General features: G+C 43.2%; 4 protein-coding genes across 19 annotated transcripts; 3 read left to right on the top strand and 1 right to left on the bottom strand.

Moving 5' to 3' along the window:
• Positions 1-70,097: 70,097 nt before the first annotated feature.
• Positions 70,098-201,594, bottom strand: LOC111747943 (protein kinase cAMP-dependent X-linked catalytic subunit). Of its 12 annotated transcripts, none has more exons than XM_064277925.1 (5): positions 201,385-201,594; positions 200,082-200,246; positions 198,526-198,628; positions 83,638-83,784; positions 70,098-70,454 (listed from the first exon to the last, which is right to left on the bottom strand). In XM_064277925.1, coding segments are annotated over exons 1-3 (345 nt in total). In that variant the 5' UTR covers positions 201,563-201,594; the 3' UTR covers positions 70,098-70,454; positions 83,638-83,784; positions 198,526-198,626. The 12 variants fall into 12 exon arrangements, with proteins under 12 accessions (XP_064133995.1, XP_064134001.1, XP_064134000.1 ...); XM_064277931.1 differs by having other exon boundaries at positions 200,120-200,246; XM_064277930.1 differs by lacking the exons at positions 70,098-70,454; positions 83,638-83,784 and adding an exon at positions 130,902-131,604 and having other exon boundaries at positions 200,120-200,246.
• Positions 181,295-194,844, top strand: LOC135228839 (zinc finger protein 883-like). 2 transcript variants are annotated; one of them, XM_064277917.1, is made up of 4 exons: positions 181,295-181,401; positions 190,156-190,282; positions 191,400-191,553; positions 192,917-194,844. In XM_064277917.1, the coding sequence occupies exons 1-4, from the start codon at positions 181,399-181,401 to the stop codon at positions 194,697-194,699; spliced, it is 2,067 nt and encodes a 688-aa protein (XP_064133987.1). In that variant the 5' UTR covers positions 181,295-181,398; the 3' UTR covers positions 194,700-194,844. The 2 variants fall into 2 exon arrangements, with proteins under 2 accessions (XP_064133987.1, XP_064133988.1); XM_064277918.1 differs by lacking the exon at positions 190,156-190,282 and having other exon boundaries at positions 181,310-181,401.
• Positions 201,595-208,394: 6,800 nt separating the features above from the next.
• On the top strand, positions 208,395-216,873 carry LOC135228840 (zinc finger protein 883-like). Its single transcript, XM_064277920.1, has 4 exons — positions 208,395-208,601; positions 210,518-210,644; positions 211,801-211,951; positions 212,631-216,873. The coding sequence occupies exons 1-4, from the start codon at positions 208,599-208,601 to the stop codon at positions 214,273-214,275; spliced, it is 1,926 nt and encodes a 641-aa protein (XP_064133990.1). The 5' UTR covers positions 208,395-208,598; the 3' UTR covers positions 214,276-216,873.
• Positions 216,874-244,668: 27,795 nt separating this feature from the next.
• LOC135228838 (zinc finger protein 883-like) lies at positions 244,669-267,665 on the top strand. 4 transcript variants are annotated; one of them, XM_064277914.1, is made up of 5 exons: positions 244,669-244,818; positions 261,820-262,020; positions 262,411-262,537; positions 263,725-263,872; positions 264,775-267,665. In XM_064277914.1, the coding sequence occupies exons 2-5, from the start codon at positions 261,928-261,930 to the stop codon at positions 266,609-266,611; spliced, it is 2,205 nt and encodes a 734-aa protein (XP_064133984.1). In that variant the 5' UTR covers positions 244,669-244,818; positions 261,820-261,927; the 3' UTR covers positions 266,612-267,665. The 4 variants fall into 4 exon arrangements, with proteins under 4 accessions (XP_064133984.1, XP_064133983.1, XP_064133986.1 ...); XM_064277913.1 differs by having other exon boundaries at positions 261,817-262,020; XM_064277915.1 differs by having other exon boundaries at positions 244,670-244,818; positions 261,817-262,020; positions 264,796-267,663.
• Positions 267,666-288,358: the final 20,693 nt, after the last annotated feature.

Genomic DNA, 288,358 nt, shown 5'->3' with positions numbered 1-288,358 from the left:
CTGTCTTAAAGTCCATGACAGGCAGGGGGTCTCCACTTGGGTGTGATTCGCGTGTGCTGCAACAGCCACAAGGTGCCCAAGACCAGGCAGTTGTCACCCTCAACACCCAGGGTCCCCTTCCCACAGGGCTCTCTGACTGCTCTCACCTGACCTGGGTGCTCTCTAGGACTGCTCCACCATTGCACTACATACATGCTCACACACACACGAACACACGTATTTACACATATATACACACATACACACATGCACATACGTACTCACACATACATATACACACACACATGAACTCACATCTGTACATATATATACTCATACACGCACATATTCATATTCTCACACCACATACACACACACGAACTCACATATATACACGCATACTCATACTCTCACACATACGTGCATACACACACACCACATATACACACATGCCACACATACAATTACACTTATACACGCACATAAACTTGCACACACATACATATACTACACACATACTTGGACATACACACTCATGCACACACCACACACTTTCACAGACTCACACACATGGACTCACACATACACACTCACACGTGTACACACCACACGAATACACATAGTCGCTACCCACACACACTGATACACACACTCACACACACACCACCCATACACACATGCACACACATACGTACACACGCCTCCCACACCGTTCCCCTGGGGATAAGTAATGCTTATCTTAACAGCAAAGAAACAAACAAAATCAACACACCTTTTTCTTCCTCTTTCCCTTCTAGACAGCATTCCACCTTGCCACTAACCTTTACAGCAAGACCTCAATGTCCTGCGGCCTCTCTCTAAGTGTGCCCGCCTCTCTGTCTGACACACACCCCCATTACATGGCCACCCACTCTTTTACCAAGACTTCTTCCCTTCTGTCATCAATGCCTTCCACACAGCTACACAGATCCCCCCTAATCCTGAATGGGACCAATCAAAGCTTCCATTAGAGCCTGGTTCTGTGCCCAATTTAATTTAAACGCTTCCTTGCTGTGTCACCATATCTCCCAGAAAAGAGATTGACCCTAGCACGAGAATGTTGAGCCAATCTGGAAGCCAAAGTCCTGCCTGGTACATCTGGGAACAGATTCCTGAATGGCCCAAGATTGCCTGTGTCCCAACGATTTCCCTTCATGATGAGAAACTCGTCAGCAGGCTCAATATCTGTTCCTTCTCTGCTCAAATACGGCGGCAACTACTGGGAGATGGTGGAGAAACAGAACGTCCCTCTTCATTCTCTGCCTTTAATTCAAATCCTTCGACCTTCCAGTCAGACAGCAGGAAAATGAAAAGGTTGAGCAGACTTTGCAGTCAATACACAGGCATACTCTTCTAAAATATCATATGTTTGTTAAAGAAGCCATATCCCCAGCTACAGATTAATTTGTACAACTTAATTCCCGTCTGGGAATAGGGGTTTCTTGGTTATGTTAATGGAAACTTGAACTATTTTATGGCATCATTATATATTGTGTATTTGGCGGGGGGAGGGGGGAAGAATCCCATGGCATTAATCATTTTCTACAGGGTACAGAATGTACTGCTGTAGTCAAAAGTTTCAAAAATGCCCAAAAAAGTATCTTTTTATTGTTAGGTGCCATCAAGTTGGTTCCAACTCATAGCAACCCTATAGGATAGAGGAGAACTGCTCCATAAGGTTTCCAAGGAGCGACTGGTGGATTCAAACTGCCGACCTTTTGATGAGCAGCCAGGCTTCTCACCACTACGCCATCAGGGCTCCAAGTAAGTATCTCCTGGGAATGAAACACTATAATTCTATCTACACTCGATGTTGACAATTGCTTCTCTGTAGCGTTTAAAAGAAGGAAACAGCTAAGAGGTTTTAATTTTCCAGAATTCTTTCAACCAGAGACCAAAGTAGACCATATGTCTTAGGGAGGGGGTATGTTAGAGAATGAATTGTGTCCCCCCAAAATATGTGTTGGAGCCCTAAGCCCTGTACCTGTGGATGTAATCCCATTTGGGAAGACTGTTCTCTTTATTGTGTTAATGAGGCCATGTCAATTTAGGGTGCATCTTAAACCTGACCATTCCTGAGGTATAAAAAGAGATTAGATCCAAAGACAAGCAAGCACAGATCAGGGGAAGATAGATGCCATGTGGAGATGGCCAAGGAACCACAGAACAGAAGCTGAAAAGAGACAAGGACCTTTCCCCAGAGCAGACAGAGAGAGAACCTTCCCTTAGAATAGGTGCCCTGAGTTCAGACTTCCAGCCCCCTGAACTGTGAGAAAATAAATTTTTGTTCATTAAAGCCACCCCCTTGTGGTATTTCTGCTACTGCAGTACTAGATCACTAAGACAGGGTCTAATATGAGACAACCCATAGAACGTTGTGAAAAAGCAGACATTACATTTCTATATCGCTTTCATGACAACTGAAACAAATAGGTCTTCATATTTGCGCATGAACAGACAATAATATACGTGTGTAGAGAAAAGAGCACCAGCAGTGAAGTCAAAAAACGATTCTATATGACGTTGATATTGATTTGCTGGTTTTTATTTTATTCTTTCTCCTTCCTAGATGTAATGACACACACACTGATAAATTCAAGCTCCCACTATCCAGCCCACCCCCAGGTTTTTCAACCTCAATATCTTATGAACCTAAGTGCTGGAGAAGTGTAGCTGATCACCACACGCCATGTCTGACACAGTAAAATTTAGCCCGTGGAACCCCCAGGTCACAAAGAAAAGATGATGTAGAAGTGAAATCTTTGGGAAATACATAAATTATCATTATAAACAAGGAGTTGAAGACCTTAAGGGTCTGTTAAAAACATATCTCACTAGCATACAAGAGAAAGTTAACCATATTTTTAAATGCATCCACTGCCATGGAGTAGATTCCGACTCCTAGTGACCCTATAGGGCAGAGTAGAACCGCTCCATAGGGTTTCCAAGGCCGTAATCTTTACGGAAGCAGACTGCCACATCTTTCTTGTGAGGAGCGGCTGGTGGGTTTAAACAGCCGACCTATCGGTTAGCAGCAAAGCCTTTAACTCTGTGCCACCAGGACTCCTTCTTTAAATGCATTGGGCGCACCTTATTGTTATGGACTGAATTGTGTCCCCTAAAACGTTACGTGGAAGTCCTAACTCCCATACCTGTTTGGAAATTAAGGGTTTGCTTTTGTTACATGAATGAGGTCACAGCAGAGTAAGGTGGGTCTTAAACATATTCTCATCTGAGTGTTGAGTGTTGTCTTATAAAAAAGGAAAACAGAGAGAGACACACAGGGACAGACAGACATCACGGGAGGTCCTGTCTGGAAGCAAAGGAACATCAAGGATTGTAGACAAACACCGGAAACTAGGAGCCAGGCCCACAGAAGGAATCCACACAGCTGAGACTCTGATTTGGACTTTTAGCCTCCAGAACTGTGAGAAAATAAATTCGCCTTCTTTAAATCCACTCACTTCTGGTATTTTTGTTGTTGTTGTTGTTACACAGCACTAGGAAACTAAGATTTTCTAAAATATTTTATTTAGTGTCATGGGTTGAATTATGTTCCCCCCCCCAAAAAAATTTGTGTATTAACTTGGTTAGGCCATGATTCCCCAGTATTCTGTGGTTGTCCTCCACTTTGTGACTGTAATTTTATGTTAAAAAGGATTAGGGTGGGATTACAACACCACCCTTATCCAGGTCACATCCCTGATCCAATGTAAATGGAGTTTCTCTGGGGTGGGGCCTGTACCACCTTTTATGTCTCAAGAGATAAAAGAGAAGGAAGCAGAGAGTTGGAGACCTCATACCACCAAGAAAGCAGCACCGGGAGCAGAGTGCATCCTTTGGACCCGGGGTCCCTGTGCCTGGAAGCTCCTCGACTAGGGGGAGACTGAGGACAAGGACCTTCCTCCAGAGCCGACAGAGAGAGAAAGCCTTCCCCTGGAGCCAAAGCCCTCAATTTGTACTTGTAACCTATTAGACTGTGAGAGAATAAATTTCTCTTTGTTAAAGCCGTCCACTTGTGGTGTTTCTGTTACAGCAGCACTAGGTGGCTAAGATGTTTAGTATATTTGAAAACCTACAATAATTTTGTATTACCTCCGAGTAATACGTTTTGATCAATAAAATATAGGCTTGGTTATTTCATTGTCATGCCTGCTCTCAAAGGAAACCGCCTATGTAATTAATTCATTAAGAAAATGCATACCGAAAATATTGCCAAACATCCCAATAACCAGATTCAATTTGTAGCCATTAATTGTGAAGGAGTTGCTGAATAACCCAAACTGCTGGGTGCATGAAGCCCTTGGAAGAGGACTTTAAAAGTATAGAATTAACTAATCACAGCGATTTTACAATTAATGTCTAAAACGCACTCATTTTAAATGGTTGACACACAAAGATGAAAGAAAAACTGGTTTTAATAGGAACTGGCTTTACATATGGGTCAGTTATGAAATCATTGTGGCTTCCTAGACTTAGAACTGTGGTTATCTTAAACAGTTTTCAAAATGCATTTGCCATACCCCATTGCCATGGAGTTGATTCTGACTCATAGAGACCCTACAGAGCAGAGCAGAACTGTCCCACAGAGTTTCCAAGGAGCAGTTGATGGATTCCAACTGCCGACCTTTTGGTTAGCAGCCAAGCTCTTAATCACTGAGCCACCAGGGCTCCACACTTGCTGTAGAGAACCATGGAACACTGCAGTAACCACTGATCAAGCCATTCCTAAGAGGGTGAAGACTTACAGAAGATATTAATTTGGTAGATCAGACTGCGGCAGGAATGTGTGTGTGTGTTTGTGTGTGTGTGTGTGCAGCCCCTGGTGGCACAGTGGTTAAGAGCTCAGCAGCTAACCAAAAGGTCAGCAGTTCAAATCCACTCCTTGAAAACCCTATGGGGCAGTTCTACTCTGTCCTATAGGGTCACTGTGAGTCGGAATTCACTGGAAGGCAACAGGTATGGGTACATATATGTGTGTGTATATATGTATGTGTGTATACATATACGTAAAATCCACCCCATCTGTCAGTTTGTTGTAATGCAGTAGCTTGTGTGTTGCTGTGATGCTGGAAGCTATACCACCAGTATTTCAAATACAGCAGGGTCATCCATGGTGGGCAGGTTTTAGCTGAGCTTCCAGACTAAGACAGACTAGGAAGAAAGGCCTGCTTCCAAAAATGAGTCAATGAAAACCCTATGGATCCCAAGAAAACGTTGTCTGATATCGTGCTAGAAGATGAACCACTGGATTGGAAGGGGCTCAAAATACACAGCGGCCACAACAACGGACTCCAGCAGACCAATGACCGTGAAGATGGTGCAGGACCGGGCAAGGTTTCATTCTGCTGTACGTGGGGTTGCCATGAGTCCAAAGTGACTCAACGGTAACTAACGATATACTTCAGTCGTGATAAAATGAACACTGAAACCACTGGAAAATACATCTATGGACTTATTTTACTGATGAATTGGTCCGAATTGAAAACGACTACAGACACTGAAATTCATAGCTTTCTAAAAGATAAAAAGTCTCTTTCTTTGAGTTGTGTTTGTAACTTTAGAGCTAAACAGTTAACTAGTTGCTGTCGATCAGCTCCGACTCTTGGTCACCCCATGTGTGTCAGAGCAGAACTGTGCTCCACGGGGTTTCGATGGCTAACTTTTCAGAAGTAGGTTGCCAGGCCTTTCTTCCAAGGTGCCTCTGGGTGGACTCAACCTCCAAACTTTTGGTTAGCAGCCATGTGTGTTAACAATTTGCATCATCTGAGAAAAACGTTAGGGCTAAACCAAACAAAACCAAACCCATTGCATTTAAATCAGTACACCTTAATGTTCTCTTCTGGGGACTGGACTGGGTTACTGGTTGGCTGGAACACCTCCCTCTGTATAAATATTTCTGAACACACCAGACGGCACAGAAACTACACACTGATTGCGAACTTAGCAAGCATTTCCATCTGCTATTTATCAGGACTCTGCCGCTAACTAAAAGGTCGGTAGTTCGAAACCCCCAGCCGTTCCATGGGAGAAAGATGTGGCAGTTTGCTTCTGTAAAGAATTACAGCCTTGGAAACCCTATGGGGCAGTTCTACTCTGTCCTATAGGGCCGCTATGAGTCGGAATCAATTCAACAGACAGCAGTGGGTTTGGTTTTCTTTACAAGAGGAGTTTGGGAGTCAGCAACAGCAAACGGTGACACCATTGGTCAATCGCCCATTGTGCTGACAGGCAGAGGGCTGGTGTTATCGGGTTAATACCAACAACGGGCAAATCCCCGGCTCTGCGTTATTTTCCATCATGAATGTTATTACAATGCACATCAGAGCCATCATGAGGGAATCCAGAACACGCATGCAGACGTGGGTAGCTCATCACGCCAGCCTTGCATGTCGGCTGGCCCTGCCAGCAGGGAGATGGGGCTGCGGGGTGAATTCTAACCACTGCTTCCAGCTGCTCTGGATATGGGGTTTTGTCCGTCAGTATCAGCTTCTCATTTATTGTGCCCTCCCTGGCTATTCACCTACGTTTCAGCTCTGAAGGTGAAATCTGAGATTCTCCTTCATCACAGATGACAGCGGGGCAAACGTCTTCCTGAAAAACTATGAAACTCTTCATTCTGAGCTTACGCTGCGATATTTTTTTATCACCAAATAATAGTTTCCTGATCACTATCTGTCATTGTCAGGTGTCATTGTTACCAATTGCCAATCTGACACAAAGGGTCCTTGTCTTTTCCTGAGTAAGAATACACGCGAAAGACAATCTTTATCTTCAGCAAGCTTTATACTGCTTGAGTCAAGCAAAAGGAGTCAGCAGGGGACTAAGCCTCTGCAAAAGGCTGACTTGAAAAGAGAAGCAAGGCTAGGGCTTATATGGGTTTGGTGGAGACAAAAGAGAAATGAATATTTAGTGGGCTTCTTTCAAGGGGCAGGTACTTCTCAGAATGGTGCTGCATGTTAATTAGGTTGTGTGTGCATTTGGAATCCAAGATGGAACCCGCTGATATTCAAGATGGAGCCCTCTCGGCAGCCCTTGGCATCACTTATTATGGGATATAGCACAAGCGCACTGATCTTTGGCACTACATTGCCATCTTCAGAGGGCTAAGGAAGGTTAGACAGCGGTTGTTCTTCTGTACATGTGGGAGCCTGTAAAGGGCGAAGGGACTAGAAAAACACTAAGAAGGAGATAGTAATTCACAGGCAGTTTCAGCCTTATCTCATGTTGACAGGGTGTGGTTCCTGTTTACCCAACTTCTAGGTGGTAATCTTTTAATAGCTCTTTAGTTCCGCCACCACGGTTAACCCTATCTCACCATCAAGTCAATTCAGACTCACAGCGACTTCATGTGACGGAGTGGAACTGCCCCGTGGGGTTCTCCAGGCTGTCATCTTTACAGGAGCACATTGCCAGGTCTTTCTCCCTCAGAGCCCCTGGGTGGATTTGAACTGACAACATTTTGGTTAGCCTCTGAGTGCTTAGCTTTTATGCCATCAGGTCTCCTGACCTCAAGCAGAGAGACCCCTTAACTTCAAAAGAGCTCCTTATGGATTGTCTTAATATTACCTGAGTTCACCTCCTGCTTGGCTTATAGTTACACCTACGTTTAACAGTTATACTTACTTAACAGTTAAAAATCCAGCTGCCATCAGGTCGACCCCAACTCATGGCCACCCCAAGTGCATCAGAGTAAAGCTGTGCTCCGTAAGGTTGCCAGTGGCTGTGATCTTTTGGACATAGATAGCCAGGATTTTCTTCCAAAGTACCTCTGGTTGGACTCGAACCACCAACACTTCAGTTAACAGCTGATCGAGTTAACCACTGCACCACCTGAGCTCACTTCCTGAATTATCTGCACTTACAATTACAGTTACACTTACCAGTTTCAGAAACCAGTGTCCTTCCAGTTAACCCCGACTCATCGTCACCCCATGTGTCGCAGAGTAGAGCTACGCTCCACAGGGTTTCCTTGGTTGTAATCTAGACGGAAGTAGATTGCCTGGCCTTTCTTCCGTGGTGCCTCTGGGTGGATTTGGACCACCAACCTTCTGTTTAGGTTTTCGACACCCAGACTCTCAACTATGCCAATTCTGGCTCACTAGCTGTTCTACATACAAAAAAATTAAATAAATAATATACACAATGGAGTATTACTCAGCCATAAAGAGAAATGAAGTCCTGATACATGCTATGACATGCATGAACCTTGAGAACATGAATGCTGAGAGAAATAAGTCAGTATGATTTCACAAATATGAAATATCCAGAACAAATAAATGCATAGAGACCAAAGTTTATTAGCACATATCAGGGATGGAGGAGGGGGTGTCTAAGTCATCTAGTGTTGCTGTAACAGAAATACCACAAGGGGGTGGCTTCAACAAAGAGAAATTTTTTTCTCACGTTTTAGTAGGTTAGAAGTCTGAATTCAGGGCACCAGCTCCAGGGGAAGGCTCTCTCTCTCTGTTGGCTCTGGAGGAAGGTCCTTGTCCTCAGTCTTCCCCTGGACTAGGAGCTTCTCCTCACAGGATCCCCGGGTCCAAAGGATGTACTCTTCTCCCGTCACTGCTTTCTTGGTGGTATGAGGTCCCTACTCTCTGCTTGCTTCCCTTTCCTTTTATCTCTTATAAAATAAAAGGTGGTGCAGGCCACACCCCAGGGAAACTCCCTTTACATTGGATCAGGGATGTGACCTTACTAAGGGTGTTACAATCCCACCCTAATCCTCTTTAACATAAAATAACAATCACAGATTGGAGGACAACCACACAATACTGAGAATCATTGCCTAACCATGTTGACACATATTTTGGGGGGACACCATTCAATGCATGACAGGGGGTAAATTGAAAGGTATTGCTTAAGGGTCACTGGGTTTCTGTTAAGAGTGATGGAATCGTTACTTCAAAGGACTAATGAACCTCAACTACCATGGCCTCCACCAGTCTGAGTCCAGCACAACTAGATGGTGTCCGGCTACCACCATTGACTGCTCTGACAGGGATCACAATAGGGGGTCCCGGATAGAGCTGCAGAAAAATGTAGAACAAAATTCTACCTCACAACAAAGACCAGAGTTACTGGCCTGACAGAGACTGGAGAAACCCTAAGTGTATGGTCCCCGGACACCCTTTCAGCTCAATAATGAGGTCACTCCTGAGGTCCCCCCTTAGCCAAAGATTAGATAGGCCCATAAAACAAAATGAGACTAAAGGGGCACACCAGCCCAGGGGCAAGGACAAGAAGGCAGGAGGGAGCAGGAAAGCTGGTAACAGGGCACCCAAGGTCGAGTACGGAGAGTGTTGACATGTCGTGGGATTGTTAGCCAATGTCATCAAACAATATGTGTACTGCTTAACGAGAAGCTAGGTTGTTCTGTAAACCTTCATCTAAAGTACAATAATAAAAAAAATAGTGATAACCAAAAAAAAAGGTGATGGAATCATTTAGAAAGGGAGAGTGGTGAGGGTTGGACAGCTTGAGAAACAAAAAAACAACCGTTTTATAGGCACACCTTGACAACTGCAGTCAGTTGTTACTTCTCGGTTTTGGCTAAGTTACTTCAAGTCCTTTTTTTTTTTTTTTCTTTTTTCTGGAAGTCGACCAGCAAAAAGGTAGACTATTTCCTACAAAGCCTAGCCGAATATGAAGCTTTATGTGATTTATGTAAGGAATTTATTTCCTAGGATATTATGTTTGCACCCGGCCACACAGAAGGCATAAGTCTCGAGGAGGCCATTTAATTCTTACCTTAGAACCACCTCCAGGCTTGAGATATGTATTTGCACCATTACTGGAGAGTCCAGGAGAGGGAAAATACACTTTTTCTTTGCACTCAGTTCTGGGGTGAGAGCCTTCGGCTGGTAATATTTTAGGCCTGCTTCCTTCTGTTAATTCCAAAGTGAAAACCCAGGGCAGCAACCACGGGCAACCTCAGGCTTTTCCTTTGCATCACTGCCTGTTTCTCCTCCCCAGGCTGAGCAAGTTCCTCTACCACTCTGCACAATGCTCGACTTTCCACAGCCGTCCAGCCTGTGGAATTTCCACCCCTCGATAGATGTCACCCCCTTCTGGGCTCCGAAGATCCTGAGGACTTGTGTACAAAAGTCAAACAAAGTATCACACTAAAGGATACTAAATATTATTTTAAAATCATGAGATAATAGAAATAGTATTTTAGTTATTGTTTGCAGCCCTGGTGGTACAATGGTTAAGAGCTGGGCTGCTCACCAAAAGGTCGGCAGTTCAAATCCACTGGAAACACTACGGGGCAGTTCTACTCGGTCCTGTAGGGTTGCTGTGAGTCAGAATCAACTTGAGGACAACAGGTTTTACGGGTTTAGTTATTTTTATGAATCGAATCATGTCCCCAAAAATAGTTGTAAATCCTAACCCATATATACCATCTGGGAATGCACTGCCTTTGTTAACTGAATGAGGCAGGATTAGTGTAGGGTGTGTCTTGAGTCAATCTCTTTTGAGATACCAAAAAAAAAAAAAACCCTTTGCCACCCAGTGGATTCCGACTCACAGTGACATCTATGGGATAGAGTAGAAATGCCCCGTAGGGTTTCCAAGGAGCAGCTGGTGGATTCAAAGTGCCAACCTTTTGGTTAGTAGCCATAGCTCTTAACCACTGAGCCACCAGGGCTCATTTTGGGATATGAAGGAGATTAAACAAAGTGAGCAGAGCAGAGATGGGGTAAGACACATGGGCATCTCCAAGGAACCAGGAAGCGGAAGCTGAAGCAACAAGGACCTTCCCCAAGAGCTGACAGAGAGAGAAAGCCTTCCTCTAGAGCTGGCTCAGTCTTGGTCCTCTAGTACTGCTGTGACAGAAATACCACAACGGGGTGGCTTTAAAAAAGAGACATTTATTTTCTCACAGAATTCAGGGGGCTGGCTCTAGAGGAAAGCTTTCTCTTTCTGTCGGCTCTGGGGGAAGGTCCTTTTGTCTTTCCAACTTCTATTTCTTGGTTTCTTGGACATCTCCTGTGGCATTGCCTCTATCCCCAGCCAACCATCCCGCTTGCTTGCTTAATCTGCTCTTTCAGATTTCAAAAGAGATTGATTTAAGACACTCCTAACACTGATGCAGCCTCATTAACATGACAAAGAAAACACATTCCCGAAGGGTTTACAAACCAAGAAAACCCATTGCCATCAAGTGGATCCAGACACATAGTGACCGCATAGGACAGAGTAGAACTGCCCCATAGGGTTTCCAGGAGCGCCTGGTGGATTCGAACTGCCAACCTTTTGGGTTAGCAGCTGTAGTGCTTAACCACTACACCACCAGGGTTTAACCTGTTGCCCCGAGTGGATTCCAACTCACAACGACCCTATAGGACAGAGCAGGCCTGCCCCATAGGTTTTCCAAGGCTGTTTTTTTTTTTAATCTTTACAGAAGCAGATTGCCAAATCTTTCTCCCACAGAGTGGCTGGTGGGTTCGAACTGCTAACCTTTTTTGGTTAAGCAGCCGAGTGCTTAACCACTGCTATAGGGGTTAGGATTTATAATATCTATTTTGGAGGGGGGGAATCCTGGTGTCATAGTGGTTAAGTGCTACGGCTGTTAACCAAAGGGTCGGCAGTTCAAATCCACCAGGTGCTCCTTAGAAACTCTATGGGAGAGTTGTACTGTGTCTTACAGCGTTGCTATGAGTCAGAATTGACTCTACGGCACTGGGTTTGGTTTTTGGGTTTATCTGGGGGGGGGGGGACACAATTTGATCCATAGCAAACAGTTAACCTTTACTGAACACTTGGCCATGTGTCACCTCTTACATGATCCCTAGATGCCTGAATTCATTAGGATTTGTGACAGGTTGGTGAGTTGGTTCTGTTAATATTTTCATTTCATGTATGAGGAAATGAAGGCCCCGTTACACGTTCATATCTCTATATCTCTACAGCAGTCCCTGAATGGTGCAAACGGCTAAGTGCTTGGCTACTAGCCAAAGGTTGTTGGTTCAAATTCACCCGGAGGCTCCTCAGAAGAAAGGCCTCATGATCTGCTTCCATAAGGATGACAGCCTTGAAAACCCTATGGAGTACAGTTCTGACATACAAGGGGTTTCCGCAAGTCAGAACTGACCCCACAGCAATGGTTTAAGCTACCCACTTGTGGTATTTGGGCTACAACAACACTAGGTAACAAAGATGCCATATAAGTACCCACTATAGCTATTAACTTTTTATGGAGACAATGTTTGAGTGCACTTATTTTGTTTCTAGGTGCTTCCAGTTAAATTCACAGAGCCTATCCCCTCTGTGCCCTGGATCAATAACCCCATGTCGATTTCGTGGGGGCGACCCTCTGCCTTAGCAGAGCCAGTGTTTCTCAGCCCTGCAATCATGTCAAGGCCCCACACTGCGTGACAGGGTCTTAAGGTCCCTATATGGTGCAAACGGATTGTGCTTCACTAACCTAAAGGTTGTCGGTTCAAACCCACCCAGCAGTACCATGGAAGAAAGGCCTGGCAACCAGCTTCTGTAAAGATCACAGCTAGGAAAACTCTACGGAGCACAGCTGTACTCTGTAACACCTAGGGTCGCCGTGAGTTGGGATCGACTTGACTGCAACAAGTCTGGTGTTTGGTTTTCTTATAAGGTCTAATCGCCCTGCTTTCTCACGCAGCAGCACCCTCCTCCCAATTTCTGCACACGGCTGTTCAAGAATTCCACACTCATCCCTTCCCCCAGCCTTCCCACCCCATCTGTCCCAGGTAGGAATTCAGCTCTGACAGCCGGGCTCCCTGTTCAAGGACTTCCTGTAGATGTTTCTGCCCAGACAGGTCTGCTGAGAATATGACTTGGGGTGATGCAAAGGAAACGGCAGAACGAGGAGGGGTGATGGCATGTTGGGTTTGCTAACGGCATTCTGGAAAGATTAGGAAAAAAGCAGCCATAGAGCACACACCTCTTCCGGACTTTAGGAGACAGGGCTTGTCATCTTAGTAACGGCTTAACCTTGGATACAACGTGGCCCCGACTTCCTCGCTTGTTAAAGACGAAAGATGGGACCAAGCTCTGCAAATTCCGCAGGTTTATGGTGATCATCCAATGAGACAGGGTCGTGAAAACTTAAAAGTGTTCTGTAAATTTAAGTTAGCTTAAAGGACTGCGGAAACCGTGGTGGCGTAGTGGTTAAGAGCTACGGCTGCTAACCAAAGGGTCGGCAGTTCGAATACGCCAGGTGCTTCTTGGAAACTCTGGGGGGCAGTTCTACTCTGTCTTATAGGGTCGCTATGAGTCGGAACCGACTCGACGGCACTGGCTTTGGTTTGGTTTGGGTAAAAGACTGGGGCAAAGGATACAGATTTTCATAAAACGAGAAATGAAAAGAATACTTAAATACACTATGAAATGAAAAGAGCCTAATTTATTTTTTAGTTTTTTTAAGTTAGTATGACTCAAATATATTATCTATATCCCTTCTGACAAGACTAAGACTCTGTCTTTTGAGTACATTCTTTAATCAAATGAAAACAAAGTCTTTAATTAAAAAAAAAACTAACATATAAAAAAACACTGCTGTTGAGTCGATTCCGACTCATAGCACCCCCTATAGGACAGAGTAGAACTACCCCATAGGGTTTCCAAGGAGCAGTTGCTGGATTTGACCTGCTGGCCTTCTGGTTAGCAGCCAACCTCTTAACCGCTACGCCGCCAGGGTTTCCAACATATATTTTATAACATATAGATAGCACTTTAAATATTCTGAGCTTCATATTCCTTTATACCATAATCCTGTTCAAAGTGTAAACACTTAGTGATACACATTTAAGTTTCCTCCACACCTTTTCATGGCTTGATAGCTTATTTCTTTTTATCGCTGAATACTACTCCACTGTATGAATATGCCATTGTTGGTTTATTCATTCATCCCCCGAAGGACATCTTTGTTGCTTCCCAGTTTGGGCACTTAGGAATAAAGCTACTGTAAACAGCTATGTGCAGGTTTTTATGTGCACATACGTTTTCATCTCGTTTCACTAAGTACATAGGCACAGGATTTCTGGTTCATAGGGTAAGCCTGAATATTGACTATATCACGGACCACCAAAACAGCAAACAAATCTGTCTTGGAAGAAGTAAACCTGAATGCTTATTAGAAGCAAGAAGGGCGAGACTGCACCTGACCTACTTCGGACTTGTTATCAGGAGGGATCAGTCCCTGGACATCGCGCTTGGTAAAGTCCTAGTGGTCTACTTCTGAAAAATCAGCTGTTGACAACCCTACAGAGCACAGCTCTACTCTGACACGCACAGGGTCACCATGGGCAGTGTTGGCTCCATGGCAACTGTTTTTTAGTTGTTATTATTATTTTTTATTTTTTTAATGCAATCAGTGGAGCCCCTGGGTGGTACAAACAGTTAATGTACCTGGCTGCAAACCCTGGTAGCATAGTGGTTAGGTGCTATGGCTTCTAACCAAAAGGTCAGCAGTTTGAATCCACCAGGCGCTCCTTGGAAACTCTACGGGGCAGTTCTACTCTGTCCTATAGGGTCACTATGAGTCAGAATCGACTCGATGGCAACAGGTTTGGTTTCAGTTTTTTAAGGAGCCCTGGTGGTTTAAAGCACTCAGCTGCTAACCCAAAGGTCAATGGTTCGAACCAACCAGCCACTCCACAGGAGAAATATGTGGCAGTCTGCATCAGTAAAGATTACAGCCTAGGAAACCCTATGGTGCATGTTATGGGTTGAATTGTGTCCCCCCAAATATGCGTCAACTTGGTTAGGCCACAAGTCCCAGTATTGTGTAGTTGTCTTCCACTTCATGATTGATGTCATTTTCCTATAATCTCTGCCTGTGGTTAGCGAGGTAAGACTGGGTTATGTTAAAGGGGAATAGAGTGGGATGTAAAACTCTTACTCAGGTCACAGACCTGATCCAACATAAAGGGAGTCTCCCTGGGGTGTGACCTGCACCATCTTTTATTTTACAAGAGATAAAAGAAAAGAGGAAGTGAGCAGAGAGTGGGGACTTCATACCACCAATAAAGTAGTGCCGGGAGCAGAGCATGTCCTTTGGACCCAGGGTTCCTGCATGAAGAAGCTCCTAGTCCAGGGGAACATTGATGACAAGGACCTTTCTCCAGAGCCGGCAGAGAGAGAAAGCCTTCCCTTGGACCCAGCACCGTTAATTTGGACTTCTAGCCTACTAGACGGTGAGAAAATAAATTTCTCCTTGTTGAAGCCACCCCCTTCTGGTATTTCTGTTACAGCAGCACTAGACGACTAAGACAGGGCAGTTCTACTCTGTTTTGTAGGATCACTACGAGTCGGAATCGACTCCATGGTAACTGGTTTGGTTTTTACAGTAGTTTTAGGCTCAACTTTTTGAGGACCCACCAAACTCTCTTCCACAGCAGCCGAACCATTTTACCTTCCCACCAGCAGCACATGAAGGTCCCTGTTGGCCAAGGCTCTTTTTTGTTCTCAGTATTCTCCCCAATCCTGTCTGTAATCATCTCTCTGATACTGCCTGTAAGCCTGAGACCCTATCTGGGTTGAAGCTGTCTTTTCACCCATCTCATTATCCCGTCCCTCCTGCCTCCAAACTACAGACTTTTTATAAAAGACATTGTTTACTTGAGCTGACTACTTTCCTGTTCTGAAAATCAAACTCCCCCGGCACAGGCTCTCTGGTAAGAAGGAAGGAACGCTTATCTCTGCTTTCTTTCAGAAAGCCTCGTGGCACTGAGCTTTGTGCGTGGTTGGTTTTATCTTTTGTGTTATGCTACCGTGGTCTCTGTAAGCATTAGCTTCAGTCTGTCCTCTCTAAACCCTAAACCCTCCCCTCTGGGGGCATCTTCCGGCCCCTTACGGGAGATTATGGCTCATCTTTTCTCTTTCAAGGCTGCAAAGGCTTCAGCCTTGCTCCTGAGACCTCGGTACCCTTTGCAAACTTTTTTGTGATGCGTCCTTTATTAACTCTTGCTTCCATACAAACTATTGAGACTCTCAGCGGATTCCCTGGCTGCTGATAAGTGGATTCCAACTCCTGGCTGCCCCGTGTACATCAGAGTATAACACTGCTCCATGGGGTTTTCAATGGCTGATTGATTTGAAGGCAGGCCACCGGACCTTTCTTCCAAGGCACCTCTGGGTGGATTTTGAACCACCAACCTTACGGCTAGTAGTTGAAGGCTTCACTGTTTGCTCCAGCTGGGGACTCCAGCTGAAACATGTCAAGCATTTTCCTCCTAATCCACCATTTCTTTGTAGTGCGAGTTATCACCATCCTTCTCCCCCCAACACACACACACACACACTTTCCCTCCCTCTGAGCTGACAAAGTACCAACTTCACTTTCATCCTTTGACCCTTTTCTCAAGCAACCTCACTGCAGAATTCTCAGCTAGATCTTTCTGGCATTCCAGTGGACCTTTAGGATATCGCTGGAAATTGGCGCCCATTTTGCTTAGACTCTCTGTCCCCCTTAGCGTATCCGAGGACTACTGTTTTAAGATTATGGTCTTCATTGACACAAACTTATTGTAGTCCATGGTGGTGCAGTAGTTAAAGCACTCGCCTGCTAACCAAAAGGTCAGTGGTTTGAACCCACGAAGTGCTCAGCAAAAGAAAGACCTGCTTCTATAAAGATTGCAGCCTCGGAAACCCTACGAGGCAGTTCTACACTGCCCTATGGGGTCGCTGTGAGTCAGAATTGACTCCATGGTGGCAAAGGTTTTTTGTTTTTGTTTTTTTTTTTGGTTCAGATGGAGTCTCTAGGTGGTGCAAACGTTGACGTTACTGAATTGTACATGTAGAAATTACTGAATTGGGGTATGTTTTATTGTGTATATCTTCACCAAAAAAAAAAAAAAAAAGGGTGCCCTGAGAAGGGAAACCTGCATTGGAGTCCACGCAGTTGCTGAGTTTCTACAATAACTAATCTTTTGGTTATCTGTCCTGCAAAGCTCTAGGAAGAATGTCAATGACAGGACTTGTCGAGATATTAGAAAACGCAGGACTTGTCGAGATATTAGAAAACGTAGGAGAATGTTTGAGATTTGAGCATGCTATTAAAAAAAAAAAAGAAAATTGCCTTCAAGTCTTTTCCAACTCATAGTGATCCTACAGGAGAGAGTAGAACTGCCTCACAGGATTTCCAAGGCTGTAATCTTTATGGAAGCAGACTGCTACATCTTTCTCCCACAGAGCAGCTGGTGGGTTCGAACTGGCAACTTTTGGTTAGCAGCCACGTGCTTAACCGCTGCACAACCAGGGCTCCTTGAGCATGTTATACTCATGCTTTGTTGACTTGACATTTAGTTATGCAAAGGGAAAATGAGATTAAGGGTGTCTAACGAGATGAAAAGGGGCCCTGGTGGCACAGTGCTAATCACCAGCTATTCCTTAGAAACCCTACGGGACAGTTCTACTCTGTCCTAGAGGATCCCTGTCATGGACTGAATTATATCCCCCCAAAAATGTGTGTATCATTTTGGTTGGGCCATGATTCCCAGTATTGTGTGGTTGTCCTCCATTTTGTGATTGGAATTTTATGTTAAAGAGGATTAGGGTAGGATTGTAACACCCTTACTAAGGTCACATCCCTGATTCAATGTAAAGGGAGTTTCCCTGGGGTGTGGCCTGCACCACCTTTTATCTTACAAAAGCTGAAAGGAAAGCAAGCAAAGAGTAGGGACCTCATACCAACAAGAAAGCAGCACCAGGAGGGGAGAATCTCCTAGTCTGGGGGGAAATTCCTGAGGCCAACAGTGGGAGAAAGCCTTCCTCTGGAGTTGATGCCTTGAATTTGAACTTTCAGCCTGCTTTACTGTGAAGAAATAAATTTCTCTTCATTAAAACCATGCACTTGTGGTATTTCTGTTATAGCAGTGCTGGATAACTACGACAGTCACTATGGATGGGAATCAACTTGACGGCAAAGAGAAGGAAGAAAACAGATGGAAAATTAGATATATATGTTTAATTTAATTTACAATTCAATTTACCACTTCTGTGTATGTGTGTGTGTGTAATTTGAATTACATTAATACAAGGCTAGTGAATTCTTATAACTACAGATCAATGTATATGTATGTATGCAAGTATTACTCTATGTTATATGTATGCGTATGTGTATATATGCACACAGGTGTGTATCTATACATACATGTATACATGTACATATATTTCATGTATTTTTCATGTAAAGGAAGCTCAGTTGGGTAGTAGCCAAGAAAATCAATGTTCAGGAGTTTTCACGACTGGGTCCACTGTGTGCACTATTCCATACGTGGGTATATTGGCACCCTGTTCAGCTTACGAATCTCTCTATGTATCCATTCATACGTTATTGTTAGCTATTACTGTTTTGTAACATTGTATATGTATCACTATTTACCATTGTTGCCTTTTACTCTGTGTGCCTGTAAGTGTCTTCCTTTACCTTGACTTTGGTTTGCTGACTTCCCCCATATTATGTATTATCTCTCCTTTCACCAAAGGTGGGAACCCTGGTGGCGCAGTGGTTAAGTGCTACAACTGCTAAGCAAAAGGTCAGCAGTTCAAATCCACCAGCCGCTCCTTGGAAACTCTATGGGGCAGTTCTACTCTGTCCTATAGGGTCGCTAGGAGTCGGAATCGACTCGGTGGCCATGGGCTTGGGCTTCACCAAAGTTAATATGTGTCCGCTATCTAGTTAGTGGCTTTCCCTCCCCTCTCCCCTTCTCCACCATTCCAGGTAACCATCAAAGAATGTTTCTGTCTGTGTGGAAACCTTTTCTTGACTTTTTATAATAGTGGTCTTATACACTATTTGTCCTTTTGTAACTGAAGTATTTCACTCAGCAGGATGTCCTCCGAGTTCATCCACATTGTAAGACGTTTTGGGGTCCAATGATATTAACAAGGCTTGGGTCTTGAGGGATTTCCCACTATGGCATATACTCACCAAAGCAACAAAATGCAATTCCGGCAGACATTCACCAACTTTTCGAAAATTCACTGTATTTACTCTCTGTATTTAAATAGGTCACTGTGAGTCGGAATCGACTCGATGGCAGTGGGTTTTGTTTTTTTATATATAATATATACACACACATATATACTTTGATAAGTATTATTTTGATTGCTGTTGTTAGGTGCCATCAAGTCCGTTCCAATTCGTAGGGACCCCATGTACAACAAAAAAAAACACTGCCCAGTCCTGCATTTATATGTTCCATTTCCATCGTCCTCATTAATAAACAGGAAATCCATTCGAAACTTAGGCTTCTATCTTTCTTCCTCTGATATATTTGGCATTAAGCGAATGATAGCAGTGCCGATCAATTCTCAGTTTCTATTATTTCCATTTATGGTGGTTTATGTTTAATATTCCATCTTCAATAATGGAAACGTTTATTGGAGATGTACCCATTCTCTGGGAACATATTAGGAGTCTTGGTGGCACAGTGGTTGTCTTAGTCATCTAGGGCTGCTATAACAGAAATACCACAAGTGGATGGCTTTAACAAAGAGAAGTTTATTTCTTCACAGTACAGTAGGCTACGAGTCCAAATTCAGGGCGCCAGCTCCAGGGGAAGGCTTTCTTTCTGTGTTGGCAAGTCCTTGTCATCAATCTTCCCCTGGACTAGGAGTTTCTCTGCGCAGGAACCTGAGTTTAAAGGATGCACTCTGCTCCCAGCAATGCTTTCTTTGTGGTATGAGGTCCCCGACTCTCTGCTTGCTTCCCTTTCTGTTTATCTCTTGTAAGATAAAAAGTGGTGCAGGCCACACTCCAGGGAAACTCCATTTATGTTGGATCAGGGAGGTGACCTGAGTAAGGGTGCTGTTACAGTCCCACCCTAATCCTCTTAACATAAAATTACAATCATGAAATTAGAGGACAACCACACAATACTGCGAATCGTGGCCTAAACAACTTGACACATATTTTGAAGTCACACAATTTAATTCACGACAGTGGTTAAGCACTTGGCTGCTAACCAAAAGGTCAGCTGTTGGAGCCCACCAGCCACTCATGGGAGAAAGATGTGGCAGCCTGCTGCTGTAAAGATGACAGCCTTGGAAACCCTATACGGCAGTTCTACTCTGTTCTGTATGGCTGCTAGGAGTCAGAATTGACTGGACGGCGATGGCTTTTTTTTTTTTTCGGCGGGGGCAGTAAAGTACATTGCCACATTGCACACTTCACTTTTGCTTTGCATTATTCAACAGATGATCTATAAAGCATTTTATAGTGAGGTATGTGAAAGGGTAGCCAAACAATATTAGCAATTTTTTCCCCGATGAATCGCTTTTAGTGTGTCATTGCATTTTAAAAAATTGATAAATTCACTCAAATCGCATAAAAGCCAGCACGAGCCACAAAGTTGTCAGAGTGGGAACTTGAGCGCAAGATATCTCAGGGCAAATCTTCCTGACAGCTGGGCTCACGGTGGTTTAAAAATCACGAGGACCTGATGAATTCAAAAAGGGCCCTTTGTTAACGAGCCACATCTAATGCCGCAGATCTGGGCAGCCTGTTATCACGTTAGATTCCGTTCCGCAGAAAGAAAAGAACGTTCTGTATTCAGCCTCCCTCTCCCTCCAAAGATAATTGTGCCTCTGAAATAGGAGTGAGAAGGTTCCAGGCTTGGAAAACGTGTCATGCATTAAAACTAGCACTTAATCAGACCCAGCTTGGTGCCGTTCCTGTAAAATACATGAATTTGCGGGATGCCTAATCTTTGCTGACTTTTATTTGGCTAATGCAGAACACCATATTTATGCAATATATATATATATACATAAACAGTAAAGAATTTATTTTGTAAATTTGCAAATGCATGAAATTCATTTTTTTGCAGTTGGCGGTCCCCTTGTTTTCAGGGGAAAGTAGAGAAACCTCCTGCGTTACTTTCCAAGAGACCTGGTAGTATAACGGTTAAGTGGTCAGCTGCTCATCGAAAGGTCGGCGGTTTGAACCCACCCAGCAGCACTGTGGAAGAAAGACCAGGCGATCTGCTCCCGTAAAGATTACAGTGTAGGAAACCCTATGGGGCAGTTCTACTCTGTTACGTGGGGTCCCCGTGAGTCAGAATCGATTAGACAGCACAGAATAACAATATAAATTTGCCAGATGACTTTTACTTCCATAGGAAATATATTACATAACTTATATAATTATCTTATCTATTCATTTGCAGAAAACCCCGGTGGCGTAGTGGTTAAGTGCTACAGCTGCTAACCAAGAGGCTGGCCATTCGAATCCACCAGGCGCTCCTTGGAAACTCGATGAGGCAGTTCTACTCTGTCCTATAGGGTTGCTATGGGTCAGAATTGACTCCACGGCAGTGGGCTTGGTTTTCGGTTTTTTTTATTCATTTGTAAGGAGCCCTTATATTTGCCACAGTGATTAAAAGCTACAGTGTGCTATGGCTGCTAACCAAAAGGTCAGCAGCTCAAATCCACCAGTTGCTCCTTGGAAACCCTATGAGGCAGTTCTACTCTGTCACATAGGGTCGCTATGGGTCAGAATCAACTGGACTGCAACGGGCTTTTTTTATTATTATTATTCAAATATATAGATGGCTGTTGTTAGTAAGGTATTGTTGCTGTTAGTTGGGTTGAGTCTGTTTTGACTCATGGCACCCCCGTGTGTGCTGAGTGGAACTGCCCCATAGGGTTTTCTAGGCTGTGACCTTTCTGAAATGGATTGCAAGGCCTTTCTTCCGAGGTGCTTCTGGGTGGGTTTGAACCACCAACCTTTCAGCTAGTTGTTGAACACTTAATTGTTTGTGCCGCCTGGGGATATAGAGAGATAAATACGTACAAAATTTCTTTTGCTCACGTATCTAGAGTGTGTGCGTGTGTGTGTGTGTTTGAAATGAGAAATTAGAGACACACACACACCTAGGGGTTACAAATATACCAAAGACTTCATGATCTTTGGTTTGTAACATTTTAACCCTTTGTATTTTATATGCCTAAAAGAGATTTGAAGGCAGCGCCCACCTTTTGTTAAACCTGACGATACAATGACCGATTAAAAAGCATTGCGTTTCTGTCTATGGTGACGGAAAACTTGGCCATGGATATTGGTGATGGTCACACAACGTAACTGATGTTAATTGGTGTCGTGGAATCGTACACATGGAAAATACTGAAATGAGAAAGAGCATGCTATATATATTTCACAATCATAAAAATATTATCATTTCAATATGTAATAATATAAAAATTAATAAAATAGTTTGCTTTTTTCATTAAAAAAGGCGATTCAGATGAAAGCATTTACATAGAAACCTTGTAGTTCTTATTTGCATTGCTTTGTGAATATATTTGAACACATAAATACGTGAGCAAGAATAGGAAGACAAAACAAACAAAAAAAAAAATTTTTTTTCTAGTAGGACCTGGTTTCATTAGCGCGATTTGAATGTTTTTGAGTTCGTACGGAGATAAAGGGGTTGAACCCTTCTCACCATATGAACAAAGCTAGTAAAGAACACAGTTTCAAAGACTAGAAGCATCTTCTGTTATCCCTTGATCTTCTGGTCCCCTGACATCATATCCTTAAACCAAACCAAACCAAACCAAACCCGCTGCCATCAAGTCCATTCCGACTCACAGCCACCCTGTAGGACAGAGTAGAATTGCCCCAAAGTGTTTCCACGGAGCACCTGGTGGATTTGAACTGCTGACCTTTCGGTTAGCAGCCGAGCTCTTAACCTCTTCACCACTGGGGTGCCAAGATCTCTTATATTTAAAACGTTCATTAAATGAGACTTTAAAAATCAGACTGAGCTTTCACCCTTTAAAGCTATTATAAAGAGTTGGGGTCTTTGAGATTTGGGGGAAAAATAGTAATAATTCATAAACCCTATGCTCTCATCTTTTCACCTTTCTTTGTTGCTTTTTATACTCACTCCACAGCCATTCCTTAACCCAATGCAATCTGAATTTCACATGGCCGAGGCTTAGAAACTGCATTTGCTAAGCTCTTTGATTACCTCATTTTCAAACTCAGTGAACAGCAAGTAACTGCTGGTATTGTTCTGCCTTCCTGGAGTATCTCTCTCCATCTGCAGCCTTCAACATTCCAGCCGCCTTCCAATGAAACCTAAAATCCTGATCCTTTCACTAAGTATCCTGATTCCTTTCCCTCTTCACTAGCTAGAAGTCACATTTTCCTTCTCTCTTGTCCCTTAATATCCTACTCCATCTAAACCAAAAAAACAAATCTGTTGCCATCAAGTCGATTTCAACTCCTAGCGACCCTATAGGACAGAGTAGAACTGCCCCATAGGGTTTCCAAGGAGCAGCTGGTGGATTCAAACTGCTGACCTTTTGGATAGCAGCTGAGCTCTTAACCACTGCACTACCAGGGCTCCTGTATGATCTCACTTGTGTGAAATACCTAGAAAAGGCAAGTGTACAGAGATCAAAGTTTAACGGTGGTTCTCAGAGATGGGAGGAAAGGGGAGAACGGAGAGTCATTGTGTGGGAGGCAGTGAGTTGCAGTTCATGGTGCTGGAAAATTTGGCCATGGATTTGGGTGTTGGTTGCATAATAGAATTGATACAATTCTATTGTATCACAGTTCCACTCTCTCATGAGGTTGCCTAAGTAGGAGTGGACTGGACCACTACTGGTTAAAAAAAACTCGGTTCCCCTCATCAATACCACGCCATGTCCCCTCCCACTCGCCCCTCGTAAGCACTAATAAACTTTGGTCTGGAGGTGAATCCCACTGGGAAACTCTAGGAAAGAGTGTGGAGCCCACACCTGAGAAATCCCAGGGGGTGATGAGGTTAGAGAGCTGAAATACTGACCCACTAATTCCGATAAAACCCACCCACTGCCGTTGAGTCGATTCCAACTCAGAGCGACCCTATAGGACAGAGTAGAACTGCCCCATAGAGTTTCCAAGGAGCGCCTGGTGGATTCGAACTGCCAACCTCTTGGTTAGCAGCCGTAGCTCTTAACCACTACGCCATCAGAGTTTCCACTCCATTATGGAGGACTGTATTAATTACAGATTCAAAGAATTAGGAATTTCTCTCTTACCATCCACTTTAATAGAATCAATCACATTGTGCCTTTTTTATTGAAAGTGGAATTCACACAACAGACTTTATACCTGTTGTCTTGAAGGCTTGGGAAATGAAGAATACCATTTATCTCAGTATGCCTTGTAATGGAGCTATTTATGGTCACATCAGTCTTCCGTACCTGAGGATGGGTTCTGGAGAACGATGACTATTTCTATTAATGGCTTTATTGCTGACGGTCTCCAGCATAACTCGGAGTAGACTGCAGATACTTAACAAAGGTGGCATTGAATTTCCTTCCTTTTGTATCCAACTTCCCCTTATCCATGAAGAGATTTAAAGTAGTACGTATACAATGTATTCATTCTCTCATATTTTTGGTCTTTCATTCTTTAAGCAACCTTCACAATTGTATAAAAAAAAAACAAACCAAACCCAGGGCGTCAAGTCGATTCCGACTCATACCATCCCTATAGGACAGAGTAGAACTGCCCCACAGAGTTTCCAAGGAGCGCCTGGTGGATTCGAACTGCCGACCCTTTGGTTAGCAGCCATAGCACTTAACCACTCCGCCACCAGGGTTTCTCTGTTTTCAAACAAATAACATTCAAGAGCTGAATTCTATACCACATAAGAATAATATATTTGAACGTAGAGTGTTTAAAGCTTACTTTTTCTCAACATATTTCAAACAGATCCCATCAATCATTGATTGCACGTACGAAAGGTCTGGCGATCTGCTCCTGTAAAGATGACAGCCAAAAAAACCCTACGGAGCTCAGTTCTCCTCTGTAATACATGGGGTCACCGTGAGTCAGGGTTGACTCCACAGTATCGGGTTTGGTTCTTTGGTTTAAGATTTATGAAAGGGCAGTATCCATTACCTCTTGGTACAACACCAAACTCCCCAATCATTTGTAAAGCTAATAGGCTGGCCTGAGTTCCCTTTATGTGTTTCCCAGATGCTGGGGTACTTGAGAGGACCCGCAGCCTGACATGGAGGTAAGAGGGAAGAGAAAGGTTTAGATGGTAATGAATTTAGTACCAGTATAAGCCCTCCATGGGGTTTTTATTGGCTGCTGCAAAAGACCTCTTTAAAGTGTTAAAACGTAAAGGTGTCACTTTGAGGACTAAAGTGTGCCTAACACAAGCCACGGTGTTTTCAATCTCCTCAGGTGCATGGGAAAGCTGGACAATGAATAAGGAAGATCGAAGAAGAATTGATGCCTTTGAATTGTGGTGTGGGCAAAGAATATTGAATATACCATGGGCTGCCAAAAGAACGAACAAATCTGTCTTGGGAGAAGTACAACCAGAATGTTCCTTGGAAGCAAGGATGGCGAGACTGAGTCTCACATACTTTGGTTATGTTGTCAGGAGTGATCAATCCCTGGAGAAGGACAACATGTTTGGTAAAGTTGAGGGTGAACAAAAACAACGGAAACTCTCCAGGAGATGGGTTGACACGATAGCCACAGCAATGGACTCGGACATGCCAAGGATCACAAAGACGGTGCAGGGCCGGGCAGCAGATTGTTCTGTCGTACATGGGGTCACCATGAATCACAGCCAACTCAACTGCAGCTAACAACAACTAAAGTCCCCCACTACTCACCATGGTCAAACCAAAACTTGCCGCTATTCTGCTTTATATATTCAGCTCTTGAATATTATTTGTTTGAAAATAGAGGGTTCCTTTCATGAGAATGTGTTTATACGCACTGTTGTAGACCCGAACATCAATCGTTAAGTACAATGATCATGGCTCATCGTTCTGTTTAGCTATGGGGCACTGGGAACACAAAGGTCTACGTTTGCTAGATAAAATACTGGATGCTCAGTTAGACTTGAACCTTAGATAAACAACATACTTTTTAGTATAAATAGTTCCCAACTGTTGCATGAATATACTTAAATCAGAAATACGAGTTGTTTTTCTGGGATTCAATCCACAGTGCCTAAGCGCTCAGCTAGTAACTGAAAGGTCACAGGTCAAACCCACCAGCCGCTCCACGAGTGTGGGAGAAAGATGTGGCAGCCTGCTTCTTAAAGGTTTACAGCCTTGGAAACTCTGTGGGGGCAGTTCTACCCTGTCCTATAGGGTCACTTTGAGTTGGAATCAACTTGATAGCAACAGGATTTTGGTATCCGGGATTCAAATTTCACTAAGCATCTTGCATTTTTATTTGCTAAAATTGGCAACCCTGCAAAGGTCACTCCAGAAAATGCTTGTTGACTGATTTGATGACTGAAAAACCTATTCAAGAGCTGAGGGAAGAATCCACTAGTCACCATACAACCACTTCCTTAAAAAAAAAAAGCAAAAACCCCACAACATATGCTACTGAACTCTCTTAAATACATAACTTCTTTTCTTCCCCAAAATTCAGCTGGTTTCCAATTCCAGTGTCTTTCAAGACTCTGGAAGCCGTTACTCTCTGCCTGATGTTTTTTAACTTAAATCATTCCTCAGGTTTTACTTCTTCAGGCTAAATTATCTCAGTTCTTGGGTCTTTCTCTTAGTGATCTGTTGAGTATTGCAAAATAATGCTTTTCATTAATATACATAACTGATGCTAAGGAAAAAAATTACAGACTTAATGACTCTTCAGGGAAAAAAGGGGCTCTTTCTCTGCTATTTAATGATAATATCGCCTGTTAACTTCTAATTAGTGGAGCTTTAATGAATAATGCTAAGTATGAAACATATTAATGAACCTGGTCCATATGCTTGAAAGTTATGAGATTCACTGCTCGGTTTTTATGTGAAATAATGGGCTCTGAAGATAAATATGTTTGGCAGCCTTTTGATAACATCGTCAGTGATTTTTATTAATCTTTGGGCTTTGTCATTCAGAAATGATCGATTTGGATAGGTTTATACATTTCAAAGAAAATACTACTTCGGTTTCTTTATTGAAAAAAAGTGGAAGTCAGGTAAAAGACATTACAGCTATAACACCTCAGGAGTTTGGCAGAAATTACACAACAGCTTTGGAATACTGATAAAAAAAAAAAAAAAAATACCCCACCACAAATAACACTAGAAGGTAATTTCTACTCAGAGATTTGAGAGCACCAGGTACTGAAAACTGTCATTAGTCTAGCTGACGCGAACGATTAAACAAAGGCTTCTCGGGAGTGAATTCTGAAACTATTAGGGTTTTCTGGCCAAGAGGATAGATTAGGGGAAAAAAATCTAAAATGTTTTCTGTGGTAAGGAGATAAAATAATAAATTCACCATTTCTTGTATTTCTCTGCACTGATCCAATATAAGGACTGTTTTAAGAGACAGATGTTAAAAGGTGTGTAAATTGGTCTTTGTTCCCTGCATTACAAGGCATTTGCGGCTCGGGCTGTTAGCTATGTGGGGGGATTACTCTTTCTGCAAGGTTACTGGTAGTTACCGTGACTGATGATGGAGTTCAGAAGGAGACCAGCGTCTAACGTGCTGGGAAAAGGAATTGGAACTTTATTTTTATTTTTTCTATTGCACTTTAGATGAAAGTTTACAGAGCAAACTAGCTTCTCATTAAACAATTAATACACATATGGCTTTGTGACATTGGTTACCAGCCCCACGACATGTCAACACTCTCTCCTTCTCAATCTTTGTTTCCCTATTACCAGCTTTCTTGTCCCCTCCTGCATTCTCACCCTTGCCCCTGGGCTGGTGTGCCCATTTAGTCTCCTTTTGTTAACAGTTGGATTTTTATAGTTGAGATATTGACCACAAGGTAAACAACAGCCATTGCCAGTGGGTTACTCAGTATGGGGCCTCAGAGCCCTGGTAGTGCAGTGGTCAAGAGCTCAGGCTGCTAACCAAAAGGTCAGCAGTACAAATCCACCAGCTGCTCCTTGGGAACCCTATGGGGCAGTTCTACTCTGTCGCATAGGGTTGCTCTGGATTGAAATTGACTCAGTGACAATGGGTTTGGTTTTCTGGTCTTTGAAAAAAAGGAGATCTGGTGGCAAAATGGTTATGCACTCAGCTACTAACTGAAATGTAGGTGATTGGAACCCACCAGAGGCTTTGCACAAGAAAGATGTGGCAGTCTCCTTCCATAAAGATTACAGTATTAGAAACCCTATGGGGCAGTTCTCTGTCCTGTGGGGTCGCTATGAGTTGGAATCGACTCAGTAGCAACGAGTATGGATCCTTGAGAAATCGGCAACGTTCCATAATAACCAAATCGCCACTGGAGAGCCTAATTTTGGTATCAGTTAACATCCCCCCAAAACACACACACACACACACACACACACACATTGCTGTCAAGTCAATTCCAGTGCATAGCAACCCTATAGGACAGGGTAGACCTGCCCATAGGGTTTCCAAGGTTGTAACCTTTACGGAAACAGATCACCATATCTTTCTCCCACAGAGTCGCTGGTGGGTTCGAACGTCCGATCTTTCCATTAGGAGCAGAGCACTTTAACCATTGCTCCACAAGGGCTCCATCCAGTTAACCCAGTTACTGTCAAGTCCATTCCAACTCGTGGTGCCCCCATGTGTGTCAGAGTAGAACTGTGCTCTATGGAGGGTTTGCAAGGCTGTGACTTTTCAGAAGCAGATTGCCAGGTCTTTCTTCCAAGGCACCTCTGGGTGTTTTTGAACCTCCAACCCATTTATGAGTAGAGCAGTGCTTAACCTCTTGCGCCACTCAGGGACTCCCAAACTCTGAGTAAACTAAGGTAAACTAGAAATTAAGTCCATAGCTGATTCTTGGCAGAGACTGGGGGATGGTTGACCAGAGACAAACATGGCAGTATTTTCTGAGGGACAGAAACCTGTAGGTCTTGTAATAAACGCATTTAACAAAACTGATTAAACAACACATTGAAGATCAGAGCATTCTCCGGTATGTAGGTTGGAACTTACTGAGAAATACCTATCATTGCTACTTCAAACATTACCAATAGAATCCAACAGAACTACCCCCCAACACACACACATTTTTTAAATTAAGAAAAGAGAAAAGTAATTCTTCAAGAAAAATTCAATGTGAATGGAAAGCCATAAAAGAAACATTCAAACAGAGCATCTGGAAACAGCAGAAGATCAGAAGAGAAAACAACAAAATGAAATCCATTCTTGTCGATTTGACTCTGACTCACGGCGAACCCATCTGCGTCAGAGTACTGTCAAGCCCCTTGGCGTTTTCTTGGCTGTAATCTTCACAGAAGCAGGTCACCAGGCCTTTCTTCCACAGCACCACTGGGTGGGTTTGAGCGGCTCTCACAGATTAAATTCTGTCCCCAAAAAGTATGTGCCAACATGGCTGGGATACTCCATTTCATGTATTGTAAATCCTGACCTCTAAGCATTTTTTTTTTTTTAAGCATTAATGGGAGCCCTGGTGGCTACTAACCAAAAGGTCAGCAATTGGAATCCACCAGCCGCTCCTTGGAAACCCCATGGGGCAGTTCTACTCTGTCCTATAGGGTCGCTACGAGTCAGAATTCACTAGACGGCAATGGGTTTTTTTGTTTTGTTTTGTTTTTGTATATATGTATGGAGCCCTGGTGGTGCAGTGGTTAGGAGCTCGGCTGCTAACCAAAAAGTCAGCGGTTCAAATCCACCAGCCACTCCTTGGAAACCTGTGGGGCAGTTCTACTCTGTCTTCTAGGGTCGCTATGAGTCAGAATAGACTGGATGGCAACAAGTTTGTGTTTTTTTTGGTTACGTGTTACTGAGGCTTCCTGGAAGAGTGGGGTGCCTCCAGGCACTTACTGGCAGAGCTAGAACAGCTTTGTAACACTTGCCTGAGCAGGGCAAAGGCCAGGCCTCAGGGCCTCAGTGCCAAGGGTCAGAGAGTGACCTGCCTGCAGACACGGCTGACAAGAGTTTGTCCTAATTGACAAGGACCTTCCCCCCAGAGCCAACGGAGGGAGACTTTCCTTAATGCCAGCACTCTGAATTTAGACTTCCAGCCTCCCAAACTGTGAGAAAATAAATTTTTTCGTTAAATCCACTCACCTGTGGTATTTATGTTCTAGCAGCACAAGATGACTAAGACAACTGCCAACCTTTAGGTTAGTAGTCAAGTATATACCATTTGCACTACGCAGGGACATAGGAGAAGAGACCCAAACTCATTGCTATCCAGTCGATTCCGACTCATAGCGACCCTCTAGCACAGAGTAGAACTGCCCCACAGGGTTTCCAAGACTAACCTTTACGGAAGCAGAATAACTCATCTTTCTCCCAAGGAGCGGCTGGTAGGTTGGAATCTCTGACTTTTCCGTTAGCAGCCAAGCACTTAACCACTGTGAGAGAGAACTGAAAATAAATTTACAGAAGATCCAGTAAACCTTGACAGTTGAAAAAATCTGTACTTAGCAGCAATGTTTCACTAATGAAGGAATACATTTCCATCTCTGTGAATCCAATTAAAATCTTTAAATGAATACTATTTATGTAATACTGGAATATTTTCTTTTATTGGGTTAAAGCTTTTTTTTTAGAAGTCAACCAGCAATAAAGCCCACAAGACTTAATTACGTGATGGAATCCTGAAAATATAAAAGCGGTATCATATATAAAAATTGGAAGAAAGGAGCAGTGTGTACTCATTTGGCCATAGTTCAGCAAAAATCATAAGAAACTGGTTCTTCTAGATCTAAAAATATTTAAAAGTATTTGATGAGGTTGAAACTTACTTACCAGACCAAAGAATTGATGCCTTTGAAGTGTGGTATTGGCAAAGAATATTGAATATAACATGGACTGCCAGAAGAAGGAACAAATCTGTCTTGAAAAAAGTACAGTCAGAATGCTCCTTAGAAGTGAGGATGGCGAGATATAGTCTCACATACATTACATTACATTACATTATGGAAAGTTATTACATCACATTATAGAAGGCAATTACATTATATCAGATTAGATCACATCCACAGATATAGGAGTGAAGATTCCAGCACATACTTGGAGACACAATACAACCCATTACAGTCACCAAAGCAGTTGACACAACGTGTCCCAGGACAGAGGGCAGATCCTGTGCCAGGACCTCAACTAACCCCAGAGAAAAAATTCTCCTCAATGGCAGAAATACCAGGACAGAGTCAGTACCATAGGAAAATCCAAAACCAGCCTTCACATAAATGTGACCTGCAGTAATATTATGGGGCCACATGCAGAAATATCAGAATTATAGACTCAATGTTTGTGAGTACATTCATATGTTACAGGTGTTACATGCTTTCTCATATATGCGGTTTTTTTTTCTAAATGCACGTATACCTACCTGAATAATTAAAACAACTATGTACACTTTTCTTAATGATGGATGAACTTTCTTGCTAATATAGCATTACAGGTCGATTGGTCATCAGTTATTTTTCCTGAACTGAGACCATCATAGCCACCATGTTGGTCATTGACTGGTGTCCCCGGGCAGAGGCCATCATGGCTGCCATCTTGGTCATCAACTGGTTTCCCTGGGCTGAGGTAATCTTGGCCGCCATCTCGGGCATCTACTGGTTTCCCTGGGTTGAGGTCATCATGGCCACCATCTCGGTCATTGACTATTTTCCCTAGGGTGGGGGCATCATGGTCGGCATCTCGGTCATCACCTTGTTTCCCTGGGCTGTGGCCATTATGGCTACCGACTCGGTCATTGACTGGTTTCCCTGGGGTGAGGCCCTCATGGCTACCGTCTCAGTCATTGGCTGGTTTCCCTGGGCTGAGGCCATCATGGCCACCATCTCAGTCATCAACTGGTTTCCCTGGGATGGGACCATCATGGCTGCCATCTCAGTCATCAGCTGCTTTTCCTGGACCTGTGATCAGGGTCTGCAATCTCAGTCATCAACTGGTTTCCCTGGATACTCGGTCCCCAATTGTTTTCCCTGGAATGAGGAGCTCATGGCCACCATATTGACCATAGACTAGTTTCACTAGGCCGCTTGGATGATCGACAGGTTACCCTGGGTTGAAGTAATCATGGCCACCATCTCAGGCATCAACTGGTTCCCCTGAGCTGAGGTCATCATGGCTGCCATCTCGGTCATCAACTGGTTTCCCTGGGATGAGGCCACCACAGCCGCCATCTTGGCAATCGACTGGTTAGCCTGGGCTGAGGCCATTATAGCTGCTATCTCAGTCATCAACTGGTTTCCCTGGGATGGGACCATCATGGCCGCCCTCTCAGTCATCGATTGGTTTCCCCGGGATGAGATAATCATGGAGATCATCTCAGTCATCAACTGCTTTTTCTGGACTTGTGATTAGGGTCTGCTGTCTCAGTCATTGGCAAGTTTCCTTGGATCCTCAGTCCTTGATTGTTTTCCCTGGACTGAGGAGACCACTGGGACACAGACTGGTTCCCCTGGGTTAAGACAATCATGGCTGCCATCTCGGTCATCAACTGATTTCCCTGGGTTGACACCATCAGGACCACCATCTTGTCCATCAAATGGTTCCCCTACGCTGAGGTTATCACGGCCGCCATCTTGGTCATAACCCTCAGCAGTGGTGCTGCTGAACTTACGTAACATGCTTTTGGTTCCTTTTTGCTTTCTGTCATCAATTTGTGAAAGGGACTTCCTTAAAATGCATTTCTCCAAGAAATAAAGGAAACCGTGGTGAAAATTTCAGTCATCCCATTGCATCTTCCACAGTTGCCATTCTGGGTACTTCCCTCAGCACATGGATGCCCAATTCAAAGCACTCATTTTCCCACTATAAAAACATGGCCCGCTGTACAAACATTTCCTACTGTACAAACATTTTCTGCTATACAAACACAGTCTGAAAGAGAAACACCAAGAAGAGATGCTTGGTAGAAAGAATGTGACATTGCATGCCGTCCCAAACTGGAAGTCTACAATTCTAAGTGTATGCCACTGCCCCAAAAAAACCAAACCCAGTGCCCTCCAGTGGATTCTGACTCATAGTGACCCTATAGGACAAATAGAACTGCCCGATACAGTTTCCAAGGAGCGCCTGGCAGATTTGAACTGCCAGCCTCTTGGTTAGCAGCTGTAGCACTTAGCCACTATGCCACCAGTGTTTCCATGCCACTCCCAGGGAGAAAAAAAAAGAAAGACAACACGAGATTTCCCCGGCCAAGGAACAGGAACTGACCATCTATTCTGCAGTTTTAACCCACCAGGATCCCACGTGGGTCGTGAACAGGGTGTGCTGAGTTGGTGCTTTCCCTTCCTATCATCTAAGCCTTTGGTTCTGCTGATGATCATGTTTTTTTCCAGTTTTCTTACCCTGATATCCTCTCCTGCAAGATATCTTATATTCCACCTATGCTGCCAGGCTGAATATTGACTATTTTCTACCGCTGGGTACTATGTGGACACCAGGGTTTATTCCTGAATTGGCTAGTAGATAAGATACCAGTGGAGCAAATCCTGGGCCCTGGCAAGCAGGAGGACGATCTCAAGTTCTGGAACTCACAAGGATTTGCTGCCTTTCTATAGTACGAGTACACCCATATACCCTTTTTCAAGAAGCTGGTACATCCAAAGGCCATGGGCAGAGACCCCTCTCATGCCAACCAAGGGCACAAGGCACCCAAGTCTAGTGATTTTATTAGCATATCAGTTTGTTACTTTAATGTCTTTCTTTAGCAAACAATTCCATTTTAAATCAAGTAAGACCCCGTGCTTACAAGAGCATTCGTAATGCTCATCTGCCACCATCCTCAAATTCTTAATAATTTATGAACGAGAAAGCCTGCATTTTTATTTTGCACTGGGCTTCACAACTGAGGTAGCCAGTCTTACCACTGGGTGATAAAGGGTGCCATGATAAAGGATAGATGATCTAGTCATTGTACTAATTTCTTTTATATTTACTAATAATATTTCACTATTTCTACTAATACTTTTTTTACTATTTGAAATACTAAATTTTTTACCCCAAAAAATGTGATATATTCATGGATGAACAGCTACGTATAGCTAGCATCCTTCCACTAGACAGAAATGACTGTGAATATTTTCTGGATGAAATAAGGGTGATGCTTTCTCAGTAGGCACCTTTAGTACGTACCAAGTGATCTTGGGAGATGGATCAGGGAATGGCAAAGGTGTTGGGGCAGGATAAGCACCTCCAGCCCTTGAATCCTGCAATTGCTGGTTTTCATTTTCTTCCAAAGTGGTCCTCTACTCAGCTATCAAACAGAGATGTCAACATAGGTGTTGTTGTTGTTGTTAGTTGCCACTGAGTTGATTCTGACTTATGGCTACCCCGTATGTATCAGAGCAGAACTACCACATAGAATTTTTTTTTAATAATATTTTATTGTGTTTTCTGTGAAAATTTACACAGCAAATTAGGTTCCCATTTCTGTAGGGTTTTCAAGGCTGCAACCTTTCAGAACCAGATCGCCAGGCCTCTCTTCCAAGGTGCCTCTGGGTAGATTCAAACCACAGACCTTTAGGCTAGTCAGCTAGCACTTAACCGTTTGCACCACCCAGGGACTCTAACATATGGTTAGCCTCATGGAAACGTCAACTTCTAAACTCACATAATCCTTTATTCTCCAATTAGTCAGGGAAGAATGGGAAATTTGGGTTAGCGTAGCAGTTATGAAGGTCAACTGTTAGGGAAAAAGCTAATTAGTAGCTGCACAGGCCATTGTCACAGGGTCTGTGTGGGTGTGGGTGTGGGTCCAGGGATGCAGGAGGAGGCTAGTATAACCAGTGTGATTCCACTGGCGTTTCTTTAATGCAAACTCTAGAAAAATCCAGGATGCTGAAAGTGTTCATTAGTAACCAGCCAGAATAAAGACTGTGTAAGTCAAGTTGCCCCTTCTCGATGCCCAAATGAGCAGAAGGATGGGACCAGGTGACGTCTGGAGTTTCGTGGAAACTCAGACTGACACTCCTCATTTGACAAGGTAATTGCATACCAAGTGCCCCAATCTACACCTCCACTCAAAGAGGAGTAGAAGCAGAAGCCTTGGCAGAGCAAAAAATCAAAAACCCATTGCCGTTTAGTCAATTCCAGCTCATAGCAACCCTATAGGACAGAGTAGAACTGCCCCATAGAGTCTCCAAGGAGTGGCTGGTGAGTTTGAACTGCTGACTTTCTAGTTAGCAGCCATTGCTCTTAAACGCTGGGCCGCCAGTGCTCCAGTTTTGTAGAGCAGATGGAGTTTATTTTTTTAATAAAGGCATTTTATATGCTGATAACATTCCCATAATAGATTCTACTACCCATTGCCATCAAGTCGATTCCAACTCATGACGACACGACATGACAGAGTAGAACTGCTCCATAGGGTTTTCTTGGCTGTAGTCTTTATGGGAGCAGGTCACCAGGCCTTTCTTCCATGGCACCCCAGGGTGAGTTCAAACTGCCAATCTTTAGGCTACTAGTGGAGCACAACCTTTGCTATGTTTGAGTCCATCGTTGCAGCCACCGTGTCAGTTCATCTTGTTTAGGGTCTTCCTCTTTTTTGCTGGCCCTCTAATTTACCAAGCGTGATGTCCCTCTCCAGGGACTGGTCCCTCCTGGTACCATGTCCAAAGTACATGAGACCAAGTCCCACCATTCTCACTTCTAAGGAGCATTCTGGCTGCAGTTCTTCCCAGACAGATTTATTCATTCTTCTGGCAGTCCACAGTATATTCAATATTCTTCCCCAACACCACAATTCAAAGGCATCAATTCTTCTTTGGTCTTCCTTATTCATTGTCCAGCTTTCACATGTATATGATGAGATTGAAAATACCGTAGCTTGGGTCAGGTGCACCTGAGTCTTCAAGGTGACTTCGTTGCTTTTTAACACTTTAAAGAGGTCTTTTGCAGCAGATTTGCTGAAGATAGATTCCATTAGGAAATAAAAATGCAGGTGTTGATTTTTGTTTTTAAAATACTTGACCAAAGCTGCTTACCCATCCCTTTATTAAAAAATGCATTATTTGCCAGGTGTAATGCTAACTGTGGAGGCTACAAGGACGAACAGGACATAGTTCTCACCACGATAATGAAGAGACATGGTTATTTTACTTTATCTCTTTCCAGCCTCTTTGGTGTATTACTGCTTAGTATGGAAAGGAAAGCCACATGAAATTTTGTATTATTATGTCCAATTTGTATATAGTTTCAATACAGTTCTACAAAATATGTAACAAAGAATGGAGGTGCTTTTAAAAAGAGGACAAAAGACCTTTAAGTGAAGATTAAAACACCGAGCAGGCTTTCCCTGATCCCCGGGAAGCCCAGAAAAGCTTCTGATTCTTAACACAAAGAGAAGGATTATACCTCCTACAAGCACGTGGTCGTTAGTGATGGATTGTGGGAATGGCATATGAGCTTCAGGCGTTGAAGCTTATGTTTGAAATTTGACTACCTAAAGGTGATTTGGGGTCGCTGTAAGTTGGAAATCAACTCGACGGCAACAGGTTTGGTTTTTGGTAGGTGATTTAAAGAGGCTTACGTGCTAAGGCAAACAGAATTCACTATATTTTTAAAACCTCTAATTAGGAGCCCTCGTGGTCCAGTGGTTAGCTGCTCAGCTGCTAACCAAAAGGTGATTGGTTCAAACACACCCAGCCACTCTGCAGGCGAAAGACCTGGCAATCTGCTTCCATAAAGATTGCAGCCTAGAAAACCCAATGGGGCACTTCTACTCTGTCACACGAGGTCACTACGAGTCAGAATCGACAACCAACAACAACCACGTGGGTCGACAAGTACTCCTTCTCATACAGAATACTGATTATAACTGATTGTTCTCTCTGCCCGCCCTTGATCTCAAGTGGAACAAAGAGCCTTCAGATGATTTGGAAAAAAAAATTTAAAAATCAGCTTATAAACAGTTTGTGCTTTATGTTAAATATTTATAGTAAGTGCTTTATATTAAAAACTTTATAGTAAACACTTTAATACTTACAAACATTCAATACTCAGTTTCTGAAAGCCAACGACCCAGAGAACAGCTAAAGGCCCTTCCAGGACCCTTTGCCATATGGTTGGGGTAGAAGGAAGGGGTTCTCTGCCTTAGCCTGGAGCATCGCAGATAGTACAGACTCAATTAATATTTGTCGAATGATGAGTTTTTGAACATGAACAGCCCTAGGAACTGTATTTCCTTAACTTTGAGACCTATGCATGTCAGAGTAAAACTGTGCTCCATAGGGTTTTCAATGGCTGATTTTTTCAGAAGTTTAGATTAACAGGCTTTTCCTCCAAGGCACCTCTGAGTGGGCTTGAACTTCCAACCTTTCAGTTAGCAGCTCAGCTTGTTCACCATTGGGATCACCCATTTGTCTAAAGCAAACTCACTGCCATCGAGTCAATTCCGACTCATAGCGACCCTACAGGACAGAGTAGAACTGCCCCATAGGGTTCCCAAAGAGCAGCTGGTGGATTTGAAATGCCAACCTTTTGGTTAGCAGCCTGAGCTCTTAACCACTGTGCCACCAGGGCTCCAATCTGTCTAACTCCCTCCCATTGTCCAGGGCCATTTCTACTCTTCCTCATGGGAATGAATGTGGATGACTATTAAATATTTATAAGCTAATTTTTTTTTTTTTTAATTATCTGGAAGCTCCATTCCCTTTGAGATAAAAGATGGGCACGGTGAACAATCAGTTATAATTTGTATTCTGTATGAGAATTTTCTAGTTCATCGATCTAATCATTTTTAATTTATATATTGTGGGGATAATGAGACCAAGTAAGCTAATTAAGAAGTGTGTAATTTCTAGTCCATATAAATAAACAAAAGCCATGGCTCAAAATAAAACAGAATTGATAATAAGCAACTACAGCTTATTAGGAGGTCAACAAGAACAAAAGCTAAGAAAAAGTGAATGAAAGATCTTACGATTCTTATCATCATTTTTTGTTGACCTTGAGTTGACTCTGACTCAAGGCGACCTGACTTACAACAGATGAAACGTTACCCAGTCCTGCATCATCCTCACAGTTGCCAGCACACTTGAGTCCATCGTGGCGGCTACTCTGCCAATTCCTCACGTGTCCTTTTTACCCAACAAGTTCTTCTTGGCATGTTGTTGTTCCTTGCCGTCGAGTTGATTCCAACTGCATGTGAGTAAAGTAGAACTGTCCCGTAGGGTTTTCAAGGCTGTGACCTTTTGGAAGCAGATCACCAGGCCTGTCTTCTGAAGTGCCTCTTTATGAGTTCAAATCACCAACCTTTTGGCCAGTAGTCAAGCATTTAACCATTCGTGCCACCCAGAGACACCTCCCAAAGCATAAGCAGAGTATATATATCCCACCAAAAAAACCCACTGCCATCGAGTCCATTCCGACTCATAGCAACCCTACAGGACAGAGTAAAACTGCCCCCTAGAGTTTCCAAGGAGCACCTGGTGGATTCAAACTGCCGACCCTTTGGTTAGCAGCCATAGCACTTAACCACTACACCACCAGGGTTTCCAGTATATATATACTTCCCATAATAATATGATGATTTTCCATCAGGAATTAAAGACTAGTCTTTGATTTTAAACATACAGTAAAACCTGCAAAAGCTATAACCTCTGTAAGGCAGAGACCTGTCAGAGAAGGAAAACTCAAATGCTTCCCACTAATAGAGAGCAACAGAAAGGTGGTAAGACTGTACCCTGTCAAAGGCGGAACACTTGGGAGAACCAGAAAAACAAGGCAGACTCGTTCAGTCCCAGCTCTCGCAGGTTTCATTGTGTTTGTTGACAAAATAAAGGACACTTTGATATACACTGACACTTCCAGAACTCTGGTTCACTAAAAATCCTTACTTCTGCTCACCCCTCCAGTGCTTCCTCTGATATTTTTTTGATACTTCCGTCTCTTTTCCTGAGAGAACAGTCATGATTAAAGAGCTAACCCGTTTGCAGAGATGTCCTTGGGCTTCACAGGCCGCCATGGCTGCTGGTGTGACGACCCAAATGGAAGTTTACAAAGATAGTAAATCACAGCAACAGAACAGGTGGTACCCTGCTGGGTCCAGTGAGCACCGGGGACAAGCTGACCTAGGAAACAGAGAGGAGAAAGAGGGATGGGAAAGAGAGTCATGAAAAGTCACAGGGAGAACCCAGCTGATGAGCTCCACAGGAAAGTTCAGACAAAGCTTCCCAGAGTTAAGGGGGAAGCTCTGAAGTGCCATCGTTATGGAAGGTAAACCCTACAGAGGCTCACAGAATGGACACAGGTCACAGATCTTGCAGGAGGAGGTGTGAAAACATCTTAACACATCAAGAACAAATCTCTGGAACATGGGTAGAATATGGGGCACCTGGAGAGATGGAAGGCAGGGAAGCTGTTAGAATCCGAGGATCAGCTGCCCATGTCCATTAGGGCAAAACCCCTTCCACTTAGCAAATGGAGAGCCTTTCTGCAGCTAAGGCTGCTTTATCCCTCTTGACTTGTTAGCACAGTGTCTCAGTTGTCTAGTGCTGCTAAAACAGAAATACCGCAAGTGGGTGGCTTTAACAAAGAAATTTATTCTCTCACAGTCTAAGAGACTAGATGTCTGAATCCAGGGAGCCAGCTCCAGGGCAAGACTTTCTCTCTCTGTTGGCTCTGGGGGAAGGTCCTTGTCATCAGTCTTCTCCTGGTCTAGGAGCTTCTCAGCACAGGGATCTCAGGTCTCTACTTTTGGCTCTGCTTTCTTGATGGTAGAAGATCCCCCTGTCTCCCTGCTCACTTTTCTCTTTTATATCTCAAAAGAGATTGACTTAAGACACAACCTATTCTTGTAGATTGAGTCCTGCCTCATTAACATAACTGTCTCTAATCCCACCTCATTAATATCATAGAGATAGGATTTACAAGACATAAGAAAATCACATTGGATGACCAGATGGTGGATGATCACACAATACTGGGAACCATGCCCTAGCCAAGTGACAAATATTTTTGGAGAACACAATTCAACCCATGACAGACGGTAATCCTTTTATGTAATGCCTCAGAAAGATGGAGAGTCAAAATTTTGTCTGAATGCTCAGACACTGCTCATAACAGAGGACACATGAATAGTTTCCATAAAGATTGCAGCCTTGGAAACCCTACAGGGCAGTTCTACTCTATCCTATAGGGTTGACTCAATGGCAATGGTTTTGGGGTTTTTCTGGTACACACTCAATAGAATGGCCAAAATTTCTCAACTTTCAACACCAAACTTTGAAGGCAAATGAAGCTCTCCTACATTGTGCTGAGAAAGCAAAAAAAAAAAAGAAGACAGAGATTCTTACATGGCTATATGTGAATTAAACCCAGGGTCAGGCAATTCCATCTCTTAAGTATTTATCAAAAAAAAAATTTAAAAACCAAAGACATAAGGTAAAGATGAGCCCAAGACACAGAAGGGCCATATAAACCAGAGACTACATCAGCCTGAGACCAGAAGAACTAGATGGTGCCTGGCTACAACCAGTGACTGCCCTGACAGGGAACACAACAGAGAAGCCCTGAGGGAGCAGGAGAGCAGTGGGATAGCAGTGGGATACAGATCCCAAATTATCATTTAAAAAAAACAGACTTAATCGTCTGACTGAGACTAGAAGAACCCCAGTGGTCATGGTCCCCAGACTTTCTGTTAGCCCAAGACAGGAACCATTCCCAAAGCCAACTCTTCAGACAGGGATTGGGCTGGACTATGGGATAGAAAATGAAGAGTGAGCTTCTTGGATCAAGTAGACACATGAGACTATGTGGGCAGCTCCTGTCTAGAGGTGAGAAGAGAAGGAAGAGGGGTCAGAAGCTGGTTGAATGGACACAGGGAATACAGTGTGGAGAGGAAGAGTGTGCTGTCTCATTAGGGGGAGAACAGTTAGGAGTACATAGCAAGGTCTGTACAAGTTTTTGTATGAGAGACTGACTTGATTTGTAAACTTTCACTTAAAGCACAATAAATAAAAAGATAACATGCTCACAAAAGACTTCATGAGAGTGTTTTTTTAATGTGAATATAAACATTCATGAAACATATTGGACTCAAGTTCTGTGCACTTTACAGAATTTTACCTGGAACAACAACAAAAAACAAGTCCTTCATCAAACATCATAAACACAAATGTCCCAATGCTGGTATTAGTTTTTGGCACAGAAGTAGCTTTATGTAGCAAGCAGCAAGATGAATGGAGTGGCAATTTATTAATTTAAAGGTGGCCACTGATATTCTAGAGCAATACTTGTTGTTGTTATTGTTGGGTGCCACCAAGTCAATTCCAACTCAAGAGGACCCCAAGTGGCAGAGTAGAACTGTCCCATAGGGTTTCCTAAGTTGTAATCTTTACTGGAGCAGGTCTCCAAGCCTTTCTCTTAGGAGCGGCTGGGTGGGTTTGAACCACCAAACCTTCAGTTAGCAGCTGAGTGCTTATCCATTTGTACCACCAGGTCTCCATAGCAATAATTGGAAGGTTTTACACCGATCTGTGTTCATATAGATACGTCCCTAGGCTTGTGTGCATCTATGCTATAAAGACCAGGCAGTGTTTCCTTCTGTTGTATATAGGGTCGCTGTGAGTCGAAATCAACTCGATGGCCCGTAACGATAACATGCTATAAATTAAGGTAGAAAGAAAGAGATGGAAATTTACTCATGTGTGTCCGTGTCAATATTTTGGTAGATAGAGTGATACTGATACAAAAACATAGTTCATTCTGCCCCATACATACCGTGTGTGGAAGCCAATCATCTCTAGTTTAGAGACAGGTTTGTCACTATGTATTTCCAAACCTGTTTCCATCAAGTTGGCTCTGACTCGTGGTGACCCCATGTGACCGGGTAGAACTGCCTTGCAGGGTTTTCTCAGCTGTAATCTTTATAATTTTTTTTTTTTTTTTAATCTTTATAGCAGCAGATCACCAGGACTTTTTTCTGAGAATCCGTTGGGGGGTTTTTGAACCTTCAACCTTTAGGTTAGTCACTGAGTATGAACCATTGGCAGCACCCAGGGACCTTTTTCAACAGTTAGAGGCAGGCTTAGTCTATTCAGCCCATTAAAATCCTCATCACAAGATGACTTCCATCAGTTAATCAATAAAGGTAGAGATTTTTATTTTACGCTATGTCCTGAAAGCGCCTGTTCCCTAAGTTACGTTGGTACAACCATTTGTCATTTGGCTTCCTACTTTCCTAATGATAAAAATTAGAAATGAAAATATGAAAGAAAACAAATAAGCAATATATACAAAGTTGCATAGTAAACCTCAATTTAGAAATCTGGTCCTAAACACAGCAGCTTCTACTTTCAGATAAAATCGTGTTGAGATGAACCCTGCGTCTGAGAAGTATTTTGTTAAGCATAGGTGAGGGAGCCGTAGACAGGTATCTGGGATAAAGAATGCGCTCAGTAGCTATCGTGTCAAGAACGGGCTCTCGCTTCAGTGACCCTGGTCTCGTATCTGGAAATTACCTCACGATTTCTTGTCTGACCTTTGCACCTAGTGAGCACAAGGCTTGGAGAAGTAATTAGGAATTATCCAAATAATAAAAACCATTCCCCACTTGTTCTCTGGTCCATTGAACTCTTCATAGAAGCTTAATTTCAAACACGGCTACCCAGACATATGTGAGCTACACCACTGTACTTTTTATCTGAAAATGAAGTAGCGAAAAGAAATTGTAGGTATTTTACCCTGAAAGCTAGGTCATTATACTGAATTTATATGGTCCATCTAAAGTTGGGTAGCCGTATTCAGATACAACGTAAAGCCAAAACAAAGGAAAAATGAGAATTTTTAAGGCTGTATATATTTAAATGTATTTAAAAGCAGAGAGTCAGGGAAAAAGAGGAAGACCTCAATGAGATGAACTGACACAGTGGCTGCAACAATGACCTCAAACATAGCAACAATGGTGAGGATGGTGCGGGACCGGGCAGTGTTTTGTTCTGCTGTACGTAGGGTCGCTATGAGTCGGAACTGACTCGACGACACCTAACAACAACAACTTGTAAAAAATGACAAATCTATAAATGTAAATATTTTAGATGTAAAAAAAAAAGAAAGAAGTACAAATTCTTAAGAAAATCTTTCACCCTGCACTCATTAGCTTCCTGAAATCTCATGTTGACGAATGTAACTTTCTTCCCAACTAGGAGGTGAGAAAGAAATGGTATTTTCTTAAAGTCAGTGGGATGGAGTGGATATACTGAAATAATATATTTTCCTCCTCACCATGCTTAGCAGGATACACTGCCCCTTCTACAGACTCTTATGAAGCTGGAGAATGGAATAATAAAATTCAAGAGCCTTGGTAAATCAATATAATGTGAGACTCAAGAATAAGAAACAGCTCTTAGAGGCTATACTTGCTACCCGGGCAGAGAGCACACTGATTAAGGAAAAGTTTCAAGGGCTGAATGAGGTAGCTTTGTGACTCAGGGCTACTTCCTATAAGCCAGGTTGGTTATCTGTAAAAGACAGGAGTGTAGAACTCTGGGGGCTTGTTTTTGTTGTTGTTAAGTGCTGTCGAGTTGGTTCTCACTCATAGCGACCCCGTGCACAACAGAACGAAACACTGCCTGGTCCTGCACCATCCTCACAATTGTTGTTATGCTTGAGCCCCTTGTTGCAGCCACTATGTCAGTCCATCTCGTGGAGGGTCTTCCTCTCTTTCGCTGACCCTCCACTTTACCAAGCATGATGTCCTTCTCCAGTGACTGGTCCCTCCTGATAACATGTCAAAAGTCCGTGAGACAAAGTCTTGCCATCCTCCCTTCTGAGAAGCACTCTGGTTGTACTTCTTCCTTTGTTGTTTGAGACTCCTGTTATATCCAAGAGTTGTTGGAGGTTCCTTGAGGAAGTCATTAGACAGAAATTTTGAAAACGCAAACAACCTTGAATCCTTTTCTTATTTACGCCACTTATCGAGTGCATTGTGATAACCGCGATCTTTTGTTTGTTAGTTACTGACTCCGGGGGAGCCAATGAGCATCAGAGTAGTAACTGAGCTCCATAAGGTTTTCAAGGCCGTGATGCATAGAAATACACACACACGTACATGTACATATATATATGTATGGCATATATGGAAAAAAACATTTTTTTTATATATATATGGAAACCCTGGTGATGTAATGGTTAAGTGCTATGTCTGCTAATCATAAAGGTCAGCAGTTCGAATCCTCCAGGTGCTCCTTGGAAACTCTATGGAGTAGTTCTAATCTGTCCTGTAGGTTTGCTATGAGTCAGAATCGGCTCAACTGCAAGGGGTTTGGTTTGGGTTTTTTATTGTATATCTAAGTACACATGTATGTTCATGTGTGTATTTTATGAGTGTATGTATATGCACAAATGATTATTTTTCATTACACATCTTAGGAGTTATCCGTAGACGCTTTCCTTCCAATCAAAAGCTAACTATATAGCCATTATGGACTCTTAAATAGCAATATCAATGTATTATACAGCATGCATGATGTTTTTCTTCAAGCTTTGGTTTTAAAAACATGGAACAAACCCTTTCCCTCTTCTCAGTTCTGACTACTAATTGTATTTTAAGCATAAAAATAATTACAAAGCTTATATGGCTAATTTTGAATCGGGCATAGAATTCAAATTTAATATTCCCTAGATGGCTAATTAAAATTATAAAAATAGCTTGGATTCGCAGTTGTGAATTTGAGTATTTGTCTAATTACCTTATGGTTACGTGGTTACGTAGTTACATTGAATATTAAAATTTGATTTTTGTTCAGCTTCCATTTTCTATTTCAGTTACTTAAATACACAGATTATAAAAATATCAGCTTATAAAAATAAGTAAGGGCTATTAGCCAAATTATGATAAAAATCAGAATAAACTATTTCAAAAGCATGAAGTGATATTCTGTGAGCTTATGTGCAAAGGACACAAAAAAGTGATTAAGACACAGCTTGGCCTGGCAGTCCAAATTTTTAGATTAAAACCAAAGCAAACACCTCTCAAATCCAATGTAAGTCAAATGGGGAAAATTTCCAATTTTGGAAGTGGCAATCGAGTCCTGTGAGACCACAAAAAACAACAGACACGCAGGCTCACTGAAAGCTTAAGAATGGAGGGTTCTGGGAACAGGGTAGTGAGGTTAAGGGAGGGAGAAGTCTGAGGAAGACTGGGGTTAGTCAAAGTTTCATAGAACGATAAGTGATGACATTTATTTATTTTGGACATATTAACAGCACATCTCCCCCCACCCCCCGTCTGTCACTTTGTCATACTGTGGTGGCTTGCATGTTGCTGCGATGCTGGAACCTATGCCACCCACCAGTATTTCAAATACCAGCAGGGTCACTTATGACAGGTTTTAGTGGAGCGTCCAGACTGAGAGAGACCAGAAAGAAAGGCCTGGTGATCTACTTCTGCAAATCAATGAATGAAAACCCTGTGGGTCACAACAGAATATTGTTCAATACAGTGCTGGAAGAGGAGTCCCTTAGGTTGGAAGGCACTCAAAACACACAGTGGCCACAATAGACTCAAGCAGACCAAAGATCATGAAGAAGGTGAAGGACCAGGCAGTGTTTTGGTCTGTTGTACATGGGGTCGCCAAGAGTCAGAGCTGATACAACGGCACCTAACAACAACAACAAGAGCAAAGTTATGGCCAGCTGTGTATCACGTAATCAGGAAGCAATTTCAGCAGCCTGGGCAAATCACCCTCTCCTGTCTCTTCCAGTCCACACAAACCCAAGGAGCCCTCACCTGGGACACCTGTGCACACCTGTGCCCCTCACCTGTAGACTTAAATTTCTTTTCCAAGAGCCATTATTAGGAACAAAAGGGCAAGTATTTAACTTGCATGGAATGGTATTGAAAAGAAAATTCCCTGACTCACACTCTTATAAAATGAAGCAAATATGAACATAAGGGTATCTTGCAGTCAGGGCCCCAGGGAGAACTTTAAATTCCTACGGAGGGTCCCTCTCTTCCTTCCAATATTTGCTAGGTCATTTAAGACAAGGACTGGGATGGGGGGGTGGGGCGGGCTACTTATGTGGGAATAAAAGCCCAGCCGTGTTTATCTTTGCTCACACAAAACCTATTTGAAGGCAGACGCTGACAAAAGAAAGCTTTCTTGGTATGGATTTGTTTTCACCGGGGGACATTTTCCTTCTTCAGTGGGCGTTCCTGCTATTTGATCAGCTGGATGAGTTCTCATCAACGTGGTATTAAAATGTGGCAGTGACCTTCACAGCCAGTTAAGCTATGTCAAATCCGCCACGCCAGCACTGAAATGAACACTTTAGAAATGCAGAAAAAAATCTCAACACAAACTGGTCAGGGGAGAAAAAGAGGAAGCCTTACTGTTGGTCTCTGTCTCTCTCCTCCTCCCGTCTCTCTCTGTCTCTCTCTCTCTCTTTCCATATCTCTCCCTCTCTGTTTCTTTGTTTTTCAATCTCTCTCTCTCTGTCTCACCTTCCCTCCTCCACCCCTCTCCTGTCTCTCTCCCTCTGTCTCTCCTCTCTGTCTTTCTTTCTCTCTCTGTTTTTCTCTCTTTATCTCTCTCTCCCTCCCCTGTTCTCTCTCTTTCTCTCCTCTTCATCTGTCTGTCTCTCTCTGCCACTGTGTTTGTGTGAGTCTGTACAAACATACATTTGAATACAGATAGTCCCAGGCTTATGATGTATTCTGGTTACGATGAAGCATATTTACAACCATCTGGGTTTTTTCTTTGATACATCTTATCCTTACCAATATGTACTACATACAATGTTGTAGCCTATAGACGCTGATGTTATTATTCTCAGATGTTCACTCACAGATGTTCAGTGTTATGATTCAAAAAGATACTGATCATTAAAGGAAATAATAATAAAAACAACAAAAGAATGAGGTGTTTGACTTACGTCAGAACCACTTCACAACAGAGTCGTCAGATTGGAACCCTGTCATAAGTCGGGGACCACCTGTATATAAAGGAATATAAAGGAATGGAATGTGTGTGTTTGAGAGAAAGAGAGAGAAATTATATTCCACCTCTCAAGACGCTGAATAACTCGATGCAGAAAGTTGCACATTATAACTAAGACTCAGAAGCACCCATTGACAGCCCTGATGAAATGTTTAAATAAGAAAACTCAGCATGTTGAAAAACCCATAGAATATTTTTACCCCTGAGCAAAGAGTGTCCAAAGCATGTAAGCAATGGTAATTTCTGCTTTCTTTGGAAGTACAATAAAGCCTGTGAGAGCTGGACCTCAGCGGGACTGCCTTATTTTTCCAGGTCTCTCAAATTTTCTGCCTTTGACAGGGTGCAGTCTACCACATTTCTACGGCTCGTTTTAGTGGAAAATATTTGCTTTTTCCCTCTCTGACAGGTTTCCGCCTTACACATGTTCTGGCTTTCACGGGTGTTACTCTAGTTGGAAAATGCTAACCATAAGAGATACCAGAAGTGACTCCAAGATATACCGGGGCCTCGTCGGCCACTGGACTTGACTTTGATGGAGGGTAGGATGTTGACATAAACTAAAAAAAACAAGCCCATGGTTGAGTCGATTCTGACTCACAGTGACCCCATGTGTGCAGAGTACAACTGTGCTCCACTGGGTTTTCTTGGCTGTGATCTTTACGGAAGTAGATTGCCAGGCTTTTCTTCTGCACCCCCACTGGGTGTGTTCAAACCGCCATCCTTTAGGTTAGCAGCCAAGCACAAATCATTTGAGCCACAAGGGGACCTTAATATTGACATACCAAAGGAAAAAACCCACTGCCATCGAGTCGATTCCAACTCATAGCGACCCTATAGGACAAAATAGAACTGCCCTGTATGGTACCAAGGCTGTAATGTTTATTGAAGCTGACTGCTACATCTTTCTCTATTTCCAAAGAGGATCCCACCCACAGGTACCAAACCAAACCCACTGCCATTGAGCCAATTCTGACTTATAGCGACCCTATAGGACAGAGTAGAGCTGCCCCATAGGGTTTCCAAGGAGCAGCTTGTCCATTTGAACTGCCTACCTTTTGGTTAACAGTTAACAGTCAAGCTCTTAACCACTGCACTGCCAGTACCAGGGCACAGTCATTGGTAAAATGGTAGGTTGTGTTTCCCAAAATTGGCTCCATCATTATGTCATGTCCTATAGGATCTTCTACAGTGTGACTTTGCTATGTTCCTTCATAAGGTGGGAGTCCCTGGTTGGTATAAAGAATTAACACACTCAGCTGATGACTGAAAGTTTGGAGGTTCGAATCCACCAGGGGGGTGCCTCAGAACAAAGGCCTCGAGATCTACATCTTAAAATTCAGCCATCGAAAACCCCATGGAGCACAGTTGTACTCTGACACACCTGGGGTCACCATGAGTTGAAATTAACTTGATGGCAACCGGGTTCTGCTTATGCTCACTACATAAACGTGGGCAGGATATAACCATCTTGGTGTTTGCCTCTGGGTCATTACCTACTGTTTCTTCATCGGTAAGAATGAATCCTCAAAAGTGGAATGACTTTTCTCCTTTCTGAGCTAACAGCTGTGTGATAGTGATTGAAAGAAGTGTGGCTAGCAAAACCGACTGTGTAAATGATTGGTAACGTGAAGACATACCATAACATAAGCCATGATTTGGGGAGAGAAATGATTACTTCTGCAATAAATTTCATTTCAAAGAAAATGGTTTCTGTTGTTGTTGTTGGGTGGAGTCGAGTTGATTCCAACTCATAGCAACTCCATGTGACAGAATAGAACTGACCCATAGCTCTTCCTAGGCTGTAACCTTTACGGGAGCACACTGCCAGGTCTTTCTTCCGCAGAGCCTCTAGGTAGGTTCGAACAGTGGTCATTTCGGTAGCAGCCAAGCGCTTAACCATTGTGCCACCAGGGTTCTTACGCAATTCCTAGATTTCTAGGATTTAGTGTTAAAAAACAAAAAAGTGCCATGTCCCTTTAAACACAACAAGCTGTGGCATGAAGGAAGCAAATATATTAACAGCAGTGGTTCAGTTTTCCATACAATCAAGACTGTACTGAGTTTCCTTGATGGTTGACTGGGCATTTGTATCCCAAGTGTGCTCTGAGGTATATAGAAAGGTAATGATACCTCATTTCAGCCCAGGAGCTGGAGACAGATGTCAGAAGGGTTCTTTGCAAAAATATCTTTTACAAAATGAAATTCTCATGTACCAATGCTCTGCATTTATTAGGTGAAACACAGTAGCTGTGATCCACTAACCTCTTACTTATAGGCAATGATGAAGGTGATGGACAAACAACTGCCCAGAATTTCACCATAGAAATAAAAGGTAGTAATATTCATTAGAAAAATCAGGCAAAGGGTTAAAAAATGTGACTTTATATATATTCAATACATATATTCTATATATATATTCTTCACCAATACCACAACTCAAGGGCATCAATTCTTCTTCGGTCTTCTTTATTCATTGTCCAGTTTTACATATATGTATACGTAAAACGGAAGACAGAAGAAGAATTGATGCATTTGAATTATGGTGTCAGCGAAGAATATTTATTGACCGCAGACTGCCAGAAGAACGAACAAAACTGTCCTGGGAGAAGTACAGCCAGAATGTTCCTTAGAAGCAAGGATAGCAAGACTTCCTCTCATGTACTTTGGACATGTCATCAGGAGGGACCAGTCCCTGGAGAAAGACATCGTGCTTGGTAGAGTAGACCATCAGTGAAAAAGAGGAAGACCCCCCACGAGACGGACTGACACAGTGGCTGCAACAATGGGCTCAAATATAACAACGATTGTGAGGACGGCTCAGGACCAGACATTTCATTCTGTTACTTATAGGGTTGCTATGAGTCGGAACCAACTCAAGGGCACCAAACAACAACAAAGGGACCAAGTGCAACTGGAGAATGAGAAGTAGCGTATAAGCAAAAACTTTAAAACAAGCAGAAAAGAAAGGGGTTTAAAATAATTTTAAAAATCAGATTGCAACTATTGTTTATTTGGGTTTTTTTATTGATTATATATGTGTGTGTATATACACACATAGGTATATGTACATACGTATGTATATAAAGTATATAATAGATATAATACATCTATTTCTTAAAATGTATTGTGATGTATTGTTTTTACTTGCAGTCCAGTTGGCTCCGACTCAGGGTGATGCCATGTACAACAGAACAAAACATTGCCTGACCCTGCGCCATCTTCCTGGTCATTGATATGTTTGAGTCCACTTCTTTAGCTATTATGCCACTCCATCTCACGGAGGGTTTCCCTTGTTTTCGCTAACCCACTAATTTATAAAACATGAATCCTCTCCCAGTGATTGACTGGACTTTCCTGATGATGTGTCCAAGGTAAGCAAGTTAAAGCCTTGCCATCCTCGAGTCTAAAGAGCATTCTGACGTGCTTCTTCCAAGACTGATTTGTTCATTCTTCTGGCAGTTCACAGTATATTCAGTATTCTTCGCCAACGCTACCATTCAAATGCGCCAATTCTGTTTTGATCTTTCTTTTTCATTGTCCAGCTTTCACATGAATATGAGGCAAATATAAATATATACTCTTCTTGTTGTTGTTTGTTGCCATTAAGTTGGTTCCAACTCACAGTGACCCTATATACAACACAATGAAACACTGTCCGGTCAGGCACCATTCTCACAATCGTAGCTATGCTTGAGTCCATCGTTGCAGCCACTGTATCAATTCATCTCCTTGAGGGTCTTGCTCTTTTTCGCTGGCCCTCTACTTTACCAAGTATGATGTCCTTCTCCAGGGACTGGTCACTCCTGATAACACGTCCAACGTATATGAGACATAGTCTCACCATCCTTGCTTCTAAAGAGCATTCTGGCTGTACTTCTTCCAAGACAGATTTGTTTGTTCTTCTGGCAGTCTGTGCTATATTCAATATTCTTCACCAACACCATCACTCAAAAGTGTCAATTCTTCTTCAGTCTTCCTTATTCATCGTCCAGCTTTCACATGCATATGAGGAGATTGAAAACACCATGGCTTGGCTCAGATGCACCTTAGTCTTCAGGGTGACATCTTTACTTTTCAACACTTTAAAGAGGTCCTTTGCAGCACATTTACCCAATGCAATGCATCATTTGATTTCTTGACTGCTGCTTCCATGGGTGTTGATTGTGGATCCAAGGAAAATTAAATCCTTTGACAACTTCAATCTTATCTCTATTTATTATCATGTTGCTTATTGGTCCAGTTGTGAGGATTTTTGTTTTCTTTATGTTGAGGTGTCATCCATACTGAAGGCTGTGGTCTTTGATCTTCATCAGTGCCCAACAGTACACAAGAAATCCCCCTAAACAAGGAATCATCCAGCCCCAAATGTCACTAGGTCTGAGGTTTAGAAATCCTGGTCCTTCAATCGCATTTCTTATGGGTTGAGTTGTGTCCCCCAAATAGATATGCTGAAGTCCTAACCCCTGTACCCACTCAAGTAATACTTTCTGCTAGAATAAAAGAACACTATGTATTAATTTTTTTTTTTTTATGTATTAAAGCAACTACAACCCACTCTTTACGGACTGAGGTAGATACCATATTTTGCACAAATAACATGCACCTTCCACGTTTGTTTCCCAACCAAGCCCTGCCACCCCTCGCTGGAGGTAGCTGTGTAAGTGCTGTTATGACATTTTTTTTTTTTTTACATGTTTCTGTAATAAAATTAGCATAGTACGCTTACAAAAATACCTTGGTGGGGGGTAGAATGTGGTTGGCAAACAAATATAGAAGGTGAATATTATTTGTGTAAAAATATAGTACTTAAATATGTGAAATAAGTATACCTAGATCAGGATTGCTAAGCATTAGCACTGTTGACATTGGGGTGAGATCATTCTCTATGGTGGGGGCCGTACTGTTCATCGTAGACTGTTGAGCGGCATCCCCGGTCTCCACCTACTAGATGCCAGTAGCACTCCCATCTCCAGTTGTGACAACCAAAAATATCTCCAGGCATTGCCCAACGTCCCCTGGGGGGAAAATTACCCCCACTGAGAACCACTGGCCTAGATGAAAAGTGGAGTAACATTAGGAAAAAAAGGTGAAGCAAAGTCATTTCTGCATGGTACTCATCTGGGTACTTTTTATTTTATTCTCTATTTCTTCTTCTGCTTTAGCATTTGTTGTTGTGTTTGATAATCTATCATTTAAAAAAAAAAAAACAACTAGGTCTCATAGTTTTGCCTCTACAGTTTCCGCCAAGAACTTTATGGTTTTTGCTTTGACATTTAGGTCTTTGATCCATTTTGAGTTAGTTCTTATGTATGGCGTGAGGTATGGGACCGGTTCCATTTTTCCACAAATGCAGAATACCCAGTTTTCCCAGCACCATTTGTTGAAGAGACTGTTCCTTCCCCACTGACTGGATTCTGACCCTTTGTCGAAAATCAGTACCCATACCCGTTACCCCTTGCTGTCGAGTCAATTCCGACTCATAGTGACCCTAAAGTACAGAGGAGCACTGCCCCATAGGGTTTCCAAGGAGAGCCTGGTGGATTCAAACTGCCGCCCTGTTGGTTAGCAACTGTAGCTCTTAGCCACTGTGTCCCCAGGGTTTCTCAGCTGCCCATAGGTGGATGGATTTACTTCTGGGTTCTCAATTCTATTCCATTGTTCTACGTGTCTGTGATTAAACTAGTGCCATGCTATTTGGATTACTGTAACAGTGAAGTATGTTTTGGGATCGAGAGTGTGAGGCCAGCTACTTGGTTCTTCTTCTTCAATATCACTTTGGCTATTCAGGACCTCTTTCCTGAACACAGAAAGTTGGTGATTAGTTTTTCGCTACAGTAAAGAATGTTATTGGAATTTGGATAGTCTACATTTCTTTGACAAACTCAGGACATGTTATTTTTAAGATGAGTACAGTTGATCTTCTAAAATAGACCTTTAATTATATAATCACTTAAAAACAATTAAGTCATATAATAATATCACCACTTAGCATATACACTATTTATGAATGAGAATAGAATACTTGTTTAAAACACACTGAGATAATTAGGGGTAAAGTGTCTAGAAGGAGCCCTGATGTCACAATGTGTAAGAGCTTGGCTCTAACCTAAAGGTCTACATGTGAAAAACCAGCTGTTGAAAACCCCATGGAGCACAGTTCTACTGTGACACACACATGGGGGCGCCATGAGTCAGAGTCAACTCGATGGTAACTGGTTAAGTAGCAATGACAGTTTTCCTGTAGACAGAACTTTTCAGTGTGCATCCCACTCACCCATTCTGTGTCTGTATTTGAACATGATAGAAGTATCAAGAAGGGATGAGAAAGACATTTTCGTTCCCGATTTGTAGATGGTGACGCTGTTGCTGTTGTTGTTAGTTGTCATCAAGTTGACTCCGACTCCTGGCAACCTCGTGCATCAGAGTAAAACTGTGCTCGATAGGGTTCTCTGTGGCTGATTTTTGTTTTTTTTAATAATTTTTATTGAGCTTTAACTGAACGTTTACAAATCAAGTCAGTCTGTCACATATAAGCTTATATACACCTTACTCCATACTCCCACTTATTCTCCCCCTAATGAGTCAGCCCTTCCAGTCTCTCCTTTCGTGACAATTTTGTCAGTTTCTAACCCTCTCTACCCTCCTATCTCCCCTCCAGACAGGAGCTGCCAACACAGTCTCAAGTGTCCAACTGATACAAGTACCTCACTCTTCATCAGCATCTCTCTACAACCCATTGTCCAGCCCCTTCCATGAGTTGTCCTCGGGAATGGCTCCTTTCCTGGGCCAACAGAAGGTTTGGGGACCATCACAGCCGGGATTCCTCTAGTCTCAGTCAGACCATTAAGTCTGGTCTTTTTATGAGAATTTGGGGTCTGCATTCCACTGATCTCCTGCTCCCTCAGGGGTTCTCTGTTGTGCTCCCTGTCAGGGGAGTCATCAGTTGTGGCCGGGCACCATCTAGTTCTTCTGGTCTCAGGATGATGTGTGGCTGATTTTTGAGAAGTACATTGCCAGGCCTTTCTTCCAAGTGCCTCTGGGCAGACTCAAACTTCCTACCTTTTGGTTAGCGTTCACCATCTGTACCACCCAGGGACACCTTATGGTAATACTAAGACACAGAAGGGGACCCTGACATTCCATGCCCAGGTAGCAAATAGGAAAAACATCCAGGGCCAAAACATAAATCTTTCACATCTAAGCTGAGTCCTCTTATCCACATTTGCCTTCCTGCTCATCCTAGCTTCCAGAACCTTCCCCACCTCGTATGAAACAGAAAAAGAACCAAGTTTAATTATGCGGTTCACGTGTCTCCCAATTACATTTCTTTCTCCAAACAGAACTCATTTTCCCCCTGGCTTCATTAACTCAACAGAGCCTCTTTCCCTCCCTCCTAATCAATATTTTGCCTGAGTCAGTGTGAAATGAAATTCACATTGAATCATTTCTGGACCAGTCTCATGAAGCATGGTGCTGCCTTTTAAAAAGCTGAGCAGTTAATCTAAGATGCAGCCATTAGTCTCTACACGTTCAGAGCAAAAGAGAAAGAAGAACATCAAAGACTCAAAGAAGCAACGATTCTACAGGACAAATAGTCTACACAAACCACGGCCTCATCTACTCTGAGACCAGAAGAACTAGATGGTGCCCGGCTACCACTACCAACCATTCTGTTCAGGGCCACAGTAGATGGATCCTGGTAGAATGGAAGAAGAATGTAGAACAGAACCTCAAATTCCTAATTTAAGAAACAGACTTACTAGACTGGTTGAGACTGGAGGAGTACCTGAGACTATTGCCCTGAGATGGAAATCAATCTTTGAAGTGAAACTAATCCGTAAGGTCACCTCATAGCTAAGTAACTGAGTGGCTCACAAAATAAAGAATATCACTTGTGAGTGGCTCACAAAATAAAGAATATCACTTGCTCCTTTAAAAAATCACCTATGTGAGACCAAACGGTCAACAATGACTTTTAAAAAAAGATGAGAAGGTAAAGGGGCAGGGAAACTAGATGAATGCAAACGGGACAACCAGAACGGAAATAATGAGAATGTTCAGACATTGTGAAGACTGTAACCAATGTCACTGAACAACTTGTGTAGAAATTGTTGAATGGGAACATAAACTGCTGGGTGAATCTTCACCGAAAACAATAAAATGTTGTTTAAAAAAAAAATTAATGCAAAGCAAACAAACAAACAAAAAAACTTACCATTGAGCTGATTCCAACTCATAGCGACCCTATAAGGACACAGTAGGGTTTCCAAGGAGCAGCTGGTGGATTCGAACTGCCAACCTTTTGGTTAGCAGCTGAGCTCTTCACCACTGTGCCACCAGGGCTCCGATAAGCAAAATAAAGTCAACCCAAAATAAACCTAAACACACACAAAAAAATGAAAGGCGGAGGGCAGGGTTCAGTCACCTTGAGATTAGCCAATGGTTAATCTTCTAAGTTTCTCCCTCCTCTTCTTTTCATGAGGAGCCCTGGTGACACACTGGTTAGAGCCCTCGACCATTAACCGAAAAGTCGACAATTGGAACCCATCAGCAGCTCCACGGAAGAAAAGACCTGGCAGTCTGCTTCCATAAAGATGACAGTCTTGAAAACCCTCTAGGGCAGTTCTACTCTGTCCTATAGGGTCACTATGAGTCAGCATCAACTTGACAGCAACGGGTCTTCTCTTTTTAATCCCCATTGTGCCTGCTTCTTCCAGTCATTTGCCTTTTCTGGAGTCAAAGTAGTCCCCTATATGCGTATACAATAACTGCTTAAAATAATTCTTATGCTCAAATTTCGGTGAGATTTGATTATTTTTCACAACAGTTATTTATTTTCTCGCAGTGCAGGAGGCTAAAAGTCCAAATTCAGTCTCCAGGGGAAGGCTCTCTCTCTGTCAGCTCTGGGGGAAGGTCCTTGTCTCTTTCAGCTTCTGCAGCCCTGGAATTCCTGGGATCCTTGGTGATCTTCACGTGACATCAATCTTCCCCCTATTTGTGCGTGCTTGTCTCTGAGTCTATGTTGTTAGGTGCTGTCGAGTTGGTTCCAATTCATAGCGACCCTATGCACAACAGAACAAAACACTGCCCGGTTCTGCACCATCCTCACAATCCTTGCTATGCTTGAGCCCATTGTTGCAGCCACTGTGTCAATCCACCTCTTATAACTTAGGAGTCATTAGGTTTAAGACACACCCTGCACTGGTACGGCCTCATTAACATAATGACACACATTTCCTCTTAGCCAAAAGGCCAAGAACTGAAAAAGAGGAAAACCCTCAAGAAGATGGATTGACACAGTGGCTGCAACAATGGGCTGAAACGTAACAAGGATTGTGAGGATGGTGCAGGACCAGGCAGTGTTTTGTCTTATTATACACAGCATTACTATGAGTGGGAGCCAACTCAATGGCACCTGAAAACAACAACATAACAAAGAAGACCTTATTTCCAAATGGGATCACATCCACAGGCATAGGGGTTAGGATTCCAACACATATTTTGGAGGGACGAAATTCAATCCCTAACAACTGGGAAAAGAGTCTACCCTATACCCTCCATCAGATTCTCCAAGGGCTCAGAGATGTGGAAATGTTAGGCTTTATTCATTCATTTGCTAAGACACTATAGAAAGCCTGTCCTGGGTGGGGCAAGCTGTTTACACTTTGCTACTGACCTAAAGGTGGGCAGTTCAAACCCACCCAGCAGCACTGCGGAAGAAAGTCCTGGAGATCTGCTTCTGGAAAGGTTGTTGCTGTTAGGTGCCATCAAGTCAGTTCTGACTCACAGCAGTGCTCTATGTACAACAGAATGAAATACTGCCTGGTCCTGCTCCATCCTCACTATCGTTCCTATGCTTGAGCCCCTTGTTGCAGCCACCGTATCAATCTGTTTCGTTGAGGGACTTCTTCTCTTGCTGACACTCTACTTTACCAAGCATGATGTCCTTCTCCAGGGACTGATCTCTCCTGACAACATGTCTAAAGTATGTGAGACGTAGCATGTGAGGACTCTTTCATTTTCTCTATATTTAAGCTAAATTATCATCTCTGGATACCATACGTTGTCCTACAAATTTGAGGCATCACAAATAGCATTTCATAAAAACCTGACCAAAAAAAAATGCAGCCATTCTATTCCACAAAAACTCAGAAGGGATGAGTTAATATTTCCTCCTGCATTCTCCCCCTGCTATATTTCCAGGAGGTTCTTTTGTGGAAACCATCAGGCCTGTGATACAAATGCCATTCAGACCACTGGGAGCCAGGGGCCTTTCTGGGCTAAAGAACACTCTATTATTTAATCCCGCTCATCGGCAACGGGTAAGATCATCTTTTCAACTATTGTTTTCTAGGAAGAATCCTCAAAGCCAAAGCTGAAAGGAACAGAGCCAGCTTTCGTTGGCTCGGGAACGTCCTCTGTGAAGTGACTTTTGCCTTCGTCCAAGGGGACCTTGATTTGGAGCCCCGATATCACGGTGACTCAACGTTGCCTTACAGTTTCACAGACTCTCCCGCCCCACCCAGCACAACACCCAGAATCCATCCCAGGCCAAAGAAGTCTTGTGTCAAAGTAACTTACAGAAAGATGTCTTTTTGCTAGGTGGCTGCTGTTATTGTTAGTTGTCATCAGGTTTAGTCTGATTCATGGCGACCCCATGAACAACAGAACGAGATGCTACCTGGTTTTGAATATTAAATATATAGCTTGCTCAAGATTCCGTTTAAAGTTACTTTAAAAGCTTCCCTGGGAATCCGCATCCATTGCGGATAGCCGCTGTGTAAAACATTTCGTGGTTCTTCAAAAACTGGAGCAGAGAAACACCAACCCTAGGAATAAACCCAGAGAGAGTGAAAGTAGGAATACCAATAGAAGCCTGTACATCGCTGTTCATGGCAACACTCCCCACAGTAGCCAAAGGTGGAAACAACCTAAATGTCCATCAACAGATGAATGGATAACACGATGTGGTCCATCCATGCGATAGAATATCACTCAACTGTAAAGACTACATGAAGAAGAAGGCGCCATCAGGATTGGAGGAAGACTCATTAACAAAGGTGGAAACAACCTAAATGTCCATCAACAGATGTATGTGGTCCATCGATACAATGGGATACCACTCAGCCATAAAGACTATATGAAGAAGAACACGGCACCAGGATTGAAGGAAGACTCATTAACAATCTGCGTATGCAGATGACACAACCTTGCTTGCTGAAAGTGAAGAGGACTTGAAGCACTTACTGATGAAGATCAAAGACCACAGCCTTCAGTATGGATTGCACCTCAACATAAAGAGAACAAAAATCCTCACAACTGGACCAATGAGCAACATCATGATAAATGGAGAAAAGATTGAAGTTGTCAAAGAATTTCAATTTACTGGGATCCACAATCAATGCCCACGCAAGCAGCATCAAGAAACCAAAAGACACATGGCGTTGGGCAAATCTGCTGCAAAGGACCTCTTTAAAGTGCTGCAAGGCAAAGATGTCACCTTGAAGACTAAGGTGTCCTTGACCCAAGCCATGGTATTTTCAATCGCATGATATGCATGTGAAAGCTAGACAATGAAAAGGAAGACCGAAGAAAAATTGATGCATTTGAATTACGGTGTTGTTGAAGAATATTGACTATACCATGGACTGCCAGAAGAATGAACAAGTCTGTCTTGGAAGAAGTACAGCCAGAATGCTCCTTAGAAGCGAGAATGACCAGACTTCACCTCACATACTTTTGGACAGGAAAGACCAGTCCCTGGAGAAGGCCATCACAATAGGTAAAGTAGAAGGTCAACGAAAAAGAGGAAGATTTTCAACAAGATGGATTGACCCAGTGGCTACAACAATGAGCTCAAGCATAACAACGATTATGAGGATGGTGCAGGACCAGGCAATGTTTCGTTCTGTTGTACGTGGGTCACTATGAGTCAGAACCGACTGGATGGCACCAAACAACAACATAAAGAGAAATGAAATCCTGATGCATACCACAACATGGATGAGCTCTGAAAACATCATGCTGAGCAAAATTAATCAGTCTCAGGATAAACAACAACGAAGTTTAAAGAGGCAGATTGCCTAGCCTCCAGCCATTTCTGAGTGAGTCGGGAGACAGGCACAAGGATTTTCACACTAACACCCATCTATAATTTGGAACCCTGGTGGCGCAGTGGTTAAGCATTCCACCACTAACCAAAACGTTAGCAGTTCAAATCCACCACCCACTGGTTGGAAACCTATGGGGCAATTCTACTGCATCCTATGGGGTTGCTTTGAGTCGCAATCTAACTCAACAGCAACAGGTTTGGTTTTTCTGTTTTTTTACCATCTATAAAAACAAAATGTGATGGGAACAACCCAAATGTCTATCAAGGGCAAAACGGACAAATTCATGGTTTATCCTTTGTGCTGCAAAGGGTAATGACATGGTTTAATCTCAGGAAATACTGCCCAATGGAAATGAAAGTTTCATAAAATCCACACACAAATATATATATATATATATAAAGTCAAAAGCATTGAAAAACTGAACACGAAATTCATTAGCATAGTTGTCTCCTAAGGAGGTTTGGTGGTTAAGAGCTACAGCCGCTAACCTAAAGGTCAGTAGTTCAAATGCACCAGGCGCTCCTTGGAAACCCTATGGAGCAGTTCTACTCTGTCCTATAGGGTTGCTATGAGTCAGAATCGACTCGATGGCAATGGTTTTTGTTTTTGTTTTTTTTTTAAGGAGGTTGAAGGGAACGGAATTAATGGCATTCATATAAAACAATACTATTTTCCTTAAAAATGAAATTTGGACTTAGGGGGCAGTGAGTTTATGTCATTGCAGGAGGAACAACTCAGAAAAGGGGGGTGAGAATGGTTTTAAAACTGGAAGAAAGTAACCAATGTCACTGACTTGTACGTGTAGAAACTGTTGAATTGATGTATGTTCTGCCGTGTATATTCTCATTAAAAAAAAAAAAAAACTCTTTGCGGTTGAGTCAATGTTGACTCATAACAACACTATAGGACAGAATAGAAACCACAAGGTTTCCAAGAAGTGGCTGGTGGATTCCAACTGCCGACCTTTTGGTTAGCAGCTGAGCTCTTAACCACTATGCCACCAGGGCTTCCCTATTGTGTACAACAACAAAAATAAAATAAATATCATTCTTTTTAAATGAACTTTGGTTCATGGATGTTCCATGTATGTTGAAAGACAGCTCTGTTTATATTTTATAGAATTGCTTTTGATTACTGTATTAGTTTGCTAGGGTTGCTGGAACAAAGCTCTGCCAAGTGGGGGGCCTTAAACAACAGAAATTATTGTCTCCCAGTTCTGAAGGCTGCTAGTCTGAATTCCAGGTGTCGGCAGGGCCTGGATCCCTCCCCCAGCTCTAGGGGAAGACCCTTTCTGGTCTCTCTCAGCTTCAGGTGGCTCCGGGGGTCCCTTGGCTTGTGGCCACCATTACAAGTTATCTCAAAATGAATTCTGAAAGAGCCGGGAAGTAAAAGGGCCTCTTGTCTTATTTTCGATGGTGGGAATACAAACCTCTGGGTTTTAAATTCTCATTTGTCTTTACAATCCCTAGATAGAAACTTGAATGAAATTTTTTTCTTTCTTAAGTTTGGAAATAAGAAGTGTTTTAAAGTTTAACTATAGAAGACAGCCACAGAATAACAGAAGGATTTCCAAAAAGGTTAAAGAAATAATAAACAAAAGAACAACTAATGGGATCGGAAGCAAGAATTAAAAAAAGATAAAAACTAAGCCCATTGCTGTCGAATCGATCTTGACTCATGGGTGACCCCATGTGTTATAGAGCAGAAGCGAGCTCCACAGGGTTTTCTTGGCTGTCACCTTTACATAAGAAGATCGCCAGGCCTTTCTTCCACAGCACCTCCAGGTGGGTTCGAACAGCCAACCCTTCAGTTAGCAGTTAAATGCGAACCATTTGCGCCACCCAGAGACATAGAAAACAAGCTTATTAGACAGCAAATCGACATAACCCCACCAATCTACAGTAATCCTTAACCTAATCGTACATCTGTGATATAAGAGAATCGAAGCTCTCTTCTGCACATGGTAGATGGCAGGTGCTCATGTCATGATCAGGCACGGCAATAGATTTCCAAAAGCTCAGGAGAGTGGTCTGAATTGGCCATAGAAATTTGAGAATTGTCAACTGAACACGCAGTTGTAAGCCTGAGGCTGTAGGAGACCCCCCAGAGACTGAACAGAGAAAGGAAAAAGAACCCACTTTAAATACAAAGAGTTTGTTTTGCTTTGCAAACACCATTTAGGGCAAATCTGTTAGCTCTAGCTTCTACAGCTGCAGTAGTTCAGATCTGAGATACATTCGGTAACTATAAATATTTTATTACAACTTTAAACTCAGTTGGCTACAAGGTAACCTAAAAGGTTTCTTCAGGTCAGGTGAAACAATATTTTTTTAATGGCCATTAAATTTGAAGCGATTAAGCAAAACTCTTCCCTGCCCCGATTTTGCAAGTCAGCGTGTAAGCTCCATCTAAAGACCTTTGTCATTTCTGCAGCAGATAAAATGCGTATTTTAAATTTTACAACTGAACACAACACCAAAAGACAAAGGTGAAACGTCTTAAAGAAAATAAAGGGATTAGTGGGGAAGAAGCAATATTCAAAGTGCTGGGAAAAAAATCAGAACAGGATATCCCAGGATCGTTCCTTTCCATTTGAAAGTGTTTCCCCCTGTGATGGTGAAGGTTGTGTGTCAACTTGGCTGGGCCATGATCCTCAGTGGTTTGATAGTTGTGTGATGGTGTGATCACTTCTGTGATGAGATTTGATATTATGTGATCACCTCCATGATGGGATTTTCTGTGAGCAGTCAATCAGTTGAAAGGGAGTTTCCTTGGGTATGTGGGCTGCAACCAATAAGTGGGTATTCTGGGGAGTCTTGGGCTTTTTGTTTGTTCTGGATCCTGCAGCTGGCTCCTGTTCATCAGATCTCTGGCTCTTAAGACTTGAGCTAGCAGCTTACCTGCAGTCTTGCCTGCCGATCTTCACAGCGTATGTGTGAACAAGAGCCCTGCTCTCCGACCTGCCGATCTTGGGTTCTCCAGCCCCTGTGGCCACCTGCATCAGAAGAAGCCTCTATCCTGACCCACGGACTCGGGACGTTCCAGCCTCTACAACCACATGAGCCATTTTCTTGTTATAAATCTCTCTCTCTGTATATATATTTATATGCTTTATTGGTTTTGATTCTCTAGAGAATCCAGCCAAAGACACTCTGTAAACCAGTATAGGAATATTTTTCAAGAATTTATTCCTACTCCAAGTATTTCCTGGATTTGTCTTTGCTATTAAGACACTTCATATAATGTACTAAACCTGCTATACTGAATAGATTTGGATTAAAGAAGGATTTTTAATTTATTTTGACTTTATCAAAATTTCTTAGGTTAAAGGACAATTTAAGAGCAACACAACAAAAATTCAGAATAGCAACTACAAAAGTTTCAAATTTCCCAATTTGCTAAAATCAGCACTTCTGATTAGAAACAGTCAAAAGTGTTCAAGAGAAGAAAGGTCCTTTACAGGTTTTCATACTCCAGCTTACTGCTATTAGTTTACGTTCCCATGGAAACTGGGCCAGAATGGGGTTTACAAAACAACTAGTGAACATGCAGGATTTCTTACAACATTTTCTCAAAGAACAACTCAAATTATTACCGACTGACCTTTAAACATAGCTTCTAATTGACAATAGCAGCTGGGAAGGTTAGATAGGAAGCTTAGGGGACAGTGAGTTTATGTTAATGGGGGAGGAAAAATTTGGAAAAGGAGGGTGAGAATGGTTGCACAACTCGAAGAATGCAATCATTATATGCAGGGTTGTTATGAGTTGGAATTGACATGACAGCATCTAACGATAGCAACAACAATTATTTCATTTAGGAACCCTGGTGGCACCATTTTTAAGTGCTCAGCTACTACCTGAAACATTGGTGGCTCAAACCCACCTAACTGATTTGTGGGGAAAAAACAAAACAAAACAAACCCATTGCTGTCGAGTCCATTCTAACTCATAGTGACCCTATAGGACACAGCAGAACTGCCCCATAGAGTATCCAAGGAGTGGTTGGTATATTTGAACTGCCGACCTTTTCGTTAGCAGCTCAATGTTTAACCACTGGGCCACCAGGGCTTCCTGTGGGAGAAAGACCTGGCAGTCTTCTCCCATAAAGATTACATCCTAGAAAACCCTATAGGGCTGTTGTACTCTGTCCTATAGGTCACTATGAGTCAGAATCGACTCAATGGCAATGAGTTTGGTTTGGTTTGGGTATTTTTGATTTAGGAGCCCTGGTGGTGCAATGGTTAAACTTCTGGAGTCAAGTGTTCCCCTTATTTCTCATTTGACAAGTATTTATCACACAGGCAAATATCTAACCCTATGATCATCACAAGGGTCCCTGGTTGTGCAGTGGTTAAGTGTTTGGCTGCTAACCAAAAGGTTGGTGGTGGTTTGAATCCACCCAGTAACTCCTCAGGTGAAAGACCTGATGAACTGCTTCCAAAAAGATTACAGACTAGAAAACCCTATGTGGCAATTCTACTCTGTCCCATGGGGTTACCATGAGTCGGAACTGACTCAACTGAATTCAATGACATCATTGTTTGGTTTAAAATGACTTTCAGTGAACAGTTTTGGTTTAAGCCCTAACACTTAGGGTTTAAAGACTACCCCTGGGCAATGGTTTCAGGTGGGTCATTTTAACTTGAATGGGTCCAGAAACTGTGAAATCTATGAGAATTTAAAATTCTGTCCACATAGTAAAAAGAAGATAAAATTCTCTCTAGCTAGTATACGTTACAAGGTCAGTGGAAATGGTGTTTCTCTCAGACTAAAGAAGAAATAAGAGCCACTGTATATTTCAATTGCCCTTGATTACATAGCTGGTCTTACTTTCTCACTGTGGATCTATTTTTAACCATCCTTCTAAAAGGGATGAAATATTTTAGGTTTTAAAAAAAAAAAAAAAATGAAGTACAGCAAGGACAACAATCTTGATTCTTAACAAGAAGAGATATGTTTTTGACAAATTATTTAGCATTTTGGACCCCCATTATTCCAGGGCAGATAATAAATGGGTTCATATCAGCTACTACCGGAAAGGTTGGTGGTTCGAACCTACCCGGAGGTGCCTCAGAAGAAATTGCTGACAATCTGCTTCTGAGAGGTCACAGCCTTGAAAACCCAATGGAGCAGTTCTACTCTGCACACACAGGGTCCCCGTGAGACGGGATGGACTTGACAGCAACTAACAACAACAATGTGATCTCTAGTATTACTTCATGCTTCGTGTATCTAATTCCAATAAAGACAGAAAACCCCGGGTTGAAGAATTGGGCAAGAAGGTCCAACACATGTTTGAGTTTCAGTGCTCGAACTGATGTTCCATTTAATTCTTGAAGAAGTCTTCTTCCTTTTGAGTTTTTTGTTTTTTAATAATACGAAATTGATTGTGCACACGTCATAATTCCAGGCTCTAGGTCAATCCCTCTCAAATAAGGGTTATTTGCTCCCTCATTCCCCCAGCTGGGGACATTTAAAAATGTCCAGAAATTCTTTTGGTTATCATAATACCAGGCGGTGCTATTGGCATCTAGTGGGTGAAAACTAGGGATGTTGATCAACACCCTACAGTGCACAGGACAGCCCCCACCACAGAGGATGACCCAGAAGCCGGCCCCAAATATCAGTGGTGCCCAGGCTGAGAAACCCTGTGCTGGCGTAAGAGACTCTGTCTGCTATCTGTCAGTCTACTGTCACCTGTTTATATATCTGTCTATGTCTCTGTCTACCTAACTTACCTATCATCTATCCACCTATCTGTCTGTCTACCTATCCATGTATCCATCAATCAATCCATCCATTCATCATCTATCTTCTGTCTATTCACCATATTTTTATGCAAATAATGTGCACCTTCTACTTTTTTTTTTGCCAACTACGCCCTCCTCACCCCCCCCAACAAGGTATTTTCCTAAGTGCCACTATGCCCATTTTTTTACATGTTGCTATTAAAAACAATTAGCGTAGCATGGTTATGTCTGACAAAATACCTCGTAGGCAGAGAGTACAGTTGGCAAATAAACATAAGAGGTATCCATTATTTGAGTAAAAATATGGTATCTCCCCATCTAGATGGACCCCTGGTTGCACAGTGGTTAAGCACTCGGCTACTAACAGAAAGGTCCGCAGTCCAAACCACCAGCCGTTCCATGGGAGAAAGATGTGGCAGTCTGCTTCCGTAAAGATTACAGCCTTGGAAACCTAATGGGGCAGTCCTACTCTGTCCTACAGGGTCACTAGGAGTTGGAATCAACAATGGGCTTGGTTTTTCGTATTTATCTATCATCTATCTATCTATCTATTTATCACCTACGTATCAATCTTTTATCTAGCGCTGCTGTAACAGAAATACCACAAGTGAATGGCTTTAACAAACAGATATGTATTCTTTCACAGTTTAGGAGACTAGAAGTCTGAATTCAAGATGCCAGCTCCAGGGGAAGGCTTTCTCTCTCTGACAGCTCTGGGGGAAGGTCCTTGTCTCCTTTCAACATCTGTGGGCCTGATATTCCGTGGAAATCTCCATGTGTCTTGGCATCAATCTTCCCTTGGGTCTAGGAACTTCTCAGCGCAGGGACCCTGGGTCCAAAGTACACGCTCCACTCCCAGAGCTTCTTTTTTGGTGGTAATGAAGTCCCTGTCTCTCTGCTGGCTTCTCTCTCCTTTTATCTCTTGTAAGATAAAAGGCAATGCAGGCCACAGCCCAGAAAAACTCCCCTTACATAGGATCAGGGCTGTGATCTGAGTAAGGGTGTTGCATCCCACCCTAATCCTCTTTAACATAATCTAATCTTGCCTCATCAACCACAGGCAGAGATTAGGATTTACAACACATAGGAAAATCACATCAGATCACGAAATGGGGGACAACCACACAATACTGGGAATTACGACCCAGCCAAGGTGACCCCACTTTGGGGGACACAAGTCAATCCATGACACCATCTGTCTACAGCAGTGGTTTTCACTGGGGGGAATTCTGCCCCCAGGAACCCTTGTCAACGTCTGGAGACATTCTTGGTTGTCACAATTGGGAGTGGGGTGATACTGGCATCTAGTGAGTAGAGACCAGAGATGTTGCTAAACATCCTACAGTGCACAGGACGGCACCCACCCCAGAGAATGACCTGGAACCAAACGTCAATAGTGCTGAGATTGAGAACCCTTGGCTTAGGACAGGAGGAAAAAAAAAAATTCTTTTTTACACTAAAAAATTTGAGGCGTTTAATTTCCAATGGCAGTAAGACAGAACGCCCACTTTCCTTAAAACGTTACCGTGAATCTTTTCACGTGCATTTCTCAATGACTTGAAATATTACTCCCATAGAAGAGCATGCAGCCAAGTTGTATGTTTAAGTGGATCCTAAAGAAATCAATAAGCAGAAAATAGGTAAAAATTGTTAAGAACGGGACACGAGTCAGCAGGCAGGAATAGAAAAAGAAAGAGACAGCTGCTTGGCTTTGATTCACCTACAGGAGATTTGCAGGAGTCCCTGGTGGCACAGCAATTAAGCGCTTGACTACTAGCTCGAAGGTTGGTGGTTCGAATCCACCTACGAGTCCCTAGGAAGAAAGGCCTGTTGATCTGCTCCCAAAAGGTCACAGCTTTGACAACCCCACAGAGCAGTTCTACTCTGCACACATGGGGTCTCAATGAGCCAAAATCAAAGCGAAGGCAACTAACAACAACAACGTACAAGATCCCTACAGAATAAGCCTCCAAAACATAACGCTGAGTGACAAAAGCCAAGCACAAAGGGCCACGTACCCTATGGCCCCACATACTTGAAACGTTCACAGCAGACAAATCCGTGGAGACAGAAATAGATTCATGGTGGCCGGAGGCTGGGGGAGAGCAATGGGGAGAAACTGCTAACGGGTACAGGGCTTCCTTTTGGGTTGATGACCATGTTCTTACATTTCTTACAACTTTTTTTTTTAATGGTGAAATATATTAGGCAAAGCATTTGCCATTTCGACTATTTTTACATGTACAATTCAGTGGCGTTACATTCCCCATGTTTTACTATCAGCACTGCTATCCATTTTCAATTTTTTTTTTTCACGCATGCACCCAGGAAATAAATTGATGCCTTTCAATTATGGTGTTGGAGAAGAATGCTGAATATACCATGAACTGCCAGAAGAATAAACAAATCTGTCTTGGAAGAAGTACAACCAGAATGCTCCTTAGAAGCAAGAATGGTGAGACTGCGTCTCACATACTTTGGACATGTTGCCAGGAGGGATCAGTCCCTGGAGAAGGATATCATGCTTGGTAAAGTACAGGGTCAGCGGAAAAGAGGAAGACCCTCAATGAGGTGGACTGACACAGTGGCTGCAGCAATGGGCTCAAGCGTAACAACGATTGTGAGGATGGTGCAGGACCCGGCAGTGTTTCTTTCTTGTACATAGGGTCGCTGTGAGTCAGAACTGACTCGATGGCACCTAACGACAACAAAGAAGGCACCAATTCAACAAGCAGCCTCAGTTCCTCCTCTCTCTCTTCCAAAGAAAACGGTACATTTCATCATATTCAACACACTGCTTTATACACTGCATGAGCTCCAGAGAGATTTGCTGAGCAGTTAAAGAGCCTGCACACCAAAGCTTGAAGACAAATTGCTCTTAATAAACCTGCATCCCAGAGAGTTTAACAATTCAGCTTTCAGCCACGGTAGAATTACTTTTACGACTTAATGGGGCTTAATTCTGAATAAAGAGTATGTTAAAGGAAAAAAAAAAATACACACACACACATCATGAAATAATTCTATTTACCATAATATTTTAACTGATATTAAGCAGAACTAAACGCCTGATTTATTTTTAGGGATTTATATCTCTACTATACGCCACCTTATCCCAAAAGGATTTAAAATGGTTCATTAGCTGGTTCGTATCTAATTCTGTCTGTGAAGATGCTGTAACTTGGGATCTTCTTGTATATTTTCATTTGCTCAAGGCACGTCTTAGTCACCCAGTGCTCCTATAACAGAAATACCACACGTGGTTGGTGTCTTAGTCACCTGGTGCTGCTATAACAGAAGTACCACAGTGGATGGTGTCTCAGTCACCTAGTGCTGCCGTAACAGAAATACCACAGTGGATGGTGTCTCAGTCACCTAGTGCTGCTGTAACAGAAATACCACAGTGGATGGTGTCTCAGTCACCTAGTGCTGCTGTAACAGAAACACCACAGTGGATGGTGTCTCAGTCACCTAGTGCTGCTATAACAGAAATGCCACAGTGGATGGTGTCTCAGTCACCTGGTGCTGCTGTAACAGAAATACCACAGCGGATGGTGTCTCAGTCACCTGGTGCTGCTGTAACAGAAATACCACAGTGGATGGTGTCTCAGTCACCTAGTGCTGCTGTAACAGAAATACCACAGCGGATGGTGTCTCAGTCACCTAGTGCTGCTGTAACAGAAATACCACAGTGGATGGTGTCTCAGTCACCTAGTGCTGCTGTAACAGAAATACCACAGCGGATGGTGTCTCAGTCACCTAGTGCTGCTGTAACAGAAATACCACAGTGGATGGTGTCTCAGTCACCTGGTGCTGCTGTAACAGAAATACCACAGTGGATGGTGTCTCAGTCACCTACTGCTGCTGTAACAGAAATACCACAGTGGATGGTGTCTCAGTCACCTAGTGTGCTGTAACAGAAATACCACAGTGGATGGTGTCTCAGTCACCTAGTGCTGCTGTAACAGAAATACCACAGTGGATGGTGTCTCAGTCACCTAGTGCTGCTGTAACAGAAATACCACAGTGGATGGTGTCTCAGTCACCTAGTGCTGCTGTAACAGAAATACCACAGTGGATGGTGCCTCAGTCACCTAGTGCTGCTGTAACAGAAATACCACAGTGGATGGTGTCTCAGTCACCTAGTGCTGCTGTAACAGAAATACCACAGTGGATGGTGCCTCAGTCACCTAGTGCTGCTGTAACAGAAATACCACAGTGGATGGTGCCTCAGTCACCTAGTGCTGCTGTAACAGAAATACCACAGTGGATGGTGTCTCAGTCACCTACTGCTGCTCTAACAGAAATACCACAGTGGATGGTGTCTCAGTCACCTAGTGCTGCCGTAACAGAAATACCACAGTGGATGGTGTCTCAGTCACCTAGTGCTGCCGTAACAGAAATACCACAGTGGATGGTGTCTCAGTCACCTAGTGCTGCCGTAACAGAAATACCACAGTGGATGGTGTCTCAGTCACCTAGTGCTGCCGTAACAGAAATACCACAGTGGATGGTGTCTCAGTCACCTAGTGCTGCCGTAACAGAAATACCACAGTGGATGGTGTCTCAGTCACCTAGTGCTGCTGTAACAGAAATACCACAGTGGATGGTGTCTCAGTCACCTAGTGCTGCTGTAACAGAAATACCACAGTGGAGGCTGTCTTAGTCACCTAGTGCTGCTGTAACAGAAATACCACAAGTGGATGGCTTTAACAAAGAGAAGTTTATTCTCTCACAGTCTAGGAGGCTAAAAGTCCAAATTCAGGGCACCAGCTCCAGGGGAAGGCTTTCTCTCTCTGTCAGCTCTGGAGGAAGGTCCTTGTCATCAATCTTTCTCGGTTGAGGAGCTTCTCAGCACAGGAACCTCAGGTCTAAAGGATGCTCTCTGCTCCCAGCATTGCATTCTTGGTGGTATGAGGCCCCCAGTTTCTCTGCATGCTTCTCTCTTTTATATCTCAAAGGAGATTGGCTTTAGACAAAATCTAATCTTGTAGATTAAGTCCTACCTCATTAACACAACTGCCGCTAATCCCACCTCATTAACATCAAAGAGGCAGGATTTATAACACACAGGAAAATCACATCAGATGACAGAATGGTGGACAACCACACAAATCTGGAACAGATATTTTGGGGGACACAATTCAATCCATGACAAGGTATAAACATTAACACTTTTCCTTGAGTCAGACTGTTGTTTTGCTAGTTGCCATCGAGTCAGCTCTAAGTCAGGGCTGCCCCACGCACAACAGAACGAAACGTATCCTGGTCCCGCGCCATCTTCACCATCGTCGGTATGTTTGAGATCACTGTTGCAGCCACTCTGTATTTTGAGTTTCTTCCAACCTGGGGGCTCACCTTCCAGCACTATATCAGACAGTGTTCTGTTGTGATCCCATAGGGTTTTCATCAGCTGATTTGCAGAGGTAGATTGCCAGGCCTTTCTTCCTAGTCTGTCTTGGTCAAGAAGCTCTACTGAAGCCTGTCCACCATGAGTGTGACCCTGTTGGTATTTGAAACGCCGACGGGTGGCATAATTTCCAGTATCACAGCAACACGAAAGTCACCATAGCAACTGTTTAGGAGTCCCGGGTGATGCAAACGGTTAACATGCTCAGCTGCTCACCAAAAGGTTGGAAGTTCAAGTGCACCCGGAGGCACCTCGGAAGGAAGGCCTGGCAATCTGCTTCCAAACATACTGACAGATGGGTGGTCAGGGGTCCGACAGGGTACCAAATAAATGTTCACTGAACGAGAAATGTTTGAGAAAAAGGCAAAGGACATCAATGAATATGTCTTTACTTTTTGGAATTAAAATTTTATTCACATTTGGTTTTCACTGAGGAAAGTAGAGCATCTTTGGGGAAATGCTGGCTACTCCCACCTGGACTGGGAAGACCCAAGGAAAATAGATTTTTTTCTCCTCAGGCTTCTGATAAAGAAGATGCCAGAAATTCTCATGGCCTCCAGACTTCCTGGAGCCATAGAGGCTGCGTGAACCCCTGAAACTATTGTCCTGAAATAATCTTTAAGCCATAAGCCAAAAATATCCCCTGAAATATTCTTTAAACCAAACAAGAGCTTAGCTTAACTAGTAAAGAATGTCTGCCTTGAGCATTGTGCTCTTTTAAGAACTATCTCTGTGGGGCCCAACTGACAACAGCAATTCAAAAGATTAGATAGGAACCTTAGGGGGCAGTGAGTTTATGTTAATGGAGGAGGAACAACTCAGAAAAGGAGGGTGAGAATGGCTGCACAACTCCAAGAATGTAATCAATGTCACTGAATTGTACATGTAGAAATTGTTGAATTGGTCTACGTTTTGCAGTGTACAGCCTCAACAACAAAATTAATTTTTTTTTAAAAAAGATGTCAGACTGTCAATTGATAGAATTGAGATATAGGTAGTCTGCAGCGAGATGAGAGAACCCAAAGATAATGGTGAAAGTCAGGTGAGGGTCTGAAAGCAGTAGGCCTTCCCCAGAGGTAGAATTCTTACTCAGGATGCCATCTTGCTCTGAATAAGAGGGACAATTCTATTAGGATAACTGGGAGAGTTCCTAAGGAGCCCTGGTAGAGCAATGCGGAAGCACTCAGCTGCTCACCAGAAGGTCGGCAGTTCAAACCCACCCAGCAGCTCCATGGGAGAAAGACCTGGCAATCTGATCCCATAAAGATTACAGTCTAGGAAATCTTGTGGGGCAGTTCTACTCTGTCACATAGGGTCATCATGAGGTCGTCATGAATTGGAATCAACTGGATGGCACACAACAACAACAGGGAGTCCCTGGGCAGTGCAAACAGTTAACACACTTGGTTGGTGGTTTGAGTCCACCTGAGGTGCCTTGGAAGAAAGGCCTGGTGATACTTCCAAAAAATCAGCCAGCGAAAACCTCTGGGCACAGTTCTACTCTGGCACATATGGGGTTGCCATGAATCAGGGTCAACTCAAAGGCAACTGATTAAGGTGATGTCCATAAGGGTGTCTGGGAGAGAAAGAGGAGGCTGTTGTAACTGCAGGAAGATGGCAGAAGAAGCCCAGTTATCAGAGAAGGCAGAAGGGGCAGCCTGAGGTACGGAGCACCATCAATTTGTACCACTCATTTTAATCACAGGGAACCTTAAAACTACACGAAGACAACCCACCCCCCTGCGCCTTTGTTTCCCATCATTTTAAACCTAAGGTAAAATACTTTGTCCAAAGGCACACGGCCCAAGATGATTAGAATTGGGGGTAGGACTGTGTCTACCTGCTATATCATATCATTCCATGCCAGCTGCCATCAAGTCAACCCCAACTCAGGGAGAACCCAAGTGTGTCAGGATAGTACACTGCTCCATAAGGTTTTCAGTGGCTGTTTTTTTTGAAAGCAGATTGCCAGGTCTTTCTTCCGTGGCACCGTCGGGTGGACTAGAACCTTCAGTCTTGCGCTTAGCAGCTGAGCGAATTCACCATTTGCTCCACTTACCTTCTCAGGACCATGTATACCTAACTCCAAAGCCTGTCTCCTTTCCATTGTGCTAAATCCTTTCCTCCACTGCCTGCCATTAAGTGACTCAACTTTAGCAAGAATCCCAAGACAGCCAGCAAAGAATGAGAAAGGAGCTCACATCTATGGGGTGTGAGGGGAGGCATGGAAAAGGTGGAAATAGTGAAAGCACTCAGCAGTTAACCAAAAGATTGGAGGTTCAAGTCCGCCCAGAGGTGCCTTGGAAGAAAGGCCTGGCAATCTACTCCTGAAAAATCAGCCATTGAAAACCCTTTTAAGCACAGTTCTACCCTAACACATGTGGGGCCGCCAGGAGTCAGGGTCTACTCAAAGGTAACCGGTGATTTCCGGTACCAAAACAAACTCACTCAGTTTACCAGATTGCTCAGGGCCAAGTGGGTCTGAGAAGGTTGCCTTTTCTTGTTCCGGGTGCATGTTGAAAAAGTTAGCGGCAGGTTGTCTGTCTGACATACTTCAAGAACACTACAACCGAGATAACAGCTTTTATGCAAGATAGCCCATTTGTCTACATTTACATCCTTAAAAGTGCATTAATGAAGTAGAAACATTTGTAGTTTAAAAAATTACCCCATGATGACATGAGTAGAGAACCTTCATCTCTCATTTAATTAGCCACGGAATTAATTCAGGAACCCACAAGAACAAAGCTCAACTATTTCTGGGGTGAAATGTCCACGTTTTATTTTTTTAAACCAAATGAGAATTCATCTTCTGTCAAAGGATACAACTTGGATATGTTCTCCCCACTGAAGTTAGACGTCTGCACAGCTGTCAAAGAGCCACGTTCACGCAGAGTCTTATACGAAATAGTGCCCACAAGATCTTAGCCGTGGTGTCGAACAATTTGGGAAGTATGAGAAATGGGTGGAATCTTAGATAAATAGCACCTGTAACACCAGTGAACGTGTTCCTTGGTTTATGATTTTTAGATTGTTCTCAATAGACTTCTGTTGTTTTCCTTCTAGGAAATTATGGGAGGCATAGCTTGTTTGGACATTCTGAGAAATGCCAAAAAAAGAAAGAAAGACAGAGAGAGAAAGAGATGGGGAGACAGAGAGATAAAAGAAACAGACCCAGAAAGAAATGGAAAGACAGAGAGAGACAGACACAGAGAGAGACAGATACAGAGAATATGCAGGAGACAGACCTGGCGATCTGTTCCTGCAGATTACAGCCTAGAAAACTCTGTGAGGCAGTTCTACTCTGTCACACGGGGTCGCTATGAGTGGGAATAAACTGCATAGCACCCAACAACAGTTCAGGAACCACTTTTTTTTTTATTTTAGACGAAGGTTTACAGAACAAACTAGCTTCTCATTAAAAAGTTAGAACACATATTGTTTTATGACATTGGTTAACAACCCCACAGCATGTCAACACTCTCCCTTCTCAACCTTGGGTTCCCCATTACCAGCTTTCCTGCCCCCTCTGGCCTTCTCATCCTTGTCCCTGGGCTGGTGTGCCCCTTTAGTCTCGTTTTGTTTTATGGGCCTGTCTACTCTTTGGCTGAAGGGTGAACCTCAGGAGTGACTTCAGTACTGAGCTAAAAAGGTGTCCGAGGGCCATACTCTCAGGGTTTTCCAGTCTCTGTTAGGCCAGTAAGTCTGGTCTTTCTTTTTGAGTTAGAATTTTGGTCTACATTTTTCTCCAGCTCTCTCCAGGACCCTCTATTGTGATCCCTATCAGAGCAGTCAGTGGTGGTAGCCAGGCACCACCTTGTTGTACTGGACTCAGTCTGGTGGAAGCCATGGTAGATGTGGTCCATTAGTCCTTTGGACTCATCTTTCGCTTGTACCTTTAGTTTTCTTCATTCTCCCTTGGGAGTGAGTCCAGTGGAGTATCCTAGATGGCTGCTCACAGGCTTTTAAGATCAGTGACCACGTTCTGAAAACCACCACACTAGATTGACTCGGGACCAGAATTCCTCCATGGATGATTGGAAGAGAAAAGGGAAGGTGTTCTGTTTTTCTTCCCACTGCCGATGCAGACCAGGATACACCTTGAGGCTCTGGCAGGTATTGTCTTCACCACAAAGGTGGACTCCTTTGCACAACGGCGTGAATCTTGGAAGGACCATCGCTGAGTGACGGGGAGAGCTTCCGAGTGCTAACACCAGTGTTTGAAGTCCTCTCTCCGCTCCTCTGTGTGCAAGCCAAAGTTCAACCAGCTGAAAACAATTTGCTTCCGTTTCAGCTTAACCTAGCTTCAGTTTGGTGGCTCAAACTCACCCAGCAGCTCCCCCGGAGAAAGACCCGGCAATCTTCTCCCGTAAAGATTATTCCGGTTGTTGTCGGTTGACTCCGACTCATGGTGACCCCACATGACAGAGCAGAACTAAGTCCCACATAGGGTTTCCTAGGCTGTAATCTTTAGGGGAGAAGATCACCAGGTCATTTCTCCGGCAAATTCGCTGGGTGGGTTCAGACTGCCAATCTTTCATTAGCAGGGGAGTCTGTAAAGATTTAAGGTCCCTGGATGGGGCAAATCGTTAAGCGCTTGACTACTAACTAAAAGGTGGGCCGTTCAAGGCCACCCAGAGGCACCTCAGAAGTAGGGCCTGCCAATCTGCTTCTGAAAGGTGAAACCCTATGGAGCAGTTCTAGTCTGCACACACAGAGTCCCCACGAGTTGGAATCAAGCTGACTCGATGGCAATGGGTTTATTTTGTTTTGTTCATTTAAGTTGAGTTTCTGTCACTTTTAATAAAAAGAAAACTAAGAAATACAAACTGTTAAAAAAAAAAAAAGCAGAGAAAAGTTAGGCATGTAGAGTATCTTAAATTACAGCATTCTAAGCATGCAAATCCATTCAGATAATTGCATCAGAATCGCTCAAGGAGAACAACTGAGTTCAAATAAAAAACATGGGTTTTCTATGAGATGCATATACGACCTTAGTTTGGTGCCATGTGGTTGAGTGTTGTTTGCCAGGTGTGTCCTTGAAAGAAAAAACTACATGGCAAAGGTCAGATCAAAAAACAAAAAGAAACTCTTTTTTAGAAGGGCCGGAGATCGTCTTGCTATGTTTTACTTGATGTAAATAAAAGAACACTTTCCGTTGTTGTTGTTGTTGTTAGTTGCCGTCAAGTTGATTCCGAATCATGGTGACCCCGTGTATACAGAGTAGAACTGTCCTCCATAAGGGTTTTTAAGGCTGTGAACTTTTGGAAGATCCCCAGGCCTTTCTTCCAAGGCACCTCAGGGTAGGTTCCAACCACCAACCTTTCAGCTAGTGGTGAAGTGCTTATCCGTTTGTACCAAAAAGAAGAGTAATCGTTAGCAAACGTCCACTGTTTTTTTTCCCCCCTTAATTCACTCAAGCATCAATATAACAAGGCAAGGAAAACACTATAACTCACTGCCATCAAGTCAATTCTAATTCATAGTGACCGCAGAGGACAGAGTAGAACTGCCCAAGGCTGTATATCTTTACAGAAGCAGACTGCCACATCTTTCTCACGCAGAGCAGCTGGCAGGCTGGAACCACTGAACTTCTGGTTAGCAGCCGAGCGCTTTAACCACTGAGCTATCAGGCCTCCACAGTAAGGACCATCAAATCAGCAAATAAAAGTGAAAATGGTACGTGTCGTGTTAACTTAAAAACTACTTCTATTTAAAGTGATTATCCATGTGTTCGTTTGCTGTATACGTTTTTTAAATGACGCTTTATTTTTCAGCAGAATACTGAATTTCAGTACCCCATATAGACCTGCAATCATTCTGTACCTTCCAAGGTGTAGCAATAAGGGTCCCTTTACAACAACAACAATTATATCTATCCTTCTAACATTTGGTGGGAAACCCTGGTGGTGCAGTGGTTAAGAGCTACAGCTGCAAACCAAAAGGTCGGCAGTTGGAATCCACTGGGCACTCCTCAGAAACCCTGTGGGGCAGTTCTACTCTGTTCTTTAGGGTCACTGTGAGTCAGAATCGACTCGAAGGCAATGAGGTTTTTTTTTTGGGGGGGGGGTTATGTTTGCTGGTCTAGCAAAACAATAAAATATCTTTGCAAAATGTGTGTGTGTCTTACTGCCAGGCAGTCAGCTCCGACTCATGGCAACATTATGTATAACAGAACAAAACGTTGCCTGGTCCTGTGCCATCTTCGCAATCTTGGTACGTTTGAGTCCACTGTTGTGGCCACTGTTTCCATCCATTTCATGGAGGGTTTCCCTCGTTTTCACTGACCCTCCACTTCACCAGCCATGATGTCCTTTTCTAGCCCTTGGTCTTTCCTGCTGACATGTCAAAAGCAAGAGAGCCTAAGTCTTGCCATCCTCACTTCGAAACAGCATTTTGGTTGTATTTCTTCTAAGTCAGACTTGTTCGCTCTTCTGGCAGTCCACGGCACTTTCAATATTCCTCATCCACACCATAATTCAAAGGTTATGGAGTCTTCTCCAGTCTTCCTTTTTCGTTGTCTAGCTTTCGCATGCATAGGACGCGATTGATAAGACCGTGGCTTGGCTCAGGCACACCTTAGTCATCAAAGTGACGTCTCCACTTTTTAAGATTTTAACGAGTTCTTTTGCAGCAGAGTTTCCCAATGCAATTGACCATCTGCTAAATGGTGGAAGAAAGGAGGATCGTTGAGAGAGTAGCTGCAGGAAAGAGGACAAAAGTCTGACCTGCATGATTGGGCTTTGGGCTCACTGAGCAACCAGCCTAGAGGGGACTGCTAGACCTGACCAGTCTTGTCCTCCCGCTTTGATTATTTGCTTACCTTCTCTCTGTATCTGACACATCTGTTTAAATAATTTAAATAATTATCTATAATCTCCACCAAATCCTCTCCACCAACCCTCACCTAGAAACTAAGTTCCAAGATTCCAAGATCCTAAAGAATTCCAGCTTCATCCCCAGGGCCCAGAATGCAGGATTGTGCCTATTCTTATATATATGTGAATATATGTATGTATATGTACATACATGTTTTTAGGTGCCGTCGAGTCAGTGCCAATCATAGCAACCCTCTGTAAACAGAACAAAACACTGCCCGGTCCTGCGCCATCCTCACAATCGTTGTTATGCTCGAGCCCCTTGTTGCAGCCACTGCGTCAATCATCTCATTGAGGGTCTCCCTCTTTTCCGCTGACTCTACTTTACCAAGCATGATGTCTCCTTCTCCAGGGACTGATCCCTCCTGACAAGATGTCCAAAGTACGTGAGACAAAGTCTCGTCATCCTTGCTTCCAAGGAGCATTCTGGCTGTACTTGTTCCAAGACAGATTCGTTCATCCTTTTGACAGTCCATGGTATATTGAATATTCTTCACCAACGCCATAATTCAAAGCCATCAATTCTTCTTTGGTCTTCCTTATTCATCGTCCAGCTTTCGCACGCATATGAGGTGACTGAAAACACCATGGCTTGAGTCAGGCGCACCTTAGTCCCTAAAGTGACATCTTTGCTTTTTACAGCTGAATTGCTATTTCTACATGTACAATTCAGTGACATTGATTACGTTCTTCAGTCATGCTAAATACCTGCTGTCCTCAATAACTTTTCCTGGGAAAACAATTAAGAGTTGCAAATATTTAAGCGCTCAACTACTAGCCAAAAGATTGCTGGATCAAATCCACCCAGAAGCACCTAGCAACAAAGTCCTGGCAATCTGCTTCCAGAAGGTCACAGCCATGGAAAACCCTGTGGAGCAGAGTTCTACACAGCACACATGGGGGCGCCATGAGTCGGAACCAACTCAGTGACAATCACTGACAACAACTTCAGTAGGACTTTCTCAGCTAATAGAAGGAGCAGAGAAACCAAGGTTTTTATTCATTATTCCCTAAATGATCTCCACAATTCAGGATATGTTAGAATCATTTTTGCCCGGCTTAAAAAAAAAAATTTCAATCTCTTTTCAACATGGGACTATGCTCCCTGTTGCTTAAGGGTATATTAAAATGTGTTGCCTAAAATGAAGAAAGCATGTTGGAAAATTACCACTCTTCTGATGGCTTTCCTTTTTTTTTTTTTCCCCTAAAGACATATGTATGGCTTTAACAATTTTCCCCAAGTCACTTTCATTGTATGGTAGAGAAGATCTTACACTGGGGCTGACTTGACTTGATTTAAAAGTCCAGGCATTTGTTCTGGCTGAAGGCATTATTGATGTGTCTGAAAGTGTATCACAAAACAAATTAAAGTAATTAAATGGAAGTAAAAATCCTTTTAATGGCAAAAACAAAATTATTAAATGACTAGACAGTAATCAAGTGATGCATCTTAATTAAATAAAGTAAAACGTCTTCATCTCTTGGAGGAGCTTGACTTTAGGCAGGGACGTGTCTGGCATAAAAGCAGACTTGTTGGCACAACGGTTAAGTGTCTGACTGCTAACCAAAACGTTAGTGGTTCAAAGCCACCCAGCAGCTCCATGGGAGAGAGACCTGGCGATCTGCTCTCATAAAGATTACAGCCTAAGAAACCCTATGGGGCAGTTCCACTCTGCCACATGGGGTCACCACGAGTCAGAATCCACTCAAAAGCACCTAACGACAGCAATATACTAACCTTGACTCTCAACAAAGTAGCCTTCTACTTGAAGGCCTATCCAAAATGTATACTTTGACATATCTGTGTAAGATGACACACCAGAAATTAAATCATTTATATCTCAGAGCACAAAGAGGAACCATGATGATAATAATTGGGATTTTACATAAGTGTGGCAATCTTGGATAAACCAGGTCTTATGTGATCATTGTTAGGTGCCATCTACTCAATTTCAACTCATAGCGAAACTACGTACAACAGAACAAAATGTGGCCTGAACCTGTGCCAACTTCACAAAAGTAGGAATGTTTGAGGCCACTGTTGCAGCCTCTGTGTCAATCCATCTCGTTGAGGCTCTTCCTCTTTTTCTCTGACCCTCTACTTTACCGAGCATGACCTCCTTCTCCAGGGACTGGTCCCTCCTGATAACGTGTCCAAAGTATGTGAGATGAAGTCTCACCATCCTTGCTTCTAAGGAGCATTCTGGTTGTATTTCTTCCAAGACAGATTTGTTCGCTCTCCTGGCGGTCCGTGGCATATTCAGTAGTCTTCGCCAACACCACAATTCAAAGACATCAGTTCTTCTTCAGTCTTCTTCAGTTGTCCAGGCATGCATATGAGGCGACCGAACACACCATGACTTGGGTCAGGCGCACCTTAGTCCTCAAAGTGACATCTTTGCTTCTTAACACCTGAAAGAGGTCTTTTGCAGCAGACTTGCCCAATGCAATATGTCGTCAGATTTCTTGACCATTGCTTACAGGCTTAGTTCTCCAGGATTTCTTCTTTGCAAAGATCCGCAAACAAAAAATTCTTCCCTGTGAAGTTTTCTATGTGCCATCTGGCAATATTGAAACATTGTATAACATACTGGAATCACAACATATATTACAATGTCTTCCGCTAATTTAGACATACAGTTGTCTATACTTAATTTAATTCTTAAAGTTGTTTATGTGCCTATTTCAACATTACAGTATCTTTTAAACAAAACATTGCACTCTTAAATACATGAGACACATTTTAATCCGCTTCAAATCGTTGTGCTTTTTTTTTCTATTCAGTGAGCGAGTAAACAATATGCGTTTTAGTACTTGACAAAGGAAGACCTTGGCAAATTTATTAACAAACATAAGTTCATTAAAATGATCTTGTGGCTACATAATTTATGAAGTAATTAATTCTGACTTAAACAATTATTTACTTGAAACTCAAATTTGCGCTGAAGCTCAAAGTAATGTTTCACTGGCGAGACATAACAAAGTTCTTGTGTAATTACTAATTAGTTTCAGGCATGACAAATGTTTTAATTAAAGCGGCTGCAACAGTTAAGTGTTTATCATCCATTCTTCATCTTTTCACATTATTCACTGTAGATTGACTGTTTAACGGTCACTGGGAACCCATACATAATAGGAATACCCAGTCACCAACAGCAGAACTTTTCTGGTAATTACGCCGTTGGGGGGAAACAAAACTCTCTCCTTTAAAATATTTTAAAATGTATTCTTGGAGTTCTCAAAAAGGGTTGAGGCGCTTACCCCATCACAGAAAGACACAAGGGATCTAAGCCATTATATATAACAATTGCATCATGCCCAACTTGGTTTTTCTAGTCTATACAAGCAGAGAAAGAGTCTTGGATAATCCCTGACCCTTTCATGAAGGAGCATCTTTCATGCAACCCAAGAGTCCTTGAGTGGCAAAAACTGCTAAGCACTCAGCTACGAACCAAAAGGTTGGAGGTTTGATTCTACCCAGAAGAGCCTCGGAAGAAAATCCTGGTAATCTTCTTCTGAAAAATCAGTCATTGAAAACCCTGCGGAGCGCAGTTCTGTTCTGACAGACACAACGTTGCCATGTGTGGGAGTCCACCCCACAGCGACTGGTGTTTTATCAATGCCATCAGCGGTGTTCCTAGTTGGTGCAAGCTGTTATCCCTCTTGACTGCTAACTGAAAGCTTGGAGGTTTGAGTCTTCTGAGAGGCACCTAGGAAGAAAGGCCTGGTGATCTGCTTCCAAGAAATCAGCCACTGAAAACCCTATCGAGCACAGTTCTACTCTAGCACATATGGGTTAGAATTGACTGAACAGTAACCTGTTTGGTTTTATGCAATCACCAGCGGCCCATTTCAAGCGCTCCACCCCAATCCAGTGCTCTTCGGTTCGTTACCTCAGCGCCAGTGGGGAACTGGGTTGGCCATCAAAGTCCTTGGCTGTTGGATGGGGGTTGTGCCCACAGAACAGGTCAATCATGAGATACTCATACGTAGAGGATAGCTGTGAGAGCCACTCCCACCGATGGTTAAGAAAAAAATGGTTTAATGGTGGCTGCTCAGTTGGGTCCTCGTTCAATGCCAATACCAACACCGACAGAGAGTGGACATCCATGCAGCCCCCAGGTACACCTCTGATCTTTTTCATTCACCTCCTCAACTTCCAGGTCTCTGGGTGGTGCCAACAGTTTGTGCACAACTACTAACCTAAACAAATCTGTCTTGGAAGAAGAGCCAGAATACTTCTTAGAAGAGCCAGAATGTTCCTTAGAAGCAAGGATGGCAAGACTACGACTCAAGTACTTTGGACATGTTGTCAGGAGGGATCAGACCCTGGAGAAGGACATCACGCCTGGTAGAGGGTCAGCGAAAAGAGGAAGACCGTCAACGACATGGACTGACACAGTGGTTGCAACGATGGGCTCAAGCATAACGATTGTAAGGATGGCTCAGGACCAGGCAGTGTTTCATTCTGTTGTACATGGGGTCGCTATGAGCCAGGACTGACTCAATCTACTACAGATGACACTTAACAATGACAAGAACTAACCGAAAGGTTGACGGATCAGACTTACTCATGCAGTACTGCAGGAGAAAGGCCTGGCAATCTGCTTGCATAAAGATTACAGCCAAGAAAACCCCATGGAGCCGTTCTACTCTGTCACATATGGGGTCACCATGAGTCAGAATCGGCTCTGTGGCAATGAGTTTGCTTCTGGGGGTTTCCCCAGCTTTCATATCCTGTTCTGAACAATGGCATCTTTCTCTGAGGATTTCCAGGCCTTTCTTCCAAGTCTGTCTTAGTCTGGAAGCTCCACTGAAACCTGTCCACCATGGGTGACCCTGCTGGTATTTGAAATACTGGTGGCATAGCTTCCAGCATCACAGCAACACCAAGCCACCACAGTATGGCCAACGGACAGATGGCTGGTTGTCACATCCAGTCAAGCCCACTGCTGTTGAGTCAATTTTGACCCGTAGCGACTCTATAGGACAGAGAACTGCCCCATAGGGTTTCCAAGGCTGTAATCTTGAGGAAATCCTGGTGGTGTAGTGGTTAAGTGCTACAGCTGCTAACCAAAAAGTCAGCAGTTCAAATCCACCAAGTGCTCCTTGGGAATTCTATGGGGCAGTTCCACTCTGACCTTAAGGGCCGCTATGAGTTGGAATCTACTCAATGGCAACTGGGTTGCTTTTCGTTTGGAATCTTTACAGAACCAGACTGCCACATTTTTTCCCATGGAGCAGCTGGTGGGTTCAAACTGCCGCTTTTTTGGTTAGCACCCAAGCTCTTAACCAGTGCACCACCAGGGCTCCTCACATCCATTAAACATAAAATCCTAAATAAAGCCAATGAGAACCTCCAGTGTGCCATCAGGGAGACCACATGGTCATCTTCACGCGATTGCTGTCCCTTTTGAGAGGAAGTGGCACCTCTGGGCCTCCCCCCCCCACACTCACATTAGCATCAGATCTGGCCACACTTCAGCCAATGCCATACAGGAGAAAATGACATGAATCATATTTGAAAAAAAAAAAAAAACCAAACCTGTTGCCATCGAGTCTATTCTGACTCACAGCGACCCTACAGGACGGAGTAGAGCTGCCCCATAGGGTTTCCAAGGAGCAGCTGGTGGATTTGAACTGTCGATCTTTTGGTTAATAGCCAACCTCTTTACCACTGCACCACCAGGGCTCCCACACATGTTCAGAAGTCCTAAAAGCTAGTGGGTGGTTCCACATGTGCTCCTTAACTTTTACCCCAAAAGCCAGCATATTTCAGAGTGGAGCTTGTCCTTTATCCTTCAGCCTGAGGACTGTAACAAAAAGCATGGTTACTAATGGACAAGAGTAACTTGAAAGGTTAGCTAGCTAGAGAGCCTCGGGGACAGTGAGTTCATGTTCGTGGTAGGGGAACGATTTGCAAAAGGATACTGAGAACAGTTGCACACCTCGAAGAATGTTATCCATGTCACTGAATTGCACACATAAACACTGCTGAATTGGTATATATTCTGCTCTGTATATTCTCAACAACAAGAAAAATAAAATAGATTATTTAAAAAAAAGAAGCTCTACTAAAAACCAGTTGCCATGGAATTGACCCTGACTCATGGCAACCCCATGTGTGCCTGGGTAGAGCTGTGCTCTACAGGATTTTCAATGGCTGGTCTTTCAGAAGCAGGTCACCAGGCCTTTCTTCCAAGGTGCCTCTGGGTGGACCCAGACCTCAACCTTTTGGTTAGCAGCTGAAAACATTAACTGTTTACACCGCTCCGGGACTCCAAAAGCCACTCTCTGTCGAGTTGACTCTGACTCACCACAACCTCCGGTGTGTCAGAATAGAACTGTGCTCCATAGGGTTTCAATGACTTATCTTTCAGAAGGACATCTCCAGGCCTTTCTTCCAAAGTGCCTCTGGGTAGACTCAACTGCCAACCTTTCAGTTAGCAGCCAACTGCTGGCACCGTTTCTAACACCCAATAACTAAACCACACAAGCAAAACTTAGTCTATTTAGGTAATGTTTTTAAAAGAAATCACTTCATTTATGCATCTAACACATACAGTTTTTAAAAATCAAGCAAAATTTTACGTAAGATATTAATGCATTATTCTCCCCCTCCCCCCCCCAAAAATGGCATACCTCGGGCTTTCTCTTTGGTTCTTTCCCTTTTTCCATTTTTGTTTTTATCTGTTACTGTCCCCCCACCACCACCACCAGCTTGAAAGTGGATGGTGTACAACAGCCGCTATCCTCGTCCATCTGATTTCACTGTGTTTTGTCAGACATCTGCCAGGAATCAGAAAACACACGGAAAACAAACAAACAAAAACCATGGTAAGCATGTACCTAAATGAACTATTCAGGGAAAAAATACTGGCATTTGCTTTGAGTTGTTTGGGGTTTTCTTCTCGATTTTTTTTTTTTAATTAACTGGCAGAGATGTTGTTTCCAAATGATTATCTCAGCATCAAGTTTCATATTTGGGGAAATTTGCGACACAGACCATAACTGTTTAGCTTGACATCTCTTCTGCCTGAGTACCTCCTTTGGCACCATTTCGTCTAGAAAGTCTAAGCCTGTTAGCCCCACGCAGTGATTCTTTTTTATCTTTTCAGCAGGCAGGGCTGCCCGGCTGCTTTGCATACCCAATTAGGTGCCCTCCACAACTAGCACTGTTGGACCTTTAACACCTTACATGCTGTCTTGAAGGCTCACCATTGTCCACTTTATAGCCTAGAATTCCAATCACATACCTTGGAAATTTATGTTAGCATTTTTTTTTTAAAGTATGAATAATTCTCAACAACAGAAAAGAAATTTTACCCTATGACACAGTCAAGACTCCAAAATTTAGTGGTTTTCTGTTGAAATGGAGGTGATCAATCAAGTAGATAGTTCATGTTTTTAGGCATGAAAGAAAAAGTCAATAGGTCCCTAATCCTCATTTAAACCATGGGTGTTAAACTTCTGAGTGTATTTTTGGAGCTGAATTTTATCACCTGTTGACTCTTTGGTCTAACTGCATTAGCTGGTTAACTTACCGTCCACCATGTACGCTGTTTATGGAATTGGCCTACAGATAAGAATTCAAGAGGAAGGAATAGAGTTAGAAGGAAAACAATCAATACAGTTAGAAATTCTGTTTCCAAAACACACACTAGAGCTTCTAAGTCCTCTCTGCACAAAATTGAGAGATCTGAGAGCAACTTTCAGGTCACCGTTATTGCACCTCAACATAAAGAAAAAAAAAAAAAACCTCACAACTTGACCAATAAGCAACATGGCATCAGGATTGGAGGAAAATTTATTTACAACCTGGGTTATGCAGATGACACAACCTTACTTGCTGAAAGCAAAGAGGACTTGAAGCACTTACTGATGAAGATCAAAGACTACAGCCTTCAGTATGGATTACACCTCAACATAAAGAAAACAAAAATCTTCACAACTGGGCCAGTAAGCAACATCATGATAAACGGAGAAAAGATTGAAGTTGTCAAAGATTTTATTTTACTTGAATCCACAATCAAGGCCCATGGAAGCAGCAGTCAAGAAATCAAAAGACACATTGCATTGGGAAAATCTGCTGCAAAAGACCTCTTAAAAGCATTCAAAAGCAAAGATATCACTTTGAGGACTAAGGTGCCCCTGCTCCGAGCCGTGGTGTTTTCAATCACTTCATCTGCATGCAGAAGCTGGACAATGAATAAGGAAGACCAAAGAAGAATTGATGCATATGAATAAAGCTGTTGGTAAAGAATATTGAATATACCATCGACTGCCAGAAGAACGAATAAATCTGTATTGGAGGAAGTACAGCAAGATTGCTCCTTAGAAGTGAGGATGGCAAGATTTCATCTCACATACTTTGGGCATGTCATCAGGAGGGACCAATACCTAGAGAAAGACATCACATGCTTGGTAAAGTAGAGGGTCAACCAAAAAGAGGAAGACCCTCAATGACATGGATTGACACAGTGGCTGCAACAATGGGCTTAAGCATAACAATGACTGTGAGAATGGTGCAGGACCGGGCAGTGTATCTTTATTTTTTACGTAGGGTCGTTATGCTTACTGAAACCCTGGTGGCACAGTGGTTAAGAGCTCAGCTGCTAACCTATAGGTCATCAGTTCGAATCCACCAGCCACTCCTTGGAAACTCTTTTTTTCTTTCAGTACTTTAAAGCTGATACTCCACTGTCTTCTTACTTACATTGTTTCCAATGAGAAATCAGCTATCATCTGTATGTTTGTTCTCTCTGTATATAAAGCGTCTTCTTCTCTGGCTGCTTTTAAGGTTTTCTCTTTATTACTAGCTTTGGATCAATTTGATTATGGTGTGCCTTGGTGACATTTTCTTCTTGTGCCTCCTGTTTGGAATTTATTCAAATTCTTAAATATGTGGATTATAATTTTCAGCAAATTTAGAAAATGTCAGCCACTATTTTTTCAAATATTCTTATATCCCCCCTTCTCTCTCCTCTTCTTTGGTAGCACCAATTATACATACATGAGTCCACTCAAAGGAACCCTGGTGGTGCAGTGGTTAAGTGCTCGGCTGCTAACCAAAAAGTCAGTGGTTCGAACCCACCCAGCAGCTCTGAAGGAGAAAGAGCTGGTGATCTGCTCCCTCCCATAAAGATTACAGCCTAGGAAACTGTACCGGACAGTTCTACTCTGTCATATAGGGTCACTATGAGTCAGAATTGATTTGACCGCACACAATACCAAGCCCCCTTGAAGTTGACCCAGAGCTTGCCAACACTCTGTTCCATTTTGTATAGTATCTGTCAGTAACTCTTCAAATTCACTAATCTTTTCTTCTACAATGTCTAATCACCAGCTAATTCAATCCAGTGAATTTTTTCACCTAAGACATTGTGGTGTTTGTCTCTAGAAGTTTTGTTTTTGAGGCATTTCATATCTTAGGTTGCTATGATAAATTTATTTCTGACTAATTTCTAAGACATCACTATTGCAGATTAATTTCATAATGTGTCTCACACTTATTTCTCTGAAAGTTTTTCACCTCCCTCCCTCGCCCTTAATTTTTTAGGTTCACAAAATATTGCAAACAATGGTGATATTAGGCCTACCCCTTTTCTACTATTTGAAGTATATTTTACCTTTTATTTTGCATCAAATTCCATGGTTAGTGCTGCCAGAATAGTGCTGATTAATTGGGGAAGGAGTTGGCTACTGGCTGGTGGATCCACAGGCCTTATCTTTAAAAAATCAAAACCCATTACCATCGAGTCAATTGTGGCTCATAGCGACCCTATAGGACAGAGTAGAACTGCCCCATTGGGTTTCTAAGGTGCACCTGGTGGATTTGAACTGCCGACCTTTTGGTTAGCAGCTGTAGCATTTAACCACTATGCCACCAGGGTTTCCTTAAAAGCCTCAGGTATTCCTAACCTACCCAGAGGTTCCACAGGATAAAAGACCCAGTGATCTGCTCCCACAGAGATTTACAGCCTAAGAAATTCTATCGGGCTGTTCTCCTCTGTCACATGGGGTCCCTGTGAGTTAGAATCAATTCGGCGGCACACAATAACATATTTCTTCCATGGGCAGAGAAGAAGAGGGAGGGGAAAGAGGAAGAGATGGAATTAGACAGATGCTATGAAAGTAGAGAGGTCTCTGGGTCCTGTAAACTGTTTATGGTCAACTACCAAGGTAACAGTTGACCATTTGAACCCATGGTCAGTGCCATGGAAGAAAGGCCTGGCAATCTGCTTCCATAAAGATTACAGCTAAGAAAACCCTACGGAGAAGTTCTACTCTGTAGCACATGGGTTCGCCATGAGTTGAGTCCAGCCCATCCACAACAAGATGTCAATTTTTTTTCACACTCCAAAGTTTTTTTCACACTCCAAAGTTTTATTCATTTATAATGATGTAACAAAGTACATAGATACAGCTCTTTGCCACCATTGTAGATGGGATTTACCTAGCTATTTTCTTCTACTTCCCTCTTAATATTTTCATTCAGGTCAGGGAAAGAAAAGGCACAAACCAAGATTGCTTTACAAATGACTGAATGGTTACATCTTCACAGGCACTAAGAATTTTAATGACTTGTCTGGGGTTCTCTGATAAAGTATCCTCTTTTGAATCAAGGGAAAAACACAGTAATCTCAAAAGTTATTATTATTTAAAAATTCAGTTCTTCAAATAAAATTCCTTAAGAAAAGTATTGTTCCTATTATATGTTTAAAGCATTTCCTAGGAGAAAAACAGCAAGTCTTGTTTTCTGTTTCCAGGACATTTTCCTTCTCAGTTTCTTTTTAGGACTTCCTTTTCATGCTATTCTTTGTAAATGCTTTTTAAAAATTCCTTTAAAAGTAATTTAAAGGAAAGATAACCACGCATCTCGCATTGCCAGGTCTTCTGTTCTCTGCCATTTCTCTCTAGCACAGGCTAGAAATGGACACTCTTAGGTTGAAACAAGTTTGGGCTGCTAGGTTCATACGATTATTGTCTTAGTCATCTAGCGCTGCTATAACAGAAATACCACAAGTAGATGGCTTTAACAAAGAGAAGTTTATTCTCTCACAGTCTTCAAGGCTAGACGTCCAAATTCAGGGCGTCAGCTCCACAAGAAGGCTTTCTCTCTCTGTCCACTTTAGAGGAAGGTCCTTGTCGTCCATCCTCCCCTGGACTAGGAGCTTCTCAGCACAGGAACCTCAGGGCCAAAGGACACGCTCTCCTCCTGGCATTGCTTTCTTGGTGGTATGAGGTCCCCATGGCAGACGTCAAATTTAACTTACAGAATTTGTAAAAATGGAATTGAATCTCAGTCCTCTTTCTCAGCTCTGGAGAAGGGCATCTTTTTATTTCTGCTGCATGTTTGTTTTAAACTGCAATTCCCAAAACTCTGCGAAGACTCAATGGTTTTCTCTTTCTTTTTCTTTTCCAAACTCATCCACTGGAGTTTCTTAGTCCTTGCCCAACAAGTTCATCTACATTTCCCGGAGGCAATTAGAGCCCTAATTAAGCTCACAAGAGCCTGCAGTCCTATAAAAACTAAATAATTAAAAGATCTGCAGAACCAAAGGCAGCAAGGATGCAACTATACGAACACACACCTGTCCACTGTACAAAGGCAGCATAAGGTGTCCACAGCCCATGGGGAACAAGTCTAAACCGGGAAAAGGAGAGAGGGGAGAAGCTACCAGATAAGGGCCGTAAAAAATTGTGATGATCTTTCAAAATGCTGTTGTTGTGGGGTGCTGGCAAGTCGGTTCTGACTCCTAGTGAAACCCTACGTACAACAGAACAAAACACTGTCATTGTTATGTTTTAGCCCATTGTTTCAGCCACTGTGTCAATCCATCTCATTGAGGGTCTTTTTCTTTTTCGCTGACCCTCTATTTACCAAGCATGATGTCCTTCCCTAGGGACTGGTCCTTCCTGATAATATGTCCAAAGTATGTGAGACAGTCTTGCTATTCTTGCTTCTAAGGAGCATTCTGGCTGTACTTCTTCCAAGACAGATTTGTTCTTTCTTCTGGCAGTCCATGGTATATTCCATATTCTTCACCAACACCACATTTGAAAGGCATCAATTCTCCCTTGATTTTCCTTATTCATTGTCCAGCTTTCATATGCATATGAGGATACTGAAAACGCCATGGCTTGAGTCAGGCGCACCTGAGTCTTCAAGGTGCCATCTTTGCTTTTCAACACTTTAAAGAGGTCTTTTACAGCAGATTTGCCTAATGCAATGAGTCGTTTGATTCTTGACTGCTGCTTCCATGGGCATTGATCCTTTAGTGTAAATCTCTTCAATCAATTAATCACCTTAACCACATACTAAAGTGTCTGGAAGGAAACCCAGAATCAGCAATTCAACCTCTTCTTTATCTGTTAGTTTCCTTTTCTCTGACTGTGCAGAAGCTCTGCAGAGAAGCACAGAGGGTCCTACTTCAGGATCCAACGTCACCTGACTTTGAACATGTGACTCATGACTTCTTTCTATGGCCCTGGTGTTGCTCTTAGCTGCCATTGAGTCGGCTCTGACTCATGGGGACCTTATGTGTAACAGAACAAAATGTTGCCCATTCTTGCGCCATCTTTATGATCGTTGGTATGTTTGAGTCCATTGTTGAGGCCACTGTGTCTATTCATCTCCTGGAGGGTTTTCCTCCTTTTTACTTGCCCTCCACTTAACCAACCATGATGTCTTTTTCTAGTAATTGGTCCCTACATATACACCTTGCTGCTACTTGCCATTGAATGAATGAACTACTCATGGAGACCTTGTGTGTAACAGAATGAAACAGGGCCCAATCCCATGCCATCTTCATATTGCTGATGTCTTTGAGTCCATTGTTGTGGCCATTGTGTTAATCCATCTCACGGACGGTTTCCCTCATATTCACTGCCCTTCTACTTTACCCAACATGATGTCTTTTTCTAGAAATTGGTCTTTCCTGATGATGTGTCCAAAGTAAGAGAAACGAAGTCTCACCATCCTCACTTCTAAAGGACATTCTGGTTGTACTTCTCCGAGACTGATTTGTTCGTTCTTCTGGCAGTCCACGTTATATCCAATATTCTTGGCCAACACCACAATTCTTAAGCATCAGTTCACTCTGGGTCTTCTTTTTCCATTGTCCAGCTATCACGTGGGGTCACCACGAGTCGGAATCAACTCAACAGCAGCCAGTTTCTTTGCCATTGGACCTGTGATGTCGCAGTGAGGCAATTCCTCATTTTGACCTCTTCCTTGAATAAAACATCTCCCAAGTTGTTTTCATCAAAGCACTCCCAGACATTCAGTCTTCTTATACAGAACCATTTTTAAAAACTCTGACATACACGTTCTCTCTCAAAGGCCTCTCTGGGGTCTTCACCGAAGTGCAATTGGGGTAAGACTACAAAGCCATACTTTAGGAAACATCATGCAATGAATCATCTCTTAAATTGGAATTTTCCTTAGTTGAAAGAGAAATGCTGAGGATGCTAACCAAAAGGTCAGCAGTTCAAATCCACCAGCTGCACTTGGAAACATTATGGGGCGGTTCTACTGTGTCCTATAGGATCACTAGGAGTCAGAATCGACTCAATGGCAAAGGGCTTGGTTTTTTTATTTTACCACAATATGAGGAGCCTCTGTGGTGTAGTGGTTAAGCACTCAGTGCTAACCAAAGAGTAGGCTGTTTGAACCCATCCGCCTCGGGAGAAAAATGTGGCAGTCTGCTTCCATAAAGATTTACAGCCTTGGACCCCCTATGGGGCAATTCTACTCTGTCTTATAGGGTCGCTATCAGTTGGCATCAACTCAACACTAATGAGTTTTTTGGTTTTGTCACAGTATTGTACATTTTAATGACTACACCTGAATTCCAACATATACTAAAAGAAACCAAACGCATTGCTGTCTAATGGATTCTGACTCATGGCGACCCCATGTGTTTTACAGAACAGGACTGAGCTCCACAGGGTTTTCTTGACTATAATTTTTATGGAACCAGGTTGCCAGGCTTTTCTTCTGCAGTACCCCGGGACTGACCTTTCGGTTAGTAGACAAGTGCAAACTGCTTGTACCACCTGGGCACAGTGTGTGAAAACAATGTGGTAAAAAAAAACCCACTGCCGTGGAGTTGATTCCAACTCATAGCGACCCTATAGGACAGAGTAGAACTGCCTCATAGGGTTTCCAAGGAGCGGATGGTGGATTCTAACTGTTGACCTTTTGGTTAGCAATCAGGCCTTTAACCACTGAACCTCCAGGGCTCCACCCATACACATACATCTTAAAAATAGGATATAGACAGTGAAATAAAAGCTCAAGAAAATATCCTGTTTTTATGTTTGTATCACTCTGTTGTGAATTTGGGGTGGTGAAGGAGAAGGACAGGGAGAGTTGGATGAGTCTTTGCCCAAGGAGATTTCATGACAACAGCTTCTCAAATGGGAATAGTTCCTGATGACTAATATTTTATCTGCCTCGGGGTAGCATACAGTTCATGAATTCGACTTAAGTTGACACTGTAGGAAAACGACATTCTCTTTATACCAGGGACAAGAATTCTGTCTTCTGTGAGTTATAAACTGGAAAACAACTAGTTTTCCTGTCAGGGAGTAACATCAGGTGAATGCCCACAAAACACCACAGAGCCAATACCAAATCGCAGTGAAGGTCGCCAAGAACAAGGAGGTTATATTTGTGTTCAGTATGAGAAATCTAACCCCTTTTGAAATAAAATCCTTCTGCATTGAAGACAATCAAAAAGTTGCTCTTCTGGGGAAAAGCAGCAATTTCTCCATCGAGGTAGCTGGACAGAGCAATGAGTACTTAAAACTGAAAGGAACAAAGGATCTGGTGAGCTTGGGACAGTAATGGGTATTTAAAATTGAAACAAAAATGATAATAAAGAGGAAAATTTTTGAAGCTGATGTCTGCTGGTTACTTTATTGTTGTTGTTGTAAAAATGTAATTAACACATCATACATCAATGCAACATTTTTCACATGTACATTTCAGTGATACAAATTGTATCAATTCTATTATGCAACCAACACCCAAATCCATGGCCAAATTTCCCCGCACCATGAACGGCAACTCACTGCCTCCCAGACAATGACTCTCTGTTCTCCCCTTTCCTCCCATCCCTGAGAACCACTGTTAAACTCTGATCTCTGTGCACTTGCCTTTTCTAGGTATTTCACACAAGTGAGATCATACAGGAGCCCTGGTAGTGCAGTGGTTAAGAGCTCAACTGCTAACCAAAAGGTCAGCAGTTTGAATCCACCAGCTGCTCCTTGGAAACCCTATGGGGCGGTTCTACTCTGTTCTACAGGATCACTATGAGTCGGAATCAACTTGACATCAGTGGGAAAAATAAAAAAGGAAGATCATACAATATCTGTCCCTTTGCTGATGGTTATTTTTTAAAGTATGACTATAAAAATGGAATATTTAAAATCAAAATACAGAAAGTGGAAAATGAAGCTCAAATATCCTAGTTCTCTGATGAGGGGGCTATAAGTAGAGAGCAATACATGCCTTAAGCCAACAGTCTACACTTACAATCGTAGGCAAACTATAAATTCTAACGTCCCATAATCTCATGGTCTCTGGGTGGTGCAAACAGTTAAGCGCTCAGCTGCTAAATGAAAGGCTAGTGGTTCAAACCCACTCAGAAGTACCCTGGAAGAAAGGCCTGATAATCTACTTCAAAAAAAACCAGCCATTGAAAACCCTACAGAGCACCGTTCTACTCTCTGAAACACACAGGGTTGCCACGAGTCAGTGTAGGGTATGTCTTAATCCAATCACTTTGAGGTATAGAAGAGCACATTAGCCAGAGAAGAAGGCAGACACAGGTGGAAGACCCAAGTTATCTGAAGACTCAAAGGCAGACCAGTCTATAAGCCCAGGATCTCCAACGACAGCCAGCTAGAGAAACTGAGACAAGGACCTTCTCCCAGAGCGGACAGAGAGAGAGCCTTCCCCTAGAGCCAGTGCCCTCAATTCAGCCTCAGCGAGATGGACTGACACAGTGGATACAATAATGGGCTCAAACATAGTGTTATGGATTGAATTGTGTCCCTGAAAAATGGGTGTCAACTTAGCAGTTGACAGTATTGTGTGGCTGTCCACCATTTCATGATCTGATATGATTATCCTGTGTGTTGTAAATTCTAACCTCTATGATGTTAATGAGGCAGGATTACAGGCAGTTATGTTAATGAGGCAGGACTCAATCTAGAGTATTAGGTTGTATCTTGAGTCAATCTCTTTTGAGATATAAAAGACAGAATCAAGCAAAGAGGAGAGGGACCCCCCTACCACCGAGAAAGAAGAGCCAGGAGTGGAGTGAAATCCTTCCACTGAGGAGCTCCTCGACCTGGGAAGATTGATGAGAAGAACCTTCCTCCAGAGCCAACAGAGAGAGAAAGCCTTCCCCTGGAGCTGGCACCCTGAGTTTGGACTTCTAGCCTCCTAGACTGTGAGAGAAAAAATTTCTGTTTGTTGAAGCCATTCACTTGTGGTATTTCTGCTATAGCTGCACTGGATCACCAAGACACATAGCAAAGTTTATGAGGATGGAGCAGGACCAGGCAGTGTTTCATTCTGTTGTACATAGGGTCCCTATGTTTCAGAACCAACTCAACAGCACCTAACAACAACAGCCTCCAGAACTGTGAGAAAATTAATATCTGTTCATTAAAGCAACCCATTTGTGGCATTTCTGTTATAGCAGCACTGGGAGACTAAGACAGGAAAGAAAAATGGAGGGAAAATAAAAGAGAGGGAGAGAGACGGGGAAGGGAGAATAGAGCAGAGAGAAGATATCACTGAAGAGAAAGGTTCATCAGCTTTACCCTAGAAGTCAGTGTAGCGTCCCCACGTGGTGGCCTACCATAAGGTGCAGAATCAGACATGGACCTGGTTTCCATGGAGCTTGAAACGTCCTCTGACTTCTCCTAAAGCCCATTGTGAGTCCCAGCCACTACATGAACTTGGGACCAGCTGTTCTCTACAGTGAACCAAACCCACTGCCATCGAGTCGATTCAGACTCATAGCAACCCTATAGGACAGAGTACACTGTCCCATAGGATTTCCCCAAGAAGCCCCTAGGGGATTCAAACTTCTAGCCTTTTGATTAACAGCCAAACGCTTAACCACTGCGCCACCAGGGTTCCATTCTCTACACTACAGCTAACTTATTCAGATCCTTTTAGCAGCAAAAATCTTTTTTTTTTTTTTTAATTTCAAACAAAAGCTTAGATGGCTGTCTAAGGTGAAAACTGTACTATTTATATGTTATAAATTAAATTCATGAGAACAATGGGGGCTGTTTTACATAACAAAGCAAAATGGCAATGGGGCATTAGGAAGGATTTGTAGGTTCTTAGCAGATGGAGCCTCCATAGTGTTTGTCTTTGTGGAAAGGGTGGCGTGGGGGTGTTAATGCTATTAAGAAAGTTTGTTTCATGGGGAAAATAGCTGCAAGTAATATTCTCATGGAACACCTTGTGTGGTGAAGGCAGTCAGCAATTAAATTGTTCCCTAAGCTTAAGGAAGAATGGTAAAAAGTTTTTTGGGTTTTTTTTCCCAAGATAAATCACCGACAATATTCAAATATGGCTCACCTTCTTGAGCATTGAGGTCTTATAAAGAATATGAGTTTAAACTGACCATGTAAATATAGTTAACACTGTAAACTGCAGTTAATGGAAAGCACAGGTGAGAACGTGAATGGGCAGAGAGTCTAAATGAACGGCAATGAAACAATATGGGTAGAGAATTAATTTTCTCACAGTTCAGGAAGCTAAAGGTCCAAATTCAGGGAGGTGGTGGCACGATGCGAAGTGTGTGACCAATGTCATCCAGCTGTTCTTGTAGAAATCGTGATTGGACATATCTTTGGTTGTGTATATTGGCCACAGAAAATAAATATTTTTTTAATTGCTCATCTTCTTTAAATGAAGACAACGGATAAGCGAAGTGACCCCTCAGGGTTCAAATCTTTACTATTCAGCTGGAAAGGTTCCTCAGTTCTTCTGGAGAGCTCCAACCATATCGTTAAAATAACCATGCAGTCTTCTTGTAGTCACACTCAGTTTCAAATGGTAAGATGTATCTGGTTTTGGATTTGAAGGCTATGTGTCTTAGTATCCGGTGCTGTTATAACAGAAAATACCACAAGGGGATGGCTTTATCAAACAGGAGTTTATTGTCTCACAGTCTAGGAGGTTAGAGGTCCAAGTTCAAGATGCCAGCTCCAGGGGAAGGCTTTCTCTCTCTGTGTTGATTCTGGGGGAAGGTCTTTGTCATCAGTCTTCCCCTGGTCTAGGAGCTTCTCAGCGCAGGGACCCTGGGTCCAAAGGACATGCAATTCTCCTGGCTCCAGTTTCTTGGTGGTGTGAGGTCCCCCGTCTCTCTGCTCACTTCCCTGTTTTATATCTCAAAAGAGATTGATTTAAGACACAACCTGATCTTACAGATTGAGTCCTGCCTTATTAACATAACTGCCACTAAGCCCACTTCATTAACATCTTAGAGGTAGGATTTACAATGCATAGGAAAACCACATCAGATGGCAAAATGGTGGACAATCACACAATACTGGGAATCATAGCCTAGCCTCGTTGACTTATATTTTTGGGGGACACAAATCAATCCATTAACACTACGTGAGCCCAAACGATCTGGGTTGGATTCCCAACCAAGGCACCTCATGCAAAGCTACCACCCATCTCAGTGAAGGTTTGCGTGTTACCAGGATACTGAACAGGTTCCAGCAAAGCTTCCAGGCTGAGAGGGACTAGGAAGAAAGGCCTGGCAATCTACTTCTGAAAATTAGCCAGCGGAAACCCTATGGATAGCAATGGTCCCATCAAAAACTGATCACGGATATGGCACAGAACCAGCCAATGTTCTATACTGTTGTTTGCATGGGGTCACCATGAGCTGGGAGCCAACCCAACAGCAGATAAGCACAATGACAGAGTTATGAAACCAGAACCTAAACTGACATAGTTTGACTTCAAGCTCTATGCTCTTGCTTATCTAGGAAATGTGTCTATTTGAATCCTAGTGATTCCACATGAAAAACACTGATGTATACAAACAACACGGAACTCAAAAGCATTCTTAAAAAGATTTTTGTAACCCTTGTTTAGATGCCAATAGCATCATTGCTTTGTAAATCAAGAATATTCCCGTTATTACTCACTAATACTTCCTCTGCTTCCTTTAAAATTTGTACAGCTTTGCTTTTGTTGAGTTCAGAGAAAAACAGCGATAAGATACAACAACAGTAAAAATCAGCTGAATGATAAATAACACAGTTGTTGTTGTTAGGTGCTGTCGAGTCAGTTCTGGCTCATAGAGGCCCCATGCACAATAGAACGAAACACTGCCTGGTCCTACGCCATCCTTACAATCGTTGTTATACTTGAGCCCATTGTTGCAGCCACTGTGTCAATCCACCTCATTGAGGGTCTTCCTCTTTTCCGCTGACCCTGTACTCTGCCAAGCATGATGTCCTTCTCCAGGGACTGATCCCTCCTGACAACATGTCCAAAGTATGTAAGACACAGTCTCGCCATCCTTGCTTCTAAGGAGCATCCTGGTTGTACTTCCTCTAAGACAGATTTGTGCGTTCTTTTGGCAGTCCGTGGTATATTCAATCTTCTTTGCCAACACCACAATTCAAAGGCGTCAACTCTTCTTCCATCTTCCTTATTCATTGTCCAGCTTTCACCTGCATATGAGGTGACTGAAAATGCCATGGCTTGGGTCAGATGCACCTTAGTCCTTAAAGTAACATTTCACCTTTTAACACTTTAAAGGGGTTTTTTGCAGCAGATTTGCCCAATGCAATGTGTCTTTTAATTTCTTGACTGCTGCTTCCATGGGTGTTGATGGTGAATCCAAGTAAAATGAAATCCTTGACAACTTCAGTCTTTTCTCCATTTATCGTGATGTTGCTCATTGGTCCAGTTGTGAGGATTTTTGTTTTCTTGATGTTGAGGTGCAATCCATACTGAAGGCTGTAGTCTTTGATCTTCATCCATAAGTGCTTCAAGTCCTCTTCACTTTCAGCAAGCAAGGTTGTGTCATCTGCATGTCCAAGGTTGTTAACAAGTCTGCCCCCAATCCTGATGCCCAGTTCTTCTTCACATAATCCAGCTTCTCAGCACACAGATTAAATAGGTATGGTGAAAGGATACAACCTTGCTGCACACATTTTCCAAGTTTAAACCACAGAGTATCCTCTGGTTCTGTTATGTACTACGCTTATAACGAAATTTCTTTGCCCAAATGTAGGAAGAAAATCCGTCCAGTAAAAGAGAGACACAATTAACACAAGAAAAGGAAACCACTTAGTGATGAGCCAGCCACCCATCTATTGTACAGAGACCTTCATCTGAAATGTCGTAGTTGTACCTGAAGCTTTAATGGCCATCTCGACCAATCACCGAACTACACCTGCAGAAAGCCACAGCTAGCCTACTAAACATGCTGCAAAACACTGAAAATGTTCAATCTTTACAGTAACATTCCAGCGCAGAAGTAAAAGCCCTCATTTTTACCACCAAAAAAAAACCTGTTACCGATTCCGACTCCCAGTGACCCCATAGGACAGAGTTTCCAAGGAGCGCCTGGTGGATTCGAACTGCAGACCTTTTGGTTAGCAGTTGCAGCACTTAACCACTACGCCACCAGGGTTTCCATCTTTAGCACAGGAACGGTTCAATTGCCACCGTTTCACACCAGCTACACGTTGTTTTTTTTTTTTTTACACCTTGTAGTTCTTGCACCTGTCCTCCCGTGTAAAGAGCTGAGTGATTCTGGAAGCTCCTTAATCATCTCACATAATTTCTGTCCTTTAATGTAAGCATTTCTACATCCAGTATCTTTTACTTCTGTACGATTTACGGCCTGCGACACCACAGCTGACCGGTAAGTTGCAGATGGCCACCATGCTTCCAGTAGTAGAAACTATTTGTAGATGTTCAGAAGTATGAATATATAAAAATCTTACTGAAAAAGGAAGGCCAAAGAAGAATTGACACATTTGAATTGTGGGGTTGACGGAGAATATTGACTATATACCATGGACTGCCTGAAGAATAAACAAATCTGTGTTGGGACGCGTAGAGCCAGAATGCTCCTTAGAGCAAGGATGACGAGGTTTTCTCTCAGGTATTTTGAACATGCTATCAGGAGGCACCAGTCCCTGGAGAAGGACATCATGCTTGGTAAAGTAGAGGGTCAGCAAAAGAGAGGAAGACCCTCCATGAGATGGATTGACACAGTGGCTGCAATGATGGGCTCAAGCATAACAATGAGTGTGAAAATGGCGCAGGACCAGGCAACGTATCGTTGGCTCATTACGGGTCAGGACTGACTCAATGGCACTGAACAAAAACAACTGAAAGACAAACGTGATCATTGGCTGTCCTGTGACTAGCTAAAAACCAGAATTTCACTTTATTAACCAACTTCTACCTCCTCATCAAGAAACAAGGCTATGTTTTCCTGTAATTTTTAAATGTTTACAAGAACAGGCTCGTTACTTTCTTGTGAAATTTTTCATAATGGGTATATAATTTTCCAAAATGCATTCTTTTTTAAAAATCTCTAAAAGATTAAAAATTCACTAGTTCATTTTTGATCATCGACCCTGCCTTCCAGAGACTTCAGCCACTTGAAGCACAGGACAGAATTTCTAAACCATGAACTAGGACAAAGAATACAGATGAACTGTTTAAATTCCAAACGCCAAACACCTCCTTATAAATAATCATTTCGGAAACCCGTCAAAGCTGACAGGAACAATTAAGTAGCAATAAAAGCTGAAATCACCTGAAATCTGGGGGGACCGTGAGATCAAAGGCAACAGCATCCTTTTCTCCATCCTTTTGAAACCAGACTCCAGCGACCTTTGAAGAAAAAATAATTCGGCCCAAAGAGAGACCAAGCCTGGTTTATTTGCTCTGAAAACAAGCACTCCCTGTCACACTGGGTGAATCGGGTCATGTTTCTGTCCCCTTTACACCGTCCAAACAGTGAATAAAGAGAAACCAGTGTTTTTGAGCCATGAGATCAGGAGAAGCGGGAACAACACCTGTCTTAAGTGTTCTGGTTAGAATCAGTTTTCAGAAACAGCATCTCAAGCACCTAGGGATGGAAAGAGCGAGGACATCAAACTTTCTGAGAATAAAGAAAGGCCTAGTGAGAGGTTGGAGCCCTGGTGGTACAGTGGTCAAGAGCTCAGGCTGCTAACCAAAAGGAAGGCAGTTTGAATCCACCAGGCGCTCCTTAGAAATCCTATGGGGCAGTTCTACTCTGTCCTATAGGGTCGCAATGAGCCGTGGAATCGACTTGACGGCAACGGGTTTGGTTTGTTTTTTGGCTTCGAGTGAGAGGTTAGAATCTCCTTTTAAAGGGTATGTCTAGTGACTTTCTTTGTAGGCTGTGAACTCTTAAGGCAGGACCTGATACTGTGGCGTCATTCAGGGGTGCAGGAGGTGCGGACCACACCAGGTGACACTATCAGAGGGGTGACATTAAAATTATCGTCTATAAAATTTTTGTGCAGTGTTTCAGCAGAAATTTATTGTTTTTTATAAAAATACTCCTGTGGTTAGTTAAAGCAACAAAAACGTTTTTCTTAAGCCCAGTTTACATGCATCAGTATACGTACAAGTCTAAAACTCTATGCTAATTTACTTTTAGAAACTTCTAACGCATTTTGGAGCCCCAGTGACGCAGTGGTTAAGAGCTACAGCTGCTAGGCTGCTAGCCAAAAGGTCGGCAGTTCAAATCCTCCAGGCACTCCTTGGAAACCCTCTGGGGCAGTTTTACTGTGTCCTATAGGGTCACTGTGAGTCAGAATCAACTCAGCGGCAATGAGTTTGGGTTTGGCTCTTGGTTTAATGCACTCCAAGGGGAGCTGTCATTATTATCCAATTACAATGATGCCTTGAATCACATGGTTTTGCCTGCATGTACTACAAGGTTTTTTTTTTGTTTTGTTGGGTTTACTTACAAGTTCGCACTGTTTTCATTGCTGCCAGTGTTTTTAGTCAACTGATTTTGTTAAATTTTCTGGTGCTGTACCTACCATATTGTAATAATTCATATTTATGAACCTATATCAATAATTTTTTTGAGAATGAAGTACTAACTAAAAGAAAAGAAGGAGTGATATACGGGAATTAGAGTTACTAGTGACGTTAGTACAAAACACATTAATAAGGGTTCTGTTGGTTAATTTTCCAAAAGGAGACAGCCAGGCCTTTCTTCCGAGACACCTCTGGATGGACTCAAACCTCCAACGTTTTGGTTAGCAGTTAAGTGTGTACACCGTTTGATATATAGACTATAAATACACAGATACACTGTCATGGATTAAAGTGTTCCCCACCCCCACACAAAATGCGTGTATCAATTTGGCTGGGCCATGATTCCCAGTATTGCAGGGTCATCCTCCATTTTGTGATTGTAATTTAATGAGGAATAGGGTGGGATTGTAACACCACCCTTACCCAGGTCACCTCCCTGATCCAACGTAAAGGGAGTTTTCCTGGGGTATGGTCAGCACCACCTTTTATCTCTCAAGAGATAAAAGGAAAGGGAAGCTGGCAGAGACTTGGGGGCCTCAGGCCACCAAGAAAGCAGTGCAGGGAGCGCAGTGTGTCTTTGGACCCAGGTTTCCTTCGTGGACAATCTCCTAAGGCAGGGAAGATTGATGACAATGACCTTTTCACAGAGCTGACAGAGAAAGACTTACCCTGGAGCTAACACCCAGAATTTGGACTTTTAGCCTACTTTACCGTGAAGAAATACATTTCTCTTTGTTAAAGATATCCACTTGTGATATTTCTAGTACAGTGGCACGAGATGACTAAGACAGGTATGTAAACAAACATAAAAAAAAAATTTGTAAGTCAACCACAACTCATGATGACCCAATATGTGTGAGAATAGAGTTGTGCTCCGTGGGTTTTCAATGGCTGATTTTTTCGAAGAAGGTCACCGGGCATTTCTTCTGAGGCATCTCTGGGTGGACTCGAACTGCCCCTCTTTCAGTTAGCAACTGAGTGTGTTCACCATTTGCTCCACCCAGGGACTCCACCTTAAAAATACCCTCTATTTAAAAAAAAAAAAAAAGCACATTACCTAGGAGTCCACCAAGAGGCACCTTGGAAGAAGGGCCTGGCTCTCTGCTTCTGAAAAATCAGCCACTGAAAACCCCATGGAGCACAGTTCTACTCTGACACACATAGGGGTGCCATGAGTTGGAGTCAACTCGATGGCAACTGGTTTTGTTTGTTTGTTTTTTGATTGGTTACCTAAGCGAGAGAATCACAGAAACGAAAACTTCCTTCCATTATAGCTCTGCGTCTCTTTGGTTCTTTTTACTTATTTATTCATTAAATTTAGCAAAACTGTTCTGGATTTTAACACTTGACCCAGTATATTTAAAAGCTAGCAATTATTTTTTTTAAGCATCATTTTGAAGGGTACAATTATTTTATGCATCCAGCTTTTTCCCGGTTTAGAGACCTCAATACTAAAAGACAAAGTATCCTTATTCTTGATACTTTCTTCCTCCTGTGAAGTTTGGTAACTTGTTGACCTTTGCAAGAGCCTGCATCGCACCTGCACTGACATATTTCAAAAACGCAGTTTGCAGCAAAGAACAAACCCCCCTGTCCTGGGTGGCCTCTGGGAAGTTTTTAAACATCTTCGTCTCCTGTTTGGAATAAATGAAAGTTCCGGCAGGGAGAAGACAGGCTACTGAAAAGGTCAAGAAAAAAATATTACAATATGGTTAGAACTAAGTGTTTTTCGCTTTTCTGTTGTAGCTTTGGGAAAACAGCTTCCATGTTTATGACTCTGAACTTATGGCAGAGAATATAAAAATGTCAACCTGAGTTTCCTCGTTTAAATAAACACATCTCTTCTGCAGGAAGAAGAGATGGGCTGAGAAGTACACATCCAGGCCACAAGTGATGCAGACGAGAAACCATGGACTGAGGGGGCTGTGGCCATTCAGTGGTAGACCCATCACCCTCCACACAGGAGACCTAGGTTCAATTCTTGGCCAGTGCACCTCATGCGTGGCCACCGCCCATCTGTCAGTGGACGCTTGCATGCTGCTAGGATGCTGAACAGGTTTCAGACTAAGCCTAGGAAGAAAGGCCCAGTGATCTACTTCTGAAAATCAGCAAATGAAAACCCTATGAGTCACAATGGTCCAATCTGCAACCAATCGTGCAGATGGTGCAGGGCGGGCAGCATTGTATTCTGTTGTGCATGGGGTCACCATGAGTCACGGTCGACTTGACAGCAGGTCACCAGGCCTTTCTTCCAAGTCATCTCTGGGTAGACTTGAACTTCTAACCTTTTGGTTAGCAGCCCAGTGCTTAACTGTTTGCATCACCCACTGACTCCATAATGCATATATAGACAGACACATGCAGTCCCAGTGGCACAGTGGCAAAGAGCTCAGCTGCTAACCAAAAGGTCAGCAGTTAGAATCCACCAGCTGCTCCTTGGAAACCCTATGTGGCAGTTCTACTCTGTCCTGTGGGGTCGCTGTGAGTTGGAATCAACTTGACAGCAATGGGTATATATATGTTCAGGGAGAGAGAAAGAATATGAGAATCATAAAGTTGTTAAATAAAGATAACAGCTGAATATTAGTAAAAGCATATGAGATACACTACATTATTCTTGCAACAGCAACTATGTTTAAAATTGTATCCAGATAAATTGTTACAACAAAGCAACAACACATCTCAGAAACAATTTTGCTGGTCTCCACCTCACTTAAAATTTCAGCACATCTACCTTATTGGGGAACACATCAGTTGGGGGCTCCCCAGATGGCTGCCATCATGGGATGCCTTGGTACCTATGAATCTTGTAACCCCAAAACTCTATGGCTCTCTCAATAGTACCCTGAACCATCCACCCACAAAACCCACATGTGTTTTCCAATTCCCTCCTCAATTATGATTTAGCCTTCTAAATTTCAGGACGGATTTTTCCAGAGACACTGAGATTTCACTCAGTGCTTAACTCAATGTTTACCCCATACATTAACAGAAACAACTGCTCTTAAAACCATCCGTATGTATTTTAGAAACTCACTATTAGAAGAAGGGGCAAGGATATGAAAAGAAGAACTCCATGAAACCGTCCTCCAGGACTACAAAACAAAAAATAATACATGCGAGGAACGTGCTTCTTAGTTCAAGCAGATACACGAGACCAAACAGGCAGCTCCTGTGCAAAAGCAGGGTGAGAAGAAGGCAGGAAGGACAGGAACCAGACAAACAGACACAGGGAACCCGGGGTGGAAAGGGGGAGCATGCTGACACATTGTAGGGACTGCAACTAATGTCACAAAACAATGTGTGTATAAATTTTTGAACGAGAGGTTAATAGGAACTATAAACTTTCACCTACAGCACAATGAAAAAAAAAACTTCCGTTTTTTCTAAATTGAGAAGTTTCACTATACTTTCATCATTACCATTTAAATAGAAATCATTTTAAATAGACATTCCCCCAAGTTTCAGCTTCTAACTTTTTCTCCCCATGTGAAACACTCGTGCTGTTTTGGGGGGGATTTTTTGTTTTCTGGGTTTATTTGTTTCATGTTCTTTACATTCTGAGGGTAGAGATTACCTGAGAAAGTTACAGCACCTGCCTAATGAACGTTTAGCATTTCACTATACATACTCTACATTTTTACTATAATATTCTAGGGTCGCTATGAGTCGGAATTGCCTCGACGGCACTGGGGTTTTTTTTACTATACATTTTTACTATAATATAGCCTGTGGCTATTTCCTTTTTTCCAAATGCACCTTTTTTTTTAAGCAACAGAAAGAATTCCTAGTAGTTTGCAATTAGTAAACTAAAAAATAAAATTGCAAAGCAGGCTCCTACATAGACATTTTCATTCTGCTAAATCACACCATCTTATTTTCTACCATGTCCACTTGGCCTCTAAATAGGAAATACTTTTTGATATTGACGTATCTAAATCCCAGTAAATGCAGTACAGATTGCCAGGTTTTTGCTTTCTTTGATGATCATTTCATACAGGGCTTTAGCCTAAAGAAAAAGTAATCCTTTATGCCCTTCATCCCCTAGAAAACTTCAGAAATGAGTCTTCCTGGTAGTATCTCAATACAGCTGTCCAAGCTGTCACTGATAAAATATACATCTGACTTGAAATTCGGCCGTAGGTCCTGGAGTTCCTGGGAGAACTGAGGTTTAATATTAATAACCAGACACAGACTGGATACAAGACAGCAAATCTTCAGCCATCTTCTCGTTCCTCAACCTACTGGCGCAGCTTGAAGCCAGAAAGTCTTGGAACCCTGACATCTGGACCCAAAATTTCTTTTTCCTTCTTCTCATTCTCTAGCAGCTCTTGCAGAATAACCCTCCTGAACCCCATGTTATTATTTTTTTTCTCAACCAGCATGTCACATTTAGACTATGTGAATTAGGCAGTGCTGAAATGTCAGTTGTTGGCTCTGACTCACTGTGACCCCACGCACAACAGAATAAAATGTTGCCTTGTCCTGCACCATCTTCACGACGGTTGGTGTGCTCAAGTCCGTAGTTGTGACCACTGTGTGTTTTGAGTGCCTTCCTTCCTAAGGGGCTCATCTTCCAGCACTATATCAGACAATGGGCTGTTGTGATCCATAGGGCTTTCACTGGCTGGTTTTTAGAAGTAGATCACCAGGCCTTTCTTGCTAGTCTGTCTTAGTCTGGAAGCTCTGCTGAAGCCTGTCCACCACGGGTGACCCTGCTGTGATTTGAAATACCGGTGGCATAGCTTCCAGTATCACAGCAACACACAAGCCACCACAGTGTGGCAAAATGACAGATGGGTGATCCAAAAAACTCATTGCTGTCAAGTTGGTTCCAACTCACAGCGACCCTACAGGACGGCGTACAACTGCCCCATAGTTTCCAAGGAGTGCCTGGTGGATTTGAACTGCCGACCTTTTGGTTAGTGGCCGTAGCTCTTAACCACTACACCACCAGGGTTTCCAGACGGGTGATTGCCTGTTCTATAGCACCTGTCATTTGTCCCTAGAATCTTCTACAATGCCTGAAATAGTCAACTCTAAATATGTATTTATTGAGTTGAACTGAAGGAATGGCTTCCAAACCAAATGAAGACATGAAGTCCAATCCACCATCATTCAGATTAACAGTAAACCAAACCAGCTGTCATCAAGTCAATTCCAACTCATGGCGACCCCACGTGCATCAGAGTAGAACTGTGCTCCACAGGGTTTTCAATGGCTGATTTTTCTCAGAAGCAGATTGCCAGGCCTTTCTTCCAAGGAGCCTCTGAGTGGACTCGAACCTCCAACCTCTCAGCCAGCAGCTGAGTGTGTTAACCATTTGCAGTACCCACGGACACCACATTTTATACCAGGGGCTGCAAAATCTGAGTTAGTATTTCATGAAGATGAAAATTAATTTTTTAGAGTTAATTGAGCAAGAAACAACAAACGAAAACGCAAGGAAATCAGCTTTAGGAGAAAAATTTTTGGAAGAGAAACAATAACCTCTTACTGGAATTATACAGACAATTAATACAGCTTCTCTTCTTACTTGGCTATGAATACACCTTACTGTTTTCTTTTTCATTGTTGTTTTAATTCTCAGGATTTTTTAATGCAAATGTGAGCTCCCTTGGAGGTACTAATAGCCCACGGTATGTAATACATTCAGTATGTTCAGCGGTCTCTATTTGCAAAACCTCAATCAAAATTTCTTTTAAAATTCTTGAAGACTAATGAGAGCTAGCAAATAGGATTTATCGTCGGTGAGATTTTATGAGCTGGTTCAGAATGGCGGTCCCCGTGGAAAAGTCGATAGTCACTCCGACTCCCTTTTTAATCTGGGGAATCGTAGTATCTGCGTAGAATCGGAGAAAGTCAACAAATAAGACTGCCTGTCTGAATCCCACACCCCCTTCCACCCAGGGTCCCTGCGAGAGTTCTCATCTCAGATCCTCTGGAATCCTGGTAGCTCAGACCTCCTGGCTCAAATCCGGAAGACGATGGTGAGATTTCAAACCCTGAGGTCCCAGACGGATAGGGGGTGTGTAAACACAGGTAAACACCTCCTTACAATTTGCTACACGGCCATCTGACAAGCAAGCTTGTGTTGTGTTCAGGAGGGCAGGGAAGCTGCTTTGTCCCTGAGCCATCCAGGCTCCAATTTAAACGAATCATCGGTACCGTGCTTGCATCAATTCTGATACGGTTGTAGGCCAACATGGGTTTTTAAGAGGAGCTGGAGCAAGGTAGGCGGCTGAGGCAGGTTGAGGTCCTGACCCTTTCCATCAAGCTCATGCCCACTTGTCTCTTTGCCGTCCCTGGGTGGTACAATTAACACACTGGACTGCTAACCAAAAGGTGGGAGGTTTGAGTCCACCCAGAGGCACCTTGGAAGAAAGGCCTGGTGATCTCCTTCTGAAAAATCAGCCACTGAATACCCTACAGAGCGCCATTCTCCTCTGACATGAAAGAGGTCGCTGTGAGTCAGAATGGACACGATGGCAACTGGTTTTGTCTCTTCAGCTCTAGCACCCCACCTCCAAAATCAGATTGGCTACAGGGTCACGGTAGCTGGCTGTGCACTCCCGAGAGTGGCCACAACTGTTCCAACGATAGTGAAGATGATACAGGACCAGGCAGCGTTTCATTCTGTTGTACACGGGGTTGCTATGAGTCAGAAGGAACTCCACAGCTACAGGCTTCATTTCTCTTTTTACATTTCTTCTCTTCCTAACTGCCATGGGTTTAAAAGTGGTGTTCTATGAAAGGATAGCAAACGAGACAGGGCTTTTTTTAAATGTTTTTAATCAAAGCCATTCCCTCACCCACTAGTGTCTTCCTCTCATTCTATTATTTCCAAATAGGTCTTAGATCTGAAGTCGATTTCAGTTCCGTGGACTCAATTCTCCCTGAACAAACAACTCCAACGATTCCCAATACTCTAGTTCTCTTTGGAGCCCTGGTGGCGTAGTGGTTAAGAGCTCAGCTGCTAGCCACAAGGTCGGCAGTTCAAACCCACCAGCTGCTCCTTGGGACCCTGTGAGGCAGTTCTGCTCTGTCCTATAGGATCACCATGAATCGGAATCAACTGGATGCCAATGGGTTTGGTTTGGGTTTAGTTGTCTTAGTTATTTAGTGCTGCAATAACAGAAATATCAAAAGTGGCTGCCTTTCAACAGAGAACCCCTGAGGGAGCAGGAAAGCAGTGGGATGCAGACCCCAAATTCTCATAAGACCAGACTTAATGGTCTGACTGAGACTAGAAGGACCCCGGTGGCCATGGCCCCCAGACCTTCTGTTGCCCCAGAACAAGAACCATTCCCAAAGCCAACTCTTCAGACAGGGATTGGACTAGACAACAAGATTGAGAGGGATGGTGGTGAGGAGTGAGCTTCTTGGATCAGATGGACACTTGAGACTATGTTGGCATCTCCTGCCTGGAGGGAAGATGAGAGGGTGGAGGGGGTTAGAAGCTGGAGAAATGGACACGAAAAGAGAGAGAGGAGGGAGAGAGCGGGCTGTCTCATTAGGGGGAGAGTAACTGGGAGTCTGTAGCAAGGTGTATATGGGTTTTTATGTGAGAGACTGACTTGATTTGTAAACTTTCACTTAAGGCACAATAAAAATTAAAAAAAAAAAAAGTGGGTGGCTTTAACAAACAAAAATTTGTTTTCTCATAGTTGAGGCTAGAAATCCGAATTCAAGGTGCTGGCTCTAGGGGAAGGCTTTCTCTCTCTTTCGCCTCTGGGGGAAGGTCCTTTTCTCTTCTGAGCTTCTGTTCCTGGGCCATCTTCATGTGGCTTGACATCTCTCTTCCTCCAGCTCTGCTTTGCTGGCTTGTTTAATCTCCTTTTGTATTTCAAAAGAGATTGCCTCAAGATACACCCTACACTAATCCTGTCTCATTAACATAACAAAGACAAACCATTCCCACATGAGATCATAACCACAGGCACAGAGGTTAGGATTTTCAACACATATTTTGGGGGAACATCATTCAATGCACTAGTCTTCTGACAATTGGCCCTCACCCTTCTCCTTGTTCAAATCATTCACGCAGTATTTACTTTATCCACTCATAAAATGATCACTCTATTGTTGCACGCTGTTGAGACTTCTCAGCTGTCTCTGAAAGAGTAAATCCTTAGCCTGCAGAGGCCACCAGCCAGCATGAGATTAAGGAATGCTGTCTAATGTTGAGCAATTAGTATGGCTCTTAACCCACAGACCTGTGGATTCCATCGTTAGGGAAAGCTGCAAAGCTCTGGAAATTCACCCTTGTGACTCCAAGAGGTGTCTCACTCTGTGGCTAGGTCACTGCCAAATCAAAGTAGAAAACCTGTGAACGTTATTTGGATCATTCAAGCAAAAGCGATTTCTTTTTTTTTTTTTTTCTTTGCATGGGATTTCTCTCCTTGGTTACTTGAGCTTGAAATCAAGCAAGCAAATCCAGCGATGCAAAGGAAAAGAGTAAGGGTAAATTTTAAGCCACAAAATAGGCCTACTGCTGCCTGGAGAAACAATTATAAAAGAAAATCTCAAGGGCATTTCCTCGGGGAAAGCAGATCCGCCCAGGCTACGTGGAACTTGACCGAAGCAAGTGGACATAAACTTGAGTAAGTCATCGCAAGCTCAAGAAGGGATTCCCGGTAACAGAACAAGTTCCGCTTGAGTTAATTTCGAATCTTGGCATCTCCACGTGTGTTAGAGCAGAACTGTGGGCCGAAGCGTTTTCAGTTGCTGGTTTTTCAGAAGCAGATTGCCAGACCCTTCTCCCGAGGCACCTCTGGGTGGACTCCAACCTCTCAATTGGCAGCCAAGCACATTCTCTCTTTGCACTACCCAAGGACTCCATAGATGTACAAATATGTAGACAATAAATACACAGACTAAAAAAAATACAGTTGCTGCAGAGTTGACTCCAACTCACAGCGACCCCATGCGTGTCAGAGCAGAACTGTGTGCTCCACGGGATTTTCAATGGCTTGTTTTTCAGAAGCAGATTGCCAGGCTTTTCTTCGGAGGCACCTCGGGGTGGACTTGAACCTACAACCTTTCAGTTAACAGCTGAATGCTTTCACCCTTTTATATCACCCAGGGACTCTCTACCCAACTTGCTAAACAGGAAGGCTTTTCCCAGAAAAACTCCCCTTAGCCAATAGCTGTAGTGGAAATTATGTATCTGTAGAAAACGTACTTATATGATAGGAAATGGAAGGCTACTTAGAAGCCATAATCAACAAGTACATTACATTTTTATATTTTTATGAATAAATGTTTCAAATCCATTGACTTTGTTGCTTTAATGTTCCTACAAAAAAACGTTATCATGCAGGCTGGCTTTAACCTCTAATTCTATACAAACGAGACCCCAGTGGGCTATTTCCTGGGCATCTCTCCACTTCCCAAACCATGAATATTTTTTGTTTGCTTCTACATATTCTCAGTAACTTTAAAGTTTCTTTGTTTTTGGCAAGAGGCCACCAACTGGCAAGCACTTAATGAATGCTGTCTGATGTTGATAAATTAGCAGAGACCTTAACCCGCAGATCTTTGGATTCCCCATTGTTAGGAAGAAAAATACACTCACGCCCAAACCTTTCACTTTCCATCACGAAAGCCATTCGTACATCCCCTCATTCTTGCTTAGCACCGTATATATTGACGCAAAGATCCTTTTGAGTTCATCTATCTAGGTTCTTATTTAAATTCTTCAAACAACTATAAAAGCCATAGGGTTTGAAAATCCATTTTTCTAGGGGCAGGAATTCTCACACTCAGAGGGGTGAGTATTGGGGGAAAGTAACAACCTGGTGCAATGGTTAAGCACTTCGGTGCTAACCAAAAGGTTGGCTGTTCTAATTCACCCAGTGGATCCACGGAAGAGAAGACCTGGTGATCTGCTCCCGTAAGATTACAAACTAGGAAACCCTGTGGGGCAGTTGTACTCTGTTACACGGGATCGCCATGAGTCCGAATCAACTAGATGGCACACAACAAAAACAACAGCTGCAAACAACCACGCATCATAGCAACACCAGGGCAGGTACCACCTTCCAGTCTGGCAGGCACAGGACATGACGCTGCCTGGCTCCCTAAACCCCCACACAATACTACACATCCTGCGAGCTCAGCCCCATATGATACACAGGCATGTCTGTCTGCAGAGTAGCCCCCCGGTGTCCACGAAAATCATTACCCCCGGTTATTGACAATGAACCAAGCCTTTGTTTTAGAATGGATTTGCTCAGTCGGGGTTCTGAACATTCTGACATTCTGGGACAAATGTTGCAAAAAGGGAAGCCACGCATAGCTGCTTGGTTCTTTTCTAAGACACAGAGTCATTTAGCTGACTTTTTTATTGTTATACTAATGGTACGCTGGAGGTGCCTGGGTGGTGCACATGGTGAACACCCTCAGCTGCTCACTGAAATGTTGGCAGTTTGAATCCACCTGGAAGCACCTCAGAAAAGGCCTGGTGATCACAAAAATCAGCCATTGGAAATCCTGTGGAGTGCAGTTCTACTCTGGCACACATGGGGTCGCCATGAGTCAGAGTCGACTAGACAGCATCTGGTTTTTGGCTGGTAATAATGTCCTAAGGAGCCCTAGTGGTGCGATGGTTAAGTGCTCAGCTGCTAACCAAAAAGTTGAGGGTTTGAAAAAGATGGGGCAGTCTGCTTCCATGAAGATTACAGCCTTGGAAACCCTATACAGTAGTTCTATTCCGTCCTACAGGATCACTATGAGTCGGCGTCGACTCGATGGCAATGGATTTAGGGTGGCACAGTCATTAAGTGCCGGCCAAGTGCTGGGCTGCTAACCAAAAGGTCAGCAGTTCAAACCCGCCCAGCGGCTTCACAGGAGAAAGACTTGGCGATCTGTTTCCATAAAGATTACAGCCTTGGACACCCTGTGGGACAATTCTACTCTGTCCTACAGCTTTGCTATGAGTCAGAATCAACTCGACTGCAAAGGGTTTGGGCTTTTTTGTTTGTTTAGTTTTTAATGATATCCTAATTTTTTTTTTTAAAGGGCAGCCACCTGCAACCCTCATCTCAGCCAGCAGGAAATGTAGGGAACATATTACCAGCGTGAGCTGGACCATCCTCTGTGATTTTCACAAAGTTCTGCTGAGCTTTTTGGAGAGCTCCTTTTTTTGGAGTAAACATTGCAAAAGGTTGCTAATATCCTGCACATGGTCCCTCTTCTCTACCTTCCTCTTGCAGAATCAATGCAAGGAGATCCGCTGAGCTGCAGACGACGTGGGGTAGAAACCCTGGCACAGGCTGAACCCAGGTGTTGGCAGTCTCAAGTATTGCAACAATGTCTCACCCCACAGTCATCTGGAATGTTAAGTTTGTAACATGCCAGCTCTAATTTTGAGAATGTGAGCCCGTTGGAAACAAATATTGTTTCTTCGCTGCTGTGCGTGAATCACACACACACACAGCCTTCCCTCCTTCAGCTTACTACACAGCAAAGGGCTTAGAAGACAAAGATTTACTAAAAGCCAGATTTGGGCAGCAAGACAGCAACGTGGAGGAGCACTAAATGGCAGGCGTTTGCAGGCTAAAACCCTTCGTGCTGTGTTTGCTTCAAGTCTTCGCTTCTTATTCCTTAAGCCATTAGAAGTGCAGTCTTGGTCAGCCCCGAAACACTTCTTGATTGTGTTTGCATTCCCTGATTGGATGCAAAATGAAAAGCCATCTTTCTCCACCGACCAGCTCCTCTCAGCTCTAATCGCCCGCGTGCACAGAATCCCAATGGCAGGTTGGGGTCTGGATGAATCTACTTGAAGAATATTAATTTAATGCTTGAAAAATCAGCAAATAGAGTGAGGGCATTATTTCAGGACCAGCTTCTGGAAGTCTCCATTTGATAGTTGTTTGTAAGGCAATCTATAAATGGAGATGCCATCACAGCCACTGAACCAAGCACAGAGTTGAACCTTATCGTAAAGCAAGTTGGGTAAATCAGGCATTTAAACCTCTAGCAAGTGGTGGGTGATGGCGTGACATAGATCGCCACTATATCTAGGTGTTATCTAGATATCTATTTATACAGATATATACATAAAGGTTCCTGGGGGACACAAATGGTGTGTGCTTTACTACTAACCTGAATGTTGGCAGTTCAAACCCAACGAGTGGCACTGTGAAAGAAAGGCCTGGCAATTTGCTTCTGCCTCCATAAAGATGACAGCCAAGAAAGCCCTATGGAGCTCAGGTCTACTCCGTAACACATGGGTTAGCCATGAGTCAGAATCAACTCAAGGGCAACTAGCAGCAACGATGTATAAATATGAACCGACGACGTATAAACATAGAACCAAGTAAAGAGAGTTAGAGAGATAGATAGGTATAAAGATTGGACTGTCTCCTTCCATAAAGATTACAACCTTGGAAACCCTATGGGGCAGTTCTACTCTGTCCTAAAGGGTTAGATATGAGTCGGAATTGACTTCATGACAGTGGGATATATATATATACACACACACATATATATCGCTACACCATACCACCCACTGCCATCAAGTCAATTCCGACTCATAGCGACCCTATAGATCAGAGTAGAACTGCCCTTGTAGGGTTTCCAAGGACAGGCTGGTGGATTTGAACTTTCAACCTTTTGGTTAGCAGCCGAGCTCTTAACCACTGAGCCACCAGGGCTCCATATACATATATACATGTAATTTTCCTATATGTTGTAAATCCTGCCTCTGTGATGTTAATGAAGGGGGATAGGTGGCACTTGTGTTAGTGAGGTAGGATTCAATCTACAAGATTGGATTGTGTCTTAAGCCAATCTCTTGTGCGATAGAAAAGACAAGCGAGCAGAGACACAGGAGGACCTCATACCACCAAGAAAGCAGTGCGGGGAGCAGAGCACATCCTTTGGACCCAGGGTTCCTTCGCAGAGAATCTCCTAATCCAGGGGAGGATTGATGACAAGGACCTTCCTCCAGAGCTGACAGAGAGAGAAAGCCTTCCCCTGGAGCTGACGCTCTGAATTCAGACTTCTAGCCTCCTAGGCTGTGAGAAAATAAACTTATCTTTGTTAAAGCCATCCCCTTGTATTTCTGTTATAGCAGCACTAGATGACTAAGACAGTGTGTGTGTGTGTGTGTGTGCATGTGTGCGTGTGTGTGTCTAAACCCAAACCCATTGCCATTCAGTCAATTTCAACTCATAGCTGCCCTATAGGACAGAGCAGAACTTCCCCATAGGGTTTCCAAGGCTGTAAATCTTTATGGAAACAAATCCACACATCTTTCTCCCACAGAGCACCTGGTGGGTTCCAACACAGATCTTTTGGTTGGCACCCGAGCGCTTTAACCACTGTGCTGCACCAGCACTCCTTGTGTGTGTACCTAGATACTAGAAAATATTGATAAGCACGTGAGATATTTTAGGAAGGTCTTGTGAAAGAAGCTCTGCTCCACAGATCTTTTTTTTTTTTTTGAGAGAAGTTGCTTTATCGTCTGAGGTATCTAACGCCATATACATGTCCGTAAGCATAACTTTGGAGTGGTTGGGTGGTGTCAATGGTTAACACGCTTGGCTGCTAATGGAAGGTCGGTGGTTTGAGTCTACCCAGAGGCCCCTCAAAAGTAAGGCCTGGCGATCTGCTTCTGTAAAGATTACAACCAAGAAATTCCTGTGGAGCACAGTTCTACTCTGTTACACACAGGGTTGTGAGGAGGCAGAATTGACTAAACGGCAACAGGTTTTTAAGAATGGCTTCCCACCATACATAACACGCACGTTTGTAGCTTCCCACAGCCAACCATTTTTAGCTGTGATCTTTGCACATGTCAGCTTCCCGCTGTGGGCATACACTATCCAGAGTGGTCCACGGCCCCCACCATGAATCCCATGGTCGGCATACACTATCTAGTGTAGACCAAGGCCCCCACCATGAATCCCATTATTAGCAAAGACTATCTAAGTTGGTCCAAGGTCCCCACAAAAAACATTGTTGGCATACACTGCCTGGGGTGGCCCATGCTCCCACCATGAATCCCATTGTTGGCATAGGCTATCTTAGTGGCCCAAGGTCCCCATCATAAATCTCATTGTTGACATAGACTATCCAAGTGGCCCAAGACCCCCATCATGAATCCCATTGTGGGCAAAGACTATCTGGGTGACACAAGGCTCCTCCCATCGTTAACATAAGACTATCTAGGGTGGCCCAAGGCCACCACCATAAATTCTATTGTTGGTTTAGGCTCTCTAGCAAGGTCCAAGGCCCCCACAATAAACCCCATTGTTGGCATAGACTATCTGGGGTGGTCCAAGGCCCCACCGTAGAACCCATTGTTGGCATAGACTACATGGCAATGTCCTAAGGTCCCAAGTATTCAAACACAGTCATATCAGGCAGGAAATTCCATGGGTTTAGTAGTAGCCTCCTAGAAGCCCAGCAGAGGAAAGTCCTTTCTTTGGAAAGTACAGCATTTGTACCCCGAAGGTTGCTGCGTTAACCCTTTTCTACATACCTACTTGCAGGCAAGCACCACACAACCTAGAGGGACCCATGGAGGAAATTTCAGTCCACAGAAAATGCTAGAAATTTTCAGCAGCCACTCCTAAACCAAAAAAAAAAAAAAAAAAACCAAGCCCACTGGCATTGAGTCGATTCCAACTCATAGCAGCCACTCTTAGTACACATAAAATCTCATCACTGAACAGTTGGGAAGACATGAATGACTAAAGACCACTAAAACTCCTTTCTGCTTTTCCACTGAGTTCTTTGCACCAGGATCCTAGTTTTAAGACGTTACCTGTACACTAAAGTCAACAAACCCTCAAAAACACCTATTATTCCCAAAATTTGAAGACAAGTTTTATCACAGAAGATTGAAATTGGGATGTTTTATTCAGGTGGTCTGAGTGAGTTCAAGGAGGCCTATTCTGTCCCTTTGAAGAGTTATTATGGCCAAGAGCCTCAATAATCTCTCATTCAAAACAGGTGCTGAGGAAACCCAACCATAAACCACCCTGTTTACAAAGAGTTTATTATATAAACCTAACGGCTCCCATGATTTTCATACTTTCACTGCCCCTCCAAAGAAATTCTTTACCGTTGCTTCAGAATCCAGAGTACAACTCCCTGAAGGATCTCTTCCCACAACCTATGGGGGCAATCAAAACCAGCCACGCATTTTATTGTGTTGCTGAGACATGAGGAGATGTGTCTTGTATTGTTATATTTCATAAAGATCTCCTGCTGGCCACGATAAAAATAAGCATCTAATAAATTTTGCAGTGTGCCTGTCTTAGTTATCTAGTGCTGCTATAAGAGAAATACCACAAGTGGATGGCTGTAACAAACAGAAATTTATCTTCCCACAGTTTAGGAGGCCAGAAGTCTGAATTCAGGGCACTGGCTCTAGGGAAAGGCTTTCTCTCTCTGTCCGCTCTGGAGGAAGGTCCTTGTCTCTTTGCGCTTCTACTCCTGGGTTATCTTCATGTGGCTTGACATCTCTCTTCCCCTTGCCCTGCTTCTAGCTTGTGTTTAATCCTTTTTACATCCCAAAAGAGATTGCCTCAAGATCCACCCAAAACTAAACCTGCCTCATTAACATAACAAAGTCAACCCATTCCCAAATGGCAGGAATACCTAAAACCAAAAACCAAACCCATTGAGGTCAAGTCGATTCTGACTCATAGCAACCCTATACAACAGAGTAGAACTGCCCCTAGGGTTTCCAAGGAGCAGCTGGTGGATTTGAACTGCCAATTTTTTGCTTAGCAGCCATAGCTCTTAACCACTTCGCCACCAGGGCTCCAACATAACGTAGATACAGGTATAGACGAGGAACTGGGGGAAAATACCCAAGGGTGTTTACAGGTTGACCACACTGGTATGAGTGTATTCATTTGACAAGTAGTTTTTAAAGATTTATTGTTAGCCAAAGAGCCCTTGGCTAACCTATTTTTAGTAAGCCAGCTGTACAGAATTATATCATTACATATATTAGTCTATATTCTATATAATTACCCTTTAATTATATGGCAGAGCCTTGGTGGTGCAGTGGTTAAAGCACTTGGCTGCTAACCGAAAGGTCAGCAGTTCGAACCCACCAGCCACTCCGCAGGAGAAAGATGCAGCAGTCTGCCTACGTAAAGAGTTACAGCCTTGGGAACCCTAAGTGGCAGTTCTACTCTGTCCTGTAGGGTTGCTATGAGTAGGAATCGACTCCACGGTGGTGGGTATTTTTAGCTCGTAAACCAAACCGGTTGCCGTCGAGTAGATTCCGACTCATAGCGGCCCTATAGGACTGAGTAGAATTGCCCCATAGAGTTTCCAAGGAGCGCCTGGTAGATTTGAACCGCCGACATTTGCGTCAGCAGTCGTAGCTTTTAACCACCACATCACCAGCACTGAATATATCACTGTAACACCAAAGTGCTTGGTTCTCCAGACCTTGAGGAGTTCACATAAAAAAAAAAAAAGGGGGGGGAGCCATTGCATATGACCCAAGAGAATGAGTTGGGCGAATACGGTGTTGAAAAGGCAAGATGGTGTTCTCTCCATCTCTCAGATTGCTGTGTGAATCAGCTGTGAAATACTTGGTAAACATCTTCTTAAGCATTAAAAGAATGTGCAAATTAAAACTTAAAAAATACAACCATGGTATTGTCTTTTACAATTCTGTGGGTTGCCTGGGATTGGCTGGAGGCTTCATGTGATGTTGTTTGGGGGCGTGTTTGGGCTGGGTCATCCAAGGAAGTTCATTCACATGGCTGGTGCTCGAAGCAAGCGCAGCTGGGTTATCAACAGGAGTGTCTTGGTTCCGCTCCACACAACTGCTGCATGTGGCTTGGGATTCTCACAGCACAGTAACTGGGCTCTGAGAAGTACAGGTAGTCCCTGACTTACGATGTATTCAAGTCACGACAAACTGCACTTAATACCATCTGGTTGTTTGTTTTTGGTTTTTGTACAGTTGTTATAATACGTACTACATACAATGTTGCATTTGCTGAGGTTAACGTTCTCATTTGCTCATTCACAGATGTTCTAAGATGGGATTTATAAAGATACTGATGATAAAAGGCAGTCACAATGAGAACTAAAAAACAAAAAAAGGTATTTGATTTACGTCAGAACCGACTTAAGACAGAGTCTTCAGAACGGAATCCTGGAACCCCATTGTAAGTCGGGGACCACCTGTATTCCAAGAAAAAGGACGCAGAAGTTACTAGTCATCTTAAGCCTGGGTTCAGGAGTCCCGGACCATCGTATCCATACCATTCTGTTGCCAAAACAGTCACAGGGCCAGACATGATTCTGTAGGAAGAGAAATGAGTTTCACCCCTTGATCTGAGAAGCGACAAGCACCAAAAGGAAAGGGAGGAATTTCTTTCTGGGAGCCATCTTTGGAGACCAACCACCACAAACAGCTTGGGCCGTATTCAAACTCATACAATGAGGTAGGATTTTTCTTTTTTTTCTTTTGGCAATATCTCAGTACATTTTATTAAAATTCAGATGAAACTTTCCTACTAGCATTTAATGTAAATAGATACTTTGTCCTATAAACAATCTTTCTCTTTTTTATTACAGTAAAAATATATGTAACACATTTGCCAATTCTGGTGCCATGATTAAAGCAATCAACTGCTAACCAAAGGATCGGTGGTTCGAAACAACCAGTGGCTTCCCGGGAGAAAGATGTGGCAGTCTGCTTCCATAGAGATTTACAGCTTTGGAAAGCCTATGGGATTGCGATGAGTCAGAATCAACTCAAAGGCAGTGGGTTTGCTTTGAGTTTTTTGATAATTCAGAGCCATTAATAACACAAATCATGTTGTGCAACTGACATTATGTAATCTTTTAAAAATTTTGCCCATTAGATAGTCAAACAATATTATTAGTGGCTCCTTAATTGCTAGGACGTCATGCTCAGTTAAATAGATTGTCAGGAAAAAAGAGGAAGACCCTCAATGAGATGGATTGACACAGTGGCTACAACAATGGGCTCAAGCATAACAACGATTGTAAGGATGGCACAGGACCGGGCAGTGTTTCGTTCTGTTGTTCAGAGTGTCGCTATGAGTCAGAACCGACTCAATGGCACCTAACAACAACAACAACAGCAGTAATTAATTTATTTCTCTTTTTCCTGTGTTTCTGCTTGGTTGAGTAGAGGGTCAGAGGAAGAGGTGTGCCTGACCCAGGCCATGGTATTTTCAACCACATTATATGCATGTGAGAGCTGGACAATGAATAAGGAAGACCAAAGAAGAATTGACGCCTTTGAATTGTGGTGCTGGCGGAAGAATATTGAACACCAAAAGAAGGAACAAATCTGTCTTGGAAGAAGTACAACCAGTATGCTCCTTAGAAGCAAGGATGGTGAGACTGCGTCTCACATACTTTGGACATGTTATCAGGAGGGATCAATCCCTGGAGAAGGACATCATGCTTGGTAAAGTAGAGGGTCAGCAGAAAAGAGGAAGACCCTCAATGAGATGGATCGACACAGTGGCTGCAACAATGGGCTCAAACAGCAACAATTGTGAGGATGGCGCAGGACGGGGTAGTGTTTCGTTCTGTTGTTCATAGGGTCACTATGAGTCAGAACAGACCCAGTGGCACCTGACAATAACAACTGCTGGTGAAGTTAAGTATTATGTATATGTTTATAGGCCATTGGGGAAACCCTGGTGGCGTACTAGTTAAGAGCTACAGCTGCTAAACAAAACGTCAGCAGTTCAAACCCATGAGCCACTCCTTAGAAACCTCGTGAGGCAGTTCTACTCTGTCCTATAGGGTCTCTATGAATCAGAATCAGCTTGATGGCAATGGGTTTTATAGGCCATAGGAGCCCTGGTGGCACAGTGGTTAACAGCTCAGCTGCTAACCAAGAATTTGGCAGTTCAAATCCACCAGGCACTCCTTAGAAGCCCTGTGGGGCAGTTCTATTCTGTCCTATAGGGTTGCTATGAGTTGGAATGGACTCAACCGTATTTGCATTTTTTCTGGGAACTGTGTTCATATCCTTGTCCATCTTGTCCTTCATCATTTCTTATTCATTAACTGGAAAAGACTGTGCAGATTTAAGGGGATACTGCCGTTATGGTAGCTAGCCTTGTCGTTATCATAAAGGTAAAAGATACAATCAATTTCTAATTTTTTATTTGCTAACATAACCCTTAAGGCCCCTGGGTGGCGAAAATGGATTCCACTTGACTGCTAACAGAAAGGCTGGAGATTTCAACCCACCCAGCAGGTCAGTGGAAGAAAGTCCTCTTTATCTGCTCCCGTAAAGGTTACAGCCAAGAAAACCCTATGAGGGCAGCTCTGCTCTGTCACTCGGGGCCTCCATGAGTCAAAGCCGACTCGGTGGCAACGAACAACAAGTAATAATATATTATAATAAAATTACACCATAAAATAAGTAATTAATACCGTATGTTAGTAAATAATAAAGGCACCCTGGTAGAACAATGGCTAAGCACTTGGCTGCTAACTGAAAGGTCATAGGTTCGAACCCACCCAGTGATCTCCGCAGGAGAAAGACCTGGTGATTTGCTGTCGTAAATATTACAGTCAAGAAAACTCTATGGAGCTGTTCTACTCTGTCACGTGGGGTCCTAATCCACTCAAGGGCAAACAACAAGAAGTAAATAATACAATGGTACGGTTCTGTGTACATGACTCGTTAAGAGTAAGCGGCAGTCATAATAATATAATATATAATACTTAATATATGTGTAAAACACAATATAGCTAACACTTTATAAATACCTGCATAATTTTAATAAATTATAATATAATAATTTGACATAACACAATAATTCTGTGCAAGTGATACTTACAATAATACATTAGTAACATATAGGTAGTTCCGAGTGGTGCAAATAGCTAAGTGCTCCACTACTAGGCGAAAGGTTGGCGGTTCGAACCCACCCAGAGGCACCTTAGGAGACAGGCCTGAAGACGTGCTTCTGAAAGGGCATGGCCTTGAAAACCCTATGGACAGCTCTACTCCGTATACATGGGGTCACCGTGAGTCTGAATTGACCTGATGGCGCCCAACAGCAAAAACAACAAATAAAATAGTAAAGTAATATACAATAATCTACTAGTAACAATAATCTACTAGTATATTTGTGATATAAATACTATATGTTATAGAATAATTACATCATATTAATTATTCTATATAATCATAAACCAAACCAAACCCATTGCCATCAAGTCAATTCTGACTCACAGTGACTCTACAGGACACAGCAGAACTGCCCCGTAGGGTTTCCAAGGCTGTAATCTTTATGGAAACCGACTGACACATCTTTGTCCCACGGAGCAGCTGGTGGGTTCAAACCACTGACGTTTCAGTTAGCAGCCTAGTATTTAACCACTGCACCACCAGGGCTCCTCCACACAATTATAAGGTAATTACATAAAATTACATAGAATATATAATTTAATAGGAAACCCTGGTGGCATAGTGGTTAAGTGCTACGGCTGCTAATCAAAGGGACAGCAGTTTGAATCCACCAGGCGCTCCTTGGAAACTCTATGGGGCAGTTCTACTCTGTCCTATAAGGTCACTATAAGTTGGAATAGACTTAACCGCACTGGGTTTGGTTTTTTTGGTTTATAATATAATAAGATATATAATATAATAATTCTGTACAGCTGATTTATTAAAAACATGTGATATGTATAATAATATAAAATGTAACACATCATAGTAAGCTTTTGATACACAGTAATCAATATAATATGTAGCACATATTGATTCATAACTGTAGAAAACGTAAAATAACATGATATAATAGTAATTCTTTGTAACTACGTTATTAAGAATAAGCCCATGCAACTGAGGCTTAAAATTTTTTCATTTTCTTCAATTTAAAGAATTTTAAATTAAAAAAAAAAAGAAAGATTCTTCCCCACTGTCTTTTTGTTTTCCGTTGGGGTCCTTTCTGTCACCATTCACGGATGCATTTTAAAAGAGCTTGAAAACATCTAACCTCGGGAAACAGCAACAATGGTCAGGGGAACTCTTTAAAAATATCGGTAATGATAGCTTGCTAAAAAAAAAAACCACCAAAGCCATTGCCATCAAGTCTATTCTGACTCACAGCAACCCTATAGGACAGAGTAGAACTGCGCCGTAGGGTTTCCAAGGAGCGGTTGGTGGATTTGAACTGCTGACCTTATTTGGTTAGCAGCTGAGCTCTTAACCACTGCGCCACCAGGGCTCCATGGAACTGCCCTTTAGGGTTTCCAAGGGGCAGCTGGTGGATTCGAACTGCTGACCTTTTGGTTAGCAGCTGAGCTCTTAACCACTGCACCACCAGGACGGCTCTAAACCAAAAAAAAAAAACCAAACCTGTTACCATCAAGTCGATTCCAACTCTCAGCGACCCTAGAAAACATCGAAAACCACAATCAAAGCTTTTTCTTTCCCTTTCAGGAAAATAACCTCACCTGATCTTGGCCCTTTTCCACTTAGTCAACAGTCTCTTAGGTTGCAAATTTTTACTGATTTCACAACAAAATTCGACATCTAAGGTGCCTTGACTGATAAGGGGCTGCGGTTGAACACATCACTGTAAAAACAAAAACCCACTGGAGTCAAGTCAGTTCTGACTCATAGTGACCCTATAGCACAGAACAGAACTGCTCCACAGGGTTTCCAAGGCTGTAATCTTTACGGAAGCAGACTGCCACATCTTTCGCCTGCAGAGTGGCTGGTGGATACAAACCGTCAACCTTCTGGTTAGCAGCCAAGTGCTTAACTGCTGCGCCACCAGAGCTCCTTGTAAAAACAAAAGGGTCTACTAACTGAGGATCAGAGTTTTTCATTCTCCTGGAATCCAGGTTTCTGAAGCCAAAAAACCAAACCAAATCCATTGCCATCGAGTTGATTCTGACTCATAGTGACCCTATAGGACAGAGTAGAACTTCCCTATAGGGTTTCCAAGGCTGTAATCTTTATGGAAGCAGGCTGCCACATCTTTCTCCCACAGAGCGGTGGTGGGTTTGAACAGTCGAACTTTTGATTAGCAGCTGAGTGCTTTAACCACCGTGCCACCAGGTCTCCTTGGTCTGACTGTACTAGTCTATAGTAACAGTCTATAGCAGGTATTTTCAATCGTCTCATATGCATGTGAAAGCGGACAATAAAAAAAGAAGATAAAAGAAGAATTAATGCATTCAAATTGTGGTGTTGGTGAAGAATATTGGATACACCGTGAACTGCCAGAAGAATCAACAAATCAGCCTTAGAACAAATACAACCAGCATGCTCCTCAGAAGTGAAGATGGCAAGACTTCAGCTGGCTTACTTTGGACATGTCATCAGGAAAGGCCAATTGCTAGAAAAAGATATCAAATTTTGTAAAGGAGAGGGTCAGCAAAAAGGAGGGAACATTCAATGTGATGGATTGTCACAATGGCCACATTAAAGGACTCAAACATACCAACAACAGTGAAGATGGTGCAGGACCAGGCAATGTTTTGTTCTGTTGTATGTAAAGTCACCACGAGCCGGAGCCAACTCAACAGCTGCTAACAAGTAACAACAACATAAAACCAAAAAAAAAAAGAAAGCCCATTGCAGTCAAGTCAATTCTGACTCGTAGAGACCCTATATAGGACAGAGTAGAACTGTCCAATAGAGTTCCCAAGGCTGTAATCTATATTAGGAGCAGATCACTAGGTCTTTCTTCCAAGAAGTGGCTGGTGGGTTCGAACCATCAACCTTTAGGTTAGCAGCAGAACACTGAGAAGGGAGCCTTGGTTGCACAGTGGTTAAGCACTTGGCTGATAACCAAAAGTTGGGTGGTTTGAACCCACCAGCCTCTCCTCAGGAGAAAGAACAGGCTACCTGCTCCCATAAAGATTACAGTCTTGGAAACCCTACCGGCTGTTCGACTCTGCCCTCTAAGGTCAGTAGGAGTTGGAATCCACTCAACGACAATGAGTTCAACAACCACATAACAGTTTGCTAACCAAAATCTTGAAAGAAGGTGTTCTAATGCAGCTTCATACACCCCCAAGCAAAACCTCCCAGCTCCTCACCTGCACCGCAAATTGCATTCTCCTTGGTGGTTCCAACCCCACAGCCCTGCCCGGAACCGAGTCACACATTTTGCAATACCTTCTGCAGAATCAAGCACCATACGCGGGCTGCAACCTGGTCCTCTTTCAAAGCCATTGTGGGCAGAGGAATCGATTGCTCTTTACTCTCGGAAGCTGTGTGCACCCAACCCTATGCTTCCAGACAAGGCTACCCCACAGGATTGAGCTGCCTTTCCAAACAGTACTTGAAATCTCCACGCCCGCAGATAAATTAGATGGTGATTACAACCAAAACACACGCAACACATTCTTTCCTTCTTGCCCTTTTCCTTCTTCTACTCACATGACCAGCTTTCACTCCCTTCTCTCGCTCTTTCAGTACAGAGAGAAATAAGGCATTTGTTCCTGGCAATTTGATAATAGGAAAAGTGGGGCACAGAAGAGATGGTTTTAGATTGTTGAATCTCTTGCCATGCTGAGGATTTGCCCATAATATAACCTGTTACTAGAGGGTACTGGACAGAGCCAAAGAAAAATGTAGAACAAAATTCAAACTCACAAAAAAAGACCAGACTTACTGGTCTGACAAAGGCTGTAGAAACCCTGAGAGTATGGCCCTCGGACACCCTTTTAGCTCAGTAAGGAAGTCATCTGTGAAGTTCACCCTTCAGCCAAAGATTAGACAGGCCTATGAAACAAACAATAATACATGTAGTTCAACCATGTATACGAGACTAAATGAGCTCACCAGCCTAGGAGCAAAGACGAGATGGCAGGAACGGACAGGAAAGCTGGACAAATAGAAATGGGGAGACTGAGGCTGAGAAGTGGAGAGTGTTGGTATGTCATGGGGTTGGCAACCAATGTCACAAAACAATATGTGTATTAATTGTTTAATGAGAAACTAATTTGCTCTGTAAACTTTCACCTAAGGCAATATATATATATATATATCCTGGAGCCCTAGTGGCACAGTGGTTAAGTGATACAGCTACTAACCAAAAGGACAACAGTTCAAATCCACCAGCCGCTCCTTAGAAACCCTGTGGGGCAGTTCTACTCTGTCCTCTAGGGTCGCTATGGGTCAAAATTGACTCAATGGCAATGGGTTTGGTTTGGTTTTTGGTGTATATGACATATTAGTGAACCCCAATGGTGCAACAGTTAAGCACCCGACTGCTAACCAAAAGACTGGCAGTTTGAACCCACTCAGTGGCTCCAAGGAATTAAGACCTGCTGATCTGCTTCTGTAAAGACTACAGCCTAAGAAGCCCTATGGGGCAGGTCTAGTCTGTCTTATGGGGTCACTATAAGTCCAAATCGACTGAAGGGCACCCAACAGCAACATCAGTGCTTTATCTTTGAACTCTTTCTTGCCTCCTCACAGCTCTCTCTTTCTCTGAGATGTCATTTAGAAAAAAATAATAAGGCTTATAATAACACTATCGTAGCCTCAACAATGGGCTCAGACGGATCAACAATCACAAAGCTGGCGCAGACCAGGCAACATTTCTTTCTGTTGTACGTAAGATTGCCGCGGATCGGAGCTGCCTCAATGGCGACTTACAATATATGTGTTAAGGTTAGAAAGTTGGAAGGCACTCAGAATACGATGAGATGGACCGACAGAGTGGCCGCAATAATGGACTCCAGCATACCAACGATTGGGAAGAAGGCGCGGAATCAGGCTATGCTTCATTCCATTTTACATAAGGTCCCTATAAGTGGAAGCCGACTGGGCAGCACCTAACAACAACAACAAGACTCTAGCGGATCCTTGATCTTGAGCATATGAAATATATCTGCAACCTGCGTGATGCTATCTCGAAAAAAAATCACTGCTTTTGAAAGGTGGTGTCTGGCATTCCTGGCAAGAAAATGAAAAATGAAAACATTGCTGTATAATGAAGTAGGGAAATGACACGTAGTTCCAAGAGCCAGAAAAAAGGTTAACGTGCCTCTCTGTACTGGAGCATAACCTTTCTGAGAAATATGAAGCCTGGCAAAACATTCTTTCCAATCCAGAAGGAGGAAGACAGCAAGAAGTTAAGTACTTCATTTCGTCATGCCGCTATTCCACAACTTTAGATGAAGAACCAAGGACTTAAACTAATAGAAACTTGGCACAAATATTTTGAGCTCAACTACTGACCGAAAGGTCAGACATTCGAGTCTACCCAGGGGTACCAAGGAAGAAAGGCCTGGCTCTCCGCACCCATTAAATTACAGCCATTGCAACAGTTTGACACACATGGGGTGGCCATGAGTTGGAATGAACTTGACAGCAACTGGTTAATAGAAATTAAAGCTAAAGAATGAAGAGGGAGGAGTGGGTTGCTAAGTCTGACTTGTTTTGAGCACACCCAAAAGCACCTCACCCTCTTCATCCTCTTTGGCACTCTTCATCCCAAGTATAATACCAGAGCTGCTTGAATTCCTGCAAACACCCTTTCAGGTCCATTCCAGCTGCTGCCTCCACTGAGGCTCCCAGCTCCGCTCCAAGTCAATAGCGGAATGATCTCACTCTGGCTGGCTCTACACTCTTGCATTCATTGTGCTGTCATTGTTAGCTGCCGTCAAGTGGGCTCTGACCCATAGCGACCCCACGTAAAACACAATGAAATGTTGCCCGGTCCTGTGCCGTCTTCACAATCTTTGGTCTGCTCGAGTCCATTGCTGTGACCGCTGTATACTGTCTTCCAACTTAGAGGGTTCATCTTCCAGCCCTACATCGGATGATGTTCTCTTGTGATCCACAGGGTTTTCATTGGCTGATTTTCAGAAGCAGATCACCAGCCCTTTCTTCCTGGTCTGTCTTAGCCTGGAAGCCTCCTCTGAAACCTGTCCATCACAGGTGACCCTGTTAGTATTTGAAATAATAATGACATAGCTTCCAACATCATCAGAAAAAAAAAAAACCTGTTGCCGTTGAGTCAATTCCAACTCATAGCAACCCTACAGGACAGAGCAGAACTGCCCTATAGAGTTTCCAACGAGTGGCTGGTGGATTTGAACTGCCCACCTTTTGGTTAATGTCCAAGCTCTTAATCACTGCACCATCAGGTCTCCTCTAGCATCTAGAAACATTAGGTCACCACGGTACAACAGACTGACACATGGGTGGTAAAAGATTCGGTTAGCAGTAGGAGAAATCCTTTTTCTCACGCAAGGATGGACAATGAGGTTGTTGGAGCCACACGGCATTTGGATAGGAAGCCCAGCTGGTCCTCACATCTTCCAAATTCCTAGCAACACCTGTAGGGCTAGAACAACAAAACATGCCTACATTACTTGTTACATTTCCAAATTTACCCATTACAGTACAGTGTGCCATGACATAAGTGTGTTTAGCCAACTCAGAGGCCCCTTGGATATTTCACATGCTACAGAGAAGATATCTCAGTCCACCCAAAACTACCGACCTGAGATAATCTTTACACCTTAAACTTTCAGCCAGAAATATCCCCTGAAGTCTTCTTTAAACCAAACAATACTTTATTTATTAGTAAAGAATGTCTGCCTTGAGCATGGTGCTCTTTTAAGAACTATCTACATGGGATCAAACCAACAACAGCAACTTGAAAGGTTAGATAGGAATCTAAGAGGGCAGGCAGTTTACGTTCATGGGGGAGGAACAACTCAGAAAAGGAGGGTGAGAACGGTTGCACAACTTGGAGAATGTAATCAGTGCCACTGAATTGCACATGTAGAACTTGTCGAATTGGTGTATGTTTTGCTGTGTGTATTCTCAACAAGAAAAAAGAAATCTCAGCCTATGCAAACACCACTGTGTAAGTCCAGAGCCATCGGGGGCGCGGACATGGCAGAGTTTACCCTCCGCCCCATCTGCTGGCTCTGGTGTGCGTCCTGTAAACCTCCACGGAGCTCCCACATGTGGCATCTGCTCACTCTCAACGTCCCCTGTAACCTCAACACAGAGACCCATGAGTCCCCTTCTCTGACAGCTGCTGGGGTCCATGAGGTCAGCCTTCGAGGCTGACTCCAGACGAAATTTCCAAGATATACCTGGAGTATCCACCACCCACCTGTCGGTCTGTTGTACTCTGGTGACTTGCAAGTTGCTGTGATTCTGGAAGCTATGCCACCAGTATTTCAAATACCAGCAGGATCACACCTGGTGGACAGGTTTCAGTGGGGCGTCCTGATGAAGAGAGGCTAGCAAGAAAGGCTCAGCAATCTATTTCCACAAATCAGCCAATGAAAACCCTATAAATCGCAACAGAACATTGAGACGGTGCTGGCCGATGGGCCCCCTAGGTTGGAAGGCCCTCAAGTTACACAGTGGCCGCTACAATCGTGAAGATGGCGCGTGAGCAGGCAATGTTTTTGTTCTTTTGTTCTGTTGTACATGGGGTCGTCACGAGTCAGAGACCACCCAACCATGAGTTACCCAACTGGGTGACCCCAACCCTCGTGATGCCTTGGCCGCCAGAGTTAAGTATTCACAAAAACACAGTATTTTCCACCCAATTTGATAAACTACTAAGATGTTTACCGATGTGTTTGCTATTGACTCACTGAATTAACACTGAAAACTCTTTCAGGGATGATGTGAGATTGAATGAAATCATAAATCTGCTCTTTAGAACTCAGCATCATTTTGGAGGAAATCAAATAGATCTACTTATATTTTTAGCAATTTTCAGTTTTGATCCCAATGGAAATGTTTAAGGTGAAAAACTGACTTGGAGTGGTTATGTAATAATTGTCCTATAAATGAATGTTGTTGGGTCAATTCTGACTCATAGTGACCCCATGTGACAGAGTAGAACTTCCCCATAGGCTGCGTAGAGTATAATCTCTATGGGAGCAGACTGTCAGCCAGGTCTTTCTCCCTCGGAGCCGCTGGGTGGGTTTGAAGCACTGACCCTTGAGTTAGCAGTTGAGTACTTAGCCATTGTGCTACCAGGGCTCCTTTATAAATCAATAAGCAGCAACTAAGTTTCTACTGGGTACTGGGTAATTTTCCACTGGGATGTCATACAATGTGGATAGAAACACCATGCATGTAGATTTTACCAGGCATTTGCCAAGGTTTCTTATCAGATTCTTGTGGGCAAGGTGAGGAAATCTGAGATGAACAGTGATCCATATAGCTGGACATTGTTACACAAAACATGAACTAATTTGATTAAAGTACGAATTAATTTGACAAAGCCACTTTGTCCATTTTAAGAAGAATTTTTTTTTTTCCAGTTGGGATGATGGCATAGGCAGTATATTTACCAAACTCTCAAATGCTGCACAATAAAATGATTTGACTAATATGGCAACCAGGTTAATAATGTTCCCTGTGTATACTTTGTATTTTCAAAGTACATTTCTGGCTCTTCCTTGAAGTTCAAAGTTCTTTTTATTCACCTTATTTTGACTCTGGTGCCAAGTGCAGGTCAAACACATAGTGAATGTTAGAAGAATGAAGATGGAAGGAAGAAAGGAAGGAAAGGTGGAGAGGAAGGAAGGAAAGGTGAACAGAAAGGAAGGAAAGGTGAAGAGAAAGGAAGGAAAGGATGGAGGGAGGAAGGGAGGGAGGGAGGGAGGGAGGGAGGGAGGGAGGGAGGGAGGGAGGAAGGAAGGAAGGAAGGAAGGAAGGAAGGAAGGAAGGAAGGAAGGAAGGAAGGAAGGAAGGAAGGAAGGAAAGGAGGGAGAGAGGGAGGGAGGAAGGAAAGAAAGGAGGAAGGAAGGAAGGGAGAGAGTGAGGGAGGAAGGAAAGAAAGGAGGAAGGAAGGAAGGGAGAGAGTGAGGGAAGGAGGGAGGGAAGGTAGGAGGGAAGGGAAAAGGCAAGAAGGAGAAAAAGAATGTTATCTAAGCTAGTTTATAGTCAATTTTTCATAGGCTTCCCATTAATTCTTGTCACTGTGATAGCAGTGAAATTTAACACAGCACCTCAAAAACATGTTATTGGTAGGTGGCTGAATGAATTAGGGGTAATATCTGCATAATATAATAATCATTTCCTCTATCTTTATGGTTCACAAAAACCTCCATCCAGCGGAACACGATGGTAAAATATCATACCCTCCATCACTCAACCTGGCAGAAAAAAAAAAAAAACATTTGAGAAGCAAAAATAAGGTGAGCAGAAGGTCCTGTAAATGTACGTTTTCTACAGTGTTCCATAAGTAGCACAGTATCTGCAATCCTGCCTGGACTATAATTTACAAAGAAATAAGGAGAATTCCATCAAAATATTAAATTCAAAATAAATTGCCCCTCCAGTTTCATTCGCGAGCTCCAGCTCCGTCTCGCAGTCTCACTATAATGGATCATTAATTACAACGCCTTCTGCATGTTTATGGACACAGGGAAAAGGTTTCCATTGCCAAGGGCTTGTTTATAAAAATCTGCACTTTCTCAGCCGTGGGGCTGAGCCCAGAAAGAAAGAGAACTCTCCCGGTGGTCACGGAGTGAATTCCAACTCACGGCGACCCCACACGTGCAAAGTACAACTACGCTTCATGGGGTTTTCAAGGCTGTGACCTCTCAGCAGCAGAAGGCCAGACCTTTATTCCGAGGCACCTCTGGGTGCATTCCAACCCCCCCCTTTTGGCTAGTAGTCCAATGCTTAATCATTCGCGCCACCCAGGGACTCCCTCCTGATCTTAGATAATTTAATAAATGAAAACAACTACAACAAAAATCCAGCTGCCCCTCATGGTGACCCCACGTGTGTCAGTGTAAGGCTGTGCTCCATAGGTATTTTTTTGGAATAGATGGCCAGGCCTTACTTCTGAGGCATCTCTAGGTAGACCCCACCTGCCAACTTTGCAATTCAAAGCTGAGCACGTTAACCGTTTGCACCACCCAAGGTCTCCTTCCTTATTAAATCAATAAGACCAAACCGGTTGCCGTGGATTCAATCCCGACTCACGGCACCCCCATGTATGTCAGAGTAGAACTGCACTCCACAAGGTTTTCAATGGCTGATTTTTCAGAAGTAGGTCACCAGGTTTTTCTTCCAAGGTGCCTACGGTCAGACATGAACCTCCAACCTTGTGGTGAGCAGCTGAGTGTGTTAATTGTTGGCACGACCCTGGGACTCCAATTTTTAATGAATGGAGAAGGAAAAAAGGTAGCCATGGGCTCAGAGAAGAGGGAATAAATGTTGCCCCTAACAGATACTGTGTTACCCATGACAACATAGCACTCGCTGGTTGATCACAATCTACGTTATTTGTAGCATTATGGTGTCTGGCCACCCTCATCGCGTCCGCGGCCCAGAGTGAAGCAATAGCATTATCTGGGGTCTCTCTACCCCCACGTTTGCCCTCCAATTGAGTCCATGAAGCAATGCTTGTCAACCGTAACAACCACCATCACCAGCTTAGCCCGGCTCTGGGTGCTTCCACCTAAAATGCTAAACCTTGCTTTCCTGGGTCTTTCCAAACACACATTCTCTTGAAATTTCCTCATGGTAAACCAAGAAGCTGTGCTCCTATTGCAAACAAAAAATTAGCCCAATCACAGACTTAACCCTGCTTCGAAAGGAACCGCCTTTGCTTAAATAACTTTCCAATACCAAGCCTTTTTCCCCCAACTAACTTCCTCAAATAGCCTATAAAAAGAGAATGCTATCTTTCTCAATATGGAGCCCTGGAGATGCAATGGCTGAGTACTCAGCTGCTAACCGAAAGGTTTTTTTTGTCTATGTATTTATGTATCTATGTTCTATATATCTGTATATTTATCAAGTCCCTCGGTGGGTGGTGCAGAAGCCCTGGTGGCTCAGTAGTTAAGAGCTCGGCTGCTAACCAAAAGGTTAGCAGTTTGAATTCACCAACCGCTCCTTGGAAACCCTGTGGGGCAGTTCTACTCTGTCTACAGGGTCACTATGAGTTAGAATCGACTCGAGGGCAGCGCGTTTGGTACAAGTTTGAGTGATGCAAATGGTGAACACACTCAGCTACTAACTGGAAGAATGTCACCTTGAGCCCTCCCAGAGGTGCCTCAGAAGAAAGGCCTGGCAATCTACTTCGGAGAATCAGCCATTGAAAACCCTACAGAGCAGAATTCTACTGTGAGACAGGGCAGGGAGCCGTGAGTCAGAACTGACTGGGAGACAACGGGTTTGGTTTGTTTTCGATAAAGTCTGCGGTCATGTTTTACTCAGCCCAGGGAAGTCATAGCCTCTGAAGTGACTGGCACATACGTCCCTCAATAAGTACCTTGGAAATTGTGTTAAATGGGTTCAGAAACTGCCACTTTGGTAAAGCGAGCAAAAATATCACCACATCGCCAGGAAAAGAAGCCTCCATGGGCATTTCAAATTCCTGCAACCAATGTCAGGGATGGACATTGCCGATTCTGCATAATTTACACGCTCACAATTTGCTCCAGTTGGTACTCACGTAGCCGACAACCGCCTGTGCTTCTTACCGCGCGTTGACGTTTACAGTTTGGCCTCGATTTCCCTCTGATAACCACGGTGGATGTGGCTGAACGCACTGGAAAAAACCGCAGTAGTAACTACTACGCGTTTCACAGTAGCATTCCCCTGATACAAACAACAGTTCAGCCGGCACAGGCAGCGTCCCAACCTCAAAGAAGGCCCATAAATCAAAAAAAAAAAAAAAAATCCCGTGAGTGGGTGGAGTGGTCATGGAGAAACCAACGTGAATTACTGCTCAACAGGAATATTGAATTCTTAAATGAGCTGTAGACTCTGGTTTTTAATGGGAGCAAGCAGTAACCAGCCATAATAAAAATAATTGAAACGAGAGTTGGAATCCATTAATCTACCAGGAAGAGCCTTAAAGAATAAGTGAAGCAGAAAAACAGCCAAATGTATGTGACAGACCCAGATAGATGTCATTTGTTCCTAATGGCCACAGGGGCCATCAATAGCTGAGAGAATGGTACAGATAATAGGAATAAAACTTTAAGACAAAATTCTTCGCTGGAAGGAGGGCAGAGTGGAGAATAGGAAGGGTGGTTGGTGGAATAAATGTGACTCCTTGTTGCTTTGTTGAAATATATATATATATAATCATGATACCGCATAATATATATGATTAATGAAGTAACAAAAGTGCTACGGAGTGAACAAAACTCGTTTTTTTCCCCTCCCTCCTGCCATTTACATAGTACGGAATGAATGGGAATCAGTCTTGAGAGAAACTTCTGTTAACGCCTGTCTTAGTCACCTAGTGCTGCTGTAACAGAAGGGCCAAAGTGGGGGACCTGAAGAACAGACATTTATTTTCTCACGGTTCAGGAGGCTAGAAGCTGGAATTCAGGACACCGGCTCTAGGGGAAGGCTCTCTCCCTCTCTCTCTGTGTCAGCCCTGGGGGAGAATTCTTGTCTCTTTCGTCGTTCCTCAGTTCCTTGGTGTCATGGATTTAATTTGTGTCCCCCCCAAAAATGTGTGCCAACTTGGCTAGGCCATAATTCCCAGTATTGCGTGGTTCTCCTTGTCTGCCATTCTGTCATCTGATGTAATTTTCCTATGTGTTGTAAATCCTGTCTGTATGATGTTAATGAGGCAAGATTAGAGGCATTTATGTTAATGAGGCAGGACTCAATCTATGAGATTAGCTTTTACCTTGAGTCAATCTCTTTTGAGACATAAAAGAGAGAAGCAAGCTGAGAGACAGGAGGGCCTCCTACCACCACGAATAAAGAACCAGGAGGGAAGCGTGTCATTTGGTCCCAGGTCCCTGCGCTGACAGGCTCCTAGACCAGCAGGAGATTGATGACAAGGACATTCCCCCAGAGATGACAGAGAGAGAGAAAGCCTTCCCCTGGAGCTGACACCCTGAATTTGGACTTCTAGCCTCTTAAACTGAGAGAATAAATTTTTGTTTGTTAAAGCCACCCACTTGTGGTCTTTCTGTTATAGCAGCACCAGAAGATGCAGACATTTGGTCATCTCCATGTGGCATCTCCTTTTCCCCGTTTGTGCTGACCTGTCTCTGTTCCTATGTTCCTCCTGTAATTCAGCAGTGATTAGAGGTAGGAACCCCCCCTACACTGACATGGCCTCGTTAAAGAAACAGTCTCTCCTGCTTTCACCCTTGGCTTTCCACCCGTTGTCGCTGCCCTCACCTCTTCATTATTCTTCCGTAGCAAAATAACAGTTCTTAGCAATATCCCATCTGGGTTCTCTAGAGGAGCAAACCCAGTGCAGCATATATAGATATATGTTGTTGTTGTTAAGTGCTGTCAAGTTGGTTCCAACTCATAGCAACCCTATGTGCCACAGAAAGAAAAACTGCCTGGTCCTGAACAATCCTCACAGTTGTCGTTACACTTGAGCCCATTCTTGCACCACCATCTGTCAATTTGTTGTACTGTAGGGGCTTGCGTGTTGCTGTGATGCTGGAAGCTTTGCTGCCAGTATTTCAAATACCAGCAGGTAGCCCTTGGCAGACAGATTTCACCTGAGCTACCAGACTAAGACAGACTAGGAAGAAGGACCTAGCAATCTATTTCTGAAAGCACTGGCCAGTGAAAACCTTATGAATAGCAGCGGAACATTGTCTGATATACTGCCGGAAGATGAGCCCCTCCGGTTGGAAGGCACTCAAAAGGTGACTGGGGAAGAGCTGCCTCCTCAAAGTAGAGTCGGCTTTAATGATGTGGATGGAGTCAAGTTTTTGGGACCTTCATTTGCTGATGTGGCACGATTCAAAATGAGAAGAAACAGCTGCAAGCATCCGTGAATAATCGGAACCCGGAATATAGGTACATATAGAGAGAAATTTACTTCAAGGAAATGGCTTACCCATTTGTGAGGAAATGGCTAGCAAGTGAGGACTAGCAAGTCCCAAATCCATGGGCCAGGCAGCAGAAGACCTTACATGGTTCCAGGGGCTAACGAACCCAAAATCTCAGGTCAGGTGACAGGCTGGAGGCCTCTGCTGGCTTAAGTCCCAAGAACCGGAGGTCAGACAATGAGAAGACTGCAGGGTCAAGAGAGCTTTGCCAGAGTATTCACTTATATACTGCAGTCAGGCCACGCCCCCAAGGAAACTCCCCTTTTGACTGATTGGCTGCTCAAATCATATCATAAAATGGAAAATGGTTACATAGTATCTGGTAAACCACTGAGAATTATAGCCTACCAAGTTGACACATAATATCCGGCAATGCCATTCTTATCATCAGAACTACTATTTCCTCCATGCCTTCAAATGTTGGACAAATGACCTGTCCAATTCTGTCCCTTGCTATGGTACATCGTCGGAAACCACCACCAGTAAAATTTGAGCCATCCACAGCCTATACTCCAAACACCAGTGATGGGGTCCTCACTCCCAGCCAGGTGGTGAATATTCACCTTCCAAACGCCATCTAGTCTCTTAATCTCAGACCTCTCCTGGTATCAACTTAAGTAAATGAATTTCTCAACAAGTAGACGCTAAATGGTGTTATGACAGACCAGAAGAGAAAGAAGGAAATCAAAGACTCAAAGAAGAAACTAGCGTACAGGACAAAGAGTCTACACAAACCACGGCTTCATCTACCCTGAGACCAGAAGAACTAGATGGTGCCCGGCTACCACTACTGACTGTTCTAATCAGGACCACAATAGATGGGCCCTGATAGAATGGGGAATAAATGTGGAACAGAACTTCAAATTCCTAAAAAATTAAAAAAAGGAAATACTGACTTACTGGACTGGTTGAGGCTAGGGGACTCCCCGAGACTATTGCCCTGAGATACTCTTCAAACTTTGAACCAAAACTAACTCTTGAAGTCACCTTGTAGGTACATAACAAATTGGCTCAAAAAATAATATCACTCATAAGCACTGTGCTCCTCTAAAAATCACCTGTAAGGGACCAAACAATCAACAATGACTTTATAAAAACAAATATGAGAAGGTAAAGGGGCAGGGAAACTAGATTAATGGAAGTGCAACAACCAGAATGGAAATAATGACAATGTTCATGCATTGTGAAGAACATAACTATTTTAAGAATGCTTTTTATTAAGTCTTTTATTTGGTATTAATTGTTTTATTAAGATTGGGAATTTATTAAGAATTTATTTAATTGTAAGTGTTAAATACAGAGACAGTGGTGGTTCACGGTAAAGTCCTCACCTTCCATGTGGGAGACCAGGTCCAATTCCCAGCCAGTGCACCTCATGCATACCAACCACCTGTCTGTCAGTGGAGGCTTGCGTGTTGCTGTGACGTTGACCAGGTTTCAGCAGAGCTTCCAGACTAAGGCAGAGTAGGAAGAAAGGCCTGGCAATCTACTTCTGAAAGTCAGCCAGTGAAAACCCTGTGGATCACAATGGTCTGATCCACAACCGATCGTGGAGATGGCTCAGGACTGGTCCCATTATTAACCATCATATCTGAATAATATTCCATTGTATGGGTGGAGCACGCTGTCTTTATCCAGTGATGTTGATGGACACTTGGGTGGTTTCCACCTTTTAGCTACTGGAAACAGTGTTGCAGTGAACATTGGTGTCTATATATCCTTTTGAGTCCCTGCTTTTGTTGCGCTGGGTCCACATGAGTCGGGGGTCTGACTCTACGGCGGCTTACAACCACCAAACCAATATACAGCAAGATTCTACGGCAGCTTACAACCACCAAACCAATACACAGCAAAGTCCCGGTTCGTGGACATTTCTTAGAGGAAGGAATTAACGTATAAGCACACACAGTTGTAAACACTCTTCTGGACTGTTACTTTCAGAATTACAGTGCTGTGATAGCAATTGTTTTGCTTTGTTTCCCTAAGATTTTACAGGCAGTTAAGCTCAGTATCGTTATGGGGTTTAATCTGTTCCACCATCTCCTCACAGCAGGAGTCATTAAACACTGTGCATGGGATGAAACCATCCGTACAAAAGGATCTTAAAAAGTTAATTCAGAAAACTATCGACATGAAAAAGAAAAAAAAACCAGCGGTGCGTTTTTAAAGGCATTTCGTTTAAGAAATACACCCTTGCCTTTTATTTTCATTTTCGTTTAAATAAAAAGAGCATTACAAATTACCACTGTCTTTTATTGCCGCATGTCCTTGAGTATTTGTTGGGGTTATTTGTTTTTTTATATATTTCAGTGGCTTACACACTGACTCTGGAGACCTTTGTCAATCACACAAACATACAAAACAACTGAAGTCTGTATTCAATTGTCGTCTTGGATAATCAATAACCATTCTGAGTGTAATTCCAGTGTCATAAAGTTGAAGCTATCTTCTCTGCTTGCCACACCGGTTGTCGAGGACTCAGCAAACCAGTGTGTGTGAACACACTCTGTAAATTTAAGGGGCTACCAAAACGCGAAGAACTGTCCCCAGGGGCAATGGAGGCTCAGCAGTACAGCCCTCACCTTCCATGCAGGAGACCCGGGTTCAATTCCCAGCCAATCCATTTCATGTGCAGCCACCACCCATCTGTCAGCGGAGGCTTGTGTGGGACTGTGATGCCAAACAGGTTTCAGAAGAGCTTCTAGACTAAGACAGACAAGGAAGAAAGGCCTGGCTGATCTATTTATGAAAATAAACCAGTGAAAATCCTATAGGTCAAAACAGAACACTGTTGGACTTGCTTGCTTTACCTCTGTCATCTGAAGGGATCAATCTCTGGAGGAGGACATCCTGTTTGGAGAAGTGGAGGACCAGCCAGGGTGAGGGACACCCTGGATGAGCTGGATTGGCAAAATAGCAGCAACAATGGACGGGAGCATACCAAGGATCACGAAGATGGTGCAGGGTCTGCGGCGTTTTGTTCTGTTGTGTATGGCGTCGCCGTGAGTCTGGGGCAGCTAACAATAACATCCCCCCAAAATGAAGGAACTCTGATTAACTCTTAACACCAAGCTTTCCAGTTCACAGTCTCCCAAACGCTGATGCTTGCTGAATCTCATTTAGGAACTGGGCATTTTGTCTACCTTCGTGTTGATTTTCTCAGCAGCAATGGTGTTCTCAAGGAAACCACGGCAGGAAAGCAATTCTCAGCCAACCGGCCCACGGAGAAGGGCAACTTCCTTTCAAAGGGCAGGAGGACAGACAGAACAGTCTAGAAGGATAACCATCAACTCAATACCAACAGGTGGTCTTGATAGTTTACCAAATATTTTAAAAAATAATGTCATTGTGGTGAAATATACAGAACAAACATTTGCCATTTTGGCCATTTTTAGGTGTACAATTCAGTGACGTTAATTACATTCTCCATGTTATACCGCCTTCGCCACTATCCGTTTCCAGATTTTTGTATCACCCTTAAAAGAAAATGCAGTCCCTGGCTGGTGAAAATGGTGACCCTCGCTCAGCTGCTAGCCAAAAGGTTGGAGGTTCGAGTCCACCCAAGAGGTTCCTCTCAAGAAAGACCTGGCAATCTACTTCCCAAAAAATTAGCTGTTAAAAGCCCTGTGGTGCACAGTTCTACTGTGACACACATGGGGTCATCGTGAGTCAGAGTCTACTCCGTGGCAAATGTTTTTTATGTTATGTTATGTTACATTATATCATGTTAAACTACATTGTATTATAGTCCCTGGGTGGTACAGACACACAACTGGCTTGGCTACTAGCCACAAGTTTGGACTTTTTATTCCCTTGTGTATGGGGTCACCATGGGTTGGGGTCAACTTGGAAGCAGCTAACAACATTCATAAAAAGATGGTGGAACTCTGGTTCTCTCTTGTCCCCAAATCCCCATGCTTCCCACTTCATAGCCTCCCAAACTGCTAACTGAAAAGTTGGAGGTCCCAGTCCACCGAAAGATGCCTCAGAAGAAAGGTCTGGCAATCTACTTCTGAAAAATTAGCCACTGAAAACCCCATGGTGCACAGTTCCACTCTCTCATGAGGTTGCCATAAGTAGGAGTGGACTGGACCATTACTGGTTAAAAAAAACTCAGTTCCCCTCATCAATACCACGCCATGTCCCCTCCCACTCGCCCCTCGTAAGCACTAATAAACTTTGGTCTGGAGATGAATCCCACTGGGAAACTCTAGGAAAGGTGTGGAGCCCGCACCTGAGAAATCCCAGGGGGTGATGAGGTTAGAGAGCTGAAATACTGACCCACTAATTCCGATAAAACCCACCCACTGCCGTTGAGTCGATTCCAACTCAGAGCGACCCTATAGGACAGAGTAGAACTGCCCCATAGAGTTTCCAAGGAGCGCCTAGTGGATTTGAACTGCTGACCTCTTGGTTAGCAGCCGTAGCACTTAACCACTATGCCACCAGGGTTTCCACTAATTCCGATAAGTTGTATGATAGCTTCGTAGGGCTGCCATAAGGAGCCCAGGTGGAGCGATGGATAAGCACTCTATTCTGTCACATGGGGTCGCTATGGACCTGTATCAACTGGGTGACAGTCAACAACAGTGTACCAGTGGATGGAATCCCCGTTAGGAATAGGGTTTCTTTGTTACGTTAATAAGGCCATATCAGTGTAGGGCGTGTCATAAACCAATCACTTCTGAGATGTAAAAGGAACACATTGGGCACAGAAGCAAGTAAGCAAGAATGGGGGAAAGAAAGATGCCAGGTGGAGAAGGAACTAGAGAAGCTGAGACAAAGAATTTTTTCCCAGCGTAGACAGAGAGGGCCCTCCACTATGGTGTCCTGAATTCAGACTTCTAGCCTCCTAAACTGTGAGAAAATGAATTTCAGGTCATTAAAGCCACCCACATGTGGGATTTTCTGTTATAGCAGCAGTAGGAGACTAAGACAGAGGAAAAGAAGGAGGGCAGACGACGGATTTATCTCCACATCAGCAAAACTGGCAAACGGGAGACCAGCTTCTTGGGCGGCTTGTCCATCACGGTTGTCTGTGAGTCTCTACTTCACAGTGATTTGAGTTTTCTCTGCTCCACAGTTAATGTGGCAGCTACACTGGCCGCTTAATTGCTTTCTGCTCCTGGGAATTCAGAGACCAACGCAATAAAATGAAGGGACACAGGGTTTAGAACAAAGAGCACAAGCCTGAGAATACAACCACCTAGTTTCAAATCCCTATAAATGACAGCTGTGTGACTCGATAGAGTACCTTGCTTGATTGTACAAGCATCCCCAAAAATGTTTCTGTCATGTGGAAAACAGTGTGGCGTTTCCCCCAAAATGCTACACGTAGAGTTGCCATGTTGTTGTTGGATGCTGTCGAGTAGATTCCAACTGACGGTGACCCCATGTGACAGGGTAGAACTTCCCCATAGGATTTCCAAGGCAGTAATCTTTGAGGACTAAGGTGTACCTGACCCAAGCCACGGTATTTTCAATCACCTCATATGCATGTGAAAGCTGGAATAAGGAAGACCAAAGAACTGATGCCTTTGAATTGTGGTGTTGGCGAAGAATACTGAAAATACCGTGGACTGCCAGAAGAATAAACAAATCTGTCTCGGAAGATGTACAACCAGAATGCTCCTTAGAAGCAAAGATGGCGAGACTTAGTCTCACATACTTTGGACGTGTTATCAGGAGGGACCAGTCCCTGGAGAAGGATGACATGCTTGGTAAAGTAGAGGAGCCGTGAAAAAGAGGAAGACCCTCAATGAGATAGATTGACACAGTGGCTGCAACAATGGGCTCAAACATAGCACGGATTGTAAGGCTAGACAATCACATAATACTCCATTTTTCTTTCTGGCTGAGTAGTATACCACTGTATGTATGTACCACATTTTGGTTATCCATTCCTTTCATGGGCAGTGCTGCAGTGACCACTGGAGTACATGTGTCTGTTTGAGTGGCTCCTTTTGAGTCTCTTGGGTATATTCCTAGCAGTGGAATTGCTAGGTCATAGTGTTAAGGAGCCCCGGTGGTGCAGTGGTTAACGTGTTCAGCAGAGAAAGATGTGGCAGTCTGCTTCCATAAAGATTTACAGCCTTGGAAACCCTGTGGGGCAGTTCTACTCTGTCCTATAGGGTTGCTATGAGTCAGAATCGACTCCTCAGCGGTGGGTTTTTTTTCAATGGTAGTTCTATTTTTAATTTTTTGAGGACCTACTACAGTTTTCCACAATCAGTGTACCATTTTGTAGACCAACCAGCAATGGACAAGGGTTGTAATTTCCCCACACCCTTGCCAACATTTGTTATTTTCTGATTTTTTTGTTTGTTTGTTTTTTTGTTTTTTAATTTAAGCATCCTAGTAGGATTGAGGAAACCCTGGTGGTGTAGTGGTTAGGAGCTCGGCTGCTACACAAAAGGTCAGCAGTTCGAATCCACCAGGTGCTCCTTGGAAACACTATGAGGCAGTTCTACTCTGTCCTATAGGTTCGCTATGAGTCAAAATCGACTCGACGGCAGAAGGTTTTTATTTTTATTTATTTATTTTTTTAGTAGGAGTGAAATGATATCACACTGTGGTTTTTAATTTGCATCTCTCTAATGGCTAATGACATTGAGCATCTTTTCATGTGTTTGGTGGCCGTGTGAATGCCCTCTTTGGCGAAATGTCTATTTGAGTCTTTTTTTTTAGTAATACTTCATTGTGTTTTTGGTGAAGGTTTACACAGGAGTTCAGGTTCCCATTCACCACCTTCTACACAGATTGTCATAGGACGTACCCCATTTACATTCTCATTTTTGTTTTTAAAATAATTGTTGACCATTTGGTCTCATATAGGTGCTTTTTTAAAGGAGCACAGTACTTTCGGGTGATATTATTTTTTGAGCCGATTTGTTATTCAGCCACAAGATGACCTCAGGGGTTAGTTTCAGTTCAAGGTTTGAAGAATATCTCAGGACAATAGTCTCGGGGAGTCCTCCAGTCTCAACCGGTCCAGTAGGTCTCTTTCTTTGTATGTTTGTTTGTTTTTAGGAATTTGAGGCTCTGTACCGCATTTTTCTGCCATTCTATCAGTATCTATCTATTGTGGCTCTGATTAGAATGGTCAGTAGTGGTAGCCGGGCACCATCTAGTTCTTCTGGTCTCAGGGCAGATGGGACCATGATTTGTGTAGACTATTCGTCCTGTAGACTGGATTCTTCTCTGAGTCTTTGGTTTCCTTCTTTCTCTTTTGCTCTGAACAGGTAGTGACTAATTGTTGTATCTTGGATGGCCACTCGCAAGCTTTTAAGACTCCAGCCACTACTCACCAAACTAGAATTGAGTACACAGCTTTACGAACTATATGATACCAGTTGACAGAGATGTGCCATGAGATAACGCTCCTAATCTTTCAAACTCAGAGATCCAATCCTGCAAGATGTTTGGTTCTGTCTAAGAAGTATCCATAACTGTGGCCCCTAGGTCCTTTATTACATATATAAATACATACACATATGGTCACATAGATGAGTATACATATATACATGCATAAACCTACATGTACACACATATGTACACATCTATACACATATATAAGGAGCCCTGGTGGTGCAGTGGTTAAAGCGCTCAGCTGCTAACCAAAAAGTTCAGCAGTTTGAACCCACCAGCTGATCTGTAGGAGAAAGACATGGCAGTCTGCTTCCGTAAAGATCTGCAGCCTTGGAAACCCTATGGGGCAGTTCTACTCTGTCCTACAGGGTCGCTATGAGTTGGAATCGACTCGACAGCAATGGGTTTGGTTTTGGTTTTGGTATACGCATATAGACCTAAAGCCCGTACCCGTTGCCGTCAAATGGATTCCGACTCAGAGCAACCCTGTAGGACAGAGTAGAACTGCCCCATAGAGTTTCTAAGAGTGCCTGGTGGATTCAAACTGCCAACCTTCTGGTTAGCAGCCATAGCTCTTAACCACTACGCCACCAGGGTTTCCCATATATACCTACATACATACATCTATACCCACACATATATTTTCCTTTGTTCATTTTTTGATTAGGTTGTCTTTTTACTGTTGTCAAAATTTTATACATATTTTGTTTACTAGATTCTTATCAGACACGGTTTCTAAAGATACTCTCCCAGTGGTTACTTGTCTTTTCACTGTTTCGATAAATTCTTTTGATGAACAGAAACTTTTAATTTTTATGAGGTCCATGTTTATTTTTATTATTCTTATACCTGTTGCTCTGCGTTCCCATTGTGGTCTACTGGAGAAAAAACAGAACAGAATTCTTTTGCCATCTACAGCCTTTCCATCTTATTGTTCCCAATATATGTCACCATTTGCTTCAAATCCAACCAATTTTCCATTCAGATATGACATATAAAATACATAATACATGGAAAAGTAAATTATCTTATAACTGCACGATTGAGTTGGTACAAGACATAAGTTGTTCGCTGCCCTTGAGTTGGCCCTGACTCATGACAACCCCACGCACAACAGTACAACATGTTGCCCCGTCCTGTGCCATCCCCATGATCAGTTGCACACAGGACTGTTGTGATCCAGAGGGTTTTTATTGACTTTTAGAAGTAGATCATCAGGCCTTTCTTCCTAGTCTGTCTGAGTCTGGAAGCTCCACTGGAATCTGTTCAGCACACGGCAAAACACAAGCCTCCACCGACAGGTGGGTGGTGACCACAGTTAAGGTGCATTGGATGGGAATCAAACCTGGGTTTCCCGTATGGAATCCTACCAAACCACCACTGCCCTAGATAGATAGATGAGATAGATAGATGAGAGAGAGGGGGAGGGGGAGGGGGAGGGGGAGGGGAGGGGAGGGGGAGGGGAGGGGGAGGGGAGGGGAGGGGAGGGGAGGGGAGGGGAGGGGAGGGGAGGGGAGGGGAGGGGAGGGGAGGGGAGGGGGATGGGGAGGGAGGGAGAGGGAGAGGGAGAGAGAGAGGGAGAGAGAGAGGGAGAGAGAGAGAGACAAACATATGGGTATAGACACCTTATTGTTGTTAGGTACCCTTGAGTCATTTTTGACTCATAGTGACTCTATAGGACAGAGTAGAACTGCCCCATAGGGATTCCACTGAGCGGCTGGTGGATTCTAACTGCCAATCTTTTGGTTAGCAGTCAAGCTCTTAACCACTGTACCACCAGGGCTCCGGATATAGATATAGTTGATGCGAATAATGTTGATATTGTTTTTTATAATGATAATTGGCCCCTTTTTGCTAGCTTGTTTACTGTTTCACACAAGTGAGTTTTATCTTCTCAGTCACACGTTAAGTTCTTTGAATTTCTCTAAATTTGTTTTTCTTCCACCATCCCCTGCAAGGAAACCCTGGTGGCGTAGTGGTTAAGGGCTACGGCTGCTAACCAAAGGGTCAGCAGTTCGAATCTGCCAGGAGCTCCTTGGGAACTCTATGGGGCAGTTCCGCTCTGTCCTATGGGGTTGCTGTGAGTCGGATTAAACTCGACAGCAAGGGGCTTGGTTTTTTGGGTTTTTTAACAGGAGGGACCTTTGTGATGGGACTACTCTGTGTTTTGACTATGGTGGTAGATACATGAACCTCCATGTGATACAATTCTAAAGAAATAAAACGCACACGCAGAAAAATGAATACAAATAAAACTTCTCAGCCTGCCCCCTGTCCCCCATCTCACTTCCCCACTAGGCTGCTCTATTCCCTGGGATATCTCTCAAATAAGTAACTTTCACCTGAATTTCACCATGGTCTATTTTAGAGGTCCCAAACTTGGACATAAGAGGCATTGCTGGTTCAGTGGCAGAGTTTTTGCCTTCCATGAGTGAGACCTGGGTTTGATTCCCGGCCAAGGCACCCCATGCTCGACCACCACCCATCTGTCAGCGGGGGCTTGTGTGTTGTTGTGACCCTGAACAGGTTTCAGCAGAGCTTCCAGAGTAAGACTAGGAAGAAAGACCCGACAATCTCCTTCTAAAAATCAGCCAGGGTAAAATCAATGGATCACAATGGTACCATCCACAACTAATCCTGGGGATGGTGCAAGACTGGGCAGAGTTTCATCCCACCCTCCATCTTGTCTCCGCCTCCATCTTGTCTCTGCCTCCATCTTGTCTCCACCCTCCATCCTGTCTCCATCCTTCATCTTGTCTCCACCCACCATCTGGTCTCCATCCACCATCTGGTCTCCACCCTCCATCTTCTCTCCACCCTCCATCCTGTCTCCACCCTCCTTCCTGTCTCCACCCTCCATCTTGACTCCCCTGTCCATCTTTTCTCCACCTTCCATCCTGTCTCCACCCTCCCTCCTGTCTCCACTCTCCATCTTGTCTCCACCCTCCATCTTTTCTCCACCTTCCATCCTGTCACCGCCCTCCATCTTGTCTCCACCCTCGATCTTGTCTCCATCCTCCATCTGGTCTCCACACTCTATCTTTTGTGTCCATCCTCCATCTTGTGTCCACCCTCCATCCTGTCTCCACCCTTCATCTTGTCTCCCTCGTCCATCTTGTCTCCACCCTCCATCTTGTGTCCATCCTCCATCTTGTCTCCACCCTCTACCCTCCATCTTGTATCCACCCTCCATCCTGTCTCCACCCTCCATCCTCCATCTTGTCTTCACCTTCCCTCTTATGTCTTTCTTCTTCTCATACTCTCCTCCATCTTGATTACACCCTCCTTCTCAGTTTATTGTATTAGGTTATGTAATTGCCAATGAGGCAGTGATGGTTCACTGGTAGAGTTCTTGCCTCCCATGAGGGAGACCTGGGTTCGATTCCCAGCCAGTGCACCTCATTTGCAGCCACCACTCTTCTGTCAGAGGCGGCTTGTGTGTTGCCGTGATGCTGAACAAGTTTCAGCAAAGCTCCCAGACAAAGATGGACTAGGAAAAAAAACTTGGTGAGCAACTTCTGAAAACCAGCCAATAAAAACCCTATGGACCACAACAGAACATTGTCCAACTCACTTGCTTTGGACAGGTCATCAGAAAGGATAACTCACTAAAGAAAGTGATCATGTTTCGTGAAGCAGAGGGCCAGCGAGGGTGATGGAGACCCTCAGTGAGATGGATTGGCACAGTAGTCACGAGGATGGACTCAAGCATGCTGGCAATCTTGGGAATAAAACAGGAATGGGCAATGTCTTCTTCTGTTGTACATAAGTAGCCATGAGTCAGAGTCAATTAGAGGCTCTCTGTCTATGTATCTTCACTTTGTATGCATGTGAATAAGGAAGTCCAAAGAAGAATTTATCCCTTGAATTATGCTGTTGGTGAAGAATATTGAATATACCATGGACTGCCAGAAAAAGAAACAGATCTGTCTTAGAAGTACAACCAGAAGCCTTCTTGGAAGCAAGGATGGCGAGAATTCGTCTCATATACTTTGGACATGTTATCAGGAAGGACTAGTCCCTTGAGAAGGACATCATGCTTGGTAAAGTGGAGGTTCAGTGAAAAAGAAGATGACCCTCAATGAGATGGGTTGACACAGTGGCTGCAACAATGGGCTCAAACATAGCAACGATTCTGAGGATGGTGCTGGACCAGGCAGTATTTTGTTCTGTTGTACATAGAGTCAGTATGAGTTGGAAGTGACTAGATGGCACCTAACAATAACAATATCTACCCATCCATCCATCCATTTATTTAGCCATCTATCTATCTACCTAGAACACTTTTGCTCTGCAGGATCTTGCAAAGATCACAGGTGGGATCTCATCACTCAAACCCATGAGAGTATTATCAATGAAAGCAGTTCCATGCAAGGCAACCGCTGAGTCCATAGTCAATGAAGAGCAATTGCCTCCTAGGTGTTCATCTCTCCACCCATTTCTGTTAGCATCTTTGAGCAGTAATTTTGTCACAGGCAATGGTCTTCATCCATAATTAAAACAGACATCTCCAAGTCACGAGCAGAAATGTAACTAATATTATTTTCTGGTACAAGTGGAAATTCCATTCCCAGTGGACAAAAGAAGTCCAAGGATTAATTTGATTCAAAGTCCGTTTGGCATGATCAAGCATTTCATTATTAATGTTTGCTTTTCTAGATATATTCTGAGGAGAAATAATGGTCTTGACATTTATAAGCATCTAGTTTATAAGCTGGAAATGAAAGGCAATAAATAGCTGGCCCACACAAAGCTGTGATGTAAACTATAATCTTATTATGATATAGCTGTTGCTGATGAAGAAAAAATAATCGATTCTGTATGCAGGAATAGACTGAGCAGGTCAGGCCAGCAGAAAAAACTCAAGTTTATCTACCAAAACCAAACCAAACCCGTTGCTGTCAAGTTGATTCCAACTCATAGCAACCCTGCAGGACAGAGTAGAACTACCCCATAGGGTTTCCAAGGAGCAGCTGGTGAAATCACACTGCCTACCTTTCGGTTAGCGGCTGAATGTTAACCACTATACCACCAGGGCTCCAAGTTTACCTACATTATCCTATAAATCCACAACCCATCTGTTTGTGGTACTGCGGCAGCTTGAGTGTTGCTGTGATGTTGGAAGCTATGCCACTGATATTTCAAACACCAGCAGGGTCATCCATGTTCGACAGGTTTCAGTGGAGCCTCCAGACTAAGACAGATTAGGAGGAAAGTCTTGGTGATCTAATTCCAAAAATCAGCCAGTGAAAACTCTATGGATCACAACAGAATATTGTTTGATACAGAGCTGGAAGATAAGCCCCCTCGGTTGGAAGGCACTCAAAATACACAGTTGCCGCAACCAGGGACTCGAACATAACCAGTGATCGTGAAGATGGCACAGGACTGGGCAACCTTTCGTTCTGTTGTGCATGGGGTCACCACGAGTCAGAACTGGCTTGACGGTAACTAACAACAACATATAAACTTCCTCCTCAGCGTTACCCAAATGACGTGACTGAAGGGAAAAAACATGTAAGAAGGTCCAAAACCTTTTTCACCTTTCGATACAGAAAGGTTGACACTGTTGGCTCTCTGTGTAAATGTGCTGCCGTTTCGTATTTGGGGGAGGAACTGGAGAATTTTTTATGGAAACAGAAACAGAAAACATAACCAAAAGAGGAGTTTCTTATGAAAATTTCCTTCGACCTGGTCTTGCTGGGACTCATTAGAATTTAATCTTTTCTCGCACTAAATGTAAGTCTACAACTATCAATTTAAACCTGGGAAAATGCAGAACAGAATTTCAAATTCTCATGGCCTCTAGACTTCCTGGAGCCATGGAGGGTGAGTGAGCCCCTGAAACTACTGTCCTGAGATAATCTTTAAACCTTAAACCAGAAATACCACCTGAAGACTTCTGAAAAGCAGATAGTAGTTTAGCTTAAACAGAAAAATAAGTCTGCCTTGAGCATTATGCTCATTTAAGATCTATGTACCAAAAAAAAAAAAAAAAACCCAAACCTGTTGCCATTGAGTTGATTCCAACTCATAGCGACCCTGTAGGACAGAATAGAACTGTGACATAGGGTTTCTAAAGAGCGGTTGGTGAATTCAAACTGCCGACCTTTTGATTAGCAGCCGTAGTTCTTAACCACTGCTCCACCAGGGCTCAGATTGAGCATAGCAACTAGAAAGGTTAGATAGCAACCTTAGAGGACTGTAAGTTTATGTTAATGAAGGAGGAACAACTCAGAAAGGGAGGGTGAGAATGGTAACTTAAAGAATGTCATCAGTGTTTCACTGATGAACTGGTATATGCTTTACTGTGTATATTCTCAACAACAACAAAATAAATAAAACTAAAAAAAGAAAAAAAAATATGGATTCTGTTCCGTGACTTCCAGGGATACCCCAAATCTCTATTTTTCACATGAATATCTTGCTCTAGCCAATTTCCTGGCTTCCTGCAGTAAACAAATGAGATGCAGAACCAGGGTTTGAATGTTTCTCCGTGTTTCTTTATTAACACCACCTGGGGCTGTGGCTCTCAACAAAATTGAAGGTGATTGTGCTTGAAATGACAGCATCTAGCGCGGTCTGCAGTCCACTAGGTATCCGAGGTGAGAAAGTTGTCTTGAAGAAGATAAACGTCTCATAGGAAAAAATAAATAAAACTCTTTTGAGTTATAAATCTACACAGCTGGAATATCAAAGGGACGCCAGAGAGATACATAATCTACAAATTCCTGTGGTCCAGATGATGAAAATCAGCTGGATAAAGACACTCAGCTACTACAAGTACAATTAAATAGGTTCCTTTCTCTTTAGAAGAAATAAATCCATTGTCATTAAATGTGAAGGCTTTATGCCTCTATATTCCCTTTCAAGAGGGACAGTAGTGGTTCGCTGGTAGAATTCTCACCTTCCATGCACCAGATTGGGTTCGATTTCCAGTCAATGCGCGTCATGCGCAGCCACCACCATGCATTGGTTTGATGCTAAACAGGTTTCCAAGGAGCTTCCAGACTAAGACTAGGAAGAAAGGACTGGGGATCTACTTCCCAAAATCAGCCAGTGAAAACCCTATGGATCACAATGGTCTGATTTCCAAATGATCTCAGGGTTGGCGCAGGAGTGGGCAGTGTTTTGTTCCACTGCACGTGGGGTCACCACGAGTTGTTGGCTGTCGTGACAGCAACTAACAAAAACAACACTGCTCAAACTTTTCGATAGCATCTTGAGCAAGGAATATTTGCTTGACATGTCATCCTTGAAATGTCGAAAGCAGGAACAGTCACAGTGAAGCCACCACCAAGGCATCTGCCTCTCCGCCGGAGTTCCCCCCCACCCCCGCAGCCCACCACTGTTTGAATCTGGCGCTGAAATTCCACACCTGAGCAAACCGAGATTTCAGCCCATGTGCAGGACCTGAAGAGCCACGGCCCAGAACTTGACCCCAGACCTGAACTTCGTTGGAAAGGAAGGTGTTATCTGGCACACAGCTGCACCTGAGCCAGCTTGCCAAGTGAAAGTTCCCTTCGTTTGCAAATGACTCAGCACCCAGATCTCCAAATATGGACGTGGGAGGGACCGGGTGTCAGATTTTGGGTGCCAATCCCGCCCCTTGGAGACTGGCGGGCATAAAAGCTCCAAGCTCCCCTGGGGCTGAGAGAGCGTGTGGTCTTTCAGCTGCTAGGCCTCACGTTGCTCCTTATTTGCACAAACAATAAATTTCCACTTTCTGTTTCCCTTACAACTGGTGGTGTGGCGTCAGTCTTATTTTGATCAGCTAATAGGACAGGACGAGGGCCCTCGTTCAGTTACAACAGCAGTAGTGCTCCTGAGGAGTGTGAGGAGATGGGTGAAAGACCCAAAAAGAAGAAAAACCAAAGGTCCAAGGAGGATCCCACAGAAAATGGAATGGGAGACCCATCTAGCTCTGCTCTCTCCCAACCCAAGAAAAGGAAATCTTTCCAAGGACGAACTGCTTAGTAGTGATCTCAAAGTGACGCCTGTCAGCACACATTTCCCCAAGAGGACGAAATCTTTCTCCAAAGAGGAACCAGCTAGTGATCCTGAAAAACCATCCCAAAAGGTTAGACTAGACAATGGACATTCCCTGGGGGGTATACCCAAGGCAATATTTCCCAACCTATCTCCCAATTAAAAACAAAAATTCACATTAAAAAAAAAAAAAGGAACAGTCATTAATTAAGAGTCACTCCAGAGAATTATCAACCAAGGATGACAATCCTTGATGAAAATACAAAGACAAAAAAATAAAAAACTGCACCTCTATTGCCCTGCTTTCTTGGGACCACTTTTCTGCGCAGGAAGCTTTGAACACTTGGCGAGAACAAACATTTTATATCAAGTGGCTAATGGCAATTTTAAGGAGCCCTGGTGGTGCAACAGAAACCCTGGTGGCAGTTCGAATCCACCAGGTGCTCCTTGAAAACTCTATGGGGTAGTTCTGCTCTGTCCTATAGGGTCACTATGAGTCTGAATCGACTCGACGGCAACGGGCTGTTTTGTTTTTTGTTTTGATATGGCGGTGCAACACTTAAGCGCTGAGTTGCTAACAGAAAGGTTGACAATTTGAACCTCCCCAGTGGCTCCATGGAAGAAAATCCTAGTAATCTGCTTCTGTAAAGATTACTGCCTAGAAAACCCTATGGGGCAGTTCCCCTCTGTCTCATGGAGTCATCATGAGTCAGAATCTACTCGTCGGCACCCAACAACCCCAATGGCAATGTTGCAACTTTGCCCCAGTTTGGAGATATGTGGCTTCATTTTAACAATAAAAAAAGGTTTGCGTATTGTAGAATGTGATCTCCCAACATAGGGTGGTACAGTACGCAGAAAATCTGAACAGGTAAACATATGGAATTGAAGATGATAAAACAGCCTCCAGGAATTGACAGAATACCAACTGAGATGTTTCAACAAACAGATGTGGTGCTGGAGGTGCTCACAAATCTATGCCAAGAAATTGGGAAGATCTGGCCAACTGACTGGAAGAGATCCATATTTGTACTCCTTCCAAAGCACGGTGATCCAACAGAATGCAGGAATTATTGAGCGATACACACACATCAATGTCACACACAAGCAAAATTCTGCTGAAGATGAATCAAAAGTGGTTACAGCAGTACACTGACAGGGAACTGCCAGAAATGCAAGCCTGAATCAGATGAGGATGCGAAATGAGGGCTATCATTGCTGATGTCAGATAGATCTTGGCTGAAAGCACAGAATACCAGAAAGATGCTTACCTGTGCTTTATTGACTATGGAAAGGCATTTGACTATGTGGATCATAACAAATTATGGATAGCACCGTGAAGAACGGGGATTCCAGAACACTTAATTGTGCTCATGAGGAACCTGTACATAGATCAAGAGGCAGTCCTTCAAACAGAACAAGGTGGATACTATGTTTCAGGAAAGGTGTGCATCAGGGTTGTATCCTTTCTCCATACTTATTCAACAAGTATGCTGAGCAAATGATCCAAGAAACTGGACTATATGAAGAAGAACATGGCATCAGGACTGGAGGAAGACTCATTAACAACCTGTGTTAGGCAGATGACACAGCCTTGCTTGCTGAAAGTGAAGAGGACTTGAAGCACTTACTAATGAAGATCAAAGACCACAGCCTTCAGTATGGATTACACCTCAACATAAAACAAAAATCCTCACAACTGGACCAATGAGCAACATCATGGTAAACGGAGAAAAGATTGAAGTTGTCAAGGATTTCATCTTACTTGGATCCACAATCAACACCCATGGAAGCAGGAGTCAAGAAATCAAACGATACATTGCACTGGGCAAATCTGCTGCAATGGACCTCTTTAAAGTGTTGAAGAGCAAAGATGTCACTTTGAGGACTAAGGTGCACCTGACCCAAGCCTTGGTATTTTCAGTCACCTCATATGCATGCGAAATGTGGACAATGAATCAGGAAGACTGAAGAAGAATCGATGCATTTGAACTATGCTGTTGGTGAAGAATCTTGAATATACTATGGACTGTTTTGGGGGGCCAAAAGAACCAACAGATCTGTCTTGGAAGAAGCATAGCCAGAATGCTCCTTACAAGCAAGGATGGCAAGACTGTGCCTCACATACTTTGGACATGTTATCAGGAGGAACTAGTCCCTGGAGAAGGACATCATCCTTGGTAAAGTGGAGGGACAGCAAAAAAGAGGAAGACCCTCAACGAGATGGATTGACACAGTGGCTGCAACAAGGGGCTCAAGCATAACAATGATGGTGAGGATGGACCAGCAGGACCAGGCAGTGTTTCATTCTGTGTATATAGGGTCGCTATGAGTTGAAATCGACTCGATATCACCTAACAACCACAATGACAACAACAGTTGGCCCTCTTTTCCCTTTGATGATTAGATGGGAGTTCACCGAGCAGTTTTTCTCTTTAACGTTATGAGCGAGTGCGCGCGTGCGCGCGCACACACACACACACACACACACCTCTTCTTGCCCCCAGACTCTTTTTGCCTCACCCTGCAGCCAGGCATCTGGGGATCCCCTTGCAGCTAATGAAGGAGCCGAGAGCAGCGCCTCCTGTCTGTGAGATGGATGAGCCTGCTGACTTGAGAAGCTCAACGTTGGAGGGCTTGCTCCTCGGATATTTGCACGCAATTTCTGTGTGTATGGCGGGGGGGGCCTGCTGTCCCGTCCCCAACTTCAACGTCACAGGACCTGTTAATGACATCACTGCGGATAATCCTGTCTCTCCCGCTCTAACTGTGCTGGTTGTTTTGTGTTTATTTTTCGTCTCTGGGACGAAGGAGAGCTAGGCAGGGCTCCCGGCATTTATCTTCCATAGACCAACAGCTCCCTCTAACGTTCCAACGTTTTTCCTCTTGGAGAAAGGGAACAGTAACCAACTTGGAGAAACTTTTCCAAGTTTTCCTTGACACGTTGAGGGCGCACAGTTTACAAAAGTGTGTGGACATGCCAGCAAGAGGGGCAGAGCCTTTGTAGCATTTTTCTCTTTATCAAAGAATGTAACTCTGTGGCTCAAGAGTTAAAAAATGTATCCCCTGTAAACCTTCACCAAAAACAATAAAATATTTGAATATATATATATTTCTATATTCAAAAAAAAAAAAAAACAGTTGCCATCAAGTCTCCCCCAACTCATGGCAACCCCATGTGTGTCAGAGTAAAACTGTATTACACAGGGTTTTCTTTCCTTTCTTTTTTTTTTTTTTTAATAGTATTTTATTGAGTTTTTGGTGAAAGTTTATACAGCAAGTTAGGTTCCCATTTGACAATTTCCACACAAATTATTCAGTGACATTTGTTACATTTATCGAAATCTTCCAACATTCTTTTTTTTTTCTGAATGGTTTCTCCATGTATAATTTAGTGACACTGATGACATTCTCAGAGTTGTGCAGCCATTCTCACCCCCCTTTTCTGAGTTGTTCCTCCCTCATTAACATAAACTCACTGCCCCCTAAGGTTCCTATCTAATCTTTTGAGTTGCTGTTGTCAGTTTGATCCCATATAGTTTTTAAATGAGTATAATGCTCAAGGCACATAGGGTTTTCAATGCCTGATTTTTCAGAAGTAGATTGCCAGGCCTTTCTTCTGAGGTACTGCTGGGTGGATTCAAACCTCTGACCTTTCAGTTAGCAGTTGAGCACTTAACCATTGTGCTATGGACACCCCTTTTCACAAACATCTCAGCTCCTATTTGATGTTTTGGTACATCTTGAGGTCTCCTAGAAATGTGTTAGGCACCACGATTGCATTTGATTTGCAAATTCCATCTGAATTGAAATTTTTGTATTTTGCTTTGCAGCAACAGGTCTTGAATATTCACTCATTGCTGAGTTTTATTCAATGCTGTGCTTTCTTCACTGGCTCTGAATTAATTTGCTTCTTGAGGTTTATATTAGCTAACTTGGCTTGACTTAGAAAATGAAGCAATCTTCTACCCATGACACCTGCATTCCCTAACATAGGTGTCTTAGTTACCTAGTGCTGCTGTAACAGAAGTACCGCTAGTGGGTGGCTTTAACAAACAGAAATTTATCTTCTCGCGGTTGAGGAGGCTAGAAGTCCAAATTCAGGAGGCTGGCTCTAGGGGGAGGCTTTCTCTCTGTCAGCTCTAGTGGAAGGTCCTTGTCTCTTCAGCTTCTGCTTCCTATTTCCTTGGAGAGCTATATGTGGCTTGGCATCTATCTTCCCCCATCTCTGCTTCCTTAATCTGCTCCTTTTACATCTTTATAGGGTCATTATGAGTCGGAATTGACTTGACGGCACTGGGATTTTTTTTTACATCTTTTAAGAGATTGACTCAAAACACACCCTACACTACTCCTGCCTCATTAACATGGCAAAGACAACCGACTCCCAAATGAGATTATAACCACAGAGGTTAGGATTTACAACACATATTTTGTGGGGACACAATTCAATCCATAATAATAAGTTTATCCTATTTGCCCCAACAAATCATTTTAGATAAGCTATTTGACATTTGAGATTTCGGAATATTTATTGGGAGTGTCATTTTTCTAAAGCACTGGATCTGCTATGTTTATCAGAGCTTAGCATCTGAATTTTCAAGGTATGTTGTTGGATCCCAGATAATCCTGGTATTAGGTTGGTCAATTGCTGTACCATCAACAATTGATCTTGTTAGTTGCCATTGAGTTGGCTCCAACTCATGGTGACCCCACGTATAACAGAATAAAATGTTGCCCAGTCCTGTGCCATCTTCACGATCATTGCTCTGTTTGACTCCATTGTTGTGGAGTCTGTGTATTTTGAGTGCCTTCCAATCTGGAGGGCTCATCTTTCAGCACTATATCAGACAATGTTCTGTGGCAATCCATAGAGTTTTCATTGGCTTGTTTTCAGAATTAGATTGCCAGACCTTTCTTCCTAGTCTTAGTCTGGAAGCTCCACTGAAACCTGTCCACATGGGTGACCCTGCTGGTATTTGAAACACTGGTGGCATAGCTTCCAGCATCACAGCAACATGCAAGCCACCACAGCACCACAAAATGTCAGACGAGATGGCAACTACCGATAACAAATACCAGGAATGTCTAGAAAGATGGCTGGTGGAAAAAACGTTAACCTAGGGATCAGAAGACCTCAGAAGAAAGGCCTGGAAATCTACCACCAAAATCTCAGCCACTGAAAGCCCCATGGAGCACAGATCTACTTGCGGGGTCGCCATAAGTCAGAGTCGACTCAACACCAACTGGTTTGGGAGTTCCTGGGCGTGCAAACAACATGCTCGGCTGCTGACAAAAAGGTCAGGTGTTCAAGTCCACCCAGAGGCACCTAGAAAGAATGGCCTGGCAACCTACTGCCAAAAAAATCAGTCATTGAAAACCCTATGGATATAATAAAACTTCAACCAGTCAACAACATAAAGACAACACAGTCATAAAATGGTTAAAGGAATTGAATAGACATTTCACCAAAGAGGACATTCAAGTGGCCAACAAGCACATGAAAAGATTTTCAGCATCATCTAGCCATCAAAGAGATGCAAATCAAAACCACAACAAGATACCATTTCACTCCCAGGAGGATGGCTAAGATTTAAAAAAAAAAAAAATCCAGAAAACAACAAACGTTGGCAAGGGTGTGGGGAGATTGGAACCCTTACCCACTGCTGGTGGGAATGCAAAATGGTACAGCCATTGTGGAAAACAGTGTGCTGATTTCTCGAATAACTAAAAATAGAACTACCATATGACCCAGCAATTCCACTCCCACTCCTAGGTATATACCCAAAAAAACTTGAAAGCAGAGACTCAGAAAGAGACTTGTACACCAATGTTCTCTGTAGCACTATTCACAACAGCCAAAAGGTGGAAACAACCTAAATGCCCACCGATAGATGAATGGAGAAACAAAATGGAATATGACTCAACCAGTTGGAGAAATGAAGTCTTGATACATGCTACAGTATGGATGGAGCTTGAAGACAAAATGCTGAGCAAAATAAGCCAATCACAAAAAGACAAATACTATATGACCTCACTTATATAAAAAGACAAGAAAAGGCAAATGTATAGAGAACAGAGTTCATTAGTGGCTACCAGGGGCAGGAAGAAGGGGGATGGGGGGGTTAATAGTGATGGAATAATCGCATTAAGGACAAGGCTGCACAGCCAATACTGTAATTACTATCAATCAGTTGTATGCCTGTAAAAAGTTCAATTGGCAAAAGTCATATGATAGATATATTTATAGCAACGACAGAAAGAAAAAAAAAAGAGTAGCTGCTGAAGCTGCTTATGTACAACCAAACACCTCCTAGGATTTGGTTCCTTGGTTTGGAGGTTTAGGGACATTGTTTCACAGGGCATCCCAGTTAACTGGCCTAATAACGTGTTTAGTGCTTCTGTCCTACCTCCTAGTTTGTTACATAGTGCCTGGCATCTTAAAAAGCTTGTAAGGGGTCATTCAAGGCACAAGAATTGGTCTCTGTTCACTGGGAGCAGCAGAGGAAGAAGGAAAGGCAGGAATAGGAGGATATGGAATGTTGGAAACCTGGCGGCGTAGTGGTTACGTGCTACAGCTGCTAACCAAGAGGTCGGCAGTTTGAATCTACCAGGCGCTCCTTGGAAACTCGGTGGGGCAGTTCTACTCTGTCCTATAGGGTTGCTATGAGTTGCAATTGACTTGATGACAGTGGGTTTTTTTGATGGAATGTGTGGCTAATTTCCTCCTTTGCCACGAGACCAGAACTGGATGGTGCCTGGCTATCATTACTCAACATTTTCATCAAATATTCCATAGAAGGATCCTGATCAAAAGGAGGAAAATGTAGAACAGAATTTCAAATTCTCATGGCCTCTAGACTTTCTGGAGCCATGGAGGGTGGATGAACCACTGAAACTATTGCCCTGAGATAATCTTTAAACCTTAAACCAAAAATATCCCCTGAAGTCTTCTTAAAACTAAACAATAGCTTAAAAAAAAAAATTAACTAGTAAAAAAGAGTTCTGCCTTGAGTATTATGCTCTTTTGAAGAACTACCTAAATGGGGTCAAATTGACAACAGCAACTCAAAAGATTAGATAGGAACCTCAGGGGGCAGTGAGTTTATGTTAATGAAGGAGGACCAACTCAGAAAAGGACGGTAAGAATGGTTGAGCAACTCAAAGGATATAATCAATGTAATTTAAATGGCACACATAGAAAAGGTTGAACTGGTGTATGTTTTGCTGTGTATATTCTCAACAACAATACATTTAATTAATTAATTTAAAGAATGAAAAAAAAACCTACGGGGCACAATTCTACTGTGATACACATGCAGCCCCCATGAGCTGGAGTCAACTCAACGGCAATGGGTTGGCCTGTTACAAAGAAATGGCGACCTGATTTCCTACTGGAGCCCATCTGTAGAGCCAAGTATACCAAGGAACATCAAATGCTCATTTAATTCCTGAATATCTTCTTTCTTTGTCTTTATTATTCATGTTTTCTGCAGGATGAAGAAACAGACTTTTATGTTGGAAATGGACAGGCTCATTCACACTACTTTATTTTTCTCTGTTGGGTCGATTTTAACAGCATCATAAAATAATAGTAACTCAGAAAGTAAAGACCATAAACCATTTCTGTTATCAACAGCCTCCCGGTCAATCTCCCATGGGCCATTTGGCCATTTCAGGAATTTAGGTGGATGTGGAGGGAAAATATAAAAATGACTTTAAAAGAACAAAAAATATTCTTGCTAATAACTCATTACTGAAGATATTTTCAGAATATCAGGGTTTTTTTTTAATATGTAAATATGTAAAAGTAATTAAAAAAGGACACACTGAAATCTATGGTTAAACAACGTGTGACTTTTAGTTCTCTTTAATGATATTTTGAATGTTGAATACTTAATAAATAAAACCCAAAAAATTAACAAATTAATAAATATTAATAAAATTAATAAATATTTGATACTCAACACTGCTTCTTGTTGTTGTTGTTGTTACATGCCGTGGTATTGATTCCGACTCATAGCAATCCCATGTATAACAGAACGAAACATTGCGGGGTCCTACATCATCCTTACTCAAAGCTTAATAAATGTTTAATAAATACCTGATGCTTAATAAACAATTAACACCAAATAAAATACTTAATATCAGTCTTGAAGGAACGCTCCTTAGAAGAAAGGATGGCAAGAATTTAGCTTGCTTACTTTGGATACGTCATCAGGAAAAACCAATCACTGGAGAAGGACATCACATTTGGTAAAGTAGAGAGCCAGTGAAAATGAGGGAAGCCTTCCCTGAGATGCATTGACACAGTAGCCCCAACAATGGACTCAAACATGTCAATGAACGTGAAGATGGCACAGGACCGGGCAATATTTCGTTCTGTTGTACGTAAGTCGCCATGAGTCAGACGAGACTCAACAACAAAATACTTAATAAAAAGAGTTGGGATGTTTATCAACTCCAGCTTTTTCGTTCAATAGATGACAGTGTTAATAATAGTTTGGAATTACAGAGGAATTGACTACAGACTATGTTAGATTAGGAAACCCTGCTGGCGTAGTGGTTAGGTGCTACGGCTGCTAACCAAAAGGTCAGCAGTTCGAATCCACCAGGCGCTCCTTGGAAGCTCTATCGGGCAGTTCTACTCTGTTCTATAGGGTCGTTATGAGTTGGAATCGACTCAACGGCAGTGGGTTTGGTTTTTTTTTTTTTTTTGGTTTTATGTTAGATTAAGTTTATTCTGTGTACTCAGGGTTGGTTAAGGGCAAAATCATTTGACACGTGATGCCTCAAATCTATCTAAGAGCTGTATTAAAACATACTCGATGCATTCCTTCAGAAGGTTCAAAGCAGCTTATCTTTCCTCACTAACTTTTACACTTGGAAAACCTGGTGGCGCAGTGGTTAAGAGCTATGGCTTCTAACCCAAAGGTCAGCAGTTGGAATCCACCAGCTGCTCCTTGGAAACCCTATGGGGCAGTTCTACTCTGTCCTATACGGTCATTATGAGTCAGAATTGACTTGATGGCAGCAGGTAGTGGGTAACTTTTAAACTATTTTATTGATATTTCAAATAATGTTCTCTTCACAACCCAATTTCACCAATTCAGGTTCAATATGTACCCTTTTTTTCTTCCATTTTTTTTTTTTAATTTGCATAGCATTTATATGGGATAATAGGAATAACTGGGAACAGTGGTAACTCAGTGGTAGAATCTTCACCTTCCATCCTGGAGACCAGGGTTCGATTCCCAACCAATGCACCTCAAACACAGCCACCGCCCATCTGTCATTGCAGGGTTCCATGTAACTATGATACAGAACAGGTTTCCACTGAGCTTCCGGACTAAGACAGACAAGGAAGAAAGTCCTGGAAATCTACTTCCAAAAACCAGCCACTGAAAACCTTATGGAGCAACGGTTCTGCTCTGGCACTCATGGGGGTGCCACAAGTCAGAGTCGACTCAATGCCAACTGGTTTTTATGAAAGTTATCAGGTTCACGTCTCCACCAGCCCCATAACTAACCCCACAACTTCTTAGCTCAGATTTTTTTTCTTTTGCAGACAGCACTGCACCTCCATCCATCATACCATTTCCATCTTGATCAGTAATTGACAATCCTGAAATCTAGAATGAGGATTGGTTAGTTAGTTCTACGTCAAAGTTAACTACAACAGGGAGCAGTTACACACCTCAGGGACTCTGGCTGTTCTTGATTCAGGCACTAGAAGGTCAGCAGCCCTAATTGTGAAATAATCCCCACTCTTTCCATCATCATTGTCATCCGAATTGAAAAATTCAGAGTTGAGAAATAATTCCCATGTCACTTTCACTGAAATAACAGAAGATATGAGTGTAGAAAAAATGATATTGGCCTATATGACAGGGCTTTCCTTGTTCAGAATGATACTCCAAAGTGCACCTTTGGTTGCCAGAGTCAATTGGAAGATTTGTCTCCAGCTCTAGTTGCCATGAATCGACCCAACTCATGGCACCCCTGTGTGTGTCATAGTACACATACTCCATAGGGTTTTCAATTAGATATACTCTGTAAGGTTTTCAATGGCTGATTTTTTGGAAGTAGATCACCAGGCCTTTCTTCTGAGGTGCCTCTGGATGGACTCAAACCTCCAAACTTTCAGTTAGCAGCAGAGAACATCAACTGTTTGCCCCGCCCAGAGACTCCAGTCCCATCAAATTAGCTGTTTTAGTCCATAACAATGAAAATTCAATTCCATGGGTGCTTTCTTGGAACCCACGACTTCCAAGACTACCTGCTGTTTCCAGAGAATCAAGGCTGAGAAATGCTGCGCCATTGCAAATTAAAATCAGAAAATAAACCAAAAGTAACAAATTCGACTACTTGGAGGCATGCAAAAGGAGATAATTATGACAATGACCTTAAGGATTAGATGTGGGAGAAACGTAATAGACCCCAACGGATACATTACCAACTTCACAAAAAAGACCTCCTTAAAGTGTTGAAGAGCAAAGATGTCACCTTGAAGACTAAGGTGCGCCTGACCCAAGCCACGATATTTTCAATCACACCATATGCATGTGAAAGCTGGACAGTGAAGAAGGATGACGGAAGAAGCACTGACGCCATCGAATTGTGGGGCTGGAGAAGAATATTGAATATACCATGGACTGCCAGAATAATGAACAAATTTGTCTTGGAAGAAGTACAACCAGAATGCTCCTTAGAAGCAAGGATAGTGAGACCGCACCTTACATACTTTGGACGTGTTGTCAGGAGAGATCGGTCCCTGGAGAAGGACAGCATGCTTGGTGAAGTAGAGGGTCAGCGGAAAAGAGGAAGACCCTCAATGAGGTGGACTGACACAGTGGCTGCGACAACGGGCTCATGCATAACAACGATTGTGAGGATGGTGCAGGACCAGGCAGTCTTTCGTTCTGTTGTACACAGGGTCGCTGTGAGTCAAAACCAACTGGACAGCGCCTAACAACAACAACAGAAAACAAAAAATAACACACGTGCAGAATGTGCTTCTTAGCTCAAACAAATGTATAAGACCAAATGGGCAGCTCCTGTCCAAGAGCAAGACGAGAAGGCAGGAAGGGACAGAAACTGGAGGAATGGTCACACAGTGACCAGGGTGGAAAGGGGGAGTGTGCAGACACATTACAGGGATGGCCACCAATGTCACAAAGCAATACATGTATAAATTTTTGTATAAGAAATTCACTTGAGCTGTAAACTTTCACCTAAAGCACAATTTAAAACAAAAAAGAAAGAAAGAAAGAAAGAAAAGAGGGTCTGTGGCCATTGTGTGTCCACAAAACATTCTCTATTGACAGATGTTATTGCTACAGCAACATACACACAAACACTAACCTGCCAGGCATAAACTCATCCATCTTTGGGGATCAATTCTCTATTCTGCTGCTGTACCCTGTTCCTCTTTCAGAAGCTTGGGGAAGGGAAACTCTCTTTTCTGTAGAATGAGGAAAGCCTGCTCATCTCCTCAGAAACTGGGACATACTTCAGAAAGGTTCAGAGACTTGGTTGTCCTACCTCCCTAATCCCCAAGGGAGAAATATTAACTCTTAAAGTCTTAAGCTGCTTTGGGTTCTGTTTGCAGTGAAAAATGATATATGACATTGGATTTTCTCCCTCGAAGAATAAATCATTTATTATGGAATCCTGAGATTCCAAAATACATTCTGTAATTGCTTAAATCATGGTTTTTGGCTCCCTTTCATGCCAGAAATGGACCTCTAGTGAATAAATAAACTTGCTCCTCACAGCAAATAGTTGTAAAGATTCCGATTATTGCCATATAATGTTACATGCCTGGTGAAAATATTCTAAGGAACAAACAGAAGAAGCTGGTCATCAAAAGAGTAAACGCTACACTGAATTTTCTGACAGACCTTTGAAGTGAAAGATTACTCTCTAAGGGAACTTTGGATCTCACGTCTTCAGGTAAGTATAATGTAATATTTTCACAAGCTATCATCTAAGAGGTGAGTAAATGAGAATATAGTAAGGGCTTGCATTTATGTGGAGTCCCTGCGTGGTGCAAATGATGAATTCACTCGACTGCTAAACGAGAGGTTGGAGGATTGAGTCCACCTAGAGGTGCCTCAGAAGAAAGGCCATTGAAAACTCCATGAAGCACAGTTTTACTCTGACACAAGGGGGGACACCATGAGTCGGAGTCAATAGGTCAGCAGCTGATTTACTTCTATCAACCCTCCATCTCATATCCATTCTCCATTTTGTACTCACCCTCCATCTTGTCTCTGACCTCCAGCTTGTCGCCACCCTCCATCTTGTCGCCACCCTCCATCTTGTCGCCACCCTCCATCTTGTCGCCACCCTCCATCTTGTCTCCACCCTCCATCTTGTCTCCACCCTCCATCTTGTCTCCACCCTCCATCTTGTCTCCACCTTCCATCTTGTCTCCACCCTCCATGTTGTCTCCACCTTCCATCTTGTCTCCAACCTCCATCTTGTCTCTAACCTCCATCCTCCATCTTGTCTCCACCTCCATCTTGTCTTCAACCTCTATCTTCCATCTTGTCTCCACCCTCCATCCTGTCTCCACCCTCCATCTTGTGCCCACCCTCCATTTTGTCTCCACCCTCCATCTTGTGCACACCCTCCATTTTGTCTCCACCCTCCATCTTGTCTCCACCTTCCATCTTGTCTCCAACCTCCATCCTCCATCCTATCTCCACCCTCCATCTTGTCTCCACCCTCCATCTTGTATCTGCCCTTCATCTTATGCCCACCCTCCATCTTGTGCCCACCCTCCATTTTGTCTCTACCCTCCATCTTGTCTCCACCTTCTATCTTGTCTCCATCCTCCACTTGTCTCCACCTTCCATCTTGTCTCCAACCTGCATCCTCCATCTTGTCTCCACCTCCATCTTGTCTTCTACCTCTATCTTCCATCTTGTCTCCACCCTCCATCTTATCTCCACCCTCCAGCTTGTCTCCACCCTCCATCCTGTCTCCACCCTCCATCTTGTACCCACACTCCATCTTGTCTCCACCCTCCATTTTGTCTCCACACTTCAGCTCACTGGGATGGAGAGATTCTATTCCACCACAACATCATGGGAGTCCCTGGATGGTGCAAATGATTAACATGCTTGGCTGCTAACCAAACGGTTGTCTGTTTGAGTCTCCCTAGAGATACCTTGGAAGAAAGGCCTAGTCATCTACTTGTGAAAAATCAGCCACTGACAACCCTGTGGAGCACAGTTGTACTCTGATGCACTTGGGGTCACCAGGAGTCAAAATTGACTCCATGGCAACTAGTGCAGTTTGGTTTTTTGCATTTCTGTATTCCATCTCAATTTCTTTGCACATCCTTTAAACTCAAGGAAAAAAATAATTGACCTATGATTACATACAATGAAAGTGTTTATTCCATTTGATAAAATACCCAAGATATTGAGACAATATCATATTGCCTGATTTTTCTTCTCACCCAGTTATTTAGATCATGCATAAGTATAGCTGTCCAACTCTGTGGAGTGCAAAGACAGACATACAAGTTGAAAAATTAAGATTTAATCATAGGTCAAAACTTTCTAAATGATCTTTTGTACTTAGTGGCTGTTTTGGTATCACAAGGATATTTCCTGAATATTATATGGTATTTCCCTGCAAGTCATTTGAGAACTCATTGCATCAAGGATATTACTCAATCATCAGTACATTAAATTGTCTTTATGATAAGATCACAAAATCCAAAAAGAATCCATTTTCCTGGGACCTGAGCCTTTTGCAATGATGAAAAAATTAAAACTCTTCTTTAAGTTTATGAATTTCTTGGAAGCCAGGAAAGACTGTACTAGCTAGTTTACATCTGGGGCCCTGGTGGCACAGTGGTGAAGAGCTCAGCTGCTAACCAAAAGGTCAGCAATTCCAATCCACCAGCTGCTCCTTGGAAACCCTATGGGGCAGTTCTGCTCTGTCCTATAGGGTCACTATGAGTTGGAATCGACTCGATGGCAATGGATTTGGGTTTTGGTTGTAGTTCAGATCTATGCTCAATATATTTGTGCATGGGGGAAAAGTGTAAAACATTAATTTCAGATAATTAAAGCAAATTCAGTATGTAAAATACTCCTGAATGGATTCTCCCAAGGAGCTTCTGGGTGATCTTCAACCTCATAACTTTCCGTTAGCAGTTGAGAATGTTAGCTGTTAGCACCACTCAGGGGCTCCTTGGCCAACAGAGGAGATGGATAAATACAGTTAAATTAAAAAATAAAGACACACTGAAATCCTCATACACAGCGGGCCAAAACAGTAAAACCAAACCCACTGCTGTCGAGTCGATTCCAGGTCATAGCGACCCAACAGGACAGAGTAGATCTGCCCCACAGAGTTCCCAGGGAGTGGCTGGTGGATTTGAACTGCCCGCCTTTTGGTTAGCAGCTGAATGCTTAACCACTGTGCCAGCGGGGCTCCACACAGCGGGTGGGAATGTAAAGTGCTGCAGCCACGTCAGAACATAACCTGGTGGTCCCTGAAACAATTAAGGATAGAGTTGCCATATAACCCAGCCATCGCACACCCCGGTCCCTGAGTGGGTTTGAACTGCCAACCTTTCGGTTAACTGCCAAACACAACCATTGTGTCACCAGGGCTCCTCCCTGGTATATACCCAAAAGAAATGAAAACACATAAAAACCCAGTGCCGTCGAGTCGTTTCCGACTCATAGTGACCCTATAGGACAGAGTAGAACTGCCCCATATCCACACAAAAATAAAGTCTGACAATGAACTAAAGTAATGGAATAAAGTGTTGCTTACTCACCACACTTTATCCACTCTTGGGAATCTCTCTTCAAGGGAAGAGGGTCTCTGGGTAGCCTAAAGAGTTAAGCACTGAACTAATAACCAAAACGTTGGTGGTTTGAACCCACCCAGCAGCACCACAGAAGAAAGGCCTGGCAATCTGCTTCTGTAAATTTCACAGCTAAGAAAACTCTATGGAGCAGCTCTATTCTGTACACATGTAGTTGCCATGAGTCAAGGGTCGACTCGACATCAGTGCTGTTGGTTTGGGATTATTTCTTCAAAGAAATATCTTAATTGTACAAAGGCCTGCTGAAAGCAAACACAATTTCGAGTGCTTGGGAAAACTGTGCCCTCTTTCGTATGTTGTTTTAAGTTTCCAAAATAAATAAATTGCTGCGACGACAGACATTTTTTTAAAATTCCTAGGGGCATTTATTTTAACGGAGCCAAAACAGCACGCTTCTTGAATGCATTTGCGCATTTGGATTTAGATCATGTTTATCATTTACTTTTCAACGATCCCAAAGACTATACCATTATTCAAGCATATCCCACTGAATATAAATAATTTAATGGTCTCATGGTTAATACTTGCCAGCAGAGGCAATTTTTTCTTCTAATGTGTAAAACACAGTAGGTTCTCATGTTTAGCACAAAGATGCCTGAAGCTGTTTATTTTTCACTTTTGCGATATTATTGACATGACGAAAGAACATAAACTCAGCATTTAACAGGAAATTAATATCATTTTAGTGTAATGTGATAATGATCTCTAGGCTCCACCGTTTTGGCTTTTATGGATAATTTGGAGTGGATTTTCAATAGGATATAAATCCTCAACTGACTTCTATTTAAAACCCAACGATATTATAACGCATGTGTGATAGTACAATTTTTTGAAATAGGACAAGAGAAAGACAAAGTCATTGAAAAAAAAAAAAACTAAATTACCAATACACGTTGTCGTGGAGTCGACTCTAACTCATGGCGCCCCCGTGAGGGTCAGAGTAGAACTGTGATCTGTAGGGTTTTCAACGGCTGATTTTTCATTCATGATGAGAGTAACACTAATTTAAACCACAGTGCAATGGCGCCCCCCTGTGTGTCAGAATACACAGTGGCTGCTGCCATGGACTCGAGGATACCAACGATCATGAAGATGGTGCAGGACCAGGAAATGTTTCGTTCTGTTGAACACGGGGTCGCCATGAGTCAGAGCCAACTCAACAGCAGCTAACAACAAACCTCCCTGAGCCTCTGCCCCTTACCCTACAGGATTATGGCACTGCACATGTCTTAGAAATAAACCCACACTTCACCGAGGAATCCATGCCGTGCCTTGTACCTAATTAGCACATAACGTTAGACGAATCAACATGAACTTAACTGACCTATAAGCCTTGGGTGTTTTGAAAGAAAAATGGACGGCTGTTTTTGCACATGATTTCGGAGTTACTGTTTAGTTACATGGAGCCCTGGTGGCGCAGTGGTTAAGAGCTCGGCTGCTAACCAAAAGGTCGGCAGTTGGAATTAATTGGTCGCTCCTTGGAAACCCTCTGGGGCAGTTCTACTCTGTCCTATCTGGTTGCTATGAGTTGGAATCAACTTTTTTGGTATCTAGTTATGTATACCCTTTACTGAGAAACCATACAGATTTTTTTTTTTTTTCCTGTTCCATACATCATTTGCTGAAGTGCCCTTTAGAATGGAATAGGACACGGAGCTTGAGGGAAGAAAACGCTGTGGAAAATAAATGATCTTCTCTCTTTGTGTTGGGCTCTGAAGGCCTCACCTTATAAATGACCTCGGAGAGCCTGGTAACGTCACTCCAGCCGTGGAAGACAGCTGAACTCCTGTGTAACGGGAGCCCCCGTGAATCAGGGGAGAACATCAAAGCCGTGACCACAGCAGCTGGTGATAGTAGCTCTGCAGCCAAGTCCACTCTCTGAGGACACCAAGGTCACAGAGTTTGCACAGACGAGGTACGGCAAAGGTATGCATACGGTATCCATTGTTCTTGCTTCGCTTGGCCAGAAAGCAAATTACCCAGTGCACGTAAAACATGCCTCTAGAATTCGTACGGTGCTGCGCTGCTTTAGGAACAGTGCAAACTGCGACCGCGCGCAGCAGCTAACCAAAAAGGTAGAGGTTCCTGCCCACCCAGAGGTACCTCAGAAGAAAGGCCTGGCAACCTACTTCAGAAAAATCAGCCATCGAAAACCCTGTGGAGCACAGTTCTACTCTGACACACATGGGGCCGACTCGACGACATCTGGTTTTTGGAGTCCCTGGGTGGTGCAAATGGAGTCCTGGTGGCACAGTGGTTAAGAGCTCGGCTGCTGACAGAGAGAGGAGTTCTGCTCTGTCCTACAGGGTTGCTATGAGCTGAAATCAACTCAACAGCAATGAGTGAACAGGTGGTGCAAATAGTTAAGCACTCGACTGCTAACAAGTGATGGAGTAAAACTGCCCCAAAGGGTTTCCTTGGCTATCATCTTTATAGGAGTAGATCTCCAAGTCTTTCTCCAGTGGAGGCACTGGGTGGGTTCCAACCACCAACTTTTTGGTTAGCAATGGAGCGCTTAACTGTTGCACACCAGGACTTCCTAAAACCAGGTTGAGGCATTGGAAATTGAAAGATGAGCAAGATTTGGGGCATGGTCTTAGAAGACTAGCAATCTAGATAAGACAACCCATGTGTAAACAAATAATTATAGCAAAATGCAACTAGCCTTAAAACAGAGGTGTGTGCTGGAGACAAACCAGATGATGAAAGAGATTCTCTTATGCCCTACAATACTCTGCAAGCTAAGAGTCTGAGAGATTTATCCCATCACCAACGTACCCCAGTGGTCTATAAAACTGAGACAAATTGTATTCTCTTTCTGCAGGTGTCATGGATGGAATTTTGTCCCCAAAAAATATGTGTGTTAACTTGGCTAGGCCATGATTCCCAGTATTGTGTGATTGCCTACCATTTTGTCATCTGATGCGATTATCCTAGGTGTGGTAAATCCTAACCTCTATGATGTTAATGAAGCAGGATTAGAGATACTTAATTTAATGAGGCAAGACTCAATCTACAAGATTAGGCTGTATCTTGAGTCAATCTCTTTTGAGACATAAAAGACAGAAGCAAGCAGGAAGACATGCGGACCTCATACCACCAAGAAACAAAAGCCAGGAGTATAGCACCTCCTTTGGACTTGGGGGTCCCTGCACTGGGAAACTCCTAAACCAGAGGAAGATTGAAGACAAAGATCATCCCCCAGAGCTGACAGAGAGAGAAAGCCTTCCCCTGACACTGGCACCCTGAATTAGGACTTGTAGGCTCCTAAACTGTGAGAGAATAAACTTGTTTGTTAAAGCCACCCACTTGTGGTATTTCTGTTCCAGCAACACGAGATGGCTAAGACAGCAGGTAACTCTGACAGAGAGAGAAGGAGGAGAACAAGGAAGCCCAAGCAGCTTAAAGCCCAGCTCACAGAGGGTACTCTGGGATCTCACTGGCCCCGGAGCTTACAGTGCAATGTCATCTGTCTTAGTTAGCTAGTGTTGCTGTAAGAGAAATACCACAAGGGGGTGGCTTTAACAAACAGGACTTTATTTTCTCACAGTTCAGGAGGCTGGAAGTCTGAATTCAGGGCACCGCCTCTGGGGGAAGGCTCTCTCTCTGACAGCTCTGGGGAAAGGTCCTTGTGTCTTTTCAGGTTCTGTTCTTTGATTCCTTGGTGATCTCCATGTGGCAGCTCCAGTGCTTGCTTGCTTCTCTGTGCCTTATCTGCAGTTTTTACATTTCAAAAGTGATTGGTTTAAAACACACCCTACACTGATATAACGTCATTGACATAACAGTGTTGGCGAGAAAGGATTTTCATCAAACCCTTCTGCAACAAAGAGGTTTTCGTTGTGACTTATCAGAAAACAGAATGGGAAACTGGCTGCAAACACTCAGGCTATTAACAGACCAAAATCCAATGAATTACAATCTGTAAGTGCTTTTTATACAGTTCTAACAGAAGCTGATTTATTGTGCATAAATTACTTACAGGCTATGATTGGTTAAAGTAAAGACAGAGAACTAAGACCATGATTGGGTGACCTTTTCCTATTTTTCTTTTCTAAAAACTTAGTCTCTTGGCTCAGGGGTCCTGGATCTGTCATATGATGGTTGTTTTTTGTTATGTGAGCTACGTATGATATTGGGTAGATCTCTAACGTGCTTCCGGTGATGAATTGTTGTTTAGTTTTTGGTACGCACGTCCACTGTCCATTGAACCTGTTAGAGCACTCTGTCTGTCCCACATCTTTGATGTAGTTTGCTATTGTTTTAAGCTCCTTAGATTCTAACAAGTCAGCCTTTTGCGGTTACGGCCTGCTGTGATTAGGTTAACCTTTTATCAGTTGCTCTGCTTCAGCCCACTGTTGCAGCCACTGTGTCAATCCATCCCCTTGAGAGTGTTCCTCTTTTTTGCTGACCCCCTACTTTACCAAGCATGATGTCCTTCTCCAGGGACTGGTCTCTCCTGATAACATGTCCTCTGAACCTTAGATCCATGAAAAAAAAAATCATTAAAGCTTTTCATGCCCCTGGCTCCAGGTATCAGTGGATGTCCAGTGGCTGAATTCCCTGCCAAGACTGGTTGTGAGGGTCTGGCTTTGCCAAAACTATTTAGATTAGAAGGTCATTTTGGAATGCCGTTTGCAATGATATGACTTAGTCCCTGATCGAATAGCCCAAATGTGGTTTTCAGTCCCCTTCCCTGTCAACGACAAGGCTGACTTGGCCTGTCACAGAGAGAGCAATGGCTGGTGCGTGACCATCATTTCAGACAAGGGGCTCCAGCCGGTCTTTGGAAGGAGTCCTTGGGAATCAATGACTACTCACAGACCCCCACGCCAAGGTCCCTTAACCTGGCCAGAACCATCACAACACCCACTTTGCGATTCCCCAAACTCATGTCACTCTCCAGAACAATGCTCTAACGATCGTTCCCCCCCAGAAAGAACCGTTAGCTTTGTAGCTAGACCGAACAGTAATATTTTGCATGCTGCAGGGAGTATTTTTTACATGATTAGTATGGAAATAGCAAGCCCTGGTGGCACAGCGGTTCAGCACTCAGCTGCTAACCTAAAGGTCAGAGGTTCAAATGCACCAGTAGCTCCAAGGGAGAAAGACCTGGCAATCTGCTCCTGATCTGTCTAGGAAACCTCATGGGGTGGTCCTACTCTGTCATGTGGAGTCACCATGAGTCAGAGTCTACTCGATGGGACCTAACTACAATAACAGCGGCGTGAAAATACTCACCTGTGATAACATTCTTTTAAATTTATTTTTCTTGGTGGCAGGGTATTTTCTTGCTGATACAAACCCATCAATGAGCCCTGATTACTTATCCTTTTTGCATACTAATTTCTGCTGCTTTGGTATTGTGTATTGTTGTCATGTGCCTTGCGTGACGTAGTCAACTCCAACTCGTGACGACCCCATGTAACAGGGTAGAACTTCCCTGTAGGGTTTCCTAGGCTGTAATCCTTACAGAAGCAGATTTCCACATCTTTTTCCCATGGAGTGGCTGGTGGTTTGGAACCACCAACCTTTCGGTGAACAGCCAAGTGTTTAACCCCTGTGCCATCAAGGCTCCTTGTTAAACACTTAGCCCACTGCCGTTGATTCTGACTCATATCGACCCTATAGGACAGAGTAGAACTGCCCCATAGGGTTTCCAAGAATTCAAACTGATGGATTTAGCAGCCAAGCTCTTAACCACTGCACCACCAGGAATGTATAATACTGAATCTCAACTATTTGGTTCACTGTCATTAACCTAATTCCATTTGGGGAAACTGGCAGTTCAGGGGTAGAATTCTTGCCTCCCATGTGGGGAATCCAGGTTCAATTCTCAGCCAGTGCACCGCACACACAGCCATCACCCATCTGTCCATGGAGGCTTGCATGTTGCTGTGATGCTGAACAGGTTTCAGCTAAGACTAGGAAGAAAGGCTTGGTGATCTACTTCCAAAAATCAGCCAGTGAAAACCCTATGGATCACAATGGTCTGATCCACAACTGGTCACGGGGGTGCTGTAGGACCGGGCAGCGTTTCCTCCCGTTGTGCACGGGGTCGGCACGAGTCGGGGCTGACTCAACGGCAGCGAACAACAATTCCATTTAGATTGTGAAGTACATGGAAACAACAAATTATGGGACTTTCTAATCCTCCTGATGAAAACTATTAATAACGCTGAGCAAAATATAAAAAGATTACTTTTTTTTTTTAAATGCCTCAACACATTGGCAAGAATGTAAGGAATATTTAGGTCCCAAAGTCTAAGTGACGGTGAGAAGTCAGAAAGCCTTGATGGGCATTGTAGAATCTAGACAAAGTGGGCTGGAGTTTTCACAGGCCCATGAAATGAGAGGAATTTACATATATCTGGAACCCTGTAGGGCTACACCCTCCGATGAAGCCGAATTTGAAGTATATCAGCACACCTCTGGGAATCCTAAAAGCAAAATTGCTAGCTCACACGAGTTTGCTATGAGATTCATCCACCCCACACAAATCTGCAGCCATACAGGGCTACCCATTCATCATGTTGCCATCCAGTCGATTTCAACTCATAGCTACGCTGTAGGACAGAGTAGAACTGCCCCACAGGGTTTCCAAGGCTGTAAATCTGTACAGGAGCAGGCTGCCACATCTTTCTTCCGTGGAGAGGGACATTTCGGTTAACAGCCGAACACTTAACCAGGGAGGACTCCTGTATACACTTAAAATAAAGATGAATGTAAGAGATCTCAGAGAGAAGAACTCCCAGCTGACCTATATTTATGAGAAATATTAAATGTTTGCTGGTTTAAGCCCCTGACATTTGGGGTGACTTGTTACACAGCAAAAGCTAACTCTTACCATGGTTTCGGTGTTGTTATTAGATACCATACAGTCAATTCCGACTCATAGCAATCCCATGTGACTGAGTAAAACTGCCCCATACGGTTTCCTAGGCTGGAATCTTTATGGAAGCAGGTTATCAGGCCTTTCTTCTGCAGAGCTGCTGGGTGGGTTCAAACTGTTACCCAATTGGGGTCTGTGCTCTGAAGCAGTCGAACCAATGAAATGTATTCCAAGTCAGAAAGAGAGAGAGAGTTTATTAGGAGGTGACACCAACGAGAGCCCCCAACAGCAACACAGACTGTCCTTTATGAAGTCCCCCAAAAGCGATTTTTACATCAGAGCTTATATATTATTTTGGCAAGGGTTACCTAATGTTTTCAAGCATGTAGCCCACAGATGGTTGCATACGTCACAAAACAACTACAAGAAACTCTTTATTGAACTAAAAATGTAAATGTCGGACTCTGGACTCTAATCTGTATGTTTGTAACAGGCTGAAAAAAAACTCACATAAGACTCTCTCGGCTAATGGAACTGGCCTGCCAGGTCCACTCTGACCAAGATAAAGAGCAAGAAAGAAAGTTGCAGACCAAAAGCACCAGGCAGCCTTCCTAGCTGCTGTCCTTGTCCTGCAGGCTGAAGGCCATTTCTCAAGAGAACAAAGAAGAGGAGAGAGATGAAGGCCACAGGAGCCGAGAGGGCTCCACACCCCTTTGGAAAGAGACTAGTGCAGCTGGTGCAGTAAAAAATGCTCACAGATTACTTAGAGTATCATTATGGCGTTAGTTATGTCAAGCTCTCAATCACCCATTTGGAAGAGGGGAAAACATGTTGCAAGGTATTAGGGTCACAAAACCACCAACCTTTCAGTTAGCAGCCGAGTGCTTAACCACTATACCACCATGGCTCCCTACCATGGTGTAAAGAAGGGAATTAGACCATGGTAATTGCAACCAAGATTCTTTTGCTACTCAGTAACTCTATCTGGTTCTCCTCCCAGTCACATAGTGAGATTCTATGCCCTTGCTGTCTCAGAGTTCTCTAGGGAAACAGGCCTAGTAAATAGAAGATGAAAGGTAGATAGAGAAAGACAAATAGATAGACATACGTAGACAAATACAGAGAGAAATTAAAAAAAAATCAAAACCAAACCCCTTGACATCAAGTTGATTCTGGCTCATAGCGACCCTATAGGACACAGTAGAACTGCCCCATAGGGTTTCCAAGACTAAAACTTTATGGAAGCAGACTGCCACATCTTTCTCCCAAGGAGCGGCTGGTAGTGGGTTAGAACCACCCACCTTTCAGTTAACAGCAGAGCGCTTTAACCAGTGTGCCACCAGGGCTCCTGTGGGAGGTTCTAATGAACAGACATTTATTTTCTCACTGTTCAGGAGGCTAGAAGTCCGAATACAGGGTGCCGGATCTAGGGGAAGGCTTTCTCTCTCTGTTGGCCCTGGGGGAAGGTCCTTGTGTCTTTCAGCTTCTGTCCCTCAGTTCCTTGGCTATCCCCATGTGGCGTCTGTCTTCCCTAGTCTCTGCCTGCTTGCTTCTGTGTCTAATCTGCTCCATTCAGATGTCAAAGGGATTGGTCTAAAACACACCCTACGCTGATAAGGTCTTATTAACCTAACAAAGAAAGTCCCAGTCCGAATGCAATTACATCACACCAAAAAACCAAAACCCTATAGAACAGAGTTCCTAAGGAGTGCCTGGTGGATTCAAACTGCCAACCTTTTGGTTAGTAGCCGTAGCTCTTAACCACTAGGCCACCAGAGTTTCCACATGTATACCCATAAAAAAACCCACTGCCGTCAAGTCAATTTCGACTCATAGCAACCCTACAGGACAGAGTAGAACTACCCAGCAGCTGGCGGAGTCAAACTGCTGACTTTTTGGTTAGCAGGCTAACTAATGCTTAAAACCACTGGGCCACCAGTGTCCCTCATCACATGTATAAACCAAACCAAACCCAGTGCCATCGAGTCAATTCCGACTCATAGCGACCCTATAGGACAGAGTAGAACTGCCCCATAGAGTTTCCAAGGAGTGCCTGGTGGATTCAAACTGCCGACCCTTTGGTTAGCAGCCATAGCACTTAACCACTACGCCACCAGGGTTTCCGTCACATGTATAGAGGTCAGGATTTACACACATGTTGGGGGTGGCGGGCACAATTCAATCCCTAACAGTGCGAGAGAGCATTTGGGGCTATTTTAAGCCCACTGAGGTCTGTGGCTGTTTGTTACTGCAACATAGCCTAGCTCAAGCTGTCTCAGAAAAGCTTAAAAATACCAGTTCCCTCTGAACAGGTAACCTTAAACCATGCTTTACACAAGTTTGTGACTCAAAATCGCATTCCTTTGGAGTCTGAAAAACTCCAAGCCAATAATTCAGCTTAAAACACTTTGGGACCAGTCGCATCTTCAGTCTTTGGGCAGAAGCAAAATTACATAACCTAGCAAGAAGGGCTCTCCTTATCCCCAAACCCCAAATATTTCCAACAGATGAAGTCCCCAAAATATCAGCTTGCAGCCAAAAAGTAGCAGCAAAATTACATCTGCAAAGAATGCCGCCATCGGAGTTTTCAGGCATAGAGTATGTATATTTTAGATATGGCTCAAATGTTCAAGCACTCAACTACTAGCCAGAAGGTCAGCGGTTTGAACCTACCCAGAGATGCCTTTTAAGAAAGCCCTGGCAATCTGCTTTCAAAAGGTCACAGCTGTAAAAATCCTATGGAGCAGTCTTACTCTGCACACATTCGGTCACCTGAGTCGGGGTCACCATGAGGCAAGGTCAACTTGATGGCAACTAATAACAACAGCATATGTTTAAAGAAATAAACCAAAAACCAGTTGCCATTGAACTACATTCCAACTCAGGGTAACCCCACGTGTTCCAGAGTAGAGCTGCCCCATAGGATTTTCTTGGCTGTAATCTTTACAAAAGCAGGTCTCCAGGCCTTTCTTCCTCAGTGCCTCTGTGTGGGTTAAAACCACCAACGTTTCGGTTGGTAGACTGGTACAAACTATGTATGTCATCCAAGGGGCCTTTCAAGAAATAAAAGAAGGGATAAACCTACACAAATAAGATACCGTAAGAAATGACTACAGAAACTAGAAAAACAACCCAAAAAAAGTCTAAAAAATGAAATATGTAATACCTGCAAATGGTTAAAATGCTTAGCTCTTAACCAAAAGGATGGAGGTACAAGTCCTCCCAGACACACCTCAAGAAGAAAGACCTGGCAATCTACTTCTAAAACATCAGCCATTGATAACTCCATGGACTACAGTCCTAATATGACACCCATGGGGGTCACCATAAGTGAGGGTCGGCTTGACAGTGGCTGGTTTTTAGGAGTCCCTGGATGGTGCAAGCTATGAGTCAGAATCGACTCGACGGCAATGGGTTTTTTGGTTGGTGCAAGGAGCCCTGGTGGGACAGTGGTTAAGAGCTTGGCTGCTAACCAAAAAAAAAGGTCAGCAGTTTGAATCCACCAGCCACTCCAGGGAAACCCTATGGGGCAGTTCTACTCTGTCCTATAGGGTCACTATGAGTTGGTTGGAAACAAGTCAACAGCAATGGGTTTGGTTTTGCTTTTGAGTAGTGCAAACAGTTAACATTCTGGGCTGCTAACTGAAAGGTTGGGGGTTTGGGTCCACCAAGAGGAGCCTCAGAAGAAAGGCCTGGAGATCTACTTCTGAAAAATCCGCCACTGAAAGCCCTATGGAGCCTAGTTCTACTCTGCTGGCTCCCGGTGGGGAGACAAAGTAGCTATTCCTAAGAGTGGCTCTTCACTAACAACCTTTTCAGCCAACAAACAGGCGAGGCTCTTCAGCAGATCCTCTCTTCACTAGCAATGTCAGATGGTGCAAATCAGCAGCTGCGTGGGTTCCTCTCCCCCGGCACTTGAATAAATCAATGGCAGAGGGGCTGTTGATGCCATTGTTCCTGAACAGCCCTCTAGGCTGAGAGACTCACAAATTAAACAGAGCTGGTAACACTGCCTTCCAAGTCTCGATGAGCTAATGCTTCATTCTAACCGGCAGCAAAACTCCCACTGCCAACCACGGGCCCCAGGTGGATACCAGGAGAGGCTTCAGAATCAGCCACTTGTGTGTCCAAAATGACAAGTCAGAGATCAAAACAGCAGACCCCTTGGAATTCAGGAGAGCACTCCTGGTCAGCATGCAGGCTGTGGGGATTCCTTGACAATTCACGGTGAAACCCTGGTAGGGATGAATTTACATGGCCGACCAGCTTTTATAATACAGGTTTCTAAACAAGCAAGGAGCCCTGGTAGCGCAGTGGTTAAGAGTTCGGCTGCTAACCAAAAGGTCGGCAGTTCGAGTCCACCAACTGCTCCTTGGAAACACTGTGGGGCAATTTTACTCTGTCCTATAGGGTCCCTATGAGTCAGTATCAACTGGGCAATGGGTTTGGTTTCGTAAACAGGCATGGGTGCTGCGCCTCTCGAGGCATGCTTGCACCCCAATCCCCCACCCCATCATTCACAGCAGTCCCATTACCCTTTTAGCCTCATTTAAACAACAGAGTTTTACACGTCCTCTCTGTCCTGAAAACTGCTTGAAATCGTCTTTGTCATCCTGATGATCCGACTTATGTTCTCTCAGGAAAAAAAAAAAAAAAGTGGGGCGGGGGCTAGAGGAAATTTTAAAAGAAGGGAAGTCACTTTACATAGATTTATCCAACAATGAAAATTCCCAGGCGAACTGAAGCACACGGTATTCTCTTTCTGCAGGTAACTCTGACAGAGAGAGAAGGAGCAGTACAAGGAAGCCCAGGCCGTTTAGAACCCAGCTCACAGACAGTGGGGCCCTGGTGGCTCAGTGGTTAAGAGTTTAGCTGCTAACCAAAAGGTGGGCAGTTGGAATCCATCAGCCGCTCCTTGAAACCCTATGAGGCCATTCTACTCTGTCTTACATGGTCACTATGAGTCAGAATCCACTCCATGGCAATGGGTTTTTAAAACAGGCAAAAAGGATACTCTGCGATCCCACTGTCCCCAGAGCTTACAGCACAATGTCATCTCTCTTAGTCTCTTGGTGCTGCTGTAACAGACATGGGTGGTTTTAAGTAACATATTTATTTTCTCAGTTAGGAGACTAGAAGTCCGAATTCAGGGCACCAGCTCCAGAGGAAGGCTTTCTCTCTCTATCGGCTCTGGGGGAAGGTCCCTGTCTCTTTTGACCTTCTGCTCCTCGGCCGCCATTATGTGGCATCCATCTTCCCCCATCTCTGCTTGCCTGTTGGATCTGCTCTTTTGTATTTCAAAAGAGATTGACCTAAGATACGCCCTACACTAATACTACCTCATTAACATAACAAAGAAAACCCATTCCCAAATGATATTATAACCAGAGACATAGAGGTTATGATTTACAATACATATTTTGGAACACACAATTCAATCCATAAGAGCCACTCTTAGCAATAGCTCCTTTCTCCCCCCACATAGTCTTGTCAATTGCCTCATATGCATGTGAAACCTAGACAGAGAATAAGGAAGACCAGAGAAGAACTGACACATTCAAATTGTGGTGTTGGTGAAGAATATTGAACATACCATGGACACCAGAAGGATGAACAAATTAATCTCAGAAGAAATACAACCAGAGTGCTCCTTGGAAGCAAGGATGGTGAGACTTCGTCTTGCTTACTTTGGACAAGTCACTGGGAAAGACCAATGGCTAGAAAAGGACATCATGCTTGGTAGAGTAGAGGGTCATCAGAAAGAAGGAAGACCGTCTATGAGACGGATCGACATGGCAGCTACAGCAATGGATTCAAACACACCAATAATCATGAACATGACGCAGGACCAGACAACGTTTCATTCTGAGATGGAGAGCTATGTGAAGAAGGAGTTTACTTGGAAGTGCTCCCCAGAGAAACCCCTGTAGGGAAGTAGGGAAAACAAGGTTGAGCAGAAGGCAAAGCAGACCCACAATGGGGTTGCAACTGGGTCTTAGCCCATCCTACAGAGGAAGCTCAGGGGCTGGGACGGTCCTTCAGAATTGTCCCACACTGACACAAGGAGACCCAACCTGTGTATCCCTACATCAGCCAGCCCTCATCAGCAGAGGCAAATACTTGGGTGAGGCACTGCCCTGTGATCCAGCTCAATGCCCGGTGGCCCTAGACACGTGGTCACTTGATGTCCCTCGGCCATTCAATCCATCTCTTAGGAGGAGCAATAAGATTTTTTTCAAACGGTATCTGCTGCAGACGACAAGACGTTTATCAAAAATCCTTCCGTTGTCGCTCTTAGTTGCCGCCGAATGGGTCATCGACTCACGGCAACCTCACGTACGACAGAACAAAACGTTGCCTGGTCCTGCATCATTCTCACAACCAGCCACCAGCCTTAATGACTACTAACGATGAAAGTTTGTTCTGGTTAGTTGCTACAGTGTCAGCACGACTCACGGAGACCCCACGCACAACAGAACGAAACGTTGCCCTGTCCTGACGCCATCTCCACGATCATTGGTAAGCTCGAGTGCCTGGTTGCAGCCACTGTGAATTTTGAGCGCCTTCCAACCTCAGGGCCTCAATCTTCCAACAATCCGTGGGACAATCGACTGACAAACAGCTGGTGGTAGAATGCTTTAGGTTATCTGTTTCTGTTTTTTTTTTTTTTTTCTCCAAAACCGTTGAGACTAATAATTTGTGTTAAGTGCTACTTCTTGTTAACTGTGGCTCAAGCAAGAACATAGAAAGTCATTCGCTTCTGTAACTGGAAAAAAATGCTTTACACTGAAACAGGGTTGAAGGGCTTGTGATGAAAGCTACAATTCAGAGCTAACAGCCCCAGCTGCCCGGCTTCCTCATACCTGGGGTGAGGCCCCCAGAGCCCCAGGTGAATCTGCTGATAACTCTCCTGGGGAAAAGCCTTGCACAGTCTGTGCCTTCATGCCTTTACAGGCTGCTCACGCACTTGTTCCTGGTTGCTTTGCTGTGCTTTGCCAGCCGGCCTCCTGCCTGGGCTCCCTTTCCTCCTCTGTACCCTCGGGGAACCACTGCCTGGTGTGCGTGTTTGTGCTTTCGTCTGAGCTAAGAAAGCCACACTCACACACGTATGCCACACACACATACAGACACACCACACACATTACACACACTCGCATACAACAGACACTCATGCAACTGAGTTAAATATCTACCCAATATCATATGTAGCTGATATAACAAATAAAAAAAAAACATTATATGATAGACCTTGGATCCCTGTGTCAAGACACTACACTCTTAGAAAAAAGGGTCACTCGATCATGATCTTACTTCTCTGTCTTGTCTTTAACCAATCATAGTCTGTAAGTAATTTACTCACAATGAGTCAGCATCTAGCACAATAGTATAAAAAACACTTACAAATTGTAATTCATTGGATTTTGGTCTGTTAATAGCCTGAGTGTTTGCAGCCAGTTTCCTATTCTGTTTTGTGATATGTCACAACGAAAATGTCTTTGTCACAGAACGCTTTGGTGAAAGTCCTTTCTCTACAACACTCTCGCTGCTGGGAACACCGATTTCACTTGTGAGACTTGCTTTCATTCTGTGAGTTCGGTGCTTCACCGATTCATACATTGTGTGTTGTGTGCTTCACTAAAACCTCCAAAATAATTTACTTTACAGATGACTTATTTAGCAGTTCAGACTTTTTGACAATGCAAATAGCAACTTTCTCTGCTCCCCAAAGGTATCTTTGATGACTAAAATAGGCTTTTCAGCTCGTAGATGAACTTAAGAAAACTCAGGCGTCTCTCTGAAGAAACAAGGACAGCCTATGGAGCATAGTTCTACTCTGACACACAGGGAGTCACCATGAAACACAGCTGACTCAATGGCAACTATTTTTTTGTTTGTTTATTCCTATAAATATAAGTGTGATACTCTTGCGGAAACACTGGTGGTCTAGTGGTTAAGATCTATGGCTGCTAACCAAAAGGTCTGAAGTTTGAATCAGGTGCTCCTTGGAAACGCTATGGGGCAGTTCTACTCTGTCCTAAGTGTCGCTTTGAGTCGCAATCAACTCCAGGGACAGTTTGGTTTTTTGGTGACCAGGACTCAAACACAATAGGGAGCCACTGAACCCCTCGGTCCGGAGCTGGAGCGCTCTGGGTTCCCGCACGGAATCCTTCTCCTGAGCACCGAGCGTCCCGGAAACCGGAAGCGGAAGTGTGCACCCGTGGTCTGTGTCTGTCCTGCTCCGGTGTGAGGTCGGTGTGGCCGCAGCTGCTTCGTGGAGGCCACGGAGGTGGGACCTGTGTGTGTCGGTGCGTGGACAGGTGAGGTGGTGGGAGCCGCGCACACCTGTGCTGCCCAGGGGGCGGGGAGACATGCAGGGTCCTGGGCCTCCCGGGCGCCGGGCTCGCTCCCTTTGTGTGTCGGTGCGTGGACAGGTGAGGTGGTGGGAGCCGCGCACACCTGTGGTGCTCAGGGAGCGGGGAGACATGCAGGGTCGGGCGCCGGGGTCGCTCCCTGCGGCAGCAGATAATCCAGTGTCATCCATTTCTTGATGGAAAGTCAGAGAATGACTGAAGCCGAGGAAGCAAAGTAGGGGTGCAGGTGGGGAGTAGGAGGCCGCTTGGAGGGGCAACAGCAGTAGGGCGTTTAGAGCCGTGCTGACGACTCTGGGCTCCTTGAAGGCCAGGGCACAGCTACTGACAGACATTGAGCACTTCCTTGTTGCAAACAGATCTTGGAAATCACAGCCACTGAAGGATGTCAGACACGATCTTGTTATGAAAAAGTCAGGGAAGACTGAGGAGGCCCAGATGTGGAGATGGGTTGTGGGTCAGGAAGGTAGTTCAGGGATGTAGTTTAAATGTCCGTGGTTCACAGGGCTTCTGTCTTACTCATTTAGTGCTGCTATAACAGAAATACCACAAGTGAATGGCTTTAACACAGAGACATTTATTCTTTCACAGCCTGGATGGTTCCCCAGGGCATCTGTCGATAGGGCGCCCCGCCCTTGGTTACAGGTTATGTATCAATAAATGCTGCTCATAGTGGAATGTCAATGTGGATAACCCGGGGATCCTATGAAAATGTGGTATTCGATTGAGCAATTCTGGGTTGGGGCTTGAGATTCTACGTACTGAACAAGCGCCTAGTTTATGCTGGAAATACCAAATCTAGAAATAAGGATGTGATTAAGGAGTGCTATTTTTTTTTATTAGAGAAAATATTAAAAGAAGAGTAATGCTTAAAGGGGAGACCCTGATGGAAACATCATGCAGGAGAGAGAGCATACTGACTCTGAGACCAAGAAATGAAAGAATAGGAGTCAGCTTGGAGGAGGAGCAGGGTGCAAAGAAATGGGAACAGAGGCAGAAGACGGCTCCTTAGAGAAAACTTAATGACTTTCTGATTTATCGGTTATGAGTTTGAAAAACAATGTGTTCAGGAATCCTCCCAGATTTCTCAAAAGTTTAGGGGCTAGTGGTGTCATGGTTTGAAAACAAAAGGGGGGGAGGGACTCACAGGGAAGAAATGTTAATTACAAAAGCAACTGGAAAATTCTGATACGTACTAACCAACAGATCAAACTCCTTGCAGCCGGTCCATTCGGATGCATAGTGACCCTATAGGACAGAGTAGAACTGTCCCATAGCTTCCCATGGAGCAGCTGATGGATTGGAACTGCCGACCTTTTGATTAGTATCCAAGCTCTTAAGCACTGTGCCACAAGGGCTCCATATTACAGTGCTATAAATGAAACAGGAATTTGTCTAAAACGTACAAGGGTTTTAACTGCACTTATGTAAAAATGAAAGAAGCATTATGAGTTTATTGACAAGACTTGAAAAATATGTTCTTCCTGGCAATTCACCCATGTTAATATCAAATAACAGTGCATGTGTTGATCTGTAAAGCAGAGAGGTACAGAGGTGACCCCACAGCTTCAACACTGGACCCCTGACTCCCTGGAGGAAATCAGGTTCAAGTTTTGCAGCCTGGCCAGGCCTGGTTGCTCCTCATGCTCCGGGAGAGGTAAATTCCTCCATCTGTGATCTTGTTGCAGAAAGAAGAGGCCCATGGAGCTGCCTGAAGAATGCAGGTGTGTGCTCTGGGGGCTGGAGCCTGTTTGCCTTCAGTGCAGATACCCTCAGGGTGGAGCATTGCCCTGAGCCTGGGAGGGGGGCAAAGGCCTGTCAGTCCCTGCTTCCTCCACACTGTTTCCTTCTTCTATTTCAGGTCTCAGGTGTGCTGCAGGGAGAACTAGTCCAGTCTAGGCAGTGAGGACCTAGGGTGACCATCTTGCACATCCATAAATCACAAGGAGGTATTTCAACTGCTCCGACTGGTGTGTGGACCAAACATTATTCATCTGCCTCCAAACTGCCCAGTGCTTTGCTTCCACTCCTGTCCCCATTCCTGAAGGAACTTCTTGGGCTCAGAGATGACATTCCTTTAGACTTCCAGAAACTGGAGAAGGAAATGGTGAGTTCTACAGAGAACTGGGTTATCCTTAGCATAAGTGGATGAGGCTGGATCTGAATTGTTCAGGGAGCAGCTGTGTGCTGCGGGACTGTGGTTCCTCAGTGGAGAAAAAAGGTGGCAGAGCAGGCTGAGGGTCTGAGGTTTAGAAGGCACCCTGAGGCGCTGCTCCACTGTCACTGGGCCTTTCCCCTATATACATGAGGCTTTTCAGGATTTAGATGGCTGGGGTCACCTTGCTTATGTGACTCTCAGAGCTGGCACCCTGAGGCATTAATGTCCCCACCCTGGGCCTTGGTGCTCTGTGTTGAATGAACCCCGCCCTCCAGAGCCATCCTTGTTCCGTCTCTCTGACCAGTGTTTGTGACTCCCCCCAGGCAGTGGAGCATTTTCTGTGCAGTTCTAAAACTGCAGCTCCTCCTCTCACACTCTGTTATAGGTCAGAAAAGGGGGGAGAGTTCATAGGGGAAGGCCCTGACTGTTTATGGGGTCCCGCGTGGTGATGATACTCTCCTGAAAGAGAGCTTTAATTTATAGCTATGTGATTTATACAAGTTTACTATTTAATAACAGGTGGGTCCTAAATGATTAAATGGTTTTATTATTATGAACATGAATTCCTAGTAAAAACACTTATTTGACTTATGTCATGTTTTAAAAGTACAGTATCGTTTGCTGAAATTGTTTTTCCAGTAGATAATACCTTCAAAGTTCGAAATTCAATGTGAACTTTAAAAGTATACTTTATGACAACTTGTTCCTACTCTTGCCCTCATCCAGCCCACCCCTCTTCCCCCAGCTTTCTTTAAATAACTAGCTTTATTACTTTCTGAAGCATCTTGCCAGTGTTTATGTAGAAGCAAGCAAATAGTTTATTTCATCTAGTTTGCTACATAAAAGATAGCATGGAATTTACACTTTCTTTTTAATGAACAAACCATCCTGGTGACCTTTTCATAACAGTACATAAGCCAAACCCCCCCTGTCGTCGAGTCAATTCCAACTCATAGAGACCCTGTAGGACAGAGCAGAACCGCCCCATACGGTTTCCCTGGAGCGCCTGGTGGATTCAAACTGCTGACCTTTTGGTTAGCAGCCATAGCTCTTAACCACTACACCACCAGGGTTTCCTAACAGTAGAGAGCTCAAATCTAAATTATTATAGAACCTGAGAACACAACTGATCCAAGGTTTCTTCTTGTTTTTAACTGTATTTAATGCATGGACGTTAGGATTGCAGCCATTTTGCTTTTCTAGCGTACCTTCTAGTAAACAGAATTTCTAAGATAAACAGATAAGGTGTAAAAAAAAGCTCTTCTGAACTAAGGTAAGTAAAATGAAAATAAAGGAGTCTTCACATGACTTTTTATAATATGTGAAAATTTCATTTCTTTTGTGTTTTAAATAATGCTTTAAACTTTCTATTATCAGCTATATAAGCAAGGGGCGTATACACTTCTCCTGTATAATCTAAATAGTAATCTGAGTCACTGATAACAAATAGATCTTGGTCTATTTTTATGGCCTCCCTTTGTGTCCCACCCTGATCTCTTATCTCCTTCTGCCTGGAGATAACTACTATCTGTTATTTGTTTTTAAGACCTTCCCCCCTCCCCATTGTACTTTAGATGAAGGTTTACAGAACAAACTAGATTCTCATTAAATAGTACACATACTGTTTTATGACATTTGTTAACAAAACCCCATGATATGTCAACACTCCCCGTCTCGACCTTGGGTTCCCTATTACCTACTTTCCTGTCCCGTCCTGCCGTCTAGTCCTTGCCCCAGGGCTGGTGTACTCCTTTAGTTTCGTTTTTTTTTTTTATGGGCCTGTCTGATCTTTGGAGTGACTTCATTACTGAGCTAAAAGGGTGTTCGGGGGCCATACTCTCGGGGTTCCTCCAGTCTTTGTCAGACCAGTAAATATGGTCTTTTTTTGTGAGTTTGAATTTTGTTCTATGTTTTTCTCCAACTTTGACCAGGGACCCTCTATTGTGATCCCTGTCAAGAGCAGTCAGTGGTGGTAGCCGAGCACCATCTAGTTGTACTGGGCTCAGTCTGGTGGAGGCCATGGTAGATGTGGTCCATTAGTCCTTTGGATTAATCTTTCCCTTGTATTTTTAGTTTTCTTCATTCTCCCTTGCTCCTGAAGGGATGAGACCAGTGGAATATTTTAGATGGCTGCTTACAGGCTTTGAAGACCCCAGGTGCTACTCACCAAAGTAGAGTTTAGAACATTTTCTTTATAAACTCTGTTACGCCAGTTGAGCTAGATGTTTCCTGAGACCACGGTCCCCACGGCCCTCAGCCCAGCAATTCTGTCCCTCAGGGAGTTTGGATGTGTCTGTGAAGCTTCCATGACCTTGCCTTGTACAAGTTGTGCTGGCTTCCCCAGTACTGTGTACTGTCTTACCCTTCACCGAAGTTACCACTTATCTCTTGTCTGTTTAGTGTTTTTCCATCCCTACCCCACCCCTCTCTTGTAACCATCAAAGGTTCTTTTTGTGTGTAAATCTTTTCATAAAAGTTTTTATAGTAGTGGTCTCATACAATATTTGTCCTTTTGTGATTGACTTATTTCACTCAGCATAATGCCTGCCAGATTCATCCATGTTATCCATGTTCACAGATTCATCATTGTTCTTTTATCATTGCATAGTAGACCATTGTGCCTATGTACCACAGTTTGTTTATCCATTCATCTTTTGATGGGTATATAGGTTCTTTCCATCTTTTTGCTATTGTGAACACTGCTGCAGTGAACATGGGTGTGCATGTGTCTATTTGTGTGACGACTCACTCCTCTAGGATATATTCCTAGGAGTGGAATTGCTGGATCAAATGGTATTTCTATTTCTAGCTTTCTAGGGAAGCGCCATATTGTTTTCCAAAATGGTTGTACCGTTTTGCATTCCCACTCACAGTGCATAAGAGTTCCAATCTCCCCACAGCCTCTCCACCATTTGTTATTTTCTCTTTGTTTGATTCATGCCAGTAATGCAAGGGTGAGATGGTATCACCCTGTAGTTTTGATTTGCATTTCTTTTTTTAATGGCTAGGTTCGCTATGAGTTGGAATCGACTCAACAGCAACGGGTATGGTACGGTAATGGCTAGTCATCCCAAGCATTTCCTCATGTGTCTGCTGGCCGCTTGAATGTCTTCTTTTGTGTCTGTTCATTTCCTTTGCCCATTTTTTAATTGGATTATTTGTCTTTTTGTTGTAAAGGTATTAGATTTTCTTGTAGATTTTAAAGATTAGCACTTTGTCTGATTTGTAATAGCCAAAAATTTTTTCCAAGTTTGTAGGTTCTCTTTTTACTCTTTTGGTGAAGTCTTTTTATAAGTGCTTAATTTTTTAGACGATCCCAGTTACCTAGCTTATCTTCTGGCGTTTGTGTGTTGTTGGTTGTGGTTTGTATCCTGTTAATGCCGTGTATTAGGGCCTGTAGCGTTGATCCTATTTTTTCTTCTATGAACTTGATAGTTTTTGGTTCCAGGTCCTCTTCTGAATCCACCACGTACATATATGTGATGTAATGTTACATTGTTGATTGCTGAGTTACCAGCCTTTAGAGCAGGGACATCCTTAAGTTTTCAGTTATACATCCCAGTCACAGAGACGACTGTCTTACATAGTTGATCTGATTTTACTTTTACTCATTTTTGTTTTCTATGAATAGATTTTCTTTTTTAGAGCAGTTTTAGGTTTACGGAAGAATGGTTAAGTAGAGTTCCCACAGACTCCTACTTCCTCCTGTCCCCTCACTTCAGTTTTCCCTGTTACAGCATCTTGTGTTAGTGCGCTGAATTTGTTAAAATTGATCAATATTGATAACATTATCATCAACAGGAAGCCACAGTTTACATTAGGGTACACTTTGTGTTATGCACTTATGTCAGGTATCTATGTCTGGGTCAGGTTAGAGGCTGACAGATCCCAAGATAGGCAGGTAAACTGCTAGCTCAAATCCAGAGAACCGGAGGTCATGTGAACGGGAACCAGCTGCAGGATCCAGAACTAGCAAAAGCCCGTGAGACTCGCCAGAAGGTCCACTTATATTCAACGCAGCCACACCCCCAAGGAAACTCCCTTTCAACTGATTGGCTGCTCACAGCAGATTCCATCACGGAGGTGATCACACCGTATCAAACCTCATCATGGAAGTGATCACATTATCCTACAGCTGCCAAACTACCTCGGAACTGCCAAACCACCTCATAACTGCCAAACCGCTGAGAATCATTCCCTGAACTTCCTGAATCTTTGGTTTGCTGTGTGTCATAAATTTTCTAAATTTCTCAGTCATTATTACCTCAGTTATTTCTTCTGTTCATTTCTACGGTCTTCCTTTCTGGTATTCTCAATGCATGGATGGCCCACCTTTGTAATTTTGTCCCACAGTCCTTGGCCATTCAATTCCCTCTTCTTCATTCTTTTTTCTCTTTGCATTTCAGTTTTGAGAGTCTTTTATTAACATACCTTCGAGCTTCCTATTCTTTCCTTTCCTTTGTCCTGTCATTTGATAAACTCGTTAAAGGCACTCTTCATTTCTGTTACATTGCTTTTGATTTTCCAGTATTTGATTTGTTAGTTTCCATCTCTCTGCCTGTCTTACCCACGTGTAGTTACAGTTGATGTACTTTCTGCACAAGCGCACCTAGCTTGTTAATTATAGTTATTTGGAAGTTCTGGCCTTTTAATTCCCAAATCTGTGCTGTATCTTAGACTGATTTTGATGCTTGCTGTCTCTTCCAGCTGTGTTGTTGCCTTTAGGGTGCCTAGTAGTTTTCTGTTGGAAGCCAGAGATTATGTACTAAGTAAATGAGGTAAATAAAAAGGCCTTTAATATGAGATTTTATCTTTATCAGGCCAGACACTAGGCTGTGTTTACTACAGTTTGCTGTAATTGTTGCTCTGATGTTCTTTTTTTTTTTTTCCTCTGTAGTGTTTCAGTTTCCTGGAGACTTTTTTTTTCTTTTCTTTTTGTGCTTTAGGTGGAGGTTCACAGCTCAAGGTAATTTCCCATATAAAAATTTATACATATATTGTTTTGTGACATTAGTTGCAATCTGCACAATGTGACAGCACACTCTTCTTTCCACTCTGCTTTCCCTGTGTCCATTTGACCAGCTCCTGTCCCTTTCTGCCTTCTCCTCCTCCCTCCGGACAGGAGCTGCCCATTTGGTCTCACGTATTGAACTGAACTAAGAAGCACACTCCTCACGTGTATTATTTTTTTGTTTCATAGTCCTGTCTAATCTTTGTCTGAAGAGTGGCCTTTGGGAATGGTTTCAGTTCTGGGTTAGTTCTCTGTTAGAGAAACTGGGGCCATGGTTTCAGGTGATACTTCAGCCTCTATCAGACCATTATGTCTGGTCTTTTTACGTGAATTTGAGTTCTGCTGCACACTTTTCTCCCGCTCCATCCAGGAGTCTCTGTTGTGTTCCCTGTCAGGGCGGTCACTGGTGACAACTGGGTACCATCTAGTTCTTCTGGTCTCAGGCCGGTGGAGTCTCTGGCTCACATCGTCCTTTAGTCTCTTGAGCTAATATTTTCCTTGCATCTTTGATTTTCTTCATTCTCCCTTGCTCCAAGTGGGATGGGACCAATTGATGCATCTTAGGTGGCCACTCTCAAGCTTTTAAGACCCCAGACACCACTCACCAAAGTGGGATACAGAACATTTTCATAATAAACTTAATAATGCCAATTGACCTAGATGTCCCCCTTTCTGGAGGCTTCTTAAATCAGGTCTGAGACTTGGAGTCCTTTATTTTGTAATGCCGTTATTATGTAAGAACCTTTTTAATGTTGTGGTAAGGTGTACACAAATGGAAGCCTGCTTTAGTCCAGTGATTAAGTCTCAGTGAGCCTGTGCCCTGGGCAGTGACCCTACAAGTGCTCTCCTGCTTCTCCCCTCACCCACTTTGGTGAGAACAGGAAGCCTAGATGGGACTGGAGTTGGGTATCTCACTATTGCAGGTCAGGAAGGCCCTGGTAAATAGGTTCCCTTGAGGGCAGGCCTTGTCAGGGAGAACAGAATCCTCTGGGTAATTTCTGAAATGGCTGCCTTTCAAAGCACAAGGAGATTTTTCTCTGGTGGTCACACTGAGGACCTGTTAAGAGTACCTGCAAATGAAACTCGCAAAACTCTGTGGGTCCCCCTAAGTTTGGGCCCCCTGGCGTTTTTAACCCAGAAGCTTATCCACATTTAGGCTCTAGCAATCCATCAACTGCACTTTAAGTTTTCCTACGCTGGTACTGATCCTACAGGTGGCTTCTGCTCCTAGGCTTTTGCTCTGGCATGATTCTTTATAGCTGCCTATGTGTCCGTCCAGTCTTGGGGCAGCACTTTGCCCTGAGACCTCAATTTTCTGCGTTTCATACATTCAGGTTTTTTCTGGGGAGGATGAGACAGACGATTTAAACCAGAAACCGGAGGTCTTCCATCTGTTTTTTGTGTCATTAGTGTGGTCTTTATTTTCATGTTACTTTCTTTATACTATTCATTTACGTTGGTTTTTTTTTTTTTTACCAGTTTCCCAAATTTACATGTTTTTCGCACTGCTAATGGCCTTGTCTGGTTATAAGCAGTGTGTCTTCCCTTTCCTGGGCGGGAAGGTCAGTGGAGCCCTTTGACTTCTGTACCTCTACTTGGGGATTTGTTGAAGTCAACTAACATGTGAAATGTATATGACTGTTTGCAAAATCATCACAACCTGTTTCCAAATTTTTGGAATTAAAAGTGCGATCTTTTTTTTTTTTACATTACCAAGCCAGGTTTCACTAGCTAACATTTTCTAAGATGATTGTTGCTCCCTGCACTAACTCACTAAGTATGCTTCTTTACTGCTCATCCCGACTGTGCTTTTTCCGTAGACCATATCGCTACTTGACATTAAAACTCACTGCCATCAAGTTGATTCTGACTCATAACAACCCTATAGAACAGAGTAGAACTGCCCCATAGGGTTTCCAAGGAGCGGCTGGTGGATTCGAACTGCTGACCTTTTGGTTAGCAGCTGAGCTCTTAACCACTGCACCATCAGGGCTCTGTGGCCAACAGAGAGCATGGGATTGATTTTCTCTGTCTTTACTCAGCTATGAACTATCAGAGATAATACCTGCTGAGGACAGTCATGAGATACAAATGAACTAGTGTTGAAAACTCTTTGGGAAACCTTTCACAAATCGTAGTTGCTCAATACATGGAACTCCTTATCATTATTGTATGACGAACATGAGGGTTTTTGATGACTTTCTGTAACCCTGCCTACTGCCGAAGAGGACATTTTTGGATTTTGGCTGTAGCTCAGAGTGTGTTGTGACCCATCATACAAGGATTGATTAGAGAGGACTCAGACAGCTCACTTCACCACTCCCCTGACAAGAGGAGTCTTCTTACTCTAAAGCTGCTCTGTTTTAGCACCCAAAGAGTCATTTAGCAGACTTTTCTCTCCTCACCCCACGAGGAAGCCAGTGGATTCGTGCTGTTTCACAGAGGTCGCTCTTACAGACCAGAAGACTCCAGCGTAGTCGTGGTTGTGTGCCTTCCAGGGGCTGCAAACTTGAGAGAATTTTTAAGTGAAGCCTCTAGAAGGCTGGTGTCTAAGTCTCCATTTCCTAGGCTTCACAAGCAATTTAACAGGTAAACCGTCAACACTTCAACTTACAAAATTAATGTTCCTGGTAAGAATTATATATAATAAAACATTTGCCATTTCCACAGTGCTTACATGTGTAATTAGGTGACATTAATTACACTTATCATGTTGTTCTGTCATAAGAAAATGAGCATTGTAACCTCTTGCCACTCAACAAACACAAGGGTGTCGTGTTCTTGTTTCTGCACAGGTAGTGTTCTTTGTCCGTCTTGTAACATTAGAGTATGTGTGTGTGAGGGAGTATGAGTTTATGTTTGTTGAGGGGGCAATCACTAATGTGTGATTAGTGGACAGCTGCATCAGGTCTCGAAATTTGAGCATCATGGGGAGATCTGATTCTCACGTTTCCTGTGTCACCTGAGCTCTTTTTAACTTCAGTTACCTTTACTTGTCCCTATGAGACAGACGGGGTGACCGAACAACTGAGTTTTTGAAAATAGGCAACTGACATGTAAAAATTCATAAATATGCAAAAATATATTCTTTTTTCAGCAGATAGACCTGTCACCTCCTGATCTCCTAGAGTTGTTCTAGAAAATATGCCCAGCTCAGGGCCTTGGGTTACCACTTTGTTTTTTACAGGCCACTGGTCCTCCCATGGCTGTGAGCAGCAAAAAGAAAAACTGCCCTTCCGCAGTGTTTCCCAGTTATTAATACGTCATCCTGCCTTCACGCTGTGATTTATGTGTGGTTGAGTGCTCTGGTGGGTCTTAGGGAAGGAAGTGGAATTGTTTGTTCACAAGGAAGTGATGATCTCAGTGAGAATATTTCTCTAACTGTTGCTACATTTTCTAACTGTTCTAGACCATAGAGAGAGAAGAATATGACTGCAGTTGGTTACACACTGTGGAGAGATTATCTCAATGGAAATCTGTGACAAAGGATGTAATCAGTGAGGAAGTCAGTGTAGCTAGGGATGGGAAGAGGCTGATGGCAATACCCTGGGATAGACCTTGGTAAACACAGAACCTTGTGTCAAATCTCTATAAATTCTTAGTTCCCCAGGACTGTCAGCCTCACCCTTCGTTCTTGTACACGATGGAGTACACAGTACCTGGCTGATCTAGGATGTGTTGGGATGTTTTAGGACTCAGTGGTCATTGAGGATGTGGCCGTGGTCTTTACCCAGGAAGAGTGGGCTTTCCTGGATATTGCTCAGAGGAAGCTCTACAGAGACGTGATGATGGAAACCTTCAGAAACCTGGCCTCAGTAGGTAAGAATGGCATCATTTTTAAAATTTATTTATTCCTTTAGTAAACAAAAATATCTTACTCATTGGCTTTGCCCCAGTACTTGGGCTAAGGAATGTGAATAAACTGTTAAGTAAAGCAGGCCGGGTTTCTTGGTCTATGGAACCCACTTATTTTGTCTTCCCCCATGAACATAAACCTCCATGTGTTAAAGTGAGTTTTCATTTCTGTTCTGATTAAAAGCCCTGAAGCTCTTTAAGTGTTGTAAGCTTTGGCTTCAGGGGTCGCTTTGGGGGCTGAGACCCTGTAGAGAGCTTTATTGTGTTCATTACAAGTGTGACATGATTATTTTGCCACAAAAAGCTCACACCTGTCTTTTATCTTCAGAGACCCTGAAGAGCAAAGTATTGGCTCAGCGTCAAGAAAATGTTCATTGCTCTTCACTGTCCTCCCTCATGATAGGCATTTCTCTGTGAGCACCACGTCAGCTATACGCATTTTATTTCCCAGAGAAAAAAGGGAAAGATCTGAGGACAGTGGAGATAGGACTCATCCAGGGCCACAGTTTCAGGAGGCAACAGGAAAGCCAGAATTTTTTGAAGGACGTCCCTGCACAGAGGGAATTACATTTGAATGAGTCAGCTTGAAAAAGTCTCTTTTGAATTGAGGACACAACTTCCCAGATACCTGAGCTTGCTTTTCTTATTTTACCAATCCTCTCAGACTTGGGGTCCTGGAACCCCTTTTCCTCTTTCCTTGTTACATGTGTATTGTGCCCAATGTCTTCCTACTTAAAACCAAACCTGTTGCGGTCGAGTCGATTCCGACTCATAGCGACCAAAAGGTCAGCAGTTTGAATTCACCAGCAGCTCCTTTGAATCCCTATGGGGCAGTTTTGCTCTGTTCCTGCAGTGTTGCTATGAGTCTTCCTACTTACCTCTCTAATTACACCTACTCACGTCACCATCACTCTGAATCCTTATGGAAGTATTTCCTAGTAAATTGCTTTTTAACCATTGCCAAAGTGCTGACACAGTGAAATGTGGCTGTCTTTCTTTGTTCACAGCAGCCTTTTTTCCCCTGATAATTTCTTTTCTTTTTGTTTCATATTGTGAACCTCAACTTGAATTATCTGGTTAGTCTCTCAAAATCCTAAGGATGGAGAAAAGTTATCCAGTGAACATGTAATGGTGCGACTCATGAAGAATAACACCTGGTCCTTCGTGTTTGGAGAAATCTCTGACCAATCGCTAGGCAATAAAGATAAGCATAAAAGCCAGGAGAGACATGTGAGGTGAGTATCATTCAAACAAGAGTAAACAGTGCCTTAGGAGAACGTGCTAAATTATCATGACGTTAAAATATACATATACAAATATTTCTGTATATATACCAGGACTTCAAACCACTTTCTTAATGGTTCGGTAATTGCCAGCTAACACAAGGGCACTATATGTGTTGCATAGCAACCTAATCTGTTACTTGTCAGATTTTGACCTCAGGAAGAAACAATCAACATTGTTCCTTTCAAAGATGGCGGGCAACCTCCCCACTTTGAGTGTGTGTCACCGTCCAGGTCCTGCCAGTAATCCAACCTTCTGCATCAGGCTCCTGAAACTTTCAGGATCCATGTGGACAACTGGATTGTTGGCAGGACTGTGGAGAGCAACACATATTTAAAGCAGCAGGGTACCCCTGTTTGTTTTTTATTCAGGTCAAAATCCAAAGGATAACAGATTTGGTTGCTGTGCAAGACATACGCTGCCCTTGTTTATGTCAGCAATTGATAAACCATAACAAATCTATTCTAAGCCCTGATACGTGCTAATATGTATATGTATGTGGGTTTTTGTATTCCTCACTTGTAGCCCTGGTGGCACAGTGGTTAAGAGCTCAGATGCTAACCAAAATGTTGGCAGTTCGAATCCACTGGCTGCTCCCTGAAAATGCTACAGGGCAGTTCTACTCTGTCCTGTAGGGTCGCTATGAGTCGGAATCGACTCAACAGTAATGGTTTTTTTGGTTTTTCGACTCCTCACTTATCTACTATCACACATCCAACATTTTGCATTTATTGCAATAGTAAAGAATCTACTTTCCGACTATTCTGCGGATTAATGATGTGTGTCTGGCAGTAACAAATGCGGAGACACAAGGCAAGGGTAATGCTGGCTGCGATGATTAAGGTTATATGTCAGCTTGGCTAAGCCATGAATTTCAGTTGTGTGGCTGTTACGTGATGTTGTAATCAAGCTCCATTTTGTGATCTGTGTGGTCATCCTCCTTTTTCACATACTGCTGATTTTCATATAACCTCCTAGACTTTTTAAGTCTAATCATGTCTGTAAGTGAGGAGTGAGGGTATATGTTGATATATATAAACCTAGTTGTAAAATTACATGTTCAGAGAATTTTCACAATATGACATTTTCCTAAGTATTAGTCAGATGTTGTATATTTGAAATATATTTCACTTGGACACAATTATCAGGAGCCTCATACTTTAGAAAGTATTAGTAACGACAGTATTTATGCTAGATAATTTAATCTATAAAATGTAAGACAACTCAGGGCAAAAACCATGCATGTTGACTGTGTTTGGTAATGGTGAAATGGAACAAATTTATTTCCAACAGTATCTTGCCTATTTTTAACAGAAGTCGTACAGCAGAGAACCACTGTGAAAGTAATGAAGGCAATCAGTGTGGGGAAACGTTCAGCCAGATTCCAAATCTTACTGTGCTAAAAAGAAATCCTCCACAAACAAATCCTTTCGAATGCTGTCAGTGTGGAAAAGCCTTCACGGATCACTCATCACATAAACACCACACCAGATGTCACACTGAATGCAGTACCTGTCAGTGTAAGGAATGTGGAAAAGCCTGCAATTGTCTCACTCACCCACCCACTTGTATGAGAACTCTTAGTGGAAAGAAACCCCATAAATGCAAGGTATCTCAGAAGGACTTCATTTCTCTCTCCACCCTTAAGAATCCTGTGACAACACTCACTGGAGAGAAGCACTGTGAATGTAACCAATGTGGGAAAGATTTCGGTAGTTGCTCATCGTTTTTGACATACATGAGAGGTCATAATCATGACAGTACAGAATGTAAAACATGTAGCCGTCCTTTAGCCCTCATTTTACATAGAAAATCTCATGACAGAAATAAGCCTTATGAATCTAAGGAATGTGGGAAAGCCTTTAGTGAAGCCTCATCCCTCATTCAACGTGTAAGAACTCACTGTGGAGAGAGGCCTTATGAATGTAAGAAATGTGGGAAAGCCTGTAGTCGGGCCTCTGACCTCACTAAACATGTAAGAGCTCACAGTGGAGAGAGACATTATGCATGTAAGGAATGTGGGAAAACCTTTAGTTGTTCCTCAGCCCTCACTACCCATATGCGAACTCACAGTGGAGAGAGGCCCTATGAATGCAAGGAATGTGGGAAAGCATTTAGTCAGTCATCACACCTCACTACACATATGAAAACTCATAATGGGCAGAGGCCTTATAAATGTAAGGAGTGTGGGAAAGCCTTTACTTGTTCCTCATCGCTCACTCAACATCTAAGAACTCACAGTGGAGAGAGACCTTATAAATGTAAGGAATGTGGAAAAGCCTTCAGTGGTTCCTCACACCTCACTCAACATACAAGAACGCACAGTGGAGAAAGACCTTATGAATGTAAGGAATGTGGGAAAGTCTTTCGTTATTCCTCAGCCCTCGCCAAACATAAAAGAATTCACAGTGGAGTGAAACCTTATGAATGTAAGGAATGTGGGAAAGCTTTCAGTTGTTCCTCATCCCTCACTCTACATACAAGAACTCACAGTGGAGAGAAGCCTTATGAATGTAAAGAATGTGGGAAAGTCTTTAGGCAAGCCTCAAACCTCACTACACATAGAAGAATTCACAGTGGAGAAAGGCCTTATGAATGTAAAGAATGTGGGAAAGCCTTCAGTCAGTCATCACACCTCACTATACATATAAAAACTCACAATGGGCAGAGACCTTATGAATGTAAGGAATGTGGGAAAGCCTTTAGCTGTTCCTCATCCCTCACTCAACATATAAGAATTCACAGTGGCGTGAAACCTTATGAATGTAAAGTGTGTGGGAAAACGTTTAGGTGTTCGTCACATCTCAATACACATTTAAGAGCTCACAGTGGAGAGAGGCCTTATGAATGTGAGGAATGTGGCAAAGTCTTTAGTTACTCATCTGGATTCGCTACGCATAAAAGAACTCACAGTGGTGAGATGCCTTATGAATGTAAAGAATGTGGGAAAGTCTTTAGGCAAGTCTCAAACCTCACTATACATATGCGAATTCACACTGGAGAGAGGCCTTATGAATGTAAGGAATGTGGGAAAACCTTTAAGTGTTCCTCACACCTTACTGCACATAGAAGAACTCACAGAGGAGAGGCCTTATGAATGTAAGGAATATGGGAAAGCCTTTTTTTTTTTTTAGTCGTTCTGCATACCTTAATTCACATATGATACCTCAAAAGGGAGAGATTATTCTATGTCAGAAGTGGGATATTTCATCCTTACTGCTGTAATTTCAAAGAGCAAGTTTCCAAAAGTCTGCGATTAAATAAAAAGTTTCTCAGTGAATAAGAAATCAGTACTAACTTAAAGAAGCAGCCTTTACAGCTACTTTGTGCCTTGGGGAGAATTAACAGCTTCATTGTAACTGTGGGGCTGTCCTCAACAGTATTTATTACTTTCTCAGTCCAAGCGGTATTTTACCTTTCTGGAAGGCTTTGGCTGTTACAAATGAAGTTGCAGAGAATAGCCTTGAGCAAATGTGGTTTTATGGTTTTTAATGTTTTTGTTGGTATTTTGTATTCAGTTAAATACACTCATCTTGCAAATGGTTTAAGAGTGTTTTGTTTTCATATTTAACCCGTTTCCTTCCACTGTTGCCTATGGTAAAGTTAACTATTTTACCTTTACAAGTAGGAGTTTCTTATAGGGCAATACTTTGAGACTGTACAAATATTGTTTTTCATCCTACTTTGACCTGTTTTTAGTATGCACTCATAATTATCACCTTTGGTTATTATTACTGTGGAGTTCACCAAATGGTGTTTTCTGATCCAATCATTTCTTGTTTATTAGTTCTGAGAGAATACTTTTCACTTCTCTCCTCTTTATTAAATTGTGAACAGTTCAGACAGTCCCCAGATTACGAACAAGTTCCATTCCTAAGTTTGTGTTTAAGTCGATTTTGTACACCAGTCAGAACAGTTAGGTACGATTCATATCTGAGATTAATTAGTCAAATGTCTGTCTGTCTTAGTATATCGTGTACAGTGTACCTTTCTACGCATAAAAACCATTAAACACTTCTTGATATTCTGAAACAACTTGAACATAATAATGTTTTGATGCGAGTTTCAAAGTAGCTCTCGTTTGTTACTAGGAACCTTTGTGGCTTTACTGGATTCCCTTTGCTATGTCCTCCCCAGCCGCAACCTGTGGAGGCAAGAAAGCCACCCGCATGGGCACTATGCACGCAGAATCCCACAGTGGGGTGAGACGGGTGGGGAGGATAGGTAAGCATCAAGCACAGACCCTGCCTTTGCGTGGCTACTCCCATGATGTCGCGGGGGGTGTCGGCCTCTGCCCGCCTCAGAGCTTTGAGACCAAGCAGTGGGCAGACACCGTGCGACCAGCGAGCAAAGGATATATGACTTGCATTCCTGCGGAAAGAATTCTTGATTTGTAATAGGTTTTACAGGAGTTAGTTCATAACTACAGGTTGGACATAAGTCAGACGTAAGTTGTGCATAAGTTTGTAACTTGGGAACTAATCCGTGTTACTTTTTTTCTTTTCTTGCTCAAATTGTCCCAGATTTAATTAGGACCTCCCTTAAGTAGATTCCTGTATTTTTTTTTTTTCCCACATTTCCCCATTATACTTCGTACATTTACTTTCTGTAGTGTTTGAGGCTCCTCTTGTCCTTTTCTGCCCAAGCCCTGGGATCAAACTTTTCTCCAAGAAAGCCTGGTTCCTTTTTTTAACAGATGGATATTTAGAAACAAAGATCTGGACATTGAGTATATGTATTGCTACTGGGTCCTCAAAGTGAAAAGAGCTAGGAAATATATGTGTTGAGTATACTCATAAGACACATATTTATACCTGTTTCTGCATGTATCTGTATATATTTCAAAAACTACAAGATCAGACCTGTATCTCTGATTCCAGTCCAACACCACAGAGTTCAGCTTAGCCTTTTCCCTTACTTTGTATGTTACTCCTTTCTCTAACAGTAACACCGTTGTCTCTTATTATCCACAATACATTATTTGTTGACTCTTAGAATATACATAGTTTCAGAATTGCGAACTGTGAGGTGATGAACTGCCCTGCAAAAAGCAATCTGGCCTTTATGTGAGGTTCCTGAATTTTTTTTTTTTTTTTTTTTTTTTCCTGAAAGGTGGACTGGAGCTGAGGCTGATATGTGAGGGCTGGCAGGATCAGAGGGACCACCTGGTGGCCTGATGCTCACCTCTTGAGGCATAATTTAGCTTTCAAGCAGGCCTGGCCAATAAAACAACGGAAGTTGGAGGCTTAAGGGAGCTACCTGTTTCATGAGAAACATCCATCCATGTGGAGGGTGGGATGTTCTGGGCACATGGCAGCTCTGCACCTGGACCCTCCCAGACCTTGCCCCATGCATCTCTTCATTTGCATCCTTTTTTATGTTCAACCCATTATCTTAAGCCTGGCCTTTTCATGATATCTGAGTCATCCAAGTGGATTATTGAACCAAAAGGAAGCTCAGAAGTATGGGAGCCAGGTACCCCTGGATCTCGCAGCTAGTGTTCTCAGGAGGGTAGAGGGAACCTCCAGACTTGAGCCAGCAAATCACAAGTCAGCAGTCATTCAGACTTCCCAACTTGGCAGCTGCTGTCTGAAGGATGGTATCCTTTTAACTTGTGAGGTCTGACCTAGCCCCAGGTGGCTAGCATCAGAGGGAAAATCCTGCGTGGGTGCTTGGTGTCAGAACTAAACAAAGACAGGAATCTGAGATTTCCACATGACACAGTTGGCCTGTGAAGTGGGATTTCTTAGTGTCCTTGGTGTAGATAGTAAGTAGAAAATGATAAGTGTCATCTGATCCTAAAGCTGATGTCTCAACTACTGTATTTACATGAATGATGGAATTTTAGTGAGGGTTGGAAAACCAGTTGACCTAGACTGATGTCTGTGCCCTTGATGTCTTTATATCACAAGAACTGAATAAATAATTTTTAATGAGTGAGTGAATGAATAAATGAATACATTTAGAGGAAATCAGGCAGGGACTTCCTCAATTTTCTGCTTCTCCTTACAAAGTTTCTGCTCCCACACCCATCCACATCTCCACTCTGCATCTCAGTGAAAGATCTGGCCCTCTCCATCAGCTCTGGGTCCCCTCCCTTCTCTGATCCATCACACCATCAGTCATTTACTCTCTCTCCAGCATCTCCAGTATCGCCTGTCTCATGACGTTTTGCCCCGACTATCAAATCTCTCCCACCTAACTGAACTCTCTTCTAGCTATTTTTGAGCTTTTTTCACAGTCCTCATGTTTACACCTCTTTGAAGTTGTGCTACAGCCACCCACATCCTTGGCTTCAACCACAAAACCTATCAACAGATGAATGGATCAACAAAATGTGGTCCACACATACTGTGGAATACTACTCGGCCAGCAGAAGAAATGAAGACTTGATACATGTTACAGCATGGATGGAGCTGGAAGACATTATACTGAAATCAAGTAAGTCAATCACAAAAGGATAAATATTGTATGACTTCACTAAAGTAAAAATAGAAACCCCAACTCACTGCCATCTTGTTGATTCTAACTGATAGTGACCTGACAGGAAACCCCATAGGGTTTCCAAGATTGCCACATGGAAATGGACTGCCACATCTTTCTCCTGTGGAACAGCGGTGGGTTCGGACTGCTGACCTTTCAGTTAGCAGCTAAGCACTTAACCACCGTGCTACCAAGGTGCCATAAAAAGACAAGAAAAGGTAAACGTATGGAGAACAAAGTTCATTGGTGGCTACGGGGCAGGAGGGATGGGAAAGCAGAAAGGAGAAGGGATTAAGGACGATAGAAATATAACATTGATTAAAGGTAGGGTTGCATGGGTGATTGTCATAATAACTGTTAAGTTACAACCTCTAAAAAGTTGAATTAGCAAAATTCGTATGATAGATACATTTACGACAATGACAAAAAAAAGCCAGTACCTGTTGAGACTGCTTCAATTGCGTGGTATTTGGTTTTCTTGGTTTGGAGGTTTATGAACGTGGTTTCATGGGACATCCAAGTTGTCTTAGTTATCTGTTGCTCCTGTAACAGAAATACCACAAGTGGATGGAGACTAAACCTCTCTGTTGCACGTCCCTTCTTTTTCCCAGTTTAACTCCCAGCGGTTCAACAGTTCTATCCAGTCTGACTTGGAGACCCCCACCCACCCACCTTCACATCTTAGGTATTCTTTCACGGACTTTGGCATTTTGGAATTGCAAAGACCCCACATCCACCCTAGTCTCCTACCCAGTCAGGTAAGGGTAGGATGCATAGTCAGAGACCCCCAAGATCTCAGCTTCCATGCCACTTGCACCCCACAACCTCACCCAAATGATACCCAAGGCATGTCCCTGCACCCTAGAAAAAATGCACAAGGCAAAACTGGACCCAGAAACGTCCCCACCGCTCATTCTACAGTCCTGGAAAGGACCCCCTGCCCACTTGGTTCTAATCCTTTCTCAAAGCTTTTTCCTTCTCAAAAGCAGCGTCCCAGTACTTTATTTCCGTTATTAATTGTGTCTGGTTCTTTTACGTTCTCCTAATTTCACTCAAGGAGCCCTGGTGGAACGACGGTTAAGCACTTGGCTGCCATAAAGCTGGCATTTCAAAGCCACTTAGCAGCTCCGTGGAAGAAAGGCCTATCTGGTCCTGTAAAAATTAGAGTCTAGAAAACCCTATGATGGGGCGGTTGTACCCTGTCCTATAGAGTCACTAAAATAATCGACTCAACAGCACACAACAACAACAGTTGCACCATAAACGCACAATAGACCTCGATACTTGGTTTTCAAAGGCCAACAGAAATCTACTGCTCAGCCCATTGTGCTTCCATAGGAAAATACACTCTCAGGAAAATTAAGTTTGAGACTTCTGGTATTTGGTAAAAACCAAGACTTTGCGCCTAGATCGTGTGAGAACATGACAACAATGTTACAAATGAGTCTACATCTTCTTAAAAGAAAAAATTTTTTTAACTTAGATCGATTCCTCTCTTTAAACGGCTATTTTATTTCACACAACAGGACTAACTCGAGAGGTGGTTCAGTAGTAGAATTCTTGCCACCCTTGCAGGAGACCTGGGTTCGATTCCCTACCAGTACACCTCCTGTGCAGCCACCACGCGTCTGTCAGTGGACGCTTGGATGCTGCTGTGATGCTGAACAGGTTTCAGCCGAGCTTCCAGACTAGGACTAGAAAGAAAGGCTCTGAGATCTACTTCTGAACGTCAGGCAACGAAAACCCTGTGGATCACAACGGTCCCATCTATCTCAGCAGTCACTGGAGTTCTGTCTTCACTGCTGTCTGTCTTCCCCTGTGTGTGCCTTGTATCTTGAAAGTGATTAGGTTTAGGACCCACCCTACACTGACAGGATTTCATTCGCACATTCCAGGACTTTATTCTGGGGCACTTCTGGGTTGTCTCTCCATGGAGGAGAAAAAGGCAGAGAGAGGAGAAGGAAGGAGAGGAGGCAGGGGACCCCGGGGGACTCACAGCCAGACAAGGGGTGGTTGACCTCCCCCAGGACTGACTTCTCATTCTGCACATGCTGCTCCTGCTTCAGGCGGATGACGTCAGGGATACTCATCACCTTGAGCGCGAAGAAACCCTTGGCCGTCTTCTCCCGCACCAGGCGCACCCGCCCAAAGGTGCCTGTGCCTGTGGGGAGCAAGGACAGCCATCAGGATGGGGACGGGGCAGTGAGGTCAGGACGGGGCTGTGGGGAACTGCAGCTCAGGGTCACAGCCAGTGTGCGCAGGGGACTATTCACAGACCGGCGGATGCCAACGTGGAGGCTTCAACTGGACGCACCTCTCACACAAACACACTACATTCACACCACGCTCATATAAACTCACACCACACATCAGAAACACATACACTGACATCCACACCACACACACACAATTAGCTGTAATCGTTACAGAAGCAGTTGGTCAGGTCTTTTCTCCCGCAGAGCCGCTAGGTGGGTTCACACCACCACTCAGTATGTTAGCAGAGAAGCGCTTACCTGCTTAACCCTGGCACCACCAAGGCTCCATACCACGACATACTCTCTTTATTTTCCTAATAAACAACAAATTGTTGCTAAGAAGCTACACGCCCGCTTGTGCCCACAGTTTAAATTCGCAGCGGTCAGGATAACCGGACCTACTCCAGCGAATTTAGGGGTTCAGACGCCCAGAGAGAACTCGAACTTTTCAAGCTGCCCAGTTGGGTTAAGTTCACAGCCAGGGCACAAAGGAAATGGAAACTGTCTAATAAAAGAATTCCAAGTCTCAGAGAAACAGGAAAGAACATACACGAGGATCAGGAAAAGCGGAATTCAACTCAACAGCGTCCACCCCCAAAACGCCACCGGACCCCTGCCCCTTCCTTCCTAATCCCAGCGGCATTTCCACCCCCGGCTCAGGATGCCAATTCCACGGAGGGCGAGGGAGGCCGGGGTGAGGTCCGCAGGCCCTTTCGGAGCCAACGTCTCTGTCCCTGGGGGTCTCTGCCTGGCATGTGGGTGGCCCAGGAGGTTCTGTGACGTCGTGTGGCCCCAACACCGAGCTAGTGGTGCCGGTAAGGGGCGTGTGGATGGGGATCCACGCAAACTGCGGAACACGGCGACCGGCAGGTCAGGGGAGCTCGCTGGGGTAGACCTCCGACTCCCGGGACGCACCGAGGGCCAAGAGAGCTCCGCGGGGGGACCCAAGCAGGTGGGGCCGCACAGGGAAACGAACCGAGAGACGGCGCCGGTGGCACCAGGGTCTTTGTCTGGCCTCCCCAGCCGGCTTCCGCGCGCACTCACCCATGGTGGAAAGTGTGTGCAAATCCTGCAGCCAGCCCGCCTCGGGGCGCGGCGCTCCGTCGGGGGTCCCCCCGGCTGTCTCGTCGTCGCGGCCCCCTCCGGCGGCTCCTTGGAATCCAGGCTTCCCGAACGCAGCCTCGGAGGGCGGCGCGGCGGCGGCGTCATCAGCTGCGCCCATGCGCCCGGCTCCCGAGCGCCGGGCGGGGACAAAGGCGGGGCGCGGCCGAGGATCACTGCAGGAGCAGCAGCAGCTAGTAGTGGCGGCCGCGCACCGCGGGGGCCGGGCTCGGGGTGCTGGGTGGCGGGGCGCCCGGCTCCACGTTCGTTCCCGGCGGCGCTGCGACCAGAGCGCCGGGCGTGCGCACTAAGAGGAGGCCGGGCTGAAGCCGGGGCTGGACGCTGGGACTGTGGGCTGGGGTGGTCGCCCGACCCCGCCTCTGCCGTCTGCGCCCCGGAGCCGGCGACGACGAAGGCTGGGTGGGGACTGGGCCAGCTTTGGGCTCGCGGGGTGGGGAATGCACCCCCGGGGAATGCTCGCCTTGGCCAGGAAGGAGGGTGGGAAGGAGCTGGGGATGGGAAGGGTGCGGTTAAAGCAAAGTTAAAAAGAACCAAGAAGTGGAGTCAAGAGCGGATCAGAATTGGAGTACAATTATCTTGCTGCCTCTGTGCGCCGCAAAACACAGTTTGGCGCATACAAGTGCCCCTGAGGTCAGCTTCCTGGCTCAGATGGGGAAAGGACAGTTATCTGGCCTTTGACCGTTGTTATTGCTTTTGCTCTGTGTCACTGACCCTGTGTTTCTGTCTTTCCCTCTCTGGCCCTCTGTCTGTATCTCTCCCTGTGTTTCTGTCTGCTTGGCCCTCCGTCTGTATCTCTCTTTGTCCCTGCAGCTTCTATTTTTTTCTGACTGCTAAACCAGTGCGGGTTTGGCTCTATTTATACACAAACTGTTCCTCAATTTCAAAGCATGTTCCTCCCCCTGGTTAGGCCACTGATACCTCATTTGCATAGTAGGCATGGTTGGGCTATAATTCCCCTTATTTGCATAGTTTATTGACCAGTCCATGCAAGCTGCATGCCAATTACAAGGCAACCTGCAGCCTAGGACCAGGCACCAAGTATCAACCCATGCTGTTTACAGCTTACCCAGGAAATGTCAATCAACCTGGACAAAGTAACAAACACTTTGGGGTAGAAAACTCTGGCAAAGTAACTCCTCAGGGCTTAAGGAGAAATCAGGCAGGTTTTTTTTTTTTTTTTTTTGAAGAACCAAGGGAAAAGAGCACACAAAGGAATTAATTTCTTCACGGTATGCAACCCTCCAATATTTTGAATTTAGTACCTGTTTTTTTGATTACATAATAATTTATATTTCCTTTGAAAGATAAACTAGTCAAGAAAACATCCCAGACAGGTCTTGCCTGGAATTCCCTTCTAAAAATGATTCCAGAAAATGACCTGATTAAAGAAATTCAGACTTGATGACGGTGACTCATTTTGCTAAATCCAGATACAGCTAAAATGCCAAAGTCCAAGGACGTCTCCCATTCACTGTAGAATAAGGGACTGTCCAGCCAGAGTAGTGTTATAATAGCCAGTAAACCAAGCCCAATGCCGTCGAGTCGATTCCGACTCATAGCGACCCTATAGGACAGGGTAGAACTGCCCCATAGAGTTTCCAAGGAGCGCCTGGTGGATTCGAACTGCCGACCCTTTGGTTAGCAGCTGTAGCACTTAACCATTACACGACAAGGGTTTCCATAATAGCCAGTAAAACCAAAAAAAAAAAAAAAAACCAAGTGCTGTCCAGTCGATTCCGACTCATAGCGACCCTATAGAACAGAGTAGAACTGCCCCCTATAGTAGCCAGTAAAAAAAAAAAATAGTGATGGTTAATTACATGTGTCCACTTGGCTGAGCAATGGCGTCCACGTGCTTGGTCAAACACTGGTGTAGAAATTCATTTTCTCACAGTTTAGGAAGCTAGAAGTCCGGAATTTAGAGCACAGCCTCTGGAGGTAGATCCTTGTCTCTTCAGCTTCCGCTTCCTGTTTCCTTGGCCATCTCCTCGTGTCTTGGCATCTATCTTACCCCATTTCTCCTGGGTGTGCACAGTCTGTGCCCCGCTCCTGGGGGAAGATACCAGACGTACAAGAGACGACAAACCATGAACCAGAAGCCGGACTAGAGACTTCACCAATTCTAAAGATGGGGAAATATTTATGAGAAGCAAAGAAATCGTTTCTCTAAAGAACGTGGTAAATTTTTTTTTTCAAATGGCCATGTATGCAAATACCAACTTTCTCTGCTCCCCAAGGGTATCTTTGGTTATTGAAATTAGCATTTCAGTTGACAAAGAGAATGTTCCAAAACAAGCTTTGGGCCCACCTTGGGCTCATATCGAGTCAGCAAGAGTGACTCCATCTTGACTCGTATACGTTTGAACTTCTGCTCTAATATATGACAGAGCGGAAATTTTTCAGAGACATGTTTGCCCGCATTTCTGAAAATGTGGTTTTGCTTGACCTCGCTTGCAACGGTGTCAACAGGAAAAAGAACAAATGGTGGTTAAGATGCTTAGCCTTGGAATAAAAAAAAAAAAAAAAATGGCCCTCCAGTCGATTCCGACTCACAGCAACCCCGTAGGACAGAGTAGAACTGCCCCATAGGGTTTCCAAGGAGCGGCTGGTGAATTCCAACTGCCGACCTTTTGGCTAGCAGCCGTAGCACTTAACCACTGCACCACCAGGGCCCCTAGGGTTGCAATAAAAAACAAACAATAAGTTTAAACAGTAAGTTGCAATAAGCTGATATTAGGGATAGATCGATGACTTTTCTGTATGGAAACCCTTTTTCTCCCCTTGAGCTTTAGAATACTTACCCTTTTCACTTGTAATCATCCTGTTCCTTCAACAAAGTCTGTACACTCATATTTTAACAGAACGCACCACCTTAATGGTGAAGTCACCTAGTTTAAGACACGCTGCAGGTGTCTAGATCATCTGGAGGTGCAGGAAACACATGACTTTAGCGGTCGGCGGATTCTCAGAAGACACCTCCTTCTGCCCCCCTTGTTTCTAACTCCCTTACTCTACTTGTAACTTTGCAAACCTTCGTTTTAAGTAACCCAAGCGCCAGCCAATGAAGAGAGTTTTAGGGGCACCTCTCTGCACCCCAGCTGCCTGCAGCAGCAACGCCAGCCAGTGAACAGAGTTTTAACTGCTCCGCTGTCGGGCGAACGCAGGTCGTGTCCCGGGTCTGAGGGCGCCGCGCCCGCTCCCCGCGCCCTCCTGGTCTCTCCGCTCCCAGAGCCTCGGGCCTCCCTGGAGCCGGGGAGCCGCCACCGCTTGGCCCCTCCTTTCCTGCGCGCCCCTGGCCCCGCGGCTGCAGCTGCTTCCTGGAGGCCGCGGAGGTGGACCTGTGTGTGTCATGGACAGGTGAGGTGGTGGGCACCGTGGGGGCCGCGCACACCTGTGCTGCTCAGGGAGCGGGGAGAAATGCAGGGGCTTCGGAGACCTGGAATAAAACCACCTAAGCCGGGAGTCCAGTTAGGCTGCTTAAAAAGTTATTGAAGTGAAGATTCGGAAAATTCGTTTTATTCAGCAACATGCGTGGTTGTATAGGGCTGACAGCATGTGCTATGGGTGGGGGTGGAAAGAATTTTTCAGCTTGCAGAAACTAGTTTGTAAATCCCTAGAACAAGAATGTGAATTAGAGAAAGGAAACCCTGGTGGTGAAGGGGTTAAGCGTTTGGCTGCTAATCAAAATGTCGGCAGTTCTAATCCACCAGGAGCTCCTTGGAAACTGTATGGGGCAGTTCTACTCTGACCTGATACCTGTAATAAAACGACCTAAATGGGGAGTCACGTTAGACTGCTTGGAAGGAAAGTTATTTACGCGAAGATTCAGATTTTTTTTTTTTTTAAGGTACCTGCATAGTTGTGTAGGGCTGATACCATGTTATATGGGTCGGGATAGAAAGAGCATTTCAGTTGGGTAGAATGAGTGTTTAAGTAAATTCTTGAGGCAGCAGCAGAGAACCCAGTATCATCCAGTCCTTGATGAAAGTCAGAAATTACTGAAGCAGAGGAAACAATGTGTGCCTGGGGTGAGGTGGGAGGGGTTGTGTGAGGCGGCTTGGAGGAGGCATAGCAGGTGGACGCTCAGAACCTTGCTGATTACTCTGGGCTCTTTGAAGAACAGCGGATGGCCACTGGTGCACATTGAGCAGTTCTTTGCTGCAAATGATTTTGGAAATGACAGCCATGATTGAATGACGTCATGCAGGAGCTTGTTAAGAACAAACTAGGGAAGGCTGAGGAGGCCTAGACATGGAGATGGGTTGCGGGTCAGGAAGTAGTGCACTAATGTAATGTAGGTGTGGATGCTCACAGGGCATCCCTCCGCAGAGTGCTCATTCCTTGGGTTACAGGCTACGGATCAGTAGATGCTTCTCCTAGTTGACTGTCAATGTGGATAACCCGGGGATCTTGTTAAAATGTGGGTTTTATTCAGCAATTCTGGAGTGAACTGGAGGTTCTATGTACTGAACAAAGCTCCTAGTTTATGCTGGAAATAAGGCTAGAAATAAGGATGTAAATTAAAATTACAGAGGGCTATTAGAGAAAATGATAAAAGGAAGAATAACTCTTAAAGGGGAGACCCTGCTGTAAAGATCATGCGAGAGAGAGCACACTGACTCTGAGACCAAGAAATGAAACAATAGGGGTCAGCTTGGAGGGGGTCAGGGTGGAAAGAAATGGGAACAGAGGCAGGAGACAGCTCCTTAGAGAAATGTTAATCGTTTTCTGATTTATTTGTTGATCCATTTATCATAAGATCAAAGGACAAGAGTTCAAGTATTCTCCCAGCAGCTGGTGGATTCAAACTGCTGACCTCCTTGGCTAGCAGCTATAGCTCACCGTAGCTCTTAACCACTGAGCCACTAAAAACTAGTGAAAGTGTTGGTTGAGTGAACAAAAGAAAAAAAAAGAAACAAACAAACAAAAATCTTCAATAGGGTATAATGAAAAGTCCACCAATCATATTCTAAAAATACTGAGGTTATTTTTAAAAAAAAGAAACAGCTTGTAATTCAAAGGAAGTCCTAACATTTCACATCTAGCCAATGCCCTATTTTTATTTAGAAAAAACACTGGTGAACCAGAATTTTGTTCAGTAAAATCCATGTTTTTATCAATGTTTTATTGTTAATTCAGGTCTGAAACGTCCAATGTGAAATCATCTTTATCAATCATCATGTTTAACTAAGTTAACCAATTCTACAATGAAAACCCTTAGTAGGGTTTGACACCTGGTTAAATTCATAGAGATGAAAAAACACCAGGGTGATGAGCTCAGGGCCTCCATGTGCTCAAAGCAGAGCCGGGGGCTTGGGGCCAAGACAGAACTAGGGCTGGTATGTTTAAGACATGTCTGAAGACTGTGCTTAAAGTCCCATTTTAATCTTAGGGGAAGTGATTACCCTGGATGAGAAATGCATTAGAAGGTACTGTGCCTTTCTCTAGGTTGACTAATAACCCTGAAAATAATTTTTCCAGATGCTTATATGCTGTCAAAATTCCATTACAACTGACTTAAAAGGTTGTTTCATAGAAGAGGAAAGAAAGCAACTAGCCACTGTCTATACTCCCTCGTGACTTGGTTGTAAAATATATTTTTTAAACATTTTAAATGGGCTTAGTGTTGACTTTCTCCCTCAAAGCTAATGCTGAGTTATTGTAATAAAATTTCTTTTAAAGATTAAAAAAAAGAATCTGCCTGAATTTCTCAAAAGCTTAGGAACTGGTGATATCACGGTTTGAGAAGGAACTAAAAAAAAAACAAAAAAACCTCAAAGGGAAAAAGAAATGTTAATTGCAAAACCAACAGGAAAAATACCGATCACATATTACAATGCTATAAATGAAATGAAAAATAGTTTTAAAAGCACAATAGAGGGGTTTTAACTGCACACAATTATAAATGAATGAACCTTGAAGAGTTCACTGCCAAGACTTGAAAAATAGGTTCTTCCTGAAAACTTCCCCACATTAATATCAAATAACAGTGCATGTGTTGATGTACAGGGGACAAAGTTACGTAGGTGAACCCACAACTTCTACGTTGGCTTTATCACCGCTCTTATTCAACATTGTGCTGGAGGTCCTAGCCACAGCAATTAGGCTAGATAAAGAAATAAAGGGCATCCAGACTGGTAAGAAAGAAGTAAAAGTTTCTCTAGTTGCAGATGACATGATCTTATACACAGAAAACCCTAAAGAATCCTCAAGAAAACAAACTAACAGAAGAGTTCGGCAGAGTTTCAGGATATAAGATAAACATACAAAAATCAGTTGGATTCCTCTACACCACAAAAAGAACATCGAAGAGGAAATCACCAAATCAATACCATTTACAGTAGCCCCCAAGAAGATAAAACATTTAGGAATAAATCTAACCAGAGACATAAAAAACCTATGCAAAGAAAACTACTAGACACTACGTAAGAAACCAAAAGTGACCTACATAAGTGGAAAAACCTACCTTGCTCATGGATAAGAAGACTTAACATCATAAAAATGTCTCTTCTATCAAAAGCCATCTATAGATACAATGCAATTCCGATCCAAATTCCAATGACATTTTTTAATGACATGGAGAAACAAATCACCAACAACTTCATCGTTGGACCCCTGACTCCCTGGAGGAAATCAGGTTCAAGTTTTGCAGCCTGGCCAGGCCTGGTTGCTCCTCATGCTCTGGGAGAGGTAAATTCCTCCATCTGTGATCTTGCTGCGGAAAGGAGAGGCCCATGGAGCTGCCTGAAGAATGCAGGTGTGTGCTCTGGGGGCTGGAGCCTGTTCTGCCTTCAGTGTAAAGGCCCTCAGGGTGGAGCATTGCCCTGAGCCTGGGAGGAGGCCAAAGGCCTGTCACTCCCTGCTTCCTCAACACTGTTTCCTCCCCATCCTTCTTCCATTTCAGGTCTCAGGTGTGCTGCAGGGAGAACTAGTCCAGTCTAGGCCGCTGGACCATCTTGCATATCCATCAGTCACAGGGAAGGACTTCAACTGCTCTGGCTGGTGTGTGGACCAATCATTATTCATCTGCCTCCAAACTGCCCAGTGCTCTGCTTCCACTCTCGTCCCTCTTCCTGAAGTGGCGTCTTGGGCTCAGAGACGACATTCCTTTAGACTTCCAGAAGCTGGAGGAGGAAATGGTGAGTTCTATGGAGAACTGGGTTATCCTTAGCATAAGTGGGTGAGGCTGGATCAGAATTGTTCAGGGAGCAGCTGTGTGCTGCGGGACTGTGGTTCATCAGTGAAGAAAAAAGGAGGCCAAGGTACTGAGCCTGAGGATGCATCCTGAGGCCCTGCTCCACTGTCACTGGGCCCTTCCCCTATACACATGTGGCTTTTCAGGATTTGGATGCCTGGGGTCACCTTGCTTATGTGAATCTCAGAGCTGGCACCGTGGGGCGTTAACATCCCCACCCTGCGCCTTGGTGCTCTGTGTTGAATGACAGAGTCTCCTGACCAGAGTCTGAAGATGGAGCAGCTCTGGCTGTGGAGGCTGAGCTCTGCCCTCCAGAGACATCCTTGTCCCATCTCTCTGAGCAGTGTTCTTGACTCCCCCCCAGGCACTGGAGCATTTTCTGTGCTGTTCTAAAACCACAGTTTTTCCTCTCACACTGTGTTATAGGTCAGAAAAGAGCAGAGAGAGTTTGTAGCTGAAGGCCCTGACTGTTTACCGGTCCTGGGTGGTGGTGCTCTCTTGATGTCACCAAGGGCATGAAACTGGGGACAGTGAGTTGCCCTGGATCCTGTGTGGGGTGTCCAGACCCATTTTTCCCCCAGTGGAGAAGGCTTTTGCCTTGAGGTTTTCAGGTGTGTGGAAAGCATGACTCCCCAGTCTAGGTCCTTGTCCTCCCACCTGTGCCTAGAGCTGGCATTTAATCCCTATAATTTTTTTCCTTTTTTTTTTTTTTAATCGTGCTTTAGATGAAGGCTTGCAGAGCAAATTAGTTTCTCATTAAACAGTTAATACACATATTGTTTTGTGACATTCGTTGGCAACCCAGTGACATGTCAACACTCTCCCCTTATCAACCTTGAGTTCCCCATTTCCATTCGTCCAGCGTTCCTGTGCCCTCCTGCCTTCTTGTCCTTGCACCTGAGCTGGTGTGCCAATTTAACCTTGTTATATGTGGTTGAGCTGCGTGTATTATTGTTTTATGGGCCTGTCTAATCGTTGGCTGAAGGGTGAACCTCGGGAGTGACTTCAGTTACTGACTTAAAAGGGTGTCCGGAGGTCATACTCTCAGGCTTTCTCCAGTTTCCATCAGACCAGTAAGTCTGGTCCTTTTTTGTGAGTTTGAATTTTGTTCTACATTTTTCTCCAGCTCTGTCCAGGACCTTATATTGTGATCCCTGTCAGAGCAGACGGTGATGGTAGCTGGGCACCATCTAGTTGTGCTGGACTCAGGCTGGTGGAGGACATGGTAGTTGTGGTTCATTAGTCCTTTGGACTAATCTTTCCCTTGTGTTTTTAGTTTTCTTCATTCTCCCTTGCTTCCGAAGGGGTGAGACCAGTGTTTTATCTTAGATGGCTGCTCACAGGCTTTTAAGACCCCAGACACTACTCATCAAAGTAGGGTATCATTACAAACTATGTTATGCCAATTGAGCTAGATGTTCCCCAAGACCATGGTCCCCACAAGGCGGTAATCTTTACAAAAGGAGACTGCCACACCTTTCTCCCACGGAGTGGTTGGTGGGTTCGAGCCATCAAGATCTAAATGAGATTATTTCTCTAATTCTTGCTATGTTTCCTAACTGTTCTAGAGCATAAAGAGAGAGGAATAAGACTGCAATTGGTTGAAGTCAAACTGTGGAGAGATTATTTCATTGTGTTTGAAGTCTGTGAGACAGGATTCAATCAGTGAGGAAGTGAATGTACTTAGTGACGGGATGAGGCTGATGGCTATACCCTAGAATAAACCTTAGTAGAACACAGAACATAGTATCAAATCCTTAAGAATTCTCAGTTCCCCAGGACTGTCAGTCTCACCCTTTGTTCTTATACACAATGGAGTACATGGCACCTTGCTGATTCAGGATGTGTGGGATGTTTTAGGATCCAGTGATCGCTGAGGATGTGGCCGTGGTCTTTAGCCAGGAAGAGTGGCCTTTGCTGGATCTTGCCCAGAGGAAACTCTACAGAGAAGTGATGATGGAAACCTTCAGAAACCTGGCCTCAGTAGGTAAGGATGGCATCATTTTTTGAAAATTCATTCCTTTAGTGAACAAAATGTTTCGTCATTGACTTTGCTCCAGTATTTGGGGTGACGAGGGAGTAAATTGTTAAATAAAACAGGCATGATCCTTTGGTCTGTGCAGCTAACATATCCTGACTTCCCCATGAACATAAAGCTCTATGTATTAAAGTGAGGTTTTCACTTCTCTTGTGATAAAAACCCCCAAAGCTTTCTAAGTTTTGTAAATGTAAGCATTTGCTTTAGGGGTCACTGTGGGGCACTTTGAGATTTGTGGTTTGGGGCTTTGTAGAGAATTTTATTGTGTTTAGTACAAGTTTGACATGATTATTTTATTGCAGATAAACTCAGACCTGTCCATCTCCAGAGACCCTGAAGAGCAAAGTATTGCCTTAAAACAAAAACTTTTTTGCCATCGAGTCGATTCTGACTCATAGTGACTCTACAGGACAGAGTGAAAGTGCCCCATAGAGTTTTCAAGGAGCATGTGGTGGACTTGAACTGCTGACCTTTTGGTTAGCAGCCAAACTCTTAACCACAACGCCACTGGGGTTTCCAGTATTGGCTCAGTGTCAAGGAAATGTTCATTGCTCTTCACTGTCTTCCCTCATGATGTGCACTTATCCATGAGCACCATGTCAGCTCTACACATTTGTTTTCCCAAAGGGAAAGATCTGAGGACAGTAGAGATAGGACTCATCCAGGGCCACTGTGTCAGGCGGCACCAGGAAAGCCAGAATTTTTTGAAGAATCATCCCTGCACAGAGGGAATTACATTTGCATCAATCAGCTAGAAAAAATCTCTTTTGGGTTGAAGATACAACTTCCCAGATACCTGAGCTTGCTTTTCTAACTTTAGCAATCCTCATAACTATGGTCACGGTGACCCTTTTTCTCTTTTAATGTTACATGTGTATTGTGTCCAGTATCTTTCTGCTTAACTCTCCTAATTACACCTATTTTTTTCACCATGACTGTCAATCCTCATGAAAGTATTTCCTAGTAAATTGCTTTTTAACCTTTGTCAATGTGCCGAAAGAGTGAAATGTGGTTGAGTTTTTGTTCACAGCAGTCTTTTTTTCCCTAACAATTCCTTTCTTTTTTGTTTCATATGGTGAACCTCAACTTGAATTTTTGGGGGCAGTCTCTCAAAACTTTAATGATGGAGAAAAGTTATCCAGTGAACATATAATGGTGCAACTCATGAAGAATAACACCTGGTCCTCCATGTTAGGAGAAATCTCCGAATTGCATGGCAATAAAGATCAGCATAAAAACCAGTGGAGACATGTGAGGTGAGTGTCATTCAAACAAGAGAAAATAGTGCCTCAGGAGAAAGTCCTAAGGTGTCATGACATTAAAATACACACATATATACTTATGTATATATACCAGGGCTTCGAACCTGTTCTTAACAGTTCAGTCATTGTCAGTGTAAATGAGGGCATTGTACACATTGCACAGAAATCTCATTTGTTGCCCATTGTATTTTGACCCAAATAGGAAACAATCAATAGTGTCCTGCTCCAAGATGGTGGCCGACCGTGCCTCTTTGAATGTGTTTCACTCTCCACAGTCCTGCCAATAATCCAGTCTCCTTCAAGAGACTCCTGAAACCTTCAGGATCAATGCCAGAGATTGGATTGCTGAACCATTACAAACTGGTTTGAAGCCCTGGTACATGTCTATATATATAAACCTAGCTGTAAAATTATGTGTTCAGAGAACTTTCACAGTTCAACATTTTCATAAATGTGAGTCAGGTATCAAGTATTTGAAACATATTTTACTTGGACAGTTATCAGAAAGCCTGTTTTAGAAAAACAGTAATAGTAATGATAGTATTTCTGCTAGATGATTTAACTTATAAAATATAAGACAACTCAGGGCAAAAACCATGCATGTTCACTGTGTTTTGTAATGGTTAAATGGGAACAAATCTATTTCCAACAGCATATTTCCTATTTTTAACAGAAGTCATACAGTAGAGAACCACTGTGAAAGTAAAGAAACTGATCAACACGGGAAAACCTTCAGCTGGATTCCTCTAGACGTAAATCCTTTTAAATGCTGTGTGTGTGGAAAAGCCTTCATGGATCACTCATCACATAACCATCATGCCAGATCTCACACTGGATGCAATACCTGTCAGTTTAAGGAATGTGGAGAAGCCAGCAGTTGTTCCTCTCATCTAACCACTCCTATAAGAACTCTTAATGGAAAGAAACCCTGTAAATGTAAGGTATGTGGGAAGGACTTCATTTGTATCTCAGCCCTGCATAATCCTGTGACAACACTCACTGGTGAGAAATGCTATGGATGTAACCAATGTAGGAAAGCTTTCTGTAGTTTCTCATCCTTTTGCACACACGTAAGAGGCCATAAGCATGAATGTAAAGAATGTTGTAAAACCTGGAGTCATCCTTCATCCCACATTTTACAAAAAAAAATTCACCACAGAGGTAGGCCTTATGAATGTAAGGAATGTGGGAAAGCCTTTAGTTGTTCCTCATCCCTCCGTACACATATGCGAACTCACACTGGAGAGAGGCCTCATGAATGTAAGGAATATGGGAAAGCCTTTAGTGAGTCATCACACCTCATTGAACATATGCGAACTCACAGTGGAGAAAGGCCTTATGAATGTAAGGAATGTGGGAAAGCCTTTACATGTTCCTCACACCTCACTAAACATATAAAAACTCACAATGGGCAGAGACCTTATGAATGTAAGGAATGTGAGAAAACCTTTAGTGAGCCCTCATCCCTCACTCGACATATTAGAACTCACAGTGGAGTGAGGCCTTATAAATGTAAGGAATGTGGGAAAGCCTTTAGTCGTTCCTCATCCCTCACTAAGCATATAAGGAGTCACAGTGGAGAAAGGCCTTACGAATGTAAAGAATGTGGGAAAGTCTTTAGCTGTTCCTCAGACCTCACTACACATATGCGAACTCACAGTGGAGAGAAACCTTATGAATGTAAAGAATGTGGGAAAGCCTTTAGTGTTTCCTCAACTCTCACTACACACATGCGAATTCACAGTGGAGAGAGACCTTATGAATGTAAGGAATGTGGGAAAGCCTTTAGTCAGTCATCACACCTCACTACACATAGAAGAACTCACAGTGGAGAGAGGCCTTATGAATGTAAGCAATGTGGGAAAACCTTTAGTTGTTCCTCCGCCCTCACTGCACATATAAAAACTCACAGTGGAGAGAGACCTTATGAATGTAAGGAATGTGGGAAGGCTTTCAGTTGTTCCTCAGTCCTAACTAATCATGAAAGAATTCACAGTGGAGAGAGGCCTTATGAATGTAAGCAATGTGGGAAAGCCTTTAGTCAGGCCTCAGCCCTCATTACACATAGAAGAATTCACAGTGGAGAGAGGCCTTATGAATGTAAAGAATGTGGGAAAAGCTTTAGTCGTTCCTCATCCGTCACTAGACACACAAAAACTCACAGTGAAGGCGTTATGAATGTAAGGAATGTGAGAAAGCCTTTAGTCAGGCCTCAGCACTCACTACACATACAAGATTTCACAGTGGAAAGGGACCTTATGAACGTAAAGAATGTGGGAAAGCCTTTAGTCGTTCCTCACACCTCACTTCACATATAAGAACTCACAGCGGAGATACTACTCTTGCTTCAGAAGTGGGATGTTTCATCTTTACTGCTATAATTTCAAACAGCCAGTTTCCAAAAGTCTGCTGTTAAAGGGCAAAGTTTCTCAGTAAAAAAGCAATACTAACTCAGAGAAGCTGGGTCACTTGAGCTACTTTGTGCCTTTGAGTGAAAAGACAGTTTCGTTGTAACTGTGAGGCTGTCCTCATCAGTGTTACTTTTTGAGTCCAAGCTAAATCTTACCTTTCTGAAATCTTTGGCTATTACAAATATAGCAAATTGAGCAAATGTGGTTTTATAATTAATGTTTTTATTGATGTTATTTTGTATACAATTAAATACACTCATTTTGTATATGGTGATGCAAAATTTAGGGGAGAGAGTAATGCTGAGCCAGCTTCCAAAGTCATGAGTCAGGTAAATGACCAGGAGGTGGGCAGACAACAGTAATGGAGAGAAGCTGGTACAGTCAAAAAGCAGTAAAAGAAACAGGGATTTTACACGAGAGTGGAGGAAGATCAGCCCCCAAATGGTACTAGGGATTGAGAACAATTCTGATCTCACTCCTGGAATCAGAGCTACAAAAGGTGTCAGATAAAATCCAAGTGTTAAATAGATTTTTTAAAATCCAGAAACGACATGGAGAAAAGAGACTTTTTCACATAGATTGTCCACAAACCAGAGAGCTGGGAATTACCCAGAAAAAAGCTTTGCATACTTCAACCCACCTGTTTTCCTTACAACGAGTTCTTTACTCCATTTTGCTTTCCATTCCTTCATTGTTTTCCAACTGTTATAGCTCTGCTTTCTTTTGCTCATTTTTTTGTACCCATCTTTTAAGTTCATAAAATCTACACCCTGCTGTGTATCAAATGATATTAAACCCATCTACCCCTCTAATTTCATAACTATATGTTTCAATACAGAATTTCTGGCTGGTTGCTTTCAAATCTACAGTGTTATTTGTTGTTTCCAGTTTCTGCCTTTTATCCTCATGACCATGGAAGGATAGGTGTTTTAGATCTGTGTCTTGTTTCTGTTGTCTGTGCTGGTTCATTCCCTGTGTGCCTGATAATTTGTTGTTTTGTGATAGACATTACATTCATTAGGTTTTCTTATTACTCTGAACAGTTTTAACATATACTAAATAAAGTACAACAATCATTCATATATTTGTTGTCAAGGATCAACAACTGTTAACATGTTAGATGTCTTAGTTACAGATATAACTGAAGATAGTTTCTTATTCCAAAAAGGTTTTTGTTTTTTCTTTTTCTTAAAACATTTAGAGCTTGAGATTCCCGTTTGAATGACGCACAACCAGGTGTGAAATCCTTGTTTTATATTTATATGGCTCCCATTTTTGTGGAAGCCTGACCTCCAATCTCTGCCCCTTATTTCCATAGCTTTATAACTGAATCAGCCTTCTATGGGTAAAGTTCATTTGAAATGCTTGACTCCTCTCTAATTTCATATTCTTCTTAATTGCGTCCTCAATTCCTTAATATCTTACTTCCCTAATGCTTTTGGGAAGATGAATCTTACTTCATCCAGACTTTTTAGGTGTCTCCACTAGAAGATGGGGTCCAAACTGCAGAAAGTAGAAATCCCATTAGTCCTTTGAACATTTATTAAAATTTATAACAAAGGCGGAAGCCCTGGTGGTGTAGTGGTTAAGTGCTACAGCTGCTAGCCAAAAGGTCAGCAGTTCGAATCCACCGGGTGCGCCTTGGAAACTCTATGGGGCAGTTCTACTGTGTCCTATAGGGTCACTATGAGTCAGAATTGACTCGACAGCAACAGGTTTGGTTTTTGGTTTTACAGCAAAGGCTGCATAATCTTTCTAATTATATTTTGTTTTCTGTGAACTGATTAGACATCATTTGGCTTTGTTTTCATTTTTTACAACTGAATTTAAAAAATATCGTGGTAAAATACACAGGATGTAAACTTTGCCATTTTCGCCACCGTGAGTGTACAAGGAGCCCTGGTGGTATAGTGGTTAAGGGCTACAGGTGATATTCAAAAGGTGGGCAGTTTAGAATCCACCAGCCAGTCTTTGGAAACCCTATGAGACAGTTCTACTCTGTGCTATAGGGTTGCTCTGAGTCGGAACTGACGTGACAGCAACGGGTTTTTTGTTTAAGTGTACAAATGCATTAGTTATATTTGCAGTGTTGTGTAATCATCACCCCATCTATTCCAAAAAATTTTCATCACTCCAAACAGCAGCTCTGAACCCACTAAGCAGTGAGTCTCTATCTCCCCTTCCCACAGCCCCTGGTAACCACTAATAAACCTTGGTTTCTCTGCATTTGCCTATTCTGGACAATACACATAAATGGAACCAGGCAATATCTGTCCTTTGGTGTCTGCCTTATTTCACTCGTCATGTCTTTGAGGTTCATCCGTGTCATAGCATGTACCGGAGCATTCCTCTATACAGTGGAATAATATCCCATTGTATGTGTATATATTTTGTTTATTCACTCATGTTTGATGGGCACTTGAGTTGTTTTCACCTTTGTCTATTTTGAATAATATTTCTGTGAACATTCATAGGGTGTTTGTGTCTGTGTTTGCTGGACATAGGATAATTCTATGTAACTTTGTTTTTTCTGATTGTAAAATATATAGATATATATATACATATATATACATACATATATATATATATATATATATATATATATATATAAAACAAAACATTTGTGCTGAGGGTTCCAATAGCCTGAGAATTAATTCTCTTACTAACATTCCTGGGAACAGCCCTTTGGGGCAACCACAACAGAGTGTTAAGGATGTAAATGGTGGCAGCACTGAGCACCAGTGCATTGTGGGGCAGCCCCGGGTATTCACAGCACCAAGGCAGGTGCCCAGAGACAGAAGAGACACACACAGCCCTGGAGACCTAGGCTGGGACCTAGCACACACTAGGTTTTCTTATGGCTCAAAGCAAGTCACTAACAAAAGCAGTTGTTCATCAAGTCGGTGCTGACTCGTGGAGACCCCGCGGGTGTCAGAATAGAACTGTGGTCCATAGGGTGTTCAAGGCCGTGACCTTTCAGATGCAGACCTCCAGGCCTTTCCTTCCCAGGCATCTCTAGGTAGGTTCAAACCACCAGCCTTACGGTTAGTTGTTCAGAGGTCAACAGATTGCACCACCCAGGGACTCCATAGAGATACATACATATATGTAGGTATCTATGTGTATATACGTATATATATACATATATGTATGTGTGTATATATAAACATGAATTATATATACTGTATGTACATGTATATAAGTATATATATATATATATATATGGTATGTATACACACACGGAGCCCTGGTGGCACAGTGGTTAAGAACTTGGCTGCTAACCAAAAGGTCAGCAGTTGGAATCCACCAGGCGCTCCTTGGACACCCTATGGGGCAGTTCTACTCTGTCCCATAGGGTCCCTGTGAGTCAGAATCAACTCTACCACAACAGGACACACACATATGTACTTACCTTTAGTATTGCTTGTTCCCGTGGTAGGCTTGCGATCTCTCTGAGCCTCAGTTTCCTTATATGCCAATGAGAATAAAAACACTCCTTAACTGAGCATCCAGTAAAGACAGACGCAAATGAAAGGCTTTGAGCAGGGCCTGGCACATGAGCAGTGCTCACTAAGGCACCTACTGTTTTGACCTGTGGGTGCGGAAGTCTCTCTCTGGCTCACTGGGGTGGGTTGCTGAGCTCTTGCTGCAGTGGCCAAGGCTGCTCTGCTTCATGCTGGGGGTCGGTGAGGCTGCTGCTGCTCCCCGTCTCTTCAGTAGGCTAGCCAGGGCATGCACTTGTCACTGCAGTGGCCAAGGCTCGAGGGAGCCGTGAAAACACACAAGAGCTCTTAAGGGCCGGGCTCAGAAATGCACACGGCCACTCATGCCCGCTCTCAACCTCCCAGTCACCCCTCCCCAGGATGGAGACACTAGGTCAGAGGGACCAGGCATGCTGGCCTTGCCCCTTCCCCTCACCTCTCCTCGGGCTCGGCCCACCTGCAGGGAGCCTATGATCTTTTCAGCTGTGGCTGTCCCCTGAAGGTGCCCAGCTGTGTCAAGGACTGGTCACATCATGAGTGAATTATGTGTGTTCATGTGATGTGTATGGTGCATGGGGGGGGTGTGCATTTCTGTGTATTACGTGTGTGGTGTGTCTGTGTGGCGTGTTTGTGTGCTGTATGTTCATGTATGTGTGTGGTGTGTGGGTGTGTATATGTATGTGAGTGTGTGTATGTGGTGTCTGGTGTATATGTGTGGTATGTCTGTGTATGTATAAGTGTGAGTATGAGTGCAGCTTTCTGAGCTCAGACGAAAGCACAAACACGCACACTAGGTGGCAGGTCCCTGACGGTGCAGAGGATAGGAGGACGGAAGGGAACGCAGGCAGGAGGCTGGCCAGAAAAGAAAAGAAAAACCAACAAGAACAAGTGTGTTGAGCAGCCTCCACGGGCACGGAGGGACAGAACTGAGCATAAAAACGTCAGATGTTGTTGACTGTCTTGGAGTCAACTCCTATTTATGGCAGCCCCAGGTGCGCAAAGTAGAACTGCGCTCCATTGGGTTTTCACGGCTGTTACCTTTGGGAAGCAGATCGCCTTTCTTCCGAGGCACTTCTGAGTAGCCGTGAATTGCAGCGAAGTGACCGTGGGTTGCTAACCTAACAAAAAAACCTAGTGCCGTCGAGTCACTACCCAGGACCTTATCAGAAACTCACAGACCCTGGGTCCACCGAAGAAGGCGGAGGAGTTTAACCCTGTTGGTTACAAAGGTGCCCAGTTGGGTCAACTTCACAGCCAGGGCACAAAGGAAATAGAAATTGTCTAATAAAAGAATCACAAGTTTGAAAGGAACAAGATGAAACACGCAGGCGGTGTCAGGAAATGAGTTATTCAGCGCAACAGCTACCACCCCTCAAACGCCACAGGACCCCTGCGCCTTGCAAGCCCTGCGGCTCTTCCGCCCTCGGCTTGGGCTGCCAATTCCACGCCGGGTCGAGGCCCAGGGAGACCGGGGTGAGGATCACAGTCCCCTTCGGAGCCAGCACCTCTGTCCCTGGGGGTCACTGCCTGGGAGGGTCACTTGTGGGTGATGCAGTAAGTTCTGTGACGTCACGTGGCCCCGACACTGGGGTGGTGGTGCTGGTACCGGGGTGTGTGAACAGGGACACATGCGAGCCCCCGAGCAAGGAGGCCAGCAGGTTGGGGAAGCTCGCCTGGGGACCCCCTCCGACCCCGGGGCGCGCCGGGAGTCAAGACTACCCCGCGGAGAAACCGGGGCCGGCAGGACAGAGCAGGGAGCCCACCCGTGGGACGGCGGCGGTGAGACCGGGACACTTTGTCTGGCCTCCCCGGCCGCCCTCCGAGCGCACTCCCCCACCGTGGAAAGCGTGCGCCAAGTCCTGCAGCCAGCCCGCCTCGGGGCGCGGCGCCTAGTCGTGGGTCCCCCCGAGGTCCTCGTAGTCGCGGCCGCCTCGGGCGCCTCCATGGGGCCTGGGCTTCCTCGACGCAATCTCTGAGGGCGGCGCGGCGGCGGCGGCGGCATCAGCTGCACCCATGTGCCCCGCTCCCGAGCGCTCGGAGGGAACAAAGGCGGGTCACCGCAAGAGCAGCTGCCACTGGTTGTGGCGGTCGCAGACCGCGGGGTCCGGGCTTGGGGTGCGGGGGTGGGGTCCCGGCTATCTGGGCCCCTTCCGGGTTCATTCCTGGGCCGCTGCTATTGATAGGGGGGCTTCGGGCTGGGGGCGTCTCCCGCCTCTGCGCTCCGCCCCCGGCGCCCCGGAGCCGGCCACAGCAAGGGACAGCGCGGCGACTAGGTCGCGTGGGACGCGCGGGACGCGCGGGGTGGGGGCCCCGGCTCTCCAGGGTACGTGCTTCCTGGCCTTGAAGGTCAGAAGGAGCTGAGGACAGGCAGGGTGTGGTTCCAGGAAAGAAAAATTAAAAAGGATTAGGAAATGGGGTTGAGGGCGGCTCAGAGTTGAGACAGAACTACTGTGCCACCTGAAAGCCCGTTGGGAAACCCACTTTAGCGAATAGAAACGCCCGAGTCTGCTTCCTGCTTAAGATGGGGGACGACAATTACGCTGCGTGTCAGTGTCTTCAGCCTTACAGCCTTTGACCCTGTTACAGCTCTTTTAGGAGGTTCCAGGCTTCCTCCCCTCCCTCTTTCCCCTTCTCCCTCTCCCCCCATCCACCTCTCTGTCTCTCGGCCTCTTCTTGCCGCTTCTCTTATTGCTTCATTCTGTCTCCCAAACTACTGTGGGGTTGGCTATGTTTATATAAAACTCTTAACTTTCAAGACATGCCCCCTCCCCTCCATCTACCAGGGTCACCAACTGACCCTCTCTCCCTAGGCCACAGATACCTAGTTTGCATAGTAGGTGTGGATGGGCTACAACTAACCTTATTTGCGTAGTCTATTGACCAATCCCTACAAGGTAGGTACCACTCACAGGGCTGGCAGCAGCCCAGTGCCAGACACGAAGTATCAACCCAAGTTGTTTACAGCTTACCCAGGAAGTCATAGTCAACCTGGATAAAAGTAACAAACCCTCTGGGATAGGAAAGGAGAGTAAAGGTAACTCCTCAAGGTTTAGGGGGAAAATCTCTTAAGCTATTTTTTCCAAAGAACAGAGACGAAGGCTACATAAAGGAACTCATTTCACCAGTGTTCAGTCCTCCAATATTTTCAATTTAACACTTCATATTTTTTGATTACATAATAGATTATATTTTATTTGAAAGGCAGACTGGCCAACAAAACATCCCAGACAGGAAATGTCTGGAATTCTAAGAATGCTTTAAAAGAAGTACCTGAAGAAACAAGAAATTCAGACTTGATGAGGGTGGCTCATTTTGCTAAATCCAGAAACAACTAAAGTGACAAAGTCATTAACATAACTGCCTCTGATCCTACTAAAACCAAATCTGTTGCCATCGAGTCCATTCTGACTCATAGCGATCCCATAGGACACAGTAGAACTACCCCATAAAATTTCCAACAAGCGGCTGGTAGATTCGAACTGCCGACCTTTGGGTTAGCAGCCAAGCTCTTAACCACTGCATCACCAGAGCTCCCGTTGACATCATAGAGTTTAGGACTTAACAACGCATAGGAAAATTACATCAGATCACTAAATGAGGTATAACCACACAATACTGGGAATCACGGCCTAGCCAAGTTGGCATACATTTTGGGGGGACACAATTCAATCCATAACGACAAATTTCCCAGATAACTGTCTTTGAAGATACCGCAGTTTTGCTTTGTTTCTAGTTGTGCTCTACACAGTGCTGTGTATAAAGCATTCAAAGACTAAGAATTTTCAAAGGCATTATTTACATATATTTTCCAATATATATTGCAGAGAAATCCTGGTGTTTTTCCGAGATTCGAGCTGATAATTTTCCCCAGAGGCTGGATAAAAATAAAGGATTAACAAAGAACTTAAAAGCTGCAAGAGCAGTTAAATTGTATAAAGTTGTATATACACATATATAAACAACAAACCAAACCCGAGCACTTTAATTGTATAAAGTTATAACACAACAATGACAACAAACCAAACCTGATGCCGTTGAGCCGACTTCGACTCATGGCCACTCCTTGTGTAACAAACAGTACAGTTGTCTTCCATGGGGTTTTATTGGCTGTAATCTTGATCTCTTTTTTAATTATTTTTGTTGTTGTCATTGTTGAGAGTATACATGTGAGAACATACACCAATTCAATGATTTTTACATGTACAACTCAATGACATTGATTACACTTTTTTGAGTTGTGCAACCATTCTCACCCTTCTTTTCCACATTGTTCCTTCTCTGTTAACATAAAATCACTGCCCCCAGGTGTCTATCTCATCTTTCAGTTGCTGTTGTCAGCTTGATCTAATATAGATAGTTCTTTAAAAGATTACCTGTAGTCTTTATGTAAGCAGATAGCTAGGCCTTTCTTTTGCAGCACCACTGGCTGGGTTCAAACCACCAACGTTTAGATTACTAGTCGAGGACCAACCCTTTTTGCCACCCGTGGACCTCAAGTTATAAAGGCATCATGTAAAACTAAAAGTTTTGGAGAAATAAGGTCTTAGATTCTGTGTGCTTCAAGGATGGCTTACAAGCTAAAAGAATATGTGATTATTTTACTTCTCCTGCCCTGGAAGATGAAGCCATGGATGTGAGGAGTTGAGTTGTGGAGTGGGTGTATCAAGGGCTCCCCTGATGGGTAAGAGACTCTCTAAAGTCAGTGCTGGTGGGGAAAAAAAAAAAAGTATCTCTTCTTATCAAGAACCTTGAAATTCAAGTAGTCCCTGGGTGGCACAAACAGTTAAAGCAGTCTATTATTAACCAAACGTTTTGTGGTTCCAACTCACCCAGAGGAGCCTAGAAAGACAGGCCTGGCAATCTGCTTTGGAAAAATCAGCCTTTGGGAACCCTGTGGAGCACATTCTACTCTGACACACGTGGGGTCACGGTGAGCTGGAATCCTCTCGACGACGGCTGCTTTGGCTTGTCTTTTTAGGGGTGCAAGTGATGAAACACGCCACTGCTAGCCAACAGATTGGTGATTCGAGCCCACCCAGAGGCACCTCTGCAGAAAGGCCTCAGGCAGACACACCTGGGCTTGCCATGAGTTGGACTGGACTTGACAGCAACTGATTTTTGGTTTTATTTTATAATGATTCAGTGAGTAAAAACGCAAGGCATTCTCTACAGGAAAAAGGAAATTAAGCAGATAAAAGGAAAGTAATCATTGTCCATTCATTCACTGGTTCTGCCGTGAAGACTACTGCTGATAGAATAATGTAAAGATGACAACTGGTTTTATTCATCCTAACACACTCAGCATGCTATGACCTTCTAATTTTGAATTCCAGTAGATCTATTTCCACCATCGTATTAAGTGACTTCTGTCTCTGGGTTGTGCGAACAGTTAAACGGCTCAGCTGCTAACCAAAAGGCTGGAGGTTCAAGTTCACTCAGAAGTGGCTTAGAAGAGAGACCTGGCAATCTACTTCTGAGTAATTAGCCACTGAAAACCCTGCAGAGAGCAGTTCTACTCTGACACACATGGAGTACCACGAGTCTGGGTCACTTGGATGGAAACTGGTGGTGGGTATATGTCTTCGGGTTCTTGAGTGTAGGACGATGTCCTTGTTCTGTCAAAACATCTTAAATGCTAGTATACATAATCTCCAAGTTGAATCTGATTGACTTTGAACATTTCAAGTTCTGGGTTATTAATAGTTTCTTTCATTTTTGCAAAGTAATTTCTAGAGTATTCTACCAGTGACTGACAATATTGGAGTAGATCAGGTAGAATTAAATTTGTATCAAAAAAGAAAGATCCATATGGGAGGGCCAAAGGCCACCCAGTAATAATTTCATGAGGAGTTAATTTATAAGGCTCAAAAGGAGTGGTCCTCAAAGTTAAAAGGACTAGGGGTAACACTTCCGTCCTTGATAATTGTAAAGAGTTGGAAAGTTTTGCAAGTTGGTTTTTAAAAATGCCGTTTGTGCATTTCACCAGTCCAAAAGACTAGGGGTGATGTGGACAATGGAGTCTTTGAAAATTTGGTAGACTCTTGTATATTTCTGTATTTGTCCAGTAAAATGTGTTGCTCAGTCACTACAAAGGATTTTCGGAGCTCCCCAGGTAGGGATTATGTTTTCTAAATATTTCTTAGCTGCACAGATAGTAGTGGCTTAGTGGCTAGGAAAAGCTTCTATCCAAAGTGAAAATCTGCAAACCAGGACCAATACAAATTTATAACCTCTAGAGGGTGGAAGTTAAATAAAATCAGTTTGCCATTCAAGCATAGGACCTGAAGGTGGTGAGAATTTTCCAATTTGTGTTCTGCAAAATTTTTCAGGTTTAAACTGGGAACAGACAACACAGTGGTTACTTGATCTGCTAGTTCCCAAAAACATCCCCCTGCCAGTTTTTCCTTAATATTTCTATTTACTTACCTCTCTCTACGTGACTATTTTTATGCAAGATTAAAGTCAAAGGGTAATGTAAATATTTGGGGTAAGACAGACTTCTGGTTGGGACCTTCCCAGGTTTGGGTATGTTCTTTCCAATTTATACAACAGCTATCTCTTTTCCATTGTTCATTTTCTCTATTTGGGGCCATAATCTGACAATCCACTAAATTATGCCAAATTTCTCTCTCTGTTCTAAAATCAGTATACCATTAGGTGTAAGCGTACCATCCTAGCAAATGTGACATTTACTTGCAAGCTCTTTGTTATTATTCATATCCTTAAGTATACCAAACCAAGCCAAACCCATTGCCATCGAGTCAATTCCAATTCTTAGCAACCCTATAGGACAGAGTTATAGAAGCCAGAAAAATTGGAGATTATCTGGGATTGTCAGAAAGTTCAGGATGCATTGTTTCTGAAAATTCTCCCCACCAACATGACTTCAAGACTTTAAACAATTGGTTGGCTGTCACTCTTACATTAGTATGCAAATAAACTTGGATCATGGGACCATGCAAACATTTTGGTAAGACTAGTTTTTTACTTGGTACAAGTGACAAGCCAGATGTTGAGTCTTGGTGGCAACCAGCTTGCTCCCTTTTTTAAATTTCTTTCATGGCGGTTAATGGTTGATATTTGAAAAATGATTGTGAGTCAAATATTGGAGGGAAGTCCCCTTTTTTAATAATAACATTTTATTCAACATTTTTTTTTAATTTACTTCCCTCCTTTTCAACATGAATAACATGTGCTGTGGTAATGAATAAAATTTTTAATTTTTGTGAGGAGTTGAGAAGCAGCCAATTTGCCTGCCCTGTTAACACAGTTATTTCCCTTAATTTCTTCTGTTTGTGGAACTCACTTGGGTTTGTGGGCCAGTACATTGATTACAGCAATCTCAGAGGGAAGCAAAAGAACTTCTAAGAGGTCTAATACTAAGGGGCCATTTTTAATTGGGGTCCCTAAAAGGTTAAAAACCCTCTTTGCTTCCATAACATTCCAAAATCATAAACTACTCTAGTTCTATACCTGGAGTCCATAAAAATGCTTACTGGCTGTCAAGGATTGAATTGTGTCCCCCCAAAACATGTGTATCAATTTGGCTAGGCCATGATTCCCAGTATTGTGTGACTGCCCACAATTTTGTCACCTGATGTGATTTTCCTGTGTTGTAAACCCTACCTCTATGATGTTAATGAAGTGGAATGGGTAGCAGTTATGTTAATGAGGCAGAACCCAATCTACAAGATTGGATTGTGTCTTCAGCCAATCTCTTTTAGGATATAAAAGAGATAAGCGAGCAGAGAGACAGGGAGACCACATACCACCAAAAAAGCAGTACTGGGAGCAGAGCGCATCCTTTGGACCTGGGGTTCCTGCGCAGAGAAGCTCCACGTCCAGGGGAAGATTGATAGAAGAACCTTCCTCCAGAACCGAACAGAGAGAGAAAGCCTTCCCCTGGAACTGATGCCCTCAATTTGGACTTCTAGCCTACTGGACTGTGAAAAAATAAATTTCTCTTTGTTAAAGCCATCCCCTTGTGGTATTTCTGTTACAGCAGCACTAGATAACTAAGACATCAACCATACAGTAGCAAGGTTGTATGCTTTTCTGAGTGCTATTAATTCAGTTTGTTGTGCTGAAGTAACATCAGGAAGGGCACTGCTCTCAAGGACCTCAGTGGAGGTTACAGTGTATCATCCCTGATAACAAGAACTGGCAGGCTGAGGTTTTAAATATGACCCATCAACAAATAAAACTAGATCAGGATTTGTTAATGGAGTTTCTTGTAAATCTGGCCTAGGAGATAAAAGTTGTTCAGTAAGATCTAAGCAATTATGAGATGCATAGTAATCATCATTAGGGAGAGGAAGCAATGTAGCCGGATTCAAAGATGTTATGGTATGTAACTAGACATCGGAGGTAGCCAAAAGGAGAGCCTCATATGGGAGTAACCTGCTGGCTGGAAGATGTTGGGTTAATGTTGAATTTAAAATAGATGACACAATATGAAGGACATAATGTTGAGGAAATTTCCAAAAACTGTCTGCTGTAGGTTTTGACTAATTTAGCAGTTGCAGCTACTGCTCTAAGACAACCCCGAATATTAGGTTTCTTAACTGGGAAGATAAGAGTATTAAAGGGCTAGTGCAGGGTATAATTAAGCTTTTTATGACAAGGTCTTGAATTATGGGGGCTATTCCTTCCTTAAGGGATATTGGAAATCTGAGGTAAAGGCTTAGAAGTACCAATTTGAATTTCTATGGGGTCGGCAGAGTACACAACCAACATCTGTGGAACTAGTGGCCCAAAACGTTTCAGGCACAGCTGAAAGATCATCTAATAAATTGGAAAGAATAACCATAGGGTTTTCAAGTGTAAGAAGGCTTAAGGCTTAGTAAATGACAAAGGGTTACTTCAGAGGACGTCTCTTTGGTCTCTATAGAATCATTAGGAAGGTCTAAAAATTTCCTCTTGTTTATTAAAGTAGATATGGCAATTTCACTTAGATAATAAATCTCTTCCTAAGAAATTTATTGGAGTACCTTCACTAAGAAAAAATGAATGCATATGTCTTATAGAACCAAGGAGGTAAACTAACAGGTTGAGAGACACTAATGTTTACTTTTGGTTCGTAACTCCCACAATTGTTGAAGTAGTACTACTCCAGCACAAGGGCTTTTCTAAACTAGTGGGGTTAATCACCAACACGGTAACACCTATGTCAATTAAAAATTTGCATAGTTCTCCATTTATTTGGAACTTAGAATGCCAGCTCCAGGAGAAAGCTTTCTCTGTTGCCTCAGGAGGAAGGTCTGTCATCAGTCTTCCCAGTTGAGGAGCTTCTCAGCACAGGGACCTGGCTATTCTCCTGGATCTTGATACCTGCTGGTATGATGTCCCCCTTGTCTCTGCGCTCTCTTCTCTCTTTTACGTCTTGAAAGAGATTGACTTAAGACACAATCTAATCTTGTAGATTGGGCCCTGACTCATTAACATAACTGCTGCTAATCCTATCTCATCTACATCATAGAGATAGGATTTACAACACATAGGAAAATCATGTTAGATGACAAAATGGTGGACAATCACACAATACTGAGAATCACAGCCTAGTTGAATTGATACGTACATTTTGGGGGGACACAATTCAATCTATAACACCATCTTTAGCCTCTAGTTCATGAGCTAATTCTGTTAATTCAGGTATACAAGTATTTTTCCATGCTAAATTCTTTGTTTTGACTAAAGCCACTAGTTCAGGATTGAGTCTGGCTATGAACGCTGCATTAAAAACTCCTGTGGTTCCTGGCCGACTGGTGTCTAACCAAAAATGTTCTTCAAATTTCTGGTGCAGTCTAGTTTGACAATCATATACCAATTCATCTTTCTTTTGCTCACAGGGATCAATTTTAGTTCAATCTATCACTGAAGGGAAAACCTCCTCGATACCAAATCAAAACCAAACCTACTGCCGTTGAGTCGATTCTGACTCATAGCAACTCTACAGGAAAGAGTAGAACTGCCCCATAGAGTTTCCAAGGAGCACCTGGCAGATTTTAATTGCCGGCCTTTTGGTTAGCAGACGTAGCACTTAACCACTATGCCACCAGGGTTTCCACTTCCTTGATAGCCTTATATAATTTACTAGCTTGTTCTGTAGCAGTTGTAAGCCTTTGTTCATTTGTTTGATCAACATTTCAAGGCAGGCTATCTTCGGTGTTTTTTTTTTTTTTTCCAATCTGCGTCTTTTAACCATATTTGAGCATTTCCTGGACTGACTAACATATGAAACAACTGGTATAAAATCAGATACTCCTGGCTCATAAGCACTTTAAGAACTTTCAGTCTTTAGCAGGTTTAAATGGATACTCCCATACATCTGGAAAATCTTTAGCTATATTTTATGGATTGAATTGTGTCCCCCCCCGCCCCCGCCCCGAACATGTATCAACTTGGCTAGGCCATGATTCCTAATATTGTGTGGTTGTCCTCAATTTTGTGGTCTGATGTGATTATCCTCTGTGTTGTAAAGCCTAACCTCTATGATACTGATGAAGCAGGGTTAGAGGAATTTATGTTAATGAGGCAGGACACAATCTATGAGATTACATTGTATCTTCAGTCAATCTCTTTTGAAATATAAAAGAGAGAATTGAGCAGAGAGGAGGTGGCCCTCATTGCAATCAAGCAGTATGAGCCAGGAGCGGAGCATGCCCTTTGGACCTGGGGTCCCTGTGCTGAGAATCTCCTAGACCATGGGAAGATTGATGACAAGGACCTTCCTCCAGAGTCAACAAAGAGAGGGAAAGCCTTCGCCTGGAGCCGGCACCCTGAATTCAGAATTCTAGCCTCCTAAACTGTGATTTTTTTTTTTAAACTGTGAGAGAATAAATTTCTGCTTGTTAAAGCCATCCACTTGTGGTATTTCTGTTATAGAAGCACTAGATAACTAGGACACTATACTATGTAATTTGTTGCAGGTCCAGGGAACATAGGTTACAATAATTTCTTTAGGATTATCTCCAGTTCCCATCCCTAGTGGTACAGGGCGGACCTTGAAAGATAGCTCAGTGATAATGTGAGGTATCTTCTGGATAGTATGGGAGTTCTGATAAAAAGTTATCAGAATCTTTTGGGGTGCAGACAGGTTAAGTAGGGTGGAGAGTGTCCTCCAGACGAGCAGAACGAGGAAGAGAAACACTAACAACATGTAGTTCTTTAAGCTGCTTAGGTTCTTTTGAGATTGTTTCTTGTAATGATGCAAATCTACTTATTGACTCTGTTTTTGAAGCTTCAGTTTCCCAGTGAATTTGTTTTATTTTGGGGCCTTTCCATCCATTTACTGCAGAAAAAGGTTAACTTAATTCAAAACTGCCCCACAAAGGCCATTGAACTTCTAAACTGTCTGGAGTATCTGTATGCCGACATTTAAGGAATAAAACTGAGCTAATTTTTTTTTTTAAGACCATAATATTTAAACATGAAAGTAGCTGGAGTTCTGGGAGGACCAGCTAGCTACATCTTTAAAGGTGATATTTCTCAAATTTTACCAGTAGATGGCATGCATGTTTTTAAAATATACACTTTTGTCCTATTACATATATACTTCTGCTTTTTTTCTGGTTAAGAGCACAACTTCTCCTTTTTTAAACTGGACACTTCTTTTTTCTCTTCTGCTTTTTGAGCAGATTTCAAAAAAAAACTGCTTGTAACTCAAATTCAACCGGATTGCACGAAAAGGTCAAGAACAATGGCGACCGATTTCTCCAAACTGTCTCTGGAAGGTGGACTCCCTCTCACAAAGTCTTGTTATCTTAAAAGGTGGACTCTCTTACACAGAATCCTGTTATTTTAATTGGGACAAAAGATTTTGCCCTCAATAAAAAAAAAATTAAAACCCGGACGGTTTCCCTTCTTGGTGTCCCTGTAGAGGTATGTTTGCAGCCCTTAGGCTTGAAGCTCTTATCAGAGAAATTTTAACTGGAGGAACTACAGGCTGATGCTACACATCCGCCTTTATGATTCACTTATCAACACAGAAACCTGAAGATGCAAGAGACTAGGATCTTTAAACAAGAAACTTAAGAAACAACAAAAAGAAAGGCTTTCAGTAAAATCCTCAAAAAAGCCACATGAAGCTTCATTTTGAGAGGATTCACTTTGGCCTCCTCTGAAGACCTGTAGGAAATCAGATGGAATGCAATGGGTTCAAGTTGACATCTGGCTTCCCAATCCATGATACCTTGGGGGTCTACTAGGCGGTCTTCTTCAAAATCCCATCCTCATCATCAATTTATGTCTATGTCAAAGTGGAAAATGAATTTTAGGGCTTTTATTGAAGAGCACAACACATAATTTCTAAATTGGAGAAGTACCAAACTCAGAGTGAAAACAAGTCTCAGAAGTGAAATTAGTGTTTGGAGGAATAGGGTAAGGTATCAAGAAATTATACACTCAGAAACATTGTTGAGAGGCGGAGCCAAGATGGCGGACTAGGCAAACGCTACCTCGGATCCCTCTTACAACAAAGACACGGAAAAACAAGTGAATCGATCACATACATAACAATCTACGAACCCTGAACAACAAACACAGATTTAGAGACAGAGAACGAACTAATACGGGGAAGCAGCGATTGTTTCCAGAGCCTGGAGCCAGCGTACCAGTCAGGTACGGTACAAGCACAGAGAGCTGCTCCACCCCTCTGAACTAACCCCGGAAGGGGGACCAGCCAGTTCTGCAGGCGGCGTGGGACGCAGCCGGTAGGAGAAGTCCCCGGGAGGCAGTGACTGGTCTTGGAGCAGGAAGAGCAGCGTCCCAGCCGGAGAACCGTCCCGCAGGGATTTGGACTGGAGCAGGTACGGCATAAACACGGAGAGCTGCTTCACCCCCCGAACTAACCCCGGGAAGGGGCCCAGCCGGGTCACGCAGGCGGCATGGAATGCAGCCAGTAGAAGTCCCCGGGAGGCAGCGACTGGTATTGGAGCAGGGAGAACAGTGTCCCAGCCGGGACACTCGGTCACGGCACAAGCACGGGGAGCTGCTCCACCCATCTGAACTAACCCCGGGAGGAGGCCCAACTGGTTCTCGGTAGCAGCACGGCCACGCGGCTGGAGGGACGAGAAGTCCCCGGTAGGCAGCGACTGATTTTGGAGTCGAGAGTGCACCGTCCCAGTAGGGGAGCCTTGACGCTGGGCATGGGGCTGGAAGCGGAGGATCTGACCGTGACTCCAGCGGGCCAGACCCCCCGGGGGCAATCTCCACACAGCCAGCACACATAGGCGACGCGCCCACGGGAATCTCAGATATAATAGTCATTCCAAGCAAGACAAGCAACTCTGGCTATATTCTGAGGTGCTACTCTCCTATCTCTCTGTTCCCTCCCCCACCCTCCCCAGGCGGCTTCATTAACATCCGAATAGCCTGAGCCAGAGGGAGAACTCTGATAGGGATCTGACTGCATTTTTTTTTTAGTGGATTTTCTGGAAAAACTAGTTTCCCAGTGATGGCTCGGAGACAACAATCCATATCAAACCACTTAAAGAAGCAGACCATGACAGCTTCTCCAACCCCCCAAACAAAAGAATCAAAATCTTTCCCAAATGAAGATACAATCCTGGAATTATCAGATACAGAATATAAGAAACTAATTTACAGAATGCTTCAAGATATCACAAATGAAATTAGGATAACTGCAGAAACAGCCAAGGAACACACCGATAAAACTGTTGAAGAACTCAAAAAAATTATTCAAGAACATAGTGGAAAAATTAATAAGTTGCAAGAATCCATAGAGAGACAACATGTAGAAATCCAAAAGATTAACAATAAAATTACAGAATTAGACAACGCAATAGGATGTCAGAGGAGCAGACTCGAGCAATTAGAATGCAGACTGGGACATCTGGAGGACCAGGGAATCAACACCAACATAGCTGAAAAAAAATTAGAGAAAAGAATTAAAAAAAATGAAGAAACCCTAAGAATTATGTGGGACTCTATCAAGAAGGATAACCTGTGGGTGATTGGAGTCCCAGAACAGGGAGGGGAGACAGAAAACACAGAGAAAATAGTTGAAGAACTCCTGACAGAAAACTTCCCCGACATCATGAAAAACGAAAGGATATCTATCCAAGATGCTCATCGAACCCCATTTAAGATTGATCCAAAAAGAAAAACACCAAGACATATTGTCATCAAACTCACCAAAACCAAAGATAAACAGAAAATTTTAAAAGCAGCCAGGGAGAAAAGAAAGTTTTCCTTCAAGGGAGAATCAATAAGAATAAGTTCAGACTACTCAGCAGAAACCATGCAGGCAAGAAGAGAATTGGACGACATATACAGAACACTGAAGGAGAAAAACTGCCAGCCAAGGATCATATATCCAGCAAAACTCTCTCTGAAATATGAAGGCGAAATTAAGATATTTACAGACAAACACAAGTTTAGAGAATTTACAAAAACCAAACCAAAGCTACAAGAAATACTAAAGGATATTGTATGGTCAGAGAATCAATAATATCAGATATCAGCACAACACAAGGTCACAAAACAGAACGTCCTGATATCAACTCAAATAGGGAAATCACAAAAACAAACAAATTAAGATTAATTAAAAAAAAATACACATAACACGGAATCATGGAAGTCAATAGGTAAAAGATCACAATAATCAAAAAGAGGGACTAAATACAGGAGGCATTGAACTGCCAGATGGAGAGTGATACAAGGCGATATAGAACAATAGAAGTTAGGTTTTTACTTAGAAAAATAGGGGTAAATAATAAGATAACCACAAAAAGGTATAACAACTCTATAACTCAAGACAAAAGCCAAGAAAAATGTAACAACTCAACTAACATAAAGTCAAACACTATGAAAATGAGGATCTCACAATTTACTAAGATAAACGCCTCAGCACAAAAAAGTGTGGAAAAATGAAAATGTCAACAACACACATAAAAAGGCATCAAAATGACAGCACTAAAAACTCATTTATCTATAATTACCCTGAATGTAAATGGACTAAATGCACCAATAAAGAGACAGAGAGTCACAGACTGGATAAAGAAACACGATCCATCTATATGCTGCCTACAAGAGACACACCTTAGACTTAGAGACACAAACAAACTAAAACTCAAAGGATGGAAAAAAGTATATCAAGCAAACAATAAGCAAAAAAGAAGAGGAGTAGCAATATTAATTTCTGACAAAATAGACTTTAGACTTAAATCCACCACAAAGGATAAAGAAGGACACTATATAATGATAAAAGGGACAATTGATCAGGAAGACATAACCATTTTAAATATATATGCACCCAATGACAGGGCTGCAAGATACATAAATCAAATTTTAACAGAATTGAAAAGTGAGATAGATACCTCCACAATTATAGTAGGAGACTTCAACACACCACTTTCGGAGAAGGACAGGACATTCAGTAAGAAGCTCAATAGAGACACGGAAGATCTAATTACAACAATCAACCAACTTGACCTCATTGACTTATACAGAACTCTCCACCCAACTGCTGCAAAATATACTTTTTTTTCTAGCGCACATGGAACATTCTCTAGAATAGATCACATATTAGGTCATAAAACAAACCTTTGCAGAGTCCAAAACATCGAAATATTACAAAGCATCTTCTCAGACCACAAGGCAATAAAACTAGAGATCAATAACAGAAAAACTAGGGAAAAGAAATCAAATACTTGGAAAATGAACAATACCCTCCTGAAAAAAGACTGCGTTATAGAAGACATCAAGGAGGGAATAAGGAAATTCTTAGAAAGCAATGAGAATGAAAATACTTCTTATCAAAACCTCTGGGACACAGCAAAAGCAGTGCTCAGAGGCCAATTTATATCGATAAATGCACACATACAAAAAGAAGAAAGAGCCAAAATCAGAGAACTGTCCCTACAACTTGAACAAATAGAAACTGAGCAACAAAAGAATCCATCAGGCTCCAGAAGAAAACAAATAATAAAAATTAGAGCTGAACTAAATGAATTAGAGAACAGAAAAACAATTGAAAGAATTACCAAAGCCAAAAGCTGGTTCTTTGAAAAAATTAACAAAATTGATAAACCATTGGCTAGACTGACTAAAGAAATACAGGAAAGGAAACAAATAACCCGAATAAGAAACGAGAAGGACCACATCACAACAGAACCAAATGAAATTAAAAGAATCATTTCAGATTATTATGAAAAATTATACTCTAACAAATTTGAAAACCTAGGAGAAATGGATGAATTCCTGGAAAAACACCACCTACCTAAACTAACACATTCAGAAGTAGAACAACTAAATAGACCCATAACAAAAAAAGAGATTGAAACGGTAATCAAAAAACTCCCAACAAAAAAAAGCCCTGGCCCGGACGGCTTCACTGCAGAGTTCTAGCAAACTTTCAGAGAAGAGTTAACACCACTACTTCTGAAGGTATTCCAAAGCATAGAAAATGACGGAATACTACCCAACTCATTCTATGAAGCCACCATCTCCCTGATACCAAAACCAGGTAAAGACATTACAAAAAAAGAAAATTATAGACCTATACCCCTTATGAACATTGATGCAAAAATCCTCAACAAAATTCTAGCCAATAGAATCCAACAACACATCAAAAAAATAATTCACCCTGATCAAGTGGGATTTATACCAGGTATGCAAGGCTGGTTTAATATCAGAAAAACCATTAATGTAATCCATCACATAAATAAAACAAAAGACAAAAACCACATGACCTTATCAATTGATGCAGAAAAGGCATTTGACAAAGTCCAACACCCATTTATGATAAAAACTCTTACCAAAATAGGAATGGAAGGAAAATTCCTCAACATAATAAAGGGCATCTATGCAAAGCCAACAGCCAATATCACTCTAAATGGAGAGAACCTGAAAGCATTTCCCTTGAGAACGGGAACCAGACAAAGATGCCCTTTATCACCCCTCTTATTCAACATCATGCTGGAAGTCCTAGCCAGGGCAATTAGGCTAGACAAAGAAATAAAAGGTATCCGGATTGGCAAGGAGGAAGTAAAGTTATCACTATTTGCAGATGACATGATTATATACACAGAAAACCCTAAGGAATCCTGCAGAAAACTACTGAAACTAATAGAAGAGTTTGGCAGAGTCTCAGGTTATAAAATAAACATACAAAAATCACTTGGATTCCTCTACATCAACAAAAAGAACACCGAAGAGAAAATCACCCAATCAATACCATTCACTGTAGCCCCCAAGAAGATAAGATACTTAGGAATAAATCTTACCAAGGATATAAAAGACCTATACAAAGAAAACTACAAAGCTCTACTACAAGAAATTCAAAAGGACATACTTAAGTGGAAAAACATACCCTGCTCATGGATAGGAAGACTTAACATAGTAAAAATGTCTATTTTACCAAAAGCCATCTATACATTTAACGCACTTCTGATCCAAATTCCAATGTCATATTTTAAGGGGATAGAGAAACAAATCACCAATTTCATATGGAAGAGAAAGAAGCCCCGGATAAGCAAAGCACTACTGAAAAAGAAGAAGAAAGTGGGAGGCCTCACTTTACCTGACTTCAGAACTTATTATACAGCCACAGTAGTCAAAACAGCCTGGTACTGGTACAACAACAGGCACATAGACCAATGGATCAGATATGAGAACCCAGACATAGATCCATCCACGTATGAGCAGTTGATATTTGACAAAGGACCAGTGTCAATTAATTGGGGAAAAGATAGCCTTTTTAACAAATGGTGCTGGCATAACTGGATATCCATTTGCAAAAAAATGAAACAGGACCCATACCTCACACCATGCACAAAAACTAACTCCAAGTGGATCAAAGACCTAAACATAAAGACTAAAACGATAAAGATCATGGAAGAAAAAATTGGGACAACCCTAGGAGCCCTAATACAAGGTATAAACAGAATACAAAACATTACCAAAAATGATGAAGAGAAACCTGATAACTGGGAGCTCCTAAAAATCAAACACCTATGCTCATCTAAAGACTTCTCCAAAAGAGTAAAAAGACCACCTACAGATTGGGAAAGAATTTTCAGCTATGACATCTCCGACCAGCGCCTGATCTCTAAAATCTACATGATTCTGTCAAAACTCAACCACAAAAAGACAAACAACCCAATCAAGAAGTGGGCAAAGGATATGAACACACATTTCACTAAAGAAGATATTCAGGCAGCCAACAGATACATGAGAAAATGCTCTCGATCATTAGCCATTAGAGAAATGCAAATTAAAACTACGATGAGATTTCATCTCACACCAGCAAGGCTGGCATTAATCCAAAAAACACAACATAATAAATGTTGGAGAGGCTGCGGAGAGATTGGAACTCTCATACACTGCTGGTGGGAATGTAAAATGGTACAACCACTTTGGAAATCTATCTGGCGTTATCTTAAACAGTTAGAAATAGAACTACCATACAACCCAGAAATCCCACTCCTAGGAATATACCCTAGAGATACAAGAGCCTTCATACAAACAGATATATGCACACCCATGTTTATTGCAGCTCTGTTTACAATAGCAAAAAGTTGGAAGCAACCAAGGTGTCCATCAATGGATGAATGGGTAAATAAATTGTGGTATATTCACACAATGGAATACTACGCATCGATAAAGAACAGTGACGAATCTCTGAAACATTTCATAATATGGAGGAACCTGGAAGGCATTATGCTGAGTGAAATTAGTCAGAGGCAAAAGGACAAATATTGTATAAGACCACTATTATAAAATCTTGAGAAATAGTAAACCTGAGAAGAACACATACTTTTGTGGTTACGAGGGGGGGAGGGAGGGAGGGTGGGAGAGGGTTTTTTATTGATTAATCAGTAGATAAGAACTGCTTTAGGTGAAGGGAAAGACAACACTCAATACATGGAAGGTCAGCTCAATTGGACTGGACCAAAAGCAAAGAAGTTTCCGGGATAAAATGAATGCTTCAAAGGTCAGCGGAGCAAGGGTGGGGGTCTGGGGAACATGGTTTGCGGGGACTTCTAAGTCAATTGGCAAAATAATTCTATTATGAAAACACTCTGCATCCCACTTTGAAATGTGGCGTCTGGGGTCTTAAATGCTAACAAGCGGCCATCTAAGATGCATCAATTGGTCTCAACCCACCTGGAGCAAAGGAAAATGAATAACACCAAGGCCACACGACAACTAAGAGCCCAAGAGACAGAAAGGGCCACATGAACCAGAGACCTACATCATCCTGAGACCAGAAGAACTAGTTGGTGCCCGGCCACAATTGATGACTGCCCTGACAGGGAGCACAGCAGAGGACCCCTGAGGGAGCAGGAGATCAGTGGGATACAGACCCCAAATTCTCATAAAAAGACCAAACTTAATGGTCTGACTGAGACTAGAGGAATCCCGGCGGCCATGCTCCCCAGACCTTCTGTTGGCACAGGACATGAACCATCCCCAAAGACAACTCATCAGACATGAAAGAGACTGGTCAGCGGGTGGGAGAGAGACGCTTATGAAGAGTGAGCTAATTATATCAGGTGGACACTTGAGATTGTGTTGGCAACTCTTGTCTGGAGGGGGGATGGGAGGATAGAGAGAGAGGGAAGCCGGCAAAATTGTCAAGAAAGGAGAGACTGAAAGGGCTGACTCAAGAGGGGGAGAGCAAGTGGGAGTAGGGAGTGAGATGTACGTAAACTTATATGTGACAGACTGATTGGATTTGTAAACGTTCACTTGAAGCTTAATAAAAGTTATTAAAAAAAAAAAAAGAAATTATACACTCAAAAAAGGAACTAAATCATGGGGAGGGCAGTTATGGTGAAATCAAGGAATATCATAATAATCATACTTTGGATATACATCACACAGTTACGGTAAATGTCATGGTACAATTTGTACTTTTTATAATACTTTATAAGTAGCTTAAAACTGATGGATCTAACCAACTACCACAAAAGAAAACCCACCAGCTTAGACTGAAGGAGACAAAGGAAGATTGAAAAGAAAGAACACTATCTGTTGGAATTCAACAGGCAGGAAAATGGCCAAAGGAGCTGTAACAGTTGTCCTCCAAGAAAAGAAAAGAACCATCCCAGGAGCAGCTCAGACATCAGCAGAACTGTTGGAAGGAGCACTGGAAACAGAACTGCCTTGGTCTCAAAGGGTGAGGCCATGGTCTCTGGAGTCTAAAAGAATGGGGCTATGGCCTCTGGGGTGCCAAAGGTAAAGTCATGGCCTTCTAGGTTTCAAGGAGTCAAATCTTCACCAACACGGTTTCAGAGTGTGAGGCTGCCATTCAGTTTGGCCAAGAGGATGAGTTCACTGGCTAAAGCTGAGGGGCTGGGGCTGCTATGCCCAAGAAGTAGAAGAATGGGGCCTGTCAGAGTGCGGGTGCACAGTTGCAACTCAGATGGACTACAAGAATGTTGCCACCTAAAGCCAAGGGAACAGAGTTGCCATCCCAGTGGATCTGAAAGGCTGAGCTGAAGCCTAGGGCTGAAGGATCTCCATCCAGAATTCAGAGAGCGTAGCCAACACACCAGGGCCTTTGCCTAGATGGTCTCAGAGAACAGAGAGCTATTTTCAAAACTTGAGCGCTAATGTAATTTACTCTGGTGGGTTTTGGATTTCCTTGATCCCCATTATCCCTTCTTTCCCTTCAATTTCTCCCATTTGTAACAGAAATGTCCACCTTGTGCCTATTCCTCCACTGGTCTTTGGAATCAGATAACTTGTAATCTAGATTTCACAGGTGAAGAAGTACCTTGCCTCAGGATAGAATACCCCTGAAGTCTCTCCCATATTGGATTTAGATGATTTGGAAGATGAGATTTTGAACTTGGAATCAATTTAAGATTTTGGAACGATATAATGGGGTGAATGGGTTTTGCATGTGGGGAGGACATGAATTTTGGGGGGCCGAGGGGTGGAATGTTATGGATTGAATTGTGTCCCCCCAAAATATGTATTATGAATCCTAACCTCTATGCCTGTGGTTATAAACCTCTTTGGGAATGGGTCGTCTTTGTTATGTTAATAACACAGGTTAATGTAGGATGTGTCTTGAGTCCATCTCTTTTGACATATAAAGGAGATCAAATAAGCAAGAGAAGCAGAGATGGGAAAGATATATACAAAGCCACATGAAGATCACCCAGGAGCAGATACAAACAGACAAGGAACTTCCTCCAGAGCAAACAGACTGAAAGCCTCCCACTAGAGTCAGCACCCTGAATTCAGACTTCTAGCCTCCTAACCAAAAAACAAACAAACAAACAAACAAACCCATTGCCATCGAGTGGATTCCGACTCACAGCGACCCTATAGGACAGAGTAGAACTGCCCCATAGAGTTTCCAAGGAGTGCCTCGTGGATTTGGACTGTCAACTTTCCGGTTAGCAGCCATAGCACATAACCACAACACCGTCAGGGTTTCCTGCCCCCTAAAGGGTGAGAAAGTACATCTCTGTTTGTTAAAGCCCTTGGCTTGTGGTATTTCTGTTATAGCATCACTAGATAACTAAGACAAATACCATCAACCATCTTGACCTAATTGACATCCACTGAACACTCCAGCAAACGACAATATAAGGCATATTATTTCTAAGTGCTCATTATACATTCAGCAAGATAGATCATATGTTGGGTTATAATACAAACTTTAACATCGGAATAAAATGAATGAATAAGGGAATGAGTAAAATTGTTATTCATCCATTGGAGGAAAACATGGCAGAAAAAAATAACAAATTACTGCTACATGCAACAACATAGACAAAATCTGACAGATATTATGTTGACCAGATGAAGTCAGACACAACATACTTCATACAACCTGATTCTGATTATATAAAGTCTAGAATGGGCAAACCATATCTCTGGAAATATCAGAACACTGGTTACTTCTAGGGTGAATATCAACTGAGAAAACGGCATGGGGAAATCTTGTGTGTTGGATAATTTCCCTAATTTGGTCTCAGAGGAGGTTATATGAGTGTATATCCAGACATCACGTGGAACACCTAAGATGAGTACACATTACGGACTTCATTACATGTGTATATATGAGACAAAAGTAAACAGTTCATAATTTTCATTTTCAAAGGTACTTCACCTTTTACCTACGACTGGTCCCTTCTTGCCTGTCACCCTGGAAAACTCCCTTCTCCAGGGTCCTCAGCACTTGGAGAGGTCAGACTGGGTGCGCGCTGCTCTTAGGGAAAGATAACTTGATGGTGCAAGAAACAACAAACCATGAACCAGAAGCCAAACTAGAGACTTCACCAATTCCAAAGATGGGGACATAGGTATGAGGAGCAACGCAATTAATTCTGTACAGAATATGGGAAAATTTTCTTCGGATGCAAACACGAACATTTTGTATTCCCCAAGGGTATCTCTGATTACTAAAATGCGCGCTTCAGCTCCTATACGCATTTGAATCCCAGGATTTTCTGTATAAAGATTCCAATCACAAGGGGGAACCACTGAAGCCCACGGACCGGAGTTACAGTGCTCTGAGTTCCCGCACGGAATCCCTCTCCTAAACACCTAGCGTCCCGGAAACAGCGGAAGTGTGTCTCCTTGGTCGGTGTCCGTCCCGCTCCGGAGTGAGGTCGGTGTGAGCCATCTGGTCCGCTGTGGGGTGAGCGCAGGTCGTGTCCCGGGTCTGAGGGCGCCGCGCCCGCTCCCCGCGCCCTCCTGGTCTCTCCGCTCCCGGAGCCTCGGGCCTCCCTGGAGCCGCCGCCGCTTGTGCGCTTGTTTCCTGCGCGCCCCCGGCCCCGCGGCCGCAGCTGCTTCTTGGAGGCCGCGGAGGTGGGACCTGCGTGTGTCGGTGCGTGGACAGGTGAGGTGGTGGGAGCCGCGCAGACCTGTGCTGCTCAGGGAGCGGGGAGACATGCAGGGTGCCGGGTGTCCCGGGCGCCGGTGTCGCTCCCTGTGTGTGTCGGTGCGTGGACAGGTGAGGTGGTGGGAGCCGTGGGAGCCGCGCAGACCTGTGGTGCTCAGGGAGCGGGGACACATGCAGGGTCCCGGGTGTCCCGGGCGCCGGGGTCGCTCCCTGCGTGTGTCGGTGCGTGGAGAGGTGAGGTGGTGGGAGCCGCGCAGACCTGTGGTGCTCAGGGAGCGGGACACATGCAGGGTCCCGGGTGTCCCGGGCGCCGGGGTCGCTCCCTGCGTGTGTCGGTGCGTGGAGAGGTGAGGTGGTGGGAGCCGCGCAGACCTGTGCTGCTCAGGGAGCGGGGAGACATGCAGGGTCCCGGGTGTCCCGGGCGCCGGGGTCGCTCCGTGCGTGTGTCGGTGCGTGGACAGGTGAGGTGGTGGGCGCCATGGGAGCCGCGCAGACCTGTGGTGCTCAGGGAGCGGGACACATGCAGGGTCCCGGGTGTCCCGGGCGCCGGGGTCGCTCCCTGCGTGTGTCGGTGCGTGGAGAGGTGAGGTGGTGGGAGCCGCGCAGACCTGTGCTGCTCAGGGAGCGGGGAGACATGCAGGGTCCCGGGTGTCCCGGGCGCCGGGGTCGCTCCCTGCGTGTGTCGGTGCGTGGAGAGGTGAGGTGGTGGGAGCCGCGCAGACCTGTGCTGCTCAGGGAGCGGGGAGACATGCAGGGTCCCGGGCCTCCTATGCGCGGGGGTCGCTCCCTGCGTGTGCCGGTGCGTGGACAGGTGAGGTGGTGGGAGCCGTGGGAGCCGCGCAGACCTGTGGTGCTCAGGGAGCGGGGAGACATGCAGGGTCCCGGGCCTCCCTGGCGCCGGGGTCTCTCCCTGCTTGTGTCGGTGCGTGGACAGGTGAGGTGGTGGGAGCCGCGCACACCTGTGCTCCTCAGGGAGTCGGGAAACATGCAGGGTCCTGGGTGTCCCGGGCGTCCCGGGCCCCGGGCTCGCTCCCTGTGTGTGTCGGTGCGTGGACAGGTGAAGGGGTGGGCACCGTGGGAGCCGCGCAGACCTGTGCTGCTCAGGGAGCCGGGAGACATCCAGAGGCCTCGGAGACCTGGAATAAAACCACGTAAGCCGGAAGTCATGTTTTTCCCCACTTTTTGGCAGTTTGGAGCAATAATTCTTGTGTGCGTCCCTACTTTCCAGCGTTTTGGGTGTTTACCTGTTGTTGCGTGTCCTGGCGGGGATTTAAGACTCACAGCGACCCTAAGTGACAGCGTAGGACAGCGCCATAGGTTTCCTTGGCTTTAATCATTTTTAGGGAAGCCGATCGCCAGGTCTTTCCCCCGCAGAGCCACCGGATGGCTTCCAGCAGCCAACCTTGTTGTCAGCACCTGGGTACTTAAGCACTTGCACCGCCAGCCCTCCTAGGCATGGGAACTCCTGGGTCATAGGGTACTTGTACGCCTAACATTTTGAAGAACCGCCAGAGTTTTCCACAGAGGCTGCAGCATTTTACAGTCCCACTAGCAATTGCTCTGTATTCTCCCCAAATCTTGTTCTCTGTTTTTCTGATAGTAGCCATTATAGTAGGGATGAGGTGACCTCTGATGTGGGTGTGATTCGCATTTCCCTAAGGACAAGGGTAGCAAGCATCTTTTCATGCGTTTCTGGACCATTTGCCTGTCGCCTTTGATGACCTGTTTAAATTTTTTTGCCCATTTTTAAAATGGCTGGTTTGTTTGTTGTTGAGCAGTAGGGGTTCTTTATATATCCTGGATACTAAACTCTTAGGAGTTAGATGAATCGCACTTATAGTAAAAACTATGAAAGCCAGAACCTCTCTCAGGCTGAAACTGTTGAAGGAAAGCTCAAATTTGTTTTTCACTGAAAGAAGCGATAGGAACGTGGTAAGGCTGCACCCTGTCAAAGGCAGAAAAATTGCGAGACCCGGAAAAACAAAACAGCCCCTTTTAGTTGTGTCTTTCACAGCTTTCACTGTCTTTTCTCCCATGTTGTAGCTTGTCTGTGTACTTTGCTTACAAAATCGTCTGATACGTGAGTTGTTTTTAATTGTGCTTTAGGTGAACGTTTACAGCTCAATTTAATTTCTCATACAAAAATGTATGCACGTATCATTATGTGACACTAGTTGTTGTCCCTATAATGTGACAGCACACTCCCGGTTTCCACCCCGGGCTTCGCATGTCCATCCAACCAGCTCGTGTCCCTTCCTGCCTTCTCATCCTGCCTCCAGAGAGGAACTGCCGATTTGGTGTCTGCTTGAACTAGAAGCACACTCTTCACGAGCGTTATTTTATGTCTCGTAGTCGAGTCTAATCTGTGTCTAAACAGTTGTGTTCGGGAATGGTTTTTGTCCTGGGGTAACAGAGTGTCCAAGGGCTATGGCTTCGGGGGTTCCTCCAATCTCAGTCAGACCATTAATCTGGTCTTTTTAAGGCACACAGGATTTTTAATTTATCTGTTTTGTCTTTTATGCCTCATGCTTTTAATATCATATCTGAGAATTCATTGTTGGAAAACATATGCGTCTCTTTTTTAAAATTATAAAAAATAGTGCATGTGCCAAAAAGCTAAAAAATGCGTAGAGTAAAAATGATCATGAAACACCGCTTGTAATCTCGACAGTCCTGGCAGCACGGTGGTTAAGAGCTCAGCTGCCAACCAAAACGTCGGCAGTTGGAGTCCACCAGCTGCTCCTTGGAAGCCCTGTGGGGCAGTTGTACTCTGTCCTGTAGGGTCACTATGAGTTGGAATTGACTCGATGGCGTATGGGTTTTTTGGTTTGTAATCTCAACATCGGTAGAAAAAATATGCCTTTTGTTTTTCCCTCTCCTTCCCTAGAGATTGATATTCTGAAAGTTCTGCTGTCGGAGACGTGACTGGTGTTGTAGTCAGTTTATGTCAAATTCAAGCCTTCATTTGAAACTACTTGATTTTCCTAGTGCAGAATCTAGGAATTGCCCCTGAGATAACACCGCAGTATCAGCTTCCATCTGCTAAAGGCCTAATGTGTGCCAGAACTGTGTTCTTCCTCTCCTTTAGCTTGAAGCTTCAGCAGTGGGAATGGAGTGTGTTTCAGAGGTTACAGTTTGGTCCTTCGTGGCCAGTGGGAGACACCCTGCAGGTTGAGATACCGGCTCCTGGGTACCAGCGGACTCAGACACCAAACCCTTGCCATAGTCCACCTGGGACACTAAGGACTGTAAGGCTCTAAAACTTGACGTGTCCAAGGCAGGTTTTAAAATTTCACCAGAACAAATCTACTTCTCACCTGGCTTTCCCAACCAGTAAGCCGCATCACCATCCATTTACTAGATTCGGGGATAGCCTCTTTTTTTTTTACCCTGAGAGGAGAGCTCCATTATAAAAGCAGCTCTGAACTTTCTCCTCCTTTTTCTCTTTTCAGAAGAAGGTACAGTCTCCACCCAGCAGCAAGAGGCAGGTATCAGCAATGTAAACCAAGTGAACTATCAATCACATACAGACTAAAATCCACATATTTTACCCTCTCTGACAAGACCTTCCACATTCAGGTTTATGTACAGTGCTCTGACTTAAATCTGTAACACCCCCATGTTAGATAAGCTCTTGACACATTTTTAAAACACTTTTTCAAAGATGTCAGGATTTTCCCTGCCTTTAGCCTTTGCACCAGGTATGTCTTCTGATTAGAGAAACACCTTTTAACCCTAGGAATTCAATAATTCTTAGAATTCAGGTCTCACTTCCATGTCACCTCCTCAGAGAGTACCCTTCCTGTCCCCTCAGTTACTGCCACGTATGTCTATGTTTAAATATCATTGCAGCTTTCGGAATGGGGTAAATCCAGCTAAGGTTGACATTAACCTTCATTATGTAAATACAAGCATTTTTTAATTAAATGTTACCTCTGCTTTTTCCAGTTCTGTTTATATCTGTGACTGGCTTCCACAGTAAGGATTTCAACTGCTCCTCTTCGCGTGTGGACCAGACATTGTTCATCTGCCTCCAGACTGCCCCGGCCTCTGCTTCCACTCCTGTCCCTCTTCCTGAAGTGGCTTCTTGGGCTCAGGGACGACATTCCCTTAGACTTCCAGAAACTGGAGAAGGAAATGGTGAGTTCTGTGGAGAACTGGGTTATCCTTAGCATAAGTGGGTGAGGCTGGATCTGAATTGTTGGGGGAGCAGCTGTGTGCTGCGGGGCTGTGGTTCCTCAATGAAGAGAAAAGGTAGCAGAGGAGGCTGAGGGACTGAGGCCTAGGAGGCACCTTGAGGCCCTGCTCCTCTGTCATTGGGCCCTTCCCCTATACACAGGTGGCTTTTCAGGATTTAGATGTCTGGGATCACCTTCCTTATGTGACTCTCAGAGCTGGCACCCTGGGGTGTTAACATCCCCACCCTGGGCCTTGGTGCTCTGTATTGAATGACAGAGTCTCCTGACCAGAGTCTGAAGATGGAGCGCCTCTGGCTGTGGAGGCTGAACCCTTGTCCCATCTCTCTGGTCAGTGTTTGTGACTCCCCCCAGGCAGTGGAACATTTTCTGTGCAGTTCTAAAACTACAGCTTTTCCTCTCACATTGTGTGATGGGTTAGAAGAAGGGGTGGAGAGATTGTAGGGGAAGGCCCTGACTGTTTATGGGGTCCTGGGTGTTGCTGGGAAACCCTGGTGGCATAGTGGTTAAGAACTAGGGCTGCTAACCAAAAAGTTGGAAGTTCGATTCCACCAGGCACTCCCTGGAAACCCTATGGGGAAGCTTCTAGTCTGTCCTATAGGATCGCTATGAGTCAGAATCGACTCAACGGCAACGGGTTTGGTTTTTTTTTGGTTTGGGGGGTGTTGGTAACTGTCCTGACATCACCAAAGGCATGAAGCTGGGGACAATGTGTCCAGGTGGATCCTGTGTGGGTTCTCTAGACACATTTTTTCTCCAGTGGAGAAGGCTTTTTTGCCTTGAGGGTTTCAGGTGTGTGGGAAGCATGACTCCCTAGTCTAGGTCCTTGTTCTCCCATTTATGGCTAGAAAAAGAAAAAAATACTTAATCTTTCTAATTGTTGATGTTCTCCATAGTTTTGAATAACAATCTAAAATTAAAGTGTTTTCTTTTGCTAGAGAAGGCTAACATACAAGATGTGTGTATTTAAGTTCTTGGGTTTACAGTTTCCCTGGAAGAAAATTTCTAGATCATTTACTGTGTTTCCGCAGAGAATTTTTCAATTTAGTGGATATAAACTTCTCAAACACAGAGGAATGCCTATTTTAACTGATGTAAAAGTTACTCTAAAGCTGACTTCAATCGTGAGAAGGTTCTTAAAGACTCCTGTTACATTTAACAAGTCATGCCAGAAAACCCTAATGTGTTAAATACTTTAGTCATTTTAGAAGCATTCTTCTGGCTGAGAGAATATAGGTGTTCAGATTCTGATATCTCTGGTCACTGTGTTTAGAAGGAGAGCTCAAATTTATACTTTCGTGATTTGTACAAGTGCATTAGAGCATTTAGTAACAGTTGGGTTCTAGATGATTAAACTCGACATGGTTTAGTTATTATGAACATGAATTCCTAGTAAAAACATTTCTCATCTAAGCTGTATTATGTTTAAAAGTACATTACAGTTTGCCGAAGTTATGTTTTTCCAAAAGATAATACCTTCACAGTTTGAAACTCAATATGGACTTTAAAAGTATACTTTATAAAAACTTGTTCCTATCTTGTCCGCATCCAGCCTGTCTGTCTTCTCCCGGCTTCCTTTAAGTAACCAGCTTTATTACTTTCTGAAGCATCTTGCCACTGTTTATGTAAAAGCAAGCAAGTAGAAATTTTTTATTTCCCCTAGTTTGTTACACGAGATGGTGTGGAATTTATACTGTTTACTAAACAAAATACGCTGGTGATATTTTCATAACAATATGTAGAAAGCTTAAATCTAAATTCTTGTAAAACTCCGGAATACTACATATGATGGACTTTTTTGTTGTTTTGACCTGTATTGCCATGAATGGATGCTTGGATTGTGGCCATTATTTTGGTCTTATGATGCTTGTTGTAGTAAATATAAATGTAAATCCTTTCTAAAATTCAGGAATTAATAGTTTAAGTATAAAAGCCCTTCTGAGCTAAGTAAAATAAAAATGAAGGGATTTTCAGATGATTTTGTATAATTAATATATGAAGATTATGTTTCTTTTGTTTTTAAAGTAATGCTTTAAACTTTCTGTTGTCAACTATATCATAAACAACAAGTACAGAAACTTTTACTGTAAAACTTAAATCGTAATCTGGGTTGCTGGTAGTCCTTAGACCTTGGTCAGGTCTTGTCTCCTCCTGTCTGGAGATTGTTACTATCTGTATTGAGAAGTTTACGGCTATTCCCAACGTTATTGGTAGTATTATAGATTATAACTTCTGAAAACATTGTAATTTCGCTTTTTCAAATATAAAACAAATGATGTGGAATTGACTTTTTACTTAATGGCGTAAATGAGTATAGATTAATTATTCCAATTAGTTGATTAAAAAAAAAAACTACTTGCCATAGAATCGATTCCGAATCATGGTGACCTCGTGTGTTTTGCAATAGAACTATATCTACTCTCTAGGGTTTTCAGTGGCTGATTTTTTGAAGTAGATACCCAACCCTTTTTTTAGAGTTGCCTGCAGGGCAGTTCTACTCTGTCCTATAAAGTTGCAGCGAGTCAGAATTGATGGCAAGGGATTATGGGTGGACTCAAACCATCAACCTTTCAGTTAGTAGCAGAGTGCTTAACCCTTTGCATCACTTAGGGACCCCATTTAGTTGCCACCACCCCACGTATTGAAGTATATGTGCTTTCTGTAACTGTCCTGCCTTGCTCGCAGTGTCAAGAATCCATTTTATATAGGTAGGTGGGCCTTTTCCATGCCCAGTTGTTTTTTTCCATCGGGAACCATGGTGGCACAGCGGTTAAAGCGGTTGGCAGCTAACTAAAACTCAGTAGTTTGAACCCACCAGCCCTTCTGTGGGAAAAAGATGTGGCAGTCTACTTCCATAAAGATTTACAGCCTTGGAAATCCTAAAAGGTGGCTATGAGTCAGAATTCAGTTGAAGGCAATGGGTTTCTTTTTGGTTTATACTGATACTAAACTGTCTAATATAGCATAGCTTTATTTATAAAATAAATAAATAAAAGTATATATACATATGACATGTTTGGATAAGCCCCCATGCCTTGTTCTTAGACCATGTTGGCTATTCATGGACATTTCCATTTCCAAATACATCTTTTTTTTTTTTTTTTTTTTGGTGAAGTCATAAAAAATTATTAAATTGATTAATTATATAGAAGCAAATTGGAAATAACGATCTACCTGGGAGAAAATTTTCTAAAAGCACGCTCTACCTTTTCATTTACTTCATTGTATTTAGATGTCATTTAATGTTTTTGTAATTTTTTCATTAGGATCTTTAATTTACTTAATTACACTCCTTTTGTTGTTGTTCTTGTTAGGTGCCATTGAGTCGGTTCCGACTCATTTCGACCCTATGCACAACAGAACAGAACACTGCCTGGTCCTGTGCCATCCTTAAAATTGTTATGCTTGAGCTCATTGTTGCAGCCACTGTGTCAATCCACCTTGTTGAGGGTCTTCCTCTTTTCCACTGACCCTGTACTCTGCCAAGCATGATGTCCTTCTCCAGGAACTGATCCCTCCTGACAACATGTCCAAAGTATGTAAGATGCAGTCTCGCCATCTTTGCCTCTAAGGAGCATTCTGGCCGCACTTCTTCCAAGACAGATTTGTTCGTTCTTTTGGCAGTCCATGGTATATTCAATATTCTTCACCAACACCACAATTCAAAAGCGTCAACTCTTCTTCGGTCTTCCTTATTCATTGTCCAGCTTTCACATGCATATGATGTGATTGAAAATACCATGGCTTGGGTCAGGCACACCTTAGTCTTCAGGGTGACATCTTTGCTCTTCAACACTTTGAAAAGGTCCTTTTGTAGCAGATTTGCGCAATGCAATGTGTCTTTTGATTTCTTGACTGCTGCTTCCATGGGTGTTGATTGTGGATCCAAGTAAAATGAAATCCTTGACAAGTTCAATCTTTTCTCCATTTATCATGATGTTGCTTACTGGTCCAGTAGTGAGGATTTTTGTTTTCTTTATGTTGAGGTGTAATCCATACTGAAGGCTGTGGTCTTTGATCTTCATTAGTAAGTGCTTCAGGTCCTCTTCACTTTCAGCAAGCAAGGTTGTGTCATCTGCATAATGCAGGTTGTTAATGAGTCTTCCTCCAATCCTGATGCCCCATTCTTCTTCATACAGTCCAGCTTCTCGGTTTATTTGTTCAACATACAGATTAAATAGGTATGATGAAAGAATACAACCCTGATGCATACCTCTCCTGACTTTAAACCAATCAGTATCCCCTTGTTCTGTTCGAACAACTGCCTCTTGATCTATGTAAAGGTTCCTCATGAGCACAGTTAAGTGCTCTGGAATTCCCATTCTTTGCAGCATTATCCAAAGTTTGTTATGATCCACACAGTCGAATGCCTTTGCATAGTCAATAAAACACAGGTAAACATCCTTCAGGTATTCTCTGCTTTCAGCCAGGATCCATCTGACATCAGCAATGGTATCCCTGGTTCCACGTCCTCTTCTGAAACCAGCCTGAATTTCTGGCAGTTCCCTGTCGATATATTGCTACAGCCATTTTTAAATGATCTTCAGCAAAATTTTGTTTGCATGTGATATTAATGGTAATTGTTCTATAATTCCCACATTTGGTTGGATCACCTTTCTGGGCAATAGGCATAAATATGGATCTCTTCCAGTTGGTTGGTCAGGAAGCTGTCTTCCATATTTCTTGGCGTAGACAAGTGAGCACCTCCAGCGCTGCATCTGTTTGTTGAAACATCTCAATTGATATTCCATCAATTCCTGGAGCCTTGTTTTTCGCCAGTGCCTTCAGAGCAGCTTGGACTACATCCTTCAGTACCATCGGTTCCTGATCATATGCCACCTCCTGAAATGGTTGAATATTGACTAATTCTTTTTGGTATAATGACTCTGTGTATTCCTTCCATCTTCTTTTGATGCTTCCAACGTCGTTTAATATTTTCCCCATGGAATCCTTCACTATTGCAACTCGAGGCTTGAATTTTTTCTTCAGTTCTTTCAGCTTGAGAAACGCCAAGCGTGTTCTTCCCTTTTGGTTTTCCATCTTCAGCTCTTTGCACATGTCGTAATACTTTACTTTGTCTTCTCGAGAGGCCCTTTGAAATCTTCTGTTCAGTTCTCTTACTTCATCAATTCTTCCTTTTGCTTTAGCTGCTCGACGCTTAAGAGCAAGTTTCAGAGTCTCCTCTGACATCCATCTTGGTCTTTTCTTTCTTTCCTATCTTTTCAGTGACCTCTTGCTTTCTTCATGGATGATGTCCTTGATGTCATTCCACAACTCGTCTGGTCTGCGGTCACTAGCGTTCAATGCGTCAAATCTATTCTTGAGATGGTCTCTAAGTTCAGGTGGAATATACTCAAGGTCATATTTTGGCTCTCGTGGACTTGCTCTGATTTTCTTCAGTTTCAGCTTGAACTTGCATATGAGCAATTGATGGTCTATTCCACAGTCGGCCCCTGGCCTTGTTCTGACTGATGATATTGAGCTGTTCTCTTTCCACAGATGTAGTCAATTTGATTTCAGTGTGTTCCATCTGGTGAGGTCCATGTGTATAGTCGCCGTTTATGTTGATGAAAGAAGGTATTTGCAATGACGAAGTCGTTGGTCTTGCAAAATTCTATCATTCGATCTCCGGCATCGTTTCTATCACCAAGGCCATATTTTCCAACTACTGATCCTTCATCTTTGTTTCCAACTTTCGCATTCCAATCACCAGTAATTATCAATGCATCTTGATTGTATGTTCGATCAATTTCAGACTGCAGCAGCTGATAAAAGTCTTCTATTTCTTCATCTTTGGCCCTAGTGGTTGATGCGTACATTTGAATAGTAGTCGTATTAACTGGTCTTCCTTGTAGGCGTATGGATATTATCTTACCACTGACAATGTTGTACTTCAGGATAGGTCTTGAAACGTTCTTTTTGATGACGAATGAACACCATTCCTCTTCGAGTTGTCATTCCCAGCATAGTAGACTATATGATTGTCCGATTCAAAATGGCCAATACCAGTCCATTTCAGTTCACTAATGCTTAGGATATCGATGTTTGATGCGTTCCATTTCATTTTTGACAATTTCCAATTTTCCTAGATTCATACTTCGTACATTCCAGGTTCCGATTATTAATGGATGTTTGCAGCTGTTCCTTCTCATTTTGAGTCGTGCCACATCAGCAGATGAAGGTCCAGAAAGCTTTACTCCATCCACGTCATTAAGGTCGACTCTACTTTGAGGAGGCAGCTCTTCCCCAGTCATCTTTTGAGTGCCTTCCAACCTGGGGGGCTCATCTTCCAGCACTTTATCAGACAACGTTCCGCTGCTATTCATAAGGTTTTCACTGGCTAATGCTTTTCAGAAGTAGCCTACCGGGTCCTTCCCCCTAGTCTGTCTTAGTCTGGAAGCTCAGCTGAAACCTGTCCTCCATGGGTGACCCTGCTGGTGTCTGAATACCGGTGGCATAGATTCCAGCATCACAGCAACACGCAAGCCCCCACAGTACGACAAACTGACCTACACATGGGAGACACTCCTTTTAGGTACCTTCTATTTTTACTAAAATACATGTTACCTTTTAAAAGTTAATTTCTCAGTGTTTGGTACTAGTGTATATACATGAAATACTTAAAGTAAACCGTTATTGGTATTTACTTCCTAATCTGAATACTTGCTAAATTCCCTCAATCCTGTAATCATCTGTACCATCTTTTGAGGCTCTGTGTATACAGCAGAAACCCTGGTGGCGTAGTGGTTAAGAGCTACGGCTGCTAGCCAAAAGATGGGCAGTTCAAATCTGCCAGGCGCTTCTTGGAAACCCTATGGGGCAGTTCTACCCTATAGGCAGATCTACTCTGTCTTATAGGGTTGCTGTGAGTCGGAATTGACTTGACAGCAATGGGTAATGGTAGTATATATACAATTATTTAATCTATAAAGTAAAATGGAATGAGACCTCCCCCACCATTTAACATTCTTATTTCTTTACCTTTTTTTCCTCGTTCTTTTTTCACTCAGCATAATGTCTTCCAGGTTCATGCACGTTATGAGATGTTTTGCAGATTCATCGTTGTTCTTTATGATTACATAGCATTCCATTGCGTGAATATGCTATAATTTATCTCTTCATTCCGTGATGGGCACCTAGGTTGTTCCTTCTTTTTGCTATTGTGAACAGTGCTGCAGTGAACATGGGTGTGCGTATTATCTATTCATGTGACAGCTCTTACTTCTCTAGGATATATTCCAGGGAGTGGGATTGCTAGATGGTATGGCAGTTCTATTTCTAGCTTTTTAAGGAAACGCCAAATCAATTTTCAAAGTAGTTGTACCATTTTACATTCCCATCAGCAGTGTGTAAGTGTTCCAGCCTCTTCACGACCTCTCCAACATTTATTGTTTTGTGTTTTTTGGATTAATGCCAGTCTTGTTGGAGTGAGATGGAATCTCATTGTAGTTTTGATTTGCATTTTGCTAGTGGCTAATGATCGTGAGTGTTTCCTCATGTATCTGTTAGTTGCCCGAATGCCTTCTTTGGTGAAGTGTCTGTTTATATCCTTTGCCCATTTTTTAATTGGGTTGTTTGTCTTTTTGTGGTTGAAGTTTAGCAGTATCTTGTAGATTTTAGAGATTAGACCCTGATCAGATATGCTGAAGCCAAAACTTTTTTCCCAGTTGGTAGGTTATCGTTTCACTCTTTTTTTTTTTTTTAACTTTTATTGAGCTTCAAGTGAACGTTTACAAATCAAGTCAGACTGTCACATATAAGTTTATATACACCTTACTCCGTACTCCCACTTGCTCTCCCCCTAATGAGTCAGCCCTTCCAGTCTCTCCTTTCGTGACAATTTTGCCAGCTTCCAACTCTCTCTATCCTCCCATCCCCCCTCCAGACAGGAGATGCCAACACAGTCTCAAGTGTCCACCTGATACAAATAGCTCACTCTTCATCAGCGTCTCTCTCCTAACCACTGTCCAGTCCCTTCCATGTCTGATGAGTTGTCTTCGGGAATGGTTCCTGTCCTGGGCCAACAGAAGATTTGGGGACCATGACCGCCAGGATTCCTCTAGTCTCAGTCAGGCCATTAAGTCTGGTCTTTTTGTGAGAATTTGGGGTCTGCATCCCACTGATGTCCTGCTCCCTCAGGGGTTCTCTGTTGTGCTCCCTGTCAGGCAGTCATCGATTGTGGCCGGGCACCAACTAGTTCTTCTGGTCTCAGGAGGATGTAGGTCTCTGGTTCATGTGGCCCTTTCTGTCTCTTGGGCTCTTAGTTATCATGTGACCTTGGTGTTCTTCAGTCTCCTTTGATCCAGGTGGGCTGAAACCAATTGATGCATCTTAGATGGCCACTTGTTAGCATTTAAGACCCCAGACGCCACATTTCAAAGTGGAATGCAGAATGTTTTCATAATAGAATTATTTTGCCAATTGACTTAGAAGTCCCCTTAAACCATGGTCCCCAAACCCCCGCCCTTGCTCCACTGACCTTTGAAGCATTCAGTTTATCCCGGAAACTTCTTTGCTTTTGGTCCAGTCCAATTGAGCTGACCTTCCATGTATTGAGTATTGATCTTCCCTTCACCTAAAGCAGTTCTTACCTACTAACTAATCAGTAAAAAACCCTCTCCCACCCTCCCTCCCTCCCCCTCTTGTAACCACAAAAGTATGTGTTCTTCTCAGTTTATACTATTTCTCAAGATCTTATAATAGTGGTCTTATACAATATTTGTCCTTTTGCCTCTGACTGATTTTGCTCAGCATAATGCCTTCCAGGTTCCTCCATGTTATGAGATGTTTCACAGATTCGTCACTGTTCTTTATCGATGCGTAGTATTCCATTGTGTGAATATACCACAATTTATTTACCCATTCATCCATTGATGGACACCTTGGTTGCTTCCAGCTTTTTGCTATTGTAAACAGAGCAGCAATAAACATGGGTGTGCATATTTCTGTTTGTGTGAAGGCTCTTATTTCTCTAGGGTATATTCCAAGGAGTGGGATTTCTGGGTTGTATGGAAGTTCTATTTCTGACTTTTTAAGATAACGCCAGATAGATTTCCAAAGTGGTTTACCATTTTACATTCCCACCAGCAGTGTATAAGAGTTCCAATCTCTCCGCAGCCTCTCCAGCATTTATTATTTTGTGTTTTTTGGATTAATGCCAGCCTTGTTGGAGTGAGATGGAATCTATCGTCATTTTAATTTGCATTTCTCTAATGGCTAATGATCGAGAGCATTTTCTCGTGTATCTGTTAGCTGCCTGAATATCTTCTTTAGTGAAATGTATGTTCATATCCTTTGCCCACTTCTTGATTGGGTTGTTTGTCTTTTTGTGGTTGAGTTTTGACAGAATCCTATAGATTTTAGAGATCAGGCGCTGGTCAGAGATGTCATAGCCAAAAATTCTTTCCCAGTCTGTAGGTGGTCTTTTTACTCTTTTGGTGAAGTCTTTAGATGAGCATAGGTGTTTGATTTTTAGGAGCTCCCAGTTATCTGGTTTCTCTTCATCATTTTTGGTAATGTTTTGCATTCTGTTTATGCCTTGTATTAGGGCTCCTAGGGTTGTCCCTATTTTTTCTTCCATGATCTTTATCGTTTTAGTCTTTATGTTTAGGTCTTCGATCCACTTGGAGTTAGTTTTTGTGCATGGTGTGAGGTATGGGTCCTGTTTCATTTTTTTGCAAATGGATATATAGTTATGCCAGCACCATTTGTTAAAAAGACTTATCTTTTCCCCAATTAGCTGACACTGGGCCTTTGTCAAATATCAGCAGCTCATATGTGGATGGATTTATATCTGGGTTCTCAATTCTGTTCCACTGGTCTATGTGACTGTTGTACAAGTACCAGGCTGTTTTGACTACTGTGGCTGTATAATAGGTTCTGAAATCAGGTAGAGTGAGGCCTCCCACTTTCTTCTTCTTTTTCAGTAATGCTTTACTTATCCGAGGCTTCTTTCCCTTCCATATGAAGTTGGTGATTTGTTTCTCCATCACTCTTTTGGTGAAGTCTTTTGATGAGCGTAAGTATTTGATTTTTAGGAGCTCCCAGTTATCTAGTTTCTCTTCTGGTGTTTGGGCATTGTTAGTAATGTTTTGTATTCTGTTTATGCCATGTATTAGGGCTTCTAGTGTTATTCCTTTTTTTTCTACCACGACCTTTATGGTTTTAGATTTTATATTTAGGTCTTTGATCCATTTTTTTTAGTTTTTTTTTGCGTGGTGTGATGTATGGATCTTGTTTCACTTTTAGCAGGTGGATATGCAGTTATACCAGCATCGTTTGTTAAAGAGACTGTATTTACCTCAATTAACAGACTTTGGACCTTTGTCAAATATCAGCTGCTCATAGGTGGATGAATTTGTGTTTCACTGGTCTATGTATCTGTTGTTGTACCAGTACCAGGCTGTCTTGACCACCGTGGTGGTATAATAGGTTCTCAAATCAGGTAGTGTGTGAGGCCTGCCATTTTTTTTTAATATAATTTTTATTCTGCTTTAAGTGAAAGTTTACAAATTGAGTCAGTCTCTCACACAAAAACCCGTGTACACCTTGCTACGCACTTCCAATTACTCTCCCCCTAATGAGACAGCCCAGTCTTTCCCCCCTGTCTCTCTTTTCGTGTCCATTTCGCCAGCTTCTAACTCCCTTCACCCTCTCATCTCCCCTTGAGGCAGGAGATGCCAACATAGTCTCCAGTGTCCACCTGATCCAAGAAGCTCACTCGTCAACAGCATGCCTCTCCAACCCATTGTCCAGTCCAATCCATGTCTGAAGAGTTGGCTTTGGGAATGGTTCCTGTTCTGGGCCAACAGAAGGTCTGGGGGCCATGACTGCTGGGGTCCTTCTAGTCTCAGTCAGACCATTAAGTCTGGTCTTATGAGAATTAGGGGTCTGCATCCCACTGCTCTTCTACTCCCTCAGGGGTTCTCTGTTGTATTCCCTGTCAGGGCAGTCATCGGTTGTAGCCAGGCACCATCTAGTTCTTCTGGTCTCAGGATGATGTAGTCTCTGGTTCATGAGGCCTCCCACTTTGCTCTTTCTTCTTCAGTAATGTTTTACTTATCCAGGGCCTCGTCCCTTTCCATATGAAGTTGATGTTTTGTTTCTCCATCTCATTAAAAAATGTTATTGGAATTTGGATCGGAAGTGCATTTTATGTATAGATTTGTTTTGGTAGAATAGACATTTTTACAATGTTAAGTGTTCCTATCCTTGAGCAAGGTATGTTTTTCCACTTATGTAGGTCTCTTTTGGTTTCTTGCAGTTTTCTTTGTATAAGTCTTTTACATCTCTGGTAAGATTTATTCCTAAGTATTTATCTTTTGGGGGGCTACTGTAAATGGTATTGGTTTGGTGATTTTCTCTTTGATGATCTTTTCGTTGGTGTAGAGGAATCCAACTGATTTTTGTATGTTTATCTTGTATCCTGATACTCTGCTGAACTCTTGTATTGGTTTCAGTAGTTTTCTTGAGGATTCTTTAGAGTTTTCTGTGTATAAGATCATGTCATCTGCAAATAGAGATACTTTTACTTCTTCCTTATCAATCTGGATGCCCTTTATTTCTTTATCTAGCCTAACGGGTCTTGCTAGGATCTCCAACATAATGTCAAATAAGAGTTTTGATAAAGGGCATCCTTGTCTGGTTCCCAATCTCTAGGGGAATGCTTTCAGGCTCTCTCCATTTAGGGTGATGTTGGCTGTTGGCTTTGTATGAAAATAAATTTTTTTATATAAATGCCCTTTATTATGTCGAGGAATTTCCCTTCTGTTCCTATTTTGCTGAGAGTTTTTATCATGAATGGGTGTTGCACTTTGTTGGATGACTTTCTGCATCAACTGATAAGATCATGTGGTTCTTGTCTTTTGTTCTATTTATACAATGGATTACATTGATTGTTTTTCTAATGTTGAACCATCCCTGCACACCTGGTATGATGCCCACTTGGTCATGGTGAATTATTTTTTTTGATATGTTGTTGAATTCTATTGGCTAGAATGTTGTTGAGGACTTTTGCATCTACGTTCATGAGGGATATAGTTCTATAATTTCCTTTTCTTGTGGTGTCTTTACCTGGTTTTGGTATCAGGGATATGGTGGCTTCATAAAATGAGTTTGGAAGTATTCCATCCTTTTCTATGCTCTGAAATACCTTTACTAGTAGTGGTATTAACTCTTCTCTGAATGTTTGGTAGAATTCTCCAGTGAAGCCGTCAGGGCCAGGGCTTTTTTTTTTGTTGGTAGTTTTTATTACCTTTTCAGTCTCTTCTTTTGTTATGGGTTTATTTAGTTGTTCTACCTCTGTTTGTGTTAGTTTAGTTAGGTAGTGTGTTTCTAGAAATTTGTCCGTTCCCTCTAGGTTTTCAAATTTATTGGAATACAGTTTTTTGTAGTATTCTGTTATGATTCTTTTAATTTCAGTTGGGTCTGTTGTGATATCGCCCATCTCACTTTTTATTTGGGTTATTTTCTTCCTCTGGAGTTTTTCGTTTGTCAGTTTGGTCAGTGGTTTATCAGTTTTGTTGATCTTTTGAAAGAAGCAGCTTTTGGTCTTATTAACTCTTTCAATTTTTTTCTATTCTTTATTTCATTTAATTCTGCTCTAAACCACCCCAAACCCACTGCCATTGAGTTGATTCTGACTCATAGCGACCCTATAGGGTAGAGTAGAACTGCCCGAAAGAGTTTCCAAGGAGTGCCTGGCGGATTTGAACTGCCAACCTCTTGGTTAGCAGCTGTAGCACTTGATCACTACACCAGCATGTAGAGCATATAGGTAGGTGGGTTTTGCAGCTAGAGTATGGGCACCCAGTGCTGTTGGCTGTAAGGACTGGGAGTCACCACTTATTCTTGGACCCTTGTCACAGGTGGCTCAGTGGAGTGGGTGGAGTCACCAGTCATCAGGCCGCTGATGTGGGTAAGTGAGGACGCTGCTTAATGGGCAGGGAAGTGTCATATATCACAAATCTGCTACTCCCCATTATAGCAGATACAGATGAAAATAGGCTTCAGGTATGTACCCTGTTATACCGTGCTAATGAGGGCCTGTGCTGTTGAAATGGGGCCACACAGGTCTATGCAGGGGTGAAAGGCATTCAAAGTCTGTGGACCCCTTATGCTTGTGCCTAATTAAAGGGGTTGTGCCTGTCCTGAGATCCTGGCTTAGGGGAGCTGGTAGATTATTTTTTCTTATTAATTTGCTCCCTCTCCAAAGCCAGGAGAATGGCTCAGAGTGCGTGACGGGTCCTACATCTGGCCCAGGGAGCGCAACAATCACTGAAGCGGACTGGGACCCGGAGCAGAGCGGGGAGGGGGCGGGTAAATGGGAGAGAGTTACTTCCCAAAAGGTTTTTTTTCGATCCATGTGGTAGATTAGATGCTCGTACTTAATCTTTTGCCAATTGAGCGATGTTTCTCGCTGCTTCTTGAGGTTTGAGCAGACTTTGCGCTGCTAGTTCTCTCCCTGTGTGGAACACGCATCCCGAGCCCCGCTGCTTGCCTCACCACTCACACCAGCTGATTTAGCTGCAGGGTGCCGATATTGGCCAGGTTGAGTCTGGCAACTCCTTCCTGCTTCTGAACCGTCTCTCCCTCCCCCTGCTGCTCAGTCCGATTCCTCAACACTGTCTTCAGTGTTCAGGGCTCCTAGATTGTCCTGTATAGTTGATTGACTTGTTCTTTTGGATCTTCGTTGCAAGAGGGACTACAGGAAGTGTCTGACTACTCTGCCATCTTGTCCCCACCTCTCATGGGTCGCACTTTGAATGTAGTATCTAAAAAATCACCACCAAACCCAAGGTCATCTAGGTTTTCTCCCAGGTTGTCTTCTTGAAGTTTTATAGTTTTGCATTGACATGTATGTCTTTGGGCTATGCTGTGTTAATGTTTCTTAAAGGTGTAAGAACTTTGTGTAAATACCTTTTTTTTGCTAGTAGATGTATAGGTGTTACAGCACCACTGATTGAAGTGGCTATCCTTTCTACATTCATTTGCTTTTGATTTACTCCAAGGTCAGATGACTATATTTGTATCTATTTCTGTGTTCTCTCTTCTGTTCCATTGACCTGTTTGTCTTTTTTTTTTTTTTTGCCAGTACCATACAGTGTTGATTACTGTAGCTTCAGAGGTTAGTCTTGAAGTGGTGCAGTGGCAGTTTTCCAACTTACTTCTTCAATGTTTTTTTGGCTTTTATGAGCCTTTCCACTTTCCATGTAAATGTTAAAAAGTTTGTCAATGTTCATAAAAGGACTTGCTGGGATTTTGATTGGGATTGCATTGAAAGTATAGATCACTTTGGGACGAGGTGGCATCTTAACAATATTGAGTTTTCCCATACATGAACATGGAATAGCTCTCCTTTCATTTAAACCTTTGAATTCTTTCATCAAGAGTTTTGTAGTTTTCTTCATATATATGTTTTGTATACTTTATTACATTTATACTGTTTCATTTTTGTCATTATTGTTACCAGTGTAAATGCTATTCTGTTTTTAATTTCAAATTGCAGTTGTTCTTTACTGGAATGTAGGAAGGCATTTGAGTTTTGTGTATTAATCTTTTATCTTGCAGCTTTGGTACAATCAGTTATTAGTTTCGTGAGTGGTTTTCTTGATTCTTTGGGATTTCCTGTATAGACGGTCATTTCACGAATAAACAAAAACAGCTTATACCATCTTCAACAGTCTGTATACTTTTCTTTCCTTTTCTTGTTTTACTCTATCATCTGGAGCATGTGCGCCAAACCCCGATGTGTATGTGGTCAGACATAGCTTGAATGACTGTTATGCTCTCATGAGAGTGTGTGTGTATGTACATATATGTGTATTTATTAAGTTTTCTGTCCACAGTCAAAGGACTCACAGCCCATGGACATCGTGATATTTCTATATTATTCACTGCTATATCTGCTTTGTTGACATGAAGTAGGCTCTGTGTCAGCATTACATAAGTCAGTTTTAATAAATGAAGGTAACCATAGTTAAGAGTCTGAAGGGAAGAAGTCTTAGCCCCTTGTTGTCTGATTGAATAGGATATTTCCTTTTTCTCCTCTTCCTAGGGAAACCCTGGTGGCATACTGGTTAAGTGCTGTCGGCTGATAACCAAGAGTCCGCAGTTCGAATCCACCAGGTGCTCTTTGGAAACTATGGGGCAGTTCTGCTCTGTCCTATAGGGTCGCTATGAGTCGGAATCAACCCGACGGCACTGGGTTTGTTTTTTTTTTTTTTTTCTCTTCCTAGTATCCAGCAGGACTCTAGATCATACATGGTGTCATTGGAGAATAACAGCCAAAATAACAACAAAACTGTATGCATGTGAACAGAAACGGAGTTGATAGGAATTTAGGCATCAAAGACAAATTGACCTGCATTGTGATCCTGGACCATCATTATTCCATGGGGGTGACATTGCGCCTGTGATCGATTGATTATTTCTTACTTTACTCAGCGATTAGCTGTTTCAAATAATATCTGTTTAGGAGAATCCTGAGAGATAAATAAGGGTGTCTTAGTTATCTAGTGCTGCCATAACAGAGACATCACATGTGGATGGATGGCTTTAACAAAGAGAAATGTATTTCTTCACAGTAAAGTAGGCAAAAAGTCCAAATTTAGAGTGTCAGCTCCAGGGAAAAGTTTTGTCTCTCTGCCGGCCTTCTTATCAATCTTCCCCCAGGCTAGGAGTTTCTCTGTGCTGGGACGCCAGGCCCAAAGGACGCGCTTTGCTCCTAGCACTGCTTTCTTGGTGATATGAGGTCCCCCCATCCCTCTGCTTACTTCTTCCTTTTATATCTCAAGAGATTGCCTCAAAACACAATCCAATTTGTAGGCTGAGTCCTGCCTCACTAACACAACTGCTGCCCATCCTCCCTTATTAACATCATAGAGGCAGGATTTACAGCATACAGGAAAATCACACAATACCAGGAATCATGGCCCAGCCAAATTAATACACACATTTTGGGGGAGACATAATTCAATCCATGACAGAGGTAGTGTGTTGAGAAATTTTGCAAAGTTTTTCACAGTACTCTATTGTATAACATTAGGATTTTGATAACTTTGTATTATGTAACCTGGACCACTGCAGTAGAGCAGACTTCTGGATTTTGGCTCTAGCTCTAAGTTGCCGTGACCCTGTAAGACCAGGACAGATTAGAGATGACATAGACAGCTCACTTCACCACTTTCCTGACAAGAGAAGTCTTTTTACTCTGAAGTTGCCCTGTTTTAGCACCCAAAGTATCATTTGCCAACCTTTTCTCTCCTCATTATGCAGGGAAGCCAGTGGATTGGTGCTATCTCACAGAGGTCACTCTTAGCAGACCAGGAGATTGCAGTGGTCAGGGTTCAGGTAGTCATGGTTGTGTGCCTTCCAGGGGTGCAAATGTGAGAGAATTTGGGGGTGGAGCCTCTAGAGGGCTGGTGTGTAAGTCTCTGTTTCCTAGGCTTCGTAGACCATTTAACAGTTAAACCAGCTGTACTTCAACTTACTCACAAATTAAGTTTTTTGTGGTAAAATTGTATGTGAAAAAACGTTTGCTGATGCAACGTTCACGTTTATAACTTGGTGACATTGATTAAGTTTGTCATGTTGTACAGTGATTACAAACTGAAAACAAAACCTCTTGTCAGTCAACAAACACAAGGGCATGCTTGTTTCTACAGAGGGAGTGCTCTTTGTCATCTTAAAACATTAGACTGTGTGTTTACTGAGGGGAACAGTTACTAATGATGTACAGTTGCATCAGGTTTTGAAATTTGAGAATTGTGGGGAGATCTGGATTCTCTTCTTTCCTGTCTCACCTGAGCTCTTTTTACCTTTTATTATGTTTGCCTGTCTCTATGAAAGGGACAGAAAGAATGACAGAACAGCCAAGTTTTTGAAAAGTAGGTGAGTGACATGTAAAAATTCATAGTTCTCCAAAAGAATATTCTATTTTCAGCAGGTGTACCTCTCTTCTCCTAAACTACTAGAGTTGTTCAAGAAAATACGACCAGCCAAGGGCCTTGCTGCCAGTTTTTGCAGGCCCTTGGTCCTCCTATGACTGTGAAGGATGAAAGGAGAAATAGCCATCCTGAACTGTTTTCCAGTTGTTAATACCTCATCCTGCCTTCACCCTGTGCTTTCTGTGGTGATGAGTGTTCTGGTGGGTATCTTGAAAGGGGGTGTAATTGTTTGTTCACAAGGAAGTGATGATCTAAATGAGAGCAATTCTGTAATTTTTGGTATGTTTTCTGACTGTTCTGAAACACAAAGCAAGAGGAGTAAGAATGCCGTTGGTCTCAGTCAAACTGTAGAGAGGTCATTTCAGTGTGTTGGAAGTCAGCGAGACTGGATGCAGTCAGTGAGGAACTGAATGTAGTTAGCGAAGGACAGGCTGATGGCTATACCCTGGAGTAGACCTTGGGAGAACACATAAGCTGTGTCAAATCCCTATGAATTCTTGGTTCCCCAGGACTGTCAGCCTTACCCTTCATTCTTGTACACAGTGGAGTACATGCTACCTTGCTGATATAGAATGTGTGGGATGTTTCAGGACTCAGTGGTCGTTGAGGACGTGGCCGTGCTCTTTACCCAGGAAGAGTGGGCTTTCCTGGATGTTGCTCAGAGGAAACTCTACAGAGATGTGATGATGGAAACCTTCAGAAACCTTGCCTCAGTAGGTAAGAATGGCATGTTTTGTTTTTTAGTGAACAAAAATATTTTATTCATGGACTTTTCTTCAATATTTGGGCTAAGGAGTGGGAATAAATTGGTATATAAAACAGTCATGGTCACCTGGTCTAATGAGCTTACAAAACCTGGTTTCCCCATGAACATAAAGCTGTATGTATTAAACCTAATTTTCATTTCACTTGTACTTAAGGCTCTGTCAGTGCAGTGATTCAGAGCTCGGCTGCTAACCAAAAAAAAAAAAAAAAAAGGTCGGCAGTTTAAATCCACCAGCTGCTCCTTGGGAACCTTATGGGGCAGTTCTCCTCTGTCCTGTAGGGCCATTATGAGTTGGAATTGACTCAGTGGAAACGGGTTGTTGGTTTGTCTTTTTTTTTTTAAGTTTTTTCTTGTGATTAAAAGCCCTGAGGCTCTTCAGGTGTTCTAAGTGTAAACATTGGTTTCAAGGGTCACTCTGAGGCACTGAGAGATTTGTGGTTTGAGACCTTGTAGAGAGTTTTACTGTGTTTATTGCAAGCCTGACGTGATTATTTTGCAGTAAATAAACTCACACCTGTCTTTCTTCAGAGACTCTGAAGAGCAAAGTGTTGGCTCAGCGTCAAGATGTTCATTGCTCGTCACTGTCTTCTTTCATGGTGCGCATGTCTCCATGAGCACCATGTCAGCTCTACACATTTGTCTTCCCAGAGCAAAAAGGGGAAGATCTGAGGACAGTGGAGATAGTTCTCATCCAGGTGCAGTGTATTGGGAAGCACCAGGAAAGCCAGAATTTGTGAAGGGCCACCCTGTATGGAGGGAATTACATTTCACTTGGTCAGCGAGAGAAGTCTCTTTTGGGTTTAGGACACAACTTCTCAGTTACCTGAGCTTCGTTTTCTGATGTTAGCAATCCTCTCACACTTACAGCCGTGGAGACTCTTTTCTGCTTTTAGTATTGCATCTGCATTGTGTTCACCATCTTTCTGTTAGCTCTCCTAATGACACCTACTCATGTTGCCATCGCTGTCAACGCCAATGGAAGTATTTTCAAGGGCATTCCTTTTGTAACCATTGCCAAAGTGCTCAAACAGTGAAATACGATTAAGTCTTTCTTCGTTCACAACAGCCTTTTTTTCCCCTAATGATTCTTTTCCTTTTTGTTTCATATTGTGAACCTCAACTTGAATTATTGGGTCAGTCTCTCTAAATGGTAATGAAGAAAACTCATCCACTGAAGATATAATGATACAATTTATTAAGAATAAAACATGGTCCTCCATGTTAGGAGAAAGCCCTGAATTGCATGGCAATAAAGATCAGAGTAAGAACCAGAGGAGACATTTGAGGTGAGTAATTATTCATACAAGGGAAAACAGTGCTTCAGGAGAAAAGTCCTAAGGTGTTGTGACATTGTATACTTATACACACACATATATATATGTTTGCACACTTTCTTGCTTATTGACTACCTTGTATTTCCAACAGTAGCATAAAATCTTCTATTCTACTATTTCGTGCGTCGACGATGTATATCTGGAAGTAACGAATGTCGAGGTGCGATGCGACAGTAATGCTGGCTGTGACAGTTAAGGTTGTTTGTCAGCTTGGCTGAACCATGATTCCATTTGGTTTGGCAGTTTCGTAATGCTGTCATTTGGCCGTTTCAGAGCATCTCTTGCACATTGAGAGTACTCGGCTAAAATAAACACTGAAACACATTCCTGGTTAGGCCTAAGCTACCGTAATTTTCACATAACGCCAGTGTTTGCATAACATCCTGTTCTTTGGAACCTAACCATGTCTATAAGCGAGGAGCAGTTATATATATAATGCTTGGTAAGGTGGAGAGTGAAAGGAAGACCCTCAATGAGATGGATTGACACAGTGGCTGCAACAGTGGGCTAAAACAAAGCAATGAGGATATTGCAGGACAAGTCAATATTTCATTTTGTTTTACATGGCGTTCCTATGAGTTGAAAGCAATTCGATGGAATCTAACACCAGCAATATATGTAAACCTAGCTGTAATATTATGTGTTCAGAGAATTTTCACAATATAACATTTTCATAAATCTGAGTCACATATCAAGTATTTGAAGCATATTTCACTTAGACACAATTATCAGAAAGGCACATATTTTAGAAACTAGATGATTCAACGTATAAAACATGAGACAAGTCAGGGCCAAAACTGTGCATGTTCACTGTGTTTGATAATGATGAAATGGAACAAATTTATTTCCAACAGCGTCTTGCCTATTTTTAACAGAAATCATAGAATAGAGAACCACTGTGAACGTAATGAAGGCAATCAGTGTGGGAATACTCTCAGCCGGACTCCAAATGTTACTGTGCTAAAAAGAAATTCTCCAGAAGCAAATCCTATTGAATGCTGTGAGTGTGGAAAAGCCTTCATGGATCACTCATCACATAACCATCATGGCAGATCTCACACGGGATGCAATACCTGTCAGCGTAAGGAATGTGGAGAAGCCAGCAATTGCCCTTCTCACCTGGCCACTCCTATGAGAGCTCTTAATGGAAAGAAATCATGTAAATGTAAGGTTTCTGGGAAGGACTTCATTTGTATCTCAACCCTTAAGAATCCTGTGACGACACTCATTGGTGAGAATCGACCTGAATGTAACAAATGTAGGAAAGATTTCTGTAGTTGCTCATCCGTTTGGACACACTTGAGAGATCATAAGTATGAATGTAAAGAATGTTGTAACACCTGTAGTTGTACTTCATCCTTCATTTTACGTAAAAAATTTCACAGCAGAGATAAGTCTTACAAATGTAAGGAATGTGGGAAAGCCTTTATTTGTTCCTCACACCTCACTGAGCATACAAGAACTCACAGTGGAGAAAGGCCTTATGAATGTGAGGAATGTGGGAAAGCCTTTAGGTGTTCCTCACATCTCACTAAACATATAAAAACTCACAGTGGAGAGAGGCCTTATGAGTGTAAGGAATGTGGGAAAGCCTTCAGTCAGGCCTCACACCTCACTACACATATAAGAACTCACAGTGGAGAGAAGCCTTATAAATGTAAGGAATGTGGGAAAGCCTTTAGTCAGGCCTCATCCCTTATTACACACATAAGGACTCACAGTGGAGAGAAACCTTATGAATGTAAGGAATGTGGCAAAGCTTTTAGTTGTTCTTCAGCCCTCACTACACATATAAGAACTCACACAGGAGAGAGGCCCTATGAATGTAAGCAATGTGGGAAAGCCTTTAGTCGCGCCTCATTCCTCACTCAACATGTTAGAACTCACAGTGGAGTTAGGCCTTATGAATGTAAGCAGTGTAGGAAAGCCTTTAGTCGGGCATCATACCTCACTACACATATAAAAACTCACAGTGGAGAGAGACCTTATGAATGTCAGGAATGTGGGAAAGGCTTTAGTTGTTCCTCAGCACTCACTACACATATAAGAACTCACAGTGGAGAGAGGCCTTATGAATGTAAGGGATGTGGGAAAGCCTTCAGTCAAGCCTCAGCCCTCACTAGACATATAAGAACTCACAGTGGAGAGAGGGCTTATGAATGTAAGGAATGTAGGAAAGCGTTTAATCGGGCCTCATACCTCACTACACATATAAGAACTCACAGTGGAGCTCGGCCTTATGAATGTAAGCAATGTGGGAAAACCTTTAGTCAGTCCTCACATCTGACTACACATATAAAAACTCACAGTGGAGAGAAACCTTATGAATGTAAGGAATGTGGGAAAGCCTTCAGTCATTCCTCAGCCCTGACTTCACATATAAGAACTCACACAGGAGAAAGGCCCTATGAATGTAAGGAATGTGGGAAAGCCTTTAGCCAGGCCTCATCCCTCACTACACATATAAGGACACACAGTGGAGAGAGGCCTTATGAATGTAAGGAATGTGGGAAAGCCTTTTGTGATTCCTCAAGCCTCACTACGCATACAAGAACTCACAGTGGAGAGCGGCCTTATGAATGTAAACAGTGTGGGAAAGCTTTCAGTCAGGCCTCACACCTCACTAGACATATAAGAACTCACAGTGGGGAGACTACTCAAAAGTGGGATGTTTCATTTTTCCTGCTATGATTTCAAATAACCAATTTCCCAAAGTCTGGGCTTAAAGAACAGAATTACTCAGTGAGTATGAAAGAATATTAACTCAAGGAAGGGGTCATTAGAGCTACTTTGTGCCTTTGGGAGAAGTGGCAGTTTTAACTGCGAGGCTTTACTCATCAGTCAGTGTTGGTTACTTTCTTAGTCCTTGCTGAATTTTACCTTTCTAAAAGTCTTTGGCTGTTACAAATAAGGCTGCATGGAAAAGCCTTGAGCACGCACGTGTGGTTTTACATTTTTTAACGTTTTATTGATGTTATTTTGCATACAATAAATATACCTACTTCTCACTTACTGTCTTCTTTCTGACACTTCACTTTTATGACAGTAAAAAACCTACTGTCCAACTTTTTTGCATATTAATGATGTATGTCTGGCAGTAAAGACTGGTGAGGTGCAAGGTGAGAGTAATACTGAAGGTGCTTGATGATGTTATGTGTCAAAATGGCTGGATCATGATTCTCAGTGGTTTGGTATCTGTGTATTGATATGCTTTGGGAGTTTGGTTCCAGAGGCCTTAATTTTTGAATAAGGCTTATTTTCCCATAGTGGCCTGGTCTTTGGAAACTAACCATGTCAGTAAGTGAGAAGTGGATGTACACTGAACTCGTATGTGGTTTAATAGTGTACTGTTTCCATACTTACCACATTTCCTCCCATTTTTTCCTATTGTAAAGTTAACTTTTATCATTTAGAATTAGTAAGTTTCACATACGGTGATAATTTGAGATTGTGCAAATATTCTGTTTTTCATCAAACTTTAGCCTACTAATTTTAGTAAAAAAATTACCCATTGATAATTGTTACCACCGATTATTATGACTGGATATTTACCAAATGGTGTTTTCTGTTCCAGTCATTTAGTCTATGTTTATCAATGGGATTTCTGCAAAGAATAGCTCTCCCTTCTCTCCCCTTTATTTATTGTTTATGCCAATTTAATAAATACTATAATCCATATTATTATCATTATTTTATCTTGCTCAAATTGTCTCAGATTTGATTATTCAGAGCTTTCTTAAGTAGGTTCCTGTATTTTTTTTTTTTTTTTTTGATGTGTCCCTGTTATTGGAACATGACTTTCCTCCAGGGTCAAGGTTCATCTTGTCCTTTTCCTGCACAAGCCCTGGAATCAGTCTTTTCTCCAAGAAACTCTGTTTCCTTTTTAAGAAACAAAGATCTGGGCATTAGATAAAGTTATTGCTCCTTGGTCCTCACAGTGAAAAGAGCTAGGAAATATATGCGTTTGTGTATATACACAGAAAGACACATATTTATACCTATTTCTGTTAGTATTGCCTATGTATATTTCAAAAACCACGAGATCATACCCATATCTCTGATTGGAATGCAACACCACAGGGTTCGTTTTAGCCTTTTCCCTTACTTTATATGTTACTCACTTCTCTGATAATAATGGTGCTGGTTCTCATAACCCACAATACATCAATTTGATGAATCTTAGAATATACATAAAATGGTTTTAGAATTGCTGACTGTGAGAAGATGAACCACCTTGCTGAAAGCATTTTGGTCATTGTTCAAGGTTCCTTAAAGCCTACTGTTGGTGAGGTTGATGAATAAGGGTGGGTAAGATCAGAGGTGGCGTAGTGGTTAAGAGCTACGGCTGCTAACCAAGAGGTCAGCAGTTCGGATCTGCCAGGCGCTCCTTGGAAACTCTATGGGGCAGTTCTATTCTGTCCTATAGGGTCACTATGAGTCAGAATCGACTCAACGGCAGTGGGTTAAGATCAAAGGGACCACCCAGTGGCCTTGTGATAACCTGTTGAGGCATAATTTAGCTTTCCTGCAAAACTGGCCCATAAAAGTGCAGAAGTCAGAGACTAAAGGGAGCTACCTGTTTGGTGAGGAACATCCATTCATGTGGAGGGTAATATGTCCTGGGGACATGGCAGCTCTGCACTGGGACCCTCCCAGACCTTGCCTTATGTATCTCTTCATTTATATCCTTTTTTGTTATATTTAAGCTTTTATAAAGATGGCCTTTTTGTGAATTCTGTGAGTCATTCCAGTGATTTATTGAACAGAAAGGAGGCTCAAAAGTAAGGGGGCTGGGGACTCCTGATCTTGAGGCTGGTATTCTAAGGGGGTTAGAGGGACCTCTTCAGACTTTTAGCTAGCAGATCAGAAGTTGGGAGTCATTCAGACTTACAAACTTGCAGCTGGTGTCTGCCTGCTTGGCAGTCTGAAGGACTTTAAGTTTGTGGAACCTACAACCTGCTGTGTATCAAATAATATTAAATCCATTTACACCCTCTAGTTTTGTACCTCTGTGTTTCGGTACAGAATTTTTGGCTAGTTCCTTTTGGTACTATACTGTCGTTTGTTACTGTTTCCAGTTCCTGCCTTTTATCTTTATGACCGCGGAAGCATAGGCGTTTTACATCTGTGTGTCTGTTTCTATTGTCTATGCTAGTTCATTCCCCGTGTTCCCGATAATTTGTTGTTCTGTGACAGATATTATATTCATTAGGTTTTGTTATTATTTCGAACAGTTTTTAACATAAACTAAAAGTGCAATTGCTCATATATTTGTTGCCAAGAATCAACAGCTCTTAATATGCTAGATGTTTTAAAGACATAATTTGAAGATATAATTTTTCTTCTTCCAAAGAGAATTTTTTCTTTTCTGGCTATGCCAGTTGTCTGGAGTTGCCACTAATCTCAGAAACCCTGAAACATTCAGAGCTTAAAATTCCCATTTGGATAACTCACACCCAGACTGGGAAACATCTGTGTTATATTCCTGTGGCAACCACTTTTGGGAAAAGTGCCCTCCAACTTCTGCCTGTATATCTGAGCCTTGTTTCCATATTTATCTAACTGAATGAGCCTCCTGTTGGTGAAGACTTATCTGGAGATTCATTCAAGGAGAAATAGATACAACTCTTGATGTAAAAGAGTGTGTCTAAAAAAATGTTTGGCAGTGGCTCTTGGGTTGAGGCATGGGCCATTTCTCAGGTGGCAGAGGAAAGGGGTGTTAAGTATTTCACAGTGGGTTGCGGTCCCGAGGTTGCTCATTAATCCTGGGTCCTATTCCTTGCCCTATCCTGCCCCTGCCCACGCCTGCGCTGTTATATTTATCTTGTGTTCCCCCCCCATCTCCAGGGGTGCACACTCCATCCTTCCTGCTTTTTGCTTGTAAGGTCCCCCAGGCCAGTAGGTAGCAGTTTACTCCAGCTGGATTTCTGGGACTCAAATCTATGTTGCGCTCCTGTGCCCTTCTCTCTCAGGTCTGCCTAGTCTGAGAACATACTTTGCCCACCTTGTCGCTTCTTCTAGGCCTGTCTCAGACTGAGTCATCAGTTTTGCTCCCTCCTGGGCTTTTTGGTAATTATTAATAAAGCTCCTGCTGTCTGTAGCCATCTCAAAGTGGCCACATTGAGCTGGGCAGTGAGTAGGGTGCAGATGGTCCATGAATCCCTACAGTGCTGTGGTCCTGCTTCAACTTTCTCCTAACTTGGTGCTCAGCCTGGTTCTCCAGTCCTTCACACGTTGTTCAGAGTTCTTAGATTGCTCATTTCACAGGTTTCACTGGTTTTCTTTGTCATTGTTGTGGGGGATCGCGAGGGTGCTATTCTTTGCCGCCATCTTGTCCCTCTTGCTCCTGACTTCTGTTTTGAACCCTGCAGATATATTCTAGAAGAAATGGAAGGGTAAAGGGAAGAAAGGCTCATTTTTGACAAAGCGTTTTCATGGTACATGTTCCCTCTGGTGCAGTCATTCGTTGGAACTATCTGAGGTAAGCACATTCACATATTTAAACTGACACGACAGGTTTTCAGTTACATACACAGGTAGGGTATTCATTCCTTTCTAATTACAAAGTCTACTTTGGACATAAAATCTGTTCTGGACGGTGACTTAGAGCAAGGCTCAGCAAAGGTTTTTGTAAAGGAACACAGTAAACATTTTAGGCTTTGCAGACCGTATTTTCTCCTTTGCAAAGACTTAACTCTGCCATTGTAGCTCGAAAGCAGCAGTAGACAATGAGTCCATGCATGGTCATGACCATGTTTCAATAACACAGTGTTTACAAAAGTAGCTGTTGGGCATATATGGCCTGGGGCTGTATAGTCTTGACCCCTGATGTAGAGAGGAGATCCAGATATAGCAAGCAGGCAAATCACAGAGGACACTGTAAAATTAATAGAAGAAACCACATGCAGCTTCCTTTCTGCTAGTGGAACTCACCAAGTAGAAGTTCCAGGATGATTACATCACTCAGGCTCTACACTGTGTCCCTGGTCAATGCCGATGTGACTGTCAGACCTTCCATCATCCTGACCTTCTGCTATACCAGCCTATCCCACCAACAAAAAAAAAAAAGTTGCCTTCCAGTCAACTCATACTCATAACAGGCATGGAGTTTGTTCTGTTTATGGTGATGGAAAATTTGACAATGGATATTGGTGATGGTTGTACAACGTGATTGATATAATTGATGTTACTAAATTGTACACGTGAAAAATGTTAAGTTCAGAAGTGTCGCATTATATATGGTAAAAATGGAGTGGGGGTGGCATCTGATATCCTTATTTTTACAAGGGGTAGGAGAATCGAGATCAACAGCCCAAGGCTGATTCCTCTGAGGCAGAGCTCAGAAATGCCTCCTCTCTCCCCAGTTTTTACCAATTCTGACACCAACCATCCCTTCCACAGCACTCTTTACTTCTCTCCTGTGTTCAATAATTCATTGCAGTGGCCACACACAACTCAGAGACAATACTCACAATTACGGGGTTTATTAGGGAACAAACAGGTTACATTTCAGGTTCAGAAACACTCAGGAGACAGTTCCTCCATCAGGACGGCCTCTTGCTTTGCCTGCAGGCATGCCTTTCTCTGGCCCCTCGGCCTCTGCCCTGTTCAGGCAAGTGTCACAAAGCTCTCTTACCCACTCCGGCAGTAAGCCTCAACCAGAAGGCGCTCAGCCCTAGCTCTATGGGTCACCAAACCTAGCTACACCAAGTGTTCATAGGCACCCTGTTCTGCCAGCAAGCTCCCTGTCTGAAGGCACTCAGCCAAGAAGCCCACTGTGCCATCTCCTACCAATCTCTCCTCCCGCTGTTTCTCTGACATGCCACTGCTTGCCGTCTTTGGTGTTACAGCTCTTTCTCTGTCCCCTCGTTCCAGGAGCTTCTTGGCACAGGGATCCTGAGTCGAAAGGATGTGCTCTGCTCTGGGCTATTCTTCCTTGCTGGTGGTGAGATCCTCGTCTTCCTGTCTCTCAGGAAGAAGGATGGCAAAACTAATCAATCCCTTCATTAGGGTTCCATATACTATATTAGCATGGTCTTGCATGATCATTTGGTTACAAGAGTGCACCAAGAAAGTCCACACAAAATCAATGTATTGCACTGCACGCATATATGTTTACAAACAACAGCAACAACATAAAACCTCAATTTCAGGGTAGGGCAGAGAACTAACCGGTGGACTGTCCTTTTTTTTATATTTCTTGTATTATTCTTATTTTTTATATTTGGAAAAAGAAATACATACCTGCAATGGATTGAATTGTGTCCCCCCAAAATATGTGTATCGATTTGGCTAGGCCATGATTCCCAGTATTGTGTGATTGTCCACCATTTTGTCATCTGATGTGATTTCCTATGTGTTGTAAATCCTGTCTCTGTGATGTTGATGAGATGGGATTAGCAGCAGTTACGTTGATGAGGCAGGGCTCAAGCTACAAGATTGGATTGGGATCTTGAGCCAATCTTCTTTTGGGATATAAAAGAGAAGCAAGCAGGAAGACACGGGACCTCATACCACCAAGAAAGCAGCATCGGGAGCAGAGCACATACTTTGGACCTGAGGACCCTATGCAGAGAAGCTTCTAGACCAGGGGAAGACTAGTGACGAGGACTTTCCTCCAGAGCCAACAGAGAAAGAAAGCCTTCCCCTGGAGCTGGTGCCCTGAATTTAGACTTCTAGCCTCCTACACTGTGAGAGAATAAATTTTTGTGAAAGTCACCCACTTGTGGTATTTCTATTATAGCAGCACTAGATGACTAAGACAATACCCATGATTAGAAATAAATACTTAATGGTGTCTGGGGTCTTAAACGCCAGCAAGTGGCTGTGTAGGATATATCAACTGGTCTCAACCCATCTGGAACAAAGGAGAATGAAGAACACCAAGGACACAGGGTAATTATGAGCCCAGGAGACAGAAAGGGCCACATAAACCAGAGACTCCATCAGCCTGAGAGCAGAACTAGATGGTGCCCAGCCACAACAGGTGACTGCTCTGACAGGGAACACAACAAAGAACCCCTGAGGGAGCAGGAGAGCAGTGTGTTGCAGACCCCAAATTCTCATAAAAAGACCAGACTTAATGGTCTGAGACTAGAATGACTCCGGAGGTCATGGTCCCCAGACCTTCTGTTAGCCCAAGACAGGAACCATTCCTAAAGCCAACTCTTCAGACGGATTGGGCTAGACTATGGGATAGATGGTGATAGTGGTGAAGAATGAGCTTCTTGGGTCAAGTAGACACGAGACTACGTTGGCATCACGTGTCTGAAGGGAGATGAGAGGGTAGAGAGGGTCAGAAGCTGGCTGAATGGACATGAAAAGAAATAGAGGAGGGAAGGAATGTGCTGTCTCATTAGGGGGAGAGCAATTAGGCGTATATAGCAAGGTGTTTATGAATTTTTGTATGTAAACATTCACTTAAGGCACAATAAAAATTAAATACGCAAATAGTACAGGGTATACAATGAAAAGCCTCTCATTCTTGACCTCAAGCATCCTTTCCAGAGGAATCCTTGTTATCATTTCCTTGTGTATCCAGAGATATTCCATGCGTATACAAACACAAATGACTTATCTACAGAAATAGTAGATTACCGTACATATTGTTTGCACCTGACTTTCTTGCCCTTTTCACTTAATATGTCTTGGAAATCATTCCACACAGCACATGGGGGATTGGCCTCTCTCTCTAACAGCTAATGGTATGTATTGCATGGATGGACCGTAATGCATGATCTAGTTTCCTAGTGAGGATTGTGTCTTTCTTTAAAGACACTTCCCTCCCTCTCTTGAGATGTGCAGGACAGGAGAAACAACTCATGCATATGAGAAAAGAATCCCAGAGAGAGAGAAAAAGCCCCTGACACCTGTCACATTATTGATAAAGATGTTGGAGCAGGTGAGGCTGAGGATCTCAGAGAGTTCACAGAAATAATGTGGGATTTTAATGACTGCACAGACTGAAAACAGCAGTACAGTCCAACTCTTTGGAAGGGCCCTCAGCATGCTGACAAGCTATAGGTTCACAATGACTTTGTAGTGCAGGGTGTGACAGATATCTACATACCAGTCATAAGTCATCATGGTCAGGAGCAAGTAGTGTAAAAGTCCAAAACTGTGAAAAACCACATGTGTGTGATGCAGCCTGCATAGGTAACAACACTTCTCCATCTGGATGTTCAGCAGCATCTGTGAAAGGTCAGCGGGGGTGAAACGATTGTCAGAAAAGGACAGGTTGGAGAAGTAGTAGTTCACAGGCATGTGGAGACTGCACTCCAAGGTGATGGCAGGTAGATGAGCAGGTTTCCAAGCACAGTGGTCAGGTACATGGACAGGAACAAACCAAAAGAATGGCCTCAGAAAGTCCCAGAAAAAAAGAAAAGAAAAAAAAAACCCGTTGCTGTCAAGCAAATTCTGACTCATAGTGGCCCTATAGGACACAGTAGAACTGCCCGTACAGTTTCCAAGGAGAGCCTGGTAGTTTCCAACTGCTTACTTTTTTTGTTAGCAGCCATAGCTCTTAACCACTACACACCACCAGGTTTCCCAGAAAGTTCCAGGGGGGAAAACACTGGAAGCCCTGTGTGGTTTCCTGGTTCCACATCAAGGAAGTGTCTGGCAGGAGAGAGGCAGATAAACACTAAATTAACAACCAACGGGATCTCAGAAATGCCTTTAGGTTGAACCCAATATTTTGATGAGATAATATATTTACTTAATGAGCCCTTCCATCAAATTTGGGTTTCCAATGGTGCCATCTTCTCCTGTGCTCCCACCCCTAGCTTGAAAACCTAGACTCTCAACCTAATTTTGTACCCACAATACACATCAGTTCAACATCCTTGACATCTGTTCAACAAGACTCCATCTTAGGTATATCTGCATTATTTTGCAATGTCTGTATAGTAATATCAGATATACTCAAGGTCATATTTAGGGTCTTGTGCATGTGAAAGCTGGACAATGAAGAAGATGGAAGAAGATTTTACGCCTTTGAATTGTGGTGTTGGCAAAGAATATTGAATATACCGTGGACTGCCAAAAGAACGAACAAACCTGTCTTAGAAGAGGTACAACCAGAATGCTCCTTAGAGGCAAGGATGGCAAGACTGCATCTTACATACTTTGGACATGTTGTCAGGAGGGATCAGTCCCTGGAGAAGGACATCATGCTTGGCAGAGTACAGGCTCAGCGGAAAAGAGGAAGACCCTCAACGAGGTGGACTGACACAGTGGCTGCAACAGTGGGCTCAAGCATAACAACAATTGTGAGGATGGTGCAGGACCGAGCAGTGTTTCGTTCTGTTGTGCACAGGGTCGCTATGAGTCGGAACCGACTCGACGGCACCTAACAACAACAATATACTAATAAAATGCCTGTATCTGAATATAATTTCCGTAAGGTATGAGGATTTCAAAAACAGTTTCTACACACTTGATTAAAATGTACAATAGAAGAAATTAGTCATCAACCAAATTTACATCCCACAGAGAACATGTTGCCAACATTGTTGTTTTATAATCTCAGGAAATTTATTTACTTTCATTAAAAATGATCTGAAGGCACACGAAAAGAAGACATGTCAGTGAATTTTCTAAAGGCATCTGATGATCTCAAAAAGATATAAAAGACAACAGTGCAATAACTGCAACAGCAAGACACAAAACCAGTGATTATTCCCATTAATTGCATATATGGGAAAACCTGAAACAAAATAGCAATAAAAAATATTCATGAATTTATCAAGCAAAGCAAGTAACACGACCAGGTAGCACTCAACCGAAAGAAGCATTGAACATTTCATATTTGCTGTGTATTTGTCTGCTAGAGCACATGACTAGGGAAAAAAAAAATACAGAAACAATATAATCATAAATGCAAGAGACTGTATGAAAATCATTCCAAGATAGTGAATAGGAGTATGCTTCTCATATAGGTTAAGAAATCTTCATAGCCATCAGAGAGAAGCAAATCAAAACCGCAATGAGATACCATTTCACTCCCACTAGGATAGCTAAGATAAAAAATAATAGTTGTTGGCGGGGATGTGGGGGAAATTGGAGCCCTTACCCATTGTTGGGGGGAATGGAAAATAGTACAACAGGTATGGAAAAGTATGGTGGCAGTTCCTTAGAAAAACTAAAAATAGAACTACCACATGACCTAGCAATTCCACTCCTAGGTATGTACCCAAAAGACTTAAACGCAAAGACTCAAGAGACTTGTATACCAACGTTCATAGCAGCACTATTCACAATAGCTTTATAAAGAGGGGGAAAAGGTCATAAACATGTCATATGGGGCCAGATGTAGAAACAAAGGTGTTTTCTTCTGTGTATGTGCATACTTAGTGGGTCATGAAACCCATCTCCACCTAATGGAAGTGGCATAGCTACTTGTAGCATCACCTTGGAGCCTCCAGTGTCCTCCCTATCTCCTCTATGATCTGAATGCCTCAAACCCCCTCCTCCCTTCAATTCTGTGTTGTCTATTTGCATTTCAAATGTCCTTCCCTCCCAGCAGCACTTTCTGATTTCCTGGAAAGAAGGTAAACTGTCCTACGTGCCTCCTGCCAGTTGCTACTCCCAGGCTGGAAACCCTTACAAATATGTTATAGAGAACAGGTTAATCCGGGGAGGGGCGAGGGGCTGGGAGTGGGAGAGAGAAAAAAAAAAAAAAAGTAAAAAAAAACCCCATTGCCCTGGAGTCGATTCCGACTTATAGTGACTCTATAGGACAGAATAGAACTGCCCCATAGAGTTTCCAAGGAGTGCCTGGTGGATTCCAACTGCCGACCTCTTGGTTAGCAGATGTAGCAGGTAACCACTACGCCACCAGGGTTTCCTTATATATCTGTGGAGTTTCATTTCTCCCAACTGTTGTGAGGGCCAGTCTCCACTAAGTTCATCATCTTCACACCCATAAAGACCTTGCCTGCTACTAACTGGCGTCAGGGATGGAAGTCAGTTTACACACCAAGAAGACATTTGTGCACCGTGTCTTTCACTACCGTCAGGAAAATGTCTCCTCCATAAATAAATTCCATTTTAGTAATTCTAATCACTAATGCCTCGTGATTCCAAGTGTGGTCTATGTTCCAGGAGCGCCAGCACTACTTGAGAGCTTATCACAAACGCAGGTTTTGGGGCCCCACGCCAGACCTACAGAATCAGAATCTGTATTTTATTAAGATCCATATGTGATTTGTTTGTGTGATAAAGTTTGGGACAAAGTGGTCTAACTTCCTGAAGAGTAAATAAGGCCACAATTACTCTGAGGTAATGAAAGACGGAAGCAAAAATAGGCTTTGGGGGCCTTAAATTTCCTGTATATTCAGTGAATTGCGGCATTCTAAAGACAGACAACGATTACATAAGCCAGCACACAGTATGTCTGGGGTATTCATTTTCATAGGTTCTTTGGAAATAAAAAGGTCTAAAACAGCTCTTTTGGGGCAATAAAGAGGTTAAAAGGACAACCGTTGGCAGATCCCGAACACTACCGGGACCCACTGAAGCCCACGGACCGGAGTGGAGCGCTCTGTAATCCGGCACGGAAGCCTTCTCTTGCTCACCGGAAGCGGAAGTGTGCCTCCTTGGTCGGTGTCCGTCCCGCGCCGGTGTGAGCTCCGTACGGCCGCAGCTGCTTCCTGAAGGCCGCCGAGGAGGGACCTGCGTCTTTCGGTGCGCACACCTGTGCTGCTCAGGGAGAGGGGAGACATGCAGGGTCCCGGGCCTCCCGGGCGCTGGGGTCGCTCCCTGTGTGTGTCGGTGCGTGGAGAGGTGAGGTGGTGGGCGCCATGGGAGCCGCGCAGACCTGTGCTGCTAAGGAAACGCGGAGACATGCAGGGTCCCGGGCTTCCTGGGCCCTGGGGTCGCTCCAGGCATCTGAATAGCGCATCCCCACGTGCTGCACAGACACAGGTGCTCGGTCTCCTCGAGCTGCTCCTCAGCTCTCAGTCACCACCGGCCCCTGTGTGTATTTACTGTTTATTGACCTGTTTCTGTAGGGCTGGGCACGGGGTCGAGGACTTCGTCTAAGGGACCTTCTTTGAGCCTCCAAACACCACTGCCAGGGAGCGACGATTTGTAACGTTTTACAGAAGTCTAATAATCTCGGAGAAATTTAATACCTTGCCCGTGCACAAATATCTACTAAGTGGCAGTGTCTGAACTCAAATGCAAATCTGTTGTTACTTCAAGGGGCATAGTGATCACAGTCTCCCTGCCTGAAACGGCTCCTCTTTCTTTTCTGTCCTTCATCAGGCAGGACTTTTGTTGAGTATTAGTGGTCCTGGGGAAATGAAGATTGTGGTGAGGAATATAACCTCCTCCTTTAATGGGTATATGTATTTAGGACTGATGAACAGTCAACAAACATGACTTGGAAATAGTATGTACATTTAAGACATGTTTATCCCAGTTTCAGGAGGAAAACACTTAGTACAGGCACCTTTCGAGGAATTTCTTGGGCTTTAAGGCAGAAATTTTCATCACGATTGTGTGAGAAACCATACAGCCAGTCGTAGTTGGTCCGATATAAAATGTGATGTTGCTGAACAGTCTCATTGCAGGCGATGTTATACAGATCACACACCCTGAGTGTGTAGTGTGCAGTCTGTGCTAGACTGGGTACTGGGAATTGAACCCTAACCGAAGGCCACTCCGGTTCTTGTCCTGTCTTATTAGCAGATTGAAATAAGATGGACACTGATTGCAAGGGCAACAGAAAGTGGCAAGTTTATTGTCTGCGCATACAAGGAGCGCTTGGGGTCTAGTGATCTTATGGCCACATGCTCCCTGACTAAGGGAACTGGGGGTTTTTTGTTTCCAGTGGCCTCAGGGGTTGGGTTTGGTACCAGGAATTTTCTGCCTGTAGCCCTCTCCTGACTGTATTTGGGTGGGGGGAGGGTCAGGTGAAGGATGTGATTTCAATCTGTGCATGCTTCAAGGTGTAACTAGGCCTAGTCAATGGACCCAGCCAGTACCTGCTGCGACTTCCTGCTCAAAACAAGCTTGTGGTTAGCAAGACAAAGGGGGGAGGGGGGAGGGGTGTTGACTGGGGTTTCCACTATGGCTGACAGCCTGTTTCAGACCCACAGTTTCTACTACCAAAGAACCACAGTTCTTAAAAGGTCGACAGCTTCTTGGAGCACAAACCCTGCATATTTCTAGAGTCAGAACGGCGAAGATTAGGAATGAAGGGAAGATGGGAGGCCTGTGTAATGCAACTAACCCATATACTTCAGATCTTAGAGGGTCAGCGACACTGCAGTGTTGAAAAAGTCCCTCATCTTGTATAATAATTATTTTACACAGTGAAAGAGTGAAGTAGGGCGGCCCTGGGTGGCGGAAAAGGTTCAGATTATTAGCGGAAAGGTTGGTGGATTGAACTCACCCAGATGTGCTTTGAAAGACAGGCCTATCTATCTGCTCCTGAAAGGTCACAGTGCTGAAAACCCTATGGAGCAAATTTCAAGTGTCTGTATTTCAGTGTCCTGTTGTAGAAATTATTGAGAGTGCCAGTGCTTAATCTTTTTTAAAGTTGCTATTCTTTATAGCTTATGTTGTGTGTGTATATATATATATTTTTTATTATGGAAGGAGTCTTTTTTTTTAATGTATTAACAAGGTGATCTAGATCTAATTACCTTAAAAAAACCAATTCTTTACACACTGCAGTTCTTGAAATGTGATTTTATTTCTTTAGGTTAGTACAGCCTGAGGTTGGCATCAAATATTAGAAATACCGGTTTTCCTTTCTATATCCTCACAGTATCTAAAGCTCCCTCCTTTCACTTATACATTCCAAACAAGAAACTAAATTTCTTTCTTTCCTCTTAATAGTGTCGTTTCATGGTATCTGTGTGTGTGTGTGTGTGTGCGTGTGTGTGGTAAAATATATATAACAAGTCTTTTTCCTTTTTCAACCATTTTTACATGCACAATTCAACGTTAATTGCTTTCACCATGTTGTGTAACTATCACCTCTATCAATTTCCAAGATTTTCCATCACCATTAGAAGAAAGTCAGTGTCGCCTAAGCATTAACCCCCCTCCTCTCTCCCATCTTACCCTAGTAACGATTTGGTCTCTATATACTTGCCTATTACAGATACTTAAGTGGGACTATACAAGATTTCTACTTTTGTGTCTGACTTGTTTAACTTAGCATAGTGTTTTCAAGGTTCATCCATGGCGTAACATTTATGAGAACTTAATCTCTTTTTGTGACCGAATAATATTCCATTTTTTTAAATCCATGCCTCTGTTGATGGACATTTGGTTTTTTTTACACTTTTTTGCTATATTGAATAGCGCTGCTTGAACTTTGGTGTAAAAATAGCTGTTTGCATCCCTACCTTCAAGCCTTTTGTGTATCTACTTGTTGTTAGGTATCATTGAGATAAGTTTAGAGTCATAGTGACACCACCTGACAGAATAGAACTGTACCATAGGGTTTTCTTTGCTGTAATTTTAACGAAAGCAAATCATGGTGTCTTTGCCACAGAGGCGCTGGGGTGGGTTTAAATTGTCAACTTTCTTTTTTTAATTACATAATTTTATTTTTTTGTTGTAGAGAATATACACAGCAAAACATAAACCAATTCAACATTTTCTACATGTACCGGTTACTGACATTGATTAGGTTCTTGGAGTCCTGCAACCATTCTCACTGAACTTTTATGACCATTGGTGTAAGGGACATATAGGTCAATTGGCATAACAAAATGTATTAAGAAAATAGTCTACATTCCACTTTGGTGAGAGGCATCTGGAGTCTTAAATGCTTGCAAGCTGCCATCTAAGATGCATCCATTGGTTTGAACCCACATGGAGCAAAGGAGAATGAAGAACGCCAAAGACTCAAGATAAATATAAGCCCAAGAAACAGGACCACATAAACCAGAGACTCCATCAGCCTGAGACTCAAAGAACTAAAGTCTTTGCCACAGAGGTGCTGGGGTGGGTTTAAATTGTCAACTTTTTTTTTTTTTAATTACATAATTTTATTTTTTTGTTGTAGAGAATATACACAGCAAAACATACACCAATTCAACCTTTTCTACATGTACCGTTTACTGACATTGATTAGGTTCTTGGAGTCACGCAACCATTCTCACTGAACTTTTCTGACCATGGGTGTAACAGATATGTAGGTCAATTGGCATAACAAAATGTATTAGGAAAACAGTCTGCATTCCACTTTGGTGAGAGGCATCTGGGGTCTTAAACGCTTGCAAGCGGCCATCTAAGATGCATCCATTGGTCTGAACCCACGTGGAGCAAAGGAGAATGAAGAACACCAAAGACTCAAGAGAAATATAAGCCCAAGAAACAGGGCCACATAAACCAGATTCCATCAGCCTGAGACTCAAAGAACTAGGTGGTGCCCGGTTGCTCGTGGTCACTGCCCTGAGAGAACACAACAGAGAATCCCTGATGGAGCAGGAGAACAGTGGGATGCAGATCTTAATTCTCATGCTTGTTGTTAGGTATCATTGAGGTAATTTTAGGCTCATACTGACACCACGTGACAGAGTAGAGCTGTGCCCTAGGGTTTTCTTTGCTGTAATTCTAACCAAAGCAAATCGTGGCGTCTTTGCCACAGAGGCACTGGGGTGGTTTCAAATTGCCAACTTTTTTTTTTCTTGAATTACATGATTTTATTTTTTTGTTGTGGAGAATATACACAGCAAAACATAAACCAATTCAACATTTCCTACAATTACCGTTTACTGACATTGATTAGGTTCTCGGAGTCACACAACCATTCTCACTGAGCTTTTCTCAGTTGTTCTCTGCTTAACCTAAACTCAGTGCTCCCTAGGGTTCCTGTCAGCTCTTTTGAGTTGCTGTTGTCAGTTTCATCCCACATAGACAGTTTTCTAAAGAGTATAATGCTCAAGGCTCATTTTTTACTAGTTAAGCTAAACTATTGTTTGATTTTAAGAAGACTTTAATGGATGCTTTTTGTTTAAGATTTAAAGATGATTGCAGGGCAATAGCTTCAGGGGTTCATCCAACCTTCATGGCTCCAGGAAGCCTGGAGTCCATAAGAATTTGAAATTCTGTTGTGCATTTTCCCTCTTTAGATCAGGATTCTGCTATAGAAGTTTTGATGAAGATATTCCGTAATGGCAGCCAGCCACTCTCCTGTTCTTCTACTCTCATGGCCAATGAGGCAGCTGTTCATGGAGGCAGTTACCACACATTCCTTATCCTCCTCCTTTTCCTGACTCAACTTTTTCCTCGGTTGTTCCAGGTGAATACAGACCAACTTTTGTGCCTTGGATGGCAGCTTGTAAGACCTCAGGCACCACACAGTGCACTAGGAGGTTAAATCACTCAACACGTTATTAAGCCAGTTAACTGGGATGTCCCATGAAAGCGTAACCCTCAACCTCCAAAGCAAGGAACCACGTCCCATGAGGTATATGGTTGTTCATCAGCAGCCTCAACATCTGCTCTTTTGTTGTTATTCATACCGTCAGTCTTTTGGTTAGCAAGCGGGTACTTAACCATTTGCACCATCTGTGCTCCTATAAATGGAAATTTCTGGGTCATAGGCTATTTGTATGTTTAACATTTTGAAAAACAGGCACATTTTTCCACAGAGGCTGAACCATTTTACAACCGACCGGCAATTTCTTCATATTCTGCCCAACTCTTGTTTCTGATGGTAGCCATCCTCCTAGGCATGAGGTGGTGTGTCTTGTGGTTTTGGTTTCCATTTCCCTAATGACAAGGGCATTCATCATCTTTTCATGTGTTTATTGACCATTTGCTTATCATCTTTGGTGAAATGTCTCCTTCAGTTTTTTGCCCAATTTTACAATTGTTGCTGACACTTAGGAGGTCTTTCTCTGTCCTGGATACTAAACCCTTATGGCATGTATGATTCCCAAATGCAGTGAAACCTGCGAAAGCTGGAACCTCTAAGGTGGAAACCTGTCAGAGTAGGAAAACTCAAATATTTTCCATTAAAGAAGTGACCAAAAAGTGACAAGGCTGCGCTGTGTAAAAGGCAGAAAAATTGCAAGACCCAGAAAAAGAAGGCAATCCTACCAAATTCCAGCTCTCACAGGTTTCAGTGTATTTTCTCCCATTCTGTAGATTTTCTCTTCCCTTTGTTGAGAGTCTTAATTGATCTGTTTTGTCTTTTATTCCTTGAGCTTTTTGCTATTGTAGCTCAGAATCCATTGTTGAAAGCTAGTGTGTGGAGAAAATAAACGTGCTTTTTTTTTAATTGTAAAAATATTGTATGAGTCAAAAACTTTAAAAATGCGTACAATAAAACCAATCATTAAACACCACTCTTAATCTCAACATAGTGTTGAATAATGTGGTGCCTCCTATTTTCCTTCTCTAGAAATAGACATTCTAGGAGTACTCCCATTCTGGATGGGACTTTCCTTTGGAGACATGACTGTTGTCATGTTACTTCATGTCAAATTCAAGCCTTCATTCAAAACTACTGAGTTTTCCTCGGTGAGAATCTAAGAAATGCTCCTCAGATACCATGACAATATCAGTTTTTTTTTTTTTTTCAGCCAAGAAAGCTTTTTAATTTTATTTGGTTCTTTTCCCTCTCTCTCTCTCTCTCTCACACACACACGGTAGTCATTTAATTTCTTCTTGAACAAGACAGGTTAAACCACATGAAGTTCCATGTTGGCGTTTTTCAAAGTTACCAAAAAGCCAGTTTCACATGCTTCCTCCAAATACGCCTGGGTGTTTACAAAGATCTAAAGAATTCACTGTAACGTGTACAAGTGTAAGCAGGGGTTCAGTTAAAATAAGGGATGTCTTCACTCAGGAGAAGTCTTCACAGAGCCTTGAAAGTCAAGCAGAAAAAAAGAAGCTTTTCATCCAGAAGTTGACTGTAATTATCAGCCCCTGGTCTGCATCGAGCTCGTCTAGTCCCTTAGTACAGCAACCAAATGTCTGCTGTCAGACGTTAGAATCTGTCCCAGGAACCATTAATTATTTGCTAAAGGCCTCATCCATGCCAACACTCTGCTCTTCCTCTTCTTTAGCTTGCAGCTTCAGAAGTGGGAATGCAGCCTGTTTCAGAGGACACAGTGTGATTGTTCGTGGCCAGCAGAAGACGGCCCACAGGATGAGATTCAGGCTCCTGGGTACCAAGGGACTCAGACACCAAGTCCTTCCCATAGCCCACCTGGAACACTAAGGACTGTAATGCTCTGAAACCTAACGTGTCCAAGACAGAGCTTTTAAAATCTCACCTGAACAAATCTACTTCTCACCTGGCTTTCCCAGCCGGTAAGCTGCACCAGCCTTCATTCATTCACTGCATTCAGGGAAACAGTCCAAGCTACCGTGAGAGGGGAGCTCCCTTAGGAAGGCAGCTCTGAACTTTCTTCTCCTATTTCTCTTTTCAGAGGAAGGTACAGTCTCCACCCAGCAGCAAGAGGCAGATATCAACAATGTAAACCAAGCCAACTCTCAATCACATCCAGAAAAAATCCACATACTTTACCCTCTCTGGCAAGACCCTCCACATCTGACTTAAATTGAGAACACCCTCATATTTCATAGGCTCTTGACATCTTTTTAGAAAAATCTTTTTCAGACATGTCAACATTTTCCCTGCCTTTCGGCCTTCGCACCAAGTATTTCTGCTGATTAGAGGAAAACTTTTAAACCCTAGGAACTCAATAATTCCTATAATTCTTGTCTCACTTCAAATGTCACCTCTGCAGAAAGTGCCCCTCCTGTCCCCTCAGTTATTCCCACTCATTTCTATGTTTAAATGTCATTGAGGTTTTCAGAATGAGGTAAATCCAATTGAGGTTGACATTAACCTTCATCATGCAAGTAAAAACAAACTGAGTGCAATGTTCCATTTCCCTATGTGACAGACTTTTAGCAAGCCCAAAACTGTGAAGCTCTGCATTGTGCTGATGGCAGCTTTCATGCCCTGTCTGCTCTGTTGGTTGCTTAAGGGTCTGGTGAGTCTACTTGAGCTGTGATGCCCACTAGCCAGGTGCTGCTATTTCAATTAAAAGTAATTAAAACGAAAAGTAGAGTTCCTTCATTGCACTAGTCGTATGTTCTGTGGTGAATAGGCACATAGGCCTAGTGCCTACCATATTGGAGTGTACAGAAACAGAACATGTCTATCTTCACATAAAGTACTCTTGGATAGTGCTGCTGAGGACTATATATAACAGGTAATAATCTGTGTGTGTCCTCAATGATCAGTGTCAAAGGCCAGAAGGAACAAGAAGACAAAATACAGAGTGTCTGCCCATAGATTTATCATCTAGCTTGGGAGACAGTTTTAAAGAAAGAATGAAAAACTAAGGATATGTGATATCTGTATTAAAAAGACCTAGCCCGAGACTGAGGTTCAACTGCTTGAAAAGGGAAATTATCTCAGTGAAGATTCAGGAAATGGTTTTTTTTTTTTAGCTACATGCAGTGTTGTGTAGAGCTGATACCATTTTGTATGGGTGGGGGTGGAAAGAGTATTTCAGTTGGGAAAAATAAATGTGTAAATCCCTGAGGCAGCAGAGAACCCAGTGTTATCCATTCATTGATGGAAGTCGGAGATGATTAAAGCAGAGAAAACAACAAGTGAGTGGTGAGGTTTGTGTGAGCTGGATTGGAACAGATCGTTTAGAACCGTGCTGAAAACTCTGGGCTTTTGGAAGGCCCATGGACAGCCACTGATGGGCACTGAGCATTTCCTATGCCGCAGATAGATTTTGGAAGTGACAACGATGATTGAATGATGTCAGGCAGGAGCTTGTTATGAACAAATTAGGGAAGACTGTGAGGAGGCCTAGACGTGGAGATTGATTCTGAATCAGGAAGATAGCCAGTGATACAATAGAGGTGTGGATGGATGAAAGGGCATCCCTTCATAGACTGCTCATTCCTGTACATCACTGAATGCTTCTCACGGTTGACTGTCAATGTGCATAACCCCCGGATCTGGTTGAAATGCAAATTTCGATTGAGAAATTCTGGGATGGGACTTGAGTTTTCCACATACTGAACAAGCTCGTGGTTTATGCTGGAAATACTAGTCGAGAAATAATGATGTGAATTAAAATTAGCGAGTTGTATTACAGAAAATAAAAAAAAAGAAGGATAACGTGTAGAGGGGAGACACTGGTGTAAAGATCTTGCAACGGAGAATTCATTGACAGTGAGTCCAAGAAATGAAATAGGACTCAAGTTGGAAAGGGCGCAGGGAGAAAAGAAATAGGAAGTGAGGCACGAGACGGGTCCTTAGTGAAAGCATAAAGATTTTCTGATTTATTTGTTGATCTATTTAATACCAGAAAGAGAAAGTGTTCAGGAATCCCCCCAGATTTCTCAAAATCTTAGTGAGTGGTGTTCTCATGGTTTGAAAATGAAGGGGGAAAAAATACGAGACAAGTCAAGGGGCAGAAAGAAATGTTAGTTAATTCCAAAGGAACAGAAAAATACTGATCAGATATTAGTGTCATAAATAAGATGAAAAAGTTTTAGAAAAGCACAGTGAAAGGTTTTTTACAGCACATAACTTAAAAATAAATGAACCATGATGAGTTCATTGTCAATATATGAAAAGTATGTTCTTTCTTAAAAATTAATCCATGTAAATGTCAGATAACACTGAGATTTGATACTAGGAACAAAGATACATAGGTGAGCCCACAACTTGAACATTGGATCCCTAAGTCCCTGGAGGAAATCAGGTTCAAGTTTGGCAGCCTGGCCAGGCCTGGTTGCTCCTCATGCTGTGGGAGAGGTAAATTCCTCCATGTGTGGTCTTGTTGCAGAAAGGAGAGGCCTGGGGAGCTGCCTGAAGAATGCAGGTGTGTGCTGTGGGGGCTGGAGCCTGTTCTGCCTTTAGTGTAAAGGCCCTCAGGGTGGAGCATTGCCCTGAGCCTGGGAGGAGGCCAAAGGCCTGTGACTCCCTGCTTCCTCCACACTGTTTCTTCCCCATCCTTCTTCCATTTCAGGCCTCAGGTGTGGTGCAGGGAGAACTAGTCCAGTCCAGGCAGCTGGGGACCTCAGGCGACCATCTGGCACATCCATCAATCACAGGGAAGGATTTCAATTGCTGTCACTGGCGTGTGGACCAAACATTATTCATCTGCCTCCAGACTGCCCAGGCCTCTGCTTCCAGTCCTGTCCCTCTTCCTGGAAGTGGCTTCTTGGGGTCAGAGACGTCATTCCATAGACGCCCAGAAGCTGGAGAAGAAAATGGTGAGTTCCACGCAGAACTGGGTTATCCTTAGCATTATGTGGGTGCGGCTGGATCTGAATTGTTGGGAAGCAGCCGTGTGCTGCGGGACTGTGGTTTCAGTGAAGAAGACAGTGACAGAGGAGGCTGAGGAACTGAGCCCTAGGAGGCACCCTAATACCTTGCTCCACTGTCTCTGGGCCCTTCATCCCTACATACATGGCATTTGAAGATTTGAATACCTGGTGTCACCTTCCTTATGTGACTCTCAGAGGTAGCATCACGCGGTGTTAATATCCCCACCCTACCCTCCGGTTCTTGGTGTTCTGTGTTGAATGACAGAGTGTTCTCTCCTGAATCTGAAGACGGAGCAGCTCTGGCTGTGGAGGCTGAGCCCCGACCCTCTAGAGCCATCCTTGTCCCATGTCTCTGAACAGTGGTCTTGAGTCTCCCTAGGCACTGGAGCACTTTGAATCTTAAAAGGATTGAGAGGTATCATACCAGTTTCCTCCACTGCTCAAAAGTGTAAAATTACTCAGCATTTCACTAAGATTAAAAGCTAGATTCTTTTCAGTTGCCAACGAGTTCCCCCGAACATGATAAGCCCACTGACCCCCAATCACCCGTCCAGATTCCTAATCCGGTTTTTCCTCTGCATTGCATTCTGCTCCAGCCACGCGGGGCCTTTGGCTCTTCCTAAGACATCCAAGACACCTTCACACATTCTGACCTGTGCTCTGGCTGTTTCCTCCTTCTAGAACGGTTTCTTCTCAAAGACCTGAATTCTTTTATAGAACATATTGCCACATGATAGTTATATATACATGTTTATGTATTTAAATTTACTGTCCCCACTCAAAGAATTTACTATCCATGTTCATCTGGGTGTTCGTTTTGTTCACTGCTGTATCTGCTTTGCCAATGTGCAGTAGACTCTGTGTCAGTAGGACCTGAATCAATTTTAATGAATGAATGTAGCCACTTAAGGGTCTGGAGGGAAGAAGTCTTGTCTGAGACACAGGGCTTTGCCAGGAGAACTATGTCCTGGTTGTATGAATTGAATAGAGTGTTTACCTTTGTCTCCTCTTCCTATTATCCACGAGGACTTCAGATCATCAAGTGGGTTTGGGTTTTTGTTTTATTTTTTTTGTGGTGTTATTGGACGGTAACAGCAAAAATAACAACAAAACTGTATGCATATGGACAGAAATGGAGTTGTCAGCAATTTA

This window comes from Loxodonta africana, chromosome X, assembly GCF_030014295.1.
Source record: "Loxodonta africana isolate mLoxAfr1 chromosome X, mLoxAfr1.hap2, whole genome shotgun sequence".
Classification (NCBI taxonomy): domain Eukaryota; kingdom Metazoa; phylum Chordata; class Mammalia; order Proboscidea; family Elephantidae; genus Loxodonta; species Loxodonta africana.
This window is presented reverse-complemented; position numbering and strand designations above follow the sequence as displayed.

Excerpts from the sequence above, each read along its gene's own strand:
- LOC135228839 (XM_064277917.1), top strand. Across the intron at positions 190,283-191,399 it reads CAGAAACCTGGCCTCAGTAG|TCTCTCAAAATCCTAAGGAT; the intron begins GTAAGAATGGCA and ends TTATCTGGTTAG. Across the intron at positions 191,554-192,916 it reads AGCCAGGAGAGACATGTGAG|AAGTCGTACAGCAGAGAACC; the intron begins GTGAGTATCATT and ends TATTTTTAACAG.
- LOC111747943 (XM_023539664.2), bottom strand. The coding sequence starts at position 201,562 with ATGGGCGCAGCTGATGACGCCGCCGCCGCGCCGCCCTCCGAGGCTGCG. Across the intron at positions 200,247-201,384 it reads GCACACACTTTCCACCATGG|GCACAGGCACCTTTGGGCGG; the intron begins GTGAGTGCGCGC and ends TGCTCCCCACAG.
- LOC135228840 (XM_064277920.1), top strand. Across the intron at positions 210,645-211,800 it reads CAGAAACCTGGCCTCAGTAG|TCTCTCAAAACTTTAATGAT; the intron begins GTAAGGATGGCA and ends TTTTGGGGGCAG. Across the intron at positions 211,952-212,630 it reads AACCAGTGGAGACATGTGAG|AAGTCATACAGTAGAGAACC; the intron begins GTGAGTGTCATT and ends TATTTTTAACAG.
- LOC135228838 (XM_064277914.1), top strand. The coding sequence starts at position 261,928 with ATGAAAGGAGAAATAGCCATCCTGAACTGTTTTCCAGTTGTTAATACC. Across the intron at positions 262,021-262,410 it reads CTGTGGTGATGAGTGTTCTG|GACTCAGTGGTCGTTGAGGA; the intron begins GTGGGTATCTTG and ends GGGATGTTTCAG. Across the intron at positions 263,873-264,774 it reads AACCAGAGGAGACATTTGAG|CGTCTTGCCTATTTTTAACA; the intron begins GTGAGTAATTAT and ends TATTTCCAACAG.